Here is a 215,895-nt window from a genome sequence, read left to right as displayed (position 1 = left end):
TCTGAATCCTTCCAGAAGAAGGATTCTAGCAAGAATCTTGCCAGCAATTACCAAGAAAGAAACCTTACACTACCATACAGGGCAAAATGTTTCCTCTTATTTTGTAGAGATGGACAATGGAAGCAATCTTTCAGGGGATAATTTCCTCTTACCATATAACCTAGAAGATATCATTCAGCTTCTATATGAGCAGTGGACCTCCTGACTTATAAATATCATCTGGAATGGAATAAGCACTAGGCATTTTGCCATATAAGAGGAGCCTAATGACATTCAATATTTCTTCAGTTGGAAGTTCAGCTAGAGAGGGGTTGACTTCAACATGAGATATATGGTCAGTGGCTTGAAAAGGTTATAAGCTAAGAACAAAGTGGAAGGAAAATTGGTATAGGACGTTTTGTTTACAGATGATTGTATAGTCTCTGAGTCTGAGATGCAACAGAGTATGGGTTGATTCTCAGCCCCTGTGAAAATTTTGGCCTGACAGTCAATACTAAGAAAACAGAAGGTCTCCACTAGCCAGCATTGCACCATCATAAGAGGAATCATTGGTTACAGCAAATGGAGAAATTTTTAATGCTGTGGATACATTCACTTATCTTAATAATATACTTTCCATGAATGTCTCATAGATGATGAGGTTGACACATGCATTGCTAGAACTAGTTCAGCATTTTGGAGATTCTGAAAGTGTGGAAGAGGAGAGATATTAGGCTGCAGAATAAACTGAAGATTACAGAGTGATTGGGCTGAGTGCAGTGTTATATGCTTGTGAAAACTGGACAGTTTACCAAGTCATAGGAGAAAAATTGAACCACTTCCATTTGAATTGTCTTAGGAAGATTCATTTGGCCACATAAAATACTGAACACTGAGGTCCTCTTTTGAGCTGAACTCCCAAGCATTCAAACTCTACTGTAGAGAGTGTACAACATAGCCCAAATGCAAAACAGATAACTCAAATAAAGCCAGTGCTCACACAGAAGTCAGAAAAAGTGGTACAAGGACACTCAAGTTTTCCCTGAAAAACATTAGCATCAATAGTGAAACATGGAAGATACTACCACAGGATTGTCCAATGTGGAATACCCACATCAAAGAAGGTCCTGAGCTCTATAACAGAGCATGACAGAATCAAAGTAGCACAAAGGAGATGAGAGATAGACAAATCTAGAAACATTTCCTTCCCAAATGTTCAAGTGGACTATGTGTGCCCAATCTATGGCTTATAGTAAACTGATCATCAACAGTTAAATACACTATATCTTGACCCTAACATGTCATTGATTCTTTACAAGGAATGAAGAATATTTGCTTCCTCGTGTTATACAAGGGAGTCTCAAAACAGCCAGTATGGTATTATGAAAGGATAAATTAGCTATTACTTTGCAATATCTAACAGAGATGTTACATTAAAATGTTTTGCATGCAGTGAATACAAAACAAATGTTTGTCAATTAATACTTTGATTATCTTACTACTATTAAGCACCAAAATATTCAGAAGTGAAGTCCAGTTCACTATCTAGACAACTTCCTTACAGAGCAAAGGGGAATGGGGTTAAAGGGACAGATTTTAAAGGGCTTTCAGATCAAGACTAGGGATGTTTTTGAAATTATGCTATCTTTATCTTTTTCAGCATCACATTGACTCTGGATTTATGCAGGTTCAGACTTTGGGATGCATCTGACTAACCTATTGACCAGAGTAAGGAAACATAATAAAAATGAAAATAAGCAAGGAACAGAAGGAGAGCATTTCTTGTAACTTGAGCAGGCTGCAGAATTTCTGTTGTGAAATCACTCTGGGGAAGGTCCTTGCTTTGATCATAGAAGCTAGATACAGATCTCACTCTGAAATATTTTCTCTCTCAGCTTTCAATTTCATCCTGAGAGCACAATGGCTTTCTATTGCATTTCTTTGGGTTTCTAGGGATTTATTTGAATAATGTGAAAATTTCTTATGACCCTTGGAGAAGGAGCTCTCCAGATATATGAAACTCTGGGTTTGGCTCAGGGCCAGTGAATGAAAGTCAAAATCCCAGAATCTCTGAGCATAAAGGGACCTCAGGGGCTATCTAGTCAAATCTGAAAAGAGATCCCTCCTACAACAAATTTAGTGAAAGTTTACTCGGTATTTATTTATAGCCCTCTAGTGAGAAAGGATCCACTTATCACCCCAAAGTAGTCCATTTTGCTTTGATGTAACTTTGATAGTTGGGGAGTTTTTGGTCTTATATTGAGAAGAAATACACTTTTCAAAAGATGTCATATGAACACAGCATAACCTGCAGGTACCATGCATTCCTGGCTTGGCTCTTTTTTGACTCATTCTCATTTAGGTTATCTTTTACTGACTTTTATTTTAATGCACTACACCAACTTACATCCAGCATCAGGAAGTTTTTTTTTTAAAGAATCCTTCTTTGTAATATGAAAACTTAATATTCTGAATTAAAGCTTTAATGAATGAAAAGGACATGAGAGACACCAAAAGTCCATAGAAGTTTAACCAAAATTTGTTAAAGAGATAAAAGAAATGGAGAAAAAAATATTATAATTTGTTATGGGCCAGAACTTGAAACAAGGTGCTAAGTCACTGTAATTAATAGAGACAATGCTTATGTATTTAGTTCACACCTTTAAGAGTTCACACATTAGAGTTCACACCTTTAAGAGAGTTCACACTTTTCATACTTTTAGAGTTCACACCTTTAAGAGAGCATATAAGGAGGAGCCCACTAAAGGATAAGCCCATTAGAGACTCTTGGAGATTTACAAGTCAAGATTTACTTCGGGAGATTCACAAGTCAGAAACCCACAAGCCCACTCTCTGAGAGGAGGAATCAGATTCATTCCATTTTCCACCTTTGTGCTGGCTGGAGACTTTGGATTCAGAGGGAGCTAGAGGCTGAAGCTGGAAGAGACAAAGGACTAGCAGCAAGGGCTCTTGGAACTAAGGAGAGAGATAGGCCTCTAAGAAAACTAACCAGGGTATTTTGAAGGAGACAATAAAGGACTTGGAATTTAACAGCTGGCTGCATTTGAGGTAATTATTATTCTGAACTGAAATGAAGGCTGCCTCCAGAAGCCTCCTGAGAAATCTGCTCACAGAGACCATTATATCTGAGAAAAGAACATTGCAATAATTGGGATAGGAAAATGATTTGTGAAGGGTTTTAATCTTTGCATCTCCCTGCACATTCACCACAGTGAACTGTGTATAGTACATAACTAATGAATGCATATTTAATCGGATGAGAGTTTTCAGGAAGTAAATGCCAAGCAATGACTCTTAATGTTTGAGAGAACTCAACATTCAAAATTCTTTTGAAGAAGGATTCTCAACAAATAGTAAAGTCCTCCAGATGTTCCTGTTTGCTGATAACTGTACTGATTGGATCAAGATTTAGAATATTACAGACCTCCTGGAAAAGGGCAACCATCAAAGAACTTAACCAGAAAAATGGTGTGCATAAAGTAAGTCAATGTTCCAGATCCCAACAAGTCAATGTTCCAGATCTCAACATCCATTTGGGTAATATGTAATGCTTGCCCAAAATGCAACCTAGGATGGATGACCAGACAGACAAAGAGATGGGTCCAAAGTTGAACAAGAGTAGCGTGGACTGGATGGTTTTTGGAAAATTGCATTGCTCTTTAACTGGACCCAACCTTTCCCTTGAATGTGAAGAACATCTTTTCAATGCTAACCATTTTATTGGTGGTGTTCTGTGGGAAATGGAACTCTGTATCTCTGAAATAATTAAGCTTTATATTATACAAAGTCCAATGTACAGATCCCAGAGAGTATGAGCAAGTTGTAACAGATAATCAATAAGGAACTCCAAAAAAGTGGAGTAAAGGGCATCATAAAAAAATTATATGATAAGAAAAGATGATAGGCTGTTTAAGTGAAAACATCAAAGGATGACAAATAGATGGAGTATTGCACTGGTCCCCTCTCGATATTGGGAAAAGTGAGTATATAAAGTAGATTCACTGTATCAAACTTTTGGAAAGACATGAACAAGAATTACATAGGATGAGAAGAGTTAGATGGGCAGTGATTTGCAGTGTTGAAGAGAGCAAATTAATGAGATTAATGAGATCATACTGATCCAAATTGATGAGATTACAGATCTATTTGAATATTTGAGTTCTAGAAGCATGGTTTTTCAAACCAAAGGCTCATAATCAGAGTTTGACTTACCTGGAATAATTCCACATACAGAAATTCTCTTGTCTCCAAATAGCTCTGTAACATTTCAATAATGGTTAGAAATTTACCATTTGGCATGCGATTTTATCTTGTAAAAATGCAATGTAAAAATACCCTCTAAAGAAGGTGAATTTTTGTTACCAGTCATTTATACCTTATCATGGACAGGTTCATCAGATTTTTTGCTATATTCAAGTACAATTAAGTAAGACATAGGTAGCTGGAAGAAATAAGTAAGTATTAGGGCATTTCAAAGCAGAGGAAAGGTCAAATAAAATAAAGTAACCCTAATTTTGCAACCAGTGCTATAACTTCCAAGAAGATATGAGAGAAAGGGAGAGTGGAAGGGTGAATATTGAAGTTATCAAGTTCATCATAATTAATTGTTAGTGTATTCTTTGAATGGGAATAGATTGGCTAGTCCTGTTGCCTCCAGTGCATTTCCTCCTCATACCCTGTAATATATGCTGTCCTCTCTAATAGAACTGCTCCCTGGAAGACCTCTGAACAATTGTTTAATGGTAGAAGTACCTTAAAGATTCTAAAGTTTGTTTTCCTTTTACCTTTTTTCCTTGCCTTTTTTTCATTGTGTGGAAGGAACAGAAACTTTTTGGAGGATCCAAGATAAAAATTAAATAAAACAATTGACCTGCATAATTCCCAATTTTGTCATCTTTGAGGAGATAGGGATAGGTAACAGGCTCAAGATTTCCAAAGAAAAATTCTTAATTTTTCCCCAAACCCACCTCCCAATTCTAATTTCCTTATTTTTAATCAAAGGCACCACAATTTTTTTTCCTAGTCATCTGGGTTTGCAACTTTGGTATTATGCACAACTCCTCTTTCTCCCTCATTCCACATCCAATCATTTGTCCTGTTTTCTATATTCTATGCACACATCAACTTTCTTATCTGTCCACTTCTCTTGCCTCACATCACCGCCATGCTAACAAAGCACCTCATCACTACTTGTTTAGACTATTGCAACAGCTTCCTTGTCTTCTCTGATTTATCTTCCACATATATTTCCCAATTATATACCTAAATCACACTAAATATGGACTGTGGCACTTCCCTACTCAAAGTGTTCTAGAGTCCCCTATTGTTTCTGAGATAAAATACAAACTCTCCAGTTTAATGTTTAAAGTGCTTCACAGCCAGACCCAAGCCTGGTTTTCCAGGTTTATGGCTTATTCCAAACTAACCTCACTTTCTAGTCCTTTTACATGACATTCCACTTCCTATCTCCACACCTTTTCTCAGATTGTATACCACCGCTTGTCCAATAACCAGAATGCATTTCCTCCCTCTCCCATGCCTTAGAATTCCTAGCATTCTTGAAAACTCAGCTTAAGTGCCACCTACTATAGGAAGCTTTTCTTGATATACCTAATTAGGTGTCACAGTGGGTAGAATACCAGACCTTGAGCTAGGAAGCTCTGGGTTGACAGCTATCTGTTTAACTCTGGGCAAGTCACTTATCTTCTATTTACCCCTTTTTCCTCTTCTGTAAAATGGGGATAATAATAACAGCTACCTCCAAGATTATTTTGAAAATCCAATGAGGTAATAATTATAAAGCACTTACCACAATGTCTGGCAAATAGTAATCACTATACAAATGTTAGCTATTAGCATTAGTATCTTCTCCTAGAAATTACTTAGCATTTACCCACAAAAGAATATTAAATCCTTGAGTATAGTCAGGTGATATAAGGGATATAATAGGTAAGAATTGGCACAAAAGAGTTATTTAATGAGTGCTTATGGAATAGACTGAACAGTCAGGTTGGACACATGTTTAGAACCACTAAAGATCAACTCCTGACTAGCGGTCTTTTTAAATTCATCATTTCTTTAAATATTTTAGCCAGCTCACATATCATTAAATTTGTTTCACTGGTATGAGACAGTAGAACACAGGAAAAACCAAAGATAGAAGATACAAAGGAAAATTTAGGCTCTATACAAACTTCCTAAAAACGAGTCATCTATAATTAGGGAAAGAGCAGCCTTAAAAAGTAGTGAAATTCCAGTTATTAAGGATAAAGGCTTCCCTTACAATTTGATTCCCAGTTCTCTTCCTGCCTTCCCCTTCATAGTACTTACAATCCATATTCTTCCTTTGGGAGTCACTAGATACCTGTAACAACTCTGGTCTCAGGTAATGGAAATGTTGCTCTCTACTTGTTAGATGTAATTATAGGACTGACAATATGCAACCATTGATATGTATATACAGTCAAGTCCTGATTACCAGGTCCAGGTAATTAAATATGTATCATTCAAAATTAAAGTTATTGGATCAAGTCCAGTGAAAATTTGCAGCACAAATTTGAAAAATGTCACTATTTCATGGGATTCATTATTCACTAATCAAGACCTACCTGTGCAAAAAAAAAAAAAAAAAAAAAAAAAAAAAAAAGATGGAGACAATCTGCTTCATCCTTTGCCCATTTTTTAAGCTATCCACTCCAGCTTCAGAGGCAAAGCAGTGTGAGTGTGTGTGTGTGTGTGTGTGTGTGTGTGTGTGTGTGTGTGGTGGCTCCAGGAAAGCCAGCCTTGCCTAGACTTTCAGGCTAAATCAGAATGTCACAGCAGTTAGGAATAGTGTGTTGTATGCTCAGTAGGGAAAATAAATTGACCTGAAGCCTTTTTCAAAGCACTAATCTAAAAGAACAGATTCAGGTACCTTTTGAATACAACAGTCTTAAGTAAATTAGATATGGCTGCACAAAGGGATTTTTAGAGCTTCTTTGATGTCAGTAGTTGACATCCACTCTTGGATTCATCAGTCATTCAAGCTTTTTCTGTCTACCAGTCACCTCTCTTTTCTCTTGGGCATGTAGCTCAGTCTAGCTAGACTGAATTACTAATGGAGAAACAGGGTGGTTCAGGGGCAGCCAAGTAGTTTGGTATATAGAGTGCTAGGCCTGGAGTCAAGAAGACTCATTCATCTCTTTTAGTTCAAATCTGGTCTCACACATTGACTAGCTGTGTGATCCTGGGCAAGTCACTTAACCCTGTTAGCCTTGATTTCCTTATCTATAAAATGACCTGGAGAAGCAAATCATAAATCCTGGAATATCTTTGCAAGAAAATTACAAATGAGATCACAAAAAGTCAAACACAACTGAAAAAATTATTGAATATCATGAATAAGTGTGGTTCAAGGGAAAGAATTAGCTTTTAATCCTGCCTCTCAGAACCCAAATCTATAATGTCCCTATGCCAGTCATTTAACTTTCTGGAGTTAAAAACAAGAGGATAAGACTAGTTGGCCTCTGAAGCCTCTTCCAGTTCTGGAATTCTGATCCTATAAATTATATCTTACACTCTTAACATTTTGATATATACATGTTTCATCCTCAGCTAGGCTGTATGTTAATTAAGGGAACCTTAGACACATTTTTATCCCTGCTATTTGGTACAGAACCTTGCACATAGTATATATTCAATGAATATTTTTCAATGATGTTCAATTTTTTGTTTTAAGATGACTGCTCTTCCATTAAGCAGTATAGGGAAGTGAAGAGATCACTGAGTTTCCTTACTAAGTCATGGGATCAGAGTTTGAATTCAAACTCTGCCATTTAATACCTGTGTGATTATGGGCAAGTCATTTAACCTGCGAGACCTCGGTTTCCTGTTCTGTAAAATGAACTTGGACTAGATAGATTCAAGCTTCTTCCCAGCTCTAGAATTACAAGTGTCTTTTCTTGAGCAATATTAGAGGAATTCTGACAAATTTTCACGTTCCAACTCCTGTTTAATATTTCTCGGGAGTCACCGAAAGTTTCAGTTATTACAACATGGCCTCCTGAAAATATGTTATCATTCCACAGATGACAATTTGTTTTATGTTAGACTCGAGGGTGACTGCTTCCAGGGATGATGCCTTGAATTAGGGGAAAGGAGAGAAAGGGAAAAGGGGAGCATTTCTGGGAAAGTCCCTGCAGGAAGCTAATCTCGGCCATTTGACCCGGGTCCTTTAATCCTGTCCCTACATTCTAGGTTACAGCTCACTTTTTGGAGGCCTGGGTGGTCCGCTACAAACGGACAGTTTTCCAGGCATGGAGCACTGACTCCGGTATTCCTTGCTCCATCCTGTTCCATCTGTCTTCTTTAGGTCATTCATCCGTGTAAAGGCCACGCCGTAGGAACGGGGGAGGGAATCTTAGTCCCGCTCGGCTGGAAGCAGTCAAGGGGGGCTGCGTTTGGAGTGAGTCCTCACAACCTGGCGAATCTCGTGAGCAGTTGTATGGTGAGTCTCTGCTGTGCCCTGGGAAGCAAGCTGGGGTAGAGGGGGCCACGGCCTGACCCCCGAAAAGGAGCGGAGGGAGGGGCGGCTCCGATTCCTCCAGACCCTCGGGCAAAATCTCCCCACCGCTCCGAGCCCCGCCTCTTGCTCTTCAGCCGCCGGCACTGAGGGCTCCGGCCGCCAGGGAGAGCTGCGCCCTAGCTGCGCTGAAGCAGAGCCAGCGAGAGGAGAGAAAGAGCGAGAGAGCGAGAGAGCGAGAGAGCGCTCGCCAGCCGCCCGTCCGCCCGCAGGCTCCGGCTGCGCCGCTCCTCGGTACGGAGAGGGAGAACTGCATGCAACCGGTGGGACCCAACGCCCGACCAGGCTCTGGTCGTCCTACCACCCGGCAGCCACCCCCAGGACCCAAGAGAGCTCGAGGGAAGCCTTGCAGACAGACGGTCGGGTCCCCGCTGTGGCTGCGCGCCCCTACCCTGGTCAGCTGGGGGCGGCCGGTGGCCGCAGGCGGCCCGGGGAAGCAGCAGCGGCAGCGGAGGCAAAGGCGTGTCTGAGCGGGCGGAGGGCTCTCCGGCGACCTGTCCCGAGAATGCTGGGGGGCGATGCCCGGGGCCAGGGACGAGATCTGTCAGAAGGCACTGCAGCTGCTTGCCGAGCTGTGCTCCAGCGGGGCGGTAGAGCACGACAGCTGCCAGGATTTTATCCATTACCTGCGGGACCGCGCCAGACCTCGGCTCACCGACTCAGGTGGGCGCTGCTGGGCGGGGTAGCAGGAGGAGGAAGGGAGGAGGATGGGGGAGGCCGGGGCAAGGGATCTCCTAAGGCCTGAAGTCTTCTGAATGGGAGGGGGCGGCCACACCCGGAGACCACGCTGGGCGCCGGGCGCATGGCCCGGAGCTGTTTCCCCCTAGCCCTCAGCTCCCTAGAGCTGGTGCCCGGCGCCTGCCTATCCCCATTGCCCGCCGTCCGCACACAGATCTCGCGTGGCCCTGCCGCCTGGCCAGGGACCGGGACAGCCTCATTAGGGAGCCTAGGGGTTCCACTCGGGGCTGCGAAAGGGCCTGAGACCCTATGAAACTCTGGGAAGTTGGGCTGGCTTCTCCTAAGCTCTGGACCGGCAGTAAGAGGTGGCCCCCGGGGCTGTCTGGACCCGTCCAAACGGTACTGGGTTTCTGCGGACGTGGCGCCGGGCACTAGAGTGACCAGCAATGGTTCAGGTTTGCCTTTTTTTTTTTTTTTTTTTTTTTTTTTCTTTTCCATTTTCTTTTTAACATGGTGATCGGAAGAGCGCTGTCCAGGGTCTGATGGGAGAAGGGAGACAGGAGACAGGGACTCATCTCCACCCGAAACCTGAGAATCCCAAGGCCAGGCTTGGCCAGACCACTCTGCCCTGGACAGCTCCTTTGAGGCTGGGCTGTGCCGGGTCGGGCAGAGCTGGCACAGCTTCCAGGCTAATCTCTCTGGCTCTGGCTGTAAGATTTCTATGCTCTGACGCTATGGTATAGCAGGTCACGGTGCCTTCAGCAGGCTGGGCGGCGTGCGGGAGCCTGGCGCTAGTCTGCTTTCAGGGAGGCACGGCTTTGGTATATACTAAGGAGGCTCGAAAAGCTACCATTACGGAACCATTCTGGATTAAGTCTTTCAACTTTCTAATCTTTGGGGCAATACAAAAATGGCCCGTTTACTGTAAGGGTAGCACATAGTAGGAATGGGATCTTGGGGTAGTGGAGGTGACTACATCCGAAGACTAGGCAGCTGTTACACTTAACTCCAGGCCTATCACACTTTTCAGTAAAGGAAAAAGTTGCAGTCTCAACTTTTAAAGTCAACAAATCGTTTGAGGTTGTTTTCCCAAATCCGGTAGCAGATAATAAGAAGGGGGGGGGGGGAGGAGGGAGTTTGTTCAACGAAAAAGAACCCTGTTCAAAAGACGAAAAATTACTTTATAATAAGTATTGGTTCCCCATTCTCTTCAGGAAGTGAGAATAGAAAATGATCAATGAGTTTTTCCGTTTACAGTTTAAACTCGGGGACTAAAGGAGCTTTGGCTTCACACTTACTCATCAGATAAGAAGTGGCTCTTGGCCCATATGTGGTGCAGGTTTGCCTCTTTCCTTGTAATACTACTGTATGAACATTTAAATTTAGTCTAAAATAATAAGGAATTATTTGATTTACAAAAGAATTCACAGTAGGACTTCCATTTGTGCATTTTTAAACTTTCTTGATAGTTTTATAACAGTTATTTTCTGATATATACCCTCCCACTTAAAAGATCTTCTCTATAAAAGCAAATTAGTTAAGCAAAATCATAGCTTCTGGAAGAGTATACAACAATAACACTCATAGTATCACACACACATTCAATTGATCTATCAAAATAAGAAAGTTTGATTATCTTTGAGTACCAGATTGATTCTTCCAAATATTCTGTGTCCAACTGCCCTTTCAGTGTTTTTGTTTGTGTTGTTTTAGGCATTATTTATTATACATCGCTCACCTCCTGATTCTGATAATTTCCTTTTGCATCCCTTCAAACTCATCTTCCTATCTACCAGGTTCTTAAAAGGATTTATTTTACATAAAATTTCAGAAACCAGGTACATCTATAAAAAATAGAAAGTGCACTGAGGCTCTAATACTTATACTATTCTGCCTGTTGAAAAAGAAACAATACTTAGACCTGTTGCCTACAGTTAACATTATATTAATCACATTTTTCAGATGAATGAAGGCAGAGGACTAATCTTGGAGACAGGAATATTCAGTTTTATACCCCAACATTGACACTACTAAGGTAACCTTAAGCAAATGTCCTTAATCTCTGGATGCCACAAGAATTTAGTTACTAAATTATGGAGATTTGCAGTCAGGATTAATAGAAGGACTTGCCACACAACAAATTCCCTGCACTATCAAAATCGTTGTTTCTTTGTGTATCAGATGAATTCTATTGTGACTGTTTTTAAATGGCAATTTATCTTTTTTTAAAATGATGCCTACATGCCTTGGATATCTGAACATGTTTTGTGCAATGTACCTTTTATCAATCAAAGTTACAGAATGCATGGTGTTTCAGACTGAAAAAAACCTCACCACATTTTCATGAAAACTGACTCCCACAGTGGTGGTCTAAATCAATCTTTCCTTAGAGCAGCTTGAACTATTTGAACTACAGGAAAAGCCAGATCTTTAATCTTAAATCATGAGAAATTAGAAGAGACAGAAAGCAGCTGTTACTGTGTGAGGCTGTTTCACTTTTGAGGAACTCATTTCAAATCCTAAGCTCAGTAACCATCAACCAAAAAAAAATTATAATAAGCGATCTATAAAAATGAAACAATATGGAATTGAAATTATTTAAAATTTGTTTTTAAAATGAATATAGCAAATTGAACAAAATAAAAATTTTAAAATGTATTGTTTGTTTCTATTTCCCTGGACAGTTGGGGTGGGTATAGGAAACTATCTTCAAGTGTTTTTCAAGTCTGTTTTATGAAAAAGGGATTAGATTTATACTTGGCTCCAGAAGGTAAAATCTGGCCCCAAATGCAGTAAGTGGAAGTTACAAAGAAAGAAATATAGGTTCAGAGAAAAAAAAGACTTAATATCAATTAGATCCATCCATACAAAAGTGAAAAGAGCTGCCTCAGGAATTGGTGTATTTCCCTTCTTTAAGGAAAGGTTGGATGGCATTCAACAGGTATGTTGTATCCAACATGTTATTGTTGTTCTAGGAATGTGGTCTTCTGAGATTCTTTCTAACTCAAAAATTTTTATTTTAATCTCACTTTCTTTTGTGGAGTTTCAAAAATTCTTATTGTTTTATAAAACATAGTTATAGTTTTGTGTAATTATGTTCTTCCTTCACTATTCATTTCTTCATATGTGTTTCCATATTTCTTTGTATTCTTCATATTTGCAAAATGCATGTTAAACTGACCATTTCTAAAGACAATATATTTCTACTGATATAATTTATTCAGCCAGTCTCCAACCATTACATCTAGGGTATTTGCAATTTTACAAATAAAACTGCTGTGAATTTTTAATTTTTACATAAAAGTATATTTTTATCTGAATAACATTCTATGTTAAAATCTCAGAAGATCGGTCCATGATCTGTTTTTCTACATTGCTTTTTAAAATTAATTCACCAATCAAAGTTCTACCAGCAGTTTCATAGTATGCCTGTTTCTCTACAGCTCTGCTAAGATAGAATTTTATTCTGTTTAATTATTTTTGCCAATTTGTTAGGTATAACTGAAGCCTAATTATAATTATAATTTTAATTTTCCTGATGAGTTTGAACAGTTTTGTATATCATTAATAATAAGTTGTCTATCCATATCCTTTAATCATTTATCTATTGGGGATTTCAATTCAATCAATATTTATCAAGCATCTCTTCTATGCAAAAGACTATAGCATGGATGTGGAAAAAAAAATAATGATGTGATATGAGGACTAGTATCATTTTCTTATCTTTTGTGGATATCAGGTTTTTCATAGATTTACAGTGGATATTTTTCTTAAACTGTTTTCTTGAGTATCTTACTCTACTGTTTGAAACTCTTTATGTCTGTTGAATCGTCAATTTGTTTTATCTTTTATAATAAATTCTTTTGTTTAATGACTAGAAATATTCATCTTTTCCATAATTGTATTAAATGTCATTCTTTTTCCTTCTAATTTTTTTATAATTTCCATAATAATAGAGCAGTGATCCACTTGAATTTTATGAAATGATAGAATTCCAAATGTGACTCTTGAGGTCATCTGCTGCAACTCCCTTATTTTACAATTTAAAAACTGAGCTTCAGAGGGTTAAATGATTTGCAAAATGTCATCCCAATAGTAAGTGGCAGAGTCAGGATTCTATTGCAAGACCTTGGACTCTAAAAGCAGTTCTTACTCAGCACAAGTCTTTCTCCTCTTTCTATAATATAGACTGAGATATGAATTTAATAACTTGTTAAACTGCTATTTTCTGTTCTATGCAATAATTTATAATATTTAGTGGTTTGTATTTTAATATTTAAATAGTTAAAGATCTATGAATTCCTCATTGTGAGAAATCAATGTCATAATGAGTAGCATTTTAGTGAAATAAGTTGTTTTAATATTTTATAATATTAGATTTATCAAACATGAAAGGCAAAGTGAGGTAAAGGATAGCAAACTAGCTTTAGAGTTAAGAAGATCTGAATTCAAGTTACACTTCTGTACTCTATGTGACCTTGGGCATGCCCTTAATCTTTCAATCCCTACAGACAAATTTTTAAAGACTAGCATTACAAAAGAGTTGTCAATCTGGACTGCTGGAAGGAATTTCAACATTGTGAGCTCCTCATTTTAATAAAATCAAGACTCTGGACATACCCTCCCCAATCATCCATCTACAATCAAACATTAACACATTTTTAATTTTAATTCTAGATTATTTATTCTGTCTCACTGACCTATTTTTCTATTTTTATCGAATACCAGTATAATTTCCCCATCCTCCATTATTCTATGTTCATAATCTCATATTTTGTTCTTCTATATAAAATTTGTCATTATTAATTCATTCAATGAACTAGCTCATTAATATTTCATTTTTATCAAATTTAATATAAAATGTACATTTTATAATTTTTATTGTATTGGCTCAACCTAGCCATGAACATTGCATAACTTTCCTATCATTTAATGTCAAATTATGTCTGTTAATATTGTTTAGTGGTGGCCATTTTATAGAGCTTTTAATTTTTTTTTGCTTATCTTCACAAGTTAATATTCCACTATACCCTCTTGCATTTCCCCCTTATATATAGATATTAATGACTGTTTCTGCAATTATCTTATGTCATACTATCTCATTAAAGGTATTTATGCCTATTTTTGTTAGCCTTTTGGATTTTCTAAATATATTTGTTGAAAAGAGAAATGTTTGAACATCTTATTTTTTATTTCCCAAATTTGTTTTCTTGGGTCATTTTTTATGTAATGTAAAATTTGTAAAATGATGTTTATTTGCTTTTAATGGATAGCCCCATGTTACCACTGTTTACCACCGTTTTTAATGGCATCTTTCTCCATCTTATAGAATGTTTTTTCTTAATTTCAAATAAATTGTTTGTCATGTTAAGGATATAATTCTGATATCTTTAATTGTGTTTAACATAAATGGATTTTTTTTTTTTACCAAAAGTCTTTTTATATGTTGCTATAATCATGAGTTGCTGTGATTTTTTTATCAAAATGATTTATTAAATATATTATTTCTCTAATTTAAACCACTTTCTATTTAAACTATAAGCAAAGTATTTGTTTATTTATCAGTATTCATTATTAATGTTATTATGTAGCTTTCTATTTTTTAGACGCCAGATTTGGCTAACATAAACACATTTACTTTGGGGAAAGAACAGATAACATGCCACTCCCCGCCCTCCCTCCCCCCATTTCTGAAGTTAATTTATATAGTAATATAGTGGATTTGTTGTTCTTTAAAATTTTAATTAGAATTTACTTTTGGATCTATTTTATCAAATTGGCTTTTTATATGGCATTTCATTGATGTCCTATTTAATTTCATCTTCTGAAATTCTTTTGTTTAGGCTATTAGTTTATTTCTTTCAACATTTAATATTTTTAATTTCTTTCCATGTCTTTTACATTTTCTAATAGTTTTATCTTCCATTTTTCATTTTTAATGTTAATAATTTGGTTTTCTCTTAACTTCATTTTTAATATCAAATTACTAATTGTTTATCAATTTTATCGATCTAAAACAGACTTGTATTTATCAATTTAATTGTTCTAGATTTCAGTTCAATGTTTTATTTTAAGTTTTATTCTTTGTGCTTACTTTTAGTATATTCATTTGTTTATTTTATAATCTCTTTAACTTTTAACTCTAGTTTTAACTCTTTTGCAATTAAATCATATCATACATCCTATATAAATCATTAATACATATTTATTGCTTTGAACTATGTAAATTTCAAAATCTTGAATTTATATTTCATTATCTTTAATATAACTTATTTTTATTATTTATTCTTTAGTTACTTTTTATTTGACAAACTATATGTGGTTTCCTCAATTTAATGCATCCTTCCAGAAAACAGAGATTATTTTATATTTGATTTTCTATCTACATCTAAATTAGTGTCTAACACATAGTAAGCTGTCAATAGACAACTATTCATTTGAATTGTTAGAAAAAAAGAAAGTAAATTATTTTGAGTTTTCACAGAGTGCTATATTCTTTTTTATTATTCTTTTTTTGTGTGTTTTGTGTTTTTGTTTGTTTGTTTGTTTTGCTGAGGCAATTGGGATTAAGTGACTTGTCCAGGGTCACACAGCCTGAAACTATTAAGTGTCTGAGGTCAGATTTGAACTTAGGTTCTGACTTCAGAGCTGGTGCTCTATCCACTATGCCAACTAGCTGCCCCTCTATATTCTTTTATCATATTTCTTTGTTGATTATTATCTTACTATCCTTTTATGCACAAATATGACATTTCTAATTTATTTGTGCCTTAAAACATGTTCAGTTTTGAGGGATGTTCCATAATTTTTTTAAGTCAATCACTATAATTTCCATTCAGTTCTTTTTATGTCTATCAAATTCAATTTCTTCAAAAGCATCTATATCTATAAATTAGTTCCTGTTCACCTTTTTATTTCTGTTTACCTTTTTTGTATGATTTAAAACTTTCTGTTAGTGCAGCATTAAAATTTGCCATTATCATTGGTTTTCTATGTAATCTTTTTGAAAATCAGTTAACATTTGCATCATAAGTATAATTACTAATAATTTCCATTTTATCAAGATTTTAATTTTATAATGTTTTCCCTCAAATAATTCTAGATTTGATAATGATATAATTTCCCCCTTTGTTTCTTTTACATAATTTGGTTTTAAATTGATTGGATATCTTTACTAATAACTGTGTATTTTCTTAAATTAGCCATTGTATTACAAATTTTAGTTCTCTCCATTTTTTCTACTTTGCTACATTTTTTGACATTTAGTGTGTTTCTTTTGAGCACTGTGTTTTTTAGTCATCTATAAATCTTTTTTCTGTAGGAAAATTCAACCCCTTTACAATGAAAGTTATAATTAAGTTTGACTTATCTATTCTTTGCTCATTTTTTAATTTTGTCAAAAAAGAATAGTTTTTCTTATTTCACTGATGCTTTCCAAAACTCAACCAAAATAATACTGAACAAAATTGTTATACTTTAAATTAAGTCTCTATGTTTTGAAAAAAAAATTAAGAAGTGTCTTTCTGAAATTGCTTTTATTAGCCTTCAACTTCATCTCCCTGTTTCTTTACCTACTTCCTTTTAATTATTTTCTTGTTCAATTTCTTTGTCTCTCTCCCCTTTAATTACTCAATTAGATTGTCTTTGAGCCAAAATGATATTACAGTTCCTTTTTATCACCCAGTAGTAATTCCATTGAAACAATAACTAGTTAATCATAGTTGTAAAGCATCTCCTGATTTAAAATACTTTGTAAGATGACACATTCTATTTCAGAGACTCTACTTGATTTTCTTCAGTTTAAAAGCCATTTATAGATCTTATTTACTCTTCTAGCTTTTCCCAAGACAAAAGTATTTCTTTGAGGATGGACATCTTTATATTCTTAAGGGCACCTAGTATGGAGGGTAAATAGGGCCTCAGTCAATATTTGTAGTTTGAATGAGCTTTTTTTGTTTCCTAAGTTGAGTGCTCAGATTTCTGTGATCATACCATTTAGAAAATCATCTCAAAACTTCCCATATGAAGTACATCTGTCCCTTACTATCCATAGAGAAACATCTCTTTTTTTAGCTTGAGTTTTAGGAACCTTATATTTACAGTGTTTCATTTCCAAGGTCCTTTCATCATAACAACTCTGTGAAGTACAAAATGCAAATATTATTACTCACATATTACTCATAATTACTATGGTAGATTAAAAACCATGACTCAAAGAGAGGTGCAATTTGCTCAGCCTCTCATTAACTAGTATGTAATGAATTTTTAAAGTATGTGTATTAAAGATGAAGGCAAAGGCCTATAACTAAAGACAAACAAAAAGTTTATAAATACTCTAAGACTATTGTTAGAAGTGTTAGAATTCAGAATGAATTGGTAAATATGATTCTTGAATTGTAGTACACTCTTTAAGTTGTGAACTTGACTTCAATTCCTGGCAAAATTCTAGAATACATTTCTAAGGAATAGATTGTAATTAGAAAGGAAGGTATGATCTCAAAGAATATGGTTGCATTAGGAACAAATCATACATGCTATCTAGGGGAAAAGGGTGGGAAGGAGAGAGAAAAATTTTGACATTTTGGAATGGTGAATGTTGAAAACTATCTTTGCAGGTATTTTATTTATTTATTTTTTGCTGAGGCAATTGGGATAAAGTAACTTGCCCAGGGTCACACAGCTAGGAAGTATTAAGTGTCTGAGGCCAAATTTCAACGCAGGTCCTCTTGACTTTAGGGCTAGTGCTCTATTCGCTGTGCCACCTAGCTTCCCCCTTTGCATGTGTTTTAAAAATAAAAAGTGATTATTAATTTTTTAAATAAATAAAAACAAAAACAAACAAAAATCATCAGACTAATCTCACTTCCTTTTATACAGTGTTACTAGACTAGGAACACAGAGGGAAGATGTTAAACCCAGTTTATCTGGAACTGAGCAAAATTATTGACAAAATTATTTATATTATCTTTTTGGATAGTATAGAAGGCTTCAGACTAGGTGATATCCTTGATGCTATTGTTCAATCATTTCAGTTGATCCCATTAGAGTTTTCTTGCTAAAGATACCAGAGTGGTTTGCCATTTTCTTCTCCAGCTAATTTGACAAATGAGAAAACTGAGGCAAATAGAGTTAAGTGCTTGCCCAGAGTCACACAGCTACTAGTGTCTGAGGCTTGGTTTGAAGACAGGAAAATTAGTCTTCCTGACTTCAGACCCAGCACTCTATCCACTTTGCCATCTAGCTGCCCAAGTGACAGCATAGTTATTTTTCTTTAAAACTGGTTGACCAGACCTAAATATTAAGAATTAATGAATGAATTGATATGATAGTGAAAGGTAGTCTTCGGTGGGGTGCTCTAGGAATCTCTCTTTGGCTATTTTCTTTCATTTTGTTAATCAGTGACTCTTGAAGACATAAATGATATATTTATCAAATTCATAAATAACACAAAACTAGAAGAAATAGCTAATAGCTGATGTAGCAAAACATTACCAGAGATCTCCAAAGACTAGAATGCTGCAAGATAGAAAAGAATGGTATTTAACGGGAAAAAATTAAAACCTTAAATATCAAGAAATATCGATCTTTTCAACATCATTGTTCTTCTGATGATTCTATATGGTTATAAATTTGGATGCTATAATTTTCAATGACTTAGATCTAGAGATAACCCAAAAATCAATGGAGATACTCAAAGTGACATAAGTAAGCTATAGCATATTTTTTAACAATGACCTAGGGCCAAGTTTGCAATAAATGCTTAGTAATTGGTTCTTTGGGGGAAATGCATGCAGGACACAAATTTAAGTTTAATCTGAATTATTAACATTTTATTCATCACTTTCTTAAGTCTAGACAATCAACAAAACAATAAATCAAGGCCTAATCTATAGTTTTCATTAATTTCTAAGGTATAAATGCTCATACTGAAATTTTAGTAATTTGTTTTTATGAACTATTACAAGCTGGCTCCACTATGCTCTTGATTATATACAGAAATTAATGGAGTATTTATTAAGTACTTACTATGTGCAAAGGAAGTTATCTAAAGAATATCTAGATATGTACCCTAGAATATCCTAGAAATGTAGGATGATAAAAGAAGCTACCCATCTTATAGGGAGAAAGAAACACAGAAGTCCAAATACTACAACAGTAACCATAAATTGTAGAAAATACCTGAGAAAGACCTTCAACATATTGAGGAAATTGTTTATGGAAGAATGACAGAAGAATATGGTAAAAAAAAATCATGCAGAATATCTTAGGTTATTATCTGAATGTGATCAATGGGAATACTAACATTTTTTATATCACAAATCCATTAAAGTATATTTATTCTTACTGAAGTAATCCCTTACATATATTGTAGCACATTCTTTGAGGAGGGGAATTGAGACTTGGTCTCTCTAGCTTGCCTAGGTTGTAAATGCAATGGTCACTAATGGGGCAGTCCCAGTTCTTCTTGATATAGCAGTTTTAACTTATTCTGTTTTCCCAAGCTGGGTCAGTTAACTCTTCTTCAGGCAGTCTGGCGATCCCCTGTTCTTGGGACTTAGTATTTTGGTGCCAGACTTAGAATAGATATCTAATTGGATTTATCTTTGCATCAGTTTAGAATTCTCAAAGTCAAAGACTCCACAAGCCTCAGCAGCCCCCAGCAGCAGGGACTATAAAACAATACTGAACACAGCACGTTCTTATAAAAATTTTTTTTAAAGATGAAAATGTAGGTATTTGGGTCAATCTTTGCTGATGTCTTCTTGGTTTCTTTTTTTAATAGTACATTCCATGTTCTTTTCTAATATTTTGGATTCTTTCTCCCTCTTTGAAATATTTTGAAAATCAATCCTCAAGCCCTTTTAATAGTGTGCTGTCCCTGACCTAGCTTTCTTCTTCATGTCTTTGTTCAGGTTCAGTTGTTCTTCATGACTTCATCTTCCCAAGGGCCATTTTCTACTTTTTAACACACTACATGGGGTACTGACATACTAGAGCCCAAATGGGCATAAAAATAGACCAGCATAAAAACACCAGAATACTTGTTCCATTTCATATCTTCTTGTTAATCTTCTTTGGATCTCATTTACAAATATTCTGGAATAATCTGGCCTAGCTTTATCCCACCACAAGCTCTCTATGGTTTCATGACTTCTTTGATTACTTCTTTCTGCTTTATTCCACAAAACTGTCCCTAATCTTCCATGATCCTCTTTCTCCTTGAATAAATAGATAACAAAGAAAATATGACATTTCTGGGAAGCTGCATAAACATATGACAAAGCAACATTTTAATCATTATGTTTTCTGTAATAGTATTTGTACCTAATGTGACCATCTTTTTAGGGTGCATATGAGATAATTTTGTCAGCATATTGCTTCATGTAGGGGGTCATATTTTAATATAGGCTTGGTTCAGGACCAAGAAATCTACAGAAGCTTTCTGCAGCCCTTGTAGTATGACTCCATGCAAGTATACACTGAATAAAAGATCTGAATGGTGGTTACCAAAGTTGAAAGATTTTTAACAGATTTTTTCTTTTTTTAATGATCAGAAACTATTGTGACTATTAAACATGGACAAGAAAGCAAATTAAAGATTTTTATATAGATAGTGGGTCATGAAAAAACTAGAATATTAACTGTGCTGAATTCTCATTAAAGATACCATGTAGAATGACAGCAGAGTTATTGAATGGAAGATGTTCATTTAAAATGATAGTCAAGGGTAATTTTTTCTGAACACTTCTGAAGCAGTCAGTGAGATTATGTATTTAATATTTGAAAAGATATTCAGGGAAACAATTTAAATTGCACTGATCTTTATTGAGCCCTCATTCGTGTAACAACTCTCTGTGTTACTTGCTGAGTAAGATTTTAAAAAATGAAAATGATATATGTCCTACTTTCAAGAAGCTTATAGTCTAGAACAGGAAATAACATTCAAATAATAAATAACTCACAGATTGTAATAAGCACAGATGGAAAGAACAAAATTCTACAAGAGTTCAGAAGAATTAATTCTGTTTTGAATGATCAAGAAAGTCTTCATGGAAAAATGGATATCCATTTGCTGAGTATATTGTAGAAATGAGTCTTATTCAAGATAACCTCTGAAATAACTTACAACTCTGGTTCCCTGAAAAGGAACAGTGGCACAGAAGAGAATCTGGAGAGAATATCCAGAAGTAAGAAGCTATAGAGTGGCCACAAAGAGAGATGATTTGGCAATTAGGAAATTATTTTTTCCCTTGGTGAAAACAGTTCTAGTAAAATCAAGGTAGAAAATAGGTCAAAATAAAGTGATAGCAAAAGCAACAATAAAATACATTTTAGAAATTTTGCAGTAAAGAGATTTTAAAAAAGAAAAATTGAGAAACTGTGCCATATGTCAGCTTATTGATATTGTTTTGGATTATTTAAAATAACTAGACAATATAAAATTGAAATGTTACTCTGGTGTAGGAAATGATGAGTTTGTAGAGTTAGAAAAATATATAAAAACTTGGACTTATGAAGGATGATATTATCCACCTTCAAAGAAATAGAAGACAAATAAATATAGATATATATAAACCTTACATAGATATATATGAATATATAAGTACATATGTGTGTATTAGTATAGATATCTATGCATATGTATGTGTATATGTGTGTATATATGTGTGTGTGTGTATACATATATATGCACACACATGTGTGTGTATCTGTGCTTAATTGTAACCTTCTTGAGGGAGGGGAAGAAAGGGAGAAAGAATAAAGTAAAAAGCACAAAGCAGAGAACAAAAAACCTATATGGAAGCAAAAAAATGGACAGCTCTGAACACAATGTATAGTATTTATTATATAAACTTTCTTCAAGTGGAAATTTATCGGTTTATCTTGTTAATCCTCTCATGTTCTGTTGTGCTCATGGCAATATTTTTTTCCCTATTTTGTATTTAAGTTTAAAATAAATAAATTAAAAATAAAGAGATGAAAAGAGCAGGGATGATAGATTGAGAAAAAATCAAGGTCAAGCAAGACTTTTAAAGACCAATGTCTACTTGAGTGTTAACAGAGAGATGGTATTCAGTAGAGATAAGAGATCAAAAACTCAGGAGAATATAAGCTCCTTGAGGGGAGAGGCTGGTTTTAATTTTATCTCTGTATCCTCAGAACCTAGCGTATTTCCTTATATATAACAAAGACTAATATAGCCATGCTGAAATAAATGGAGAGTAGAGCTCATCAACTAAGAAATAACCTAGAAAAAAGCATCACATCAGGAATGAGGGTGCTAGGGTTAAGTTCAGTGACTCAACATCCTCTGATAGTTAAGGCAACAAAAGAGGTATCTTTTTTAGAATATTAGCATCTCAGAAGCAGGTCTTTCTGACCCCAATTCTGACACTCTATCCATTGTGTCACCTAGTTGCTCATAGTTCTAATTGTTGGACTGGTTTTTCTCATATTAAACTAAGTCTGTCCATCTTTATCTTCTGTTCATTACTTTTAGTCCTGTCCTCTTAGGTCAAGTAGCAAAATGTTAATCCCTCTTTCATCAAATACTTAGATTTAGAATAATAGATTCACACAGATTGTTAGACTTATGGGACCATAGATATTGTGTGATCTAATATCCTCATTTTATAGATGAAGTGACATCCAATTTGACTAACTCATCCCATTCTAATGAACTCCTTTTAGAAGCACTCAGAAGTTCAAGAATAAGAGCAGAGAAAGTTGATAATAGGGAATCCCTAGTTTGTGATAAGTAAATTTAGTCCAATTATATACTATAAATTTCATCACTTTTCTATGTTGTGTTTTGTTGTTGTTTGGGGTGGAGTGAAATTTAAGACTATGTCTCCCTATTTTACATAGGCTGGATTTCTAGTACCCACTCAAAAGCATGGTCTCAATTCTGATCATCATGGGAATTTTGATCTGTTTTAATCCTGGACCTGTTTGCTTCTCCTTAACAACCTGGAGTTTACCCCTCTCTATTATAGCTCATGGGAAGTCACTACATTGATGACAGGATTAGTATGGACTCCTTGACCTACTACAACTCAAAACTGACAAGCTCAAGAAATTCGCCATCCTCATCTCTTTAGTAATAGGGATTCGATCTATTAACCACTACATATGTGCCACTATGCCTGAAATTACTTCTCATTAAAGTTAATGATAATTGAAATAATGCAAAAATAATTTCTTTCCTGGACGTAGATGAAGTATTAAAGGAATAATACATAAAGGCATAAATTACTTGCATTTCATTCCATTAACAAGCATTTATTAGCATATTGCTATGTGACATTAAATAGACTTTGAAAAAAAATTTAAATTAATTATTTGTGCTCTTATTTAATGTGATTTTTCAACCATGAATTTACGATTGTTTTAGAAGATTCTTTTGGTACTTATTTGTCAATATAAATTTATCAATATGAGATCTCTCCCCCAACCTGTGACACATGTAGAAACCCACCCATATTTTCTTATTCTGTACAATTTTTGAATAGATTTCCTATTATCTTTCCCAGAAAATTTAAGTAAAATACCAGAAGCCCTTCTCTTGTTTTAGCATCCCAGAGCTATCAATTAATTGAACCAGAGTTATTTCAACTGTCTATCTTGTATTAAGGAAACTAGAATCAGGAAGACTGACTTCTGCTTCAGTCACTGACTAGCCATGTGACACTGGATAAGGCACTTAACTTCTCAACCTTAGTTTTAACAACCATAAAGGAGACAATAATAGCACTACCTTACCAGGTTATTGTGAGGCTCAAATGTAATCATATATGTAAAGCATTTAGTAAATCTTAAAATCTTATGTAAATGCTAACTAATTAATATTTCTTATCCTATGTGATTGACATCTTTTCTAGTCTCTTATAATTTGGGTACTTTTTCTGAGTGCCTTTTTAGATGGTTGATTAAGTCAACATATACTTTGACAACTCAGTAATTTCAGTGTGTGAAAGTGATCACAAGGGAAGACAGAAAAGACTATGTTTTAAAATATAACCAAGAAAAGAAAAACATTTAATATTTGTGAAATTTTGAATACCTCCTACGTACCTATCATAAATACTTTTTAAAAGATTAAATCTTCCTATATTTCCAAGGCTGAAATACAGCAGTCACTCAGTGTCAATATAACTGCCAATCATTACAGAAGTTTTAACCTGTTCTATTTCTGACCAGGGGCCAGGCTTTTCTTCTTTAGGTACCAGTGCCACTTGTCCCTTCCCATTTGCTGGTTGCTAAACATTTTAGTGGCAGAATTAGTATGGATTCCTTTTTTACTTTAGTCCTACGATAGCACCGAACTTCTAAAGTGATTTTATAACCTCATTCTTTTCAGTAGAATAGATAACAAGTATGTCTGTCCATAAATACTTTTTAAAAGAAGAAAATCAAAAAGCATTGTATATGGTGAACACTGAATAACATCATGAACAATGAAATTTACTTTGTATTAGCAATAGTAAGCCATTGATTTCAGGCAGCAATAATTTTAGAATAAAGTTTTTAATATGTAGCTGGATTTTTTTTATTTTTCTGACCACAGGTAATTGTCACAATCAACAGAAGCACCAAATTCCCAGGAAAGAAATAAGAGAAGGCAAAGAAAAGGCTGTATTTCAGCCTGGGAAACATAGAAAGCTTTAGGATGTTAAACTTAACCTATTTAAACTGTTGGTTATTTTTTTAAATGATAACTATATGGAAACAAAACATGGATTCTGTCACCTTTCTTAGAGAAGTTTAACAAAACCAAAACCAGTCACATAATAAGAACTCCTATTAAAGGACATCATAAGGTAATCGGTTGCATTTCATAACAAATGGACAAAACAAGAAACCTGCAGTGAGCTTAGTATGAGATGTAGAAGAACCAAATCATCACATGAGTATTTGTAGAGAAAACAAGAATAACTAATATATTTAAATAGGACATACCTAACACTTTTTCTAACGATCTCATTTCTCATTTGCAGTAACAACTGTCCCACCATATTTGATTCTATTACCTTTGTACCTGATGTGAAGAAACAACAATGACATTTAAGATTAAATCAAGAAGAACAATCAGATATATGGAGTTTGTAGATATAGTTCACATAGATTTTAGGAAAGCATTTGAAAAAGCATTAATGCTGTTCTTAATGGAAAAGATGGAAAGATGTGGAACTGTGACAATACAAGTTAGATGGATTTGGAATAGGTTGAAAGATGAACTAGAAGAATATTCATTACTGGTTAAACTTCTTGGTCATTTCCAAACTATGCCAGCTGCATTCTGACTCTCTTCCATTGAAATGTGAACACTACCCCTAGGACCCTGAGCCAGCTTTCACCTTCTCTTGCCCAGAACCAGGCTAATATATCATTTCTTAGCTCAACAATCCTGCTGCATGGGTACCCTTTTACTTTATCTTTCCAACTCTAGCTCCTTTGTATATATTGCTTTTGCCTATCATGACATAAGCTCCTTGAAGGAGAAGACTATCCTGCTTTCTTCTATTTGTGTCTCCAGCATTAAGCAAAAGATTTGGCATATGGTTAACACTTAACAAACATATTTTTATTCATTCTCTGGAAAGAGAATTCTAGAAGAGTGACCTTAGGACCTGTATTTAGCCATGTGCTATTTAACATTCATTTCAATGATTTAGATAAATAAATGGAATGTGCATTAAATTTTCATACAATAGAAATCTAAGAAGTATCACTAAAATATAAAATGACAGAGCTGGCGTGCAAAAAAAACAGACTAGAATATTGGGCTAAATCTAAAAAAAAAATGAAATTTGTTGGAAATAAGTGTAATCTTTCACTTGAGATTTAAAAAGATCCTGATGAGAGAACTATAGATAGATGGGAATAAATTTGAAAAATATCTGGAGATTTAATGGACTACTAGCTTGATATAAGTCCCTACTGTTATGTAGAAATTTATAATTGTAATAATAGCCTCAAGCTATATTGAAAAGCACAAAGTTTAGGACTAGGGAGTTGATGTCCTGCTGTGCTCTGCCCTGGCCTGAATATATCTGGGGTTCTAAGTGTAATTTATTGGAAAGAATATTGTTAAATAGGACAATGTCTAGGAAAGGATAAACAGGGTGATAAAGGACTTTGAGATTATGCCAAATGAGAACAGTTGAAGGAAATGATGGTTTTTTAGCCTGTGTATTATAGATACGTTCAAGAATATGAAGGCTGTCATGTGGAAGATGGTTGGAAGGGAAGAGAAAGGAAATTGGCATTTATATTGCACCTACTATATACTAGGCATTATGCTAAGTTCTCCACAAATATTATTTCATTTGATCCTCAAAATAACCCTGGGGAGGGAGGCATTTCTATTCCCATTTTATGGTTCAACAAAATGAGGCAGAAAGAGGTTAAATAACTTAGTCCAACATCACACAGTTAGTGTTTGAGACTGGATTTGAAATCAGGTCTTCTTGACTTCAGGCCCAGGGCTCTATAAACTGTTTCACCTAGCTCTCATCTTGGCTTAAAAAAATGCTCATCTTGGAGTCAGGAGTATCTGGGTGGGATCAGAGTTCGCAGCTCACATTAGTCACATGACCTCAGCTTTTTCATCAATAAAATGAGGATAATAGAGATAATTGAAATATAGGTCTTGTTTCACTGGGTTGCTGTATCAGATAGATAATTTATGTAAAGTGTTTTTTTAAACTTTAAAGTGTTATGACTTTTGTATATTTTTTAAAAAGTAGTATTATTAAAGCTTTTTATTTTCAAAACATATGCATAGATAATTTTCAACATTCACCCTTGCAAAGCCTTGTGTTCCAAATCTTTTACTCTGCCTTTCCCCCATCCCCTTCCCTAGATGGCAAGTAATCCAATATATGTTAAATATGTGCAATTCTTCTATACATGTTTCCACAAATATTATACTGCACAAGAAAAATCAGATCAAAAAGAAAAAATGAGAAAAAAAATAAAATGCAAGCAAACAACAACAAAAAGGGTAAAAATCCTATGTTGTGATCCACACTCAGTTCCCATAGTCTTCTCTCTAGATGCAGTTGGCTCTCTCCATCACAAGACCATTGGAACTGGCCTGAATCACCTCCTTGTTGAAAAGCTACATGTCCATCACAGTTGATCATCATAAAATCTTGTTGTTGCTGTGTACAATGTTCTTTTAATTCTACTCACTTCATTAAACATTAGTTAGTGTAAGTCTCTCCAGCCCTTTCTGAAATCATCCTGCTGATCATTTCTTATAGAATAATAATATTCTACAACATTCAGATACCATAATTTATTCAGTCATTCACCAACTGATAGACATAGTTTCCAGTTTCTCGCCCCTGCAAAAAGGACTGCCGTAAACATTTTTGCACATGTGGGTCCTTTTCCTTCCTTTGTGATCTCTTTGTGATGTAAGCCCAATAGAGACATTGCTGGATCAAAGAGTATGTATAGTTTGATAGTGCTTTGGGCATGTTCCATTTTGTTCTCCAGAATGGTTGAATCAATTCACAATTCCACCAGCAATGTATTAGTGTCCCAGTTTTCCCACATCGCCTCCAACATTCATCATTATCTTTTTCCTGTCACCTTAGCCAATCTGAGAGATGTGTAATGGTACCTCAGAGTTATCTTAATTTGCATTTCTCTGATCAGTGATTTAGAGCACCTTTTCATATGCTAGAAATGGTTTCAATTTCTTCATCTGAAAATTGTGTGTTCATATCAATTATTTATCAGTTGGATAATGGCTTTAATTTTTATAAATTTGAGTTGATTCTCCACATATTTTAGAAATGAGGCCTTTATCAGAACCCTTGAATATAAAACATTTTCCCAGTTTATTGCTTCCCTTCAAATCTTGTCTGCATTAGTTTTGTTTGCACAAAAAAATTTAACAATATAATCAAAATTATCCATTTTGTATTCCATAATGTACTCCAATTATTTTTTGGCCACAAATTTCTTTATCCTCCACAGATCTGAGAGGTAGACTATTCTGTTTTCTTCTAACTTGCTTATAATAGCACTCTTTATGTCTAAATCATGTTTTGGTATAGGGTGTTAAGTGTGAGTCAATACCCAGTTTTTGCCATACTAATTTCCAATTTTCCCAATAATTTTGGTCAAATAGTGAGTTCTTATCCCAGAAGCTAGGATCTTTGGATTTATCAAACACTAGATTTCTGTAGTCATTGACTATTGTAATAGTCTATTCCACTGATTGATTACTCTGTTTCTTAGCCATTACCAAATGGTTTTGATGACTGCTGCTTTATAATATAGTTTTAGATCTGATACAGCTAGACTACCTTCATTTGCGATTTTTTTCATTAATTCCCTTGAAATTCATGACTTTTTATTTTTCCAGATGAACATTGTTTTTATTGTATACTATTTTATACTCATTATTATTATTATGGTTTTCTCCCGAAGTCAAAAATATAAACAACTGAAATTACAGAGAGGGAAATGTTGGTTTGATGTTAAGAAAACCTTCCTGACAAGGGCATTCAAAAGTAAAAGAGCTGCCTTGAGATATATAGTAAACTCCCCTTCATTGAAAGTTGTTAAGTTTGAATGGCTTCTTGTAAGGTATACTATAGAAGACATTTTTGTTAAGTTATGGGTTGGACTAGATAACCTCTGAGGTTTCTTCTAACTTCAAAATTCAGTAAAATGCATAGAAAATAAATCTGCATTTGAGGTAAAAGATACAAAAAGATTTTAAAAGTATAGAGAAATTCAATCTTAAGATGGATCAAAAATTCAAAAAGAATGGAAAAAATCAGAGATAACATGGTAGAAATAATATTCTAACACCCCCCCCCCAATGCCACCTGTTAATTAGGGTTAATTAGACTTATTTTTCTTAAAAGATATTGAAGTCATTCTTAATATTGCTCCTGCTCAGGCAACTAAAGACTTAGATGTTGACATCCCTTTGTGGTCACCTAAATACAAAACAACTACAAAGAGCCCTGGCTACTCCCAGATGCTTGGCTGCTAGACTATCATGAGCAACACTGGGAGAGATAACCTTTGCTTAACTGAATCTATTTGCAATGTTCTCAGTGGCTGTCCTTGTAGAATAGCTTCTCCTTGCCTTCTTCTACTGTTGAATGACCTACATATGTCTCATTGCATTTAATTTCAAATTTAAACTACTAGGGAACTGACCTCAGTCAGAACCAGCCTATAACAGTTATTTTATCCTCAAAAAAAGGAATTTCAGTGACATTTAGTAGCTACTGACCTATGATACTCTTTCTAATATCTATTTATGATGTTTTCTTATCTCTTTTAAATCTTTACAAGAATGGTCTATCCATCCATGGAGGATATCCTTGAAAAAATGAAAATGGAACATTTTCCTACAGTGTACCATATGATTATAGGACTTAAGGTTGGAAAGACTCTTTAGTGATCAGATACACTGCCATTATTTAGATGGGAAAACTGAGTCTCAGAAAAGTCCAATTTCTTCCCAGGAAATACATAGGCAGTGAATAGCGAGTAATGACTCAAGTCAGTCTTTCTACTCCAAATCCAGAGATGTGAACTATAAGATTCTGCAGTGTTTCTTGTTTGTTGAATTTCAGCTAATAGGAAAAACAACATTGTGGTAAATTTTGTGCAAACTGCCAATTTCAGCCCCAAGATTTCTGCCATTAAGCTAAGATTTTTAGAATCAATGTCACCTTAAAAAGTTCCATCTTGTACTTGTTATTAATGTGTCGAGCTTTTTGAATAGAACCCCTACATTTTAGCTGTAAAGTATTACTCAATCCAGTATTTTGTTCTCTTCATCCATCATCAATAAAATAAGCTCTAGGAGCCATTTGCTTTTAAGTAAAGTATATCTCTTCTTCTTCTTACACATTACTCTTTCTGATTCTTTCTTTATTTTTCCTTTACTCATCTTCCCATTTCTTCCTCCTTTTTCTTCCCCTTTATTTCTGTTGCCCTTCTCCCTTCTCTCTTCTAATAATTTGCTTGCAAGGTATAATGGTAGGATTTTATATTCCCAAGCCCAATTAATACAATCTCTAAAGTCCCAAACACCTAGAACAGCTAGATTGACTCATTCAATTGGTTAAAGAGATAGACTAGGTAGAAATTATTCGATCATTATATAAAGACAAATGATACCACACAGGAAATATTTTTTCATTGGCTAACTCAGACGTACTTCTGGGCTATGTAGAACACAATAAGGTTGTTTGGAATCATATATTCCACTAGTATGTTGAATCTAGTGGTGAAGGACTCTAATGAAGAATAATTGCCCTTCAGGGGAGAGAATAAAATTTCAGTCTTCTACTCCATTCCTTCATTGAGAGGTCTTTGCCTTATAAATTTCTAAAATTTGAAAAAATTTAATATCCCATCAGTCTCCATAAGTCGTCCCTATAGCAGCCAATGTTGATGGCACCATCTGCATTAGAAGGTGAGAGACAATCCAAAGAGAAACTAAAAATATCAAGGAAAAGCAGCTTCAATATTGTACAAAGATCTATACCTAAGGGAAATTTTATAAACTCCCTGAAAGGAGAAAGAGATTTTCAATAACCAGGAATGATTTTCAACATCCAGGAACTATGAGTTTATCCTTTTACTACATATATTCTAAGTTTGAGCTCACTCTCCCTAAAAACCTTATGTTTGCAAAGGGATACTATATAGGCCTCTAGCTGAAATATCTGTTCTAAAAGATAGTTAAGTATGGTTGACTTAGCTATGAGTATATCCATGGAAAATCATTAGCAACAGTTATAGAAATCTCAATTACTCAGATTTATCCCTAAGAACCCTGAGAAGAGAGATAGTCAATTGCCCTCTGGAGCTTCTACCATGTTAGTGGAATTTAAGGAAGCAGCTCTAGAAGAGATGCTACTAAAGAATCCACAGATCCTCAGTGGATTCACTGTAAGTCACATCAAATCAAATAATGATATTCTCCAAATTCTAATTGTGTTTTTGGAGGGGAAATGATAAATTCCACATATGAACTTCTGAGGAGAAAAAGACAGGGAAAGACACAGAAAAACACAGAGACAGGGAGGCAGAGAGAGAACAGCTGAATGCATGTATTTCTCTAAAACAAAATATTTTTTTAAATACATAATAAATTTTGGAAGAAGAGTACCATGTAAATCAGCAAATATTTTTTGAATATCTTATGCTTGTAAGACATTATGTCTGGGGCTTGTGATGGGGACAGGTGCTATATAAAACAATAGGACAATGTCTGTCTCAACCTGGGAAACATTGAGTGTGATAAAAATAAGGGAAGGCATTCTATTTGGGAGGATGGCATTAAGAATTAGGTGTGTCTTAGGGATAGTTAGTGAAACTGTCATTATAGTCAACTTAATTAAATGGAATTACCACCTAGAATCATGAAGATCTGGATCAAATTCTACCTCAAATACTTATTAGGTGTGTGATCCTAGGCAAGTCATTTAAGCTTCGAATCTTAGTGTACCCATCAGCAATATGAAAATAATAATAAATAATACCTCTGGTATATATTCATTGATTTTTATGTGGCTCAAATAAGCCAAGCACTCTAAAACCTTTAAAGTATTCCTTAGCACTTTCTCTCTTCTTTCTCCCTCCCTTCCTCTCTCTCCCCTCCTCTCTGCCTCCCCTCTTTTTTTCCCTTCCTTCCTCCCCACTCCCTTTCTTCTTCTCTCCCTCTTTTCCTGCTTCTCTCCTATCTCTCTCCTTCCTTCCCTCTTTTTCCCTCTCTCTCCTTCTCCCTCTCTCCCTCCCTCATTCTCTCCCTTCCTTTTGTTCCTCCCTCTCTCCCTCCCTTTTGCCCTCCTTTCCTTTCTTCCCCTTCTCTGTTTCTCCCTGTGTGTCTGTCTCTCTCTCTCTCTCCTTTCTCCCTCTCTCCTTCCTGTCTTTCTCCTTCCCTTCCTCTCTGTCTTCCTTTCTCACCCTCTTTTAACCCTCTCCTCCTTCCCTCCCTCCTTCCCCCCCTCTCCTATATATATATATATATATATATATATATATATATATATATATATATGTTCAGTTAATATATTTAAGACATTTTGAAAGGTAGCAGGGTTTTTCTAGAAAATTATCATGGAGGTTAGGGTACTACAATTTGAACTGCATAACTGGACAATAAATTTTTAATTACCCCTGATTTTGGCTTTTGATAACTGTAATTGACATAGTTTAAATTCTTTTTTAAAAATTGGGTTTTTTAAGGTTTCAGAGAGGTGCTTTCTGAATGTGTGCCATAAAGTAAAGTAAAACAATCACAAGATATGCCTGTCTGTGACTTTATAAAACATCTTCCTCTAATTCAGAGGTCCTGTACCCCTTGGGAAATCTGGTGAGGCTTATGGGTCTCTTCTCAGAATAATGTTTTTAAATGCATAAAATAAAAATATATGGAATTACAAAATAAATTAATGGCATTGAAATACAATTGTCAAAATATTTTTAATTGCCTACCCCAGGGTAAAAACCTCTTCCCTTGGAGAAAGCATTTGAATAAGAATTAAAGAAGAAAGAATATTGTTGTAAGTCTAAACTACTGCTCACCCAACCAGATAGAGGATATCAGTCATGTTCATTTTTATGCAAATGAAAAAAAAACCGAAACAGAGACAAGATAAAAGAGTGATGAGGTATTTCACCAATTTAAATTATTTCAAATGACCTCATTTCTCTCTCCAAGCATATTGCTTGATGATAGTTTTATTGATGAAATGATCCCTTTTCTCTACTGGAAGAAAAGACAGTGGGAGGACAGGGCTAGGCTAAGAAGGCTTCGAGCAAATTTTCAAAAGAAAATTCTTGAAGCAAAATGCTTCTCAGACAGTGAAAGTTATCTCCCCTCCCCCATCCCAATTTTTGGTAGGTCAAAAGATTCTTGAATGTCTCCTCCTCAGACATACAAAACATTTTCACCCATTGCCTACCCTATCTCTCCTCAGATATTTTCATAACTAATTTTTCTAAGTGACGTGGCTGCCAAATTGACAGAACAGTTGAGCCTTTGATGAAGATTCATATATTATTACAGAGAGGATGACAAAACTCTGAGATCACACCTTGTTTTTATGTGTTTCATTGTGACTACATTATAAGATCTGACATCATCATCCCATCGTGGATTTCTGTAGCATCTGTATTTGGGGGGGGGGGAGAATGCTTTAAAATACATGTAAAGCTTTAATTTTGTAAGAACCTAAATCTGCCATCTGTTACAAAGGCCTTTTACAAAGAGAACTGGAAAATGCTACAATCCGGTTTTTAGCCTCATGTGCAATAAGAATAGAATATGTTGATTTTTCTAGAAAGCTAGAATCTCAGGGCTGAGAGAGACAGAAGAGATAGGAATTATCCAACTCCCTTGCTGGATGGATAAGGCACAAAGGCCGGGTGAGGTAAAAAGCTGAATTGGGAGCAAAACTGGTATTTGAATTCATGTCTCCTAAGTCTTTGTCCAATATCCATTCGAATACAGCATTCAAACTATCATGGAAAAGTTTATAAGTGAGATGATAATGGTGGTACATGCCTGTAATCCCAGATAGCAGGGAGGCTGGGACAGGCAGATCTCTTTAATTTCCAAGTTTTCATTTACAGTGTGATATGCTGATCAGATGTCTCTACTAAGCTCAACATTAATATGGTAAGCCCCAGGGGAAGAACAAAAGAGCCTAAGCTGTAAACATCAGGTTAAAACTCCCCTACCAATCAATAATGGGTTTGGGTCCATGGATAGCCCCTATACTTTAAGCCGGGACAAGGTAGGGAGAGCCAATATTTTTTAAAGAGCTTTTAAGAGAGTCTCTAGAATTTTAATACTTCTACCCCAGGTCTCTTTTGATTTAAAATAGAGCACCCTTTCCCTATACCCCACTGTCTCTTCTTTGTGTCTAGGCTACTAAGACCTCTCACAGGGAGCCTAATAATGGGTTCAGATCTTGCCTTTGTCACTTACCAGTGCAGGACATTGAGTGAGATGTTAAAGCCCTCTGGACCTCTGTAAAATGAAGAGATTGAACTCAATGACCTCACATCTCTTCCAAGTCTAAATGGAGGAGCCTATTAACCATGGCCTGTATTTCAGATGTAAAAAGATTCACTGCTACTCTTTTTCTCTTATGATAATTTTTGTCTTGTCAATTTTGTTTTTATTGTTGAATCATTTCAATCATATTTGAATCTTTCTGACCTCATTTGGAGTTTTCCTGAAAGCAATGCTGCAATGGTTTGCCATTTCCTTCTCCAATTCATTGTGCAGGTGAGGAACTGAGGCAAAGTAGGGTTACATGAATTGTCTAGGGTAAGACAACTAGTAAGTGTCTGAGATCAAGTCTGTGAACTTAGGTCAGAAAAACATCTTTTAAGTTCAAATCTGGCCTCAAACACTTACTAGTTGTGTGACTCTGCGCAAATCACTTAACCGGTTTGCCTCAGTTTCTTCATCTTAAGACGAGTTAGAGAAGGAAATGGTGAGCCACTCAAGCATCTTCGCCAGGAAAACACCCAAAATGGCATCACAGAGAATCAGACATGACTGAAACAACTCAACAACAACTTCCTGACTCCAAGTCTGATGCTCTATTAATAATTTTAACTTAACCTAATTAGTACAGCATCAGAGTTTTCATCCGAGGATCCAGGATTCAAATTCTTGCTCAGGAAGAAAATATTCCCATTTGTGAGGCATCTTGATGTAGTAGATTGAGAGCTGACCTTGGTGCTGACACATACTATTTGTGTAACCCTAGGACAAATCACTTTTACTCTGAAAGAGAACATTCTATGTTGCATAAAAGATAAAGACATGCATTAATAGAAAGAGTTCCTTATATATTTGAATAAACAGATCTAGTCTCTCTAACACTAGCTTTCATTGCCAAATGCAGCATGGCAGAGTGAACAGAGAAATAGCTAATGAGTCAGGAAGATCTGGATTCAAGACTTGCTTCTGGGATATCATAATAATGGTTAATAACAACAATAACTAGCATTTATACAGTGTTTTCTGGTTTCCAAAATCCATTATAAATATAATCTCATTTTTTATCTTTAGAACAATTCTAGAAGGTATATTATCTCTATTGTACAACTGGAGAAACTGAGGCAGACAGAAATTAAGTGACTTGTTCAGGGTCACTTACTAATGAGTGTCTGAGGCAAGATTTGAATTCAGGTCTTTCTGACTTCATGTCCAGGGTTCTATTTACTATGCTAACTTTATGACTAACTTGGGAGGAGATGGACAGGAGCGCCAAGTCTCTTAACCTCTCAGAGATCCCAGGCAACTGCCCCAGAATATAAATTACAAAAACAAATTATCCAATGTCAGCAAAAGGAATTTCTCCTTTGATGAAATCACAGATCTGGACCAAAAAGCAAAAAAAAAAAAAGAAAGAAAGAAAAAGAAAAAACTAAACCCTAACATTCATTTCAAGGCTGTGCAGACTTTATAACAAAAATAAAAGCAACATTTCTAATCATTTTTCTACATGTATATTCCTAGTTTTTGTATAAGCTAGACATTTTAAAATTAGTGGGATGATTTCACAAAGAAGCAAAGGGATTCCACTTGTTCTCATAAAGTACAGTTCTGGGGTCAGAGAACTTATTCCATAGAGGGTCAGTCAATGAGTATCCTAGATCCTAGGAAATTCATGGAGAGTGAGTTGTAAATATTATCCTCATTAATAATGCATCTTAGGACTTAGAGAAATGTCAGTGGAGGATTAGAGATGGCTCTGTAGAGCTTTCCTTCGTTTAATATTCAGGAGATTGTTTCTTAAAACAGATGGAAATATCAGATACAGAAAAATCTATCTATGGATTTTAACCAATAAATTGTTTTCTTCCTCTTTCAAAAAACCCTTTTGCTTTTGATGTATATTAACTCATATTTCCTATAAGGAATAAACTCACTTTCATAAAAGTTAAGTTAAAGATGAGTGGTGAAAATAATAGGACAGTTATTTAAAGAGCAATGTGAAAAACAGCAGGAAATAGAAGGAATTTTAATAATATGACAGTTTCTTTTCTTTACTGTATGTAACTAGTAGGTTCAAATCTTGGAAGAAACCTGGAGGTCACCATCCAAGTCTGAATTCTCCAATAAAGCTTTTGGCAGATAGTCAGATAGACTTCAAATGAAGACCTATACATATTTCTTGCTCATTAATTCCTAGGTAATCTATTCCATTTGTGGACATTTGTAATGGTAGGAAGAGTATTCTTGTAGTGAACTGTGATATGCCTCCATATAACTGTCAATCTGTTCCTAGTTCTGTCCTTTAGAGGCTAAATCATAAATTTAGAATGGACCTTAGAAGAAGTTGGACTTGTAGATCACTAAAATCCATATAAACTAATCATCATTATACAGTTAAAGAAATTGAGGTCTAGAGAGATTGTCATCTTTCCAGAGTCTAACAGCTAGTAAGTGTCTAAGGTAAGATTTGAACCCAGTATTTCCTAATTCTATGTTCACTATACTTCTGTTCTTTCCATGTACCAACCTTTAGATACTTAAAGATAGTAATTATCACTTTGTGGTGAATTGAACCAAATGCTGGTTTTGTAGTGAGGAAGAGCTGGATTCAACAGTAGCATTTCTCTAGGCAATCATTTAAACTTTCTGCTCCTTGATGTAAAAATGAGGATAATAATAACTCTTTCTCACAGAGTTATTCTGAGGACCAAATATCATATATATATAACTGAAAAAAGCTTAAAGCTATGCAAGTATCAGCTATTATTAAATCAATTTCTCTCCTGTTTAAACAAGCTACTTTCTTCAATTGATCCTGTTTTGTTATGGTTTTGAATTGCCTCACTCCATCTTCCCATCTGAATTGCCAAGAACTTAATACAGTACTATCAATATAATTAAATTAAGATATGTTACTTCTGTCCTTCTTGACCCTAGACTTCTGTTAATGCAATTTAAGGTTTCATTAGCCTTTTTGTTTTTTTTTTTTTTTTTGTTTTAGCCATTGTCACACTGTTGATTATGTTGGACTTGTAGATCACTAAAATCCATATAAACTAGTCATCATTCCTTCCATTCTGTACCTATTGCATTTTAAAAACTCATTTGTTAGACTTTACTCCTCTGATGATCAATGATTTCCTTGGTTTGGGTGCTTTCTCCCCTTATTCTCTTCCCATCTTAAACAGATGTCACAATATATTCAAAGAATCATAGAATTTCAGAATTGTAAGGGATCTCAGAAGCCAGCTTATACTCACAAAGAAATCCTTCTCTGAAACAACATATGAGTGGTCAATCAGCCTTCACTTGAAGATTTTTTTTTTGTAAACAGTATTTTTTTTTCAATTACATGTGAAAGTAGCTTCTGACATTCATTTCTTTTGTTTTGGGTTTTTTTCACCTAATAGTATTTTTTCTAATTATATGTAAAAATAATTTTCAACATTCATTTTTGTAAGATTTTGAATTCCCAATTTTTCCCCCTTTCCATCTTTTCCCCCTCCCCAAGGCAGCAAGCAATATGATATAGGTTATATGTGTACAATCATATTAATCATTTTTCCATATTAATTGTGTGATGACCACTTATTTTAAAATCAGCTGGAGTCAGGAATTCAGGTCAAGGGAAAATCCTCAATCTTTATTCTTTATGGAAGTGAAGGGGGATGGGGATAGGAATTGAGAGCAGCTGTAACACGAACCCGACCAGCAGTCTCTCTGCCTCTCTCTCTCCACCTACCCAAATCATCTCTACGACATTTCCTATATAACACATCAAAACTTGCACAGAGCGGGCGGGGCCATTCTTTCTCCAAGCATATATTAATAGAGTATCGTCCAACTGCTATTTAGCCTCATGTGCTTGGGACCTCAGTGCATCAACTCGAGCTTCAGTCCATTACATTGTGTTGTAAAAGAAGAATCAGAAAAAAGGGAGAACAACAAGAAAGTGAAAACCTCACCAAAGTGAAAATAGTATGCTTCCATCTGCATTTAGACTTGATAGTTCTTTCTCTGGAAGTAGATAACATTTTCCATCTTGAGTCTTTTGTAATTGTTTTGGATCATTGTATTCTGAGAAGAGATAAGTCTATCAAAGCTGGTTCTGCTTACTTCACTTAGCATTAATTCATGAAAGTTTTTCCAGATTTTTCTGAAATTCATCTGCTCATCATTTCTTATAGAACAACAATATTCCATTGAAGAACTTTTGGACAGCTTTCACAGGGAGAAAGATTTTCTTGCTCTCAAACCTAAATTTGCCTCTTGGCAACTTCTACCTATTGCTCTCAGTACTCCTTCTGGAGCCAAAAAAGAACAAGTTTAATGCTTCCACATTACAAGTGTTTGAAGAGAGCTATGATTTGCCTCTGGGATCCATTCTTCTTCAGAGTAAGCATCTCTACTTCCTTCAACTGATCCTCCTATAGCATGAAATCAAGGCCCTCACCACCTGTTGTACTTTCTGCATGCTTTCTAGTTTATCAATATCTTTCTCAAGATACTTTGTCCAGAGTTAACATAAAACTTGTAATGTAATTTGAGTAGGATCAAGTACAGTGAGACTATTACCTCCTTATTCCATACATCTCTATGCAGCTTAAGATTTCAGTAAATTACTGGACTTCTAAAATGTACTGCTGATTCATATCAAATTTGTAGTCCATTAAAATCCTCTAATAGTTCTCAGGAAAATTGCTATCTAGCCGTGTTCCTCTCATCTTGTACTTATGGTTATTATCTTGAATAAAAAATTAAAAATTTATGTGTCTTCCTTTTACATTTCTATTTATTCAGTTCTAACAATTGCTCTAAATTGTCACTATCACTCTGAATTCTGATTCTGCCATCCAGCTGTCCTTCCTAACACCATGTCTTTCTGCATGTCCTCCATAAAGGAGTCACATTTCTCACATCTTTCCCTTTACTCCACTTTCTCTGTGTGTGTGTGTGTCTCTCTCTCTTTTTCTCTCCATCTCTCTCTCCCTCTCTCTCTCTTTCTCTCTCTCCTCTCTCTCTCTCTCTCTCTCTCTCTCTCTCTCTCTCACACACACACACACACACACATACACACACACACACACACACACACACACACACAAACACACACAGCCTCTGCCCTAATTGATGCCTTCATCACCTCTTTTTCTAGACTACTGTAAGAAACTTCTATTCAATCTCCCTACTTCCAGTTTCTCCCAGTCTTTCCCCTTTCTAATCCTCTGCTTAGCACATATTGGATGCTTAATAAATACTTCTTGACTCCATTCTCCACATAGTTGCCAAATAAATATTACTAAGACACCAATCTGACCACAGCATTGCTAAACACAAGTAGTAGTGGTTCCTTGTTACCCGTAGGTTAGAACAAAATTCTCCACCTGCTATTTAATCACAGTATGACCCATTATCTTCCACTTGTTCTTCAAGTTACTTCCCTTCACATACACACTCCATTCCAATCAAACTGGCATTCTAAGCATTGCCTATACATTTCATCTTGAACCTTTATACTTTTGTGCTTCCAATTCTAGAACACACACCCTCTGCTCTTCCACCAAGTAGAATTCCTAGCTTCTTTTAAAGTATAGCTGATGCATTATTTCCTACAAGATGCCTTTCTTGAGTTCTCCAATTGTGAGCATTTCTTGAAAGATTTTATGTTTAGATTTTGTAGATAGTTATCTACGTATATGTAAAAATCATCCCTCATTGATCATAAAGGAGGGAAAGGGATCCACATGTGCAAAAATGTTTGTGGCAGCCCTTTTTGTAGTGGCTAGAAACTGGAAACTGAATGGATGCCCATCAGTTGGGGAATGGCTGAATAAGTTATGGTATATGAATGTTATGGAATATTATTGTTCTGTAAGAAACGACCAGCAGGATGATTTCAGAGAGGCTTGGAGAGACCTACATGAACTGATGCTGAGTGAAGTGAGCAGAACCAGGAAATCATTGTACACAGTAACAGCAAGATCATCAGTTCCAATGGAAGTGGTTCTTTTCAACAATGAAATGATTCAGGCCACTTCCAATGACCTTGTAATGAAGAGAGCCATCTACATCCAGAGAGAGGATTGTGGAAACTGAGTGTGGATCACAACATAGCATTTTCACTCTTTCTGTTACTGTTAGTTTACATTTTGTTTTCTTTTTTATTCCTTTTTTATCTGATTTTTCTTGTGCAGCATGATAATTGTATAAGTCTGTATACATATATTAAATTTAACATATATGTTTAATATATATCGGATTACTTGGCATTTAGGGGAAGGGGCAGGGAAAGAGAGGGAGAAATTTGGAACAGTTTCTCTGTGTGTGTGTGTGTGTGTGTGTGTGTGTTTGAGAGAGAGAGAAAGAGAGAGAGAAAGAGAAGGGAAGGGAAGGGAAGGGAAGAGAAGAGAAGAGAAGAGAGAGATGGAGAGAGAGACAGAGAGGGAGAGAGAGAGGGGGAGGGAGAGAGAGACAGACAGAGAAAGTGGAGTAAAGGGAAAGATGCGAGAAATGTGACTCCTTTATGGAGGACATGCAGAAAGACATGGTGTTAGGAAGGACAGCTGGATGGCAGAATCAGAATTCAGAGTGATAGTGACCCTTTTTGCAAGGGTCAATGTTAAAAAATTATCCATGCATATGTTTAAAAAAAAAGCTTTAATAAAAAATCACTCCTCACCCTTAGTATCTTGGAAGGAGGGAAGCAAGCAAGCATTTATTAAGTGCCCACTATTTTCCAGGCACTATACAAATATTATCCCATTTGATCCTCACAGCAATCCTGGGAGGTAGATATTATTATCCTTCTTTTATAGTTTACAGAAGAAACAGAGACTGACCAAAGTTAAGTGACTTACCCAGGATCATACAAGTAGTGAAAATCACAGCTAAGTATTTGAACTCAGGTTTTCCAGATTCCAAGCTAGTGTTCTACCCACTGAGCCATCTCACTGATATAGCATATTGGGGTAAAGAACTGTTTATCCTTTTTTGCCTCACAGTCCCTAGTGACTAGTACTAAATCTTGTACGTACAAAGTACTGAATAAATATTGGTTGAGTTGGCTTTATTTTCATATTATTTCCTATTCATTTTGCTCAATGCCTTGCAACTCACTTCTTGATAATGATCTCCATGACATGAAGATATGGGGAATCCTCCAAGCCTATAAGCCTTTGCCTTTTCATATTCTGAGCCTGAGTAATATTAGTGTTCATCTTTCTCCCTGGTGCCCACTTCCTTGGTAAAGTCACCTTGTATCAAGGTCAATTTAGTCTTAGTTTGGAAGATCTTGCCAAGTTTTTAATAGAATTTCTCTACTTCTTCATCCCCAGCAACAAATACAGGCACACAAACTGCAATTATCTTCACAGTAGTCTGTTTGTTTATGCTCATCATGAGTCCTGCAAGGTGAAATGAGCATGTGCTCTACAAACAATAGATTTTGGTGCATTTTGGTCAACAAGGAAACCAGCTCCACCATTTGTCTGCCTGAGCAAATCCTTAGAATCATCCTTTTCCTTATGGGTTCAAAGTTCATCATTTTAGAGCTAACAGGGAATCTTAGAGGTCATGTGAGGAGGTATAACCTCCTCATACATACAGATGAGGAAAGTCCCAGTCTTGTGATCAACTGAATGATTGATGATCAAAGGTCACCTAGGTACCAAGTGAATGAGATGTGATTCAAACTCAAATCATCTGATTCAAATCCAGTGCTCTTTCCACACAGAACAGGACTGTTTATAAGGAAGTGATCCTTTTCCTTCAGCAGTGTATCAGTTTATGGGTTGTTGGGAAAAGAATGCATTTTAAGTGTGCCAGTGTTAAATTATTGTTTGCATGCTGTGTTGTCATTTTCATTTGTACCTTCCAAACTAATAGCACTAACTCTTATAATACCTATTTAATTGAACAGTAGGAATATTCCATAGAACAGTTTGCATTTTCATCCTTTTCATCATTCAACAAAACAGCACTTTCTATTTACATGGCACTCTATTAAATACAGGAGACAGAAAATGAAAAAGTGGCACAAATCCTGGTATCAAGGTGCTGGTTGTTTCTAAAGCAAGTTGGGATTCTCATTGAGTATCTTATTTTCCCCTGCTCTCAAAAACTGTGTTGCTACCTAGGCATCCCCATTGGTTTATTCTGGGATTAATTTAAACTGTTGAGTATTTAAGTTCCACCGAACCTACTGAGATAAATGACTTTAAAGCTTTGCTTCCTGCCATGTCTAGAATCATCTGCTTTCAAATTAATAATAAAAGTAAAAGATCTAATAGGCCAATTCAATAGCTCATAAAGAAGTGAATTAAAGATAAAAGGAACTGAGAGTCATTGTTAGGGATCATAATTTCCTTATATCAACATGTCAAATATCTTCAATTTCATTGACATGGGTTCTTCTTCTGTTATGCAAATTATAAGCCAAATAGCCCAATGAATAATAGAATATAATGAATAGCAGGCTGCCAAACAAAGATCTGGGTTTAAGTCCTATCCCTGATACATACTAGCTAGGTGAATCTGAGCAATTTATTTATAAACTGTCAGTGTTCTTGGCTACCTCTATAAGAGGTAGAAAAGGTGCTGACCTACATTGGTAAAGGGAGTTCCTTCATCTGGGTGTTTCCTCTATCAATGACATTAAAGGTCCAGTCCCTATCCCTTGGGTCTCTGGTTAAAATAATGACATCACCTGATGACCAGTTCTAATAAACAACAAGTCTAACCTCTGTTTTATCGATTCTTAGTCTGCAGATATAGCATATATTATAAGACCTGTTCTTGAAACTTTTTTAGGTTGGTGGAAACTGGCAGAGCTTTTGCTCCCTGGCAAGCCTCAAAAGCCTATCATTGATACCATCCCTCAATGAGGGAGTAGTCTTAATTTATTTGCACAATTGAATCTCATTTCAAAATACTAGCATTTGAACAAGAGGGCATTATAGAAGCAGTATCCTGTCTAATGTCATTAATTGAATCTACAAACAGCTGCTGAGTGAAATGACATGATGGCGGCTTTCCATAGGAGCTTTGTTATAACTAAACAGTGAGCCAAGAAACATCTCTGAATATTTTTCCTTCTTTTTAGTCGGAATTGGTCATACAGCCTTAATGATGTTACTTCATAATGATCTTGCTCAGGAAAGTGTGATGTGAAATACTGAGATTAGGGCTATAAAATATGAGTATGTAGCTGAGGGAGGTGGAATTGGACCAGATTAATTATATGTTAAAATATTATTCACAATAGCTGGAATTTCAATTACATTCTGACTTATGAAATCTGTTGTTTGAAGTTGATTTAGACCCTTTGGTGAACACTGTGCAGTACCTAGTGGATTGATATTAGCATAAGTTATTTTTTCTTCTAAAAAGCTTCCATGGATTCTTTGAAATTTAGAGTCATAAAAGGCATGTGATTTTCTTTTGAAAGACCATTAAACTTGGGCAAAATATCTATAGATAAAGATCTAGAGAGGCAGCGTGATATAGAGGATAGGATATTGGACTTGAGGTGAGGAAGATCTCAGGGAGTTAATATTCTGCCTCTAACACTTACTACAAGTCAGTTAACCAAACTAATCCTCATATTTTCATCTCTAAAAGAATGAGCTTAACCTAGGTAATTTCTAAGATCCCTCCATCTTTAAATCCATGGTCCTAATACATATTTTTAAATGAGTCAGGCATTGGGTCTGCTACTGATTTACCCTATGATCTTGCCTAAATTATATCAACCATAAGCCTTTATTAAACACTCACTATGTGTCTAGGCATTGGGCTGCTTACTGAGATACAAATAAAAACATTTTTTAAAAGCAAAAATGGTTCCTGCCTTCAAGGAGCTTGCATTCTCAACTTTCTATGTCTCACTTTGCTCATTTGTAAAATGAGAAGTTTTAACTAGGTGATTTGTAAGAATACTCCAAGTTTTGGTTCTGTGACTGTGAATTTGGTGAAAGATTGCTAACTAAATTCATAGATCTGAGTTGATACTAACCTGCTTTCATCATATTATAACCCATAACAATGGTTATGAGATAAAGAAAACTAGGCTGCTTCTGAGACTTAAAAACAAAGATGATGGGTTCAGAACCCTAGTTAATAGAGTATAACTGGCATCTGGTGGGTAGAGGGAGTCATTTCTACACCAAAACAACCACTGTCCCCACCTTCTTTGTTATCCTTTGCTAATTTATGACACACTTTGCAACTATCTCAAGTTATATCTTCCCAGAATCCTTTCAGTCCCATTTCTTTCATGGGACCACCTTTTCACAGCCTTTGTGGAAGCATGGACTGGAATCTCAAAGAAACATACTACTTCCTTTCCTGACACTACTTTACCTCTGTACCACTATCTCCTTGCCCTTTAACTGAATTTTCTCTGAATGAAAGTAATTCTGCTTAAAGCTCCAAGTCAGTCAGAATAGGGATGAGTGCCTGTCAGAGTTCAGTAGGTATATTGATGGTCCAAATATTGAGTTTTATTCTAGCAGAGCCCCTGGCCATATTGTTGTCCTCTATACCCCTATCTCCTTGCCTTTAACTGAATTTTCTCTGAGTGAAGTAATTCTACTTAAAGCTCCAAGTCAGTAAAAATAGTGTTCAGTGCCTGTCAGAGTCCAGTAGGTAGAGTAAAACTCTAGCAGGGCTCCTTCCTACACCTTCTTTGAGGATACAATAGCAAACATCCTGGGTAGTCTCCACAGACCCTTAGAGGAACATCCCTGCATCTAGAAATCAGGATTGGTCTGTGTCAGATTCCATCCTTAGCTACTTCCCACCATTATATTTTGGGTAAGTCCTTCTTTTGACATGTCATTAGATTCTTTTGTGTTGAGTCACATTCTGATTTCTGCAAAACTGCTTTTCAGAACACGACAAACTGCAGTCAGAAATTCCTCCTGAATCACGGCAATGTGATGACATTATAGCTTCTCACTTGCCTGCTTTCCTTCTTGTGTGACTGCTATATAAATATGCAGTCAGTTCGTAAGTCAGATCTTATAGCAACATGTCTGTGGCATAAGAGAAGGTGTCAACATATACTGTGTTCCATATTTGAAAACTCTTGCAGAAAGCAAAATAGAAATGTCATGGCTAGTTTGTTTTTTTTTTATGGTTGGAGGGAGGGAAAGAGCTAGACGGATGATTTCATTGGTATGGGGATCTCTGAATGGTAAAATTTCCTCTGTGAATACAGATTGGCAACTTATCTATAACTAGTCATAGAGAGTTGCCTGAAGGCACTGAGGATTTCAGTCACTTCTCATTGGTCTCCTGACTGATATGTGGCAGAGGCAGAATTGAAACTCATATCTTTCTGACTCAATATACTACACAACATTGTCTCTAGTGGAGTTCTTTGATTATCCTATTTCCTGCTAGAAGCCAAAAGCTATTTATTACTACAAAAATTATTATGGTCTGAAATCGACTCTGTTAGTAAGTTATTATTAAGAATAAAAAGTACTTTGTTATTTAAGAATTCTAAGTAATGGTTCACATTACAGGTAATACAATGGATGTTATTCTAAGCCTCGTAGAGAATTTAAAATTCTGGATTAAGATTCTATTAGTAGATGTCTTATCAATACTAATTTTTATTTTAAAATAAAATATTCTAATATGTAAAGAAGAATTGCACATGTTTAGCATAGACTGGATTACTTGATGTCTGGGGTAGACATGGGGGAAAGGGAGGGAGAGAAATTTGGAACATAAAAAATATATGTTGAAAACTATCTTTGCATATATATTTTGAAAATAAAAAAATCTATTATTTTAAAAAAACACAATATTCCAGATCCTTAAAACCCATTAGTTTCCACAAATAAAAAGTGTATTTGAATGTTCACAGTTGTGTTTGAATTTCAAGCAGCAAAACATTCTTTTCAACATACACTCTCTTATATCAATGTCTGTAGTCAGGGCATGTAGAGGGCCAGGAGGTGAGAATCCATTCCAAGTCTTGAATCTGACAAAAGCAAATGGTTGTATTTACATTGACAAATTATTAGTTTATTCAGCTGTTTCACAATAACTAGAAATGATTGTTGAATGATTGATCTGTCTTGCTTATGATTTTTTTATCCTTCCCAATAAAGCAATTCCTTGAAAAAAAAAATACTCATGTGGCAGCTAGGTGGCGAAGTAGAAAGAGCACAAGCCCTGAAGTCAGGAGGACCTTAGTTCAAATTTGACCTCAGACACTTAACACTTCCTAGCTGTGTGACTCTGGGTAAGTCACTTAATCCCAATTGCCTCAGCAAAAAAAAACCAAAAACAAAAACAAAAACCAACCCAATACTCTTAATCAATTAAACCAACCAGCATGGTATGGTGGCTAGACATGGAATCTTAGGTGGCTTCAGATCTTACTTCTGATATTTGTCATGTGACCTTGTTCAAGTTCCTTACTGTCACATTGCTCCAGTTTCTTAAAATTGACAAATTAATTATTTTCTTTTGTTACCCTTATTACACATTACCGGATTGCCCATTCCAGAGCCCTCACAGAGTTACTACCTCACAATATAATAGGTTATCTTTTTTTTCCAAATCACCAACAATATTTTTGCCACTTTAAAATGTATCAAATGGTACCACAAATTTTTTTCAAGATGTTTCCACTAATTATTAGAGGATTTGATTAAGTTTAGAAACCAACTATTCAATTGGCTATTAGCTATTTGTTTTTCTTCCTTTGAGAAATGGCACAATTTTAAACTGTATTAAAGAAGGATCATGTACAGAAGTAAGGAGGTTATTTCTAGGGAAAGCTAGCTACGTAGCACAATGGATAAAACACCAGACCTGAGTTCAAATGTAGGCCCATATACCTATTAGCTATGTGACCCTGGCTAACTCACTAAAGTTTGTCTCAGCTTAATCATCTGTAAAATGGAAATAATTATAGCACCTACCTTTCAGGATTATTGTGAGGATCAAATGAGATAATTATTATAAAGCACTTAACACATTCCCTGGTACAAAGTAAGAAATGTATAAATGTTAGTTTCTGCAGTCTTTATTTTTATTATTACCACTGTATTCTGTCCTAGCCAGAACACATCTAGAACACTGTGCTCAATTCTACATACCATATTTCACGAAGGTCGTTGTTAAACTGGAGAGCATCCAGTTGAGAGTAACATAGAAACTTTGATTATCTCTCCTTTAGGAAACTGATATAACTCCTAAAATTTCTATCCATTCCTTGTAGATTCTGAATATCATTTTCAGCATTTATCTCAAATGTTTTCTCCCATCTATTTCCTTGCTTTTCATCTTAGTAATATTCTTTTTTGACCTATAAAAACTTTTCAATTTGTTTATGAAATCAAATCTACTGATTTTTGTGCTCAATGATTTTTTCCATTTATTTATTATATGAAAAATTCCCTTCTCCATAGCTCAGATAAATAATTCCTCTGCAAATTTTTCCTTCCTTTTTTATTAAAAAAATTTATTTTAACTAAATTTAGATTATTGATTGAAGTGAAGTTTACTAGGTAGTGTGAGACATACATCTGACTCTTTTTTTTTTCACACTTCTTTCTAATTTTCCCAGCATGTTTTTCCCAATAATGATTGTCTTACCCTCACTATCCTGGTTGCATTGTCTTATGATTATGGTTTTATCAAATATTGATTCTTTATAAGCATTTGGTTATATTTCTGTTTTTCTAATGTTTCATTGATTTATTTGTTTTAATCTAGTCCCACATATTTTTTGCAATTAGCTCTTGAAATATATTTTGAAATATGGAAAAGTAAGGCTTTATTTTCTGTCTCTCTCCAATCCTGCTTGCTGATTAACCCTGATAGTTTATGTATGTTGTGGAAATCACACTGCATTCTAGAACAAAATGCCAGTTAGGCACATGTTTAGCAAGGTGTTCTAAGATTAAAAGGTCTGAATCTGGTCCCCAAAACACATGCTCTCTGCTATATTAGAACTATCCCAGATAAGCATGTAAAAGCATATCACCAAAAGTTTAATCCCCAAAATTGGACTCTTTGGTTATGATGAGTTTTGATCTACAAAATTTCTTTTGTTTTGGTTTTTTTAATTAAATGACCCAAATGTTGCCATCTTCCATTTCCATAAAAGCAGAGTAGTAGAAATCAGGGTAAAAGATACTAAGAAACACATAGTTTATAGACTATCCACAAGCATTAATTTTTCTGTTGATACTTTACGTGTGATCTTTGTCCAGCTACCAATAAAAGACAAACGACGACAATAAACTTATATCCAAGTTGTTCCAAATGTCTTACTGCAGTTTTAAACTTTAAAAGCTTAATAGCTTTTAGTCTAAAACTACACTTTAAACTTTTAGACACTATGTACTACCCAAAGAATTGAACCCACAGAAATGATGTAAAAAGGTTTGCAGTTAAATAATTCCCAGGTTGGCACATAAATTAGTTGACTGCATTAGTTTCATCATGTGCCCAAAGTAAATGAGAAGCATTTATGAAACACATTGTTATCCTCACTTCATACAAGTCATAATAAGCACAAACAAAAAAACCACTGAATATTTACTGAAATTTATGTGCTAGTTTCTTAGAATCATACAATCCTATGTTTTGGTTTTAAAGCAAAGAGCTGAACCATTAAAAAATGAAAAAGTAGAGAATTTCTATGACAAATTTAAATTTTTTTCCAAAACAAGTAAATTAATATTGAGTTATTTTAGTGGCTCAGATAAATACAATTAAAAAATTGGAAAATAAAGTTAAGGATTAAGTAATTAAGATTACAGTCTTGTGCAGATTACTAGAAATCCTTGTGCCAATATATCATGAATATTTTATTCAAAAAGAGATTCAGAACATTTGGCAAACACCAAAGAAATCACCAAAAAAAGCATGAAATAACTGTCAATTAATAAGAAAATAATGTTTACTGATTGGAATCACTCCACAAATAAGCCATCTGTGTTCATCCATATGATCAACTGCTTAGGGCAAAGATAAAAATTTACACCAAATTAGTCGTGTAGCATGGTTCAGTAGAAAGAGCAAAGAATTTGAAGCTGTAGGATCTGGGATGTTCCTATTTGTCAGTGATACTGCACTCATTTCTTTAAGCCTCTGAATATAATAGGGTCACAAAAATGGGACTCGTAGTCCCTCAAAAGATAATAGATTAGCAATCTACAGTCAAACATCCAAGTGGATGAAAAGTCTATATTGCCCAAATTATTGACTGCAATTGCATAAGCTGTCTAATGTGTCAGTTGATTGATATACCTATCTTAAGTGATAGTTTAACAGATGGATGAGAGCTGGACTGTCTACATTTTCTATTCATATCCCCACTGTTTGGCATAGTGTTTTGCTATTTATCTAGAATTGAATCATAAGGAATGAGCTAAGTTTAGGAAACAGTGCAATGATTTCCTTTATTCTCTGCCACAGAAGCTCATCTTTATAACATCAGTGTTCTATAACACTGTAGTTTCATTATTGATGATCATAAAAATAACAGCAATGAATATGATAAGAAAAAGTGGAAGATCCATCATATATTGACTAGTATCCATAAAATATTGAAGGAACTCCAGGAAGACCTTCATTATGTTGAGCAAATCTTCCATGGAAGAGTTATGAAACAGTATCAATTATAATAGAGCAAAACATGGAGGTCTAGATGTTTATGTAGAAGAAATACTTGCATCTATGAAATCGTGGTTCTATATTTTTTGTCTGTTTGTTTCATATACATGTGACATAATCTCATTTGTGCATCCATTAGCATTTTCATTGGTAGCACACTGAACCTGTGAATTAATCAATTTTGCTCAAAATATTCCTACCAACAATGTATAGGAGAGAGATATCCTTACACATTTGGTCACTACTTCCTTAATTTCTGGAAGTTGTTTTTAAATCGTGATTTGAAAGGTCTCTCTGTAATTTAAAGGTTATTTATATGTGTTTATAAGTTAATGTAAAGCAATATCTCTATTCTGGATTTATTATGAAGTGATTCATTTGTGGTTTGATAACATATATTTAGATATTTTGTGCCTTTACTGATACTCTCCAAAGGCATTTATTATCTTAATATTATTGGAATTATTGGATCTTGTAGCATTACTAGATACATATTCATGTTATCCACATAAAGATATTTTAAGCTTTTTATTTGCTAGTGCTTATTACTTTATTTTTCATTTCTTCAAGGAATTAATAACATTTCTAAGGCTATATAAAACAGAAGTCACGACAGATATTAATCTACTTACTATATACTTTTTAAGGAGAATCCCTCTAATATTTTTCCATTATATAGACTGATAGTAATTATTTCCAAAGAAATGTCTTTTAATCATATAGAGAAAAGTTCCTTCTACTTATAAACTTTTTCATGTTTCTTTTTTTTAATTTTTTAAAGTTTATTTTATTTTTAAAAATAAGTACATAAAAACAGAAAAAGAATACAAAACAAAATGAAACAAAACAAAAGAGAACATTATCCCAATAGAACATCAGGGAGGATTCAAAATATCTAATAATAAGTGACCAGATCACAAAAGCATATATATATTAGTAGAAGAAATTCACCAATGTCCATCTTTTTTTACTTCCTTGTAAATTATTCTTTTGTTCTCTGCTGCTCATCTTTTTTATTTTATTTTTTCCCCTTTCATCTTCACCCATCACCCCCAAGCAGACTATATAGTTAAGAAAGGATATATTATGTATACATATGTAGATATATACATACACATACACACATACATCCCCACATATACACACACATATCTTTGCTATCCCTGCTGAGAAAGCTTTTTTTCTTTGCTTTAATTCTGCTCCTAACTTGCCTTGCTGTTAAATAACTGCTCCTGCCCATAGATTCCTCCTTTATCTTCTTCCCATACCTTTGCTTCCCAGTCTGCCTCTTCTTTCCGCACCCCTTATTTATTTATAGATTTTGGAGGATGCTATGCTTTTGATGATATATATGTAGTGTTGGCTATTTAACCCATTCCCTACATAAGTGGATTTTCAGAACTATGAGCCCTCCTTCCCTCTTTAATACCTCTGCATCTATTCTTTCTCTACAACTCATTTGCAACACAAATTACTAGTTTTATCTTAACTCTGCCCCAATCTTTCTTTTGAGCTGCTCTATTGTTGAAGTCAGTCTTAAACATATGGTATTCATTTCCCATGTTAAAAAAAAAATTGTCCATGTTGAGTTCCTTGAAATTGATCTTTGATATTGACATATATTAAATTTTCTATTAAGCTTGGGTTTGGTTGATAGGAAGTTCTGAAAATCTATGAATTCATTGAATATCCATTTTTTCTTGTTCGCTATTATAGATAATTTTGCTGGATATGATATTTTTGGCCACAGGTTTAGTTCTTTTGATTGTTGGTAGATATGATTACAGGACCTGTGGTCTTTTATTGTGGCTGCTGATAATTCCCATATAATTATAATTGTAACTCCAACATATTTGAATTTTTTTTCATTTCTTACAAAATTTTCTCTTTGATCTTGGGGTTTCAAAATTTGGCAATAATGTTCCTTTCTGTTTTCCACAAAGAATCTCATTTAGATGGTAATCCATGGACTTCCTCTATTTCTTCTTTCCCCCCCATGTTCCATCACTCCAGAACAATTCCTCTGGACTATTCTCTGCAACACTATGTCAAGGTCTTTTTTTTCTTTGGGGGGGGGGGAGTCACAGCTTTCAGGCAGTTCAATTATTCTTATATTTTCTCTTCTTCATCTGTTCTCCAGGTCTTTTGAGATGTTTCATATTTTGTTCTATTTTTTTTTATTCTTTATAATCTGTTTTACTATTTCTTGGTCTCTCATATTTTCACTGGCTTCCCCTTTCCCAATTCTAATTTTCAAAGAGATATTTTCATCTTTGAGACTCTATCTCATTTTCTAGTTGATTAACTTTTTTCATATCTTCTTGTTTTTCTTGGATTTTTTTTTAGTTTTTCCTCAGTGTCTCTCATTTGATTTTTAAATTCTTTTTTGAGTTCTTCTATAAATTCTCTCTGGGCAGGGATTCATTTCACGTTATTCTTCAATATAAATTTTTTTACTTCAGTGTCTTCCTCTGAAGATGAACCTCAGTCTTCCCTGTTCCCATAGTATGTTTCTTTGGTGGGGTTCTTTCTTCTTTCCCAGTTCATTTTTTTTTAAATAAGAGATATTAATGTAAGTACATCTAATTGTAGGGTGGGAGGATGGTGCCTCAAGCTTCCTTCAGATCTCCCCTCTGACCAGAAACCCCAACCAAAAGCTCCCACTCCTGCAAGTGCTCACACTTGCATCCCTGAATTCCTACCTCTGCATTGACTGAGTGCTGGTTCTTTCTCTTGGAGGGTCACTTCTTGCAGTATAGCTGGACCTGGTATTCCTAAAAAGCGTCTGTCTTCCCCAACTCAGACCTGGATTCCACAAACAGTCTAGGAGGTGAAAAGTGTCTGTGGCTTTTGTTGAGGCTGTAGCCACCTCCACCTCGCCCCAGGGGTCACCACTTGGTGTTTCTATAGAGATAACCTAGAGATGTTTGCACTTCACTCAGATTAATCCAGGGGATTGTATTAGGAGGACCTCTGTTTTACCCCAAATCTTGTTGATTTTTCACCAGTCTATGTTGGTCTTGAGATGCAAATTTGTTCTATTTGTGGAGAAAATCTGGAGAGCTTGAAATATACCACCCTACTCCGCCATCTTCCCAGAATCCTCCCTCCTTTTCATGTTTCTTAAATGTGAATTAATTTTGTATTTTATCAGACAAATGTCTTCTGCATCTACTTACATAATTGCACAGACTTGGTTATTTTATTGACATGATACATTATACTGATTATTTTAAATTTGATATAGACTTGGGATAAAATAGAGATGAGAGCCATAATTTTATTGGTATATAAAGAACTCCCTTCTTTGAAATTTTCAGTCTTAGTGAATTGCCAGTACTGAGAGGTGATGATTTGCATGGGGTCCCAACAGTCAATATATGTCAGAAATTAGATTTGAATTTAGTTTTTCTTGTATTCAAAGATGATCCTTTCTCTACTTCTACAATTATACTTCCTATAGTGGTGTAGGATGGATGGTTAATTTTTGATGCATTGGTATTTTTATATACTTGCTAATATTTATTTTTTCTTGCTAGTATCTATTAATGATGTGGTCATGTTTTTCAACCATACCTTTTACAAACTTGGAGATCAAACAACATTTGTCTCATGAAATGAATAAAATGGAATATCATCATTCACTATACTTAGAAATATTCTATAGGAAATACTTAAAAGATTTTTTTAAATGCATTCATGAATCCAGATGGTCCCAGGGCATTTAGGGAAGAAAGAAAGAAGGCAATATGCTAATGACCTGCCTAACTTTGCCTGCTAAGAGAGAACTGGCATATTTAAATTACCCATGTTCAATTTGTTTCCTTTCATGTTTTGGTTTTTTTGTAGATATTCATCCATTTCTTTTAAAGCTTTGTTATTTTTCATATATGCCTTGGCCTTTATCTTGATCTCTTTTTTGTTTCCAGTTTTGGTTATGTTTCTCTAAGCTTTTGGGTAAATTTGTTCATTGTTACTAATTTTATTGGTTTTAAAATAAGCATAATTTAATTAACAATTAATGAATTATAATTGCAATTGTTCTTTTATTTTCCTTGCCTTGGTGGTGATAATTTCTCATTTCCTATTTTTCTCTATTATATTGTTCTCTTTCTTTTCTAAGTTCTTTAAATACATTGATTCTGCTTTTCTCTTTTATTAATTTAGTCACCTAGCACTAGACTTTCCCTCTAAATATTGCTTTAGTTATATTTCATAGGTTCCAACATGAAAATAGCTTCTAAAACTTAATATTTATACAGCACTTGCTTTGTACCAAGATTACTATCTTTTTTGATCTTCACAATATCCTTGGGAGAAGGGTGCTATTATTATTTCCATTTTACAGATAAGGAAATTGAGACAAATGGAGATTAAGTGACTTGCCCAGGTTACACAGGTAAGTATCTGAGGCTAGAACTAAACTCACATTTTCCTAACCCCTAGCTCAGCATTCTATCTACTGTGGTATTACCTAATTGTATATAATATCTAAGCTATAATTATCTTTAATGAAATTTGTTATTGGTTTTATAGTATCTTCATTCTTCTAGGCATGTTTTTGTTTGTATTATAATAAGCTTCTAGTTTTCAAATGTAGCATATAAAATTTCTACCTTTCAAATTTATATATAGGTCCTCTATGAGTAAGAATTAAGCAATTATTTACATTACATGTTTAATTGGGGGGAGAGAATATATGTTTCTTTTTTAAGCAGCTTGAATATAGATAACTGTACTTGGAAAGGCTGAATTTGTCTACTGCCTCAGACACTTATAAAATTTATAGCCCTAGACAAGCAACTTAATCATTCTCAAATTCTGTTCCTCTACAAAATGAAGATTATAATATTACTGACCTGCGAGAATCTTTGTGAAGATTAAATGAGATAAATATGTTAAAAACATTATAAACCTTAAAGCACTATGTCTACATATATGTTATTATGTCTATTAAACATACTTTAATAGTTTTCAAGATTGACTTTTTCTCTCATTGATATTTATTTTCTTATTCTAGAATACTAAAAGCTATTATTCTTCATTATCAGTCATTTTTCCTTCTACAAAGACTATGAACTTTTCCTTTATAAGTTTGATTACCACATAATTTGTCATATGCATATTTTAAATTGATAAGCTTTCATTTTGAATGATTCCTTTAAATATACTATGCCTTGTTGGTTTATCTTAATGCTTTCAGGAATTAATTCAATTTAGTCAGAAATTATTAATACTACTTCCAATGTTCTTGAGATAGATGAAGCCTGATGCTTTTTGGTCCAATCTTTTCACTTATATCTTTGTAGATCTTTCTGTATTAAATGTTTCCTGTAGAAAATAGTCTATCCAATTCTATTTTTAATTTATTCTTACCCTTTTCCTTTTTATTGTATAGTTTGAACTGTTTATACTTTTCATTATGGTTATATTTTATTTTTACCATTCTTTGTTAATTTTTTTCTTTTTGTCATAAGAGAATATAAACTTTATTATTTTTCTATTTCCATTATTAAACCAAACTTAACAACAGAACAAGACTATATTTATGTTTTGTTATCAATTCTGTAAACTTCTAAATCCAGATATTATTATTATCCTCCCACTCCAGGCAATTAAGTATTTTGGGAAGGGAATTGGTTTCAACCTTTTCCCTATTCACTTGTTTTGTTTTTTTTTTTTTATCTGAAATCTCTTCTGTTACTTTAAGTAATTTAAATAATACAATATTACAATGGCTTTTACATTTATATCATTCAAAATAACTGTGACTTCTTCAGTGTACATTTAAGTCCTACAATACACTGACTTCATCACTTTTTAATCTTACTATATTACTTCAAGATATTTTTGCATCTGATGTTTTCATTACATCAAGTTTTTGGTAATGAGTTTTTTCTTAACTTAGGTTAGTTTATAGCTAGAAAATCTTTCTGACATACTTAGACCTATTGAGGATTTACTCAGAGATATTTTGAATCTGAGGACACCAACACAAGAATATGAGGCACGAATATGAGGCACATATTAGAACTTTAATGGAGGAAAAGAAGATATCAAATAGTTCATCTCAGTTTTAATAGGATTCATGATGACATCATCATCAATTTAGGTAACTATGATATGCAAAATATTGTAAATATGTTATTTCTTCACAACAGTCCAGGAAAATCTCCATTTTACAGCTGTGGAAACTTAGGCTGAAACTAAGTAACTTTTCCAAGTTCACACAGCTAATAATTATCTGAGGCGGCATTTGAATTCAGATTGTCTTGACTCTTAATCTAGCATGCTTGCCTACTGCACCACCTAGATGCCTATATTATATTACAGGTTTATTACTTCAGATGCAAAAATTCTTGCTCTTTGGAACTTTTTTTCCTCTGAATTCTTTGAAATCTTTGGATTCTTAAATTTTCACCTCTTCTTTTCAAATAGCATGCTTTTATCTACTAAAAAACTGATTTGGAGTTCATGCTTTATACTTTTTAATTTTACATATGTCAACTTCACAGAAAAAAAAAATGTCTTACTTGAATATCAGAAAATGAGTATTTGAATCCTGCTTCTGATGTTTAATGACTTCAGACACTCCACTTAATCTCCCTTGCCCCATGTTTCCTCAACTGTAAAATGAGAGGGTTGACTTTGGATATCCCCTCCAATTCTAATCATTCCTGTCTTTTGTATCAAATCATGATAAGAGGTACAGTATCTTCTACCAGAAAAAGATGTGGGATTAAAATCAGGGGACGTAGGCTCCAATCTGGGCTTATCTAGGTGATCATGAGCAAATCACTTATTTTCTATAATTTTTTTTCTTCACATAGAGTTGGAAATAAGAATCATTGCACTTGCCTCATCATTCTGTAGGTACTTTCTGTTACAAATCATTTGTACAAGTTGTACAAATTACATAAATAATTCTTTTACAAATGTTAACTGTTTCTCTGAAATATGATATTTTTCTATGGCATTTCCCCCCAAATCCAGTAATTCTGAGATCACTTCTTTTTGAATCACTTCTTTTTGATCTGTTATAAAATCTATCACTTTCAAATGCATTGTTTCCAAATATCTTCCCAGTTAGGGCACCATGTGTATGCAGTAGAAGTAACATGGTTAGCAAAGGATTAGAGACTGAGAGCTATAAATAAATCTCAAACCTTTCAGCAGCCAATGCACATCCTCGGGCAAATCACTTTTCTCAGGTGTTGTATCCATTGAGGCAAGTGGGTAGTTATTGTCACAATATGGTTATAAAATACCTTCTATGAAAAGGTGTTGTTTTAGGCACTCTCCAAATGCTGATTTTAGGCAAAGTAAATAATGACTAGACTTGGATTCATGTGACTGCTCTGGGCACATAGTGGCGAGAGGATCTGTGGGCTGCCTTTCCTTATTCCTTTAAAAAAGCAATCAATACTCATCATCAAGATTCTGCAGCCACAAGCCCATGGCTTTGTGAAGTGTGTTAGGAAATAGATATTTAGACCAAGCCCAGCAGAGTGCTATGTTTACATCAGTATTAAAGCATTGAGTCAGGTAAACATTGTGGGTTCATAGTAATAATTACTTATCCTTGGTACTTAAAATGCCTGTTAATTCTAATAAAACCTAATTATTATTTCACTAGTTGCCTCATGGGGTTGTTGAGAAGGGACAAAGAAATGATATATGGAAAGTCCTTTCTATCAGTAATGCTGCACACAAATATAAAGTGTTATTACTATTATTCAAGCTGCACACAAATATAAAGTGTTATTACTATTATTCAATCAGGAGAAACAAATAGGAACCATCTATTGCCATGCCAACAGGAACCTGTCTGTGGTCACTAATAGAAATTGTAGCTGGCCAATCAGATGTTTCCTTTACTTTACAATCCATTGTCTATCTCTGGGTCTTTAGGGACTTGGATGTCCCCACCCCCATACCATGTTTGGAATATACTCCTTCCTCTTTTTTACCTTTTCTCCTAGAAAGCATAGCTCAGGAGTCATCTCCTATATTAGGCCCTTCCTGATCCCTCCATATACTTATACTGCAGTTGCTAATATGTTCTACCATTTGTAGTTGCTCCTTATTACTTTCTAAATACCTTAGTTTTGTTGTGTCTCTACCCTAATCTCTATGGATATTAGTTCCTTGTGAGCAGGGAATATGTTTGGATTGGGGGCAAATTTTGGGGTTTTCCTTTGTACCCTTGCTATTTTGAAAATAGCAAATAATTTATAAATTCTCAATGAATTTAATTAAAATATTTAATTTTAAATCCTACATATATGTATATATATATACACATATAAAAATATATAAAATTTGATATGTTTAATTATATAAAGTATGTCATTTAATTACATATAATTTAATTGTAATTATATATAAAGTACATAATTTAGATGATAATTTAATATTTATTATCCTATTATATAATTATATAATATTATATGGTTATAGTATATAATATTTTAGCTATGTGATTATATAATTATGTGATATGCCTAAGTATGTATACATTAATTTATATAAATACATATAATTTAATTATATGTAGGGATATGTATATGTATTATGCATATATATATATATATTTATATGTACATATATAAAAATATATCTCAAGGTCATCTGGCAAATCATTGAGACTTGGGTTTGAGAGCATGACGAGTATTTCCTTTTCCCCAATATTCATTCTCTTCACCATAAGATCCAAGACTGAATTATTTACTTCATCCCTCTAGATCTCAGAAAGAAGAAGAAAATGAGAGTAAAATCAGGATACTCTCCCCCCTTTTGGGGGGAGAGAGACTAGTCTTTAGATATTCCTTTCCCAATATATATACTTCAGCCACATCATCCTCAACATCATGACATTTGGAGCCAGCTCTGTTTAACAATACTCAGGAATATAGAATCTATTCATTAACCCAAGTGATCATTCCTAAACAATAGGAGTTTGGCTATCTTCCAAGATGGCTGCTTTGCTGCAAAATACAATAGAACCCAATCGATGTAGCACCATTGAGATAGACCAGTTCACATAAAGGAATTTTCCAGATAACTCGAGCTTCTCCTTAAAAGTATTACTTTTTTAAAAAATTGAGCCACCTTAGATAGAAATCTTTCTTTAAAATACTTCTTTCACTTATTAAACAGGATTCTGAATAAAGTCCAATGTGATGACTCTGTATCATTATTATGAACATCAGTTACAGTATGGGAATGCTCACAAATGTATGGAGGTATAAGCTTACTCAAAAATAACCTTAGATGACTGATTTTTTTTTTCATTTCTATTTTCCTGTAGCCTAGTTCCCTGCTGGCTTATCAGCTTTCACTTCTTGCAGTCTGTGACTTTGCCTAAAGTGATTCCCTCACTTCCATCCTAATTTCTTAGTACTTTATGTAAATATATAGGCAGGGAAATAAGATAAGCCATCCTATTAGAATTGTTTGTAAACTACTGGGTGTTAAGTGAGATCTGAAGGACTCTCCTATAAGTTAAAGTACATGACTTTTGTTGTATGCATCTTAAGATATTCACTTTGGATACTCAGATTTTTCTTTGCTTTCTATGTGGTTTTATACAGTATTCTGAGGAGTTTAGATTGATGGATAAGGTATTATTACAGTATTCAACTCAGGTTATTGCTGTTATTTGTCCTTTGTTCTCAAAGGGGACCATGACATTACGGAGGTGATGCTATGACATGCAAGTTAATTGGATTTGCGTGAGGGAGGGTACACACACACACACACACTCTCTCTCTCTCTCTTCCACCGTAATAATGAGGAAGATATGTAAAGTATGAGAGAAAAGAAAGAGGTGTATCTTTCCAATTTGATTGGACACAATTTCTCAAGTTGGTCCTTAGTCTAAACTTCAGGGAAAGCTAATTGGGAAAAATGGTATGAGAACCTTCTAGTTTTCATTGGGTGACTAGAGAGTAGAATGGACAGTTTTTGAATAGAAGGCTCTAATTAGGGTCTTTCTTGCTGTAATTCACAAAGGGCTGGTAATATACATTATACCCCTATAGAAAAGGTGAAATCCTGCGTCAAGGAAGGACCTGACTTAGTGCCAAGTCATGTGAGCTATGAATACAAAGTCCCAGTTAGGAGTCTGTGATGAAGTGAGCCTTCAAACCCCAGCTGGATGAAGATAAAGGATAAGGCTTCATGTGGTTTCCCAAGCATGGAATCTTTTGTCTCTGTTTCTCTATCTCTATCTGTGTCTGTCTCTCTGTCTGTCTCTGTCTGCCTCTCTCTCTCTCTCTCTCTCTCTCTCTCTCTCTCTCTCTCTCTCTCTCTCTCTCTCTCTCTCTCTCTCTCTGCCTCTCTCTCTCTCTCTCTCTGCCTCTCTCTCTCTCTCTGCCTCTCTTTTCCACTTGCCAATATCAGGTTAGTGGGTAGTATCAAGGAAAGATTTTTCTCAGTTGGGGAAGTAGGTGAGCATCTCTCCAAATTCATCTGAAGGTTTGGAGATGAAGATAGGGATCCACCTAGGAAGAAAGGATCTAAACTGGGAAAGTCACAGGAGAGGAGAATGGTTGGCTATAAAGAAATGAGGAATCCAAAACATAAGCTTAGTACTGGTAAATCCTGGATATAAGAAAAGGTTAGAAATGAGGTTAGACAAACAAAGCAAAGCAAAGTTATAGTGAGACAATTGCAGTCCCGAGATCACAAATTTAGAACTGAAAGGTACCCCAAGGTAACCTTATCCAAACATGAATCTCAGAGCAGTTAAACCAGTTAGCTAAGATCACACAGCTAGGAAGGGATAATGCTGGTCCTCAAACCAGGTCATCAGATCTCAGATTCAGGGTACATTCCACCAGCCATGTGTCTGTAAGGGACACTGCCAAAAAATTATGTACAAACTAGTCCCCTTATCAGCCAGCTCCACTTTCTGGATGCCATAGAAACAGGGTTTGGAAAGGACTCGGAATTTATACAGCCAAACCGATTGGAACACTTAAGAAACAAACCCACACACATAAGCTTAACTTCACAAGGTTTTTAGCTAGAGATCTAAAGGGAGATCCCTTTATGGGGTCAGGTTAATTGGAAGGGAAAAAAAGTAAGGGAAAAGAAACAAAGTATGCTACCTAAGGTAGGTGAAGGGAAGGGAACTGGCAGTATCCCCCAGTGTAGGGCCACATCCCAAATCAGCAGACCAGTTCTTCAGCCCACCTAGGCCTGCTGTGGATACTCGGGACTTAACTATTTACTTCTCTGTTCTTTTAAACAGAGGAAAGATGGAAATTACCCCAGTTTCCATTGGCTTTTTCCCTAATACCTCCCTAAGCATAGCTTCCATATCAATGTCACAGGTCAGCAAGGTGACAAAAGAAATTGATTGACTCATTATTCTTCAGTAGACCCAATTCATCTTTTCATCTCAGAGCAGTAGTGAAAGAAATGAATTAAGTGAATTCAGAAAACCTGCCCACCTTCCTTAATACGGCAGACAAGCATTTCTCCACAGGCTTCCCATAACCCTTTAACTCTACTGAGCAAAGGGCTTCATTGCTGCCTACAATGAAGGAAACAGAGATAACTGGCTAAACTTACAGATCCAGCACAGGTGAGAGAAAAATATGACCCACATGGATATGTCTCTCTTTGTGTGGGTTCAAGTATTTTCCCATCTTCCAGAAATGAATGCAATTGAAGATGGAGAATATTAATCTGGTAGCTGGGTAACACATGGCCCTGTGGGTTTCCTGATTCTTCTATTGAAGGTCTGTTGGCAATAATAGTTTCTTTTATTTATATATATATATATATATATATAAATATATATATAATCACTATTATTTTATATTATATATAATTTATATTAAATTATATTTTATAATATAATTGTATAATTATAATTTTAGAATATATAATTATATTTTATATTAAATTATGCATATATAATTTTATATATGTAAATTATATATATAAAACTATTGTTACCAACAGACCCTCAGTAGAAGAATATAGATGTGTGTGTGTGTGTGTGTGTGTGTGTGTAGCTTCTGTTGAGTACTTTTCATAGAATAAAACTCAAATCCATTGCCACTTCTTAAAAAAAGACCTCCAGTTGCTAATCTCCATTCCACCTCCTAGGAAATTACTCTGCATTTTCTTTATATATAGTTTATTTATATAGATTCATTTCATTTCTTCCAAAAGAATGTAAGCTCCTTGAAGACAGGGCTTATTTTATGGTGGTTGTTGTTTCTATCTCTGCCCCCACAGACTAACAGAGAGCCTGGCATATAGTTGGTGCATAATAAATACTTGTTGAAACAGTGAATGAACAATGAAGTAGACACTCCATTAATGCTGGTCTTGCGGTTTTCCTCCCTTTTAGACATCTCAGTGAGTTTGCTGTCTCTAGTTGTCACAGCCTGTGGGTTGGCCCTCTTCAGTGTATCTCTATTTGTATCCTGGAAGCTCTGCTGGGTCCCTTGGAGAGAACGAGGCCTGTTCTCGGGAAGCAAAGACAACCAGGAGCCCCTGAATTACACAGAAACAGAGACCAATGACCCAGAATACAGCGAAGACTATCAGGAGCAGCCCTCGCCCTATCCAGATGCCGCCATGAAGATCAGCCACACTTCTCCTGACATCCCCTTAGCCTCTCAAGCAGAGAACAAGGAGAATTGTGTACATGGGACCCGCATGCAACGGCAAGTGACAGAGCCCACCCCGTCTGCCCGGTCAGTAGTGCTGTCTGTCTGTCTTCCAAAGGGGGCCACTGGGATCTTCTGGTGGGATGGGGTGTGGGAACTGGGAAAGGGGCATCCATGGGAACAGGAAAGGCAGAACATTCAGACAAGAGGGACCTCTTATCTGAGAAATGCCTTCCTTAGCAATAATAATATTCATAATCAAAACTTCCACTTTTGTCCATTTCTTTTTTTTTTTTCAGTCAACACTTCCTTTAAATAGATTTCCCTGGAGCTGCTTGAAATCATATGCAACGTCTTATCTTTTCTTCTAATTGGATATTTATAGTTGACCTTTGCTTACTCTGCTTGGTGATAGGATTGCACACAGACAGCTAATTTTGAAAGGATCATCTATCTATAACTAGTCATTCCTTGTCTTAAGTCATAGCAAATTCATTTCAATGGAACTCTATGTTCTCCACATCCAATCTTCTGATTTTTCTAGAAGAATGTGTTTGTGATGAACAAGTTTGAGATATCTAGAGCTTTTTATTTCTTCCATTCTTTGATCCCACACCTTATTTCTCAATGTCATTTTCATTAACTCTCCTGTGCTCCAGTTTGCAGTGAGATAATTAAATAACAAGGCACATGTTGGCTTTAGTTTGGAGAATCTTGTCAAGGTCTTAGAATCTTCATCCTCAACAATGTATTGTTGGTATATAAGATGTAATATCATTGTAGATAAACAATAATAAGCACTATAAGGAAGCATGATTAAGGGTCTTTTGAAGGATTGTGTCTCTATTTGGATCACTAAGCTAACAGACATACATATACCTGTTACAGATGTATTATACAAGGTCCTCCACCTAGGGCCATTTCTAAACATATCCTGATGGCAGAGAGTGAGAACAGAAAAAGAATAAAATTATTCTAGCTTCCTAAACCTCGAAACATGCATGGGAGACATTTGTTTTTACTAAAACTAGTCTTTCTTTGTCCAGAAAGGAAATTTTGGTTAGGATTCTGCTATATCATCACAAGGTGTCAGCTCCAAGTAATTGCATGATTTATTGACCTTGACTATTGAAAGGAGTCAGCTCTGGAACCAGAAATGTTCCATTTCTCATTTCCCATTCGCCATGACACCCAGAAGCCTTTGGCTCCCAAGAACTCTAAACAAAGATTTCAAAAATGTCAGTGGTAACTTTCTAACAGAACCATTTTCACTAAGACATTGGTGTCCTAGCTATGAGAGAGCATGTGAATGGAATGTGTCTGCCTATTATGTCAATGTCTAGAAGAGGTGTGACAAGCATAAGCTAACACCTACATAATTATGTCTTTGTTGTACTTCTGAGACAAACTGTTAGTGATCAGCAGGGAGAATTTTTTTTTTAATGAAGTCAACATTCAAAAAATATGTAATTACAAGTTTCTGAAATGGCTCAAACATTTCCCCTGCTTTATAAAGACAGGTCATTTCTCCCTACTGCCTTTGGATTTTTTTTTAAATTATTTAAATATAGGGAAAATCTTATTTGAAAAGTGCCAGAAATTACTCCTATACCTGCAGATAGGTTAGAGTAGGCATATCCCCAACTAACTCCTTGCAGACTAGATGTGTCATTCTTGGCAACAAAGGGACATACTTCAACAAATCTAGGCTTCCACAAACCTGACCTTCTACAACTTGAGTCTCACCTCTCTCTAGTCCTTTCCAAATGCACTGTTGTAATCAAATTAAACACTTCAGTTTTTCCTTTTTTAAAATAATAGCTTTTTATTTTCAAAATATATGCAAAAATAATTTTCAATATTCATCCTTGCAAAACCTTGTGTTCCAAATTTTTCTCCCTTCTTTCTTCCCACCCTCTCCCCTAGATAGCAAGTAATGTAATATATGATAAACATGTACAATTTATCTATACATATTTCCACATTTATCCACATGCTGCATAAGAAAAATCAGATTTAAAAGGGAAAAATTAGAAATACAACAAAAAGCAAGCAAACAACAATAAAAAAGGTGAAAAAGTATATTGTGATCCACTTTCAGTACTTCAGTTTTTCTTATGCATATGTTGTATTTTCTCCTTTTGGTGACATGTTTTATGCATTTATTTATATATGAAAAACTTTGATCTCCACCTCAATCCTCCCTAGTCTTATTCTTCACTATTTAAAATTCTTTTCATCTTACAAAACCCAGTTTAAGTGCTAACTCTTTCAGCAAGGTTTCCCTCAGATATCACATGGAACTTGTTACCTCTCATATGTTCTTATATTCTCTTCAGTACAATAGTTGTTGTAGCATTATTATGCATTTTTAAATATTAGCTTTTATTGCTGTATATATTGCATTTTCTCTCTAAATCGTAAGGCAAAAATCATAATAGCCAAAATTTATATAATGCTTTAAGTTTTCCAAAGTACCTTACAAGCAATACCTCATTTTATCTTCACAACTCTAGGAGTTAGGTGCTAATATTAAGCTCATTTGACAGATGAAGAAATTGAGGCAGACAGAGACTGAGTGATTTGCCCAAAATCACACATCTTGGAACTAGGTCTTTCTGACTCCATGTCCAGCTGCCTATTGTCTATGAGGCCGTGGACCATTTTTAAATTATCTTTGCATTTTTCCCTACTGGAGTATTTTATACAGAATATAGATTAATATATGATTAATCAGCATTGATTAATATGATTGTTCAGCATTGAACAATTAAAATTTTTATAGCTCCAACCTTAACATTTAAATACTTTGCTAATTTCATCAATGTGGTACACATTGCAATGTCTTTATGCCTTCTCATTCTGCATGATTCTTATCCAAGACTACACAGAAATTCTCCAAAGAGGATTCACCCACCATACTGGAAGATTTCTCCTGATTGTTTTATTTTCAAAAAACAATCTTATTGGCTACGTTCTTTACGAGGCTAAGCCCACTGAGACACTCTCTCCTTCCTCATGGTGACTTCCCTTTAATGATGTCTTTCTCCTTCCTACAACTAACTCTGGTGAGGCTTCTAAACTCCTCTATGGATTTAACCTGCCAGCCAATGGCATATTCACACCTCATGGCATATTCTTTTAATGGCTTATTTCAAATCCCTTTCCTTGCTAATTCTATTGCTTTCCCCAGTCTATCTATTTACTGGTGTCTATTTTATCTCTTCATTTTGCCTGTATCCTCTTCCCTTAATAAAGTATCTTTTGGGGGAAAAAGTCTTATTGACATGTTTTGTTTTTCCATTGATTGCCCCCATTTCATGAGATATCTCATAAAGTAAAAAGCTCTCTTATTATAAGTGATTGCAGGGAGAGGCTAGAAAAAATAAATGTCTTATAACAAATATGTATAATCAGGTAAAAACAAATTACCTGAATGACTATTTGAAACTATATATAGTATGTGTATTTCCATGTATATGATAGGGATGTATACACACACACACACACACACACACACACACACACACACTGGGCCATCCATCAAAATGGATGTGATAATATGGGCATTATATACTAGACATTTACTTGCCCCAATCATCCTTTGCCCCAAACTTATGAATGTGTGCGCGCATGTGTGTGTGTGTGTGTGTATGTATGTATGTTTATCTATCTGTGAATGAAGAGGAATATCTATAAAGTCTATTGATAAATAGGAGATCCATTTTCCTTTAGGGCTTTATGTAAGACATCCACACATGCAAAGATTGTTTTCAACATTCATCTTTGCAAAACCTTGTGCTCCACACTTTTCTTCCTCTTCTCCCCCCTCTCCCCAAGACAGAGAGAAATCTGATATATATTAAATATGTGCGATATTCCCATATTCATCCTGTTTGATACCTCCCTTGATATTCAGTGGATAGTTGATCAAAGTTACTTCATAGAATGATAGAATAAAAGCTGGAGAAATCTTAGAGGTCTTTTATTTTAGTCCAACCTCCTCATTTTAAACTTGAGGAAATTGAGGCATAGAGAAATTAAGTAACTTATCAAGGTAGCAGATGAGAGAGCCAGGATTCAACCTTGAGTTTTGTGACTTCAACAGTGCCACACTTCCTTCTATGGTCCTGTCATGAAATAGTCTATAATCTTAAACAAATCCATGAGAGAAACTTTGTTAAAGAAATGCCCTCCTAGGGTTACAGTTTGTTCTAATGGTTCAAATATATTTTGTATAATTAATACATAATTTTGTTTTATGAACAAAATTATATAATTAGTAATTTTGTTTAATATACATTTTGTTCTGCTGGTTCAAATATATTTTGTATAATTAACAAACAATAAACACAGCAGGATTTTATTACACTCGTTATATCTTTCAATTAATTGCATGACTCAAAAATGTGATCTTCTGAATCAAATTGTGTGGGGAAAACCCACATGTCCCCTATTCATACTGTCATCATGGATACTTTTAATCATAAATCATTCATATAATGATTTTATACAGAAGAAAATGTAGGCATATGGGTCAGTGATTGCTAGTATTTTTAAATGTCTTGGTTGTTATTACTGGTGACAGTACTGTTTTTAAAGGACTTGCTGCGATCTTTTGTCCTTTGGGATTCTCTCTGTCTTTGAAAAATCTTGAAAATCAGCTCTCAAGTAACTTTAAAACTGTCACTAGCAATAGACATTTTCTCTGTTTGTATTTTGTCAGAGCATGTTTCCTTCTCTGATCTCATCTTCTTAGTACCATTACTAGTTCCTCAAATGTTACTATTGAGGTGGAAGAATTAAAATGTGCAAGTGCATTATTATTAACAGTGACAATAGCGCTCTATAGAAATGTCAACAAATATATTCCTTTTTTCATCTATTTATTGCATTTCTTTATGGTGTGTTTGTATGTGCATGAATATGTGTGTATATATAAGAAAAAGGGACACCCAAAGAGGTTAATATCATTAAACTAACCACCATTTCAGTGTAAATGAGTAGCCACATCCACTTCTCCAAATTTAGATTTATCTCTGTACTAGAATTTTTAGCAAAGCTTTTCTTAATATGAAAACCAGTGTACTTCTCATTGAATATAAACATTATATCACAGAGTCATATCTAAGAATTATAGAGTTCTGCTCTTTGCCTCTGCCTCTGCTCTTTGCATCTTGCACTCAGTAACAATCTGTAATGCAACATAATTTCCCTTGACTTTCCCTTTTTTTATTCTATATATAATCGTAATTTATTCTATATATAATTGTAATCAGACCTTCTTGAGTTTTAAGGGAAGCTCTGTGGATCAACTAGCCTCTCCCTGCAATCACTTATCATAAGAGAGCTTTTTATTGACTTGTACCCTGGACTTTGAGCCATGAGGGATTTTCCTCAGGACAATCAGATCTCATACCATGCTCTCTGTAGGTTCATTTTCCCTCGTCTTCCTTAAGTTATGTTATGAGCTGAAACTGCTTATAATCTTTCATCATCCTTCTCTATAATGTTTTGCAGATGAGATTGTACTTCCAAAATATTGTTATCCTTGACCATGGCTTTACGACTGTGGTAATTTGTGAACCCTTTCTGCCTTCTTGTGACAACTGCATATCAATTCAACTTTTCTAAGAAATTACTCACTCTAGAGTCAATATCTTGGCTTTTGTTCATCCTCTCCCCCCTTTCTTAGTTGGCAGCTGCCTAAACAAGCTCGATGGGTTCTGCTGTAATCACACATATTTGTGTAGAGGGAGGCGTTCCTCAATTTTTTCTCTTTCTTTTCTTATTGATTTTTGTTATTTGATTTTGTTTGTTTTGTTTGATGTGATTTGACTTGTTATTGATTTTACCTTTGCTCTAAGCAGTCAATGATGTGACTTTAAAGTCAGTTGATTCTGAAATGATGCACAAAGAAATAAAAATTATTTTCTTTTCTATTAAGATACAGGCAGTTCCATATTTGGTGATGCTATTTTGTATTTGCTATATCCAGCACTATCCAGCTGTCTTCATAAAAAAAGAAATTCAAAATGCAAAGGCTTGAGGGCTCTGAGGATCCTATGGACCTCAGGCCTTTTTTATTTCTTGTTCCAAGCTGTGTTTTCCAACATTGTTTTCCTCATTCCTACTTTCCTACATCTTTCGCATGGATTTTACTGAGTATGAGGGTATATTTTGTCCTTGCCTTGAGTGACTCTTGAATTTTTCATATGTAATGGGATTTTTCTTTACGAATGTCCAGATTACCTAACATGTAGCAGATGCTAAAGACCTGTTTCTAGAAGAAGGCATTCTGTGTTCTCCTTCTACAGTGTTGGATGCCCTCTTTCCATGGTCTGCAGCCAGAACATGCTGCATCCTAAAAATTACCAGACTGGGACAGTCTCTCTCATTCTTTTTCTGGTGTCATGTCAGGATGCAGGATTGAAGATCCCCTTTACCCAAAGCAGGGCACCATGACCTCAGCTGGCTGAGGAGGCTGTTCCCCTCCTTTCCTTCAGACACTCTGTCCCTAGGAAACAGGCTTGGGGGTGTGTTTAGTTTTGTTTGTCCTTTTCAATTTTGGAGGCCCACGAAACAGAGTCTTTAGAAACCTTGGAGGTTCAATATGACAGGCTGCCCAGAATGGAAGTCTGACAAGCCAAGGTACCCAAGACTTCTCTGCCTGTTCCTTGAACCAAAAGGGGTAGACAAAATAGACTAAATTCCAAGCCTGTTTCATGGATCCTAAAAGGAGATTCCAAACTCTAGCCAGCTTAATTAATGGTGTCTGTGCCATAGACAAATTGGCCAAACGAACAGAAAATTTGAGACCATGCCAGTCTGGTAGTTTAAAGATGCAGCCTCTTCTGGCAATTTTGTCAATAAAAAGAGATTAGTATCTTCTCCCAGAAGCACGTTTCTGTCATCTCCTACTTTAGCCCCTCCATGTTAGCTGATTTGGGCAAATGCAAAGCAAGCCCTGTTGCATTTAGAATTCTAAGACTTCATCTTCTGTAATAAATTTCAGTATTTTTCCCTAGCGGTCTATTTCATTATTCTCATTTTGGGGCCTATAAGGTGACTTTTTTTAGCAACCTGTGCAAAGGCTCAAAACTCAAAAAAAAAATTAAATGTGTTTTGTTTTCCCTGAGGGGAATCAGAATAAAGCCTTTTTGCTGCCTGAGTCTCACTGATGGCTTCTTAGTAAGAGAGAACCATGGAATTGAAGCAGCCTGGACTGGAAATTGCAGGAAAATATCAAAATCCAAATAACAAGCTAAAAGCCAAAGAACAGACTTCATTAGCAAATATTTAATTTGTAAATATCTTTTAAAAGCCTGTCTACCTAAATCCCTAGATGCATTCCAATAGCTCACCTTCCTGGTTAATGTCCTTTCTATCTCAGAATGGAAATGAAAGCTCTTAGGCTGAGTTTCTGAGCCAGTGACTTGAAGTAGGTCAGTAACAATTCACTTTTTCCACTATGGTACTTAAAGCATATTTCCTGTGATTCAATGTGAGCAGATACCTTACAGGGGACAAACTTCAGGCAGGTAGAATGAGCCCCAGCTGATGCTTAGCAGCAACATAGTATACTCAGATGTGGATCTAAAGACAAGGACTTAAGTACTAATCCTCATTCTGAGTAGAAGCATATTACATAAACCTTTTTAGTTTCTCTAGAAATATTAATTTCTAATCCTAAATAAATATTTCTAAAAACCATTTCCAGGTATGTTCCCTTTAGAAAATGGGATAGTTTGAAGATGAAAGACTTTTTAAAGATCTTTAAGGATTAAGGGTAGTGACCAAATTTATAGCACAAAGAACAGACCCTTGTCTTTTTGTTGTTTTTTGAGACAATTAGGTTAAATGACTTGCCCAGACTCACATAACAAGTGTCTTGAGATCATAATTGAATCCTGACTCTACTGCCAGTGCTCTATCCACTGCATCCCCTACCTACCCTTTGTCTTATTAAGAACATGGCCTTACTCATTCCTTGAATTGACTGGCTTATTGACATTTAAATTAAGCACTTTCCTCTTTCCTCATTTCTTGAAGCTATTTTGTGGGACCCATTCTTTTCCATCAAGAAAGGACTGGAATATTGATGAGGAGACCTCATAATCTCTGAAGGAAATGGTCAAGGAAGGAAATGAGCGATAACTATTGTTCTGGAATATTTTTTTTTATTTTAACATTTTCCTTGTTCAAAATTCCTAAAAATGTTACCCCAAATTAAATTGGAAGAGATATGCCTGAGGCATTGAACGAAGCTTAGAGAGCAGGGCTGCCAGTATGGATCTGTCCCTCTCTCCCCCTCCCCCTCTCCCTCTCCTTTCACCTTTTCCTCCTCCCTCCTTCCTTTTCTTTTTGTCTTTCTCACTCCTTCCCTCCCTCCCTCTGTCTCTGTCTCTGCCTTTCTCTCTGTGTGTCTGTCTCACTGTCTTTCTGTCTCTCTGTGTCTCTGTCTTTCTGTCACTCTGTGTCTGTCTTTCTTTATCTCTCTGTCTCTGTCTCGCTCACTGACTTTCTGCCTCTCTGTGTGTCTGTCTCTTTCTGTTTGTCTCTGTCTTTCTCCCTGTCTGTCACTCTCTCTGTGTCTGTCTCTGTCTCTATCTCTCTGTCTCTGTCTCTCTGCGTCTCCATCTCTCTCTTGTTCTTTTTTTCTCTCTTCCCTCCCTCCCTCCCTCTGTTTTTTTCTCAGAAATGCATGAATATTAGAATAATGTTAAGTCAATTTTTTTCTGGCAGACGTGCCTAAAATGCAGAGCAGAAAATTAATATTTTTCCTTTGACATGTACTATTTATTTGCTTTGTGTCTTTACACATTTCAGTGTCCCTCTCTGAGTTACCTTGTAATTCAACAAGAAGCAGTAATATGAAAGTGAGAGGATTAAACCAGTTTCTGTAAGACCTAGTTGTTATATTTTGCCTCAGTTCCAAAGAAGAAATAAGTTTTTCCACTGAGTTAAGATTAAAGACACAAAATTAGAGTTATTTAGGGAAGAATTCTTTAAAAACTCTAATATAAAGTTATGCTGTTGCTGCTTCCCCTACTCCTTTTCCTTATGTCCTAGAAATACCTTTCTCATATAAGAAAATATGTTTGTCCTTGCTAGGTTCAGGTCAAGAAAATATAGCTGTTCCTGTCCTTGGCAGAACCTGCTATGGCAAGGGACCAACACTTAGATGTATGTTTGCAAAGAGACTTTTCCTAAACAGGTCATAATTTTGTTTTTTCTTGCTTTTCACTTAAGGCACAACTCAATCCGAAGGCAACTCAACCTCTCAAACCCAGACTTCAATGTCCAGCAGCTTCAGAAGCAGGAACAACTGACAGGGATTGGACGCATTAAACCTGAATTATATAAGCAGAGGTCAGTGGACACTGATGATGGGAGAAAAAGCAACAGCAAAGCCTGTGGGAAACTGAACTTCATTGTGAAATATGACTGTGACTTAGAGCAGCTAATCATAAAGATCCATAAAGCTGTCAACCTGCCAGCAAAAGACTTTTCTGGGACATCAGACCCTTATGTCAAGATTTACTTGCTCCCGGATCGGAAAACTAAACACCAGACTAAAGTTCACAGAAAGACGCTAAACCCAGTCTTTGATGAGGTTTTTTTATTCCCAGTTCCCTACAATGATCTTGCCATGAGGAAGCTTCACTTCTCTGTCTATGACTTTGACCGATTCTCCCGCCATGATTTAATTGGTCAAGTGGTTGTGGATCACTTCTTAGATTTGGCAGACTTCCCTCGAGAGTGTATCCTTTGGAAGGATATCGAATATGTCACCAATGTGAGTCCAAAATTTCTTCACTTGGGGGTCGGGGGAAGGACTTCTTGGTCATTGCAGAGCTTGGATTGGTGCTTGTGCAAAACTCATCAGTGGTCACATGCAATAGCCTCTTTCTTCCATGATGTGTCTCTTGACCCTTGAGTCAAGTGTTCTACAATCTTCTGTAAAAGTTTAAGCTTTCACTGTGTACCACCTAGAAACTAGTTTTGGTTTTGGTTTTTATGGAAGGGAATGTGGAGATCCAAAGCAAGGATGTGTCAGAGGTGGGACTTGAAGCCAAGTGTTCCTAATTCAGAGTATAACTTATGGCTATTCATCTTCCACACTGGACTGGTAACAAAGTTCTAGACTCAAATGTTCACATGTGATTAAATAAGTATTCACTAAGCAGCCATTATACCCATTGGTATCTATATTAATGAATAAAGATTATATAATGAAAATTCCTTAGACAGACAAAATCTCAAGTACAAGTTCCTTTCCTGAAAGAGAGGCAGGTTCTGTGGTATTTGCTTGTATTAGAGAGATAGAAATGAAGCGATTTCTCCCTCAAGGATGTTGAGTTCTACATAGGCATTATGTCTGAATCTTCCTTTGATTTTTCCTGAGATAGGAATTTGAAATCTCTTCAATAAATAAGTTATTAGCTGTTATTTGGGGGTATAGGGATAATATCTAAGATTATCTGTGTTCGCTCCTGCTTGATCCATCTTACTTACTATCTTTGCAAGTAGAGAGTAGGTTTTTGCTTTTCTCCTTCCTGTCATTTTTCTGTAGCTGTCATTTTTGCTAAATGGATCCTGGCACTCCATTAATTATGTGCTGCCTATGGGAGACCCTTGCATGGGATCTCTGATCCAGGAACATGAAATCCCTGAGGCTGTTCTCAAAGAGTTAGGTCAGAAGCCATAGTCAGATTTATACCTTTAGGCACATGGGTAGGAGTAGTACCATAGCTGGTAGGGTTTATAATAAAGAGCTGGAACCTTAGAAACAAAAGCTACAAGGAAAGCAATATTTATAAAGATATCATTGATGATAGGGAAATTAATTTATGAAAAGCAGTTTCAAGATATGACTAAGGAAACAGAGAAGAGGTTCTGTTTCCAAATAGTTTACAAAGGGTTAACCTGGGGCACAGAAGGAAAGTACTACAAGAAAACACTTTAGGCTATCTAAGATGCAAAAACTGGTGAAGAACCAATGAGATCCCTCCTTCCTTCTCCCCTCTTCTCAAGGGACATCAAAACCATTATGGAAAAAGTAATGAAATGACACAGTTATAATTCACCAATCCCAATGAGCAGGGTCAAGTACCATTTAACAACTATAGAAGAAAATAACAATGACTGAAATGTATGTGTGTATCTATAGCTATATTATGTACATATGTGTGTATGTGTGTTCTGGTACTCCTTTCTTATCACTCTTTCTTGGTCTCCTTTACTGGTTCATCTCTATTGTACTAACCATGAGTTTCTCCCATCCCCAAGGCTCTATCCTGTACAATTTTTTTTCTATCCATACTATCTCATTTGATGATCTTATTAATTCCCCTGAATTCTATTGTTATCTCTCTACTAATGATTTCTAGTTGTGTATGTCTAATTTACTCTCTCTGCTGAACTACTGCTCTCCAGTTAACTCTACAGTCCAGAGTAAACTCTACAATCCAACTATTCAGCAGCCTCTTCTTCTCCCAATTTTGTCCAATATGCCATTTTTCCCACTATATCTCTAATACGTATTCTTTTCTCTCCACTCACAAAACTATCACCTTAGTTTAAATACTTATTACTTTTCCCTTGGACTATTATCATAACCTCCTAATTGGTCTCCTTCCTCATCTAGAGTATTCTTCTTCTCCCAATTTGGTCTAATCTGTCATGTCTCCCACTATATCTCTAATATGAATTCCTTTCTCTCTGCTCACAAAACTATCACCCTCGTTTAAATATTTATTATCTCTCCCTTTGACTATTACCATAATCTCCTAATTGGTCTCCTTTCCTCAAGTATTTCTCTACTTCAATCCAAATGCCATATAGCTACTAGAGTGATTTTTCTAAAGTCCAACTTTGACCATATCATACACCTAATATATGAGGCAGGTTTTGCAGATCATATTAAACAAACTCCAGTGACTTCCTTTTAAGGTTTGCAAAATGATTTATATCCAGTATCTCATTTGTGCCCACAACAAATCCGTGAGATGAGCACCATGACTATAATTTACCCCTTTTTTAATTTAGAGAGATTAAATGAATTGCCGGTGGTTATAAAACATGTAAATGTTCCAAGTTTAAACCCAAGTCTTTTTTGATCTCAGCTCTAGCACTCGATCCATTTTGCTATATTGCTTCTCAAACCAATATTGAACAGGGGAGTTCTAAAATGGAGTTAAGTGGGGGAGCAGAGAGGTTAGCCAGAGATTCAATTCCATTTAAAGGAACATATATTAAATAATCATATAAAGTGTAAGTAAAACATGGTTAGGATTACCCTTATGACAAAGAGAAATATTACATATATAGAAGGAACTATAGTAGTGATGGTAGCAACAGCCATGGTAGTGTTGGTGACAATGGTAATAGTGGTGGCAGGAGCAAAAACAGTGACAATGGCAGAAGTGATGTTAATATTAATATATTATGTATTAGAGGGATACAAGAAAAGAACTGTTCAAAGTCCAAAGGGAGGAATGGATCAGAGAAAACTTCATAGAGGATGTAGTCCTTAGATTGGTCTTTAAGGAACATGTGGGAGTTCAAGAAGCAAAAGTGAAGTGAGGGAATGAGGATGGAAAAATAGTATAAGAATCCAAATTGCATTGTTTCTTAACTTATTTAGGCTAGTCCTCAGATACCTGATACAGTTTTATTTCCTGTTCTATTCTTGAAAGGTTTACTCATTAGTAAGACCAGTCGATCAATCAATAAAGAAAAATACATTGGTTAAGTATGTGCTATGAACCAGGTACTGTGCTATGTACTCAGTACAAAATTTAAAATGAAATGTTCTTTTCCCTCAAAAAACTTGTATTCTTATATGAGGATACAACACATAGGAAAAGGATGACCAGGAAATTTGGTCAGCCAATCATAATCACAAGGTTTATCAGTAGAAACAGAGCAGTAATGTGTCAAGAGATGAGAAAGTCTAAAATGTATGTGGATATCAGAAACTAATTCAATTGAAATGGAGAGCCTTGAGAACATAATAGTATAATGATGAGCCTGGAAAGCTAGAACTGGTCACAATGCAAGGGCATTGAATGCCAAGCAAAGAATTTAAACTTTCTTCACTAGGCAATACATGAACTTTGATGTTTAGGGAATGAAGTGGAGAAGACCATGAACCAGGTGCTATAATTATGAAGAATGTTTGGAGAGTAACCTAGAGATTGATAAATGATACTAAAAAAATAAGAAGGTGATATAACAAGGAGAATAGCAGTTCATATGATCTTCAAAAGAGTAAAACCTATTGAGGGATATAAATTTTTTTAAATGATCATGAAGTGGCAATAGGGCAAAAAGAAGTGAAAATGGGAATCTCCAATGGAGATGATTACAAGAAATGTGATTATCTGTAATAGAAAGCCAAACTTCAGTTAAGGTGAGGGGAAGGAAGGAACATGGACTGAAAAACTGAGAGGTAGATGTATTTAAGGATGTGGCAAGATTTCTAAAAGGCACATTACAATTGGATACAAATGAGAGTAATAGTTTAGATGAGCCTAGGGAGGAGCAGGACTGATCAGAACAGGGTTGACTGATATGTAGCTTACATCTAACGTAGCAACAATACCAAAGATCAGGGATTCAATATCATGGGAAGAGAATTGGAATTGCATGTTGAGACTATTGGCAGCAAATGGCTCAGTGGGCAACATTTAAGCAGTAAACAACTTGAAAATGGAGCCAGCTTCAAATGCTAAATGGAACTGCCAGTGTTCCCAGCTTTCATGCCTGCCTGAGACCTCACTCACAGTTGTACCTTTTTCTACTTTGATGATGGCTAAGGGACTTCTAGTCCATGAGAGTAGATGACACAAAATTTGCATGAGATATTTGTTGTTTCTGACAGTGGCTAAGGGACTTCATCCCTCAATCCCCCTAGAGAGCAGCTGCCTGAAGTCTGAGTGAAATCTTATCCCCAGTGTTTTTCTGTTCCTGTTGATGACAAGTACTCACAAATATAAAGGAGAAAGTCTGAAATAATTCAGAAATCAACAGTTAGCTTTGTTTATTTTAGGCAGGAGGAAATAAAAGGGAGAAATAGGAATAACCAGATGGATTCTCAGAAACAAATCAAGTCCTACATATAGGTATACCAGGGTTCAAAAGAAAATAGGACAGGTCAGTCTACAGCATCATTTTGCCAAGAGTGAATCCAGATTCCTCACTCTGAAGTCAATGATCAGTAGTCAATAAATATTTACTAAGCACCAAAATGTGGTAAGCACTGAAGATACAAATCAGAAAAATAAAGCCCCTGACCTCAAGGAGTTTCCTAGCTAATAAGAGATAATGGTATATTGGTATGGTAATAATGGAAATAATACACAGTACGTAATACACAAAAGGAAGCTGAGGGTTGGGGTAGGGAGTTCTAGAGGTATTCAGCACAGGAGCATGATGTTTTGGGAATCAAACCCAAACATACAACCAGTGAAAAATAAAAAGTTGGGTTGGACAGCTGAATGGGTGAGAAAATAAAGGATTGCCTAAATGGTGGTTACCAACCAAAATTTAAAAGACTATTTAGGTTGATGAAGAATATAGCATCTCTTTATTTCAGAGGTGATCTTTTTTTACCAAGTCTCACCAAACAAAGGCATGATGGAATATAAAGTAGAAGTATCCTTTTTTAGTCAAACTTTTTCTAGTATGAAAGCTTTCATTTTTAGTTGCTTATCTCTATTTAAAGGGACAAATTCAGAATCAGATTGACCGAATTTCAGCTTAGGAAGGCAATTAGTTCACCTTCACTAAGAATCACCTCTGGCGTTATTCATAAGTGATCATTCTAGCTACACAATAGCAGAAAGTGGATCTGGGTTCATATCCCATCTCTGACATTGACTGTATGACTTTGGGAAAATTATTGAGTCTCTGGGCCTCAGATTACATCATCTTTGGAATGGTTAGACTAGAAAATCCCTAACGTTGCTTTAGATCCATAATCCTATAATTTACGAAGTAATCAGCTCCCAAGTCATCTCTTCTCCACCTTGGGGAGTGTCATGAAGTTTCCTTATATCAAACCACAAACATACTGAATTAATTATTTTTGCTTATTAGCCATTCCAAACCCTAGATTGTCTGTTTGCTCTCTCTTTTTCTACATGTGATAGTTGACCTAAAGAAGGTAACAGTTTGTTAAAAAGACACAATCAATGCATATAAAACAATGAGAGGGCAAGTAAGTGTCAAATCATGAGTGCTAAAGACAATTGTATTCCAAGAAAAAGGGTATCTCTCTAGAAAGGAGTAGTAAAGATAGATTCAATAGAAAAAGTGAGCCCTAAAGAATAGTTAAGTTTCAAAGGAGAAGTAGAGGAAGGGAATGACATTCTAGGCAAATGATACAAATTTTTAGAAATCACAAAATCATAAATGACCAGAATTATCATAGTGTTTTTGAGGAATTAAAAAGATGGTCTGATTAGAGCAATCATTGAATCAATCAACATTTATTAAGCATTTATTGTGTGTCAGGCACTGTGTTATGGTTTCCCAAACAAGTCATAGGATCATGGATCTAAATTTGAAAGCAGCTTTAGCGATTGTGTAGTCCAACCATTCCAAAGACAAAAAGGAAATTGCCCACACCCTCAAAGAACTTTAACTCTGTCAGATCAGAAACTATTGGGTAGTAATAAGAGATTTTTGTCTAACAAATCACAGAAAGTATGCAGTCCCACTCGGTTTTCATTTTGCTTCTGTCCTCTTTGCCCAAGAGAATATTTGAACTGGAAATGATAGAACAAAAGTAGATAATAAGAAGTTGAAACCTAATGTAAGGAAGGAGATATTAAGAAAGTATCAAGCTTTCCTTGAGTTTAAGTCACCAAACTCAAACCACTTGCATCTCAAATTCAGAGATGGTAATGTGTTTGTTGAACCACTGCCAGTGACCTTTGGAAGATCATGGAGACCAAATAATTATAATAATAACAATAATGATGGTAATGATAGCTAACATTCATAAAGCACTTATTATGTGCCAGGCATTGTATTAAGGGCTTTACATTATTATCTCATTTGATTCTAACAACAACCTTGAGAAGTGCTATTTATTATTCTCCCTAGTTTACAGATGAGAAAACTGAGACAAATGAATGTTAAATGACATGCCTAAGATTATGTAGCTACAACTGGAGAGGGGTATAGAGGAAGGGAAATCTCCCAAAACTATATCCCAGTTAGATTGACTTTAATTCCTGACAAAATTATAAAATATTCTTGTAAAGAGATAGTACCCCCTAAAAAAAGAAAAGAAATAATTCTTGTTCATGAGGAGCTTACATTCCAAGAAAAGTGACAAAAATTGTGTATGTACAGACATAATTATACATGCATGTACTTGTCTGTATATACAAAATAAATATACAGTAAATGAAAGTAATTAGATACTTTTTTGGGAAAGAGGATAGCAGCAGATGGAGAGATCAGGAAAAGTGTCAGGTAGAACAAGGGGTGGGAAACTTCCAGCCAGAGATCATCATTTGCTAAAGCAACTATAGGCAATGATGGGCTGAAAGCTGGGTACAATAATATCCCATTATTTGAGTTCTATATCTTCATAATTTTGTATGGCTCATGAATGATATGATAAATATCCAAATGACTGTTGGCAGAAATAAGGTTCCCTTCTCCTAAGGTAGAAAGTGGTGCATAAATTGCATCTTGAAGGAAGACAGGGATTTCATGAAGCAGAACTAAAGGGGAAATGCATCCTGACTGTGGGCAATACCTAATGTAAATGTTGGTTTGTCAAATATCAGCAACAGAGATCATGCCCTTAAAGTGAAAAGACTCAAATGTCCATATCTTTTGACCTAGAGATCTCACTTTTAAGCAACAAATCCAAAGAGAAAGAGGTAAAAGGAAAATTTCCTTATCTACCTATATATTTATAGCAGCACTTTTTGCAGTAGGAAAAAATGGAAATAATGTAGATTCCCATCAATTACAAAATAACTAAACAGATTGCTATATATTTTAAGGGAAATGACAATGAGGACCAATGGAGAGAAGCTACTCATCCAAGATCACATAGCTAGTTTTTTATAGAACTGGGACTAAAAACCAGGTTTCCTGATTTCTAATGTAATGCTTTTGTCCTCCTTTTCATGCTGAAATATGTTTAATTCCTTCTAATGATTGATAATAACAAGTAGTGAGAAAAATAGTAGGTAAAGGTGACTAATATCCCTAGAGCAAAAAAAATCTGGTTTGTTCTTTATGCCCTTGAAACAAATTGGTTTGCCTTTTCTGACACCATCACCTTATAATCCCTGCCAAATTTGGAGTCTATTTTAGGCAACATGAAATGATGCGGTCGTTTTTTGGTAAAACAGCTTTTGGGTTTTTAATGTTCGGTGCCTATTCTTTCCCAGTTCACCTCTCCAACTTCTTCCTTCTCCAGGGACCTCCTTTAGGGCATCTATTCTCAGCACAGGGTTCACTGAGTTACTATAAGTAGGCATGAGATGACTTATAATACCAGAGAGAATGAATTTCATAAGGAGTTACCCAGAATTCACTTTACTTTTAAAATGCCAAGTTTAAATTCCTTGTAAATATAGAATTTATGGCCCTCTAACTCTTCATACACCCATTCCAATACACAAATTTCCAGATAGCATTGTGTTGGCACATAGTAGGCATTTAATAAATGTGAATTGACTTGAATTATTATAGATTTAAACTCCTAAGAGGTCTCAGATGTCATAGGACCATTGGGGTATAAATTTAGAATTGGAAGTTTCAGGGAATAAGCCCAAGACCTTTTCCAGCCAGGTAAGTTTCAAGGTGCTGCCTAGTGGTCATTCAATTCAAAGGGAACAATTTTTAGAGTTTCTGACTGAGCTCATGAACCAAGTCCTGCCGTAATATCCAGCTGAACCAGGCATTCTTAGCCTTTAATTCCATCTACTTTTTCTTTGACTGCTTCCCATATCTTATTCCCAGATATTTAATGGAGCTAGTGCAACTGTCTTCCAAAGAGATACTAATAGAATGTAATATTAGTGTATTGTCATTCCAATTATGATACATAAAACTATATTATAGGGAAGATGATTTTGTGATCCCAGATAAGAATCCTGTTTTATATTTTAGATCTTCCAAAAAAGATAAGTGACTGAGCTCTTGTGAGCCTCAACAGAGGAACATGGGATGTAGTCCACATTAGATTTCAAAGATCTTTTAGGTTTACAGCAGTCCTAGAGACTAGATGTGATTACTAGAAATCTCTGTAGCACTCCCAGCTAATATGGTACAGTGATGCTTGGGTTAAACACAGAGAGGAGCTAAAATGACACTCATGGGTATTGAAGGGGATTTCCAAAGGGGAGTTATCACATAACTCTACAATAAGCAGAAGGGTTAATTGAATGGCTTGACTTTAGAAGATGTAGAAGATATGCTATTTAATGGTCAATTGGCCATCCAGCTAGACACTGGATTAGGAATAAAAAGCAATGGAAAGATGAACCTGAACCTTAGGAGAAGTGAAAGTAATACTACAATACTACAAAAGAAATTGGGGGCTTGATCTTATGTGAGGTAGAACAGATCATGAAAATATAAGATTTCTTTAAGCAATAACTAAGCATTTTAGGCTACAATGCAAGAGCTAATCTAAAAGATAAACTAATTGATTCATGAGAGTATTAATTCCCACCAACATGAAGTTATTTATTATCGATAAGACAAGAAGTTTGATGAAGAAGTCTCATTTCTACTATTCGGTGGTTCTTCCAAGTTGAATTAAAAGCAGTCAAGGAAATTGACAACAATTAGGTGGATAGCCATCAAATATAAAATAGGGGGAAGCTTTTACCAATGGCATTCCACCAAAACCAACCCTTGGGAGATCAGGGAAATTAAAAGGGACATCTGAGAATTTCATAAAGTATGATAAAAGGAATATTCCTACACCAAAATGAGAAGGGATCCACCTATGTTCCATATATTCTGTAAAGATTAAGATCAGTCAAGGCGTAAGATATCCCCTCATTGAGAGCATTTTGGTGAGTTAGGAGGACAAGTGATTTGGTGAATGCATGCACAGTTGAGTACAATAGATCATCTCCATGTATTTTGTCTAGATTCATATTTCATCACCAAAACACATTCTTTTGAAAAGTGAAACTGAACTCTCCAACCTTCTCAAACCCAGTTGAGACTTCTAGGTTTGAGCCAGATTTAGTCCTTGATTTTATCATTTATCCTTTATATCTAATTGCCCAGCTTAAAAATGCACCTAAACTCTATCTGTGCAGAAATTACACTGCTACCCATCTTCCCATTCCAGCAGAGGAAAAAGTCCAGACCAAATTATGGACTACACCTAATCGTTCCATACCAGACCTCATGATGTCACTCAGGGGCCAGGTTATGTAAGGCCACACATGATGACCTGCAAAGTTTTTTCAGATCTGAAGTTTCAAAAGCCTTACTGCCTCAATTTCTTCAATGTTCAATGGCAACAATAGTGTCTACTCTGTCTTACAGAAGGATAACTAAAAATTAAATTAATTGCTGGATATTAAGGTGCTTTAAAAAGTTGTAATGTTAAATAAATGCAAAATTTTCTCTAAAAACTGTAGATAAATAGCTTTTGGGGAGATATGTATTAGCATATGCTTCTTGCTTCTCAATTGAGGATCTAATTTATCCATTAGACTTCTAGAAATATTTCATTAAGAAAAGTCCTTTGTACAAGTCATACATCAGTTCGAGGACCTAGAAATGTCCATAGTCTGTAAAAATTGGATTGTTTATTTAAAAAGAGATGTGTCTCTGTATGGTGGTGAGGGTGAGAAAGAGGACACTGAGTCAAATTTTATTCATTATTTTTTTACATTTATGTATCATGCTTTCAGAGAGTTCAAAAAATGTTATTATCATAAATAAATAGTAAGTAATTCTTCCTCCTTGGGAATGTTCAAATAAAGGCTAGATAACTATTCTGTAGTAGAGGTTCTTTTTCAGTAGGGATTGGATGAAGACTCTAAATCTAGAAAATGAAAGGACCTCAAAAGCTATGTAGTCCAATCCTGTCATTTTACAGATAAGAATACTGAGGTTTAGAAAAAATGCATTATTTGCTGGAGGTCATCCCAAAGACTTTAAGGCAATCCCAAACAAAATACTGCCTTCCAGGGTTCAGAAGGAAGTGTTATCTGTCATAAAAGGCTGGAGAAAAATTCAGAAAGAAGGAGGGCAAAGGAAAAAAGAGAGGGAGCCAGAGGGACTGACACTTAGCCCCTCCTGATGCCCTTTACACAACTGAAGCACCTTCCTGAGAGATGGAAAAAGCCAGAAAGAATCTGTTGCTCAGACTGCCAGAGGCCAGAAAGTCTTGTCTGGGTTCTGAGTTTCTTTCGGTCTTTTCTGACTGGAAACTGGTGATAGTCATAAGCTACTATTATTTCTAATCTTAATTCCTGTCTAAGGAAAAGTTCAACACAACTGATAAGGAGAAAGTCTCTTTCTTAGCTCCACCAGGAAAGGCCCTAGATGCACTTGGCCAGCCAGTGCATTGTTCAAGATTGTCATCTTACTAATGCTGAAAAGGGCAACTGAGATCCTCAACATCTACCAACATATAAGCCTATTTTGCCATATATGTGAAATATCTATTTCATATAATGATAATATAATAGGTAAGCTACCCATTCATTGAGAGCATCCTCAGTGAAGGTATTTGTAGAGGCTAGACAGGTTTTCTCAAGAGTCACTCCAAAGTAGACCATATCTTTGTCATTATAGAACTGACTGAATATATATAGCAAATATAAAATCCCTCAATAGATGTAGAATGCTTTCTTCCCATGCTATGACATCCACTTAGCTGAAAAATTCACAGTGCTCTTTTCACTATTGTTAGATTCCTGCAAAGATGTAAAAATTGAGATAACCCTGTTTGCCAATCCTCTTTTTGTTAACATCAAATAAAGCATAAAACAACGATATGAATACTTGCCAAAGGGACTCCCCACTATCATGGAGGATATTCCACAAAGAATTCAAACTGAAGGTGGATTTGTTATAGACTGTGAGGTCCTCAAGATGCTATGTAGTAGTCTTATCAAGCTGCAGAACACTGCAGAGACTCCTGGGTAAGATCTATTACTACTCCATCAGGGGTTGTTCTAACTACCCTCATAAGGAAATTTCAATAGATGAAGAATGCTTTCTGCCCAGGCTATGACATGCATTTAGCTGGACAATTCACAGTGCTCTTTCCACAGTATATACCTTAGGGCAGTAACCATGGGGAGATAACAATTTGGACCAGATTTAAATAAGAAGAGGGCAGTTTGAAATCTCCATGGAAAATTCCAAATCTTCTTTTTTGGTTCCAGTATTCATCCTAAAAAAAACTTTATCCTTTTAATATCAATGTTCTATAAGCGGTATTGTACAGCTGCAAGTGAAGGCATACCTCTGAAGGATTAAATCTGAGTGTCACTTAGAAGCCAATGGAGAGATGCATTGTGGGTGGGTACAGGATGCAACACAAGACAAAAAAGGAACGAGGAAGAAGAACCAGAGTAAAGATTAGAATTAAAGAAATGTATGGCTTTTGATTTTTTTTTTTTTGCTCAAATGGGAGCTAAATATATTTCAGCCCCTCTGCCTATTCAGCTTTGGACTCAGTTCATTGTTTATCAGCAGTGTCTGTCCAATAATGGGCTCCATGTTATAGTTTGGCCAGTAGCCATTCATCATCCTTTAACTATCTCTTTGTGAGTGGCTAAATCAACTAACCTATCAATAAGTGCTTATCAACTTCCAGGCACTGTGCTCAAAGCTCAGTGTACAGATATTAAAGTGCATAGTTACTGGTCTCAAGAAGCTTTCTACTTAGGCACAGTACCTTATTCACAGGAAAATATTGGATACATACATATTTATTTGTATATTGAAATAAAAATCTTTTGAGTAACCATAGTAGTTAATAGGAAGCCCTCATCAAGTCCCAGACCTCATGAGGGCAGTATCATGAATGTGGAGAAGCTCTCTATCTCTGGGAAATGTCTCTTCCATTTGAATTTTGTAGAGGACATCTCCCATAATATTGTCAGATCCCTGTGGGGAATATATGTTTTAATGTTTTATGCCTTGCTTATGTTGGGACTCAGAGGATTAGTGACAAAGTTATTTCTATGACTGCATCTATCAAAAAGACAGCATAGCACAGTGAAATAACAGCCAAGATTTATATATAAATTTCTTGCAAGTAGGGATTGTTTCAAGCATTGTATTTGTGTCTGTAGAGCCTAGAGACACTTATTAAATGCTTATTGATTGAAAGAGTACTTTAAGGTTACAGGATTATTTACATATATCATCTCCTTAGATTCTTTTTTAAATATTTTACTTTTTACACAATTACATGTTAAAACAATTGTTTAACATTTGGGGTTTTTTTTAAGTTTTGAGTCACAAATTCTATCCATTTCCTCTCCTTCCTCCCTGAGTTGGTAAGCAATCCAATGACAATCCTGAGTTCTTATCATTCCCTTTTTTACAGTCAAAGAAACTAGGGAAGTTAAATGATTTGCTCAGTGTCACTCAGCTAATAACTGAAAAGAGCATTAGACTTGAGGGCATGTCAGAGAACATGATTTCAAGTCCCATCTCTGTCACTTATTCAAAAGCTATTCAACCTTGAGTAAAACACTTAATATTCCCAATTTGTAAAAATCAAGTTTATCAACAGGCTGATTTCAGAAAAGTCTGGAGAGACTTACATGAACTGATACTGAGTGAAGTGAGTAGAACCAAGAGAACATTGTGCAGAGCAACAAGCTTATCATATGATAATCAACCATGACGGACTTGGCTCTTTTCAATAATGAAGTGATTCAAGGACATTCCAATAGACTTGTGATGGAGAGACCCATTTGCATCCAGAGAGAGAACTGTAGGGACTGAGTATGGTTCACAATATAGTATTTTCATCTTTTTTGTTGCTATTGTTTGATGGATTTTTTATTTCTCTTTTTTCCCCTTTGATCTGATTTTTCTTGTACAGCATGAAAAATGTGGAAATATGTTTACACAAATTGCACATGTTTAATCTATATTGAATTACTTGTTATCTAGGGGAGGAGATAGGTGAGGAGGGAGGGAGGGAGAAAAATTTGGAACACAAGGTTTTACTAGAGTAAATATTGAAGACTATCTTTGAATGTATTTTGAAAAATAAAAAGCTATTATTAAAAAAAGAAAAAATCAAGGAGTTTTAACAAAATATTGTTCAGATACCTTCCAATTCCAAAATCCTATGGTTTTGAGGGATTTTGCATGATCATAATACATCCATGACAGATACTGTTGGCAAATGGCTTGTTCTTATTAGTTAAGCTTTTGTTTTTATAATAAATAATAAACCCACCAGGATTTATATTCTTTGCCCCCTTTCTATCAATTGTTTAACTATGAAGATGGAATCTAATGTAGAAAATCGCCTTAAAAATCTTGCCTGATCTCTATTTTGGTTCATTAATTCTTATTTAAGTTTCTGATATTGAAAGTAATGAGCAGACTCACCTTTGAATCTCCAAAACATTTATTGGGAAACCCAATCTATTGGGAAACCCAAAAGAACTATATATCTATAGACTTACAGAAATATGAATATACTGCCTTGTGATGTTGTGGATCTAACATATGAGTCCCATAAAGATTGTCATGACCAAAACAACCACACAGCCTTTAAAATGATGACATTGCAAAGATGTCAAGGGCAAAAGTGGGTCATGGTAGAATAAATCCACAGCCCAGGCTATATTAGAAGGCTAGGTGAAAGGATACCACTCAGTATTATAAGGTGGGGAGAAAGTTCTTCCTTCTAGGTTTTGGATCTCTCATTCTCTCTCAGAAGATCCTCAACTCAGTTTTCAACTGAAGAATTTTTTCATATCATCCTGGGCTCTCTCTCACCTATCCCTAGAGATTCAGATTTGGATCTGATGAACTTCCAGGACACTCATGATATCAAGATCACTAATCACAGGTTGAATAGTTATGTCAACCTGTTTCAATACTGAGTTTTACAGTTTTCCCAGAATTCTTAGTTTACCCATTCATTGCTACAGTTATAATTATTATTAGTGGGCATTGCCAGTCAATGAGCTGACTGAATTACCAAAAATAAATGCTTGCCAATTAAGGGCAATGGGAGTATGGAGGGCAAAATCTATCTTAGAAATCTTCCAAATTAAAGAGTTCAATGTTATAAGTCCTTCAAAAATAGAGTAGATGTGAAAAGTACTAAATATGCTTCAGACCTAATTAGTTTTCATACTCAATACATATTCTCATGTTATGATCAAAGGTACCTTTGATGTATGCATTAGCACTTCGCATAAAGATTTTAAAGATCCAAGAAAATAGGCTTAGGGGTTAGTAATTGTGGATGTTAGTAATTGTTAGATCTTCTCACACACATTCTCTGTGTTGATAATATGTGAGTTGCCATAATACCAACTGTGATCTTTTCTATTCTTTTTGAATCCCTATCTCTAGGTGATAGCTTTAAAATCAATCCCTGAGTACCTTTAAAATTATATCGATCTCAATAAGGATTTCTTCTTTCTATTTGCTAAGGTTCAATCATTCATCCCCACTATTTTTCTGAGGACCATTTCTTCTTGTCACTTTGCCTTTCAGATCTTGAGGTGTTAGGTTCCTAAAGGTATTTCCGCCATCACTGATGATAAGAACAGATCATTATAGAAACATGGGCAAATCTGTTACATTTCATGCCCATTTGTTATCCTATTGTCAATATGATCTACGGTACCCTTTGCAATAAGTATTTGGTGGTTGAATTTTCCCTTTGTGTTTTTTACTGTTTTGTTAGGTAGAAGGAATAGATGAGGACAATTAGGTAGCACAGTAGATAAAGTGCCAGGACTCTTCTTCCTGAGTTCAAATTTGACTTTGGACACTACTTTCTGTGTGACCCTAAACAAGTCATTTAACTCTGTTTGTCTCACTTTCCTCATTTGCCAAGAAAATCCCAAATGGGGGTCACAAAAAGCAAGACACAATTGAAATAACTGAAAAGCAAAAGGGAATGGATATTAAATCTCTGATTTCATGGGTGAGAAAACTCCTTCTACCAGTTGACGTTCTCTGAAACTTATGGTCTTAGAGAGTAGTTGTCTAGATTCAAGTGTACAGGATCACATAAGCATATTTTTTAGGCTAACCCTTTGTCCACCATTCCAAGCTACCTCTCTGAGGAAGTAATAGTGCTGGAAATCTTGAGCATCCTCTATAATGGATTGTTAATGAACTTTTATTCTAAACTGTTGCCCTTGGTTACAATATCTCTCTATTTGGTAAGGAGATCAAACAAGTGGCTGCTGACTTAAGCCATTACTTTCCTTCTCATCTTGATGAATGTTTTACAATCCAAATTCACTCAGTAATGATGATGATCAGAATCAATGTAATTATTTTCATCAATTTTTCAAAGACAAGACTTTTGTTTGTTGCGACTGCTGCGTTTGCACGCTAGGTTTTCTCATTTTTATTTGAATTTGATCTTGATTTTAATCTCTGCTCTTTTTCAGTCAGGGATGAATCTTCACATGTATAGTGCTTTCAATGATCCCAAGATGATCCCTGCTTCAGAAGCTCAACTTTATAAACCCTAATAATCTCTCAGGGATGCTATATGACTACAAATGTCGACATCCCAATCTCTGAAGAATCAAAATTGTAGCTGACCCAACAGGCAATTGAAAAATTCCTGAATTAATTTAGGAATGAATGAGTTGGGTAAATTATCCAGATGACTGTGGGGGCTTTTTTGGTTCTTTTGCCTGACTTTGGTATTTCTTCCCTCATTATCAGTTTAGTAGCTTTTACTTTTTGCTGATTTCAGTATATTTGCCTCAGATAGTTCCTCATCCACACTTCTAATTTGCTGCAGTGTTCTGCTGTTGAATGAAAAACCAGGTAATAAAATCTGTTATAATTTTGTCTAAAATAAGAGTAAATTGGTTCTGAGGAAAATCATTCTCCTCATATTTCAAACTGATATGGATGATCAGGGTCTTAAGGCCTAGAGGATAGAAGAGGACCTTGTTCTATTCTCAAGGATATTCAAGGTAATATGGTTGTATTAAAAAAAAAAAAAAGTAAGCCAAGGTCAAGTCTGTTTAAAATCTCGTCCAGGATGACATTAATGATCAAAGTTCAAAGTAATCATGATACAATTCAGAAATGCTAGAAATAAAATCAAGAGCTAATATCAGAAAGAGTCAAATTGGATGTCAAGACCCTGGACAGCTCTGTAGAAGTCATATTTATCTATTCCCTATTTTGATACTTGATCAGTGATTTATAATTGCGATTTCATATCTGTCTAAGGCACATTTGGAATTTTACAAGGACACCATTGTTTTACAAAGAAACCATTTTTCTTCTTTGCTCAAGATCCTTTGATATCTGCATCAAATTGTAAAGTAATATTTTCTGATGTGTCAAAGGGTTGTAAGGAGTCAATTTGGGTCTTCTGGTAAATCAGATGGAGGATGGTTGTATGGATTGCAAGAGGTAGTATCCCATCTCCCCTTAAAATTTCCTTCTTAAGCAAGATCGAAAGCTAGGAATTGAGGCCTTATGTTTTCATTGGCATGAAGAAATACATGATGAAGAAACTCTGTAATAATGAAAATCTAAGTCTTCTCCAAACTCATAGTCTTCATTGTCTAGAACATTAAGAGGCTGATTGACTTGTCTGGGGTCACAGAGCCTGATTGAGACAGAAATGGGACTTAAGCACCTGTCTCCATTTGGACTTTTAAAAAGGAACCCATCATCTCCCTTTTCTCCATCCATTCTAATTATTGACCATAAGTTTACTATTTGTCAAAAAGAATGGGCTCATTAACATTATTATATCATCATCACAAAAATAAGTAAAATTGCTTAAGGACTTTGGGATGTATAGGGTGCTCAAGGAGGATTAGCTCCTCTGGTATGAGGCTTTGTTGAGCTGTTTTTAGGACTGCTCATCTGACTTTGGTGTCCACTTTCACTCAACTTTCACCTATGGCTCTAAGAAGCTGTAACACGAACAGACATGACATTCTGGTAAACTGTCTCAACAAATGGACTAAACCAATTTGAGGCTAACCAAAAATCTCAAACCTCACAGTGAGTTAGGGGGATATCCACCTCTTAGCATGGCAAGAGTTTCCTCAGCAGAATGGGCTGAAGCAGGCATTGTGTAACACTTAGAGCTTAGTCAGGATTGAGGATGTCAAGGTCATCTACTGCATCCTGCCGCACCAGAAATCTTGACTTGTGTCCTGTCACTGGACTTCATTGGCTTAGGAAGAGAAAGTAAGGTTGGTGACTTTGTGCAACTCTGCCTCACTTAAATCCAATTTACATGTAAGTCAAGCTTCACCTGTGATCTTGTGGTACTCTTTAAAAATGAAGGATGAAAGCAAAAGACCATGCACCAGGTGTGTTCTTTCACTCATTCATTTGACAAATATTTGTTAAGCCTTTTCAAAAAGGACTTACAGACTTTATTGTTGTCAAGAAGATCTTAGTTCAATTCTGATATCACACATTTCCCAACTGTGTGACCCTGAACAAATACTTAGTGTTCCTCAGCCTCAATTTCCTCATCTACAAAATAATGATAATAAAATAGCTAACATTTCTATAGAGCACACTATGTATCAAGCATTGTGTTAGGCATTTTTACAATTATTGCCTCATTTGATCCTTACAACAACCCTGGGAAATAAGTACTATTATTATTCTCATTTTACATATGAGGAAACTGAGGCAAAGAGAGTTTTAAGTGACTTACCTGGGATCAGACAACTAATATTTGAGGCCAGTTCTGGACTCAGGTATTCCTAACTCTAGATTCCTAACTCCAGATCCAAAGTTCTATTCAATATGCTACTTAATCTCTGAGGATTGTTATGAGGATAAAATTAAATAATATCTATAAGGCACTTTGGAAACTTTAAAGATCTATAAAAATACTTTGGTTGTTATTGTTATTTTCTCAGTTAAATAAGAGTCAATAATATGGTATAGTATTTTAAAAAGTTATTGCAATTTTGGGCTGAATTAAGAAAGAAACATTCAGAATTGGAGAGGTCTGGTTATACTCTGCCCTAGAGGAGCTACCTCTGGATTAGTGTGATCAGGGCTTAATGCTACAATTTAGGAAAGAAGCTGCTGACCTGGAAAATATCCAGAAGAAAGGGACAAGTATAATGAAAGACCTTGAGATTATGCTAAATGTGTCCTCAGTTAAAGGAACAGGGAATGTTTGGTCTATAAAGAGGAAAGCTTGGAAAAAACCTGACAACCATGTTGAGTATTTGAAGGGCTGTTATGTGAACGAAGGACTGAACATGGTCTACTTGAGCGCCAGAGGAGATATGAGTAGAGATTGCAAAATGGTCAATTTAGACCTGAAGTCACAAGGGGGGAGGTGTAAAATTTTATAACAGTTAAAAGTACCCAAATATGGAATGGGTCAGCCAAAGAAATAGTGGATTGCTTTCTCTTTGGAAATCTTTAGAAAAGACTGGATGCCCACCACCCAAAGACATTGAAGGGATAAGGATTTGTTTCTCATATGCAGGTTGGATTGGATGATCCTTGAGATACCTTCCAACTTTGAGGTCCTGTGATCAGAATAATGCAGGATCAATATTGTATAGTCTTTGCCCTCATGCAGCTTACAGATTATTAGAGTAATAAGATACTAGATTAATTGTTATACTATTTAACAGAAAATAATGATAACTTTTTTGTAGATCTTTAAAAGTTTCCAAAGTGTCTTACAAATATTATTTAATTTCATCCTCATAACAATTAATTAATGACAGCCTCAAATATATGTAGGAGAGTAATATAAGAGTAGAAAGGGAATATGTTACCAGATTGTGGATGCCAGGTAAAGAATACTGACCTTTCCTCAATAAGCAATAGTTACTGTCTTCATTAATCCTGAGACATGTCATTTATAATTGAGAAAAATAATTGTCTGCTGTCAAATATTCTTGGGCTTTATTGATGTGAAGAGCACTACTGGGAAGGATCTGGGAAGATTATTAATATCCATTTAAAAGAAAACATGGAGTCAATATAAATAATTGTCAAGGACAGTCCTAAGCCAATAGAAGAAAAAATGAAAGGAAAATATAGAGGTATGCCCTCACAAACTGGGAGCCTCAATGATCTAGCTTCATACATTTCTTAGTTGCTCCTAATTTTAAACTTTGATTATGCAAAACTGCTAGTTCCATTTTTATAACGAAGAAAATTTGGTACAATTAACAAGTTAGTGATTATTTTCTGCAGCTCCTAAAATGTGGCATCTATTGCAAGTGTTTGTTAAGATTACACCCAAACACCTTTCAAAGCTCCATTGACAAGCATGAATTGGTGTGGTTAAAGCTATAATTTCAGTATAAAAAGCTTTAGAAAAATTGACAGAAGCAAGTGATAATATGTAATGTAAGAAACATGGTGCCATGTACAGTATAACTCCAAGCAAAGAGAAGAAACTAAGCAAAAAATCTATGATCAAGAAAGCAGAAGATACACACAAAATGGAAATGAGGTCATAACCCAAGTAAGCAAGAAGAAATTTTGGTCAGAGGTGTTTATGCATTCATGATATTGATAGATTAGCCCAGCTTCTGCCCAGACTTTGGTCTTCCTTCCAGGAATCACCTTAAACTTCATTTAGTCTCACCAGTCTAATGGACATCCTTTTACACTTGTTTCTATTTTGATTGGTTGGATACTTGTTTAACACACATGGATCATTCCTCAACAATCTATCTTTCTAACTTTCTCTCTCCTATTATTCTCCTGTTGTTGTTCAGTCATTTCAGTCATGTCTTACTCTTCATTTGAAATTTTCTTGGCAAAAATAGTGGAGTGGTTTGCCATGTCCTTCTCTAGCTCATTTTACAGATGAGAAAACCGAGGCAAATAGGATTAAGTGACATGCCCAGGGTCACATGGCTAATAAGTGTTTGAATCCAGATTTGAACTCAGGAAGATATCTTCCTAATTCTAGCCCTTAAGAACATACTGTGAACATAGATATAATGTACTATGTATCCTATTGGTATATAGGATAAAAATCCCTCTTCCATCATCTCTTTCATTTGAAGAAATACTCTTCTTTCAAGGCCCATTTCAGGTGCCACTTCCTCCATGAAGCTAACCTGAAACTCCCAACATCACCTTCCCAAGTGTAAGCAATTTCTTCAACTTTTAATTTTTCTTCTGGATGTCTCTTTTGTACTTATTTAGCTATTCTTTAAATCACAGACAACTGTCTCTTCTCTTCCATTAGATTACAAACTCTCTAAGAGTTGAATTTGGGTCATACTTGATTCATCAGTGTCTTACATATGCTACATACTGAATAACTGTAGAACTGAATATCTCCTGTCTCCCAAACTAGATTTTAAGACCCTTAAAGGCAGAGACTATCATATTTATTCAGATTATGACAGTCATAAGAGAGTTTTAGAACAGCCTTGGGCAGCTGGTAATGTACTAAGCTGAAGCTTTTTGGAATTTAGCTGAGACTTCCAAAAATTTTAACTTGGGTGATTGACTAGCTAAAGTTTAAAGAATTTCTGGTTCAGCTTTATTAACTTTCTTTACTAATGAAAAGTATTTTCTGGTTAGTCGTGAACTCCAGAACTGATTCCCTAGTGTTTATTGATCAAAGTCACACATTTTCCCCTTCTGTTATTTTTAATGTGTACATGGCTTTCCTTTCCATGTGCCTATTATAAAATTTATAAATTTATTTTAAAAATGTAAACTTTTACTCTTCTTTTGGGGTACATAATCCCAATTATATTTTTATTGCTTTATCATTAAAAATTATATAAGCATTCTGAAATTTTCTATTTGTTGCCCACTGGTGATTTAGATACCAGGAATCTATGCTGTATTGATAAGTATAAATATAAATGGCAGCAGTATTTATATCAAATTATAGCAATATTTTCTATGTGGTAGAGATACTATTTGGTTTATAGTTTGAAAGACGTGTATTTGAAGCCTGTTACATGACCTTAGCCAAAATCTTAACCTCTGAGAATCTTAGGGAACTTTCTAGAACTTAATTATTCAGAGTTGTGGTGGGATTTCTGTTGATGGAGAGAGGTACCATATCAGGAATTCTTCACATGGATGAAATCATAGACATAGACTTGAAATACTTGTGATTTCCAGAAGAGATCCCCTAGTGTTTGCTAATCAATTAACAAGTTGATCTGATGTACATTTTCCCTTTCTGGTATCTTTGTTGTGAAAACTCTTTCCTCTCCATTTGTCTGTTATAAAATTGGCAAATTTATCTCTGAAACATTAGCCTTTACTTTTCCTTTTTTTACTTTTTTCCAAAAACATGTATTTGTGTAACACAACAGTGGCTGTCATTCTAATTATCCAAACTACCTATAAAGCAGTCAGGAGCATGAGCCATACCTGACACTTCTTTGTGAATTCTGTCATCAGCATGGCATGTGATATACAGTGAGAACACAGTATTTGCTGCTGATACATCAATATACAAGAGAGTCATAAAGCAAATACATAAAGATTCTCTGCTTTTATGTTTTCAAATATTGCTTTCAAAGCTTGTATTTTTTATGGGAATTGGCACTGTCTTTTGATTCCAGATAAGGTCAGAAAATAGATTTAGGGCTAAGGAAGTTTTCTAGTCTATTCTCCACTTTTTACAGAGAAAGAAACTGAGACCTTAAGAGGAGTGATTGTTTGAAATCCCACAACTAATTAGAAACATTGGTTGGCAGAAATCCAACTCGGATGTTTGGGAGTTACTGGTGATTAACAGAGCAATGATGATAACTGGAATAGGAAGGTTATTGGCGTCATATAATTTTGAGATCGTAGATAGGGATCCCAAGAAATACTGAGGCTGAGAGGAAAATACAGAAGTCCATCTTACTTTATATTTCACTTTCTTAGAATGGACTGTTATTGGGAAGATGAAGAAAAGGATGATTTAGAAGGTTATTGAGCCTGGGGACAAGGGCTTCTCCTTCACACCTTCTCCATAGATTCAGGGCAACTTTAAACTGTGCAAGGATATAGTAGATGCTAATTATATTTATATATGCATATGTACATATACACATATATATATAAATATATACACACATATGTGTATATGCCTATATAAACACACACATATATCACATATATGATATAAACTAAACATAAAGACCCTGAGAACCTCTCAGAGAGCTAGACACAAAAGAAGCACTGGCTAGAATCTCTTCACCAAGTATAAACCATGTATTATTTCACATATGTCTCTACCATGTTTCTCTGAATGCTTTATATTCATCTTTCCTCATGACACAATAAAATTCATCAATCAGTAGACTCATGTTATTTCCAATTCATTATTGTTATTATTATATTACTTTCATATACATTCAAGCTTTCCTTTAATGATAAAATTAGGTCATAGTTCTGGAACTTGAAAGGATTTCAGAGGCCTCCTCCACCTCTCTTTACTTTATTGCTGAGGAAACTGAGGTCCATAGAGGTTAGTGAATTGGTCTGTTATACAGGATAGTGAGTATCAGAGGCAAGATTTTAACCTGATATTCTGCCTGAAGAGCCAGTACTCTTTCCATCACACTGTCTACTCAAGTTCCTTGGGCCTGCCATTTTTTTTTCCTATATTGACTGGCTTTTGCAAAAGTCTTACCTCGTTAATAATCAGGCCCTACTGATTCACTGTACTTCAACTTACAAAGATTTCCTACTGTAATTCACTTAAAAAGATTTTTTTAAAAATACAAATCTAATTCTTATGAAGGATAGTTAAATATTAATTATTCAGACCCTAAGCTGATTTTTTTAGAGGGGGATAATCCAACAACTTTTGATGACTATAATCAACATTTACAAAACACACTATCCAGTAGCTAACTCTGTGGTATTGACCTTAATGAAACACTTTCCTAGAAGTCACAAAACAAGCTACTAAGAGCACTGAAGCATCAGTTCTATTGAAATCATGCCATGTAAAGGGTGACTTCAATTCCATCCAGCTCTAAAACTCTTTCATATTAAAGCAGTGGCCCAAATTTCTTACAGAGATAGGCTGTAGAGCTGGGTTGATAGCTGGAATCCTTACAAAAACAGAAATCTTAACAAAAAAGTTCCCTACCCCATGCTTAGAACCTTTCCTTAAGGAAAAGAAAAAGAAGGAAACTACCAAGATTCCATTTATATAGAGAACCCAAATGGAATTGTGTTGGTCCCAGTGGGGTCTCATACTTAGAAGGAAATTCAGTGAGGGTTTTTGTAATGGGTTCCCATACTGCCTCTGCTGGAAACCACTCTGCCAAGGCTAATTAATTCTGACCAGATCGTCAGGACATACGGTCTAGTATATACATCTGAAAGAGAAATGTCTCCAGATATCTCCCAAAATGTCAGCAGGCTATTTCATAGTGGAATGATGGGAGGGAAATGGAATCAAGTGACCTAAATCCAAATGCAGTCTTTGATCCTTTCTAGCTGTGTGACATATGTTCAAACCATTTGACCTGTGCTCATCTCAGTTTTGTCATCTTTAAAATGGGGATAATAATACTTTTGCCACCTGCTTTCTAGGGTTGTGAGGAAAGGACTTCAAAAGCCATTTAAGTGCTCTAGATATGGGAGTTATTATTTTTTATATTTTATTTTATATTTTAAAGCATCTAATCTCTTGGTTTTCCTGCTTTTTACCCTGTGAACGATGTTCATTGCCAACACTCTGGTACAATGTGTAGAAAGAAGCACAAAAGCACAGACCCAGAGACTGAAGATTATTGATTTTGTTCCAGTGACTTGGCAGGTTCTAAAAGTTTCATCAGAACCACTGTTTTATCAACATTTAGTAGCAGAATTTATTATCTCCAGCTTAGTGAATTACACAGCATAGGAAACACCTTGACCTATTTTTATCCCTACGTCCCTTCAAAATATCAGAACCGTCCCCTTTCTTTAAAAAAAAAAAAAAAAAAAAAAAGCATTCATGGCCTGGGAGATTATGTATTTACTGTGTTTAAAATTTTATTTGCCCATTTAGAAATGAAACAGAGAGATATCAGATTTCATACCTTATAAAAGACATTAGACCTTTTTCCTTCTATTTAGAAAGCATTGATGACATGCTGGCCACTGTGCTAGGTAGTAGGAATACAATGAAATAAAAAATTGAAATTCTAAGAATTCACATGCTAATGGAGAATTCAAAGAAGTCAACAGGTGATACATGATTATTTGAATTACATGATAATTGGAGAGTTCTACCGACTAGAGGGATGGAAAACTATTTCTTTGGGGAGTATGAATTGAGGGATGGAAAAGTTTTTCTTTGGAAAGTAGTCCCTGAATTGAGCTTTGAAGAAAGCTAGAGATTCTAAGAGGCAGAGATATGACAGTATCATTTTTGACATGACACTGTCATAAGCTGGATAAGGTTACATATACATATATATGTATATGCACACATATTATATATAATAATAGCATTGTCATAAGCTGAACGAGACTGTATGTACATCTATATACATTATATATGTGTGTATAACTGTATGTGTACATATGCATATATATTACATATAATAATGGCATTGTCATAAACTGGATAAGGCTCATTATATTATGGCATTGTCATAAACTGTCTCATATGTAATTTATATTATATATACTTTGTAGACACACATGCGTATAATATGTATGTGTACACACACACATATATACATATACATCCAAGTGACTACTTTGTAACAGCCTTCAGAAACTTAGTATCTCAAAAGGATATTGTCACAAGAATCTATCTCCATCTATTGACTAGAGGAACAGTGAGAACTCGAATGAATAAAATCAAATACAAGGGTAGAAAGCTCTGTCCTCCAAGAGCTGGGCACAAGGGAACACTTTCTTGCCAGTTTCTAACAGGGAGTTTTTGGTCCATTTGGGGAAGAGAGCCAAACATAGAGGATTAATGTAGGAGCAAGGTTCTACAAACTTACCCTAAACTTAGCTAAGACTTTCCTCCCAGACCTGATTACAAAATTAGGAGGCAACAGCATTAGTAACTGACTTCAGCCCCTTTGATTCTACTCCTTCCCATAATCCTCTCCTCCTTAATCCTTTTTTATGGCAATATTTTACCCAGGCACCACAAAATCAACTTCAAATAGAAAATGTTTTTCTTCTGGCTTAATGATCCCGTGGCCTGAAGCAACCCAAGATGAGAATGCTTTAACCCTTTAAAATCTGAACCTCACTGTGAGTCAGAACACCCCAGCTGCTTCCCCTGTTATCAGCTGTATTGTAATTTAATTACAATTATAATAATTTCTAACCTATTTTACTGTTTTTTGATTTACAAAGTACTTTCATATCTTCTCTCTCCCTTGCTTTTCACTAAAACTCTGTAAGATAGGCAGTGCAGACATTAATCTCCCATTACTAATGAGAAAACCAACTTTCAAGGGGTTAAGTGCTAGCCCAAGGTTATGTGTCTAGTAAGTGGTGAGCCAAGATTGAAATCCTGGCTTGTCTAATTCCCAGTCTAGAGCTCTTCCCACTTCAGCATACTGCCTCTGGGAAAATGTCTGCTAGAACAGGAAAATATAGTCTTAGCAATCACATAAATCATGTTTTTTCATCAGTTGCAAGACAGAAAGAGGCATTGCAGTACAATGGGAAATAGTCTGGCTTTGAAATTAGAGGATCTTGGTTCAAATCCTGGATCTGACACTTATTCATGTGACCTTGAGCCAGTCATTTTAATTTTCCTGGGCTTCAGTTTCCTCATCTGTAAAATGAAAAATTTAGAATAAGTAAATTAGTAAAAATTCTGGTCTTTTCCAGCATTAAAACTATGATATGTGGATAATTGCAAATGGCCCTGCACTCCTTTCTACCACTCTTGTAAAACCCATCATCATCCTACAACAGACAGTTTGATGATCATGGCAGTAAGGGGTACTGCCTTTATTATTTCATTTAGTGATCCTGAGGCTGTTGAATTAGTTCTTCCCTACCAAAGCTTGGTCTTTTGGGTCTATGATCTTCCATAGCCCACCAAACCCAAGTTCCATTTGCAAGACTTCTTCCTCAACTGATTCTGAGGTGTTTAGCACATCCAGGTAAATCTGGCTCTCCTTTACCCTTAGTCTATAAGATATTGAGTGTAAATTTATTTGACTATAGGTAAATATTGCTGCTTTTCTGTAGATGTCTCTTAAACAAACAAACCACTTCCTGATTTGGCAGTGCAAGTGACAGAGATTAACTACAGATAGAACAAAGACTAGATTGGAAAAGCCCAACTATGAATGAGTAGGGAACCAAAAAGGACTCTAAATAAGGTGGTCTCATGCATTCCTATAGCTTTACCCATTACCCCCAAAGAAAAAACAATGTAGTACCATGGAAAAGGCAGTGGATTTAAAGTCAGAAGGCACAACTCTGCTATGTACTACTTATGTCACTTTAAGCAAGTCACTTCACTCACTCTCTAGATTTTGGTTTCCTCAAGGAAAGAGACTCATTAACCTGTAAGGTCCATTACAGCTCTACATCTGTTCCAATAAGAACCTGATGAACATGGTAGCTCTGATATCTCCTCCAAGCTCCAGTCTCAAATTCCTGATTACTCTCAGGACACTTTAACTGTCATGTCAAATTCAACATGCTCAAAACCATCTCATCTCCAGGTGAATGCTCCATTCCCATCAGGATTACTCTTCACTCACCCATGTTCAATACACTGATGTTATTTTGGAGTCTTTTTTCACTCATCCCTCACTCAACTCCCAACCAGTTAACATGTCCTGACTATTCTAACTCCTCAATCTCTTACACCAATCCATGCCTTCCTCTCAAAGCCTACTTCCCCCATCCTGGGACAAATCCTCTTGACTAGTTGCCTAAAATATTACAGTCTCCTCCTAAGAGATTCCCTACCACTATCACCAGCACCTCTGCCATCTCCAATTCACCCTTCATATCAACATCAAATTAAGTGCCTCTTTGTAGTGATCCTGCGTCCTCATTGCCCCTAACCTTTCAGAGGTATTCTATTTCTAGCGAACAACAATAGATAACAATAAAAATGCTAAAATTCCTAGAGTGCTTTTAGGTTTGCAAATCACTTTGCATGTTATTTCATTTGGTCTTCATAACAACCTTGTGCCCCATTTGACAGATGAGGACACTAAGGCTGAGAAGGAGTCATATATCTAGTAATTGTCTGAGGTAGGATCTGCCCTCCAATCTTCCTAACTCCAAAAGTCTAGTGACCTGTCTACTACACCAAAATTTAGACTCCTTAAACTAGCATTCAATATTCTTCAAAATTTGGAACTATGCTGCCTCTTCAGTCTTATCTCTTGCCATTCTTTCTTTTCCAGGTACTGGAAGATCTGAGCCAGGGATTTCTTGTTATACTCTGTACATATCTTTCCCACTTCCACTCCTGTGCCTTTATTTATGCTGTTTTGTTTGCCTGAAGTATCATTCCCTTTCTTCTTTAAATGTGGTATTGCAACCTGAACTTTAATCCCAACTCAACACTCTTTCCTCATTTCAGCTTTCCAGTCATCTTGACTTATATCTTTCCACTGAACCCAGATGGTTCCAGAGGGGAAAGTGAGGCAGATGCCCTTGCACAGTCCTCCCTCGTTTAATCCAATTCACTTGCATTTCATGGCATCACCTCCCTGATGTCATGATCCTCTTCGAGGAACAAAGGACAAACAACAACAATCCCTACACCATTCTGATCTCCAAGGGATCTTCTACCCAAAGCCTGAAATAGCTTTTTTTGGTACCCCTTTTAAACACTAATATTTTCCATAGATTCTTAAAATTGTCTCTCATTTTTCTTGATACTTTTTGTTTTTAAATGCCTTTTTGTCCACCCTGCCCAATTAGCCGCCATTCATAGCAAAGATTAAAAATAAATGACTAAATCATGGCAGCCAAACTAACCAATTCTCCAAGTGGGTTTGAGAGTATATGCATTGTGTATATTAAAAATAAACTTATTACAATAAAAAAGAGAGTATATGCATTAATTGACATCCATAGTCCCCCAACTGCAATTAATGGAAATAGGCTGTGTTATTTGTATACATGCTCCATCCCTCCCAATATAAGTTATATGAGTGCAAAGACCATATCTTTGTAAAAATTTGTCCCCAAATGTTTCGGATACAGTTGGTGCTTAAATACTTGTTAATTTTTTTGTTGTGTCAATTGGGATTAAGTGACTTGCCCAGGGTCACACAGCTGAGAAGTGTTAAGTGTCTGAGGCCAGATTTAAACTCAAGTCCTCCTGACTTCAGGGCCGGTGCTCTATCCACTGCACCAACTAACTTGTTAAATTTATTGACAAGTATTCTAGATGAATTTTCACAGGAGACAGATGAAAAGATGGTTGACTTAGGAGTCCTAACTAAAAGAGAAGGAAGAATTGGGATAGCTTAAGTCCATTATTTCTTCTCTGGGTTATAGACCAAGGATAGTTTAGTAGGTCACTGCCTAACTAGCTGAGATTATAGCTTAAGAAAACCCTTAATGTAAAAAATTACAAAAGGGGTAATTGATTAAAAGAAAAGGTTTTATACAATCATGAATTATCAGTCTATAACAATTATTTTGTTTTCTAGCTAGAAGTTGTGGGACATACAACATAGCATAAAGAAGGAAACAAGCATTTATAAAGTGCCTATTATATGTCAAGCATTTTAAAATTATTACCTCATTTGACCCTCAAAATAACCCTGAAAGATATGTCCAATTTTATAATCAAGGAAACTGCATCAATTAAGAGGTAAAGTATATCTTAACTTCAATGAGTGGGAGTTAGTTATTTGCTCATGGTCACATAGTAAACAGTTGGAAGTAGGTCTGAATTCAGATTTTTCTGAGTCTTTAGCCAATACTCTATCTACATGGCCTCAAAGAGCTTACAGTCTTGTTGAGTAAACAAGATAGGAAACAATGAATAAATGAATGCATGAGGGCATATATAATAAAGCACCAAACTGCACAATACAGGCTTGTTGCCTTCTTGTTTGATTTGTTTGATACTGTCATTGAGTATAGAAGACACCTTAGTTACAGAGGAAGGCTTCTTGGGAGGAGTTAACATAGTATAGTAAAAACAGAAATAGGTTTAGATCAGAAAACCCATGTTTAAATTCTAGTTGTTATTAACTTATGAACTTTGTCAAAACACTTCTCTCTGTGCCTCAATTTACTCAACATACTCAATTTATATACCAATTAACTCAAATTAATAAACCTCCAGCTGAGGCCCTGAGCTCTTTATAAGATTTGCTCAATAGCCAACAATATCCATTCTTCATATATTCATTAAACACAAATTGTGAATAAGGAGATATACCAAGAATTACTCAATTCACTCTTAGGTGTAGAGGTAAAAGGAACCTTGTAGATTCTGTCTATAATCCAATTCCATCTTTAAAACATAGGAAAACAAAAGTGAAGGGAGGACAAATTTCCAAGAAATTACAAGAAAATTAGACTAGATGATTTTATAATAATATTAATTGCTACATTTACATAGTACCTTAGGGTTTTACAAATACTTTAAATATGTCTCATTTCATACTAACAATAATACTGTAAAATAACAATAATATTTCATTATCTATTATTACTGTGTTACTTTTACTTTTTGCTATTAATTACATTATCTAATAATGTGTTATTATTTGCAAATGAAGAAACTGAGGCTGAGAGTAATTAAGTGATTTACCAAGTTCACACAGGTGGTATATGTCTGAGGCAGAATCCTCATTTAAGTCTTCCTAATTGCAAGTGCAGCATTCAATCCACTACAAGATCCATCAAACTACCTAGGGTCCCTTGTAGCTATGACATTCTATGAGTAGGTAGGATCTAAGATAGTCTTTGAAGGATACTTTGGGTAGCTAGAAACTTTAAGAAACTCATTGATGGCTAGAGGGGAGAAAGGTCCAAGGAACAATAACGTCTAGTAACCAATCTTCTTCAACAGAAATCTATTCATCTCTGAACAAGAAAGAAATGTCGTAGTCCCTCACAGGTACCTTTTCTTTGCTTTGTCCTCCAATTGGAAGCCCACCATCAAGTCTTGGTTATCCAGTCTCAGTGGATTACTATCTCTCCAATAAACTGGATTTCATTTTAAGGATCTGAATACAGAAAAGTTAACCGATGTGTATTTGTGGTAGAAATTCCCACAGGGTTGGCAGGGCCCTGGAAACAGGGCTTCATGCTTTGCTTGGTCACTCTCCAGCTCGTCAAGGAGCGTTGAGCTGGCGTTGTGTTTTGGGGCATAGTGCTGCTGCATCTTGTCAAGTGGGCACACTTTTTTTTACTGCAGTGCTACATAATGAGAGGAGGGAGGTGACCTCGAGTCCAGGCCCTAGGCTCTTTATAAGATTTGCTCAATAGCCAGCAATATCCATTCTTAATATATTCATTAAACACAAACCATGAATAAGGAGACAGATCAAGAGGCATTTTGTCCAGGGTGATGAAAAAAAAAATACTGACATCCTTGATGCAATTGGAATATGGCAACATATATCTGCAGGTTTGTTTTTTAATGGGGGCATATTTTTAAAAGATGCAGACACTGGATTTTATATTAGAAATTAAGGTTATAAAAAGAAAAGAGATTTAAAAAGTGTTGTATAAACATTAGTTATTGTCATTATTAGTTTGACTGAAACCAGAAGAATACCTGAAGGAGAGTGACTAGGCTAGTAGTCGGAACCACATTATGAACATCTAGTTCGTAGTTCATTTTTTATTTGATAAGCAATGAGGAGCCACAGAATGATTTGGGGTTTTTTTTCATATAGAGAAATAAGGTGAGCAGAGATTTCCACTGGGAATATTACTCTGATGGTAATATGAAGGATGAGTTAGAAAAGAGGAGAAGCTGAAGGCAAGAAGATCAATTAAAAGAACTATTATTGTAGCATAGGAAAAAAGAGCTTGATGGGGACCTGAGCTAGAATAGGGCAGTGGCTGTGGAAATGAATGTGAGAAAGAATAGAGAAGTACATTTAACCCAACTGGGCAGTGAATTGAATGTGAGAGCCAAGAAGCAAATGTAATTCTGGGATGTAGAGCTTTTGTAACTGAAAGGATTGTCATATGATTAACAGAAATGAAGGAATAAAAGAACCTGGATATGAATATGAGGACCTGCCAGCAATTCACTTATTTACTTCCTTCTATAATCCTAGATTCCAGCCTCTTGTTTAAATGCCAGGATGTAGGTATTGTGCATTTATTACTATGACCAGCAGACACTGAAAAAAAATAGGACTAAAACTCCAGGGATCATAATACTTGGAATCAGAAGGGACCTCAGAAGTTAATTAGTCTAATTTTTACACTTGTGATAAGTATTGAGTTGTCTTTCATAAGAAATAACTCTGATCCACACAATAACCAACCACAATTCCAAATGACTCATGATGAAACATGCTACCCATCTCCAGGTAATGAGCTGTTACCATCCTCCTGGACACAACCTGTGGAAATGCATCCAGGCAACTGCTCCTATGAGTGTTACAGTCACTGCTACTGGAGACTCAGGAAAGAAAGTTCTTACTTTTCAAATGGTTCAACATCAGACAAAGACAGCATTTTATCAGTGGAAATGGAAGAGACATTTCTACCTGCTTTGCTGCTGCACTCTGAAGACCAGGGATTCTTCCCATGTGTCATGGTGAATCTCAGACTTTCCCCTTGTCTCTGCTGCCAGGCTGGCACCAGACCTCAGAGGAGCTCCAGCTTGAGTCACAATAGGAGCTTAGGGGCACTGAGGGGAGAAGGATGCAGAGGAGGAGGGATAAAGGGGCCTTTGTCCAAGGTGGACATCTTAGAAAAGTGGATGCGAAGAAGCAAGGGGAAGGCGAGGTCTTGGGAGGCTCAGAGCCAAGAGCTCCCAACCCGGCTCACTGTCCTTTTTGTGTTCAGAAAAATCTCATCAGTTCCCAGAGCTGGGGCTCCAATTAATTGCTCTTAGAATGTAAATTCCGGGACCACAGGAACTGTCTTACTTCTCTACTTGTATCCTCGGGGCTTGGCACAGTATTTTACATATAGTAAGTATTTAATAAATGTTTTTTTTTCAATCCTTCATTCAACAGGAATCAGATCTCCAAATATAACCTAGGACTATAATCCCTCCACTTTTCCCACTGTGCTAAACTTCCTCTTCAGTTTATCTGTATCAATGTGATCAATGAAGGCAGGGATTCACATGTATTCCCTGCACCCCCCTAATGAGAAAGAAGCTAGTACTCAGGTAATAGCGAAATAAGTGAAAGAAGAAATTCTTTTTAAAATACACACACACACACACACACACACACACACACACACACACACATCCTCTGCCAGAAGCTTCAGGCAGATGATGTAATAGGATTAACCATGCCCTTTCCAAAACATTCTCATCAATTCTTGTGACTAAAATGAAAATCAGAGCTCAGACTAAGCCCCATCTTCACAGCTTTTAGTTTCTCTAGGCAGTTAAGTTCTCTGTGAGCAGACAGCAGGTACACTTGAGAGAATGGCTCTTGACACATTATTAAGAAAGAGAGAAAATCCATACACATCTCCACAGCCCCAAGAACAGCCATCAAGTCCCCACGAAGGGAGCTGGGGAGTGAAGGGAAGAACAGGGGAAAATGAACAGTGACTGAATTTCACAGCACTCTGGTGAATACTTTGTGCTTTAGCTCCGACAGCTGAGATTGGGTCCCCAAGCAGGATAAGTGGTCAAGGAGTCTGATGCAAGAGATGCAATGTATAACCTGAGCAGGAGTTCTGAGAAGGATTGTCAACAAGAGAAAAAATCAAAAATCATTACCATCCCCCACTAAGTTATCAGCTGTGACCCCCAAAAAAGGATGAGGAAAGAAAGGGACCAGATATGTCCAGGGATATGATAAACATAGTTTGGATCAAGATTTTGGAAGGTCTTGAATAATAGGATTAAAAGTCTACATTTTATTTGTGAGACTGTTAAAAATCTACCAAAGATTTTTGAGTAGAGAAGTGCTCAAATGAAAATGATTCCTAAGATTCCTCTTTCCCAGACCTCTCCAAAGTAAGCATTATTTGTAGAATACTGGCGTCATTTGTAGAAAACCTTTCTTTGGTTCATAATAAAGAAGGATGCTAATTTCCCCATGGACCAGGGAGCATCAGAGAGACATGAGGCTAATACATTGATACTTGTGAAATATTTTCAAAAGCAACAGAATAGTTTTCAGGAGAGGTCAAATATCATCAAAAGAAAATCTATGATCCTTTTGGACACAGGAAAATATTCATTGGGACTGTATATTGACCTTGCAAGTCTAATATCTGAGAAAATTAGAATATTATGCATTTAATTATTATCAGATACTTCCCGGAGAAAATAACTAACCTAGCTTACCCTAGGTGTGAATTATAGAAACAAAGACAAAAAGCAGACAGAATCAGGCAGACACAAAAATTTATAACCATTTTTCTATAAAAATTATAATTATTTTATTGACTTATTAAAAATACAACATAATAATTAGTTGGAATGGCAACAGACCCTAAGAGGTAGAGATCAAGCAACAGAACCAGAAAGATCTCCATTCTATATCTGCCTCTGATATATATTGATTCTCTGTCCCTGTACAGGAGGACACAACTTCAGCTGTAAGCATAGGGATCCCTGCTCTTAGAGTAAATTACTCCTCTTGTTCCAAGGAATGTTCAAAATGCCTTAACAGTCATGCTAAGAATAAGATCTTCAGACGGTTGCAGGTAGGGTATGACACAAACTTCTTGGCCAGAAGATCAACAAGAGAACAAATCAAAAGATCATCACCATCCCCAACTAAGGCATCAGGTATGACCATCAAAAAAGGATGAAGAAAGAAAGGGAATGGATATGGCCAGGGATGTCATAAATATAGTTTGGAGCCAGATTTTGGAAAACTTTGAATAACAGGATCAGAAGCTTAAATTTTATTTGTGAGACTGGAAAGCTTATCAAAGATTTTTGAGTAGAGAAGTGATCAAATGGAAATGGATCCTCTCTCCTGGAGCTCTCCAAGTGAGCAGCTTGGCTCTAATCCTTACCTTTATTCTTCAGACTCAGCTGAGCAAGAGTTTAACTCTCAATTAGGAAGTCTGTAGTCTGCCTGGAAAGGTATATTTTTCTATGTGTTTCTGAGCCATGACTTGCTATCTCAAGGCCCTTCCCTCAGATTTGGGAACAGGACGAAAATGTAAAAGAGATAGGGTTTCCATTATCTCAAAGACTAAAATATTTTAACTCAACACACAAGTAAGCCCTGAAGTTCACAAAAGAGAATTCGTTCACATACAGAAGATGTGTGACAAAGGAAGAAGTGATTACTAGAAGCCAATAAGGACTCATGAAGAACAAGCTATTCCAGACTAACTTTGCTTTCATTTTTGATAGCTACTGGATTAGGGAAATATAGTCATAGTTTTAATTCAATTTATTGGATTTAAACAAGGAGTTTAACAAAGACTCTATGGACAAGATGGAGAAATATGGATTGGATAGTGGTACAATTGGGAGTGTTAAGAATAGTATTTAATAGATATCAGTGTTAACTTCATCTTGCATAGTGTCCCCTATTAAAGTGGAGACAGAATACTTTTGTCTTTTTTTTCTCTCCGTCCAGTGATTGTCATTTAAATATTTTTCAGCGACGTTTGACTCATTGTGACCCTATTTGTGGTTAGTTGACAAAGATACTGGAGTGGTTTTCCATTTTCTTTTCCAGCTCCTTTTATAGATGAGGAAACTGAGGCAAACAGGGTTAAATGACTTTGTTTTATAAGTCTGACTGAGTTTGATAAGACTGATCAAAGTACCAAAGGATGTACCTTGACCTTCTGCTTGATTGATAATAATTACTTGAATGAATGACTATGTAGAATCTTTATTAATTGACATGTTATATGAAGCTGGGAATGATATCCAACAGAATAAAGGTCTTAAAAAATCTTAATAGGAACAATGCACTACACCTAATAAGTAAAAATTGAATTGTGCTAAATATAAAGTCATAGGATTTTAAATATAATGCTGAAAGGGTGCTCAGAATACATATGGTCCAAGCACATCATTTAGCAGAATGAGGAAACTGAGGCACAGGGAAATAAAGTAGCATGTCCAAAATCATAGTGTGCTTCAATTGAGGCTTGAGAAAGTTAGCCACATAAGCAAATGATAAAAGACATGTGGCTAGACTAGAAACCAAATTCATAACCAGAATTCTAGTAGAATTTAAGCTACATGATTCAATATTATAATATTAAAGTCAAAAAATGCAATTTTAAGATATGTTGACAGAACTATACCATGCTGAATTAGGAAAGTGATACATTTCAATGTCCTCTACTCTGGTTAAATCAAATCTGAGGTATTGCATTCTATCCTAAATGCCACATTTTAGTAATGACATTGACACAATAGATTAGCTTAGACAAGAACCATTAAGATAATGGAAGAACCTAAAACCTTACCTTAAGACCAATCAAAGGAACTGAGGTTGCTTAGCTTGGAAAAAAGATTAAGGATATGAAGGGTTGTCAGGTAGGAGATGATTTAGAAGTCATCTAGTCTTATGCTCTGATTCTCTAGATGTGCAAACTAAGGATCAAAAATGGCATTCCAGATGACGATGGACCTGGCAAATGGCAAAACTAAAATTCAATTCCATGCCCTCTGACTCTAGATAATAAATAATAGCTAGCATTCAGCTATCCTATAATAATAGTCGGCTGCTTCAACTCTCCCGACTCTAATATATCCTCCATTCAATCACCAAAGTGATTTTCCTAAAGTATAGTTCTGATCATGTCACTGTTCCTACTCAATAAACTCCAATATCTCCCTATTGCTTTCAGGATCAAATACCAAATCCTCTGTTTGATATTCCAAGTCCTTCATAACCTAGCCCTGTCCTACTTTTCCAATCTTTAGATGCCTTAATCCCTATTATGAGTTCTTTGGTTCAGTAACACTTGGCTTTCTTGCTATTAAGCTTTCTCCATTTTATATAGCATTCCTTATATATTCCATAATATATAAGGATATATAATATCCTTATATATTATGGAATATATAAGGAATGCTATATTTCCTCATCTCCACCTGCTAATTTTCTTTAAGTAGCAACTGAATTCCTGCTTCTCCAGGAAGTCTTTCCCAACCCTTCTTAATTCTAATTCCTTCCTTCTCATTTATTTCATATATTATATATATATATATATACATATAATATATATGTGTGTGTGTGTATACATACATACATATATAGAGAACTTGTTTGTATGTGTTTGTATATATATTATATATGTTTATATATTTATATAAATATATGTTTAAAAATAAATATAAATAATATACTATATATGGTATATTGTATATATATTATATAGCTTATTTGGACATATTTGTTTTCTTATTGTTTCTTCCATTTGACTGTGAGCTTCTGGAGAATAGGAACTGTCTTTTGCCTCTTTCTGTATACCCAGAACTTAGCATAGCAATTGTAACATACTCAGTGCTTGATAAATGTTTATTGACTGATTTATAAAAAGTTTTAAGGTTTACAAAACAGTTTACAAATACAATCCTATTTTGACCTCATGAAAACCCTGAGAAGCTGGTCCTCTTATTATCCCATTTTGCAGATGAGAAAACTGAGGCAGAAATTAATTGATTTGCCCAAGGTCATACAGATGGTATTTCCAAGGTGGCATTTGACCTCTATTCTCTGTGAACTCAACACTCTATTGTGCCATTCAGGCTTTTTATATGTTCTTTCTCAAAGTCTGTTCTTTTTTCCCCCTTAGAAGTAACTGGGACTAAGTGACTTGTGTAGGGCTACATGGCTAGTAAGTGTCCATGGTCAGATTTGAACTCAAATCCTCTTGACTCTAGGGTCAGTGCTCTAACCACTATACTACCTAGCTCCCAAAGGCTGTTCTACTTAATCCAAAGGGGCAAAGCCAGAACCAATGGGAAGAAATTACAGAGGGACAAATTTTAGCTGAGTATGAAGAAAAGACTTCATCATGAAATTGATCAAAATAAAATGGGCTATTTCTGAAAAGAGTGAGTTCCTCATCACTGATCATCTTAAACTGATGGCTGGATGGTCACACAGGGGTTATTCACATTTCAAATGGCTTGTACTAAGTAACCTGCAAGTTCCCTTTTTTTGTGAATGCAGACCTATGATTTAATTACTGGGGGTGGGGGTGGGGGGTGGAATTTCTGCTTTGAAAACCCTTTTCCTCATGTCCATCAGCAACTCAATTGAAACATGAGAATATGAAAAGGTAAATGATCTAATTGCCTGTTCTCTCCTGGTATCTTCTCTCAGGGATGGTACTTGAATTCTAGATATTCCAGGCTCCAAATCTGTCCTCAGTCTTCTCTGTCCCAATGGATCCTTCTTGAGATTCCTGATAACTCTAGAATTCTGAGTTCTGTCAACAAACTTAGATCCTCAATTAATCAAAGGAAATCAACCTCTTCTGCTTTGGTCTCTTGAGCAAGATGTAAAAACTTCAGTGTCATACCTGGTCAGAAACTAGAACATTTTGTTTCCAAAGCCTCCCAGCTGTTCAGGGACATTGCCCTCAGATACCCATCAGAGGACTTTTTGCTTTCGGCATCCACTTGTGGCTTCAGATGTTACCCAGACCTTTTCCAAGCTGAGTTCCCAAATGCAGTAATGGTTTGCTTTGAAAAATGGCAGTGAGACTGGACCTAGGACTGGAGAGAAGAGCTGTGATCTGGATGATAGACCACAGATAATGGAGCAGACTTACAACGCCTGGGAGAGACAGGATAAGGTTTCTACCTTATCCTGGTTTGGGAATAATGACTGTCTAGGGCTTAGGAACAATAGGCTTGTGAAAGGCACAATTCTGAATCCACACCCATCTTAGAAAAATAAAATCAAAGGGGCCCAAGGCAAGAATAAAAAAGCTGTGGACAGACAACATTTCCCAGATATCTTTAGCAAAGTCATCTTCACTCACCTCCACTTGACTCATCATTTGCATTCTTTCTCCAGAAGAAAATTAGATTCTACTCCTGTGGGTACTAGTAGAACAGATTTAGCCTTGTCTTCCTTAGCACTAGGCCTCTACAGCACTTTTGGATGTCTTCAGCTATGCTACCCTGTCATTCTTCCTCCTCTTTCCCTTTCCAATTTCCTTTGATGTGTTATCTTCCTCCGTTGGAATGTAAGTTTCTTGAAGGCAGCTAATTTCTAGCAAACATTTACTTATATCCCAAGTGCTTAGGATATTATAAGCATTTGATAAATGTTTTCTTGATCTGCCCAATCATCCTATAGAACTGCATCAATTGATTTGAAAGGGTTTGCTGGGGTTTTTTGGTTTAGTCTTATATAGATTTTAAGCTCAATTTAAATCAATAATGTCATGTGACAGGAAAAAAATCCCACTACAGAAATGCAATTTTACTCAAATATTGTAGAGGATCTTAGAATCTCATCAATATGGAAATTCCTTTTTGGGATACAGATCACAGCTCATAAAAATACCCTATCCCAAGTGACATAAGGTGGCTAGGTGGTACAGTGGATAAGAGAGCATCAGAACTGGAATAAGGAAGACCTGATTTTGAATCTAGGTTCAGACATTTACTTGCTGTGTGACCCTGGGCATGTCACTTAACCCTGTTTATCTCAGTTCCTCATCTGTTTAATGTGCAAGAGAAGAAAATGGCAAATCACTCTAGTATATTTACCTAGAAAACCCTATATAGGGATCACAAAGAAGTGGACACCACTGAAACATAAGAACAACAATGAACCCCTCTGACCCTTGTCTTTTTCTTCCCAAGAATTATTGATAGAGGTCTACTCACTGTACTTTTCCTTACTACTTCTGTTATTTAAAAGGGTATCCATGGGAGCGCTCAAGATATCTATCCACGTTACCTCTCACGCTCACTATGGTACCTTCCAATTCTTTTCCTGCTATTTATTTGTTGCCATTCTTTATTGATCTTTTTAATTCTTATTTTTGTTGTAATGTGTTTTAATCCTCCTCATGCCTGCCTTGTATTTCTTTTGCTTTTTTGGTGAAACCTAGTTTCACCAAAGCCTGTAGCATTCCACAATTCAGCTGCACAGCAAGATGAGACTTTGTTTCAGGGATAAATTTAGTATTATTTAAAGAACTTTACAATTCCATGAAGGCAATGCTTCCTTCCCTCTTCTCCCATTTACTTTGGGATTTAACTCACCGTCCATCTTCAGTATCTGCCCAAGGTATATATTGATTGGTAAATCAGCTTGCATCTAACTATGTATCAGGATCTGCATAAGACAGACAGAGACAGAGATGGAGAGAGGGAGAAAGATGGAGAGAGAGGGGGAGAGGGAGAGGGAGACAGAGATAGAGAAAGAGGAAGACAGAGAGATGCAGAGAAATAATACATAGATAACAGAGAGGGATAAGGAAAGAGACAGAGAGAAAGATAGATACATATATACCTCCCAGTGTTGTTTTGAGAATCAACTCAGATAATGCAGGTGAAGTGCTTTGCAAGTCTTAAAATGCTTCATAAACACTATATTATTATTATTATTATTATTAACAACAAAGAATTGGTCAACACATAAGACCAGTGAACTGAATTCAAAAAGGAGGGGCAAATTGACAGCCAAGGACAGAGAGTCAGCAACGAGAAAGGTTAAATTCAGGGTTCCAGAACAGCATCGATTAACTTTCAATCAAACAAGCCTTTATTGAGTAACTACTATTGCAAGGCACCAGGGAACAAAAGACAAAAATTAAAAACAAGGTTCAAAGGGCTGGATGGAGATCTCATTCTGCTTCACTGCTGCTGCTTGTAGTACAGATTCACCTCATTACTCTTTTTTCTGAATGAGAGGCAGCTGTGCTCCAGTCCCCAGGGACCTGGGCTGAGGGGCTAAAGGGCTAAGGGGCTGAGTAGCTGAGGGACTAAAGACCAAGAAGGAAATCACTAAAGGTGGATTTTCTGGAAGTATCAGAACTGTTTCTCTGAGGATTTTAATTAGATATAACCTTGTGATCACCTTATCTTAAGGAGAAGGTCATAAAGGAAGGATCTTTGGGAAGGGAGGAAGCACTGGGACTAAACATCTAGCACTGGGATATTCCAATCTCGTATGTGTCCCATATTCCCTTCCTCCATTGCCCCATCTCTTGCTAGAAGAAGAAAAGAATGAGGCAGGAGGGAGGGAAGGAAGGGAGGAAAGAGAGAGAGAGAGAGAGAGAGAGAGAGAGAGAGAGAGAGAGAGAGAGAGAGAGAGAGAGAGAAAGACATTCTAGACCAGGAGTTCTTAGCCTGGGGAATATGAAGTTGTTTTTAAAAATATTTTGATGGCTGTATTTCAGTATAAGCTAGTTCCTTTATAATCCTATGTATTTTAGTTTGTGCATTTAAAAACATGATTCTGAGAAAGGATCCATAGCTTCTGAGAAAGGATCCATAGCTTCATCAGACTGTCAGAAGGGTGGGGGTCTCTCTCTCTCTCTCTCTCTCTCTCTCTCTCTCTCTCTCACACACACACACACACACACACACACACACACACACACACCTACACACCCTACTCTACTTGAAAGCTAGACTTTTATACTAGCTCAGTGACCCAAGAGATGGGGAGGGAATGCCAAGTCACAGAAGTAGGAAACTTTTTGTGGATCCTGGGCTCCCTGCAGACATTTAAGTCCTTGGCACTTGCCCTTGCCTTCTTGCTTCTCTCTCCATCAGGTCAGAGACTGTTTTGATTTTATCTTTACCTAGCACAGGGCTTGTAGGCAGTAGGCACTTAATAAATGTTTGTCAAGTCATTCAAGAAGCATTGGGCTTTGGATCACTAGGATAATTTATCAACCTTCCATTTGACTACCTGCCACTTCCCAATCTGGCTAGTCCCTGCCTTGGAGCATTATTGCACATTACTCACTCTCCCATTCTCTGTATTAAAGCCAAAATGGACCATTTGATGTTTCTTGTACAATTACTATCATCTTACATCTTTCTGCTTGATCTCAAGCTGTCCCCAGGTTTGGAATATATTCCTCCCTAACCTTCTAGTCCTAGTTTCCTTTAAGGTCTTTCTCAAGAGCATTTAGGGTAGTCCTTTCAACACTCCCTGAGCTACTAATTATTCTCTCCAAATCATCTTGTGGACATTTTCTGTGTATCTTATATATACCTATATATATCCATATTTTCTTTTCCTACTAGACTGTAAGTTCTATGAAAGTATGGACCATTTCCACTTCTGTCTTTATATTCCCAGTGGTTAGCACAATTCCTCCTAAATGGTAGGTAGTATGACCCTGGGCAAGCCATTTAAACCCATTTGCCTCAGTTTCTTCATTTGTAAAATGAATTACAGTAGGAAATGACAAACTACTCCAGTATCTTTACCAAGAAAATCCCAAATGGGGTCATGGAGGGTCACATACAACTGAAACAACTCAACAACAACAACAAATACTTAATAATTGCTAACTGATTGATCATTTAAATTCCCTAACTCCTACCCTGACTTTCCTTCTGAGTGCCAGTCTCAGACTCCCAGTTGTCTGCAAAATCATGGCACTAAGGATGTAATATTTTACTTGGATGAAAGAGAAATGAATTTCTATCCCAATTCCACTATCTGATGTCTGTGTAATATTGGCTGAGTCATTTCATTTCTCTGGGGTTCAGTTTTGAACTAAATGACCTGGTCTCTTCCTAATCTAAACCTACAATCTTATAATCTGGCTTTCATGCTCAACTCTGTTACTGAGAATACTCCATTGAACAGATCATTTTCATTTTCAGAGCTCAGTTTTTTCATGTGCAAAAAGAAGTGTTTGGACTAATATCTTTTCTCACTCTAAATCTATAATTCTGTAAACTAGGATTGATTCTCAGGTCTGTGGCAAACCCTCTTCAAGGAGGGAGAGGTGAACCTCCCTCCAAGGGTTTTTCATGCTTTAAAAATCTCAGTTTCCTTAGCTATGAAATTTCAATAGGCTTTAAGAACTCTTCAGCTCTAGGTTGATGAGCTGGTGATCCAGTATATTTTCTCCTACATGCCTCTGATTGACCTATATATATAGTCCAGAATGACACATGAGACTGAAGGTTGTTGTTTAATTGTTGTTCAGTCTTGTCTCATTTGAGGTTTCCTTGGCAGAGATAATTGGAGTAGTTTTCCATGTCTTTCTCTAGTTCATTTTACAGATGAGGAAACTGAGGCAATTGATTTGCCCTGGGTCATACAGCTGATGTCTGAAACAAGATTTCAATTCACAAAGATGAGTCTTCTTGAAAATAGACCCTGAGCCCTATCCATGATGCCATCTCAAGAGCAAAGGAGTTTCTGGGATTCAGTAAACATTGAGCATAGAACCAAAAGCCCCTAGTTCTATCCAGGTCCACTCCTTAATAACCATGTGACTGCTAGCAAGTCAATCTTGCTGAACCTCAATTTCCCCATCTATAATCCATGCCACAGTGATATATTTAGATTATAGTAATCTAAAAACGGTATAAATAATATTTGCACTACCTACTTCACAAAAGTGCTATAAGTTAATTGCTTTGTAAACTGTCAGTTGCTTCAGAATGTGAGCTCCTGTCATTTTTAATGAGCCTAGGAGCCAAAACCTGTTACACTCTGCTGCTATTGCTGCTGCCCAGTGTGAATTGGTGAATCAGGGCCAAGATATATAAGGTGGATGAAGGACAGAGAGAAGGAGAGGAGGAAGTCTGTTGGGATCTCACCCTCCTTTATAGCACAGGAGGCAAAACCATGTGAGAATATTCTGTGATTCTGTCATTCACATTTTCAAGAGTGAGACTTTCTTTTGCTAATGATATTTAAATTTAATTCATTTCTTTCACCTTCAGCATTTCTGATCAAGAAAGTCTCCTTGCACTGCTACACTGTTACATTTTAGACAAATGTTGAATTTCTGTCCCTTGCTTCTTTCCACAGCCATAACTAGAGGAGGGCAACTAGTGCTATGTCCCAGAGCGAGATTTAGAGGGTGATGACAACATTGCCAGTCCTTCAGCAGCATATAAACAGTTGATTCACTGACACATTCATGTGTCATTTCATGATCCTATAATTTCTGCTTACTTTATACATACTTTTTACAAATTTATACGAATATACACTTTTTTCCTAAATAGAATGCAAGCTTCTTGAAGGCAAGGATTTTTCTTTCTTTATATGGTCCACCATAAAGCACACTATCTGACACAGAGTTGGTACTTAATGAATACTGATTGATTAATGGATTGATTCCTGGTAGTACAATAGATAGACTTGGAGTCAGAAGACCCTAGTTAAATCTTATCTCAGATACTTAGAGCTGTAAGATCTTGAACAAATAATTTAATTTTTGTCAACTTCTATTTCCTCTTATGTTACATAGGAATAATAATAGCATCTTCTTCACAGAGTTGTTGTACAAATAAGAATATGAAACGCTTTGCCAACTTTAGAAGGCTATCTAAATGTATCTCTCATTATTAATATTTGGTGCTGGACATTATGGGAGTTATGAGAAATCTTTGCAATTGTTCCTTCAGTTGAATAACTTACAATCTAGCTGGAAAAACAAGGTTCCCCCACCACAAGCCAGCTATAGAACAACACTAAATAATATATAGTTATATATGTGCCAAACAATAGGATAAAAATCATAAATGCTCTTGGAATTTAGAGAAGAGAGTATTCAGTGAAATCTTCTCTTAGATGGTAGTTCCCTGAAGTGCGCGGACTTTGAGGTTGGTCTTGAAGAAAGTGTAGGATTTTGATAGTTTCAATGCCCAATGTCCCTAGAAGCAGTTTAGGAGAATGGATAGGGAGCTGACCTCCAAGCCAAGAATACCTGGGGTTCACTTCCTGCCTTGGACACATATTGGCTGAATAACCGTGGGGAAGTCTGCAGAATAGGGATAATAATAGCACCTCTCTCCCAGGGTTGTTTGAGGACTAACTGAGATAACATATGTGATCTCAAAATAGAATTCAGGGTCAGAGATGACTCCATGGCTCTGGAACAATGCACTTGTGGCAGATTGATTGTAGTGGAAAGAGAATGCAATAGAAAGCACTTTGCAAACCTTAAAATGATATGTAAGTGCTACTTGTCACTTCTTAAACCCAGAGAGTTGGGACAAAGTCACTCATTAGGAAAGCTGTGGGAATCTCTGCTTATGGAAGGTAGCTGGTCCTTCAGCTTTCTTAAACTACAATATTGGTACAGTTTTGAATCAATTAGCCAGAGCCATGCTCAATGTTACCCCAGCTCTGACATGGATAGTTCCTTTTCTACTTTTTGTTATTCAATCATTTCAGCTTTGTCTTACTCTTCATGACCCCATTTGGAGTCTCTCAGCAAAGATATTAGGGTGGCTTGCCATTTTCTTCTTCATATTTTTCTACCAGAACCACCTGAACTTATTAATTCAGTATTGTTGGTGAAAAACATTTTTTGAACTTTAAAAATGTTGACACATTCATTGTGATATGTCATTGATTAAACAAGTATCCTGAATAGCTCCTACTCGTTGACAAATAGAGATACCCCTGTGGTCACTCACTCAGGACTCTTATACAGGTTTAATTTTTCTCCACTGCAACTTCCAGATTTGCCTACTTGGGCATGGATTTACGATTCTTTCAACTATTGCTTTGCTACCCAGATGCCATAAAATCTCGAATGTGAACGAACAGAGTTAGGAGTCATTAGTGACCACGTTTGCTGCTGATAGATATGCAATACAGCTCTAGCAAAAAATAGAATTCAGGGTCAGAGATCACTTCATGGCTCTGGAACAATGCAACTGTGGCAGATTGATTGCAAAGAATGCAATAGAGTAAAGAACAGGGAGAGAAAAATGTCCTGACCCTAATCAACTTCTCTCTAGGATTCCACAGCCGGTTTGGCCAGTCAGTGGCCTCTACTCAGAGATGCTTTGGGGGATCATGAATTGTTTGATTTCCTCATGTACGAGATGGAGAACACCACCCCAATTTGTATACATACTCATGATGTGGGTCTCTGGATCTAAGGCACTTACCTCCTTTTAGAGATCTTGCTTGAGTAACTCCATGCACTGCTATCTTATATATCAAAACTTCTATTGACCAGAATGTTTAGGGAAGCATTTCTAAGCTAAAAGAAGAGAAATCATTAATGTATCTGTTATTGCAAAAAGATGATTGTGGCCCAAAAAATGCTCTTTAATGGCAACACAGTAAAACCCCACAAAATGGGAATGTTTCTCCTTGAAAGGCTTTTCAAAATGCAAAATCAGTCTGCTATATTTTACCCTTTTAGAAGTGAAGGTTTCCTCAAATGAACAAAGAAAAGACAGGATTTTATTCATGATTATGCTTACAACTGCTTGTGATCAGCTAGATGAAATAATGGATAGAGTACTGGACCTGAAGTCCGAAAGACTCATCTTCCTGAGTTCAAATTCAGCTGAGACATTCACTAGCTATGTGACCATGGACAAATCACTTCACCCTGCTTGTCTCATTTTTCTCATCTGTAAAATGAGCTTGAGAAGGATAATATCTTTGCCAAGAAAACCCCAAATGGAGTCATGAAGAGTCATAAACAACTCAACAACAACAACAACAATGACAAATGCCTACAATCCAGAATGGAAGTAACAGCATTATATAAATATTGATTTATTTGCATTGATAAATTTTGTTATTGTGTATCACATAAGACCTCAACCTACTCACAACTAAATTCCTCCACCATATACAATCTCTTAAAATAGTGGAGTAAAATGGCATAATCATTACACCTGAACATATGCAACCTTATGCTTTTATAGTTTTTTCATGTGTTAAAAGAAGTATGTTTTATAAGTTATTACTAACATTGCCTAAGATTTTTTTTAACTTGAATTCTATGTCCCTTTAAAGTAGATTTTACTTAGTGTGCTATATCAATTATGTGTATGGTTATGGTATACTTTGTTCACTTTTTATCATTTCAAAAGGATCTTCCCATATTTCTTTGAATTTTTCATTTCTATTTTTACTTGTCTGTAGATTCCCTGATTACTTGGCACATGGTATGTTTTAAACTTTTTACTATAACAAATAATACAGCTATGAATATTTTCTGGAAAATGATATTCTTTGTTGATAATAAACTTTTTAGGACATAACTCCAAAATGGAAACTCTTAGTCAAAAGGCATGAATGGTTTTGTTGTTTTCTTACATAATTCCAAATTACCAATACTTTATAGTACCACAATCATGGCGCTCTTTATCTTTTTTAATCTAGAGGGTTATATTTTCACAGACAACAGCTAAATAAAGACCTAAATGATATTGATGTCCTCTCCTATGATGTTCAGCTATTATATTTGCTAGACTCAGGAGATATCTGACTTAAAAGGTAGACAGCTGTCTGGCAAAAGAGATTTACAACTACCTTTAATTGTTAATTATTCCCTAGGCTCTATATAGGCATTAAGACATTCTCTGATATTTTTAACTGTCATTTAACCTGACAGTAGGTATTAGTGCCCCTGAGTGTGGAGTACTGATTATACAGAATGAATAAATAAATGAAAAGCATTAATTTAATGTTTGCTATGTGCCAGGGAGTGGGCTTAGTCCCAATCATATTTTTTTTTAAATCCTCTGCTTTCATAGAGCTTCCATTCTAATAAAGGAAACAATACATATAGGTAAGTGTTAGCCAGGGAAGGGAGTTACAGTCTGAAAAGTCATGAAGATGTTAAGTGGAACAAATGTTCAGTCCATTAATATACTCTTTCCAGAGAAATTAGTAATTGTACTTTGATTGCAATTCTCTGAGAAAAATAGGGAATAGGAAATGGGAAGAAGTGGGGGAAGCGGACATGTGGACTGCAACAGGTTTCAAAATGATCAGAAATGAAAATGAGAAACACATGGTCTCAGAAGTACAAAGCTCAGTCTCAGCTTCTTCCAGGAACAGCCTCTGGTGGTCTTGTTTGGAGAGGAAAGAAACAAACAAGACAGAACTAAAAATAACAAGGGCATAATGAATAGAGAATTAGTGTAGTTGTTAGTGATTGAGGTAATGCTGAGATCAGAAAGGAAGAGAATAATGGTAGTAAATGAATTACTTGTGTAAGGGGTATTGTGTCCAATGACGAATCCTATAAAGTGTCCAGATAGGGAATGCTACTATCCTTATTACATTTATATGTAGTGGGTTTATTATTGTTTAAAAAGAATATTTTTTAATTTATCAGTTTTAATTTCTAATATGATCATATTGTATCTACAACCCACATAAACCTATGGCTTATGAATAAGCTGTGAATTGTGGGGATGGTTTCTTACTCAATTCCATCTTTTGGGGGACTCTGAGACAAAAGTCAAGAATAAAACAATAAGTATAAGGGTACTCTTTAAATCACACATAGAAAAGCCAGAAGGGATGTATCCGGAGCAGAAACAAAGTGTCATATGCATTCCAAAAGGTCCGGTAGACCTGAAAAGTGTTTTGGACTTTCATGTAGGTAAGGCAAAATGTAATATACTCCACTGATGATCTAAAACCTGAGACTATTTGTAGCTCTGGGAATCCAATGTCTCCTCAAACAGAAACAATAGTATTTGGAGAACAATAAGAAAATAGCTTTGTTATATTCTTTATCTGTGTGGTATAGAGCTAAGTCCTGCATACTCTCAGGAAAAGAAAGTTTCCATGGAGCATAAGAATTTAGTATAGCCAAGTATATCTCTTTCTCATTACCTTAAATACTTTGTTCAGAATTGTAGAATGATTAATGGAAGATTTTAGAGAATCCTAAATGCTGATTTCTGAAATATTAGAACAATAATAGTCTATATCACTTGTTTTTCTAGTTCCCACTCTTACAGCTGAGCCAGTTATTTTTCCTCCCTCTTCTTTTTTTGAGGGGGAGAGAGGCAGTAATGTGCCAAGGCAGTCGGGATTAAATGATTTGCCAAGAGTCACATAGCTAGCTTAACAGATGTTAAGCATCTGTGGCTAGATTTGAACTTAGTTCCTCCTGATTCAGGGACCGACGCTCTATTCACTATATCACTTAGCTTCCCTGTTATTTTTCCACCTGTATTTCAGGGAAGACAGTTGTCATCTCTGATGGCTCTAGGACAGTACCACCTAGCCTTAAGAATGAAACCTTTTGTGTTTGCAAATGGGCAGACCCAATTGGCTCATCATAGGAAAAGTTGAAGTTGATGAATTAGATCGGATGATGCTTTTAATGAAGAAGCACAATCCATTGCTAGAAAAATTTCCAGTGACTTAAAAGAGAATTCAAAGAAACGTCTGAGTTTGGACATAGGATACTGCTAATGCCAACTTAATAGTTTCAAAAGTTACCTTGAGAGGTGGTTCATAAGGTATGATCTGGATACTCCTGGGAACCCCTAAAACTCTATGAAGTCAAAACTGTTTTCATAAGAATGTTAAGATGTTATTTGCCTATTTAAAAACTCCTCTTTTCTAACTACATATCTACATGAGGCTAGGTTTTCTTTATATATTTCAACCAAAACAATGTAGTGCTATTGAGTAAATACAGAAGCAATATGAGAATCCATTTATCTTGTGTTGTCATTTAAAAAATGATTTACAAAAAAATATGTAAGTCCATTTCACTTTCTCATTTTTTCTTTTTGGAAAATATTTTTTTCATTTAAAATGACATTTACATTTATCTGGAATGGGTTTATTATTGTTTAAAATGAATAAATATTTTGAACTTATCAGTTTTAATTTTTAATATGGTCAATATTATAGAGATAATCCACATAAATAAAATCTCTCCATTTAGAAATAGAAAGGCTCCTGAAACTAAAAAGATGGAGAACCTTGGCAAGTGTTGCCAAGAACATTTGCCCGGGGTCACATAGCTAGTATATATCAGGATCTGATCTTCTATTTGGGTAGTTAAGTGGCACAGTAGATAAGTCAGGAAGACCTGAGTTCAAATGGAGCCTCAGATACCGGTTAAGTCACTTGCAGTTTCCTCACTTGCAAAATAAACTGGAGAAGGAAATGACAAACTACTCTGTTTGCCAAGAATAATCACTTTCTTGTCAAGAAAATCCCAAATGGGGTCACAAAGAGTCAGACTTGACTAAACAACAGCAAGATCTTCTATTCACTGTACCCCATGACTTTCCTTTTGCTTTCTTTATGGATATTGTGAAGTCTTCTTTGGCTGTTAGTCCCATATTTGAAAGAAATCTCAGATCATGGAATTTTAAGCCTGTCACTAAAAAAGAATCACTTCTATAGCATTTCCAAAACTTGTTCATGTACCAGACTCTCCTATCATAAGGAAACTGTCTTTAAGCAACTCATTTAATTTTGGAAGAGCTCTGATTGTCGGGAAACATTTCCTTATATTGAGTCAAAATTTACCTTTCTGCACTTTGACTCCCAGTTTAGCCTCTGTGTCAAAAGAAGAAAATTAATTCACTTTTATATGAAGTTCTGACATGAAAAAGCCAATCTTTGTACCCTGCTGATTTATTGTATTTTTTTCAGGTGGTAGAAACAATTAATTTTTTTGTAGTTTCTTTCTTTTTCTATGCTAATGAGAAGTTCAATTGCAAATGATTAAACTGGTTGTCTTACAATGCAGAGCCTTCCATTTGGCCACTGAACCAATAAACTCAATCCAACAGCCCAAGTAGTACAATCCCAGAATCATCATAGTGGTGCTCTAGGGTAAATCATATCTTTCTTTAGGGGGAAATGAATAAATCTGTTCATACCTGTCTAGAAAAAATCTTGATAGCCATGCTAAGCCTAAGAAATTTGTAGATCTTTTAGGGCTAAAAAGGAACTGAGATACCCTCTAATCCAAATAAGAATAGCTTCTATAACATCCCTGACAAATTATCATCAGGTTTCCACTTAAATACCTTCAGAGAGGAGTTTTTTCTGCTTCCCAAGGCAGCCTATTTCCACTTTGGGACAGCTGTACTTGTCAAGAAGACTTTCATTACATGCAAGCCAAATTTGCCTTTCTACCTCCTTCCACCCACTAATCTAAGTATGCCCTCTGGAGCCAAAGAAAACAAGATTAAATCTTCTCATTCTTTTTTTCTCCTTCTGATTTCACAGTTTCTGTTCTGTGGCACGACCATTCAACAGGCATCAGGCATACTAACCATAAGGTTGCTTAGACTCTTCCCTCTTTCTTCTTGTTCTTTCATATCTCGTCAGTGAGGAGGTTCTTCTAGTTCCATCTCTGAGTATCCTTTCCATCTCTTTCTGTCTAGCTGTGCTCCCAGCCTCCATCTCAGTTCATATCCCCCATTAGCACTTATCTCAGTATCTAAGTACCCAAGGAGGTTATTACTTCCTTATCAATCCACCCTTTGTACTTTTTCAGATTTATCCCCTTACCTGTCTAACACTGACCTTTCCCACATGCTCTAAATTGCAGTCAAATTGTACAATTTGACTTTTCCCTGAGTATATTTATACTTTCATACCTCTGTTCCTCTGATTAGGATATTCCTTATGCCTGAAATGTCTGCATCCTTCCCACCTTCCCTTTCTTCACCTACTGAATCTCTACCCATCCTTTCAAAGCCCAACTCAAACATTCTCTCCGTAGTTTATTTTTCCCTGCTGACCTTAGTTGGTAATGGCCTCTGCCCTAAGAATCCATCCACACCTTATTTTTATTTTACCCCTATAATGTATTTATCATCTATACAATGATAATAATATATACATAATATCCCTATAATGCACTTATATCTATGTTATCTATTATAGTTTCTCTGTTTTTCTCACCCACTATTTAAACTATAAGTTCTTTATGGAAGAACTGCATCTTACATAAATATCATATCATTCTAGAGTCTATCATGGTGATCTACATTCAATAGGTGCTTAATAAATACTTATTGTCTTTCATTTCAACTAAAATGCCATCTTGTCAGGGAAGACATTACTGATTGCCCAGTCAATAATACTGTATTTGTGCATTGTTTACTGTTATCTTCTATATGCCATATCCTTATATTAGACTAAAGTATACATTCTACTATTAGAAGGCTGGGATCTTGTCTTAGCCTTTTACCTTATCCTGTACCCACTCCAGTGCACAAAGTAGGCATTTAAAGAATATTAATTGAATTGAAGGGAATCATCACAGCTAACCCAGCTTAGCACTTAAGGTTTAATTCATTTGTGTATTATGTTTCTTCCTGGATAGCATCCTGCCATCTAAGTCTATGAATCTTTAACTCCATTAAGGATTGTTGAGATGAAAAGGATGTTGGAGTATAGAGTGTATTTAAAATGATGTCCAACCATCTAATATATCACCACTTTTCCTCAAAAAGCTAAAAGATATTGACATCATATAAATCCATATTTAAGATGATAATATCACAGCATCATAAGCTTTAAAGATGAAGTGGACCTCGGAGATTCTTTACTTCAAGTCTTTCATGTTGTGAAAACTGAGGCTATTTGTCCAAGGTCACAGAATTATAAAGGGACCTAAGCAAGATTTGAAATCAAATCATCTCTTTAGCTAATTCTCTTTCCACTCCATCATCATGTTCTTTAGGTAATTTTCATATCCTCACCCTCTTTTTAGAACAAAGCAGTTTTCATTCCAATTATTTTGTTCTTTCTAATAATTGCATGAGAGTTGCAAGTTTTATGAAATATTTCTTTCTGATAGATTACTTTATATTCCCAAGTGAACTATCCTTTTTTCCATTGCCTGTCAGGGTGTTAGACTAGTTGCTGCCAAAGATAATATTAGAATGACTATCTGGGGAAAATTTTAGCATTTTGAAATCTTCTATGCAATTTCAAGATATTTACATCTAATCACAGAATCTCAAAGTAGGAAGGAGCCCGAGATATCATCTAGTCCAAGTACTGGAACGGAAACCTTCCTGAAACATTCCTGATAAGTAGTTTTTCATCCCATAATGAAATACTTGATGGCAACCCTGAATAAGTCACTTCACTAATACCTGCCTCAGTTTCCTCAAGTGTAAAATGGGAATACTCCAATCACCTACCTCCCAAATTGTTGTAAAAAGATAACTGCAAATGATTTAGCACCTGGCACATAGAAGGCACCTGAGAAGTACTTGTTCCCTTCCCTTCCCCTATCAAAATCTCTGTAATGGAGAACTCATTATCTCTCCCTGGAACCTATTCCACTTTGGGATAGGTTTTTTTCCCCTCCAAATAAAGCTAAACCTGCTTCTCTCTAGCTACCACTCATTGTTCCTGGTTCTAGCTTCTGGGATCAAGTAGGACAAGCATGACCCCATATACTCATGATAGCCTTTCAAATGAATTCAGCTATTATATTCCCCATAGGGTTCTATTTTCCATCCCAACTTTCCCCATTTCCTTACAACATCTTGCCTAGCTAAGTCTTTAGTTCCTTCTCAATCATAGTCACCCTTCTCTGGATAAAGTTTTTCAACATTCTTGATAAAATGTGGCACACTATACCAAATTGTATCTTAGAAGGACAATGTAGCAGGACTCCCATTTTCCTTTTAGATGGTATGCCTCCATTAATACAACCTTAGATTTCAATAGGTGACTTTCTGGTATGCAGAGTCACTCTTTAGGCCCATTTTGACCCTGCAGTCCATTAAAACCTCCAGATCTTCTTCACAGGAATTGCTGTCCAGCCACACTGCCTTGTTGTTGCACTTGTGAAATTTTGTAGGAGTTTTGGAAACCAAGAACAGAATTTTAAATTTATCCTAAGTTCAATTTCATTTTATTATCTAAGACCAATATTTTTAACTGTTTTGTATCTTTACATCCTGATTTTTTCTTTGATATTCCATTAAATATCATTTCTCCAAGTTAACAGCAATCCATTAAGGATCTTTACGTGAGAAAAGGAGTTGTACCCTGATACAAAGCACCTGAAATCAGGTCAGGGTTTCAAATCCTGGATTTGCTTATCCAAAATGGAACAAGCCCCACTTTCTCTGAGTCTTAATTAACTACCTTAGTAAAATAAAGGATGTGAAGTACATGGGCTTTAAGTTTCCTTGCAAATCTAAATCTTGAGGTATTGTATTATTTTGAGTTGAAAAACCTCAAGTCAAAGCTGAAGAAAACAAGCAAATAGAAGTCCTTTCTTAAGCTTTCTTCCAAAAACCACTGGCTTCATCTATAAAATTCTTCTCCATTCATCACAATTGAACTAGCTCATTACAGTATGTTTAGACTATTGACAGGAGTAATTGGACAATCACTGGAAGCTCTCCAGCCAATTTGAAATGTATGCCAGGAGCACCATCCAAAAAAATGAATGATTTGGCATGTGGGTTAGCCATGCTAATGAAGAAAAGTCGAAGACAATACATCTCCATGAGAGTTTTAGCTCCGGGAGGGCCAACAATTAGATTTGTTTTCTGCTAATCAATACTGAAGTAGAGAGAGAAGATGCATTTCAACATTCAGGAGGAATCATGGGAGGTAGCACATAAGGACTACCACTCACAGAAAGAGTTGTGCTTCTTTAATGACCTGGGAAGCTATTAAAAAGAGAGAGACAGAGACAGACAGACAGACAGACTAGGGGCAGCTAGTTGGTGTAGCAGACATGCATCAGCCCTGAATTCAAGGAGGACCTGAGTTCAAATCTGGTCTCAGGCACTTAACACTTCCTAATTATGTGACCCTGGGCAACTCACATAACCCTAATTACTTCAGGAGAGAGAGAGAGAGACAGAGAGAGAGAGAGAGAGAGACAGAGAGAGAGAGAGAGAGAGAGAGAGAGAGAGAGAGAGAAACAGAGAGAGACAGAGAGAGACAGAGAGAGAGAGTAGTGAACAAAACAATGGCTCTGTATTTGAAGGTTATGAATTCAAATCTCTTCTCTGATATGATCTGTTTTATCATGGTCAAATCACAATATCCTGATACCCCAGTGTCCTTGGCTCTAAAATGAATGGGTTGAACTATATAGCATCTTAAGTCCCTTATGGACCTAGATTTATGATCCTAGGATAACTGAAAAAAAGGCAGGAATTAGGAATTATATTAAGGACGGCCATAAAAGTCAGATTGATAAGTAAACCAGGCCATTCAAAACTGGGTAAAGAAATGAGACTTGTACTTATTTCTTTAATGATGATGATTACAATAACAGCTAGTAATTATATACTGCTTTAAGTTTTGCATTTACAAAAAATTTCACATATCATCTCATTTGATTTTCTCAGTAAAAATTTTTAATCACCCATTTAATGCATGAAGAAATTGAGTAGTTAAGTAAATTGTTCAGTCACATAGCTAGTGTCTGAGGCAAGATTTGAGCTCAGAGCTTCTTATTTCTAGGATTCTATCCACTCTGGCTCCCTCCCTCTCCTGTATGCAGATTAGAACCAGAACTTTCCATTCATTTCAAAAGCATAGTCTCTGTACTTTAATTGGAGGTAGTGAAGGAGAATGTTGGGAAATGGACACCAAAAGAAAAATACCAAAAACCCAAGAGTACTTAGTTTTTGTAAGAGACATCACTTATATTACCCATTTCTTTGGGTAGTACCTACAGGATGTATACAGGTGGCTTTGGTCCTTTTGTATTATTGTCTAACAAGATTGCCCAATCAGAAATTTCAGTCACTTCAGTCATATTTGACTTTTCATGATTTCTTTTGGGATTTTCTTGGCAAAGATTTGGTTTGGCAAAGTGGTTGTCAACAAGCTAGGCTGGACAACCCAGAAATACAAAGAAGGAACTCCTTAAATTTGGACCCACTTGTGTGTAGAATTGGACACACTAGCATTTTGGACAAAAAAACATAACAGAGGTCCACACACAGTCAGGAATCAGCTTGATCTGATGTACCTAGACCTCTACAGAGTCTCACCTCTCACTATTTATATGCTGAGCTTTCCATCACCCTATCACCCTCTTAAAGATCAGCAACAGAGTACTCTCAGGAGATATATCTCTCAGGTGAATCTTTGAGACTTAGTCATTTCAAGGTCTATAAATAAAAAGTGTTATAAGCAGCTAAATTAGCAATGCATACTTAGTGTCTATGGCCTTTGTCATTGAAAGGAGGTATTTTTACTAAGGTTGGCATGGAGGGAAGAGCAAACTAAGAAAAGAGTCGAAATTTTTGGATAAATCTGAATCATCCAGCCTTTATATTCTAGTTGACAGAGAGAACTCTTCTGATCTTAAATATATTTATCAAAGATTAGGATATGTGTGTGTTGTTGGGAAGGGGCAGGAGACAGGGATCCTGCCGCTAGTGAATATCTTGTTTTCCTTTAAACAAATGGGTTCTCACTCCTGTCTGACAGCTACCAGGAGCCTCTGTTTTAGTAAGAACCAATATATTCATAAAGACCCCACATGAACCCATGACTTGTTAAGCAGTTCCACAAAGGGAGAATATTTTCTGCTACTCTAATATAGGCAACTCTGAGAAAAATAGAAGCATCCAAGAAGCTAAGTATCTGAAGATATATTAACCTGTCCATACATTATTACACTGCTTAGGGTTGATAAACATACCAATGCTTGATAGGAAGGGGGACTCTAAAAAACACTGACAATTCTTCTTTTTGTTGATCAATTATTAAAGATGTCCGACTCTTTGTGGCCCCTTTTGGGATTTTCTTAGCAAAGATACAGGAATGGTTTTCCATTTCTTCTCAGCTCATTTTATAGATGAGGAAACTGAGGTAAACATGATTGTGACTTGCCCAGGGTCAGACATCTAATAAATGTCTGAGGTCAGATTTGAACTCAGGAAGAAAAGTCTTGATCCCAGCACTTGATCCGCTGCAGTGATACCTAGTTGCCATCTGATGATTCTAGATAATACTAAATAGCAAAATGATAACTCCAAACAAACTGCTAACTAGTAAAAAATAAGGAGGTTAAGTTAGTAAGGAAAAATAAGGAGATGGATGTCCTTATATCCTAGGCTTTGCTCACTCCATCAATTGGCTGGAAATTCCAACTTCTCAGAACTGTTTTAAGAGATTTTTGCCTTTATGCTAAGGGTTGTCTCCTTTCCTTCAGTTCATACAACCTTTCCTGATGTCTAAACTCTAAGCTAATTGGTGTCTAACTCTCTAAGCACTGACCTTAATCCAGTGTCTGACACAACACGTAGTAACCACTTAATAAATGCTCGTTAACTTGACTTGAATTATGGTCTCCATCTCTAACCCTGCTTGAATCTTTAGGTTTAGAAACCTCCCACCATATCTTACAAAACTGTGCTACTGACACCATATCTTGGTATGGAATAAAAATAGATAATTCTTATAAATAACATTTATTTTTCATGCAAAGCATTTTACAAATATTATTTCACTGAATCCTCACAACATCTTTGAGAGGGAAGTACTCTGATTATCATTTTATAGGAGAAACTAAGATAAATAAAGGTAAATGATTTGCCCAAAGTCACACAACTAGTATGTATTGAGGCTGGATTTGAACCAGGGTCTTTTTTACTTTCTGATATTCAACCCACCATGCCACCTAATTGCAAGGTTACAGACATAGCCTCTCCACCTTTCTTATCTCTGCTGTCACATACTCCAATAATTAGAATAGTAATATTAATAAGGAAAGGGTATAGTATATATAAATATAAAGAATAGAATTTCTAGTAATCAATTGTGTATGTAAAATCAAACTGGATACCTAAACTTGTTTAAACTAGCCTGACCTGTGACCACCATTCCAGAGGCCTAGATTAACCTTATTATATTTAAAGTCCACTTTCAGCTATCCGAGCACATTACTCAGATCCCGTATTTGCACCAGAGTGCCTTTACCCTCATGTTGGAACTTGCCTGCTTGAGTGAGCTGGATGAACCCATTCTGTATGCCCCAGTTTAACCAGAAATCCTATAAATAAGAAAACATACTTGATATTTCTACATTCTTGTTTAATCTCTGGTCATAGATTAAGAGGTAGAAGGGATGCTTTTCATAGTGGCTAGAAATTGGAAATTTCCCCCCAATTGGAAAATGGATGAATAAATTGTGGTATATGAATATTATGGAATATTATGTTCTGTAAGAAATGACCAGCAGGATGAATACAGAGAGACCTGGAGAGACTTACATGAACTGATATTAAGTGAAATGAGCAGTACCAGGAGATCATTATACATGTCAACAACAATACTATATGAGGATAAATACTGATGGACATGGCTCTTCTCAACAATGATCCAAATCAGTTCCAAGTGATCTATAATGAACAGAACTAGCTACACCCAGAGAAAGAACTCTGGGAAATGAGTATGGACCACAACAAAACATTTCCATTCTTTCTGTTTCTGTTTGCTTACATTTTTGTTTTTTTCTTCTCAGGTTATTTTTACCTTCTTTCTAAATTCAACCTTTCCTATGCAACAAGATAGCTGTATAAATATATATACATATATTGTATCTAACATATACTTTAACTTATTTAACATGTATGGGACTACCTGCCACTAGGGTAGGGGGAAGGAGGGGAAAAGTTGGAACAGAAGTTTTTGCAAGAGTCAATGTTGAAAAATTACCCATGCATATTTTTGTCAATAAAAAGATATAATAAAAAATAAAATTTTTAAAAAGATCAGGCAAAAAATAGCTAGAAAGGAAGATAACTCATTGGTCATTGATTACAACCCCCTCATTTTACAAAGAAGGAAGTTGTCACTTTGAGAGTCAATGGCCAGTAAGTCTGAGTGTGATTCAAAACAGGGAGAAGAAAAGAGCTCATAAAAGTTGTTGCTATATTTTGTTATCAAAGTCCCTATTGACAAGGAGGATAGTTAATAATAATAATAACACATCCCAATCCATCCTCTATTCTGGAATCAAACTGATGATTAACCATAAATGAAAGCACGTCACACTCCCACATTCAATAATTTTTAATGGCTCTCTATCACCTCCAAGACCAAATGTAAAATCTTCTGTTTATATTTCTTTTTTTTCTATTTATCTTTCAAAGCCCTTCATAACCTAACCCCTTCCTACTTTTCCAAGTCTCTTAAACCTTCATGTACTCTGGGATCCAATGACACTGGCTTCCTTGCTTTTCCTTAAACATCACACCCCATCTCTTGACTCTAAGTATTTTCACTTGCTGTCCCCCAAGCCTGGGAATCTCCTTCCCCATGTCCATTTCCTGGCTTTCCTGACTTCCATCAAGTCTCAGCTAAAGTCTTGGCTCCTATAACAAATCAGTCTCAGGCTTCCAAAATCTTTGAACCTTTCCTCTGAGACTATCCCTGATTTATTCTGCTTAGTTATCTGTGCTTAGTTATTTTCATATTGACGTTCCTATTAGATGGTAATTTCCTGCTAAATAAAGTGCCTGGTACATAGTAGGTGCTTAATAAATAACTTGGTGACCCACTGCCTACTTATGGTATATATGATAAAATTATGGGTTTGCATTTACATTATGAGATGGAGATAAGTTATCTCACTGAAGATATACTGCCTGGAAGAATAAAGCTGAGAGCTCAGGAGAGCTCAAGAGAGCTGAGCTAAAATAATCTCTTATGATCTCAGAAGAGACCTCTGCTACTTGGAAAAGCAAATCAGAGGAAGAAAAGCTTTGCTCTAAAACCGTTCTTAGAAAAGGGGCTAAAAGAAGACAAACTTCCTTTTGTTTTTCATTGTTCTACCTGCTGCCTGAGAAGTACAAATCCCTCAGAGTCAAGTCAAGAAATAAGACCCAGGAAACTTCTGCAGCTTATAGGGGTTTTTACCAAAAATGGAGCTTACCACTCCATTAGCAGCCCAGAAGAGGGGAAGTCCGACTGGATCAGCAGGAAGTACAGAGAACCAGCAAAGAAGGAGCCCAGTCTGTCTGGATGGTGGGAACAAAGAGTATCAGTCAGTCCTGACATAAATATTCATTAAGTGCCTATTATGTGCCAGACACCAGGCTAAATGGTGGAGATACAGAAAGACAAAAAGATAATTCCTACCTCACAATCTAAAGGAATAGCTAGCACAGGGTTGGAAGCTGTTCTGGCACATTGATCTCCTGTGCACACTCTTTTCACATGACTATGTAGGGGGGAGGAGGGGGAATATGTCCCAAGAATGTTAAGTTGTTACTAATGCTTGTTTTGTTTTCCCTTGTATTTCGTAAATGTTGCTGATTAAGATTTAACAAAGGTCAGTTGGCTGAAATGTTAAAAGAAAGGGAAGGAGGGGGAGAAAGATAGAGGGAGGCAGAGATAGAGACAGAGAGAAAGAGACACAAAGATAGACAGAGAGAGAGGGGGGGAGGAAGAGAGGGGCTAGGAAAGGAGGGAAGAAGAGAGAGACAAAGAGTGGGAGGGAAGGAGGAAGAGAAGGAAAGAGGGAAGAAGGGAGGGAGGGAGGGAGGAAGGAAGGAAAGAAGGAAGGAAGGAAAGAAGGAAGGAAGGAAGGAAGGAAGGAAGGAAGGAAGGAAGGAAGGAAGGAAGGAAGGAAGGAAGGAAGGAAGGAAGGAAAGAAGGAAATATAAAGTCATTTCATGAAATGTGGAAAAAACTTGCCAGGTTGGGAGGGGAAAGGATTCAAAAGATTCTAATAAAGAAAGCCTTTGAATTAAGCTTTGAAAGGGAACTTAGATTCCTAGTATTTGAAAACTGCTATCATATCTTCATGGAATATTTTCCAGACTAAACATTCCTACCTATTTCAATTGAGCCCTTTAAGGCTTGGTCTCCAGTACCATTGGCAGGAGTTTTTAGATGTTTTCTAGAAAAGTTTTTTTCTCTCATGTGGTTTTGAATATTTTTTGTCTTTAATATGATTCACTATGTTAAAATGGCTTTCCTAATGTCAACCCACCCTTGCTGCATCCCTGATATAAATCTAATTTGATTTTTATGAATATTTTGAGGATATATTGTTCTAGTCATTTTGCCAGGACATAATCTAAAAAATTTTAGTTGATACTTATAATATAGTCAATAGTTCTCTTTTTTGATTCCTTATTTTACAGATGAAAGAACTGAGAACCAGAGAAATTGAATGACTTGGCCAAGTTCGCATAGACAATAAGAGGCAGAATTTAATTTATTCATACATAAAGTTATGATTATTAGGCTTATATTTTTCTCCTTGTTTCATTGGTATTGTTCTCCATTTTGTCAGTACTTTGATTAGTTTTGCAAAACTACTTTGATGTTTATTTATATTCATATGTTCTCTCCTCTTCTAAAAAATTTATGTAATTATGTAATTACTACATAAATTAGTATTAAATAAATAGTAATAAAGTAGTTATTTAATTCTCTATTGGCCCCTTTTTTCCCTCATTTTGTCAAATAGTTAATAATCTTCCCTACTCTCATTTTCTTTTAATTTTCATTCACAGTATCCTTTTCTAAGGAGTTTTTCTTTGCTTTTTCTATGTTCATTAATTTATCTTCTCTTCTTTATTATTTCTATTTCCCTCATGGTGTTAGAATTGCTGAAGCAGCATCAGGTTTGAGCTCCTCTTATAACTTATTTCTATGTTATTGCTTTTATTGATTGTGAATTATCCTCCACTTTTTCTCCTGTGCTTCAATATGTGAAGGAAACAATGTTGGACAGATGTAGTGATATACAGTAGAAATATCTTGTGTCCCGTATCAAGCTCAGCCATGCCCCCTGCCCTCAGTTTGTTTATTAAAGAATATACTATTTCATCTCTAACTATGTCTCCCAAGTCATTCAGAATGTCAGGAACTCATTTAAAGATTTCATGATGGATGGAATTCTATCTATGAAGACATGTCATTCCTTACATAAAGTGGCTCTAAATATATAAACTTCCCCAAGACTAAACCCATCAGCATTTGGTTTCCTATATTCCACCAAAGGCACATGATTTCTTCCCCAGGGAAGTTAGCTAAAGCAGAACTGTCCACTATTAGAATGAGTCCTCTTTCAGTGTCCTCAGCCTCAATCCCTCCCTTTTGCCCCCTTTTCCCTCCTTTCACATTATTTTTTGGCTTCTCTTCTGGCAAATTTTTCTCCACATTGGTAATATTGTCTTTAAAATGTAATAATTCCTGTCACTCTTTAGAGAGTATCTTCTACATGGATCCAATTGTTTCTTATCTGCTAAATGAACCTTTTCAAAAAAAGTTCCAATTTCTGACATATAATTATTACTAATTTCTTCTTGCATGAAGTTTATTTATTTTCCATCATTCTCTATTTTTTGATGCTACATACTTTCTGATTCAACAGAAATGGTGTCTCAACAGTGTGCTATTTTTAATCCAAAACTATAGACTGACTTTCCTTCATATTACAATATTTGATGAATGTTTCATATTGTCTTTGAAGTCTTATTCATTCTTCCTTCTGACTTTAGGATCTTCTCCATTGGCTTATCTGCTTTGTTCTAGAATTGAGGTTCTACCTCTTGATAACTTTACTCATTCATCCTTTGTAAAAATTTCCCCACTACTCACTTTCTGGCTCCATCCTTTTTTCTAGTGAGCAAAAGTTGTGAATAAGATATAAGACTTATCCTTATCTTTACATTGTAGGATACTGGGCTTATTGGCCAAGATCTTTATTCTGAATCATTCTGATGGAACATTCCTGTTTCTTTCAGGCCTGACAAAAGCATCCCAACTATTGTCCTCTTCTTATTCATTATTCTCCTTACTTCCTATGACTGAGCAGAATCAGTATCTGAGATAAAGGAGAGTGGGAGTTGAGGGAGAAGTATGCAAACAATCACTGTATCAAAAGTTCCTGTCTTAGAACTGACCCCTGAAAAACCCTATAGATTTGCTTATATACTTATTGCTGATAATGGAAGCTGGTGGGAGAGAAGCACTGAACAGGTACCTAAAATATTAAATTCCCCCAATAGTACAAGGGGTATCTTATCAAGGATTATGACTTCTGGATTTCAGTGTAATAATTCCACACCTTCAGCATAATTCCTTTGACAAGAGATTAATGGGGCTATATAGTTACGAAGAGATTTGGAGAAAGTGAGGTAACTACCAGCTTGCTGATCACATTAATAGTGGCTGAGCAATTACATCTGCCAGTTCTTTCAGGCCTTATGGAAGTAGTTTTTCTGGACCAAGTCACTCTAATTCTTCAAGAACAGTTAGGTAATTTTCTTTCCCCCCCCCCCCGCCTCTCTCTCTCTTTCTCCATATATGCATCTCAGCTTTATATACAATGAAAAATACTGGATATCAAGATTTATTCCAGAGGAAATCCAAGCAGAGAAAAGTAAGAAAATAACAAAGAATGGAGCTGAAAAATGGAAATGTCAAATTTTGCTTCAGGGATTTTCCTTGGACTTTATGATCAAATCTTGTATAGAGTCAATGTTTTTATTCTATACATCTTATATAGGATGTAGTTGCCTGGAGCTAGCATTTATGTAGCACTTTAAAGTTAGTAAAATGTTTTACATATGTTATTTCACTGGATCCTCACAATAACCCTGGCAATTAGGTGTTATTATCTGCATGTTACATAGGAATAATCTAAGGCTTAGAGAGATTAAGTGATTTATCCAGGTTCATACAACTAGAAAGTTTGGGGTGGAAATTTGTAGTTGAGTCTTCTCACCTTTAAGTCCAACGACATATTGCACCATCTACCTGTCTCAAAGGAAGAGAAATGGGATTTATCTCTCCAGTGAACTTGGAAGCCCTTATGGTTAGCAGCATAGCAAGCAGAAACCATCACAGCTAATACAATGTAGGAGGGAACAAAAAATGGCAAAGAACTTAAAAATTTAGGCAATTCCATTTTGAGGAGGCGCTAACTTCCCACAATGACTGTTTCTATAGAACTCAAAGGAGAATGTTTCTAGTGATTGTGAAAAAAATGATTTACTTTCAATCTGCTGAAGCAAAACCAATCCTGCAATTTCTGGACTCTGTCTTTTCTCATAATTGCTTATGCATATCCTTCTTCCTCTTTAGAGATGAAAGCTTCCTGTTCTTTAAAGCCATACAATGCAATGCAATATAATACATATCTATTAAGTGCTTTGAGAAAGGAAAGGGAGAAAGAGAAGCAGGAAGGGAGGGAAGGAAGAAGGAAAGGGAGGGAGGGAAGGAAGGAGGGAAGGAAGGAAGGAGGGAAAAGGGAAGGAAGGAAGGAGGGAAAAAGGGAAGGAAGGAAGGAGGAAGGAAGGAGAAAAGGAGGAAAGGAAGGAAGGAGGGAAGGAAGGAGAGAAGGAGGGAAGAAAGGAATAGGGGAAAGGGGAAAGAGGGAATGAATACTTGACTGTAAACATCTTTCAAAGTAACCTTCCCCTCTTCTGCTATTTAAAAAAAATGTGTTGTCCTTGACATCAACATGGTTTCTACTTTACTATCTTCTCAACTTTTCCAATGCCCACAATTTCCTACCAACTATTCATGTACAATTCTGTTATCTCTTCACTACCAAGACTGCCTACCCTAATCAAGGTTCCCTGACTTAGTTCCCAATTAGTCTTTCCTTGCCTGATCTTTGACTTGGATTTAAATTTCTCAGTAACTGTCCCTACCTCACCTTTGTAACTTTTTAACTCTCCAAATTTCTAACTTTGTTCCAAATTATTAACAAAACAATTCTTACCTCAAATCACCCTCCTTCCCAGAAAATGCCTTCTACCACTATAAGTAGTCCCATAGGAACATTCTAATCAAATAACTATGATAAATTAACTGTGTTTCTGGGTGGCAGGAGGGTGCCCTAATAATATAATCCAAACTACAAGCTGTATCCTTTGCTTAAAAACAATATTAGCTCCTTTCTGAAGCCAGATTTATAACTATGCATTTTCCCCTTTTTAATTTAGCAGCTAATACCTGCTGTATGAACTTAGCAATACTTAACTTCTGGGTAATCATTCTAGGCAACTCTCTCAAACTGTAATTGCAAAAAATGTACTAGCCTGTGATAGGAGTTTCCTTAACCAATGTTATACCAATGTTGTTTGTCCCTTGTTCTTAAAGATGATCAAGATATCAGGAAGGTGATACTCTGACAAGCAAGTGAGTTCGATTTAAGTGAGGAAAGGCTGTGCAAAATTATTAGCCTTTCTATTTAACTTTCTACTCCAGAGCCATTGGGGTCCAGTGGCAAGACAGACATCAGGACAACTGGAGATGGCCTTGGATGTAGTGGGAAACCATAGCCAGTAAAATCACAGGTCTAGTCCCTATCCTATTAAGATTTAATCAATTAATTATCAAAATGATAAAGCTAGGTCAGTTACAGGTATGAAATAAATGTATCTCCCAAGTAGAGGGAGTATGGAGAGATGAGAAAGAGCTGGAAAGAATCTTCAGGAGCACACAAGTATTAATTGGGAGACTGAAAAGAGAACAAAAAAGAGAAAAGGAGTAGTTAGGTAAGTAAGAGAACTAGAAAAAAGAAGGCAATAGTTACACAAGTGCCAACTAAAAGAATATCCATAAGGAGGGGCTAATTGAAGGAATTACAATAGCAAAGAGGTCAAGGAGGATGAAAAATGAAAAAACTTTGTCTTTATTGATGAAGATGATATTAATAATAACAATAGCTATCATTTATATAGTACTTTAAGATTTACAAAATGATTTATAAATATCTCACTTTCTCTTCCTAACAAACCTATAATTATACTTTTTTACAGATATAAATATTAAGAACAATAGAAATTGTAATCTGCCCAGAGTCACATAGTAAATTTCTGAGGTAGAATTAAATTGAAGTTTCCTGAGTTAGTCAACAAACATATATTAAGCACCTACCTATATGCAAGATTCTATGCTAAGTGCTGGGGATACAAAGAAAAGTAAAAGACAGTCTTTGCTCTCCAGAAGCTCACAATCTAATGTAGAAGACAGCATGAAAACACTGTGTACAAAGAAACTATATAACGAATAAGTTGAAATAATTAACAGAGAGAAGGCACTAGAATGACTGGAAAAAGCTTCCTATACAAGGGGGAAATTAACTGGGACTTGGAAGAAGCCAGAAAAATCAACAGGTAGAGATAAGGAGGAAGAACATTTCAGTCATGGAGAGCAGTCAGTGAAAATGCCTAGAGTTATGAGATAGAATATCTTATTTTTTTAAAGCTTTTTTGTTTTCAAAACATATGAATAATTTTCAACATCAACCCTTGCAAAACCTTGTGTTCCAAATTTTTTTTCTCCCTCCCTTTCCACCATTTCCACCCCTAGATGACAAGTAATCCAATATATGTTAAACATGTGCAATTCGATAGACTAAGAAACCAGAGTACCCAGATGGAGGCTGTAAAGTGTACAGGTCAGTAGTCCATCCACTGTTTTGCCCAGCTCATCTCCTGGTGATCTTGAAGAGTTTAATATCAATGGAGTTCCCTAAATCCTTGGAATAAGTTCCTTCTTCATCCCCTATTACTGCCTTCCCTGCCTTCGTTTAAGTCCCAACTAAAATCTCATCTTTTATAGGACACTTTTCCCAACCCTTCTTAATTTCAGTGCATCACTCTGTTCATTATTTCTTATTCATCCTGTATTTAGCCTGTTTGTATATATTTGTTTATTTGTTGTTCCACCATTAGAATATGAACTCCTTGAGAATAGGAACTGTTATTTGCCTCTTATTATATTCCAGCACTTAGCACAAGACCTGGAATACAGTAAATGCTTAATAAATGTTTCTTGACTGTTTTACATCTCCATAAAAAAAATTATGTTCTAAAGGACCTCCAAAGAATTTGGGCAGGTAAGTTCCTACTGGCCTATCTACCTTAAGAGGAAAGGTTCCTCCAGTTTCCTTCTTCAGACACTGAACATCAGTGTTTGTGAATATCTTCAAAAACTCACTTTGTTGTCAAGTGAGTCTGTGCTGGTTATGGACACAGAAACCAAATATTCTTTTGCTGGGAACCCTCAAATACACAGACCACCACTGAGCTCAATAAGGACTGCCTAAATTTGAATATTTTATGCCAATTTAATGAGCAGTATATCAGAAAGCAGTTTTTTTTTTACTTTTGATATTTGGAAACAATCAGTGGTTACCACTGAGGAACCCCAGCAAGTGGGCTCTGTATTAACTGCTGACAAGAGTCAATAATCACATGACTCCTTGAAGCTGTCTGGGACCACAACCCATATTTAATAGTGATGGCTGTTCAGTCACACTGAATTCAGAAAACCCAGGGATGGACCTACATCTGTCAGGCAAATGAATGAAGACAGAATACAAGTGATGGGACACCTCTGATCCACCTGAAGCCTCATTACATCCCTGCCTGGCAGCTGAGCCAGCTGCTTCCAGGTGTGATTGAATCAAAAGTGACATTCTGCTCTTTAGAGATGGCTCCAGAATTCCCAAGAGGCTGAACTGATATTTCTACCCCTACCCAAGATGTCCTGGGAGACCTTGCCAGCCTCAGTCTGGGGAATCAAGAGAAAGAAGTGTTTCACTTCCCCATCAGAATCACATCCTTACCTCATGCCCTGAACCAGAAAAAGAAGTCGAAACTTGAGTTTTCTCCAATATAGTCACAGCTCACAAATTCAGAATAAGGTAGAGAAATCTGCTATGGTAGTGGAGGTAATGTCCGAATTATGAAAAAGTTCAAATTGTAAAAGATTTTTTTAAAAAGTCATGCTTTGTTACTTTAAATTATGTTAACTAACACAATGAGCCCCCCAAAATTAAATGAAGTTGAAAGAAAAATCCTCCCATGCTTATTCTAATGAATGGATTAAAATCATTAGCAATTAGCACATTGATTTGCTGAAATAGGATGTTGTGAAAATGTCTTTGAAAAAGGTGCTTGAAAAAGAGGTTAAACATTCACCCTTTAACTAATTTGCTTGTTTTTTTCCAATATGTGCACATGCAAGGCAATTAGTCTAGCAAATATCTAAATTCTGAATGGGTTGGGTCTGAATTAATATGTCAACCAATTTTTTAATAAATAAAGGGTACAACCATGTTGCATGAGCAATAAACTATCAAGATTTAGCACATTTGAACATATTGTGTTGTACGATAGAATTTGTAACAAAATTATATTTTACTTTAAGAGACCTCTACTTCTTGGTAGAGTATAATAGAGTGATAGTCAATGTGTACCAGAAATTAACAGACCTTGAAGGGGAAAAAACACTTCTAGAAGAAAAGAATAGTATAGTAAAAAGATAAGACAACTGACAACCTTTAAAAAGTCACTTAAATTTTCTACATTTTAGTTTCCTGATCTGCACAATAAAGAATATTCAAACTCTGTGCTTATCAGCAGTACTAAGGACAGCAGTTTATGAGCTTTCAAATGCAATGTAAGTGTGAAAAACTTTTGCCTGAAAATTTCTTCGTCCAAAAATGAGATAAAATAGGGATTTCAATCAGAGGTGATAGAAGTAAGGAGACACTAAAGGACCAGATGTCTTCCTTTAATGAGCAAGAGAGCAATTTTGGTAGTATTTGAAGTTCCAAGGCAGAGGAAAAAATAAGTCTTTTCTCAGTGGGTCCACATCCACAATTATGCCAGTCTAAGCTAGGTTTGCGATTAATTCAGTTGTCTCCAAGGAAGAAAAAAATCAGCAAAACTTTCCTACTTCCCCATATTTTCTTTGGCCTCAAAATATACCTTGCAGAATTGGATATACCAACAAATATCTTGTGCTATGAATAGCCACCCAAATTCCTAGGATATAAGAATGGTCTCAAACAGGCCACTGCTGTGTTGTCATGGCAGACAAAAGAACACGAGCGTTGTACATCAAGCTTCTCATTGATCTTCAAAAGAAATATTTAAGTACAGGCTAGATCAGCAAGGTGGAATAGTAGATAAGTTTATCATCTGCAAATGAGTTTCCTGATATGTCTGTTCTACCAGATTTCCAAATGGTCACCTTCACAATGGTATACTTGCCATGATGGTTGCAGTGTCCTAGAATGTACATGGCAATGTTAAAACCACTAAAAATGGCATCCACTTAGCGCATATATGTGTGTATATAAATTATATGTTAATGTATAATTTTACTGATTTATACATATTTATTTATGTATAATATAATATAAATAATTATAATTATTTAATGTATAATTATATATCATAATATATAATTATATATTATATTCATTCTATATAAATAAAATTATACATTAACATAATTTATAGAACTAAGATTATATTAATATATTTATATAATGTTAGTTCAGGGGATAAGTCATCTAAAAGTGCTCTAGGTAGATATATAGTATAGATAATGAAGAGGAGGAGAAATGAAGAAATCAGGCTCCCTTAATGTAGATGGTGTCTCTTCACATCAGGTATAACTTTTATTGTGAACAGCATTTTTTCCCATATAGCATAGTTCTTTTTAGCATGATCAGTTTGGGAAAGGAATATGCATAGTTAAGATATGGGCAAGAGTAGTGTGTCTAGTGAGAAAATATATCTTTCTATCATATTTGATGAATTGATTTATATGATAAACTAAAGGATCCAAGGAAATCAAAATAAGGACAGATATAAAATATTATTTAAACTTATTGAACTCCAGTTCTACTTCTTAGAATCCTTGACTTCCTTTGAGACTCAGCTCAAATGACATCTTCCATTACTGGCCTTTCCTGGTTCCCCCAATTTCTAGAGACTTCCTTTCTAAGTTTACCATTTGCATGTACTGACCAATTTCTGTTTTATCCTTTCCCCATTATAATGTAAGCTCTCTGAGAGCTGGGATTGACTTTCCTTTTTTTTGTTGTTTCTTTAAGTGCTTCCTAAACACTTGCTTGATTAACTAAGCCCATGAATCCTGAAAGACCACAGGACCACTATGCATCCCTAATAGCATAACCCATGATTGGGAAGGCCATTTTTCACTATTCATTTTCATATATCTGCATCACATGATCTTTAGAGGAACAGTTTCATAAAGGATCAAATAGATCACCTAATCAAATAGATCTTGCTAAACTGCATGGTAATTAGATATGTAAGTTATGACTGAGTAGGAGAGTGCCATAAATATAGCATAATAATATTTTAGCAGGGTATTTGATACAACATACTGAATATGGTGCCTGACATATAGTAAATGCTTAATTAAATGCTTATTGACTGACTGGCTGATTAATGTAACTTTTTTTTTAATAAAATGGAAAAACATAGGCTATTTACCTACCACTGTTTGAAGAACCCTATCTTAAGAAGGTGAAGTGATGGCCAATATCAGCATGAAAGGAGGTTCTTAAGTGGTAGAATTTTAGACTCTGTCATCAACACTGCTGTATTTAATATTTTTTATCAGTGATTTATTTGAAGGCATATCTGACATGCTTATGAAATGTGTGGGTTGTATTCAGCTTGATAAGACTGCTAATATATTCAATGTCAGAATTGAAATCCAAAAAACCAAAATCTTAATATGTGGAAATTATGGGCTAAATATGGCAAGTTAGGACTTCATAAGAATAAATATGAAGTCATGCCAAAAAAAAAAATCCTTGTACAAGCATAAGATGGAAGAAGTCTAACTAAGCAGTAGTTTATGATAAAAAGCTATTGAAATATGAATAGACTACGCCAATATTGTACCATGGCTGCTTAAAAAGCTAATGTAATGTTGGGCATATATTAGCCATGACAAAGGAGGAGCTAGTCCAGTAGGCTCTATAATTGTAATTATGTTCAATTTAGGGAACCATGCCTTTTTTAAAAATATAGATAAACTATAGCAAGGTTAGAAAATAATAACCAACATAGAAAGGGGACGTGTCATATGAGAAATGGATAAAGCAAAATAGGATAACAATGATAATAGTAACAGATGAGATTTCTATAGTCATTTAAATCTATAAAGCATTTTGCCATCATATTTTTTTATTCTCCCAAATACCTAGCTAATATGTCAAAGAAGATCTGAATGGAGGGAAGATAGAGAATTCAGAGAGAATTATAGAGCAGCCTTCTCTGGTTGTGTAAGGAAACTAGGTGCCTGAAGAATTGGGAAGGTTATAGCTAACAAAGAGTTGATGGACTAAAGGCAAAGAGAACTCAGGATTAAATCTGTCCCACCCCTAATTTAACCAAGGAAGCTTACATGGGATCATAAATAATAGATCCAGGACAGGAAAGAGAACCTCAGAAGTCATTCAGTCTAATTCCTTCATTTTACAGATGGGGAAATTGAGTCCCAGAGAGGTTAAGTGACTTAGCATAGATTTGGGATTTAGACAAAGGCTTTTTATTCCATATCCAGTACTCTTTCCACTGTAGCACAGGGCCTCTGATATTTAACCTTTGCTCAGATTGCATTAATCCCCTGTGTTTTGTGAGTCTAGATGACCAGGAGGACAGAAAAATGAAAAAAGGGTCACTGGGGTGCAATGGCTAATGTTAATGTGCATAGAAACTTACACAGGTATATGATAACTGTATTTTAAAATAATTTTTCTTGTTGTCTTTTTTCAAAAAGATCATAAGGATTTTATATTGCTCTCAGCTGAATCCTCCTTTATGACAAAGAAAAACAAATAAAATAGATGACAAAATGATCTATTATACACAACATTCTATATCCATAGTCTGCCCTTAACCTGAATAATATTCATTATCTTTTTTCCCAATAGCCAAGATTTTTAACTACAATTAATTTTAAGTTCTGCTACCTTTTTGTATAGTTTTAATTAATAATAGTGTAATCATTTTTCATGTAGCCCCTTATAAAAAATAGGATTGAAGTGTAGTTTTCCCATCCAAAAGGCAGATCTGAAAGATAATGGGAAGCAAAAGCCAGGAAAAATCAGAGAATCCTGGGAACTTTTGCTCTCTCCCATACCATCTGTTGCTGCTACAATTGTTCTAGTAGTCCATTACTCAAATACCCAGGAAGAGGGCAAGATTCCAGTAGCCTTTTGAGATCTCATAAAGCCCGGTATCCAAAGAAAAAGGATACAAACAAGAGATGGCTGCATTCCAGACACAGGCTTACCTAGGAGGCTTAAAGTTTGATGGCTTGGAAAGACATGGCGTCCCCCTACAGAGTTATACCTCAAAGCTGACAACAAGCCCAGGGGACGAGGATTGCTCCTTTAGCATATCCCTGGAGTTTCAGCATAGGAATCAATTAAAAGACACATCAGAAAGAGTGAGTAGGGAAGTAAAGGTATGCTGGAGCCAGCCTGAACTGGCTTGGGAGAAGCAATTATTAAATTTTCAGTATGAGCAATTCAGAAATTGGTAAGCTGCACATCAGGACTTGACTTACTAGTTTGTTTATTGTCTTAAGTTAAGAAAGTGTTGGAGAAAATGATGAAAATAGAGATTAAACTAAAAAGTATGCCATTTGTGCTGTTTTTCAAAGAATCAATTATTAAACATTTATCAGGATACCCCTAAAATGGTATCTTCATCATAGCATACAAATATTATATTTACATATTTTTTCTTTATTCTACTTTTTTCTCTGCATCTCTTAATATGTCTTTCCATGTTTCACAGAATTCCTCATTTTGTTCAAATAATATTCTGTTTCTTTTATATGTCACAATTTCCTTAAGCATTTCCAAATTGATGAGTGCTCACTTTCTTTCCAGTATTTTTCCTACTACAAAGAATAATGCACTGAATATTTGTGTATATAGGGGTCTTTTTTTTCTGTCACATATTCTGGTAGAGAAATTGGTGAATCCAAGACTGTGAATAGTTTAGTGATTCTTCTCAAGTAATTCCAAATTGTTTTCCCTAACAGTTGGAGCAATTGACAGCTCCACTAGAGGTGGATTAGTGTCTGACTTAGAACATCTCCCACAGTGCAGAAGCTATCTCATTAGTCTACAAGAACAGGATGTTGTAGGCCAGTGGGCAATGGCAAAGGAGCTTGTAGACCCATAGGCTTGTAGGAGATGATTTCAAAGAAGTGGATTAGCAAACCTCTGTCTAGCTGAGAATAAATCTTGTTGTTTCTGCTTTTCAAGCCCACCAAGCCATATTATCAAAGTATGAATATCTCACAAGGATGTCTAGTGGATTTAATTATTTTGATTATTATACTCTTCACAAGGTCAGGTAACAGAGATTTAGAATCATGAAATGTCAGAGTTGAAAAGGACCTTACAACATGAAGTTAGCCTTGGAAAAGACCTTACAAAATCCAGTTCAACTCCTTATTGTGTGGAAGAGGGAAACTGAAAGCCCAAAGAGTTTTCTTCCTCTTTTAAAATGAGGGATTTGAATTGGATGGTCTCAATGGTTTCTTTAGTTCTAATATGTTAAGACATTAAGACATATTAAGACACATAAAATGCCCTTCCGATCATTTTGTTCATACCCTACACTTATTTATCTGAGAACTTGCAACATCACTTCCTCTCCAGTGATGTGAGCTCATTCGAGGGAGGGGCCTTCTTATCTTTCCATTTATATCTCCAACACCTACCAAAGGGCCTGGAATTTAAAAGCCGTGGAATAAATGATTGTTGATTAATTAAGTCACACCACAAAATAGTTTCAAAGCTAGGATTATAAACCAAATAACAAGTCTGGGATTCTTTCCCTTTATGGGGCTGCCTTTCAAGCTAACAGTTTTTCTTCCAAAGCCTATTAACATTTCAGCTTTTCTTGAAGAGCTCTTTGCACTTTCCACATATAAGCTAAACAGATGGGCTCATTCACATATTATCATGCATTGGAAAATACAGACAGAAACTTGAATTTAACCCACCAAATAATAGCCCAGCAGAATGAAATCTTCCTTGATTGACCTTTGTGTAAAATAATCTCTCAGTAAGTTCCTTAAAAATTGGTTAAGGGAAAGAAGGCCAGTGGATAATTAAGAAAAACATAACTGTCAGAAGGCTTATCACTATGAGCTTGTATTCATTATCTGCAATAGGCCAATGAGGTATACCCAGTTATCTTTAGTAAATGAAAATTACTTTGCTTCCTAATTAAATTATATTTTCTCTTTTCTTTCTGGTTATACTGCTTGTGGAATGGAAGAATTGTTTTTTCTCTGACCTTGAATGCCTGGAAAATTTAAGGAAGATTTTCTTCCCCAATAAAAAACACCACAGGCAGCCATCTCAAGAAATTGTTTTACTTTTTAAGTTAGAGGAAAATATATGACATAAGAAGCCTTATAATTTATATTGATTTTGAATTAGTACAAGGGTACAATTCACAGTCATATTTGTATTCTCTCAGTGGTCCTTTAGGAATTGTTTTATTAGACTGTGTTAGTAAGGAGAGGGCCTATTCCACCAAAATTAATGCACACTTGGTATATACAGAGGAGTTCTATACTGATGGGATTCTTTCTCTGAGGGAAGTGGGGGATAGAATATTTACCACCTGCAATAGCCCTCTCTTTCAAAGATAAAAGACTCAAGGGCTGCAGAAGCAGCAAATATCATGACAGTGAAGCTATTTACCATATGACCATAATTTCTGATCATTGCAGGGTATTGTGTTGTAATGAAAAGAATACTTTATTTACCAAAAGAATAATATTCACAATAATTACATAAAGGGAAATGTTAATTAAGCTCACTAAAATGAAGCCAAATTCTGAATTACTAAAATTGCCAAAATGGTCCCAAAAATGTGAAGGACTTCTCAGACAGAATGTTGAATACATTATTAATTATTATATGAATGTGATCTCTCATTTCCTAAAGCTTGGTTTTGTGGCTTTCTCAACAGGAAAATGTGGATCTTGGAGATTTGATGTTTTCCCTTTGCTATCTTCCAACTGCTGGAAGGCTGACTATCACCATAATCAAGGCCAGGAACTTAAAAGCAATGGATATAACTGGAGCATCAGGTAGGGAAGTCACCAACCTGATCTTTCTCCTTCTACTCCTTGTGACCTCTTTTCATTGGTCCACCCTCAAATGACTTGGAAGATAGCCAAAATAGCCAAAATTTGGACTCATTTGTACTAATTGATTCAATTTAGGACCCCAGCTTATTCTTCAGATATATACCACTGATTCTCAGAAGAACAAGGCATAATATAAGCTAATTGGTAAATGCAAGACCAGGCTTATGAACTAGGCAAGATTGGGATTTCTCCACAGAACCAGAGGTAGAAGGCTATGAGTATAGAATATTGCATATAATGCCAGATAAATTCAATATGTTACTTTTGGTGAACTTTTCTTCTTTTTTGATTATTTCTTATAAAAGATAATTCTCTGGAAGGTAGACAGTGACGTATTAGAAAGTGTGAGTGATATAAAAACAAAATACACTCAAAAAAAATTTAGGGAATTAAGGCTACAAGTTAAAGTTCCAGAATATCAATAAAACTTTGTACCTCACTGATCCCAAAACATTACTATATATTATGTGATCTCATTTCTCTCCCCAACTGCCAAAACCTATAGGAACTACTTTGATGTTCATGGACCATTCTGGCTAACTACCAAACAATTATATCCCTAAAAAGTACAATGGGAAGGGTTCCTATACAGTTTAGAGGATATTCATAAGCTAGGAGACTGAGGATTGGTCATTAGGAAAAAGGAATGACATTGGTTTTTGTGTGATTGTAAGGTCCTATTTATTACCTTCTAAAGTTAATCCTGGCTATTTGGGGGGAATTTGAGAACCCTAAGGAGAGGGGTTAAGAAGGAAAAGACCGAGAAGTAAAACACAAAAAGAATAGCAACTCTCCATTAAAGAAAGATCCATGAATATCACAGACTAAAATAGTAGCATCAGCCATTTTTCCTGAAGCAGCAGCTCAAAAATGAGAAGCACAGTTTCTCTCTTAGAGGAATATACCTTATTTTTCCTTCCCAGTCTCAACTCTACATCCCCAGTAACTACTGAAAAGATAAGTCCTAGAGGAAAATTCCACCTTTTTTCTGGAAAGGCATCTCTCTTTTCCACAGTGATCAAGGAAGAGATTCTTGTTTTAGACCCAGATCTGCCACTGACAGCTAATGAACTATGTATCATTGAACAATCAATCGCTCAGTATGTCTAAGTGTTTACTATGGACTGACTGTGCTAGGTGCTAGGAATTCAAAGATTGGTATTCTTCCGATTTTGGGGGAGTTTACACTTTATCAAGAGAAACAATGTGCACATATATAAATATATCCACAATAAATGCAAGTTAGTTGGGGAAAAGATATTACTAATGGAGAGTGAGTAGATCAGAAAAGACTTCATGTAGAAAGTAAAGCAAGGGACTTAACTTCTCTGTGCCTCAATTTACCTCTCTATAAAAGGAATACATTGGAGGAGGACTTCTTAAAATTGAATTCATGAACTTGTGGCTTTTTTAACATTTTGATAACTGTATTTCAATATAGTTGATTTCCTTTGTAAACCTATATATTTCATTTAAAAGTATGATTCCACGAAGGGGTCCATAGACTTAATCAGACTGCCAAACAAAAAAAAATTTAAGACACAAATAGGTTGAGTCCTTGGATTATATGAGACTTAATGTCTCTTCTAGTCCTAAAGTTATAGTCTTTGTTCCTTCCCAGTAAACTTAACTAGATCCAACAAGACAACCATTTTCCTGAGTCCTGTGGATTGTTGCAGGCAGTACTGTATCCTGTAACACTGATTTAAATACAAGGATGTACAATAGGATGTACCTTCTGGAAACAGCCCTGATAAGTTCAAAAAAAGTCTTCTGCCATTTAAGTGACATCATTCCTTGAGGAAGCCACATCTAAAACCTTGCTTAAATGAATACCTTAATTGCACATTATATCCACTCAAGAAGGAAAGCCTTTTAGCTCTAAGAGCCTCCTAAACATTTCAATAATATGAAGCTTGAATTTGGTTCAAGATATAAAAGTTCTATACACAAATAAACACATACACATGGATGCATCACAATATGCACATGTGATGTTACATTTTTTGTGCTTTAATGTTGATTCTCATCTACCATATGTTCTTTGTGTCTTCACACAGATCCTTATGTGAAAGTCTCACTGATGTGCGAAGGCAAACGCCTGAAGAAAAGAAAAACTTCCACCAAGAGGAACACACTCAACCCTGTTTACAATGAAGCCATAGTCTTTGATGTCCCCCCAGAAAACATTGACCAAATTCACTTGTCAATAGCTGTCATGGACTATGACCGGTGAGATGCCTATAACTTGTATTTGGTGAAAATCTTCTGTAGCGTATTTTTAGATGAATGGGTTCTAGAATGTCGGGCAGGCAGAAATGAGTCTGACAGACTAAAAATGGGTATGAATGTGTATTTTATGATATATGAAAGGGAAAATTTAATGGAAAGGTCCAACTTTCTAGCAATTATGTTGAGACTACCCTCTCCCCTTTTTTCTCAAATCTCAATCCTTGATCACCCAATATTATTTTTATATCATTTTTTTCATCTCTATTTACCTCAAGACAGCATTAGTGGACATCTCCTAGATCCTCAGCTCTAGGATATAATGTCCTTTTTGCCTTTCTCTTTCTTTCTCAGCAAGAAATTGCCCTCAAAAGATTTGGCTCATCATTGTAAAACAACCCATATTTTAAATATGTAACTTGGAATTTGTGTTTCCTGTTTCCCCGACTTAAATTTTTTTAATGCAATTTAATTGCCATTTTATGTGAATGTGAAGTAAATCACCCAAAAAATCCAATGATCAAGCTAGATTCAGGATAGGTATCAGTATAAATTAACACATAAAAATGCTGTCTTTTAAGGTTAATACCACATGGAAGATAGATATATATATAGCCAAAATGATTATTAATTTTTCATTTCAAAGCTGCAGCTTTAAAAAATAAGCAAAGGAATCATCAAGCAGTATGTGCACAAATATTTTTTTTAATTTTTTAAATTAGTATCCTATAGGATTTCAATATTTCCTACTCTTTGATTTTTCATTACAAATATTCTTGGATACCAAATGTTGGCCAAAACTGCACATGAATTTTTGACGGTTGGTGACTCTACTATCTGGGAATGCCCTTAATTGACCCAAGATTTGATTAGATTAACTTTAAAAAGCATCAAGGAAATAAGATGATGAAATACAGAAAAAGCTTCAGAAACATGAATCCTAAAACAGTGATATTCTATCAAATTCTAAAAAATGGGAGTTAACTAAGCACTGGCCAGAAGGGTAGAATATTCTTTATAAAGAGAATATAAAAGTGGGAATAAGGGAAGCCCAGTATTTTTTCCCAAACCTGGGACCTCTATTCTTACCCGACACAGATCCTGGTTTCAATAACCTTCTCTGCCTTTTTCAGGAATCTGGAAACTGCTTGGGATTAATATGGTAGACAAGTATAATGGGGCTGTGCAGCGATAAATTAACATTTATGAAGCCCTGTGAAGGAAAAAGAGGAAACCTTTGAATGAGAAAGATAGGGAATAATCCTACCAAAAAAAACTAAATTTGGATTCTAACTATGGCCCCCTCCACAATTACACCTTAGTCTTTCTCTAATTCATCACATCCTTATTCCTAATGACCTGGGATCCAATTTTGAGCACAGCACTGTGTGGAGCTGACAAGCAGACAGTTGTCAAAGTTCTGTCTAATTACATGTAAATAATGGTTGTCATTGGATGTCAACATTTTAAGAAAAAAAACATTGTGGGCCCTTTTCACAGTGTAGGTCACAATGAGATCATTGGGGTGTGCCAAGTGGGCAACGAAGCAGAACGCCTTGGACGAGATCACTGGAGTGAAATGCTATCGTACCCTCGGAAACCCATCGCTCACTGGCACCCACTAGTTGAGGTAAGCCCCACCTCATACCTCACTACTCAATTTCTATATGGAGTAAATGCTGTAGTCAGAAGTGGTGCATTCTAGGGCAGAGGTCCAAGTTCCCAGATTATCTCTCCTCAGATTAAATTTAGAAAACATAAAAAAGGGAGAGGGAAAGAGAAAAAGGGAAGGAAGGAAGGGAGAAAAGTAGGAAGTTAGGTAAAGCATTTTATATATATATATATATATATATATACACACATATATATTTACATATATTCATATATATATATATAAAATCTCATTTGATGGTTTGTTGCTACCTTTTGTTTTTTATACCATAGTCATTTCTCAAAATATGTATCCCTCCATCAAACCCGTCTTGTAACAAAGAAAAAGCCTTAAGCAAAATTGATAGATAGAATAACCCAAATGTATACAACATCTATTTTTATAGCTGGCCCCTCCCCAAATCAAGGTTTTCTGTATTCTGAATAATTGTTATATGACTTAAAACCATGGTTTATTAGCCTCATTGTTTTTCTCACCCCTCATTAAATTTGAAGGAAGTTGAACTTGTGCTCATATCTTACAAGTTGAATTGTGTAACGTTACACAATAGGTTATTCCAACTCTGTGCCTTAATATGAATATCTTTAGTTTAAAATTAATAGTTTTAGGATTTCTATTATGTCTATCTCCTATTATGTCTATCTATTATGTCTATCTAAATTAAAGACAGGGGCTATTTCATTTTTTCTTTGTATCCCCAAGTTTTAACTCTATATCTTGTACATAGTACATGGGTTTAAAATACTGGTTGTTGAATTGATTTGATATGAATATGGCATAATAGGAATAACAAGTTTCACAGCAGAATGATACAATGGGGAGAAAACAGAATTGCAGACTCAAATTTGAGTTTAATAGGAGGGGAAATTAGCCTCTGTTTGGAAATGCCCGCAGGTCCCTACCTCAGGTATTTTCAGTGTGTTCAAATTCCATTCAATTTTAGTCTCATAAAGTTTTTAACACATAACAATTTCAAAATCTAGCTGGCGCCAAAATGCTGAGGTATGAATCAGGGGAAATGGGTATTGGCTACTGGGATATTTGGGGATTTTTTTCAAATCCTTTGGGATCTTATAATCAGAATTTTTCTCAATCTGATTAGGAAGTGATATTACATGCCCAACCATATTGCTCTCCTTTCTTCATAGAATATGGGCTTGACTTGGGATTTATAACAAGTATTATTTGCTGACATTTTAGTTCTTCCAGTGGGGTTTGTAACTCTACATAGATGTAAACATTGACAGCACTTCCTAAACCCTGGGTTCCTCTCCTGCCTGATGATCTCTTTGCTCTCTGTCAGCAAGAGTAGTGGACAAGGGACAAAATCAAATGACAGAAAAGGATGGGCAGGCTATCCATTCTGAGATCCTGAGACCCTTCTAAAGGCACTGAAACAGGGAGTTGGACACTAAGCTAGCATTCATTTATCCTCCCTATCTAGCTAAAAGATTTGAGATTTATCCTATAAGCAATAAGGAGATACTGAAGGTCTTTGAATGTGAAAAATCATAGATAAATCATGCTGGGGAAAATCTGTTTATCTACATATACTGGACACATGATCAAGAAAGAAGTAGAGATGGAAAAATTGATATGAGATGTTCATTCATTCAAGTGAGAAGTAGTGAGAACCTGAATTAGTCTAGTGGAATCAAGAATAAAAAGAAGGTAAGGAATTAGAATATGGTCAGAAAAATTACAGTCCTTCATGACTGATGAAATTGGGGAGGGAATGGAAAACTCAAAAAATGTACCGAATAAATCCCAATCTACATGAAAACCCCTCAAATATCTAAAAGAATTATCACTTTTCTTATCTCTCAAATCTAGAATTTGAGATTTGAGCTTGGGCACCTTGGAGAATCATAGTGTTATTGACAGAGGTAGGGAAGTCTGAAGTATTTGGAGGTAGAGAGAAGAAATGAGTTTTACTTTAGACAAATTTAAGATAGTTATGAGATTCCTTGAAGATTCACAGCAGGCTGCTGGGACTCCAGGAATCTTTTTCATTTGGTAGGAAGAAATGAAATTGCCTTTCCTTCTCATTCTCATGAACTCTTGTCTAATGATAATGAGTTTGAACAAGCAGAAAGAAAAATGTTCAAAGGAACAATGAATTAAGAAAGCTTCATAAATACTGGAATTATAGAAGCTTAGCCTCCCAGATTCAGGACAGACCTCAGAGGGTTATCTAGTCTAACTTATGCAGCAATCTCTTCTATAACATTCCCAATAAGTAGTCACTCAGTCTCCACTGAATCAGCCCATTCCATTTTTGGACAACTTCAAAAACCTCCATTTCAGAATCCAAACAGCAGAATTATCTCCTTAATTGTTCTGGACACCCTGCTGTTTTAAATGAACTCTAAGTTTCTGTTAGGTTTTTTAGCTATCATTTAACACTAACCGACATTGAGATTGCAGAACTGAACACTCCAGGTCTTTTTTATATAAAGTGCTGTCTATTCATACTTTCCCTATCTTGTATTTGACATTTGATTATTTTTAGCCTACATTTGGACTTCACATCTGTCCTTATCGAGTTTCATCTTATTACATGTGGCCCATCATTCTAGTTCTCAAGCTTTCTTTGCATCCCAAGGCTGTCATCCAACACATTAATCATCCCTTCCAGCAAATCTGCAGATTGGATGAGTATCCCATCTCTGACTTCATCCACATGATTAATAAAATTGCTAAAAAGGACAGAATCAAAGACAGATATTCTAGGACACTATACTAGAAATATCTCTCTGAGTTGATACCAATCTATTAATCATCACCTTTTGGGTCCAATCATTCAAACTCCTGAATGTACAAACTATATTGTCACCTAGCTCACATCTCTCCACATAGTCCAAAGAAAATTGTGAGAAGCCCAGAATATTCCTCAATGAAATATAAATATGCTGTGTCTATAACATTGTGTCGATCTAGCAACGTAGATATCCCATCGATAAAGGAAAGGATGTTAGTGTGACGTGTTTTTTTCCTTGATGAGCCCATGCTGGTTCTTAGAGATTGCCATTTTCTTAAGTGGTCACAAAGCATCTTTTTAATAATAGATTCTGGTATTTTGTCATGAACTGTCTTGAAGAATTCACTTCCCCTTCTGAAAGTTTTTTTACACCAAAATTACTGCTATGCTCATCTAATGTCTTCCTCCACTTAGTTGTAGAATAACAGAGAGAAAAAAAAAAAGATTTAAATGGTATCAGGGCTTCTATGGAAGAAAAAAAATGCCTTAAAGCTTTGATGAATATTGATCAGATGATGAAAAGGCTCTAATTCAACACGCTCTAATTTCTCATTAGATTTATATTACAGCAACAATTTTGCAAAAGGTTAATAACTATAGTTGCCTGATTTGAGGAGACAGAGAGAAGAATAGATGCCTATGAATGAATGTACTTAGTTTGGAGGCATGTGTCATGAAAGGGATGCATTTGCTTTTGAAGAATGGATACTTGTTTGTTTTCTGGAGGAAACAGCTTGTTCAGGAATTCTCTGATACCTTGCAATAATATTACACATTACTATAGCACTGGTGGTTGCAAAGTATTCTAAAATTTGTTGAAAGTTTTCAGGTCTCAGCAGCACAAAGAAAATCTCTTGGGGAAAAACATTTGGAGTATTTGATAAAATTATTTAAATGCATTTTGGAGTAGGTAGTGAAAAATCCATTGTTACAATACATCATTTTGATGTTTGCTACTTATAGAGGGAACGATAGCCAAAATTCAAATTTTTCCGGGAAAACATTCTTCCTTTGTGTTTTAAATTTCATAGACATATTCAAACTAACATGATTAACTGGTTCTATAAAAACATGATATAAGACAAAGAAATTTTATAGGTAGTTAGAACAATGGTTTTGAATTTAATGCTAATCAGCATGATAATTAAAATGATCTCAGGAAAGTGAATATTAATCCAAAAATCCAATTTAAAGGATATTAATTAAGCACCTACTATGTGATGAGTACTATGCTAAGTGCTAGGATACAACAAAATTCTAAAATCCCCTTGTTTCAGGGAACTTACATTCTATCAGAGTTATATGACATATAAATAGACCAGGATACATGTGATTATCTGAAGAAAAGAAGATATGAATCAGGAAAGGCTTTCCATGAAAGATAGCACAGGTTATTGATTTTGAAGGAAGTCAGGGATTCTAAGACACAGAAGGAAAAGGGAAGTATATTCCAAGATCAAGTAACAGTCTGTGCAAAGGTACCAAAATGGGAAATAGACTGCCCAATTTGGGGAGCACAAACTGTCAAGTTTGATTGGAAGGCTACAGGAGATACCTGTGCAAAATCTACTGCCTCTGAGAAGTCTCTCAAATTACTATTTTTTTTAACTTTTCTAGCCCTCAAATGAATGTTCGGTTTAAAAGTATGGACCATTTCTTGGACTTTCCTTTTCTTCCTTCTACCTCTAAGCTTAGAATTAGCCCAATTCATTTTTATTATCTGATATATTTCTCAAATGAGTGGCTAAATGACATCACAATGAAGTGTTGTGAATAATGGTATCAGAGACACATATCCCCTAAATGTGTAGCCTAAAAGTTAGCTGAAGACCTGAAAAGCATACAATATAGAATTAACAATATACCTTAAAGAGTTCCTTGTGCCTGTGACATGGAACACCTTGCAACATCCTGGCATACAAGACCTTCCCAGAGAGAAATAGAGACTGGAGGAACAGAAATATAGACACATAAGGAAAGCTACCTATTAACTATAAGACCCCAGAGAGATGTTACCTTGCTACTAAATTCTCACCCATCTCTCTTACTCTGTCTCCTTTCAACTCACACAATTCTTCACCTTTAGTATAAAGGATCGACCATATATCTTGAGTCAGAAGATCTTATTCTCTGTTTTTATCTGTTACCTATAAGCATCTTCAGCAAGGGGCTGAGACTGATACTTCCCATTACAGTTACTAAAAGTAGCTTTTGCCTTCTTGTATCCATAAATCAACTGTCCTTCCTCTTTGAGGCAGGTAACAAATAGAAATTTTTAGTTATAATGTAGCAATGATATTTTGTGAAACAATATATAAGCCAGCTTTATATGGGATAGCCTTGTTTTTTTGAATAAATAAAAGTCAGATGGAAGTGCAACACTTGGATTTATTCCGTTTTTATAGAAAAACCACAACATGGTAGCATATAGAAATAATAGTTGTGTGAAGGAAAGAAAATACACACCTAAACATAAAGACTGATTTCTATGAATATTTCTCTAAAGAACAGAAGGTTTTCATTCACAGTAACTGTTATAGAGCATTCATTTTTATGACATCTTTTTTTTTCTTTTCTTTTTTTTTTTTAATTTAATAGCCTTTTATTTACAGGATATATACATGGGTAACTTTACAGCATTAACAACTGCCAAACCTCTTGTTCCAATTTTTCACCTCTTACCCCCCCACCCCCTCCCCTAGATGGCAGGATGACCAGTAGATGTTAAATATATTAAAATATAAATTAGATACACAATAAGTATACATGACCAAAACGTTATTTTGCTGTACACAAAGAATCAGACTCTGAAATATTGTATCTTAATGAAATGTTTGACTGAGATTTATGAAAAATATTGACATGTGTTACCAATCCACATCTTCAGGAAAAAGTACATTTTTATATAGTGGGTTGCAAAAGCCCTTCTAGTTGGGAGCAGATATAATCCATGTTCTCTGAAAGGACCATGGTCTCCCCATAGACTGAAAGCCTGAGAAGACAATGGTGGTGAAAAAGCCCTGATGGAACATTCTGAAAGGAGAACCTCAGAAAAACTCATGGCAGCTTCTCAGGAGCCTTCCCTAAGGAGGGAAACAACAGGAAAGAAAATAAACAAGTGGCCCCCAAATGTGTTCTCACACAGGCAGGCTTAGTCTTACATTTTCCCCACAAAGAAAAAGCATCACTGCAGGAGCTGGAAGGTTTTATTGAGTTGTGTGCTTGGTAGTTTTTGTTTTCTGTTACACAAATATTCATTGCCAAAAGGCATATAGGAGAACTTGCATCATTTTGGAATGGTTTCATATTTAATGATATTTAAATGTGACGATACTACACTTTATCATTTTTTAATTTGGTAAATAATTCTGTATTATCTATTTTTTTCTCTTGGGTCTATTTCTGATTACATGGGAGTGGAGGCTCTCATAAGAGATCCCATTCTGAGTAAAAATTAATACACGAGTCATTGGTAATGGTGATGACAGAGGGTGATATTTTATGTTTCTTCATTTCAGAATTCTACAAAAATCCTATTCTGGTGCTTTATTGTGATATGTAAAGAACCCTAGGTTCTTGAAAGTTATATCAGAAGATAGCAAAATTTGTCAGGTTCTGCCAAACTTAAAAGTTTCAAATATGGTCCAGGCCACATATTATGTCCATGCCAAAGGATCAGTAGAGAGTCTTGTCTCCTTGTAGTTGGATACTATGTGATCAGCTCATTGTTCATATGGATCCATGAAACAGATAAAAATCTCAGATGCCCCCTCTTTTGACCCATTGCATCTTCACAGTGATAACAGTGAGGAATAATAAAGAGGAAAGGGATTTTAATTTTACTTTTTTTTTTCAGTTTAAAGGCATTTATTTTATTTCTCCTTCCCATTTCCTTTATCCAATTGAAAAAGAAATTAAAACCTTTGTTAAAAAATGTTTATAGTTAAGAAAAACAAATTCCTACATATCCATGTCAAGAAATGCATGTCTCATTCTGTGTCTTAAATATATCTCTCTTTTCAATAGAAGTGGGTAAAATATTTTATCATTGGTCCTCTAAAATCATAGTTGGGCATGGTATTAATCAGAATACTTAGGTCTTTAAAGTTGTCATCATATAAATATTTTCCTAGTTTTCCATTTACTCTGAATCAGTTTATTCAGGTTTTCCCAGGATCCTCTGAAATCATCCCTTCCATCATTTCTTATGTCACAATAACAATCCATTATATTCATATAACACAATTTACTCAGATGTTCCTGCCTTATGGACACCTCTTTAGTGTCTAGTTCATTGCCACAAGAAAAAGAACTACTATTAAAATTTTTGAGATGGAATATTAAAAATTATATAGTTTTTGCAAAACCTGAGCACACTAATTTTAATTTTTAATATTCTAAATGTAAAATTTGGAAAGCATTCTGGTCAAAAGATCATTGATTCTAGAGTTAGAAGGTCTCTCAAGGGTAAATCTCATTCCTGATAAAGGCTAACTGTGTGACTTTGGGAAAGTCAATTCCCCTCCCCCTGATTTCATTTCCTTATCTGTAAAATAAGGGGATTGGTCTAGATAATTTCTGAGATCTCTTCCAGCTTTGCATCTGTGGTTTCTGTCTAACTGTCAATGAGTAATATGCTTCTGGAAGAAAGCATATCAATATTGACATGAAACCTTATAAATCAAAACTGAAGATAATATGAAAATTGTAACTATATATTGTCCAGTCATTTCAGTCATATATGACTCTTCATGACCCCATTTGGGATTTTCTTGTCAAAGATACTGGAATAGTTTGCCATTTCCTTTCCTAGCTCATCTTAAAGCTTAGAAAACTTAGGTAATCCTTGCATAGGATCACCTAACTGGTGAGTATCTAAGGCCAGATTTGAACTCAAGAAGATTTGAATTCAAAAGTTTTCTGAGTTAGATGCAGCACTTTATCCACCGCACTACTTAGCTTCCCTATAATTATATAGAAGTTACAATTAGCATATGAATGCAACTGTCAGTTCTCTTCAGATAAAGTTGTTGACAGGCTTTGTGGAGGGTTTTGTTTTAATCCCAAGACAAAAAATAATCATTTCAATTGAAGCTTAGATCATCTTGCCTTGCAGTGCTTTGTTATGACTATAAACAGGAGACTGTCATTAAGTTAAAGCTTATCTACCAACAAATCCTACGACATTTAAGATCTGTGGATTGCCCCAAAAAAATTGATTTAGATGAACAAAACAGTCTTTAATGTATTTCAACAAGATGTTTCCTACAAATATGAGAATGTCATATAATATTCCTTGATGAATTCAACTACATATATATGTATGTGTGTAAATATCTATATGTATGTATATGTATGCAATATTACATGTGGCATAAAACAGGGAAACATGGCTCCCCAGAAAATAATCATCAGTATCATGAGTAGAATAGAAAAGAATTAATGAAAAACTATGTAATGAGCCCTGGTCTCCCTGTGTGAAAATACGAATAGAAAATAAAACATTCCCTGCTTTCTAATTGGGAAAGATGACATATAACATTCCTCTACAAGTTAGTTTATCATCTTTGAGAGTTATTGTGACCAAAGAATTTATCACCCATTAGCTAGGTTGGGGATGAGCTATTCATTTGTTTTTCTCTGTGCTTGTTACATGAATGACCTTCTAGCTTCTCTGAAAACCAAACCCATTTCCTGGATGTTTTATCTTATGCCATTTCTTATACAGAATTCCTTATTGTAATATTTTGCAGGCTGTTTATATTTACTATGAATTCTCCACTGGATTTCAAGTCTCTCACAATTTTGATTCTTTGGGGATTGAATTTTCCATGCTTTGAGTTTATCTCTATTCAATTTAATTCAACTAAATTCAATCAAACTAATTTTATTCATGAGTCAAGTACTATACTAGATGCTAGATGTATGAAAACAAAAGCAAAAACATTCTTGTCTGTGGCATCATGGATAGAATGATGCTATTAAAAATATTCCTTTGGTATGCATGAGAGAGCAACTTGGGATCCTTGAAAGTGCTGGACAATTTCCCAAATGCAGAGTATGAAAGAAAACAATATTCCTCTAATACCCATATTGATATCCAATCAATATACCAAACGGAGTTGATTAACTTTACATCATTCGAGTTTGTTGTTTTGTTAAGAGAATCTCTAGAAGCAAATGGACAAAGGATGTTTTTGCCCAAAGCATCCACTGGCACTTACAGATGTTATGAAGAAAAAAATAAAGTAGTTCTCACCCTCACATGTTGAGAAAGAGAGAGAAACAGAGAGACACTAGAGAAAGCTCGCCAATGGATTGGACTGGTCTTCTGTGGGGGATTTATGAGAGGGAATGGACAAGAATATTATAGGAAAAGGAGGAATTGCGACTTGTCCATATCAATAAGATCATAGACTCACTGAAGGACAGAAGCATAAATCAATGAATAATTCTAACTCAAATTTGTGTGGTTGTGCATGGACAAATACATGTGTGTATATGTGTGTTTGGAGTTTGTGGTTAATGGTTCTATAATTCGTGGTTCTAGTCAGCATGGCTGCATAAGGCATTTTTACATGTGTTGTATATTAGACAAGATAATCATAGCTATTACTCACATAGCACTTTAAGATTTGTAAAATGCTTTATAAATATTCTCATATGACCTTACCACAATCCTCAGCACAACCAAAGGTAGATGCTATTATTATATTCACTTTACATAGGAGGAAACTGAGACAAACAGCTTAAGTGATTTGTCTAAGGTATTAAAGTATCTGAAGCTAGATTTTAACTCAGATCTTCCCAACTCCAGAGGTAGAGCTCCATCCCCTGGACTACCTAGCTGCCAAGATGCCTCTGGAGTATGAACACTTGAAATTCCAGCTTCTGAGATTGACTGAAGGTCTTTCAATTTAAGGATAATTGTTCACATTAAGCCTGAAGGAGCATATTGATACTAAAACTGGAAGAGTATTTAGGATTTAAATTAAAGTGTTTGGTTTGGGTGAAACTTGGCACTGTTTACAAATCATTCATCAATTACTTGGAATCAGCCTGACCTTCTTGTACTCAGTGTTCTGTGCAGTATATTCAGATATGTTTGGAATTGAAAGGTAATTGTCATAAATAATAGATATGAGGAGAAAAAAACATAAAAGTTTAAAGGAAAAGGAGAACTATATAATTATTCCTTGCAATTATTGAATAAATAATGCTTTGGTTTTTATTTGTGTAATATACACACATATATAATATATTTTATATTTATGTATATATACACATCTATTGTTTGTTGCTGTTACAGTCACATTGATGACTGCTCAAAGGTCACTTGAGAAAGGAACTAGTATTTTTCCAAAGAAAAATATTTTAGTTGAAATCCTGAAAAAAAAATTTGCAGGGGTTATTTATCTTTGTATTTTGGACACAAGGAGCCAAATGATCAGGAAATCTAATAGGAGACTGTCTGGAATCTGATTTGAAAAGGTAAATTATCAGAAGGGTATGTCTAGTTTGATTTAGGACAAATTTATTAGCTTCTAATGTGGAAAGATATATGATGAGTATAAGTAGACTTCAATTTATGATCTGCAATGACTTCATGAAAGAAATCTAATAAAAGGCATAAACTAGAATAAAACCAATAAACACAGAAAACACAGAAACTATAATATGTCTGATAAGAAATATAGGTAAGACCAGTCATGTGGCCAGAGTAAGGGGTCACAGATGGACAGCCTGAGTGAAGATAGAATAGTATATTGATTGGGTGTTAGGTTTGGAACTAAAAATATCTAGGTTCAAGTTTTAACTTAACCACCTTCATGACTACATATATGACTTTTAATAAGTCACTTTAGTCTCTCTGGGTTTTAATTTTCCCACAAGTAAAATGATTGTTTGGACTCAACCTTGTATTTCCATGACAGGTATATACAAAGTACTATGCTAGGCACTAAGAAAGGAAAATGGGGAAAAAAGTATATAAAGATAGAATATTGTTCTTGCTTTCAAAAAGCTTATATCTAAATAGAATGCATGAGACCGTACACAAATAATTATAATACAAGGAAGAATGTTATGAATGTAAAGAAGAGATCTAGATAGAATTGAATTTGGAAAAGTTCTAGCACATAATACAGTGTCAACCCTTAATAAATATTGATTGATTGATTGATTAAAACAGGTTCAAGTCTTTATAGTGGCTGGTGAAATTGGAGCTCCAGCTTTACCAGCATGGCAGAATTGGATAATGATGACATTTTACTAGTTTGGCTAAAAGCCAAGTCACATCAAGAAGACCTAAACAAAATAAAGACAGTGGACTGAATGTAGTATTGGTGGTATTTTCTCATCAGTAAGCTCCATGAAGAATTTCAGGAAAATGGGAACCAAGAACTCAAGCATAAAAGGAAGAAAGTATATATCACCTTGGAGAGAGTAACTAGCAAACCTGAGAGCAAGGATCTTCTCAGATAGCTGTATAATCTATAAGCATTATGAGTGTTGCCTGTGGGAGTAATAAGTTCCTCACTGTGGTGGAGATACATGGAAAATGTGATAGCCTACAGAAAGTGACTCTGACCCAGATGAGGTTCCACTGTTCACAAAGATTGCTTTATTAAAATTCAAAAACAAATTCAAATCAATCAACAATTATTTATTAAGCCTTTCCACACGTACCATTATGATTATTATGATTACTATTATGATTAAGCATTATAATAAGGGCTAAGATAGAAAGGCAAAAGTTAAATGGTATCTTCCCTCAAGAAGCTTACATTCTAATGTAAGAGATAGTGTGTACATATATTCATGTGAATATACACAAAATGAATGAAAGGTAGTTTGGGAAGGAAGTTCAATAGCTGCTGGGTTTCATGAAAGGTTTCAAGTAGAAGGTAGCACTTGAGCAGAGGAATAAAAGAAACCATGAATTTCCAAGAGGCAAAAGTGAGGAAGAAGTACGTTTTGGGTAGGGGAGATAGCCAGTGGAAAGGCACATATTTAAAACGGCAATTAGATCAATGTTGTTGTATGATAAAAGGGAACAATATGTAAGAAATTACTAAGTAGCTATTAAAAACATCAGACAGTATAGGAAATAAGTGGAGTTTTCCTTAAAATGATAAGTGGCAACTACCTAAAACCATTGGCAAGCATCATATGTAATGGGGATAAACTAGAAGTATTCCCAGTAAGATCAGAGGTGAAACAAGGCTGCCTACTATCACCATTACTATTTGATCTTGTATTAGAAATGTTAGCTTTAGCAATATGGGAAGAAAAAGAACTTGAAGGAATTAGAGTCAGTAATGAGAAAACAAAAGTATCATATGCTGTACTTAGAGAATGCTAGAGAATCAACTAAAGAACTACTAGAACTTTAACATTAACTTTAGCAAAGTTGCAAGATACAAAATAAATAAACATAAATCATCCACATTTCTATATGTTACTAATAAAGTCCAGGAGCAAGAGATAGAAAGAGAAATTCCATTTAAAATAACTGAAGATCACATAAAATATTTGGGAGTCTACCTGCCAAGACAAAACCAGGAACTATATGAACACAAAAACAAAACACTTTCTATACAAATAAAGTTAGACCTAAATAATTGGAAGATTATCAAGTGCTCATGGGTAGGCTGAGCTAATGTAATAAAAATTACAATAAATTAATCTACTTATTCAGTGTCATACTAATCAAACTGCCAAAAAATTACTTTCTAGAGCTAGAAGAAAATTACAAAATTCATCTCAAAGAGAAGTGACTAAGTAGTAAAGAAAATTAGATGGCAAGCAAAAGATTTTATATTTCACCATAAATGTAAATGGGAAAAATAGGAAGCCACTAGAGTTTATTGATTTTGTAAAAAGAGGAATGATGAGGTTAGACCTGCACTTTAAGAAAATCACTTTGGCAATTATATAAAGTATGGATTGAAGCCTAAGAGGCTTGAGAGACTAATTATAAGGCTATTGCATCTGTCCAAGAAAAAAGATGATGAAAGCCTATACAAAGAAGTCTGTGTGAATAGAAAAGAAAGGACATTAGCAAGAGACATCGAGGAAACAAATAATAAGATGTGACAACTGAGTCAAAAAGCACTTATTAGGGCCTTGCTGTGGGCATGAGACTGCTAAGTTCTAAGGTTACAAAGGCTAAAATAAAACAATTCCTAACCTTTAGGAGATTACACTTGACATTCTTAGACATCCTCACATTTTTCTGGATCTCTCAGCATCTCCATTTTTGAGGTAGCTAGAGCATCTACTATTCTGAGCCTATCATCTTTTTGTGTGTCTTTCATGGTCAAGATATTCTTTACATCTCATTATTAGCTCTGGAATAGTTTTCCTATATAGATGTCTGTAATAATAAAATCTTCTTAAGACAGCAACCTCTCAATGTAAGGTTCAATTTGAGAGCTCCAATTCAAAACAACAAGAAAATCCCATTATGCATAGGAGAAAGTGTTGGATTTTGACATAGGTCAAAGATTTAGATTCATATCCCTAGTTCTGCCATTTGTTAGCACTTAGGATGCTGGGCAGATGATTTAGCCTCCCAAGGTCTTGAGTACTTATGGATAAAATGAAAGTGTTAGGCTAAATGATTTCTGATGTATTTAGCTGTTATCAATACAATATCATCTTATTACACTGAATAATTACAGATAATGGACAGTGATCCAACTCTGCTTGCCCATATTAGTCCCCCTGCAGCTATGCTGATGCTAAGTCCTGGACATTAGCTTCTACTTTTAGGGGACTTTCTTAGATGAGCTTTTGTAGGTATGAAAATTCTCAGTAATCATAGTTGTAGTTTCTCTTATAATCTCATAATTCTCAGCTATATTTGGTTCTTGGAAATTCTTGTTGATTTTCATAAAGTTGATAAAGGAAGAAGTCATTGATGCAAAGTCTCCAATAAAGTGATAATACCCAGTGGATCCCTAGGACTGCTACAGATTTTTTTAGGGTATGGGGGCTTCCAAGGCAAAGGATCTCTATCTGGTAGAATTTTCCTTTCAGCCCTGATGGCTTATATATACTGAGAACACTATCTTTTTAAAACAATATAACATTTCCCCTATTTTAGAAGCACTATTATGGAATCACATCATCAAGGCCTCTGCCAACTGGGTTTGATTCAATTCAACAATCACATTTATAACAACAAAATTTATAGTGTCCAGGAACCTCATCATCAGAAACTTCATCATCCTTTAAGATCTCTTTAGTCTTTACCTTCACCCCTCATAGTACCCTCTGTCCCTCTGATTAGAGGGTAGAACAAAGAACTCCCCAAAACCTCCATTTAAAAAGGACGCTCAGGACAGCTATCTCTTCATTTCTACTCAGCTGCCCTCCTTTGGATTTCTCTATCATTCCCCCATGTAGAGTACTTGCTCTGCCCTCTATCCCTTGTTTCTGTTGTATGTTATCTTCCTCCTTTAGACTGTAAACTTGCTGAGAGCAGAGGTCCTTTTCTCTTTCATTCTCATTCATTCATATTCATTCATACTCTCTATCTCTTCTTCTTCTTCCCTCCTTCTCTGTATTCTTCTCTCCATCTCTCTTTTCCTCCCTCCCCCTCCTTTTCTTTCCTTTCCCCTTCTTTTCTTCTCCTTCCCCTCCCTTTCCCTTCCCTTCTCCTCCTTTACCCCTCCCTTCTCCCTCTCCTCCTCTCCCTCTCTTCCTCTCTCCATCTCTCTTTCTCTTCCTTTCCCTTTTTCCTTCCCCCCCCTTCTTTTCTCTCTCTCCTTTCCTCTCTCTCTCTTCCTTCTTCCCCTCCCCCTCTCTCATTTATATTTCTAGGGCTTAGCATAAGGCCTGTACCATAATAGATACTCAATATTTATTGACTAACTGCCCTTAGGAATCTATACCTGAACTCAGAATTCTCAAGTTTTCATACTTCTTCATACTTCCCTTCTCACTTTCCCATCTTCCCACAAAGCTGGAAAAACAGGAATGAATCAATTTATAGAGAGATTTAAATATCAAGTCAGGGGATTTATATTTTATCTGGAATAAAAATGTTTAGCCTGTGAACCTTTTTAATATGTTTATAACTATATTACAATGTAATTGGTTTCCTTTGTGACTCCTGTGTTTTATGTATTCATTTAAAAACATGATTCTGAGAAAGGGTCCCTAAGCTTCACTCAACTGCTAGAGGAGTTCATGGCACAAAAAAGACTAGGAACATCTGTTGCAATAGGAATTCACTGAAGATTTGCAAGAAGGGAATGTCAAGATAAGTCTTGTGTTTTAGGAAGATTGTTTTGACAGCTATGTGGAAGATGGATTGGAAAGAGGAGAGATTGGAAGCAGGGAGACCAATTAGAAAGCTATTGCAATAATCTAAGAAAGCAGTGATGAGGACCTGAAGCAGAATAAATGGGACATATGAATGGAGAGAAAAGTGTGAATATAAGAAACTTTATGGAGGTAGAGGCTCAATAAGACTTGACAACTGACTGGATGTGGAACATGAGAAAGACAGAAAAGGCAATAATGACCCTGGGTTTTCAATCCCCAATAAATAGGAGAGGAAGCCCTCACCAGAAATAGAGGCGCATAGAGAAAGGGTAGGTTTTAAAGGACAAAGATAATTAATTCTGTTTTTCATGTTGAATTTGAGATGCTGGTGGTACATTCAAGTGTAAATAGCTGGAAAACATTTAGCAATGTAGAATTAGGGTTTAGGAAAAAAATAAGACTAGATATATAGACTTGAATGTCACCTGTGACTGCATATGTTATGTGGAGATTAGCATATTATCAGAGTACACTACTATTCCTTGACCAGAAGTTCTTAAAATAGATCATTCGTGAACTACTGGTGGGTGGCAAGCCTGTTACAATCTCAGCAGCAGCACAAAAGGCCAAAATTGTCTGAATCACTCAAGTTATGTTTTTGCTTTAATGTTATTATTATTGCTAATGTTCCTTTGGGGCCAACCTAGATTTTCATGGCTATAGAGAGCTTTCTGTAGGGAAAATATAGTCAACCAGTGGAGATCTGCCATCATTTGTCTTATAAAATAACCTGGGGGCACAGCCCCAAGATTCTACAGCTAGTGTGTGTCATGATCTCCTATATGATATTTGAAAAAGCTAAAACAGAAACTATTCTTCTATCACATGGTAAGTACATGTATGTAAATAATATGTTTATTTATGTGCATATTATTTCTACTGGTAGACTCAATCCAGGCAGAAAGATTCAATTGACAGACAATAAAAACCCTTGTCAATTTCATTGACAAATAGAAACTGTTTTCAATTTATCTCTTTATTCTCCATTTCTAACATGATTCCTAGCATGTTACTTTCACCAAAGAGGTCACCCATCACTGTGCAGTATCCAATTTGCAAAGAATCATAAGGCAAATTTGACTCATTCAGAAATATGTGGGACTTTGGCTCAAAGAATGTTTTGATTTAAATCACAGACCCAGATAATATCATTTGATGAGAAAATTTGTCCAGCAATCAAGTCCAGCCGGCCAGAGTTTATGTTGCCAAAAGTGGACCTCTGCCTAGCCCGTGACCAGCAGAGCCGAGGAATCTGTAAACTGATTGGAAGTTTCTAACTTTAACTGGAAATCTATTGGTTGCAGAAAAGCCGGGAGACATCCTTCATCCTCAAATAAGATTTCTCAGATTAGGTTGGGAAATATGTATGTGTGTATATATACTGATATATGTGTATATGTATATACATACACACAAAGTTAATACAAAATAACTTGGGGGAGAGAAGCAATAACATTTAGGGACATCCAAAAAGCTCTTAAGTGGACAGTGACTCTTAAATTGTACCTTGAAAAGAATTAGGCTGGATGAGCAGGGATGCTCAACCTGTTTTCAGTGTTAATTGAGACAGAAATGGGATGAATGATACCTAGAAGATACTTGAATTAACTCACTTTCTTGCAGACACTTGGTTCTTTATTTCTCCTTCTCATTGTCAGCTTCAAATCTAAAAAAAAATTATAATCTAATCAAAAACTTAAATCTTAAAACATTTTGAAATATAAAGGAAAAGGAAGAAAAGTCCAGATAGTCTATATAACTGGATTTAGGAGCAGCTAGGTGGTAGAGTTGTTAGAGTACTGAGTATGGAATCAAAAAGACCCGAGTTCAAATCTGTCCTCAGACACTTAACTAGCTGTGTAACTCTAGGCAAATCATTTAACTCCTACCAGTCTCCGTTTCCTCATCTACAAAATGAAACAAAAAAAAATAGTACCTACCTCCCAGGATTACTGTGAGAATCAAAAGAAGTAATATATATATATATATGTATGTATATATATATATATACATATATATGAAGTACTTAACATAGTATTAGGCACAAAATAATTACTTAAATCTTTGCCTCCTTCCTTTTCTTTCTTCTTTTTTTCTTTCTTTCTTTCTTTTTTTGGCTGGGGAAATAAATTAAGTGACTTGCCTAGAGTCACACAGGAAGTGTTAAATGTCTGAGACCAGCTTTGAACTCAAGTCCTCCTGACTTAAGGGCTGTTGCTCTATCTACTGCCCTACTTATCTACCTCCCCTTCCTTTCTAATGAAGGAAAATAGACAAGAAGAGGTAAAAAAAATGAGTTGAGGAAGTGAACAATTGGACCATAAAATAGTTTATTCTTTCCCAAAAAAAAATAGTATAAGGAAAGATTTACTCCCAGGAGAGGGCAACAGCAATAGAACCATGGCATGGCAGGCAAGGGCTGGTGAAGAGAGTAGAACAGTTGTGCCATGTAGTGTGGAACTGCCCAGTTATTGAATCACCAATGGGAAGGAAGCACCATTACAAGTTAGTGGGGTAACAGGGTCTGGATTAGTAGCTATTGCAATATTAAAGTGACAGACAAGGAGGTCAAGATGGAGTAACAAAGACTACAAAAATTGAAGAAGATTGTAGAATTGAAGGCCTTTTTGAGGGCAAAGAGAAGGTTTAGTGTGAATGTGGTAAGTCAAAGGTCCAACCTCTGCAATTATTTTGCGATGGGCTCCTTATTGCTTTGACTTTTCTCTATTTCTTCTTCCTCTGCCATAACCTTTCAAAACTGCCTAAGATGTAATTCCCTCTTTCTATTGGGTCACTCCCATTCTGTTGATTGTGCTGTGTTGTTGTATCTCATTGCCACATTTTGGTAAGGAATTGCCTCAACCAGGACTGTTGGTCCTGGAAAGTGATATTTCCTAATTGGGAAATGATCCAGTGATTGTATCTCGGATTCAGAAATCCAGGAGAGAAGTGCATGATGAGAAGTGGCCCCACTTCTTTTTTTCTCCAGAAAAGCAGTGGATTTGGTTTTAAGTATTTTGTTAACATTCCTTGGCTCAACTACAACACCTAGTGGTTTGACTCATACATCTGAACAGCCAGATTGCTGTAATGAGATAGTGAGAGAGGTAGAGAGACAGAAAGTTGTTTTCAGACCTACAGAGTCCTAAGATCCATATGTGATGTAAGATATGACTGTGCTGGTGTATAAGTGAATTAGGATTGGAGAAAGCCATTGGGGTTAAGGAGATTGATGCAGAGACTCTCAACATAATTATTGAAGCCCTGAGGGATGATGGTGGTAATAAGGTTAAGAGGAAGACCATGAACCAAGTAACTAGACTTTTTAAAAATGGGAGGTGATCTGTAGTTTAATAGATAATGACAATAAAGATGGCGTGGAGTGTTATGAATAGACTGCATGAATTCCAGTTAAAAGAGGATGAATGTAAGCTCATTACATGTGTAGTCCTCCAAATATGATGTCAAGAATAGTAATTTGCACAATAATCTGAGTCTGGCTAGGGAAGCTAAAAACACAAAAGATTTGGGGTTGTTTTTAATGATATTAGAAGCAAAAAGGAAGATCAAAGAAGGAATGAAACCTGGCTTGAGATGGATGGAATGGTGAAAACTACGGAGAGAAGAGAAAACTGCTCACTTTTCATTGTTTTCTTTGCAAAGGAAGATAACCTTTACATCATAAATGACAGAACAAAAATGACTAACAGGGAGTTGATACTCAAGATATGTTAGGAGAGAGCAAGACAACACCTAGCTGCCCTTGATAAATTCAAGTCATCTGGCCCAGATGAACCCTGTCTTTGTGCCCTGAAAGAATTGGCAGATTGGATTCCTGAGTCACTGTCAAATATATCTGAAAGATCAAGGAAAGGAAGAAAGGTGCAATAGAATTGAGGAAAGACAAATGTCTGATTTTTCATGAAGAAAAACTCTTCATAGTAAAGGCCAGAGAGTTTGACTTTGTTTCCTAGGAAATTTCTAGAACAGATCCTTAAAGAAATGTCTAGTGAACATCAAAAAAGAAAAGTGATAATTACAAAGCACCAGCACGGCTTCAAGAATAGGTCATGTTAGACTAGTCTCATTTCCTTTGGTTTTGTTAGCAGGAGTACTAATCTAGTAAGTAAAGGGAATTCTGTGATACCGTATGTCTAGATTTTAGCAAAGATTTTGTTTAAACAATTTTATGTTGTTTTGGTGGAGAAGATAGAAAGCTGTGAATTAGAAAATAATATAGAGTTTAATTCAGTTTAATTCTAAACTGGTTCAATAGACAGTCTCAGAGAGTAGTAATTAATAACTCAAGATCAGCATGGTGCCCCAAGGCTCTGTACATGGCCCTGTGCTAAAATAACAATTTTACCAATAATTTAGTGTGCTCATCAAATTTGTAGATGATGCAAAATCAGGATAGCTGGTTAACACAGTGAATGACAGAGTATGGATTCAAAGGATATTAATAAGTAGAGCAGCACTAATAGAAGGGTCTCAGGACCCTTCTAAAAAATTGAGAACCACAAATAGCTTTTGTTTATGTAGGTTACAGCTGTTAAGATTTACAGTTATATGTTTTGAAAATAAAAAGCTTTAAAATTAAAAAAAGAAAGAAAAAAATATTTATAATGCTACTAACTGAAACATTTTGGCATTAACTCATGCACTCCTTGATGGACCACACAAGTTGACATCACTAGGCTGGAATAAATCTAATAAAATGAAACTCAAAAAGGATTAATATAAAATTTTGCACTTGGGTTCAAAAAATAATTTCACAAATATAAAATGGGAAACATGGAATAGAAAGCAGCTGATCTGAAAAAGATCTGAGGGTTTTAGTGAACTGCAAGCAGTATGATATATATATATAATGGGATCTTGGGCTCCAGAAAAAAAAAAAGGCATAGCTTTCAGGAATAGGAGGCATAAATGTGACTATACTCTGTCTCATCAGACCACAGGTGAAGAAGGGATGGAGGAAGAAATAAGCTTGCTATGTGCCAAGCATTTTGTTAAGTGCATTTTATGAATAACCCCTTGCTTTAACCTCACAACCACCCTGTTAGGAGGGTGCTATTATTATCTTTATTTTACAGTTGAGGAAAATGAGAAAAATAGAGACTAAGTGACATGCCCAGAGTCACACAGTTAGTAACTGAGACCACATTTGAACTCAGGTCTCCCTGATTCCAGACCTAGCACTTTATCTATTGAACCATCAGATGCCTCAAAGTATTTTCTTTGGTTCTGTGAACCACAATTTAAAAATGATGTTGATAAATTGAATTGTCCAGAGGAGGGCATCCAGAATAAAAAAGGAGCCCTTAACCTGTGAGGATCAATTGAAAGAACAGGACAAGTGTCCCCTGGAGATGAGAAGATTTAAAGGGGGAATGATAGCTGTCTGCAAGAATTTGAAGGGCTGTCACATGGAGGAGGGGCTAGAATGGTCCTGTTTGGCCCTAGAGCACAGAAATAAGAGCAATGAGTACAATGAAGATGTGGCAAAATTATACCTGATGTCAGGACAAACTTCCTAACAATCAGAGCTGTCCAAATGTGTGGAATGGACTGCTTGGAGATATCTATTCATTGCAAATCTTCAACCAGACTGGATACTCACTTGTCAAGTATATTCTAGAGGGGATTCTTTTCATGGATGGGTTGGAGGAATGATCATGAATGGAGGCTGATAAAATCCCTTAAAATCTCCAATTCTGTGAGACTGTGAAATCAAAAGAGGGAAGATCATTGAAGAATAATAGTAGAGTGGGAAAGACAAATAAGGAGTATGCTCACTTTTGTAAGTCTGGGGAAGTGGAAGAAGATAAGAGTAAACCTTTTTTTTCCCTTAAGAATATATTCATTGGATCTGTGATTATATGAATGGGGTTACTCCTTCAACAATACAGATGGCAATCTGCCCATGCCTTCTATACATATGCAATTCTTGTCCAGCTCCTATAAATTCTCCAATAGAGGCCCACCCAATATTCATTTCCATATATACAAAAGAATAAGGAAAAAAATGAATGTACAAGGAAACCAAGAAACTTTGCTACATATAGCCTTGCATTTCTAAAAGAATATAATAAATCACTATATTAGTTTCAAAGCTATCTTGTTTTTCAATGCTTTTTTCAGTCTCTGGAAACCTACTTATATACTCTTTGCAAATTTAATACTAAAATTGCCTCTTTTTTTTTCTTCCTGTCATAGTTTTCACCTCTTCTGAATCCCCTGATATTTTTAAAATTTTTTTTTCTTGTAACAAATAGGCATTGTCAAACAAAATCCATATATTGGCCAAGTCTGAAAATGTGTCTTAATCTGCCCCTCCAGGGCTACATTTTCAGTTGGTGGGTAACATTTTACCACCAGTCTTTTAGAATGGTGGTTGATCATTACAGTGAATAGAGTCTGTAAGTCTTTCAGAGTTTTCTTTGGTAGTTACTGTACAAATTGTTTCCCTGGTTCTGCTCATTTTGCTGCGTCAGTTCCTTTGAAGTCTTCCCATGGTTATCTAAAACAGTCCCTTTCATCATCTCTTACCCTGAAATAAGACACTATGTATTTATACACCATAATTTGTTCAACTGTTCTCCAATTGACTAACACCAAATTAGTTTCCAGGTCTATACCATAACAGAAAGTGCTACTATAAATATTTTGTACATATTGGTTCTTTCTCTCTTTCTTTGATTTCTTTGAGGTATGTACCTACTCATATTTTGGGGTCAAAGGTATACTTTAATGACATTGGAATTATATATCTACATTTTTTTTCTAAGTTTGAGTTTCATCAGATAGTCCATGGTTGGCTCAGTTTACAACTGCGTTAGCAGTACATTAGTGTGCCTGTCTTCCTATGACCCCTTCAATAATTGTCATTTTCCTTTTTTGTAATCTTTTCTAACCTAATAGACATAATATGAAACCTGAGTGTTATTTTCATTTATACATCCCTTCCTTAGAAATTCAATGGTTTCGTTTTGTTTGGGAGGAGAAGGCTGATGGTTTATTTTGTATATAGCCCTTGAAAGCTTGGATTTCTTCCTTTAAACCGCTTGTCCATATAATTTGACTATCTACTGGGGAATGACTCTTGTTCTTATATATTTGAATTATTTCCTTATACATCTTAGATATCAGATTTTTATCAGAGAAACTTTTTGCAAAGATGTTTTCCCAGTTAACTTTTTCTTCTAACGTTAACTACTATAATTTTGTCTGTGCAGAGGTTTTTCAATTTTATGTAATGAAAATTGTCCATTTTGTCTTCTACAATCCCTTTTTTGGTTATAAAATTTTTCCCTATCCATAATGTTGAAAGGCTTCTTCTTGCTTACTTCTCTAATTTGCTTATATGACTCTTTCCATATAGGGATTGTATGCATTTGAAGTTTATTGAAGTTCAAGATGTTAGACTAAACCTAATTTCTGCCAGACTGCTTTCCAGTTTCCCTGTTATTTCTTTTATCTCTTAACTATCCATAAAGCATTTATTAGCCCTTATTAAATTTGAGACACCATGCATATTATTAATACCAATTTTTTGTGTACCACAGATATGTAACTCAAATCCAGAATTGTGTTACTTGGATTCAATGTGTAGGGTCAGGAAATTTGTGCTTTAAGCTCCTATCCAGTGCTGACTGTCCTAACAGATTGAATAGGAGCTATAAATAAAATAGTAAAACATTTAACTGAAAGATATTATCAAAGAAAATAACAGGGAAAACATGCTTCAGTATAATTCTGAAAAAAAATCTCTGCTGCTTGAGTTTCCATGGTTTTGTATACCAGCAAACCATCTGGGACTCACTACAAGTGTTGATTCTACTTCCCTCAGCTACTTGCCATGATTCCATGTCTCCCTTGGTCTGCTGCTGCAATCCACTGAAGCTCCACTGCCAATGCTGTCCACTGCTTTTTTATCATGCTACTGCTTCTGTCAGAATTTTTAGTTTTCATCCACCAAAGCTTTGTCCTGCTGCTACTGTCTGATGCCTTTTTAGCTGTAATCTGCTGGAGCTCCAGCCTGTTGTTACTTCCTGCTACCATTTGCCTCTTAGACAAATCAGAGGAGTGTCATTTTTTCTTCAAATGAAGTCACATGCCTCAGGACTCGTCGACATATTGTCAACTCTGCCTTGAAGCTACTTCACAGCTCCAACTAGATGAAACATAAGTTTTCTAGGGATATCTTTCCTTCACCACCAGTCAAATCAGGAGATTATATTCATTTCTCAAAAAAAAAAGATTATTCATAATTTTCCTATCATTTACTTTGCCATTCTCTTGCAATTAAATATTATATTATTCGATATACAATTCTTCCTTAATCTGTTTATACATCTTGCTAGTGCACCAAAATATCATTCAAGCAGCTAGGAAACCTCCCCCCTTCGTTGCTCTCAATGAGAAATTCCTTGCACTTATTTCTTTTACTTCTTCCTCACTTCAGGACTTACTCCTAGTACTTTAGAAATAAAGACACACAGTCCCACTGGGCTTCTTGTTAAATTGTACTTGGCTATGTCAATTGAGTCAGAATTTTGATAAGTCTTGAAACACACTGAAGGGGACAGGCACAAGACAGGGTCCTCTGTTAGTCTTCCTGCTGTCAAGTTAAAACTCTCCTCCCTCATACACCATTCATCACTGGTTGTATTCCCCATCCTCATTACACCCACTATGTCTCTCCATTGTCCTTTGAGTGAATCACCACTCTTGATTCTTCAAAGATTGTGGGTATTCCATGATTCATAATTATAGAACATCTCTGGGAAAATGTGTTAAAAAAAAGGGGGGGGGGAGAAACTCAAATTCATCTTGTAATTTACCAAGTGCATTCATGCTGTTTCTTTTTCTCTCATCTAATTATGGGTCCAGCCCACATTCCACCTCCAGTTTCTGAGATTTGTGTACTACTAGATCAGCTATAGGGGCTGTCCTCCCTATTCTATGTCATTATTCTGCTGAAGAGTCCATAGGGTTCCCCAGACTCACAAAGGTGTCCATCGAACAAAAAAGAATATTGTGTTTTAAAATCTTATAGAAAATGTATAGGTTTTAGCATCTTTTACACACACACACACACACACACACACACACACACACACACTTTTTTTTTAATTGTCGGCCATTTACAAGACGGGTATTCGATAGACTCTCCTCTGGGTCTAAGGCCATATGAATGTTGGCAGATCAGCTCAACCTTTTTCAATTAAATCCACCTAATCTCTTGACAAAAAGCCAATTAGCCTGAATTTGAGGTCCCAAATCTTTGGGGGAAGAAAATGTCAGGTCGCACTGAGCCTGCCAAGTAGTATTCCCATTTATCAAAGCTCTCACAGGGCTATAGGCAGGCTGCAGTCACTTTCAAGTAATCAGCTCACTTATTACCGTCCTCTAGTTCCAGCCCCAGCTGTGATTCTAATAAGAAGGGACTAGGGCCTCTAATTCGGGGAAGTGGGTTCTTTGCATTGCAGTACTTTGGCCCTGCTGAGCCCTGTCGTGGGTACTACCAGAGCCCTGGCTGTAAATTGAAAATAAACATACACATAACAGAAACAAGAGAACTGATCAGCCCCAGCCCTTCACTACCTGCTCCCATCCCTACCTCCAACACACACAAACTTTCAGATACAAAAATGGTCTTGCCCAGAGAATTCTGTGGCTCAGAGAGTTCACTGTTCAAATTGAGTGAGAATTAAACATAAAAACATTAAAGGATCATCATAAACCTGATTGAATGGATACTAAGAAGGCAGTCTAGTTCCAGATGTCCCTCCAACCTGAGCTGGCTGTGCATAAAGACCCCTCTTAAAGGGTCAGGATCCAGGCCACACATTTCACCAATCTGGAATTAGGCAAAGCCCAGGAAATCCAGGGAAGGTTTTTATTCTTTCCTGGGAACTATAATTGGATAAATGAAGAGAAAGGAGATCATTCTGAGCCTTAGAGCTTGAGAGTAGCTGATGAAATCTGATTTTCTGTTTTCTGAAAGCAGCAACAAATTACCTTGTCTGGTTAAAAATTAAATACTGTCATATATGTGTAACAGAGACACCATCACTCCTCTGGCTATAGAGGGATCAGTTGTGTCTCAAAAGCCCAGTCACGTATGCTATGTTTCATTTGTTTCACAAACAATTATTATGTAGTATGCTACTTGCTAAAGACAATAGAATAACTAATAAGAATAATAATAACCTTCCTAAAGTGTTTTAAGGTTTACAAAGCATTTTACAAATTTTATTTTATTTTATCTACACAGCAATCTTGACAGACAAGTGCTATTATTATTCCCATTTTACAGATACAGAAACTAAGAGAGATAAATGATTTGCCAATTTTCCCTTAGCTAATGTCTGAAGTTGGATTTGTCTTTCTAACTCCAAGTCCCATGCTCTGTCCACTGTTTTCAAGGAAAGCAACATGTACAAGACAAATAAATACAAGATAGAAGTACAGGGGTTATACCTATATTTTATTAGTGTAGGGAACTGCCATTTACAAAGGTAGATAGACATCATCTCTTCAACTTAAAGTTTTAAGGAGTATATTAATAAAAGAATAAGTGACTTGCCCAGTCACAGCTGCTACGTGTTATGTGTCAGAGGCATGGCTTGAACTCAGATTTCCAAAGTCCACAACTATTTAGACTATCTCACTGCTCTCTAAAATACAAAATATAGTCAAAGTAATTTCAAGGGAGAAGCAACAAAAATGTTATTATTAATTAATCCTATATTTTCAACTCAATTGTAAATTTCCTGAGGGACAAGACTATATGTTCACCTTACCCAGCACATTGTTAAACATACAATGAGCCCATAGTCAATAATTTTTTAACTTGACCCAGCTTAATGGTACCAACTATAATGCAACTAGAGATAGAATGCTTGCTTAATGTGACTGAAGGCCAAATGAATGATCCAACCAGTAAGTGGTTTTATAAAACTTGCCAAGGGACCTTAGAAACCCCAATCTTTTGATTTCATAGGTGCAAAAACTGAGGGAAGGGACTTGACCAATGTAAATAACAGAAGTAGGATTCCAAGCCTGGGTTCTCTGGAAAGCACACTTTCCTCCTGCTAAGGATGGCACACGAAGAAAGAGATGAGGGGTTGAGAAGGATCTGTGAAAGCCTCAGAAATGCAGGGATTTGATCTGAAATTTGAAGGAAAAAATATGTACTGCCTATTCTGTCTGCATGGTGCCTACAAAATCCTTGTGTAAAGTTAATGAAAGAATCACTGGATAGATCAATGTTTTTCTAAATTGATTTTCTAATTTTAAAAAAAATCATGGGGAGAGGAGTAGAAATTAGTAGGGCTCTGGCATCCAAACTACAAAGCATAAAGAATATTAAAATTCTCTCTTCCTATCCCTCCAACTTCTAATTCTAAGGAAGCTTAGATCAATTTCTTGTTATTTATTAGAGATAAGAACACAGAACTAGACTGTCATGAATTGTATGCAGTGTGCCCTAAAGTATCAGTACCTCCTTTCAAACTTACTGTAAAAAAGAGAAATGTTTATAAGAAATAACAGGATTCTTTTTGACTAAGGGAATACAAACTTCATTTATTCATTCTTGATTCAATAAATCTTTGCCGAGTACCTACTACACGCTGAGCCATCCATGTTAAGGCTTATGCAATTTTAAATGCACTCAGGAATTGATTTCCAAGGTCTTTCAAAAAAGGAAAAGATTCACCAAAATGTAATTAAACAGGGAACTCTTTGAAGGTGACTGTCTTTTACCTTTCTTTATATCTTCTGCACTCAACACATAGTAGTTGCTTAAAGAGTATTTTTTGACTGAGTAGAATAAATCATAGCAAGTACTCTTGCCAAAAGAGAATGATGTAGAAAATGATGGCATTTTAACACCAACCCATGTGTCTAGTTTTCATGTACTTCAATGAATTTGTGATTTTATCTATTTTCCCTTATTAGTGTAGATGACAACTCACCTTCCCCTACTTATCCTCTGTGATTCCTGTTCATGTACTCCCACAGATACTCCACAGTGCATTGGAAACCTTCCTCTTTAATATTCCAAAGACACTTAGGTGTCTTTGGCTCTTTCTGCTTGGCCATCCTACCTCCTTTTTTGATCACATGTTTTTTCATCTCTTTGATGACCTTGAGGTCACTTGCAACTTTAATTCTTTTTTAGTAAAGCTTTTTATTTTCAAAACATATGCATAAACAATATTCAACATTCACCCTTGCAAAACCTTGTTTCAAATTTTCCCTCCCTTCCTCCACCCTCTCCCCTAGACAGCAAGTAATCCAATATTATGTTAACCGTGTGCAATTTACATATATATATATATATATATATATATATATATATATATGCTTCCAAAATTATTATGCCACACAAGAAAAATTAGATCAAAAAGGGAAAAAAATGCAAGCAAACAATAAAGTGAAAATAGAGTGTTGTTGTGATCCACATTCAGTTCCCACAATCCTTTCTCTGGGTACAGATGGCTCTCTACATCACAAGACCATTGAAATTGGCCTGAATCACCTCACTATTGAAAAGAGCCACGTCCGCCAGAATTAATCATCATTTTGTTGCTGTGTACAATGGTTTCCTGGTTCTACTCACTTTACTTAGCATCAGTTCATATAAGTTTCTCCAGATTTCTCTGAAATCATCCTGCTGATCTTTTCTTATAGAATAATAATATTACACAACATTGATATACCATAACTTATTCAGCCATTCTCCAACTTATGGGCATCCACTAAATTTCCAGTTTCTGCAACTTTAATTCTTTAGAGATTATGATGTTCCAAGATTCATAACAAAAGTCACACAGCGTCACTGAGAGAAAATTTATGTTTTCAAAAAACATTATATAATATATATATATATATGGAGATGAGTGATATGAAGGCATAATGATGGGAGAGGAAGTATCATCTGTGAAGAACAGAGAAAACTATTGGGATGGAATGGGGAGTGAAGGAGTATTGCCCAGTGACATTGGAAAGATAAGGTAAGACCAGGTTGTGTAGGATTTTAAAAACTAAATGGAGGAATTTCTATTTTATCCTACAGGGAATAAAAAGCCACTGGAGTAGATTAAATAAGGGATGGTGGAATGGTCAAATCTGCACTTAAAGAAAATGCTTTTGGCAGCAGTGTGTAACATGGATTGTAGTGAAGAGAACTAAGGATTTGAACTGGCAGCTGTGTGAATAAAAGTACGGAGTTAGAAGTGACAGATGTCACAAATGGCAAGGTTTGGCAATGGACTGTATGAAGAATGGTGAAGAATCAAGAATAATGTCTAGGATAAGGTTTGAGTTAGAAGAAGAGTAAGGAATAAGGATAATATCCAAGTGATAAACATAATGGATTGGAAAGATGATGATGATGTCTTTGACAGAAATAGAGAAGTTTGGGGGAAAAGGGAAGAGTTTTGGGGGCTTAAAATAATTAGTTTTATTACAAATATGCTTAGTTGGAGATGTCTCTGGGGCACCCAAATATCAAATAGGCAATGGATGATCAAGAATTAAAGCTTGGGGATGAGATACTGGCCCAGGATGTATAGATAAAGATAGAAATACCCATATGTATGTGTGTGTGTACGTAGATACATACATACATACATACATACATACAGGTATGGAAAAAGTCACCTACAGCAAAGCTTCTTAAACTGTGGGTTGCAACCCCACATGGTTCACATAACTGAATTTGGATGCCATAAAATTATGATTTATTATTAGTAAACATTTGATTTGCATACATATTTTAGATACAAATTTACCCAGAGTCATATAAAAATTTCTTGGGTAAAAAAGGGAGTGGAAAAAGTTTAAGAAGTCCGACCTAGCTAGTCATTTTCTTAATCTTTCTCCCCATTATTTGCATTCATGTATAAAATAACAATCCCTTGCACTCTCATCTTTCCTGATGAGATTTTTTCAAAGATATAGTACAGCAGCAGGTTCAAAAATAAATTCAATAACATAATTGTTTTAAGATACATAGTGGTGCTCATTCATCACTATGAAGTCCTCTGAAGGGACATGAGTCATTTGGCCCTAAGCAATTTTTCCTCTGTCAACATCATTGTTTCTGAATACTTGCTTCCCAGTTTCTGCTTTAGATTTTCCAGAATTTTAATTTATGGAATAAAACAAGTATTTCAATAACACATTTTAATTTAAATGATGATTATACATGAACCTGCAAACACATTAGATGTTGGTTTATAACAAAGTAGAAGTCCTGCTCACTAGGATTCAATATCCACAAACAGGGGGCTGCAATCTGCTCTACCTCCCTGTATTTTTGTATGGAGAGGAATAATGTGTAATAAGCCTGGAAAGGTAGGATGACACCAGGTTGTGAAGAACTTTAAAAACCAGAGTTTTTCTTTCATTCTAGAGTTATAGAAACATAAGAGTTTATCAGGAGAGGAGTGACATGGTCAGATCTGTACTTCAGTAAATCATTCTAACAGCAGTGGAAGGGATAGATTGACATGAGGAGAGTCTTGTGGTAGGGAAATCATTTAGGAAGCTATTTGAATAGTGAAAACAAGAGCTGAGGAGGTCCTGAAGTAGACTGGTGACCATATAAATAGAGAAAAGAGTGATCCAGATGCCAGTGTTGTTGTAGGGGCAGAAATAACAAGATTTAACAATTAATTGGATATGTGAGGTGAATGAGAGTGAGGATCTAAGGATGACACTGAGCTTACAAACCTCAATGACTGAAAGAATGATGATGCTCACAGCAAAAATAGGGAAATCTGAAAGAGAGTGTGTCTCTTCCTCCCTCTTGAGATGAATAAAAAGCCTCCTAAGAGACAGTTTCTGGGCAATTAGTGATCAATTTATAAATTAGGTAAGCTGATAATCAATAAAATGATGATCAATGATTTATTTCAATAACCAAAGGCACTACAAATGAGATCCCTGGATGCTTTGGAAAAGGAGGTAACCCTGACTGATGAAAATCAATCCTGATTTGTGAACAATTAATAAGGGGGTGGGTATATTAATGAAGAGGTAGGCTAAAAGTCTTCAGCTCCTTCTTCTGAGAATGTGACTTGATCATGAGTCTCAGCTGCCTCCTGGACAAAGGAATTCATCTCTACCCTGAAGACTCTAATGGATTCTCTCTTTCATGAGCTGAATTCTTTTAGATGCAATAGAAGGCAAGCCCTCAGTGTTTGGGGACTGGAATGTACCTAGATTCGATTCTGTAGATCACTCTAAACAAAAGTAAAGGGCCCCTCATTGGATGGGCCTGTCCAAGACCATTGAACATGTACACCACAGATTAGGTCAATCTTATTTATCTATCAGCCTGTCTTTCAGAGAATGGTTAAATGACTGACAAGGGCTGATTCCTGAATGAAGAAATAAAAAGAGGAAATCACAATCCTAATTTAATAATTGGTTGTTAATATAATGAAAAAGTAATCTCTTTTGCATTCTCAACTCTTTGCTATCATACACATACACACACACACATACACATACACAAACCAAATATGTCTTTCTTGACATGTCATTCTCTCCCTTCCTTCATTCAATTACATGTATAGCCATAATAATTGCTTATATCTATTAGAGCACAGCTAATGTTATTTCCTTCCTCTTGAACCAAGACCATCAGTTTCTTATGACCTTGAAAATTCCCAGGAGTATCCTTCAGAAGTTCCTCCAATTAAATCTGATTTTTTACCATACTAAATTTTTTTACCGTAACTTAAATTTTTTACCATACTAAAGACAAATAAAATATTTTCTCAATTTCTTAATTTTTTCATTATGAACATTGCAACAGTTTTGTTTGCTCGTTTTCTTTTCATTACAAGAGTATAAGATTTCATTTTTTGCAATATATGCCATATTAAAATTTTTTTTCTTGTTTATTAATCTATCCTTCCCATTATTCACCTTCCTTCTCACTGAACAATTTTTTAAAATAAAGAAAAAGAAAGCCCTAAATATGTATCAGCATAATCTGGCAAAACAAAATCTCATATTGGACATGTCTAAAAATGTATGTCTCTTTATGCATTTTAAATGCCTCATCTCTCTGTCAGGAGGTAGATAGCATATTTCATCTTCATTTTGGGAGGCTTGTGATTTATCATTTGTATTGATTAAAGTTCCAAAGTCTCAAAGCTGATTTTCTCTATAATGTTATGATAAAAGTACAATATTTCCATTGAACTATAGGTTAATTAGATTTCTGTAGGCCAACATGCAATCTATTTTCCATATAGAACATAATTTTTATGTGAAAATGTTCTCCAAGTCAAAATATATAAATTACCAAAAAAAGAAAAAAAACTTTTAAACACAGCTCATTGTAAGCCCTCAATTATGTGGCGAATACCCAAAAAGGTCTACAGAAAGAGTTGCAATATCATGATTTCCAGAAATCTCAAGTATTATCCTTATAGTCTCAGGACTATATTTCTTCTTGATAGCTCCCAGGAACAGATCTTAGATCAGGCTTAATGCAAAAAAGAATGTTCTAAAAATTTGAATTGTCCAATCTTGAAATGAACTGTCTTAGGAACAAGTGAGTTTCTCATCACTAGAGGTATTGAAAAAAATGATGCTATGAAGAGGTTAACTGCATAAGCCATGAATTTTTTATGTTCCTTGGGAAGTATGTTGAGTGTCTCAAGAAGGAAAAAAAAAACTGTTACAAGAGTTAAAGGAATGAGATATCATTGTGGGCTGGTGTGATCAGGAAATTCTTCATTAGGTTGAGATTTGATGGGTGGCTTGAAGAAGGGGCTGTATTTTAATAAGAGGAAAGACATTTTAAAGCAAAGTAATACTGTGAGCAAAGACATTAAAGAAACAGTGCCCAGAGTGTGTGCAGAGACTGAAGACACCATGGTAGTATTCCTGGTGTGGTTTTCTGAAATTCTTTTTTTATGGAGAGAGAGAGAGAGAGGGGGAGAGGGAGAGAGAAGGGGGGAGAGGGAGAGAGAGAGGGAGAGAGAGAGAGAGAGAAGTAGAGACAGACAGAGATACAGAGACAGACACAGAGAGAAGACAGTGAGAGGGAAAGAGAAAAACAAACTGATGGATAGAGACAGGTGGATACAGAGAGGCAGAAAAGAAAAAGGGAGGAAGTTGTAGGGAGTTTAAATGAGCTGGGCTCTTTGCATGATTTTGTCTACTTTCTGTTCAGAGATGAGCAGTTAGAAACTGCCATACACTTTTCTTGAAACTATAGTTGGTTTATAATTTAGGTCTTAGTAATTAGAGCAGCCTGGAGCCCCATGAAAAGATGTAATTACTGGGGGGAAAATTGGTACATCCGTTTTATCTACACATTCAACCATCAATTAAATAATTACCATCTCATCCCAATCTTTCTGTGAATCTATGATTCTTGAAGTTACTAAAGCTTATTTTCAGATGGTTTTAAGTGAAAAATTGTCCCAATTCCATAACACGTTAAGGCCCACATATCTCATTTTCTGAGGAAAATGAAACTGAAGGAGAATTTCATCTCTTTCATTTTCCCTGTTCAGAATCCCACCAGGTTAGGAACTAGGGAGCGGGAAGCAAGGGATTGAGGAGATTATTGGCCCTTCTTTTCTATAAGGCTTGTAATATTCAAAAGATAAATTAGAAAAAGTGGGACATTCCCCACTTTTGGAACATGAAAGGCTCTTCCAGAATATATGAAGATAGGTCACAAGATCAATTCATGAGAAGATCTTTAAGAACTCTAGTCCATGCCATCTGTTCATAACAACATAGTATCATGGATCTAGAGTGGATCTAGAGCTGGAACCCTAAAGACCATCTAGTTCAACTTTTTGATTTTATAGGCAAGGTAGCTACAGCCCAGGGAAAGTGACTTGTTTTAAGTTGGCATCAGAGGGTATGCAGTCAGGGATGAGGGGCACTGACCCACATAGAGTAATCAACAAAGGACTGCACATAAAGCTACTTAACTTTGTTTTTTCTTGTTAGAACAAAATAAATATATAATGGCAGCTAGATGGTATACTGGATAGAGCACTAGGCTTGGAATCAGGGCGATATCTCCCTGCATTCAAATCTGACATCAGACACTTACTAGTTGTCTCAGTTTCCTCATCTATAAAATGAACTGGAGAAAGAAATGGCAAAGCACTCTAGTACTGTTGCCAAAGAATACCCCAGTCGGGGTCATGAAGAGTTGGACATGACTGAAAATGACTTAACAACAAATATATGATATCAGTAATTGCTTTATAGTTTTAGGAAGTTATTGCCTTTCAAATATTTCAAAACACCCCATTCTTTCATTAGTATGAGCCTGCTTGCCATCATGTACTTACATTCCAACTCCTCTGTATATATAGTATATAGTAGATCCTCCCCCTCCCCCAAAAAAAACATAATTGCTTAATGACCAACTTTCTGTTATTGAGTCTTTTCCACTAGCCAGATGCTCATAGCTAAATCCTGTGTTTGAAACCTTTCTTGTTTTCTACCACTCTAGTCTTTAGCTTTCTCGTCTATAAGATTAGGGGGTTTGGATTAATTGATTTCTGAGATATAAATCCTATGGGAATTAGAGAGAGATATATTAATAGAAAAAGAGGCAGACACCCAAGAGAGATATATGTAGAGAAGCAGCCCCACCTTCTGGTCCTTAAAATATTGAAGCTAATGGTTTAAAGTTTGTTTTTTTGTTTGTTTGTTTTATTTTGAAATATCAATAGGATTATCACTTCTTTGTGATATCTGCACAAACTGATGCTATTAGTTCGGTCATTTCAATTACATCTGATTCTTCATGGCCCCATTAGGGGTTTTCTTATTTACAATTTCCTTCCTCAGCACATTTTACACATGAAGAAACTGAGGCAAACAGGGTAAAATGACTTGCCTAGGGTCACATAGCTAGTAAGTGTCTGGAGTCAGATTTGAACTCAGGAGGATGAATCTTCGGAACTACAGGCCTAATATCAACTAGCTGCTCAAACTGATGCATTCAAAACCAAAAGCAAAAATGTGATTAGAGGTAGGGTTCTCCAGCTTAAACTCATTGTTTTTTTTTTATTTCCAAGCTTCCTCTTCAGAGATAAAAAGTCTCCACCTCCACTTGTCCTGCTTGTGAACGAGCTTCTCTGTTGTTAACATCAGATGTCTTCAAGCCCCTGTGATCATGAGTCATTTCCCTAATTAAATAAAAGTGCCTCACCTTCAGCCTTAGTGGTGGTACATTAGACCAAAGAAGCCCCAGGCTAACCAGGTCTGGATCTCTAGGTGACTTCCTGAATAGCTTCTCCCACAATTCTACTTTTAGACTCTCCCCTTTGAACTCACCAGAAACCTGAGAGAATTAAAACAGAGTTATCCCATTTGCCTGAGTAGATACAGGAATCCTCATCTTTTCCCCTACTTTTGTCTTCATATCTGTTTCAAGTAGATTTCTGAAGGAGGTTATTAAAAGTGAATTTTAAAAATTATTAAAGCAATGAAATTTCTTCACATTTCCTCCAAAACTCCCCCTCATTAGTCATCCTCTCCCATATTACTATTTCTGAGACCCTCATTCACATTCTGAAGAAAAAAAAAATGGAAATGCAAAGGGACTCTGAATACAGTAGAAAAAAAAAATGATCCTGGGAGCCCAGAAGTGCTATTCAGGCAAGTGGCTATACATGGAACATTTCAAAAACTGAAATAATCTTGTCTTTGTGTTGGGGTTTTACTCTTCATTGCCACCTTTGTAACATTCACAGATAGGCCTTTCTTATGACAGCAGCAGGATTATAATTAGAATTGGGCACCTGGGACTTTGAACCAAGGTATAGAAACTTAGTGGGTACTAACAGCACTTTTACTTTGCCTTAATAGTTGGAAAACATTGATCTCAGCACTGATCAAGATAAATTTAGAGGAAGCTAAAAGATGGCATCACTTCTTTCCCCTAAATGCCAGTTGACCTCTCCCCTCCTCCCCCACAATCCCCCTATAAAAAATTTATTCAGGCATCTTTGTCTTTCTCCCCCATTTTAATTTGTCTAAAAAGTTGATCTGAGGGCACTTCCCATGTTTCCCCAATCACATTTCATGGATCACACCCCAGATATGAAAAAAAAATCCCTATAGCTTTGAGCATGAGCTTTCCAAACCAGTGCTGAGATATAATCCTCATCCTGAATTCTCAAAGTTTACTCCATTTTTTCTTATTATAGCTCACACTTATATAACACTTTATGCTTCACAAAGTATTTCACTAACAACACTTCTGAAGTAGTTCAAGTATTATGATCTTCATGTTACATTTGAAGAAACAGAGTTTCAGCAATGTTATGCAATTTTCCCAGTCACACAGTTAATAAGTAGCAATAAAACTGGGTCTTAAACCTAAGATTTCTGATACTTAGTCCAGTGCTACATATCACCTTTTGATCCAGTTTGCTCCCAAAGTTTATCCTATCATTGCCCTGGCTTTGTCCAGTCTTTGCCACAATTTTCTCCCTAGATTTGCTCTTGAGTTTCCTCTGGATCTTCCTTGGGTTTACCACAGAAAAAAAGTGAAAGAACTGCAGACATTTATCCTTGAAAAGAAGAAAACTTAAGAGAGATGAGGCATCTGTCTTTGAAGGGCTTTTTATGTAAAAGAGTCCCAGAGAAATGGATCAGAAGCAGTGATGAGTATTAGGGAAACTTCTTAACAATTAGAGCTATTCCAAAGTATAATTGGTTGCCATGGTAGAGAATAAGTATGGAGGTCTTCAAGGAGAGCTTGATGACCATATGTTAAGGACATTGTGGAAGGGATTCTTGTCTTAAAGTCCCTTCCAACTCTGAGAGCCTATTTTTCTGTAAAATTAATTCAGAAAAGAAATCCAGAAAGATGTGGTTAAGGACCTTGAGAGGACCCACAAATTAGCCCAGAGCTGTCTCCCACCCATCACCAGTTGACGTTATTGAGCTCAGGTCACTCACTGCCTTGGAAGTGAAAGCTCTGAAAGAGTTTGAACTGGCACATCAGTGTGCCTATAATTCACTCATATGGTTCATGGAGCTTTATGACACATCTTCAAATAGCAGAGTGCAAAAAAAAAAAAAAAGAAAAGAAAAGAAAAAGAAAAAAAAGAGAAAAAACAGCCTCTTTCCTGATAATTTGCAACACTTTCAATTTGTTTCACACATCTCCATATAAAAAGATTCACACATATTGTTCCCAAGAAAACTAGTTTCCCACCAGCAGTTAAGGAACTTCCTAACAGATTGAGAATGAACTCGGTATTGTGAAATGGGCAAATGAGTCTAATGCAGTGCACCCAAGTGAGGAAAATCCCAAAATTGTCATGGGATAGGTGACACATCGTCTAAGATGGACCCTTCCTCTGTCATCAATATATAATAACTTCTCTATCTTGGAGGTTCACTCAAACATACTAGATTTGGAGTCAAAAAGGTTAGATTCATGTCCTGGCTCTGACATTTATCATCTCTGCAACCCTAGGCAAGACATTTAAGGTTTCTGGGCCTCAGTTTCCCCATCTGAAAAATAAATAAGTTGAACTATATGTTCTCTAAGGTCTCTTCTGACTAAAAATCTTTAAACCTAAGAACCATGAGAAAACTAAATACCCATTGGCCAAATTATGATTGCTTACAATGACCCTACCCCATGCCAGCCAGTAAATTGGAACCAGTGGCTGGCCTAATTGAACCAAGATTTTTATCAGAGAATCACAGAATTTCTAGTTGGAAAGAATCTCAGTAGCCAGCTAGCATAATCTGCATCATCCCCCAAAATATATAAATATGATTTATATATATATATGTGTGTGTGTGTGTGTGTGTGCACAGATGTGTGTATGTATATATATGTATATATACATACATACACACATAATGGCAACCCCAAATATATTTATTTTGGTCAACATGCATTTATTAAGTATCTACAGTGTGCTAGGCACTGTGCTAAGAACTGGGAATACAAAGAAAGGCCAAAAAAAAAAACATTCCCTAATTTTAAAGACCTCACAATCTAATGTGGAAATTTGCTGTTTGGTAATTTTTTATTATATCTGATTCTTCATGATCTTATTTGGAGTTGTCTTGGCAAAGTTAGTAGAATGATTTGTCATTTTCTTCTCCAAATCATTTTACATATGAGGAAACTGAGGCAGATAGGATGAAGTGATTTGGCCAGGGACACATAGCTAGTAAATGTCTGTGTCTAGATATGAACTCAGAAAAATGAATGTTACTGACTTCAGGATCAGCTCTCTATCACTATACCACCTGGCTGACCATAAAGGGAAAGACAGAATGCAAATATATAATAGATATAGATATACTATATAGAAACAAGATAGAGAAAGGATGAATTAAAGATAATCAATAGAGAGGAGGTATTAACATTAAGAGGGACCAGGAAAGACTTCTTGTTGAGGATGAACTTTTAGCTGTGATTTGAAGTAATCCTGAGAAACCAGCTAAGGATGAAGAGAATTCTAATCATGGAGAACCATCAGTGAAAATGGAATTGGAAAGAACTGGAAGATGGAAGAGTTAGAAGATGGAGTGTCTTGTCTGAGGAAGCTAGTGTCAGTGATCACAAAGTATATGAAAATGAGTTGCAAACAGACTGGAAAAGGAGGAGTCTAGGCTATGAAGGACTAAAAACCAAACAAAATTTTACAATTGATCCCAGAAGTAAACTGTCATAGGATGGTCAAACTAGGCAATCTGGTATTGGTTTGTGATTCATTTTTGCTGCTCAATATCTACTTTTTTCCTGGCTCAGAGGATTTTTGCTGGAAGGGACCTTAGAAGTCATTTAGTCCATCCATCTTATTTTAAAGATGATAACTATGTAGACTATATATGCTATTGTAGACAGAATCTAATTTTGGATCTGTCATCACTGCTTACTCCACATTGGCATTTGCTTTGTGGGAGGACTAGAGCAATAAGGTCACAATCCCAATCAAGATAAACACTTGAGTGTGCCCACCTGTAACACCATCATGACCATATAGTACAAGATCTAAGCCAAAAACCACAATCATGCTTCCCTGGTTCCCTGGATCCCACTTCACAATCATTTCATCCTTTCGTATATAATAATGCATAATCTTCTGACATGCTTTATTAATAATAACTGACATTTGTAATGCTGTTTTAAGATCTTCCAAGCCCTTTTCTCAATAGAAGCTAGAAGGCACAGTAGATAGATCACCAGCCCTGGAATCAAGAGGATCTGAGTTCAAATCCAGCCTCAGACCCTTAACACTTCCTAAGTGTGTGACTTTGGGCACATCACATAACCCCTCACAAAATCGCCTTACAAAAAATTAATAACAATAATCCTTTAAGATAGATAGGGCAAGTATTTCATGCTTTCTCCACAAATATGTACTAAAAGGTAGTGTGGTACAATGGAGAGTGATAGATTCAAAGTCAAAGGACAAATGTTCAAATTTGACTTCTATCATTTACTATATGAGTTACTTGGGTGAGTCATTTGACTTCCTTTGGGTCTCAAATTCCTCAAGATATAAAATGAGGGACTTGGGCCAAATATCCTCTAAAATACCTTTCAATTATAAATCTATAATCTTGTAATCTTTGACCATATCCTCCCAAAATCTATTTCCTGTTACCCTCCACATTGTTTCACACACACACACACACACACACACACTTCCCTTGAAATTATAATGAATCATTCCTTTCAATAGTTGCTTCCATAAGGATGAGAACTTTGGAAATAATGTCATAGAAATGGAAATACAGATTTTTCTCTCTTACCCCCAATCCTTCTGCTTCCTAATTTTTTGACATTACCCCCTCTCCAGTGTCTTTTAACATCCTTCTCCCCAGTGAAAACAGAAGTAATCCTTTTTAAATAGATAAACAAATAAATAAATAAATAGATTTAAATTAAAGAGAGTTCCTACATGAACCCTCTCCAGATTTCCCCCATCTGCTAATGCCTTTCCCACCCAAGCCTACTCCATCTCCCCAAAATTATCTATTTTATAAAGAAAATATTTTTTATCTACTTATGTGTGCATATGTTGTTTGCCTTGATAGAATGTAATCCCTTAAGGTCGGATAGTGTTTCATTTTTTTATTTAAGTATGCCCAGAGCCTAGAGCAGGAAATGGAGCATAGTAGGTCCATGACAAATACTTGTTGATTGATTAACTGATTGATACTAAAAATGATCTGGTCCTGACCAAGAAAGAAACATGGGTTTTCTTCAGCTTCCCCCTAATGCTGAGCATACATCTGGCCCCTATAGAGAAGCCTATTTAAGCAGAGTAATCAATAATGTCTGTACTAGATAGGTCACAATTCTAATGGGCAGCACCTTGTAGAACTGTTAGGTTTTCCAGTCCCTGGGGCCATCCCTCCACCCAGAATCTCCTTCAGAAACATGAAGCTAAATCCTTTATATGTCATCCATCATATAAGTCATACTAGATAGAACCCAAGCACTGTTTGCTCCATATTCACTAGCTTATAGGAGGATACTTGTGTGACCAAGCCACAAGCACATAATACACATGTGTATGTGTAACACAATGATCCTACAGTGGAAGAAAACACAAACAGAGCACAACAATGCTCTACTCTACCTCTGTCTTCCCTTCTTCCTTCCTGGTTCTCCATCATCTCCCATGTGGCAACTCAAAGATCACCCTTACTACATCCCTCTTGGTTTACATCCACTACCTTTTACCATATCCTTGTGTTTCTTGTGGATTTCAAATTTCTTATAGATTTTCAAATCAGTGCTCCCTTGCCCCATCAACTCCCACAAATGGGGACATCTATAGAGTGAACCTTTTCAGGGAAGCAGCAGCACTACTGCCACTCTTAGATCCCAGAATCCCAACCTCCTGAAAGATAGTCTTAGGAAACTGAAACTAGAGAGAATATTCTGTGAGTTAAGAACCATCCAGTCTGAGATTGGGTCATTTTTTTTTTCATTTTTACTTTTAATTATCTCACTGTGGCATTTAAAAAAAAAATAATATGTTTTTATTCTTTAAACAGACTGAAGGGGATTTATTGTACAGCATTAATAGGAGGTCTAAAATGTGAATTAATATTTCCTTGACATTTAAGCCATTAAATTATTGAAAGTCAAAGATTACATTTTTATTTGGAATGTATACTTCTTAATAACTACATTAAAAGTAAGAAAATATATCCATATATCAAAAATCATAGTTAACCACATGTTTTTTGATTACCGCTATATGAAAAATAATAGTGCTTTATAGTCTGCAGAATATACAAACATTATCTCATTTCATGCTTATAACAATCAATCCTGGGAGGTTAGTGCTAGGTTATTATCCCCATCTTAGAGATTAGCAAATGGGCCCTGAAAACTGACTTATTTCCCAGGAGGACCTAACTAGCCAGGGCCTGTGTTATTTGAACCTAAGCTTTCTTGATTCTAATCCTGGTGCTTTGTGAACTATGACATATTATTTTTAGAAATTAAAATTAATGAGCATTACTTTCCGTGGCAAATAAGCTGTAAAGGTACAATTCTTAGTATAGCGAATGCCTGGAGGCTAAGAATAATAAGGGGAATAGGGAGCTAAGGCCAAAGGTAGACATCAGTCTACAGTAAAGCCAAGAGAAAAAGAAAGACAATAGATAATCAGGAATGAGGTGTGACAGATCTGAACTCAGAGTGTCGTGGCAGTTCAGCAAATAAGGAACTGCCTCAGCACCTGGGGTTGGGATTAATAGATTCAATGCTTCTAGCTGGAATTAACTGATCCATGAAAACAGAAAGGCTTGAGGAGTGAAAGCTATGAGACCAAAGTTAGGGGCTCTTAGTTCCAAGAACGAACTGTTCCCTGCGTTCTTCCCGATCCTACCCCTCACATTCTGACTAAAATCAACATGGTCCAAGACATAGGGCTATATATTTCTTATCCCAACATTGGCAAAGATCTATGCCAATCATAGAAAATCAAAAGAAAAAATGATAACACCTAGGTGGCACAATCTATAATAGAGCAATGAGTCTGGAGTCAGGAAAATTCATCTTCCTGAGTTTAAATCCAGCCTCAGACACTAACTGTGGGATCCTGGACAAACCACTTAATCCTGCTTGCCTCAGTTTCCTCATCTATAAAATAAACTGGAGAAGAAAATGAAAACCACTCCTGTATCTTTGCCCTGCACTAACTCCTGTTCAGTTTCCTATTGGAAAGAGCATTGTGAATAGGAAATATGGCTTTTTGAAAAAATAGAAGTTTCTACTTATCATCTATCAGAAATTGTCAACAAAATTCTCAGGCCATTCTCTAATCTTACAGTGAGGAATGAATGTCATTCCAGACATCCAAGCATTTTACCAATTCACTTGAAAGCTAGAAATCTGTTGCTACAGGAGAAAGGGAAAGTGGAACAAATGGAAGAACTTAGCAAGGTAACCTTCAACTAGTTACATGTGCCCAGATGGTTCCATCCATTGTGCCAAAAATAAAGCCTAGTGTTAATTTTGCTTTCCCCCCAAATTTTGCTTTGGGGGAAATGGCAAGCATCTTCTTAGTGAGGAACTTAACCGTTGCTCATGCTCAGTATTCATTTTTCTTACTATTCTTTTTTTTTTTTTTTTTGCTGAGGCAATTGGGGTTAAGTGATTTGCCCAGGGTCACACAGCTAAATTTTTCTTACTGTTCTTAAAAATGTGTCAAGAACTAATGTACAGTTGGTGGAGTTGTGAATGATCTAGCCATTTGAGAGAAAATTTGGAACTGTGCCCAAAGAGCAATCAAATTATACATATCCTTTGATCTAGCAATATTACTGCTGGATCTATATCCCAAAGAAATCATTTAAAAAGGGGGGCAAAGACTCATAAACAAAAATATTTATAGTGACTCTTTTTGTGGTGGCAAAGAACTGGAAATTGAAGTAATGCCTGTCAATTGAGGAATGGCTAAACATGTTATGGTTTATGAATGTAATAGAATATACTATTATGCTATAAGAAATGATGAGCAAGCAGATTTCAGAAAAACATGGACTTATGAACTGATGCTGGGAGAAGTGAACAGAACCAGGAGAACACTATACACAGTTACAGCAACACTGTGAGGTGAACAACTATAATAGACTTAGCTCTTCTCAGCAATACAGTGATCCAAAACAATTCCAAAAGTCCCATGATGAAAATTGCTATCTACATTCAGAGAGAGAACTATGGAGACCGAATAGAGATCAAAGTATACTATTTTTACTTTTTTTGTTTTTTCTTTCTCATGATTTTTCCCCTGTGTTCTGATTCTTCTTTCACAACACGACTAATATGGAAATATATTTAACATGATTGTACCTGTATAGCCTATCTTGGGGATAAGGGAGGAAAGGGGAAAAGGGAGAACAATTTGGAACTCAAAATCTTATTTTAAAAAATGAAAACTATCTTAGGAAAAAATGCTATTAAGTGAAAGTATTTGGAGAAGGCAGAGAGCAAAAAGGCAAGAAAAGACTGTAAAATTGGCTCACATTTAACAACTGATCTGCAGTAATACTGCTTCAAACAATAAACTGTCCTCCCTTGTCAAAAGCATCAAAAGGTTGTTCTTAAAGTATATATTCACTTTTCCATGGCAGTTACAAAATTGCCATTGTTTACTTGTCTCCTGTATTTTTTTCATGAACAATTTTCCTTGAAGATTTCAATCATCTTTTAGCATGAAAGACAACCCTGAACTTCTGCTTTTTATCTGAGTTTTTCCTTTTCCTATTTGTACATGATTTTACATTCAGCCTTGTAATTTATAGGGCATATCCCTCTGCTTGTGCGATCCCAATTTTGTTGTCAATTAGAAACAGTGATTATTTTTACCAATTGTAATACGTGTACAGTGAGGTTTTGAGGTCAAAATTATGACATAGGTTTGGAATTTATTTGTATGAATTTAAAAGGTGGAATTAAATACACTATATCAGTTCCTGAAAATTTTTCTGAGATACCATGTTATCTTCCACTAGTAGTTAAGAGGATGATGGGACTAGAATATATATGATGAACTCTGCTAGTGGTAAAGGAGAAAATAGTCTGCTTGAATACTAATGAGAGTAATATCTTTGAGTCAAGAGCCAAAAAAAGATATCAATAGAACTACTAAAACATCAAAGATCTTATTTTGAATATATTCATGACTTAAACACAAAACAAAATAAAACCATAAAAATTTACAAGTTGGATACTAATAACTGATTTTTATGACAATTTTAAGAACTTCCAAGGGAAGCTACTAACTGGTACTGCCATGTTTCTATTCCACAGTCTCTTCTGTCTATATAGTTCCATTATTTCTACCCAAAAAAAATGTTTTTAATTAAACCCAATTCCTGTTATGTTCAGACTTTCACCTAAGATGTTACTTACTTAGATCATGACTAAGAAAGTTCTTTGGGGGTTAGCATCTTTCTATCTAATAGCAAGACAAGGGCCCTGACAAATTCAAGGAAATATAAATTAGAGTCAGTTTCGAGATTAAGAACCCAAAACTTTGGTTGGTTAAAAGAAGTTATTGCAAAGACTTATATTCTTTGTCCTTCCTATCTCTGACTAAGCTTAAGTTAGGGAGAAAAGATTCTTCATCTCCTTTGTGCTCAGGCCCTGCTTGGTCCACAGTTCAGACAGAGAATCTGTTTCTTGGATTAAGAAACTTCATCATAAAACTTTCCTTACCTTTCCATAGCCTTGAAGTTCACAACTTTGTAGGGAGATGAGGGTCACTGGAAGTGAATTGGCCTTTGATATCAGATGTGATACCATCCCATTTCATTTCAGGCTTTGCATTCACCTATACATTGTTTGATCAGTTCTGAATCCATAAGGTTTTTGTTTTTCTGGAACAAAATTCTGACTTTATTGATAATGTGCTTCTTTTCTCTGATGGTGTCCTCCATCCACCTTGATACTTTATGCCATCTCCTTGCAAGCCTAAAACTCCTTGGTACAAGCCAAGAACTCTTTTGTTGCTATTGTCATATAATGTCCATCATGCTTACTCTCTATACACATAATGCCAGAATTGAGAGGAAGAAGCCTCAGGAGCTTTGTGGAGCCAACTTGGACAGATTAGGATCTTTCCCCACATGTTAGGTTGGACCAGACCTCCTATATTTGGGGGGTACATTTTTTTCCTTTTTCTTTCTATCCTTTCTTTATTTCTCCCTTCCTTCCTTCCCTCCTTTCTTTTCTTTCTGCATCTTTATTACTACCCATCAATCTCCCACACATTCACACACACATAGAAACCTTACTTGAAACAAACTAGGATACATAATAGTCACATCTGAAAATCTACATCTCATCCTAAACCTTGCATTTATTACTTCTTTGACAAGAGCCAGGTGGCAAGCTTTTTCCTCAGTCTTCTGAAGTCATCATTTGTCACTATATCAATTCCAGTTCTAAAGTCTTTCTTTACTGTTTTCTTGTACATTATCATAATTTCTCCCAGAATCTTCCAGTGCTCCACAGACGTAAGATTTTTATCGATTCCATGCTTGGACCTTGTTTGGGGGCCTTATCTTAAAATTACTAGACTATGAAATCATGGAAAGGTTTCAGGAAATCCCACTTCATTTTGATACAATTCTATCATGTTTTTACTTTCATCCAGACCTGTGATTTCAATGGTATAGGGAAGTCTTATTGTAGAAAATCCTCCTGATGATTTAGTAAGTCAAACATTTATTAAACATCCACTATGTGGTAGGTATTAGACCAAACATGGGGGGATAAAAAAGTAAAAAATGGTTCCTGCTCTCAAAAAATTCACAGTATTATGGGGAAAACAACATGCAAAAAATAATGCAAAAGTAAACTACATGAAGGTTAGATTGGAGTTAATAAGAGAGAAGAATTAAGGAAGATCAGGAAAGGCTTCCTAGTGTCCATCTTTTCTTGACTCTATTTGGACATTTTCTTGGCAAAAATATTAGAGTAGTTGGCCATTTTTTTCTCCAGCTCATTTTGCAAATGGGGAAACTGAAGCAAATGGGGTTATCTGCCTTGCTGAGAGTCACATAATTAGTGAGAATCTGAAGAAAATGAGTCTTCCTACTGAAGGCCTGGCACTCTATCCATTGTGCCAGCTAGCTGCCCAGACTTCCTATAGAAGGAAGGATTTTAACTGTGACTTATAGGAAGCACAGGAAACCAGAAGGCAAAGATAAGCCAGAGCATTCAGAGATAGGGGGACCACCAGGGAAAATACCTGGAGACAGATGGAGTAGGAACAGCAAGAAGGAAGGTGTCCTGGGATCACAGAATATGAGGGCAGGGAATAAGGTGTAATGGTATAAGAAGACTGGAAAGAGGGAATGGATTATAAAGGCTTTGAATGCCAGAGAATTTTATATTTGATCCTGGAGGCAATAATGAAGCTACTGAAGTTTTTTGAGTAGGAGGAGAGTAATGTTCGGATTTGTACTTTATGAAGATCACTTTGACAGCTGTGCTAGAGCGGGGAAATACTTGAGACCACAATAATGACAGGCCATTACAATAATCCAGGCAACCACCTGGACACCTGCCCAAGATACAAAATGCACTGTGCACAATGAGTACCCTGCAAAAACAGACCAAGTATAGAGTGGGTCCCCAACACACAAAAGTCACCTGACTCTAAAAGACATCCTTTTGGGACAGTTTCCTGAGGATCACAAATAGCAAACCTATATATTGTCAACAAAACATCTTTGACTTAGCTTATGTTTTATTTTGTTTGTTTGTTTGTTTTTTGGGGGGGAGTTGTTTGGTTGGTTGGTTTTGTTGAGGCAATTAGGATTAAGTGACTTGCCCAGGGTAACATATCTAGGAAGGATTAAACATATGAGACCAGATTTGAACTGGGGTCTTCCTGACTTCAGGGCTGGTGCTCTATCCATTGCACCAACTAGCTGCCCCTACTTATGTTTTAAAATAAAAGACTAGATTGCACTCATGAAACAGAAGAAGAAAGAAACTAAGAGATTACAGGGAAAAATCAGAGAAGTGGGGGAAGGAAATATATTCCATAATTTTCTACTTTTGCCTCAGACCTATTTTAGAGATCATCATTTCACTTGCCAGGACCTTAAGTACCACATGAGGAGCAGTGAGGGCAGGTGAGCAACACTCCTGGATGCTGAGGCTGCTCAGGAGGGACTGAGGAGCAGTGAGAGAGCATTCTTAACAGCCTGTCAGGCTGCTGGTGGGTAACCAGAGGCGATCCACACTGTCTCATCTGTATCTCACCATTCAGCTGGTGCATGCTGAGCTCCTGCCTCAGAGGCACACCACAGCAGGGGATGGTAGACAGCTTATGACAAGAGACAAATGGATAAAGTGCCCAGGGGAGGCAGCATTCATGGACCAGCAACTTTACTTACCAACTACAGAGATGATACCTGAGTAATTATTAGGGAATTGTCCTGTTACAATTATCCCACTAGAATCAGTAATACACAGTGCAGTGATAAGGGCTGCTTTGAAAATCCCAGCTGTTGTGTACATGTAGTCAATTCTGCTGGTTCTGATGCTGTGGCTTGGGGACATGGCGGTGACTGCTTCCTGGCAAATCAAAGGCTCTCCAAGAGCATTCAGCTCTTAAAGATCCCAAAACTTTCATCTTAGGCAGCCTTACTGCAATATGTGCCACTGTATCAGCAACCCCAAGAAAAAACATGTGGTGGATACCACCCATCCTGAGCCATTTGTATTTCTGAGCCCAGCTAAAGTTCTCCCAGGGGATAAGAACTTCCCCCAAGATGCTCAGAACGTTAATGTACAAAATAAAAGGAGGAAAAACAAGAAACAGAAAAATATTGCTTTCTCTAACCTCACACACATGCATGCTGACAAGAACTTACAATCCAGTGGGAGAGATAGATTTCACATAAATGTAACAGATGGAAATTAAGTGTGCTATTGCACATGGTCAAATTAAATGTGTCCGTGTCATAAGTAATACATAACTTAAGTGTTGGACAGCTAAGCTCTCCCTATGATCTAATTACCTTTTAATGCCCTAGTTCCTTCCTGAGCCCGAAGCTTGGGAGAATTAAGACATCCAAAATACTGGGGGCTCCTGGGATCTCACCCTAGGAGAGTCTTGGTAGCCATTGGCCTGTTGACTGTATGTACCCAACCTTTGAGAAAACCTTTGTCTGATTTGGGTTCCTAGTTGGGAGAGAAAGACAGACAGACAGACTGACAGACAGACAGAGACAGAGAGAGACAGAGATAGAGAGACAGAAACAGAGAGAGACAAACAGAGACAGAGACAGAGAGACAGAAACATAGAGAGACACAGAAACACAGAAGCAGAGTATGTGTAGTTTCTGCTTTCTCAAACTAATTTGTCAAGCAGTTATCTGGTTTCAAAGCGTGCACATCTATGTTATTTAGGTTCATTCCTGTTCCTAAGATACAGTCAGTTCATGGACACAGATGCACTGGTTATTGCAGAGTTGTACCCTTCTGTGCTTAGGATAATATAACCCTTTTGAGATCTATGGTGCTCAGGAGAGAAAAATCAGAGCTGCCTTGTGAAAAAACTGGTACCTCCTGGGAACTCGAGCAAAATTCTTTCCCCATTCCTCCTGCAGAAGTAAACTTTTCTTCTGGGACTTTAAACCCCCTAGTTCTTTGTTTTTAATTATTTCCTTTGAGTTGATTTGCTCATACTATTTCTTTCCCTTCAGTCTGGAGCTTCATGATTAGCATTATTTTCAAAACCAGATGGGAAATAAACAGCAAGATAATAAAAATGATGATTCCTATCCTGTTTTGTGCAAAGTGTCCATAGGATTCTATGAAGAAACCACTTTATTTCTCTCTTCAAAATCCTGGGAGTCTCTTGTTCTAATGCTTTGTGTTGGCTAAGATGGCCTCGGAGGTGTTGTTCTATGTAGGTATTTCTATGATTCAGGGAGTTCATATTCTGTAACTGGAGAAGAGACCATAGGATCATAACTGCACAGCTGGAAGGAACCTAGGAGAACATTTAGTTCAACCTTCTCTTTTTATAGATGAAGAACTGAGGCCTAATTACTTGCCCACAGTTAAATGGGTATTAAATGTCAGTCAGAAGCTGAACTTGATTCTAGAATCCTCCAACTCTCTAAACACCATACCACACTGCCTGAAACATCAGAGGGACAAAAAGCCCAAGTTTATTCCTAATGGCTTATCCAGGGGTCCTCAAATTTTTTAAATAGGGGGCCAGTTCACTGTCCCTCAGACTGTTGGAGGGCCGGACTATAGGAAAAACAAAAACTTTGTTTTGTGGGCCTTTAAATAAAGAAACTTCATAGCCCTGGGTGAGGGGGATAAATGTCCTGAGCTGCTGCATCTGGCCTGCAAGCCATAGTTTGAGGACCCCTGGAGCTTTATACTGTCCACTCAGAATCATAGAAAACTGGTCAGCAACTGGACAACATGCTGAACTGTTTCTTAAAATTCCACCTGGGTGGGACCCAAGGAAAGGGACCATCAATTGTCCATGTCATGAGCAAAGTTTTCCCCAAGTGGGGAACTGAGAAAGGTCAGTACAGAGAGATTCCCCATTAGAAGAGCACTGAAGAGTCTATAACAAACCAAGAAATCAGTAGGAAGGAGAAGGTGAGTTCCAGGTCAGAAGCATGAACCAGAAGCAAACAGAATTCAAGGAATGAGAGAAGAAAGGAACTTTAGGATTCAGATGAAAGGTCTGCTTCAGGAATTGCAGAGAGGCTTGGGACTCAATGCAGAGCTCAGCATAATTTACAGCACAAAAAAGCATAGGTATTTTGTGGGTTTCTGCACATTTGTATGTCTAGTCTCTCACAGGGCTCATTGTCTTTATTCCCTGTCCTCCAGGGACACTTCCTCACTCACCTTTCGTATTAGTTGCTGCTGAACAGCTCTCCATTGCTATTAAGAGCATTGTTCATGGACCCTTCAGTAATAGTAATTACTCTTTCTCTCCAGAAGAAAGCCGCTCCAGCCTTTTGAAGGCTGAACTTGATGTAATACTATTGTCAATGGAACATGTCCATCAATTCATTGGCACAAAGGTGATTTGCCAAATCTAGGTTTATTTCCTCTGGCCTGTTGTTTTCTTGCCCTATTAATTAGAGGGGAAGAGGGGTCACAATGCTGTCATCTTCTGAAATCTTCCTTCCAATAATATTAATAATAGTAAATAATATTAAGGGATCTAATATTTATAAGACATTTTACATTATCTCATTTGATCCTTACAGGAGCCATGTAAAGTCCCTGCTATTATTATCCCCATTTTATAGATGGGAAAAACAGCATGGTGTATATCAAGCCAGTCTTAAAGGCAAAGAGACCTGGTTCAGTCTAATACATATTGTCAAGTTTCCCAGATATTAAGTGTCAAAGAAGGTTCCAACATGCTTTAGTAGAGTAAAATGTACCTAAATCTGTGAGGGTCTCATAGTCAATTCATCCCAGGAGGGAAAAATATGGAATAAAGCAGGCTCAATACAGGTCAAAGGTCTTTGGTGGATGCAGCTGTTCCCCACTTGGATCATCCCAAATTTTTATAGTTCCATGTACAACTCCTTGGACAGCACCATGAACTCCAGCTCCCTCTGGCCATATTTTAACCCTCCTACTTTATAAATAGAAAGTTCTTATTCAGGTGCTATATTACCAGCCTCCAATCTCTCAAATCATGAGAACTGAATTTTTGAAAATTTTGGGGGAAATTGTGGGAACATTACACAACTTGAAAAGGATGGCAATTCTCCAGTATGACCCAAAATAAGAAAGATCAAGTTATATCCCTAATAAGATATTTATCATGTTACCCATCAGGATCCAATATTCTTTAAGCGCCTTTATTGGTAATGGTTTTAGTCCCAGTATGAGTTCCATCAGGAAGGGAACATCAATACAGGAGCCCAGGGGTTAATGATTCTTTTATATGTGTTGGCAAAGTCTGGCTAGGCCCCATCTCCATTTAATGAAAGTAAATTGCAGGCTAACAGCAGCTCATAATCTTGGTCATCAAACAAGACTCATGAAGATGGCAATAGAGCTGCTCTCTCCAAAGGGCCTGAATCCTTGGGGAGATATTTATTCTGGTTTTGTTTCCGTTACATGAGTTGGCAAGACTAGGGTATGTGATTATCCAAGAAAAAGCCAAATATAATTTTAAAGGTACAAGCTTTTCAGTCTAACCTGTATTTTGTACTAGTTTAGATGTCTCTGTGCATTTATTTTCAGGGCATATCTTCTATCAGGGTAAATTTCAACTCGAGCCTCTTCAGCAGAATTTTGTGAAGGAGCTCCCCCCCCCTCCCCAGCCAACAGTTCCCCAAAACATACTCTGTTGGTCAGATATGCCTCCTCAGGGAGATAATACACAGTGAATCCTTCATAGGTAAAAGTCAGATTCCCTCTTTCTTTCTATTCATAAAGAAAGCCTAATCTCCTCCTGAATACACAATGAAGATGAGTGTCTATCCATCCCATTTGAATACTGATAGTCTGTAGTGTCATTCAGAAGAATGTAAGACCCTTGAGGGAAGAATGATTTCAGGTTAGGCTTTGTGTCCCCAAAACCCACACAATAACATGGCACACAGTAAACACTCAGTAAATGTTTGTTAGCTGATTGATCCACTCATTCATTCAGTGTTACAAACATTAAGCACCTACCACTTGAAGGCATTATGCTAAGAGCTGGGAATTCAAAGGTAAAAATAGTGAAAGTGCCCATCCTCAAAGGGCTTACATTCTATTGGGAAAATAAAATGTAAAAATAAATGCAGAGGGGCAGCTAATTGGTCCAGTAGATAGAGCTCCAGCCCTGAAGTCAGGAGGACCCGAGTTCAAATGTGAACTCAGACACTTAACTTTTCACACTTCCTAGCTGTGTGACTCTGAGCAAATCATTTAACCTCAACTACCTCAGCAATATTAAAAATAAAAATAAATGCAGAGTGCTTTCAATAGGGAGAGAACAGCAGCAAGTGAGAGGAACACTTGTAGGAGTGTAGGAGGTGATACCTGAACTGTTTTGAAGAAAGCTCAGGATACACCAGCCCTCTCCCTTTTGCTTTTGATGTGTACATGCACATTGGCTTCCCTATTACCAGAATGCTTCATGCTGGAGGTTTCTCAGTAGGAGTATCTACAGCAACACATATCTGATGGTATCTGTTATTTGTCACAACAGAGTCATAAGGCGTGCTGGTGGAATCAATTCCCAGCCAAAGCACAAGGAAGGAGGGTTTCAAAGGGAGTAAAAGGAACTTAATTAAACTAATAGGTTTGCCTTGAGCAAATAGCCAAGAGAAAGTTGGAAGAACCAGTCCCTAATTTCCTTTTTTTTTTTTAAGAGACCTGCAAGCAGTTTTCATTTAAGCAGCCATATTCAGCAAATATTTTATGAATACCTACTATGGCCAATGCTTTATGCTAAGGGCTATGGATGCTACAGAGCCATCTAGAACATCCTCATTTCTGCCCCAGAGCACAAAGTTTGCAATGGAGTCAAGCAGACCAGTATTGAAACATAGCTAAAAGCTCACAGGGGACAGACATGGACATCCAAGGATCCATTTCAGTAAAAGTTGCATATGCTGAGCCAATAAGCAGCACAAACTACAGTAAGTGCCTGAGGGTTTCAGAGGAAAATGTGAGTACTGCCTGGAACAGCTGGTGAAAGCTTGCTGGAAGAGGCGGTACTGGAGAATTGACAACAAATTTTTCTTTTAAATGTAGAGAAATAGAGTCGTGTCTATTTTCTATGCTAATGGAAGGGAAAGGGAGAAAAATTCAGGAAAACTTTATATTCACCTTTTGTAGTTATAGAAATTATGCCCTGGTTGGTCTCCATTCCATCTGTGATGAGGAAACCTGTCAGGAAGGACAGAAAAGGTGAGTAGCTTCTTGCAATGCTCTTTCTTTTCCATGCATCAATCTCTCCATTGGAAAATGGACATATCGAGGAAACTAGGGTGTTAAAAGTGCTTCGAGAACCTTGCTTTGGGAATACTAGGTTTAAGTATAAGAAAAGACTACTATATTACCTATGGCAACACTCCTTGGATCATATGCCCAAGGTGACCTAGAAGTTCATCTGAATGTGAGGATGAGAAATACAAAGTCTACCAGGCAAATGCTCATAATGCCAACTTATTAAGGCACAGTTCTCAAGAGTAAGAGATCTTTGCTGCTCCCTCCTCCCCTACAAAGAAATCCTGGTTTCCTCACAGGATCCCAAGATCTCTGGGAGCTTGATATACTAGAAGGACTCGACTAGGGTAACTGCCTTACCTTGAATTCTGGCTCTGTCACTTGCTATGTGTTATCTTGGACTGGTCACAACTTCTTAGAGTTTCAGTTTTCTTATCTGTAAAGTAAGGGAGTTGTGTAAGTTGTAAAACCCTGTTCAGCTGTTCATTTTTAATGCAATTCTCTCTCTCTAAATGACTTAGAGGTTCCAGAGTACCCTGTGGGTCTCTAAAGGGCTGCTAGGTGGTGCCATAGTGCATAGAACACCAGGTTTCCAGTGAGAAACTCATCTTCCTGAGTTCACATCTAGCTTCAGACACTGACTAGCTATGTGGTCCTGGGCAGGTCACTTCACCTGTTTACCTCAATTTCTTCATCTATAAAATGAGCTGGAAAAGGAAATGGCAAACTACTTCAATATCTCTGCCAAGAAAATCCTAAATGGGTCACAAAGAGTTGAACTTGACTGAAAAATGACAGAACAAGGGCAAACTAAAATTACAGTCCCTCCCACTGTTATGTTTCCTGTTAACAGCCAGCCAGTTGATATAATTAGCTCAAAACAACAGAATTTTTAAGATGGCATAGAATAGAAGCAACAACCCATTCCTTCCCCTCCAAAAAAAAAAAAAAAAAAAAACAACCTGAAATGCACTCTCTCACAAATTCATGGGAAAATTACATTTAGTAAAACTGCAAAGTACCAAGGTAGGAAGAAAACAAATGTAACTAATATTTTGGGGCCTTGGTGTCCCTCAAAGAGTTCTCTTAGCTCCAATCTCAGTTGTTAGGTCTAGTTCTTCCTTAAATTTACGATTGGATCTCTACTCTGATACCAGGATTATGAGCCTTAGAGTTGCATCTTCCCTCAAGTCACTGCATCTCTATGTCTGCCTTCATTTTACCTTGAACTCTCTTGAACTAATCCTTGTTCTGCTAGCCAAAGTATCTCCTACTAAACAAGTAAATCTACCATAGACATCACTATAACCAATAGGAAGGGAAGAAAAAAAATGCCCTCCTCTTCCCCCACAATTGCCCTTTAGTATAGTAACTCCACAAAACTGTTCCAACCCTGCACTTATTTGAATAGACAAGTTTCAATATCTTTGGGGGTAATATGGGGGGGGGAAGACAAAGAGAAAATTATTCAACTACTAAATATTACCAACAACATCTCTGGATAAATTGGCTTTGAGATGGAATGGAGGACTGGATTATAATACATCAGGACAAGAATAGCCTGAGATTTAAGTGGATGAATAGACCGAGGAGCAGCTTCTAGCTCAATATACACAACATCCAGGGAATAATAATCATCATCATCATGATGACAATAATGGCAACAACAATGACAGTAATGACTGGAGAGGCAGCAGGGCATAGTTTCCAGGAATAGCGAGGAGAGAGTTTCACTTTACTCTGCCATCATCAGAACTCATCCTGAGTATCATATTTGGTTCCAAGTGCACAGTTTAAGAACATTGATAAGCTAGAGCATCCAGAGGAGAGCAACTAGGATGGTGAAGAGCCTTGAATCCATGGCAAATGAAAGTTAGTTGAAAGAACTGGACAGATTTGGCTGAAGAAAAGAAAGTTGGGGGTAATTTGATAGTGATCTTCAATTCTTTGAAGCAGGGATTTATTCTTTTTTTTTGACCCCAGAGAGCAGAACCTATAAATGGGTAGAAGTTGTGAAGAGGCAATTTTGAGCTTGAAAGATAAGGAAAAAGTCCCTAAAACTTTCCAAGGATGAAATGAGCAGTTTAGGCAAGTGGTGGGATCATCCTCCCTGGATGTCTTTAAGAAATGACTGAATGACTACCTTTCATGTAGGATATAGTGAGGAGTGCTTTTGTGAAGGAGTTAGACTACATGGACAGTGATTCCGTGATTCTAGGTGGTAGATAGAGAGCTAGCCTCTGAGTCAAGAAAGCCTGAGTCCCAAGTCCTGTCTTGGACACATTCTAAAAGGGTCTAAGAGAGAGCTCAGGTGAGCCCCTGCCTTAATTCTGCCATCTTGGCTCCACCTCTTGGATACATTCTGTCTGTATGATCCTGGATATGTCACTTAAACCTCTCACACACAGCAGGCAATGCCAGAACATAATTTGCTTGAGAAGGTGGCAATCTGTACTGGTAAAGGGAGTTTATTTCTTTCCTTTGAATTCCCTATACATACCAATGAAGTGACAGATCTAATCCAAAGGTAATAAAAACACCCATCCAATTTTCTTCTCAAAGAAGGTGATAAATGAAATCTTTTTTGTTCTTCCAGAAAACTTGTTTAATATGTGATTCAGTGTTGAAAAGCTAAAGTCATAGAATACTAGATCCATGATTGGAACCCCTTCCCATCAATTACCACTCCATAATTTTATAAATGAGAAATATGAGGTCAGAAAGGTTACATGTGAGCCAGTCACACAAGAAGTATGTACTGGAGGGAAGGGGAGAATTTAAATCCAGGTTCTCTGTCTCTATAGTCAGTGCTCATTCCTCTATACTAAGTATGTTTTATATCCAGTTCATTTAATTGTGGCTATTTAATTCTTTTCCTTCTTCCATGTACCCCTTTCATCTCAATCCCAAATGCAGTTCTATGTTGCCAAGCGGTATAATTTCAAAGTGTCTGCTGCTTTTTATGTTTAACCATGTATGTGAATAAACCCAGGAATCTTTTGTCTCTTCTGCACTCTACACAAGGTATATGACCTTCTTTCTTTGTGATAATTACTGTCTGACTCATGTTACCTGCATGTGGCCAATCATCAGAGCCAGGCAGAATAAATTAAGTTCAAATAAAGGCCTGAAGTCTGTCAGATGAGATCCAAGAGCTTTGCAGACAACTGGGTTTCATCCAGTACACCTGGACAACAGAAAATGAGCTGTGTACACCTGGAGAATAAGAAATGAGCTGTATTGTGTGTGTAGTATATGCTATCCAAACTCATAATATTTTCTTTTTATTTCCTTTCCTGTACAGAAACGATAGTAATGGAGGTGAGGACTGCTCAGGCTAAGTGATGAGCCCAGACCATTGGATTCCAGCTGTCTTAAGCTGCTTTCCCCTTCCAACACCATCCCAATAGCCCCACCAACCGCTCAGATGTAACCTTAGCAATAACAAGTCCTCTCCCAAGATCAGGTTTGAGGAGCGCCAAGTGAACCTGCCTACCTTCTTGGCCCAGTCCAAAGCCAAGTATGCCATGGGAGAGGACTTGCTGTGTGACCAAGAATCAAGATTGGACGAAAGAAGGAAGGGCTCCAGCACCAGCTACGTACCCCCTGCCCCTGCCCCTGCCCCGGCCACTAGGGTCGATCTAGACTCACTGTCCCCCACGATTGGTGTTGAACAGCAGAATTATGAACATCTGCAGGGTTTAGCAGCTGTCCTGCAAAAACTAACAGAAATACCGCTTGGCCAGAGTCCCCACAGAATGAAAATACATGAAAAAAGAAAGCTGGCGATAAGAATCTCTCCTTTTAGACTGGGCTTTCCCATGAGTTAGTGACTTCACCCCTGTCAGGAAGGCTCCGGGAGACCTCCCCCCCCCCCCAGCACAGACAGGGCAGAACTTAGTGAATGTGCAGGGAAGCCAAACACGTACCCCACTTCAAGGGACCAGCACACAGTCCCCTTGTAGGCTTCCCTGCCTGCCAAAAACCATTCATCGACAGTGCAGGTTAAAATTGGACTTTGTGGGGCGGGGGGAGGGAGGGGCAGATATTTTCAATCCTACAAGTTCTCCCCTAAGTAAAGGAAATGTGGGTCCAGCCTGCTGTTTTGAGTGCCTTCTGGTCCATTTCCATGTGCAACACCCTAGACTACACCTTCGCCCCGCCTCGGTGTTGCAGCCAAAGACAATACTTCTCATTTTCTTTTTAACACAAGCATCACATCAGCCCCTAGGTAATGGAAATACCTAGGAAAGAGCTAAGTCCAAGGGCTTTCAACTGTGACATCATCAAATTAGTGTTGGATGTTGCTCTGTAGCCAGCCACTCAAGTATCACTCAGGCTTCTGACAAAGCGGATGGACAAAGCAGAGCCCTCAGCACTGCCAGGGGGCTAGAATTCCATAGCCCCAGGAAACTTCCCTTTATCCACTGCAGCAATGTGGCTGGTGCCCGGCCTTTCCAAGGATAGACAGCTTCAGATGAGCATACCTTAGATGAGAGGAGAGGAAAAGAAAGGAGGGGAGAGGAGGAAGGGAAAGAAGAATGAGACAGACAAAGTGAGAGAGAAACAGACACACAGAGACAGAGAGAGGGAGGCAAGGGAAGAGGAGAGAGAGAGAGAGGCAAGAGAAGGAGATAGAGAGAAAGGAGGGAGAGAGAGGGAGATGGAGAAAAAGAAGAGAGAGAAAGAGAGAGAAAGAGGAGAGAGAGAGAGAGAGAGAGAGAGAGAGAGAGAGAGAGAGAGAGAGAGAGAAGCTATAAATATTTAAAGAGCTACACTACTGAATGAAGGTCCCAACATTTGTAATAGATGCCTTAGGCAATCCTTGTAGAGGTCACATTGCATGAGAGAAATGGTTTCAAAATTGGGCTTCATGCCTCACTTGTCCAATCACTGCTTAAAAATAGCCAGGAGCTAAAATAACAAGGTGTAGAGATATATGGTGTGGTCCCCCAACCTGCTTCACTGATTTTCATCAAAATCAAACTTCCCTTTTGATTTAATTACCTTTCCTTCACCAGGATCCTAAAGATAATCTTGGATTCTGCCTATGAGGAAGAGATTTGTCCTTCCCAACTGAAGACTTGCCCCCTCCCACTACCATCCCCCATTCAGACATGATATACCACACACCAATGCTTAGGACCAAAGTAAGAAGGGCTAGTGTGGACTGAAATGCTGGTGGCAGAATATTAGCCAGCTACTACAGGGTCTAAGCCATGCCATTTAGGATGTGCACAAAGCCAAAAAGAAATCAGGCTGGCCCTAAAGGAAATCAGACAGTGAGCCCAGAGGAAATTTAATAAACTATCTAATATATTACCCTTTGTGTGTCTATTTTTGTTTTCATGTTCTATATTAGTTAGATTCCCTGCTTTCTTGAGTATAATAACAACCACCTCCTGAATCCTTCCTTTGGAGTGAACCAAGCAGGTATGTTCTGGGTGGCTGTCGTTACCTATGATTAGGGACAATAATTGGTGAAGGTGACCCCTTGGGGGAAGAAGAGAAAGAAAGAGTACATTCAAAGCCTGGAGTTATTCAGAACAATGACTTAGAGTTTTTCTGAGACATCAGACTTGACAACCTGAGATTTCCCCCAATGGAATTTGCATTTCAGAGGACAAGGAAAATCTAGATCCTGCCACATTCCCATCAAACAAACCTAAGGAACACATATCATTAGCCCAAGTTTCTTTGGGGCACTTGAGCCAAAGGAATTTCCAAATATTGACTGTCTACTTTGAACTTAGAAACCCACCAATCATTAAGTGCCTACTATGTGCCAGGCATATAAAAACATGCATGAAAATCAGAGCTGATGAAGAGAAGTGAAAGTTAGCCATGGATTGAAGCCAGAATCCTCAGAGCCTGATAGATTAGAAACCTTCAGTAAACACCAAAAGAATTTTATAAAGCTCACGTTAACTCTAAAACCAAGCAAAACAGTCTAATCCTCATGGGAGAGATGGAAGTTACAACTGTTCTTTGGTCATACTGTTCTTGTAGCTGATTTAATTACATGAAATTACTTAGTAGAAGAAAAATATTTTCTGTAGTTTCCTGGGGCCAATGCCCCAGCATCTAGACTTTTTTATGAATTTCAGAAGAAATTTTTTATTGAAAATCTATTGAAGAGGTAGGCTATTGTAGTTTAATTCTCCATGTCCTGAAGTACACCATTTACATTACATTTTATTTTCTTTTTTAATGTAAATAGTAATTTTTCCAATTAATGTAAAGATAGTTTTCAATCTTCATTTTCTTTTTTTCTTTTTCTTTTTTTCCCTGAGGCTATTAGGATTAAGTGACTTTCCCAGAGTCACCAAGCTAGGAAGTGTTAAGTGTCCAGAGACCATATTTGAACTCAGGTCCTCCTGACTTCAGGGCTGGTGCTCTATCCACTGCACTACCTAGCTGCCCCTCAACCTTCATTTTTATAAGATTCTGAGTTACAAATTTTTCTTAATCCTTCCTTTCTCCCTCCTCTTCCCAAGACAGCAAGCAACCTGATTAGGTTATACTTGTGCAATCATGTTAAACATATTTCCACATTAGCCATTACATTATAGTTTAAGGTGATACATGCTGGCTGTGTGATAATAAACAAATCATTTAAACACTCTGTTCTTCTAAGTAACTCTCTTACAAGTTAGTAGGGACAAGATGATGCTCATTTCCATGAAACCACAAGTCTGGACAGAAGAGAGAAAGCTTTACAAAATACTTTACCAGTCAGAATTTCAATTGCTACTCACAACACCTCCACAAGGTAGTTACTATGGGAAATCCTTTTATTTTTTTCAAATTTCTTCTAATTTTTCAAATGAGGGCTCATAGAGCTTAAGTGACCTGTTCACGATCACACAGCTAATAAGAGTCAGAAGTGAGAACTTTTCCTCTATGGCACAGTGCATCTCCAGTTTAGTTACAACTTCCTTTGTATGATCTGCTTTAAGGTTTGTAAAGTGTCTTAAACATTTAACTCATTTTTTTTTTATTTACAAGATATATGCATGGGTAATTTTTCAGCATTGACAATTGTCAAACCCTTTGTTCCAATTTTTCCCCTCCTTCCCTCCTCCCCCTCCCCCAGATGGCAGGTTGACCAATATATGTTCAGTATGTTAAAGTATAAGTTAAATACAATATATGTATACATGTCCATATAGTTATTTAAGCATGTAACTCTTAATTCTCATAAGAGCCTCATGTTATCATCAATGTTATAGAGAAGGAAGCTACAATTCAGAGAGTTTCTGTGCTTTGTTCAAGAGCATGTAGTGAATGCCAGAGACAGGATATCAAAGTTTCCCTGTCTCCTGTCTATCTCAAATCACTATACCCCACTGTCTCAAGGAAGGACTTGAAGGTGAAAGGACTTAGAAAAGGAGCATTGCTTCTTTTGTAAAGACTTCAAAGTAAACCATTTGATATTTCATGAAGAAGGACAAGGGAACATGGAATGGTCTAGGACCCAGGTTCTTAAACTATGGGTCACAATCGGGGATCACGAAATTATGATTTTTTATCAGCAAATGTTTGGCTTGTATAGCTATTTTATGTACATATATGTCCAAGGTCATGTGAAAATTTCTCGGTGAAAAGGAATCGTGAATTGAAAAGGAAAGAAATACTGGTCTAGTGGACAGAATGTTGGCCCTGAAGTTAGAATTCAAACCTTACCTCTGACACATATTGATTGGGTGACCCGGGCAAGTCCCTTTAACTCTTCCAGCCCCTAGGTAGCCCTCTGTGAGTGGTAGAAAAAAGTGTTATTTTCATGAACTGAGAGAATTTTCTCATCAAGAGTTTCCTATGCAAATGATGCCACAAATTAAGTACCCAAAATGGGTACTGTAAAGCACCAGATATGCATGCACACACACACACACACACACACACACACACACACACACCCTACCTTCTCTCTTTAGGGTCTCTATGGTCAAAGAAAGCATAAACACACACTACAGAAGCAGGCAGCCCTCAATATTTGTTCCCTGACTCTTTCAAGGACAAGATTCACCTGCAAGTCTGACCTTTCAACCAAGATTATTTCCTATGGTTCCAGGGCCGTCCACACAACATGTAAGACAAAAGATATCTCACAAACTTCAAAATCTGAGAAGAGAAGCTCTGATCTGCAGGATCCCCCAAACACGCCTATGTTCTCAGTGGATCTTCAAAGGTACCTTTCCAGAAGGACCAATGAGAGAACCTAGGAAAAAGAGAATAGTGGTCTTGGTAATGGAAGAAGAACCAGAAATGTTCTAAAATAAATAAATCCATATAAAATTAAAGAAAAGGACCTTCAATTATTATTTGACTATAAAGTTGAGAAAGAGGGATAAAGGGGAGCTAAAATCAAGATCAGTCTCTCCATAGATATTATGTAAGTCATGAAACTTCCTTAGATTCTTTCATTCTATTCATTCAACAAGCGTTTATTCAACATCTACTATTGCCAGTCCTCATGCTAGATGCAGCTTACATCCTATTTCAGGAAACAATATGAACACAACTAATTCAAAATAAAGATTACAATTGGGAGTGGCACTAGAAATTGGAGACTGAGAAAATTCTGATTAGGAGATGCTACTTTAGCTAAACTTTGAAAAGATCTTGGGCTTTCCCAAGACAAAAATGAAGATGGCGTGCATTCCAGGGACAAGGGACAGTCTCTGAAAAAGCACAGGGACAGGAGCTGATGGAATGTGGGGAACAGCAAGAATACCAGTTTGGATGTAACAGTTTCTGAAGGAATATGATAGGCCAGGTGAAGGCCAGAAAGAAACCTGGTTTTCAAGGGCTTTAAATGCCAAAGAGGAAAGTTTGTATTTTAGAAGAAAGAGAAGGCCAAAAAAAGGCCACCAGCTTTCAAAGCTGGTGACATATCCTTTAGGAATGTAGATAACAGAGGGGAGAAACTAAAAGTAGGGAGAGTAACTAGGGAGGCTATCACAGTAATCCAAGTGAGATCGATGAGAACTTGGTAAAAAATGATTTTGGGGTGGAGAGAGAAAAGAGAGATGATTCAAAAGATATTAAAAGAATGAAAAGGATAAAACTTGAAAGGTTGGTTGAATGCAATGCAATGAGGAAAACAGGAGATGAAACTGACTCTGAGGTCACAAACATGCATAAACAGAATATAGTATTGCCTTCATCAGAAATTAGGCAGTTGTGATGAGAGAAGAATTTGGGGAGAAAGTTGAGCTTTCTTTTAAATATGTTGGTCAAGGTACCTATAAGTAATCCAGTTTAAATGTCGAATAAGCAATTGCTGATGTGGTACTTAAGACAAAGTGAGTAAATAAGTCTGGATACAAAGATCTGGAGTTCTCTGCATACAGGCAACAGTTGAACTTGGGAGGGAAAGAATGTAGAGAAAAATGAGAGTCCAGGACAAAGCCACACATAGTGAGAGGACTAAGGATAATGTTCAAAAGGAGTCTGAGAAGTAATAGTCAGGAAGGATGGAGAGAGAATAGGATCACAGAAAGTGAGGGCAGAAAAGGGCTCAGAAGAAGGAGGTCATCAATGGCAAATGCTTCCAAAAAAAAAAAAAAATCAAGAATATTCCAATTAGGGCAGCTAGGTGGTGCAATGGATAGAGAATCAGCCCTGAAGTCAGGAGGAACTCAGTTCAAATCTGGTCTCAAACACTTAACACTTCCTAGCTTTGTGATCCTGGGCAAGTCATTTGACTCCAATTGCCTCAGGAAAAAAAAAAAAAAAAAAGAATATTCCAATCATTCTCCCAAACCAGTTTTCCTCTAGTTCTCAATAATCTGTGTTGGTAGCTCCCTAAACTGTATGTTCCCAAGAGGTACCATTTGAACTAGATTTGTTGATATCATTTCATCCAGCTCTGTGGGAGCAATGCAGATGTACATTGCAAATTACCTGGATGCTTCCAATTGCTAGTTACAACAGATCTTAAATCTGTTGATAAAACTTTGCTTAGTAACCAAAAAAAAAAAAAAAAGACAGAAAGCCAGCTCTAAGGATATCACATTGAGAATCAACTGTCTTAAGCTCCATTGAAATCAAAGTTAGCTTAAGGTTGAAGGTAGTTGGAGTTTCTTAGCTCCTCTTTCCTTGAATTGAAAATAATAACATTTTTCAGCCAGTTTTTCCAGAAGCTAAATTATCTGGTCAACTATGAGAGCAATAGAAATAACATATGTTTAAGTTTGTGTCCCACAACATTGTCAGCAGTTCCTGTCCCTCCCACCCCTTACTCCTACCCCAATCTGAACAGCTTTGCTCATCACTGAGTCAAACAAATGCATAAGTCCCAGGAGCCAAAAAACCAGAAGCATGGTACTATGTTTACCAGAGTATAGAAACACTGATATAGATTCCCTGTAATTTAGTAAAGGTGACAAGTTCTAATTAAAACCAAAAACTAGCTTTTGAAAAGGATCAGTCCAACAAGAAATGATTAGGTTAAGTTATAGAAATCCAAATTTTCTATCATTATAACCTAATCTTAATGTGGAACTAATTCCAGGAATTCGTGCTAATTATTTTGACCTGCAAAAACCTAAGATAGCAAATTTCCTTTTTAAATATGCCTGTTAAAGGAAGTCAGTCCAAACCTCAAGAAAAATCACCAGATAAGCCGCTATCCAATGACCTGAAAACCACAGGCTGGACCATATGTCTTTCAGAATGATTGATATAATGACTGCAGTTAAAAGTCTCACATTCCCTAGCTAGAGATAATAACATATTCACTATCTACTATCTTTTTTTTTTATTTTGACCAGAAGGGATGAGGAAGTTAGAATGGATGAGATTGGGAACATCCAAGACAGACGAGGTCAAAGGTATGTGCTTTAGGAAACATTAAAAGTGTAGGGAGACATGTAGTCACATCTTTGTGAGAGAAGATGAATTGTAGTTAGGGAGAGTACAATGTCAATAATTCATTCCTAAAATGTTCACACAGTCACTTATGACAAAGGGTAAAAATCAACAATTCAGGGAATATATGTAGGGATTACCTCTTTCCAAGGGATTTAAGAGGACGTAGGTAAGTCACTTTGTTTACTTGAAAGGGACATCCAGAGATCCTTTTGTCCCATTTCTGCTATTGGAAAACATAAGAAAGAAAACAGAAGATGGGAAGAGCTTGGGACTTGGAGTAAGGAAGATGAATTTAAATCCTTCCTCAGAAACTAAATAGCTTATGTGATTCTGGGACAATCAGTTGACCTCACTCAGCTTCAATTTCCTCATCTGTAAAATAGGGAAAATTAAATAACAGAGACCAGATTTAAGTACTTTGGTACTAACTTACTCCTCTACTTGGATAAGCCATTTAGTTTTTCTCAACTTCCTCTTCTGAAATATAAGGGGAATTACAATGTAAACTATGACTCATTTTGTTACTTTTAGCAATTACATATCAGTATAACATCCCTCATCTTCTCTTTCTTCTCTGGGTTTAACCTGTACTCATATTGACAGGCTAGAGAATTCCCAGATAAGGGTGGCTACACCGCTACAACTCCCTCTCAAACATCTAAGGGTAACACCAACATAAAGATACTGCTATGACTAACAATTATAGTCCCAAGTCCCCATCAGTGCAATTAACATCTAACAAGTTGACATTGGAATTATTTATTCATAAAATGCAAATTAAGAATAATTAAAGTATAAAATTCCATCCATAAACCTGGAATCTTCCATCAATACATGTTAGGGAAACAGGACACAAACAAAACCATTGCTTGAAGGCACACGTATAGATGACATGTGTTTGGGGCAATTCATGATTCTGGATTATGAGACTTGACACCATCTGCCTCCTTAAGCATATTTGATGCTGCTGCTTGGTAAGCCTCCTCCCTTTTCCAGCTGACTAGAGCTACTTCTCTGCTGGCTGTTCTTTTTCTAGACCATCAATTCAAGGTGTTAAGCTCTTCCAGTAAAGCAGAAGCCCTAAGCCTAGAGTGTGAAGAACCTTTCCAGATCTGTTCTCTTTCCTGAGTTCTGAAGGATTTCTACCTCATACAATGGATGTCAATGTCCAGGGAATGGTAAAGAAAGGACAGTTCTTCTCTAACCATCCCTTAAAAGCTGCCAACCTTTCCCTCAAATCACTTTCTTCAAAAATTCATCTCTTCCTAGAGTCAAAACTTTTCTTCTAATTAGTTCCTCCAAATACCAGATGGCTGTACAAATTCTGAGGTCTTCCTGTGAACAAGATCTGAGGACTCTTTTCAGACTATTCAGAGAGACAGCTCAGAGATACTACTGCTCCAAAACAAAGTCTCTAATGTGAAATTAGTCACCTCAAGCTCAGGGTGAGAGACTGTCAACCAAGCCACAAAGAGGCAAAATTAAGTTGTCCCAGAGTCACCAAATAGTTGTATCAGAGTTTCCCACTATTCAACCTCAAATAGCCTTGCTGAACAGTTTAGCAAAGAAAAGAATTAAACATCTGGAGAACATTAAATATGACCAGAATATAGAGGATTATTTTTAATCCTTCTGATACATGTACAACAGTATAATATTGGTTAGTCCCTTTACCAGTCTGTGCCTCAGTTTCCTCATCTGATCTCTGAGGGCCTTCCCAACTCTAGATCAATGATTCTATGAAAATTATTTAAATTCTCGGGTCTTTAAATTCATATCTGAATTTCTCTGATGATATGTTCTTGATACTACAGCAGTGATCTGAGATGATTAAAAAAATTAGCTAAGAGTTTTTTTAGCTGGAAAAATACTCAAAACTCTTCTCCCAGGACAAGGGTGCCTACATCTCCCCACTAGGGAAATTGTTAAGGGGTTTGGATTGTCTTTCTCTAACACTATTCCATTGTGTTCTCCCCATTGTTAACTTTCAATGATCAGTGCCCCGTGCCCATTTAACCATTTAACCTAAATTGGCTGTTATTCTCAGTAGTTAGGAGTGTTGAACCCAGACACTTACTAGACGGACAAGTAACCCTGAACCCTGGACAAGTCACTTCACCTTATTTGCCTCGGTTTCCTCAGCTATAAAAATTAACTGGAAAAGGAAATGGCAAATCATTCCAACATATTTGCCAAGAAAACCCAAAATGATGTCACAAAGAGTCAGACACAAGTAAAATGGCTCAGTAACAATAACAAAAGCTTTTCCAAGGGTACACTCATAAATGGACAAAGGCATAGCAGAGACATCATTTCAAATATCACTTCTCCCCAAACAATTGCAGCATATTCTCCCCAAATCTACCTCAGTCCCTAGAGACAATGGGCTCAAACACAATT

General features: G+C 36.1%; 1 protein-coding gene across 2 annotated transcripts; it reads left to right on the top strand.

The window, feature by feature from the left end:
- The first annotated feature begins 9,008 nt into the window (after window positions 1-9,008).
- On the top strand, window positions 9,009-207,221 carry SYT9 (synaptotagmin 9). Of its 2 annotated transcripts, XM_031944009.1 has the most exons (7): window positions 9,009-9,223; window positions 62,269-62,617; window positions 71,783-72,329; window positions 146,460-146,580; window positions 148,701-148,872; window positions 150,370-150,499; window positions 205,922-207,221. In XM_031944009.1, the coding sequence occupies exons 1-7, from the start codon at window positions 9,079-9,081 to the stop codon at window positions 205,928-205,930; spliced, it is 1,473 nt and encodes a 490-aa protein (XP_031799869.1). In that variant the 5' UTR covers window positions 9,009-9,078; the 3' UTR covers window positions 205,931-207,221. The 2 variants fall into 2 exon arrangements, with proteins under 2 accessions (XP_031799869.1, XP_031799870.1); XM_031944010.1 differs by lacking the exon at window positions 205,922-207,221 and having other exon boundaries at window positions 150,375-150,467.
- The last annotated feature ends 8,674 nt before the right edge of the window (window positions 207,222-215,895 follow it).

The sequence above is a fragment of the Sarcophilus harrisii genome, chromosome 6 (genome assembly GCF_902635505.1).
Source record: "Sarcophilus harrisii chromosome 6, mSarHar1.11, whole genome shotgun sequence".
Taxonomy (NCBI): Eukaryota; Metazoa; Chordata; class Mammalia; order Dasyuromorphia; family Dasyuridae; genus Sarcophilus; species Sarcophilus harrisii.
The sequence above is the reverse complement of the archived record's forward strand: the minus strand, read 5'-3'. Positions and strand labels throughout refer to the sequence as shown.

Excerpts from the sequence above, each read along its gene's own strand:
- SYT9 (XM_031944009.1), top strand. The coding sequence starts at position 9,079 with ATGCCCGGGGCCAGGGACGAGATCTGTCAGAAGGCACTGCAGCTGCTT. Across the intron at positions 62,618-71,782 it reads GAGCCCACCCCGTCTGCCCG|GCACAACTCAATCCGAAGGC; the intron begins GTCAGTAGTGCT and ends TTTTCACTTAAG. Across the intron at positions 146,581-148,700 it reads GGATATAACTGGAGCATCAG|ATCCTTATGTGAAAGTCTCA; the intron begins GTAGGGAAGTCA and ends GTCTTCACACAG.